We start from the raw sequence: 288,358 nt of genomic DNA, 5'->3' as shown, positions 1-288,358 counted from the left end.
ACGAAACGACACGTACGAAGAGAGCTGGCTTTAGCCTTTCAAATCCCCGCTAACCTCTGTGGTCACCTCGACGGCCGTGATCTCGAAGATGCGATTCCTAATATTACTGCAAACAAAACAAAAAAACGCGATTATAACCAAAAGGGCACACGTGTCAGTTCTGAGCCGGGATCCGGGATTGTCCTCATCCACTTGTTGTTGGACTAGAGAAAGAGCACCAATCCCAGTAATTAGCAGTGTTGCCCTTCAGAGCAGTGGGCAGCAGACAAGGGGTTACGTTTATTTAAGGGGATGATGGAGAAGGTCCATTTAAGTCTCTATACCTGGATTCTCTAGTTTTAGTCCTCAAGATCCATGATCCATCTATTCTTATACAGTAGGTCACCCTGAATTGCTTGTTTTTTAAAGATCAGGACCACCTGCTAGAGCAATTGATCAATTAAACAAGTAAGCATCACTGGTGCTGGAGGGGCAGTGAATAGAGAAGAAACCTCAGATTTTTTCTCCAAATGGTCTCTAAATTGCTTAATTGAACGCACCTCCTATTTAATTGATCAATGCTACAGCACATTGTTGCAGGTCTTTAGAAATTAGTGATGTAATGTGAAGGTTACCTACAAATCCTACGGGACTGTGAGCAAATCCACAGGGGGCACCTTCCTTCCCCAGTTTCCACCATCCTCGCCTCAATTCCTACAACTCTCAGGATCCTTTCCTTCCAGGTGAGAAGCGACTGGGAGACACTGCTCTCACTTTCTAATGTACCCCTGGCTTCTATCAACCTGCAGATGCCTGAGCGAGTCGCTAACAATAGCACAGTCTCACAATAATCAGCCATCGATAAAAAAGAAAAGCAAAGCTATTCTCATAACCCCTGCGGTAACCGCTTCGGTATTTTTAATGGCTTTTTTGAGGAAGCGGGTAACTGAAACAGCTAATGCCCTCGCTGAATATTCAGCACGCTTCTGTCTGATGCCACGTGTGCCCGCGACTGCGTAACAGAATGTATGAATGTGATTTAAGAAAGCGGCCCAGAGTCTGAAGATTGAGGTGTTTTTTAAGAAATGTAATCCCTTATTTATGGCTTATTTTGCAGGGCGGGTGGAGCTCTGCAGTAATGGTAACTGGTCAGAAATGTAACTTGATTGTGCCTTGCATACGACGTTTAGCCATTTCTCGTAGAGGAGGGAAATATGACGGTACAGTAGGTCTTTATTTTACAGTAAAACTAAAACTAATATTTTTCACTTTGTGTGTTAAATAAAGAAAAGAGTTGCTTTAGCTGAAACAAAAGCAGAATGAATCCCCTTCCTTTCCCTGTAGGCATTTCCAGTAGGTATGGAAATACCTCCCTGCATGCAGGTTTCAGTTTACTTCCGGGTCATGCTCATTAATGGTAGGGTATGCAGGTGAGCTATGGAGTGTGAAGAATAAGGAGGTTCATATGTAATCCGGGGGGAGCATAGTGGCGCAGTGGTTATCATTGCTGCCTTGCAATACTGGAGCCTTGGGTTCAATTCGAGACCCTGGGGTGCTATCTCTGTGGAGTTTGTATTGTATGTACCCCACAGTCCAAAGACATACTGGTTAATTGGCTTTTAAGAAAACTGGCCTTGGTGTGACTGAGTGTATATGTGTCTGTGTGTGCCCTGCGATGGACTGGCATCCTGCTTTGTGTCCATTGCTTCCTGGGCTAGGCTCTGGGCCACCGTGCCTCTGTATTGGCTAAGCGGCTCTTGAATCACGTGATGGTGATGTGTAATCCATGTCCTCAAATTGCTTTGGTGGCTGAGCTGCATGTCTACCATGTCTCAAGGCTGTGTTATTTATTGTTTGAGTCTCCGTGACGATTATGACCAGTTCACCACAGACCTTTTGATCCGGCAGGGTTCCTTTTTAGTCTGATGGTGAGGTCATAGAAAACTGAAAGAAGATCATGTCTGTGGTTCTAAGAGGGTAATTTCAGGGATGAAGAGGAGAGCCAATTAGGACTGAACACACCAGGCACTTGATTACACAGAGAGACCTGGGGAGTGCATGAAGTCTACACTAGATAACCTCAGGAAGCACCTGAATAAGATTTTCGGGAATTGCGAAGAGTGTCCAATAAGAGTTGGATGGGCTGAATAGAATTTTCTTGTTTGTGATCCCTGTGATCCTTGCACAGTTATGTGGTATTGCTTTAATGGCAAACTTTTTTAAAAATCTAGGTGTTCACTCACATCTGAGTTTCCGCAGATTGCATGATCAGGTCCATGGTGATTTTAAAGTAGGAGTTCCCCTCCAACTGTGCAGAGGTCAAAAGTCGCATGTGGAGCTCCCTGCTGGAAGTCTCACAGGTTCATGAACCACGCTAAAGCTCTCTGTGCCTCTTTAACAAGTTCTAATAAATTCGCTTCACAGGTTTGGGTAAATATAGACGTGATGTGCGAAGGCTTCAGTCTGCATTATATCGCGAACTGTCAGGAGCTGCCGTCGCATGCTGAGAGCGAGAGCGAAAGGCGCGTGCCTTTTTAATTAGGAGGGTTCAACACCGCATCATATCACTGGGAGAAAAATAGAATTGAAATAATACTTGAACTGCTGAAACCCTCAACACATTTTATTTCAGAAGTGCAAATCCATTTCCGTGTTATGAAAAGCCACTACTTTGTAACTAGTGCAGCCTGGGCGATTGGGTCTCAAAAGTCTGTACGGTTTGTTCTGATTTGTGGAACAATATGACTAATTGCGGGACGTCAGGACTGACTGTCTCCTGCTTTCCTGGAATTTCTGGGGGGAGGAGGTAGGGGGGTTACTGTCTTTTCGGAGCTTTTGAGTTTAGGAAATTTGTTGTTGTAAAGGTCCCGATTACAAAACTAATTGTAGAGGTAAATTATGGATCTGGGCTCCTTTAAATCTCCCTTCAGGAATAATCAATAACTTGATAGCTTGACCTTGAGAACCTTGTTTGCACTGTTAAAACCCTGTTTTAGCTGTACACTGTGAGGCATATTACTTCTTCAGTATGCAGCATGAGCATTTATCACAAATCAGGGATAATCAGTGTATGAAGATCTTGCTAAGTCATTTGTTAAACGTCAGTATTGAATGTCTAATGCATATTATATCTAATGTATATAGAGTATCACTTGCAAGGCCTATTTTAGACATATCTGCCAAATGTGCTTCAATAACTTTATTATAATAAAGAACTAATACATGCTTCAAAATATGCAGGCAAAATAAAGCATTGTCTAGTTTTCTTAATTCATATTACTTTAGGTGGATAATAAATGCTTCATACAGTATATGCTTTTTAAGTCCCACGATATATTTGTAACCTTCAAGCCTTCATTAATAAGTTGCTCCCCCATTATGAAGATTTAAACCCACTCTAGTAGCAGGAGTGTCCATCAGACAGGAAGTGAGTTTTTTAGGAATATACGGCCTTCCCTTTGTGACTTTGTGTGTGAGCATGGTGCCAACAACCCCCACCCTCGAGACTCTCTGGAGCAAAACAGAAAGGCAACGCTTCTGGGTTATTCGTCCCTGGGATTGGGATTCAGGCTGACTAATGCCGCAGGGGGTCGGAACACTGTTCCCAGACAAACCCCTGCTGCTCTCCCCGCCACCCAGGAGTTCGTGCCACAGACCTCTGTGGGCTGCTGGTCTCAGCGGCAGGCGACTGCCAAGACTAGTCGCGGTGTCCGCCTGAGTCCAGAGTTAGCGCTTGCTCCTTGGAAAAGGCAAGGGAAAAAAGACAGGAAGACGAAGAGCCAGTCAGGTCCACTGAATCAAGCGTTCCCTCTTCTGCTCTCTTACACCTGCTGTAACATTTCTTTCCAGCTGAGCTACAGTCTCAGTGACATAAACCTACATTAACGGCCCTTAATTGAAGTAGTAACATGATTAATCTGAACTATTCATTCCTTTTCTCTCTTAAGAGCACTGGATGTTTCTTTTTAACTTACATTTTGATGGAGTCATAATCTCCACTATTTGAGTTCAAATAAGTAACTGAGAGTAGTTACTTAACTGCTACTGACTTAACTGGAAAAGGGCAGATGTGGGGTTCCCCAGGTGCCCAAGGACTGAACGCCAGGAAGCTCTGCTCTAGCTCATGGGTAACACTTGAGCCGTAAAGAACTCTTGGGAAGGGTAATAAAAGTATTATTCCAACCCATAGCAAGGCAGATGGCAGTCCATCCTGAGGCATTAGTTCAGGTGGGTAGCTGCGTCAGCATGCGTAGGCTGCAAAGGAACAAGTAATAGGTTTATTCCATGCTGAAAAAAAGAAGAAAGAGAACACAACGTTTCGGCCGTGGAGCCTTCTTCAGGTGTGACCTGAAGAACACCTGAAGAAGGCTCCACGGCCGAAACGTTGTGTTCTCTTTCTTCTTTTTTTCAGCATGGAATAAACCTATTACTTGTTCCTTTGCATCTTGAGGCATGCACAGCCACAGGCACTTGCAGACAATTTAGAGACACCGGTTAAGATGGACAGCATGTCTTTTGTAAGGTTGGAGGCATCTGGGGCAAGCCCTGTTGGGCACAAACACAGGAGGCACCCCAGCTCCGATTCGAACCCGAGACCCGAGAGCTGTACGTTCCAAGTAAAAAGTTCAAATGGGAGTCGAGCAATCTGATGTCCCAGCAGGCACTTAGGTTTTGCTCTGGTGTTACTTTTTCAGGCTGCACCCTCTGAAACGTCTCTCAGGGTTTACAGTGCAAATGAGAGATCACTCGCAACCCCTTTGAGTGAGCTCATTTTGCGACACATTTGCTGTACCTCAGTTGCGTGACGAGACTCCGGGGAATCTTTGAAGAGCACGGGGGGACAGCGATGGCGCAGGTGGGAGACGGTGGGGGTTGATCTTGTGGGAACTCTTGCAGGAGTAGCGTTTTGAAATATCTTATTTCATCCTATGTTCAGGTTTGTGTTGGATGTATTTGGAGTACAGGAAGATTCTACAGATGTGACAATATACAGATATTTTCACAGGGGATTTTTCTTTAAGAAGTCTTAAAAAAATGTCTGGGCTCTACGGATTCTGCCAGCTCTGCCTTTGGATGGATGATCGCCAGGCTGCAGCCATGTGATTTCTGTAAAAAAATTAACCTCTTGCAGCTTTCAGAGACAAACTGCTGTATGCAGAATAATTGTAAGGAACACGTTACGATGGGAGTTATACAGTAGCTCTTTTTCAGATTCACTTAAGCAAATCGTCTCTAAATGCAAAAAAAAATCTTCTCTATTTTTGCACAATGTCACTTTTAATGGAGGTGCTGTTTCGCCCTGTAAAGCTCAAATTGAAAATAGGTGCCAGTCCCAGTCCTGTAGAGCTTCTGTGGCTTTCCAATTGTCACACATGTTCACAGTCATATCTGCATTTTTATTTTAAAGAAATGCGCAATTACACCAAACACAGCAAAAAGTGTTTTGTTTAGAGTTGCAGTTTCTTTGCGCAAACAGTAATAATGTTCTTAACAGCCTTTGTTCTTTGCCCCCTTCGTTCAGACAGCTGCAAAAATAGAGACACCTTAATTAAATTTTAATCCCAACCTGTCTGTCTGTGTGTGTATGTGTGTGTGTGTCTTTCTCTCCGCCGGGACCTCCAGAAGCACTTAGTGTGCTTCTGTGCTTTAGAGAGTGCTTCCACTCCTCCCTCGTCTTGCTAAAACATTCATTTACAGATGGTGATTATTCTGCCCCCCCATCAAAACAAGAAATGGGGTTCTATTTCCACTTCCTGTTCTCTTTCCATCAGTGCCCCCCCTTCACTGCTTCTGGGGTTTTCTTGTGCGGCACTGAGCTTGCACCCCTCGATTTCCATTCTGACAAAGGGCACCACGCCCGAGCGGCTGATGTACTGCACAGTCAGCAGTGACAGCCTCCTGTCCCCATTCAAACTTGTAAACAAGTAGAAGTTTGCACATGATGCCAAATTAGGAAGATTCACAAACACTGTAGAAGCTGCAGACAGATATGGATAAAATTCAAGACTGGATACACCCCTGGAAGATCAGCATTAATATAGACAAGGGCAGGGTTTTGTGCATTGCACGCAACGCAGGTTGCAAAAACATTGACTATAAATAAAAAATGTGAAACACTGAGCTCATGGAAAAGACTTGTGTTAATGTTGTCACATGATGAACATCTTCTAGTAAGTCCTCAATTAGAATATTGTGAACAGTTTTGGTCATCACATTTTAGAAAAGAAGTGCTGCCCTGGAATTAATCCAGAGCATGCAGCGGCATTCTGGGGCTGAAGGGAATGCCCTACACTGAGGGGCGGAAGGAACCAAACCTTTTAGTCTTAAACAGAAAAGATTGCAAGGAGACTTGATAGAAGTATTCAAAATCCTTAAAGGGAGTGACAAAGTAAAGCCAGTGGACTTGTTCAGAATAAACAGTGAGACATGAACCCCTTGGCACGATTGGAGACTACAGGGAAGTGCATTTAAAACTGAGATCAGGAGTCAGTTCTTTACCCAAAGGACTGTGAGAGTAAAGGTACCCAGTCATGTCGTTGAAGCTGATCCCTCCCCTCGTTTGCGACCGTTCTTGTGTATAGCCTTGACAACTACAGAGCTTTTTTAGCAAACAATGAAAAGAGAGAAAAGGTGTAACATTATAAATGCTAGATGGGGAAAATATGCAATCATTGTGCAAGCCTTGATGACAGTTTAAACACGCACCAGAGAAGAGCTGCACATGTAGACTTTAGGCCTTATTCCAGGCTAGCCATTTGAGCAGCATTTGAGGCAGGAGCTCGAATGGTTACCAGTGTCCCAGTGTGAATGCATTCTGAACTAACAGCGAGTCTGGAGAAAGCATTAATACGGGTCTAACAGACCTCAAAACAGCGTGGGATGTTTTGAAAAACAAAAGTGGCATTGAATTCCTTAAAAACGGTACCTCCTAAAAAAGTGCTCCTAAAAAAGGGTAATAAAATAAAAGTCTGGGTCTGGGTTTGGCCTACAATTAGAGTTTTTTGTTTTGTATTATTGTCGCGCAATTTAGATTTCTCTCCGTGCTGTCTCCACCCCTAAATCTCAAAGTATGCCATCTACACAGAGGCAAGTGGCTTTTCATACCTGGACATGTGTCTGGAAAGGAAAAGTTGACTCTCAAGGCTCAAAAAATGTCATCGCATAGAGACAGTCTGAAAAGGTGAAGGTGAAGGTGCAATAAGCGAAACCGTCTTGTGTCACTTATTAATCTAGTATTCATGGCAGACATTTTAACCCAGGAGGCTGTGATGACACACGGATATTGCAAAGAACAGTCCAATCAATGTAATAGCTCAGAGTTTTGCACAGCATTGTGTGCATACTGTGTATAAATCTCTTTTCTTAATGCAATCGTCCTTAATGCCTGTCTCTCCCATCCCGCACTCCTGAGACACCGCTCCTTTACATCCTGAAATCCGAGCGTGCGGAAAGCGATTTCCCGTGGAGCAGGCGGAGTCGGATTTTATTAACACTGCATGGAGAGGAAAAGGAAAAGCAACAGGGTTTGCTCTTTCCTTCACAGGCCTGCTTGAGCTCAGCCGTTCAAAGAGCGGTCCCCTCGCCCCCTCCCCACCCCTCCTCCTTTCTCCTTCTCGCCTTCTGTCCAGCCTGCCCTCGCTGTCTTAAAGGCGCAATCTGCTTCGGTGTGGAGCTGTGCACAAAGCACACCCACCTTCGCCCAGCCTCCTCTTCCTGCTGGCAGCTGTCTTTCTGCTTTTGTTAACAAGAACTGGTCAAGTAGAGCATGCGGACGACCTGGGCTTTTTTGTTTCCTCTGGAGGATCAGGGCCAGGGCTCTTGTTCCACAAGTGTGCTTGTGTCAGACGTTCACAAAGTACTATATCCTGTTTCTCCATTGGTATCAAAACACCGCAAACAAAGGACAATAAAAATGGCCTCTTTCTCTTCATCGTGCTGCAGCTGAAATTAAGACCTCTGATTGGCCGCAAAGGACTTCCTAATGCCATAACGTACAACAGGGGTATCAGACTCAATTGCTGGAGGGTCAGGTGTCTTCTGGTTTTTGTTCCAAACCACTATGGTCAATTAAACTTTTAAAATACATCCATTTTCTAACCATTTCTTCCAGTTCAAGGCTGCAGGGGAGCTGGATCTTATCCTGGCAAGTAATGGGTGCAGAGCAGACTCATCACATGGCAGACAGACTCAGACACAGACATGCACACACTCACACCAGGGCCAGTTTTCCCAGAAGCCAGTTAACCTACTGGTATCTTTGAACTGTGGGAGGAAACTGGGGCACCCAGAGCAAACCCATACAAACACGAGTAGAACATACAAACTCTACCCAGACAGCACCCCAGGATCTGAACCCAGGGCAACAGCATTATAAGGCAGCAATGCTAATCACTGCTGTGCCGCCTATACTTTTAAAATAATTAAGCCAATTATTTTCTTTGTTAGAAATATATAGGATGCTTCCAAAGGTATTTTACCATTTATTGCTCAAAAGAATACTTGATTAAAGGTACAGTTCTTTAGAACCAGATTCTGAAGCCTTTAATAGTTACCTATACAGTAGAGCACGTCAGAGTCTGGTTAGAAGTATTATAATTATGCAGTTAATTGAGTAATTAGAGCAACTATGTAACAGAGCTGAGGTGGAACAAAAATGTCCCTCCAGGAACTGATTTTGAGACCTCTGTCCTGCAATAACATCAAATCTGACCCTTCTGTTGGATTTGTTTTAAAAAAGCTGTAGGGCCGTCTTCTACTTTTTGAGGATAAATGGAAAAAGAGCTGCAAGGCTGGGCCTGGGTTTGGCCAACAATTAGAGATTTTTGTTTTGCATTATTTTTGCACAAATTCTCTCCGTACTTTCTCCATCCTTTTAAAGTCTGCCTCAACACAGAAGCATTTGGCTTTTAGTAGCTGGACGTGGATCTGGAAAGGAGAGGCTGATTGTCTGATTGACTGTGCATCAAGAACACAGGAACGTGTCGCCATTCTCATGCAGGCCAGTGAGTCGATTACCAGTGCTCAGAGCCTCACTCCCCAGCCCGCCCGGCAGCACATGGCCTGCCTTAGATAGCAATAAGTTCTTGCCTTTCCTTCTCATCCACAGTTTCAGGCTTGCACAAAATTGGAGGTCTCCAATCTTGGTCCTGTAAGAGCCTCAATCCAGTTATAAGTGATTTGTTCTTAAAGAATGGCAACTCCTGAAAGATGTTGATGAGTTAAGCACGTGATCTGTTCAATTAAGTGAATCCTGGTCCTTGAGGGCTGAAGACAACTTTGATTTTACTCCTAAGTGATTACTTTAATCACCTGTTTAATTTATCACATTGGAATTGGTCAGTATCTTTAGACATTGGTGACTTAATTGTTGCTTACAAAGCCCACAGGATTTTGGCTCTCCAAGACCAGGGCTGGAGATCAGGGTTAGTTACTGTACATGGCTACATATACAAGTCAAACAACCCCTCTGCCTTACTTGTCTCATTTCATCGACTCTCTCCCACAGACATCCTTCTTTGTATTGGCCCAATGTATCTTTAATCTTTAATTAGTCAATTCTCAGTTATTGGATGCCTTTACCTGAGATGACTTAAAATTTCAAACACTGGATTAAACCTCTGCTCAACATGCATGCAATTCGAAATGATAAGATGACGAGGAGACCAGCAGAAAGGGAGGGAGAAAGATGGGTGGCCAGATGAACCGTATAGGTTGGTGCATTGGCTGTTTCGTGCTCCATCAATTCGATCTCTATTGATTCTCGTTTGTGGGGGTGCGAGCTGTTGGAGAAAAAGCTGGGGACTGGGGGGGGTTGAAGGTTAGCTTGAAGTGAAAGTATTGATTATTTGCTCTTAAGCTGCTTGTCTCCTTCACCCCGTGCACGGGTGTAAAGGGAGAATTTGCTTACTATGTAGACCTTACAGTTCGGTGCTTGCTGGCCTTCCCCCACTTGATGAGGCTGTGCCATGTTTAAATGTGAAAACAGCTGGCCATAGCAGATATGACACAACACCAAGCATGAAAGGGAGTTGGCACATACCCATTTGTGACTGACAGCTTGGCATTGTGGGTTGTGCAGGCCTGGATAGTTCTGCTGGAGCCAGTGTTTAGAAGTGCTGTATAAAAACCATTTCGACATGACAAAAAGCCACAGTGCATGCTGGGAATTCCTTTAATATCAAGTTGGCTCTAGTATCTGTGTTGTGCCCCTTTGTTAGGTTGGAGAACCTAAAAGATCACCCATCTGCATTATTTTGAGTCCTACACTGGTGCCCAGCACTAAAAATTGTGTTGTGTGGAAGCACATTGACATCTCTTTAGATTTTCCCTTTGAAAACTTGATAGTCTTCATCTGCCACAGCCAACCTATACAGTCCCTATCAATTCTCTCCATGTGCCACACGTCCTGCCAGAGGCTGGGATGAGCTGAGGAAAGAGGCATTTATCACGCAGCCCCTCTGACGGGATTGAGACGTGACAAATTGGGCACCTCAGGAAAGGCAGGCGGCCTCAGAGCTGTGAGGCTCCGTTTGCCACAATAAAATATTTACTAGACGTGTAGGACAAGCAGAGCACAGGGAGGGTGGCAACAACGAAGGGCTGCGTGTCTCTCTGCACTTCAGCTTTCAGCTGTGAAACACAACGAGGAGATGACTGAGGAGGAAGGAGTCATCTCCGGGTCTTCTGATATCCCGGCCCTTCCTCTGCTCTCCTCTCCCCTCTGTTCTTGTCTATCCATCTCGGAGGGCTCTGTAATGGAAGCCTAAATCAATAGTACATTAAGCTCTCAGGAAGCTGGGCTCTATTAAAAATTAATATCCTTGATCGTGCTTAACGCCAGCCAGGAGCTGAGAGGAGAAACTGGGACAGAAACTTCTGGGAACTCGGCTTTTTTTGTATTTAATTATGACTATTATCAGTATCATCACTGTAATATCATCTGGAGATGTTGCAGTAGAAGGGATTATCTGCTTGCAAAGGGTATGTGAGTGTGTGTTTTGCTCAGCAAGGGCAGCTGAGCTATTATTGCTTTACAGTTGCAGTATTTAAGAAAAAAACCTTATATCATTTGATTGCAAGTGTGTTTAAAAATTAGTGATGTGTTTGCAAACAGTCAAACAACACTGTAGACTATCTGTGCTTTATTTGCTGCATTGGAACCTCATTAATACATGCTTCAAAATGAGTCTAAACAGTGTGTGTGCAGCACTGTTTTCTTTCTTTGTCTAAACGTGCTTTTTTCAAAGCAGAAAAACATGAGTACATATGAATTGGAAAAGATTGGAAAGAGGTACGAAGTAGTCCAGAGAATTCCTAGAGTTATCTAGAGAGAATGAATGTGTGATTGTCAGATTTGTTTATTACATCATCGGAAGAGGTGGTAGTCTTCACTCTCTTCACAAGTGTGCCTGATATCCAACTATTCGACAGGAGAGCCTAAATTAGATGACATATGGGATGCCCCCACCTTCCTCCTCAATGCAGAAGTGGCACAAAATTCCATTAGCTCATTTCACCCCCACCCCATGTCCTCCTCATCCCAAATCCCCAGCTCTGTCTTCTGTACACCAACAGATGTGCTGATCAAAGGTCAGGCCCCAGAAGAAATGTCAGTTTAGACAGTCTATTCTTTCCTATTGATTTTGTATCAGTCCTGATGCCACTGGGTGGAAGCTGGGAGCGAGCGCTCTGCATACTGATAATTGCTCTTTCCCTGCTGCTGCAGCACAAAGTGTGCCTTTGCCCCACCAACCCCAGCACCTCTCTGTGGACGTCAGACCATTAAACACCAAGGGAACCTTTTCCCCACTCTGCAAACACACTGCCGGGGGAGCTGCAGAGCCTCCTGGATAAGCTATCTGTTTCATTCCTGTTTGGTAGTGTGAGGTTTTGGGGAGCAGTTTTCATTTTTTAACTTCCTCTTCTTTAGGCGTGTGTCTTTTTGAGAAGCCGCGGAGGCACGAAGCCTCATGCGACGGCGTGCTGCCAAAATGCTTGATGTGATTAGAGGCTATTTATGCTTAATGTCTATGAGCACTCAGCCCACAACATCTGATACATGACTGCCTAACCTGCAAATGAGCAAGAAAAATCCTACCTCTGGCATAACATTTGAGCCACTAGAAAAATGTTAGCAACAATAAAAAAATTGCATTCTTTGTTTTTAATCTGAATGTTTAGAATTCTGTGAAGAGTTGTGGGAAATCAAATGCAAAGAGAAACAGACTCAGAAAAAAATTCAGATTTTGCAAAACACATATTTGAAAAGTGCCAAGATCTTTTCAAATACAGTACAAAGCCTTGCATGCACTGTCCCGAAGCGTTAATTATAGATGTGACCCACTGTTACAGGAGAGCACGTTCTTACGAAATTAAAATGTCTTGTCCTGCCTTCAGCTTTTAAAAGATTGGCCAGGGACTGGGGAAAGAGTTCTGGGGTGGGGGTGGATTTCCTTATTCTAGTTAAATTAAGCAGATTTTCACATTAATGGGACAGACATGATCTCAGACTGCTCTCGCCACCCCTGTTGTGTCAGGACAAATTCCATTAACTCAGCAACAGCTGGCCAGCGACAGATGCGGCCTAATGCAGGCCTAAAAGCCTGCTGCTCTCCTGCTGTGGCAGCCCTGTCATTCAGCTCCCTGGAGGGGGGAGGTGGAGAAGGGGAGTGGGGTTAAAGGTGAAAGAAAATAAGCTTTAGGAACTGCAACACGCTGATGCTTCGGACAACTCAGCTCATCATCTGTGCAAAATTTCAAAAGGAGAATCACTGGGCAGCTGAGATAGTATTCTCTAGGAACCTCAGCTACAGATAATTGCTGTCTCATGTAATGAGTTTTAGTCAGGCTGTGAGATGCAGCTGAATGTCTTATTTGAAAGCAAAGGGCTCAATACTATTTCAGTGGTCTTCAGTACCATAACTGTTGATACCCCATTAATAAACTAAGACATCCTTATATTAAAATATTGAAATATGGAAGTGATCTGTATACCTTTAAATTCAGATTTAATTATAATAATATTTGATGAGCAGTTCTTATCATGTATTTAGGACAGTTAAATATTATGTATAAAACATGCAATATGACTAAACTTATTCACCTTCAACTTCTCAAACTAATTTATTATATATTTTAAAATATTTAAACATTTCGCATTTTAATTTCAAACTGTATTTGATTGCTTTTTTCATTTTTATGTTAATTTTGAGCAGACAGTGGCTTTGAAAGTAAATGCATGGTATCTGCTAGGCAGAGATTTAAAATAGAATCTACTGTGCTCATTTACTGGATTAATTTCCCCAAATGTTCCAAGTCTAAACTGAATCAAAATTCATAAAGCAGAAAGCATGGTCAATGATGAATAAGCAGTCATGTTGGCAATGTTTGCAAGCATAAATCAACCAGTTTTGGTTTCCTTAGCCTTCAGAAAGCCTAGAAGTATTAAATCCTATAGAAAACAGGACACTGATCCCAAATTTTTTTGTTTTTTCAATTTTTTTGCAAACGTTTTTCCGTTTTCTGTGAGAATAGGAAACCAGCTTGTGACTGATCCCATATCCGCAAGCCTCTCGTTATCTTTTGCGATTCTGAAACCGCGCTCGGAAAAGGTCGCGCTCTCCTCTCCCGTTGGGGCCAGCAGGGCGTTGGGCACGGTTCCTGTCCACTGGGCAGGCAGGTGGGTACGAGGAGCAGCTGGGCTGCACCGTCTGCTTTTAAATTAGCCAGGCTGGGCTGTGATTAGCCTTCTGAATGTGGCAGAGCAGGAGGAGGAGAGGAGAGGGTGGGGGAGTGGGCAGCCTTTGTCTCCTAAAAACCAGATTCCCTGTCCCATCTGGTATTTGAAGAGGGTAGTGATGGGAGGTTAGGAGAGGCAGGGTTTAGGGTTTGCTGAGGGGGGCCAGGCGTGAGTGGATAAGGTGAAGTGTCAGAAATCTTTGCGCAAAGCGGATTTGTGTGCAATCAAGGCCGCCCTTCTCCGGTTTTTTTTTCTTCTCCCTCTTTTTGTCTTGTTCCTCCTAACATGATTAAAGACGATTACAGGGAGGTGGTAGTGGGGGACCTGCGAGGTGGTGTTGTGCAGTAAGACAATAACTCGCGCTGCTCTGCTTACACGCTGTGGCTGCTCTCTCCTCCTCTCTCTCATTCTCTGCCAAACAATAAGGAGAAGTGCGATGGGGGCAGGGAGGTGTGAGAGGCAACAAAAGCCAGCAGTGTGAATGAAGAAAGCTCGCGGGCACAAACCCACACAGCCGGTTGGCCTCTCTCCCTGGCCTGAAATAATCATTTTAAAAAAAAGAAAGAATAAAACATAAACAGAAGCCCTGAAATAAATAAAAAAAGCATGCACACAAAGGCTTCGAGGGGGTGTAGCTGGCTACGAGGCAGAGATTATCCACCAGCCTGTTTCATTCTCTGCAGTCACAACATGCACATGCCAAGGGGCAGCGGCTGTCTGGGAAGAATGGGGGTGGGGGAGGGGCCGGTCACAGATCCTCTTCCTTCTCTCCGCACCTTGGCCAGTCTGCCGCGCTGCTCCCAGCTCCGGCGTGGCCCTTCGCAAGACGCCATTGGAGAGAGAGAGAGAGGGCGAGGAGGTCTCTTGAGGACCTGGCAGTCTGCCTGTCGTAGTGCCAGCTGAGGAATACAAGAGCTCAGGGGAAAAGCAGACAGGAAAGTGGGATCCATTTGGGATCAGTGTTGATCCAAATCAATACGCACATTCGTGCCTCACGGAAACGTGTTTTTTGCCACCCTAGGAATTTTCACGTACAGTTTTGGAATTCCCCAAAGGTTGTCTGCATTTGCCTTTCAGGTGGCGTGTCTTGGGCAAGACTGAGATGGGGGGAAGTCGAGGGCAACAGTCGCCATGAATTCTAAGCTTGAACATGAACAAAGTTCATTACAACAGAGTGTAATTAATATTAATACCCATAAGTTGTCATCCATGCTTTAATTGTAGAAGTACATTTAAGTTTTTTTTTCTTTAATATTATGGTGGTGAATTTTAATTAGGTGCACATAGCATGTCTTAGTAAATGATTATTGATTTGTAACCCCAAATGGTCAAGATTGTCATGCCCTCTGCAGCCAGAGGGCGCTCCTACTCTGTCCTGTCCCTAGTTTCCTGTGCTCTGCTGTCCTTCCGGTGTCTCTCTCTCTGGGGCTATATATTTCCGGGTCACTCATTCCCCTTCGCTCAGCATTGATGTTCGCTCCGTCTGTGGCCTGAGGGCATAGGTTTCTATACGGCAATTCCTGAACAGCTGAGCCCAGGCTGAGCCCCATCTCGCTGCTACGCATAGGGTCTATTTTCGCTCTCCTGCCATTCCACGGTTCGTCCTTTCTGACATCCGTGACAAAGATAAAAGAAGGCTGAAATAGGGAGGTGCGTCAGCACGCGTAGGCTGCAAAGGAACAGGTAACTGGTTCATTCCATGCTGAAAAGAACAGAGAGAAAACACAACGTTTCAGCTGTGAAGCCTTCTTCAGGCGTGAGAAAGACTGGGCTGACGGCAAAGATTAAATAGCACAGAAGAACAAAAGCTGGGAGAGGGGAGGAGGCGGGAGAAGGGAGAGGCAGAGAGGCCACTCAGGAAGTGCAAAGTGGAGAGGGGTGAAGAAAGGTGTGAAGTCAAAACCTGTATGAGAATAGAGAAGATTACACGAAAATGAGTCGGTCATTGAGAGAAGGGGGAAGGTGTGAACCTAGTTTCAGGATGAGTTTAGTTTCTGTTGTCTTTCTGCTATGGGTGTTGAGAAACCCTTCTTTGAGAACAGAGACAGAGAGATCAGTGTGATCATGGCCATCTGAGGTGAAATTAGAAACTATGAGCTTGCAGAAATCTTTAATCTTCACAGCCCTAACATGTTCTCTGAAGTGGTCTCCTAGTCTCCTCCGGTTTCCCCAACATAGATAGCTGGGCATCAGGATAAAACTAGTCAGTTTTCCACATATTCTGGCGTATTTTAGACGAAAAACAATTCAACAGTTCAAGAATTGAGGGTGCCAGTCAGTGTTCTGGGCAGAGATCAGAGTGGGGGTGACACTCACCCGGATGGTGTTTGCGTGCTGCCCAGTCACCAGGTTTTCATGCTCAGAAGAGCTCAGTTGCTGTCTTTTCACATGTCCTCTCAACCCCCACTGCCACCACCAGCCCCACCACCCGATCAATATCTCATTTCTCCAGCAAGCCATTTTCAGCAAAAATAAAATCCATTGACTTTTCTTTCCCTTCCAACAGCAGACCTTAAAAATCAATAGCATCTCTTAAAGCCAAGGCACAGCAGCCAGACAGGCTTCTCTGGATGTCAGACAGTGGCTCAGCAGTGGGGGAACCCACAGAGGCCCAGCTGGCCCTAGCGTCTTACTCTGGCACCCCAATAAGGTGCTGGGCTGGCTGGAGACAGGGACTGTGATGACTGTGTTTGCGCTTATAGGCAGCTGCATGCTCATGGAGCAATAAGAATAAAGGCCAATAAACGTTGGACACAAAGCAGAGAGCAAATATGAGTAGCAAGGCAATAAGCATGTGCTTTTGATTGATGCTGTTCACATTGGATACCAGACCACAGCTGATGCTGATACAGAACAGATTCAGTGCAAAAAAAGTGTGAAAACCCCAGTCTGGTTTTGCAAACTCTTCCGCAAGAAAACAAGGGAACTGATTAATCAGGCAATATCCATTATTGTTAAGGTGATGAATTACAATTTGTCCAATCAGAGGACATACAGTAAGCAGAAGTGCATTTAAAACGGACAACAGGAGACATGTTCGACACAAAGGGTTGTGGAAGTAGGGAACAAACTACCCAGGCACGTTGTCAGAGCTAATAATGAAGATGGCTTGTCTTTGTCAACAGCCTCCAGAGCCCCAAGCTAAAACACCCAGGAGTTCTTGACTATTTGCATTGTGTCACCAAAATGGCTTGGACTTTTGCCAGCCACCCAGGTTGATTTATGTTGAATCTACAAACACACACATGTAAAAAATACTGTAACCGTATCTGTGGCCACTAGCTGCAGGAGTTTGCCTGTTCAGTTCTCTCCTGTGCTATATTATAATTGCTAGTCCCAGAACTGTAGCTTCAGAGGTTAACCTTCTGCGTGGGCAGCTGTAATTCAGTCTGCCTTGTGTGTTCGGAGAAAGTGAGAAGGAAAAGGAAAAAAAAATCTAGATTGCTCATCAAGAATGGGGGATGTACATCACAGGCTCAGTGCTGCATGAAGGGCTATCTCGGCAGGCAGGCAGGTGGGGGCAGAGCAGCGAGCTGTGGCGGACCCTGACGCAGGGGAAGGGAGATAGGAGCTGACAGCTCTCTGGAGCAGGCAGGCCGACCCTGGGACCCCCCCAGAGTCTGAGCCCGGACCTCTGGCCTTTTCCTCCATTGCACACACGCACTCTGGGGGTGGCTGGAAAATCTGGGAGAAGGAGCTGGCAAGTCTTCCTCTTCCAGCACGGAATAGAGGGAGATCATAAAAACGTAAAGCAGCAGGTGTTTCTGGTGTAAAGAGTGAAAAAATGATTAAAAAGAGGAACAGGAATAGCAGTATGGTTTGTGAAAAGTGTGTGCAGCTGGAGCTGACCTGGGGGAAAATGGCACCCCGGGCAGTCTAGGACCGCCCCCTGCTGCCAGGCGTGTGACACCTGACCACCTGCCCCCGCTGCCAGGCATGTGTCGGAGCAGCAGGTAATGACCGCTCTGTGAGGACCTGTAATACTGGTAATCCTGGCTCATGTGATCTGGAAAAAAGGCAGTTCTCTAGTTCAGAATGCGAGATCTCCTAAACAGAGTTTTCCCCCCATGCAGTGTTTCCACAGTTGCACTCTTCTCTTCTCAGCCAGGCTTTTCATCTGATGTAGAAAACCCCGTGATCCAAAGAAGGCACCTGTGACTTTGGCCTGTCCTGGACTCCCACAATCCTCTGGGTACTGGCGCACCTCCTGATTTTGGTTTTTAAAGCCCTTACCATGTCGTTTCCACTTGTGCCCCACGGTTCGCATTTCACTGTCCACCACTGCAGCTGCTGAGGGAGGGAGAAGGGTGATTGGACGTAAATCTGTAACATGGAAGTCTTTTCTCTGCCCATTCTGTGGACACAAGTCAGTGATCCATTATGAAGCAGGCCTGTCTAAGTGTACAGAGATAAACTTGAGTGTGTCTTAGTGTACAGAGTGTGTTGGCGTCCTGTCCTGTGGGCTAACCTGCTTTAGCTTTTGCTTGACTGATTGGAAGGGGGCAGTTTTTATTACTCTAGAGATAATGGAGTAGTGGGAGGGAAACAATAATTATATTCGAGTATACATCTGCACTGAATGACTGCAAGGGTACTGCTGATGCATTAGACCCTAAGGGTAGCTCTTATAGTGCCTGAGGACTTCAAAAAACTTGAAACATTGCTTATTTTCAAAATTTTCCTCCTTTTGAGTGCTCTTTTCATTTCTAAAAAAAAATTCTCACTAGCTTCCAAGCCTTCTGTCATTAACCTGCTGCTATTAAATCAAGTGTCTTCTCACAGGGAGCCACAAATTGCTCGCTCTGTTCATGAGCAGGTGAAGAGGCCTGTGTGTGTTTATGTGTGTGGGCATGGATTACTATCGATGTGGGAACACATTTTTTCATAACTCCTGACAGATAGACAATCTGGTAACATTCAAAAAGCATGCGTATCTCATCTTCCCTTAAATATGAATGTGTCTGGTCTGGCTTGACCCTGTGTGGAACTTCATTTTGGTGGAGGATATGGGAATGTCTTCAGTATTTCTCTCTCCTCTTTCACAGTTACTTCGAAGCAATCACCTCTCTTTATCCCAGGCTTGCCTGCAAAAAATGAATGAGGCACCGAGAGCTTTGACACTCCCTGTTCCTTTCTTTTTGTTTTTTTTATTCCAAAACCATTTATACCCACAAATCACTAATTCCGTTTCTTTGTCAGCTCGGTCGATTTGGTTTTCTTTTTATTTCCACGTCTTTGCTCCCCCCCTTCCTCCTCTTTTCCTCCCTTTTTTGTAAAACAGCTTTCTTTTTCTCTCTGTCTCAGAGCGAGCCCCTTGCTTCCAGCCTGCTCTGCCTGCTCCTGTGTTCGGAATTTTTATTGTTTCGCCCGGAGGTGGCTCCTCTTTGTGTGAAGCCTCGCGACGGAGTTGGTGGTGCCGTCTGCGTTTTCCCCCTTGTGTCGTGCCATTTGTTCTGTGTCAGTCTGTTACTGTTACTGTTCCAGATTATCTGCTGCAGACGTCGATTATTAGCAGCCAAAAATTCTAGTGTGTGTGAGGTGACGGGCCTGACACAGACCAGTCAAGATCATAGTAATAATGATCATCCCCGTGATCATCTAGCAAACATTAGTTTCTAAAAGAGAGCCGAGTGCCAGCTATCCTTGAACGACAAGATGACTTGCAACTCAACTTGGCTTTTTATGGCTTTCTGAGAGAGAAAAAGCAAAAATACAAGTTAAAGACTGTTCGATCACTGCAGGACCACCTAGACTCCTTGCCGTTCTACTAACAATGTTCTGAAGACCTTCACTGTGCCCGGCCTGTGTGTGACAGAGAAATGCTTCCATGATACATTTCCTCTCAGGCATCAATTACCAAGGGCAGAGAGAATTTAGTGGCCTACAAAGAATGGCTACGGAAATGTACTGATGGCGTGAGAAATAAAGGTAATATGAACTACTCCGCCATGTGACAGTGTTGTAGCAGAACTGAGCTCCGAATACTGCTTATGAGTGGTTTTAGTGGTTTCAGGTTTTTTTCAATACCATGGCATGACTAAGCAGGTCAGGTCCTTTGGAGTCAGAAAGTCCTCTGATTTCCACTGCTTACACATTCTAATATGTAGACAAAGGCCTGTCCTATTATAGAAGGGTTTCAACTTGGCCCCAGGTCAGCTAGAGACTTCGAGAATGGACAAGCTGTGCATATTGACTCTAAACTGAAACAGAATGATTTGTAATGTGATTAGATCATTTGAGACTTCCACCTGTCAGATGGTCTGAAAAGCTGAGCAGAGCTCTTGTGAATCAGGGAGACATGTTCATTAACACAATGAGAACTAGTGCAGATTTTTCTGTTATAACATGGTTGTATTGGGCTGCCAAAGGATTATTTAGCAACAACCATTTATCAGTGAGTTAAGGATTAATTTACATGTTAATTTCCTCCATTACAGAGGGAAGATGAAAGACGCTTTGTGTCACACAGCGATGCTGGGCCTCACTCATCGTGCAGGGCCTGACTCATACGCTGTCCAGGGAGCAAGCTGCAGCGGTCAGGGAAAACCCTGCTGTAGCTGGAAGTGGAGCTCCATTCAGCAGGACAGGGCTCTGTATGCATTTGTAAGTGTGCAACTTTCTAATATGTTTTTTTTAAACCAATTGAAACACCTCTTCTATTGAAAAGGGGCTGAGGGCCACCAGACAGTAATGGCGATAATGACAGAATTACCCATGTTGTTATTGCCCTGTGTTAGTCAAAGCAATCAAGGGGAACGTCTGATCATAATGGGAGCCGCAGTATCTGTGCCAGTGCAGCTGGGAGGTTGGCGTGTGCGTGTCAGGTTGAGCTGAAGGGTCCTCATATGTATTTATATATCCTGGGTGCGTGTGTGTGGATGTGTGTGTGCGCTTTCAAGCCCTGCTCTTGATGAGCGGCTCAAGCTTTTTTTTTTCTGTGCCATTGATTGAATGGCGTTTGGAGAGCCGATAATGAAAGCCTCCCTCATTATTTACTCCAGCGCTATTCTACCTGGCCGCCGAGAGAGGCTAATTGTGCCAGGGAAAAAATGCATAAAAAAGGCGAGCCAGAAAGCTTCAGAACCCAACAATGGGCCCCAGCATGTTAATTAGAGGCACCGGCGGCAGAACGATAGCTCTCCCAATTAAGCACTTGACACCGCATGGCATTGTAGCCAGACGAGGGCCGAAACAGGCTGCACACAGGCCTCCGTCTCCCCGCAGCCCAGCGCTGCACGGGCGCCAACACTGGGCACTGCATCATAAAACCATATCCTGTGAAAGAGAAAAGGCAGCCAAGTGTTTTCAAATCAGGGCTCCCTTAGGAGCGTTTATTGTGTTGGATTTTCCCTTGTCTTTCCTGGGGATCTGCTGTGCGTTTGTATCATGCTTTGCTATACATTACCTTGCTTTTCCTGTGCTTTACTGCTCTTCGCTTTTTCACCCCCAGCTAGTAAAATCCCTCTCCTGTTCACTCTGTAGTCAAAGTGCAAGGAGTCACAGAGTAATTCTTCATTCTTTAATACAACGCAACCTACCTTTGTATCTATGACCGTCGCGGTTCCGCGCGGGCTCGTGCCCTCCGCCACCCGTTCCGTCCTGCAGCACCTGGGGCACGAACATGGGTCTCTGGCGTAACGCAACAGGGAACCAGCCGCATGAGCTAAAGGAGACCTCCCTCAGCCCAGGCAGCTGAGGTCCCTGCTACGCGCAGTGAGGGCGCTGACGTCACCGTGTCCGAACTAGCTCCGCTACATATCCATTGAGACAGCTGAGTATTTCACTGAATACCTGCAAGCAACCAGTGAACCACCTTGCTTATGATTTTATGGCCGTCTCTCACCTGGGATTCAAATCCATAACCCAGAACCCGAACCACTGCTCCACATTGCAGCTGCATTGTGGAAGTGCAGTAGTAGCAGTCATAAGCTTTCAGGATAAGATGTGCTGCTGAATCACACATGGGGGTAATCAATAGTCACGAGGCCACAAATGGTCCAGTACATCTCAAATTTTGAAAAGAGACTCACTCTCACCTGAACGTTGATAGATTGTTGATGAATTCCTCAGTCCTTGACATCTTTTACAGAGAATTGAACGCTGCTGATTAATTCAACCTGAACTTCTTTCTTTAGAAAACGGGCTAGCCGCCTTTATTTAACCTGTGTCGTTGTGTTGCTGTGTTGCTTTAGTACTGCCAGCTGAAGTGAAACACATTTTCTACTCATTACAAGAACAGTAAAGGAGGCGATTAAGACGTTCAAGTGACATAACAGTACTCCACGTGCGTGTGGCACCTTTACTTACCACTGGCTTTAGAACACAGAACCAGCACAGTTAGACAGTAAGATCCCAAACAAGGGACAGGTCATTCAGCCCACCTGGCTCGTTGTCCAAGGATCTCATCCAGCCACTTCTGGAAGGACCCAAGAGCATCAGCTTCAGCAAAGAGACAAGACAGGCTTGTTCTATGCTCTTGCTCCCCATTGTGTAAAGAAGTCCTTTCTTTGCTCAGTTTTAAACGCTCTTGTCCTTAGTTTCTGCTTGTGATCTCTGGTTTGTGTTTCAGTGTTGGTCTTGAAGAAGTTCAGTGGCGTTGACATTTTAAAATAAGTACAGCATCTTTCTTTACAAGTGCTTCACAGGCTGGGGGCTGATTACTTCGTTACTGTGCCCATGTGCTTCTAGTGTTTATAGTGTTTCTAGTGTTTGAGACCACAGAGAACAGATTAGCACGATGGTAGAAGGCATCGTTATGTGAAGACAACTTGGAATGCTTTAAAATCCTTTCAAAGAGAAACCTCTTTTTAAATGTGCATGCTTTTCTACAACTGACTCTGCCTTTGGTCACAAATACCTAGTTTTCCTAATATTGTGAAGCACTCTGGAATGCACCATTGTGTGTTGTATAACTGCATGTTTACAGTGAATTTCGACCTCCATGTCTTGGTACAGTATCACATTTTTAAAGGCAGCACTGAATCACACAATTTAGTACCATCAATGCCTAATTAAATGTGAAGTCAGAAGTTGCAGGGGGTACAGTACTTAGCCTTAGTTTCATTGAGCAAATGGCTTCAGCATTTGCCAGACTGATAGCTTTCTCCCCACTTTACTGTTGATCAGAGCAGACGTTTTTTAGGGAAACTGCTGTTTACAGGAAGGATATTGTTTTAGAATAACAACGTGGCTCCCAGGACACTTCCACAAAGGAGCTCCGACTACCAGAGACAGAGCTCTAATAAGAACCTTATGAGCGAGCTGTGCTGGCCAACATGGCTTTTTCAAAATCAATACTGAAGAAATGAAAAGTGCTGGCTGTCTGAGGCAGAGTTTGAAAGAGCTTTTTTATATTTCACTCCACTTTTCATGTCAGATGGGTACAAGAACTCTACACAGCCACATGGGGCATCCCCCTGAAATGTGATTAATAAGAGGCAGCAGTTCTGGTATCTCTGCAAGGGGGCGTAGCTTTGTGTCTGTCTCTTGTTGCTCGGTGTCCAGCCAGCGTGTTTAAAGGCTTCAGATCTTTGTAAATCTGTGAAACAGGACTAGTGTATTTTTTGTTTTATGTTTGAACCCTGTCCTGACTGTTTGGGGTCGGTCTGTAGCTGAACTGCCCCCTCACATAGCGACCCATGAGATGGGGTCCAGTTACCCCATTAAGCATGTCTGAGGGCAATGAGAGCAAACTGGACCATCTGGAGAAAACCCAGACAAGCCAGGGGAGACAAACATGCAAACTCCTCACAGACTCCTCAGCAGCGCTGGGGCCTTGGGTTCAATTCCTGGGGTGCTGTCCACATGGAGTTTGAATGTTTCCTTGAGTTCGCGAGGGTTTTCTCCTGGTGTGCTGGTTTCCTTCTATGGTCTTCGGTGAACATTGGCCCTGGCTGTGGGTCTGTGTGTGCCCTGTGATGGATAAGTGTCCTGTCCATGATGCACCCTGCCTTGTGCCCGCTACTCCGGCTCCCCAGCGACCCTGAATCGGATAGAAAAGATGGATGGCTGGACATTACAGTGCAGCATTTCAAAGACACAAAAGGGGGTTTGCTCTCTCTGCAGGCCCACCCTGCTGGACATCCAGCTTGCTTTGCATCCGCACAAGCCCACCCTGCATGACAGGAGCCCCTGGTCGCTGTGCCACTACACCAATCATCCAGGACAGTGCTGCAGGGGGAGAGCCCTGTCGGACCTCTCTCACAAAGACAAATCTTTTTCAGTTTGTCTGGGTTCCTTCTCCTTTTCTGTCTCTCTCGGGGGCACCCAAGGGAACCTGTTAAGTGGATTTTAGCTGTAATGTTCAGATGTGAAATCTGTACACTCAATACCCCCATTCAATATTTATGCCGCACAGCTGCCAGACTCTCGCTCGCGAGCCTGTGACTGCCTTTGTGTGGAGAGCGACGGGGATCAGGGCAGGAGGGGGGCGATTCCAGGATCCGGCTGAATAGCGGCTCGGCCGGCACGCGAGGGAGACTCCCAATCTCCTGCTCCCAAAATTCCCCCTTTGACTCTCTCGCATGTTGCTGTGCCGACTTATCAGCTGCCCGGGTGCAGGCGGGCCAGCCCACGGAAGAGCTGAGATCCTCCTTGTGCCAGGGGCTTGTAGCTTGCCAGGGTAGCTCTGGCTCCGCCGCACTCCTGAATTAGAAGATGCAGTAAGAAAATGGATTGATGAGTATTAATACCATTTATTATAAAACATATGTAGAGAAATATATACTTTATTATGTTAGTCCTATATATTTTCCTGGTCCTGGGGAATCCATGTGGCTGCTTGTTCCATCCCAACTGAGTTTTGATTCACCCATGCTTACTGTTTCCTTTAATTCCTTGCTTGTTATAGACTCTTGCTTACCTGTAACTGCACTCATTCCTGAGTCCTGATCGAGTCTGTAATTCAAACAGGCATATTTTCAAACTTTGTTCCTGAAACATGTTATATGTTATATGTTATATGTTATATGTTATATGTTATATGTTATATGTTATATACATGTCTTTAAAAATTGAGCCAGTGGCTAGTGCACAAATCCCACTGGGTCGCCTTTGTCTCCTGTGCTGGACAAGCTGGGAAGCAGTAATGGATTTAATAGGAGACTATTAGACTTTTCCTTCGGCCTAGCAGACAGTGCAGGCAGATTCCACCGACAGACAGCAAGAGAATGGGGCTCATCTGTCTTCATTAACAGCCAAAATGGCTTTCTGAGTCTCCATCGCCCCAGGCCATCACTTGCTGTTTCCAAAAGTGCCGCGTGTCCATCCTCCACACCCCCCTCTCTCCCTGGAATTAATATTTATTTGGGAGCGTCTCTCTCTCTCTCTCTCTCTCTCTCTCTCTCTCTCTCTCTCTCTCTGTGTCATCCCCTATGCCATTGACTACAGGGCACTGCTAACCTCAGGTCAACATGCTTCCTTCCTACAAAAGAGCTTTTCATCTTGGAGCAAGTCCTCTTAATACTGCTCATGTTTTATTCACTGCTGTGATGGCACCTAAATTGCTTTTATGGTCTTGAATCAACGCAGATTTATTAGCATTGATTTGACATTAATAGTATTAGTTTTAGTAGTAGAAGTCGAATTGTCACTCACCTAACAAGATGTTACAACATTAGATTATAAGCAGCAGTCTTGATAAAGTGATGATGATATGGCAAGTAAGCGCCAAGCACATATATATAATGGATCCGCCTCAAACACCTCAGTATCTGGAAGCTCGGCTTGGTGTATCATGCAGGGCCTGACAGAGATGGTGTTGCAAAGTTTTATGACACAGGTGCCTAAAGTGTTTTAGGGGTAAAGCAATTCTGTCTTATTTGGGAATGCAGGTTTTGGCTTTGTGGATACTTGTTCCTTCCTCATTGTCGATGTGGAACAGCTCTTGCTGGTGTAATCGGCAGTGTAACCTTCAAGTAGTATGTGATCATTGAAAACTGCTCTGCCCTGGCGGCGCAGTGGTTAGCATTCCTGCCTCTTAGTGCTGGGGCCCTGGTTTCAATTTTTTTGGGTTTGTATGCTCTCCCTGTGTCTGTGCGGGTTTCTTCTGTGTGCTGCGGTTGCCTCCCACAGTCTGAAGACACGCCAGAGAATTAAATGGCTTCTGGGAAAGATGGCCCCGGTGTGAACGTGTGTGCCCTGTGATGGCCTCGTGTCCCATCCAGGGTGTATCCCGCCTTGTGCCTGTTGTGTGCTGGCATAGACTCCGTCTCCCCCTCGACCCTGATGTGGATAACGCAGTGAGAAGGTGGTGAGAAAACTTACACTGGAAGTTGGCACCCTTCCTGTCAAAGCCCGTTCCACCTCGTGATTTTTATGACTGTAGTTTATGGCACTTATTAGAGAGTGTGGAGCGAGAGGGAGATTGGAAATAAAGCTAATGGCTTTCAGGACATTTTGTGCTTGCAGAATCTCTTGCTGCAGTGGCATGTGACTAAACCATCCCAACACAGCACAACTGAGGCAAGACAGTGTCAGGAAAACAGAGGGAAGGCAGAAAAAGAGCTTTTGTAGGACTATCTTGCTTAGATGAATAAAACAAGCGAAAGCTTTTGCGAATGCTAAGAGCTGTACTCACAGTGCTTTTTTCTCCTGCTATGTTCACAGCAATGGTTTTGTGAAATAAAAGCTCGAAAGGAAAAATAAAAGGCTCAGGTGCCCACTGGGATTTCATTTAAACTTGCAGACTTACACATTTTTGTGTGACATGTGACAACTGCAAGGTGTTGTTTTCCTCTTGTGGAAGGAAAAAAAAACAGGTGTAAATCCGAGGTAGTGGTAAATATTTGATGAGAATGGGAAAGTGCAATGTTGCAGTCGTTTTGCATTATATCAGCTTTTTACCTGCATTTCTCACTGGGGAAGCACGGAGTATGTGCACGCAGACAGCAGTGGAGCATAACACAGCTGTCATGCCATCTACTTTGGAAAGGTGAGGCAAAGCTGCTGGAAAGGAGGGCTGGACTAACTAGGAGAGAGATCGGAAGGGGTGCTCCTTGTCTCTGTGAAAGGCACATCCTTAATCAAAGGCAGATAAATCCAAAAATATATTCTGTAGTACGTACCGTGGTAAGAGTGCAGTGAAATCAAGACCAAACATTAAAGCTTGGACGGCTTTAGTAACCCAAGTAACATAGCGTGTGAAACCACGGTAAAGCCCTGTAACTGACAAGAAACTGCAGCAAACGTCATACGGGTGGCCAGGAGGGCCTTCCTTCCCTACACGTTCCCTATAGAGGACATCCCAGCTCTCACACGGGGCTGGGTCTCACCCCTGTTCGTTGTGCTGCTGTCCTGCAGCTGGGGCAGGGCTCGTCATGGGCCTGGCCGCCTGAGGAAAGGATTGCTTCACGCGGTCCTGCAGTACAGCTTTTCCCTCCTCTGCGTCTGGGCAATTATAACCCTCGCCTTTAAAGTTAAGAGCCTTGCTTATTGAAAAGCCCCATCACAGATAGCTGTGGAGAGGTAGGGGCAATGACCAAGCCTCATTCGTTTTCATTAGCTGCCCACCTGATTCCCACTCTGTGTGCCTGCAGGCTGAGACAGCGAGAGAGGGAGAGTGCTCATTGGAGAATGTGGGTGTCCCAGTGACTCTAGGCCTAGGTAAAATGACAAAAGACATATGCGCTGATGATGGAAAAATGCCTGTAAGACAAGCTAGAACTGAAGAGCCGTCAGTAAAATGTGGGAATAATTAGGTGAGAAACTCAGGTGTTTTGCTAATCTGCAGTTAAAGGTGTATGATGTATGGTAGAAATCCAAATACAAAATTTTATGAGGAATAACGCCATCCAAGAATCAGATGCTTTGCAAATGTTTGAGTATTAAGTATTACCTGTTTTGGCTCAGCCTGCTTGGTTCAGAGGTCGCCTCCTGGCCATAGGCAGAGCAGGCTCAGCCCCAGACTCCTTCAGAGAGAGGAGATAACCAAAGGGCAGCTACAAAGGTGGAGATGGGATGGAGGCAGTATGAATGGCAAGAAATGCACAAACAGGTTGTGTAAGAGTTGTGTATATATAGGGAAAGTCGGTAGTGATCTTGATGTAGAGCGGCTGGCTGTGATAGGCTTGTCTGTTGTTATCCTCCCAGTCTTCAGTTACGAACTTCCATTTAAAATCTGACAATCCCCAGCAGCTCAGTCAGTAAAGATGCCTGTTGAGTCCTGTAATTCAGACATTGCTGGTGTCAGTCTCAGCTATTTCATTATTCAGATGCGACAGGGATTCCTCGGCACAGGGACAAAGAGAACAAAGAGATTTTGTGTTGATCTAGATCTTGTGGCTTCTTCTTACTCGGGTGCTTACTGATTGTCTAACTTGTTCATTATTGTTTTCTCTGCCACCGATGCATAGTGTTTTCCGCCATAACACATTTAGTACCAAAACTAGGTTCTGATTGCATGGATCAGGAGGACGTTAGGTGTGAATTGTAATTAGTCTTACACAACACTCACAGGCCCATATAACATACTGTATCACCTCATTTAGCCCTGAAAGAAATATCAGAAACTATCCATGGGTGTGTAAAACATCTGGTAAAATAGAGAACAAAATAAATACTTCAAGTTTAAGTGAAATTACTTCAGTTAATCATCAATAGTCCTAAAATGCATTGCAGTAAAAGCAACAGCAGGCACAGAAAAGTGCCACATGACCGTGGCAAACTCAACGTCACCGCGTGGGCTCAGTGTGGAAAAACCTCAATTACAGACCCCCTCCTCAGCTTTGATAGCTGAAAAAAATCATTAATGAGCCAGGAGCAACTGAAACTGGGTGCATGTTCTGTTATAATGAAACAGGATTTCACAAAAACAATTTCACCCTCCCTGGGAGGTTTTACAAAACCTTATTTAATTTGTTTAATATCTTAACTACTGGGAAGGAGACTCCATACTGCTGAAGGTTTGTTTTAGGCACTTAACTGCCAGCAGCCTTCGAAAATGGGGCCAGAAAGAAGCAGTGAGGCGATCTTGCAAAATCTAGATAATGGTGGGAGAATCCATCAGCAGGCAGCGGTTCTGATTTGAATTCCTCCCCTTTGCTGGCACTGAGCTGAGGGCAGCAGGGCTGCGTGAGAGAGACTCTGCTCTCCGGCTTCTCGCTGAGCCAGCAGAGCCCCGCTGGTCCGCCACGCCCTTTCACAGGGGTCACCCAACCTCCTTGTGCCAGGCTTCGATTTAATACCCCCCCCCGCCCCTGCTCTGCCTTCCAAACAGGAATGATCTGAACACGAACAGACAGCACTTCAGCACAGCCTCGTCTCCTGATGCCCCAGTGGAGATCGCAGGATGTTTCTCTCCATCTCTCCTGCCCTCTTCTATAAACTCTGCCCTCCTTCAGTCCTTCCCTTGTAAAGGTTTACAGAGAAGCGCTGTGAAATCATGCTCATGTGCGTGATGTGGCTCAAATTGCTTGGCAAAGCAGGTGACACAATCCGGTAGAAGACTTGCAGAGTCATGGGCAAGCTGCAAGAATTCAGTGCAGAGTCACAGCCGACTTTGGAATTGTACAGAGAGGGTGACCATATCCCACGTTAAGATTTAATGTGATGTCCAAACTATTGATAATCCTTAGCGATTAAATGAAAAACCTCCACTTTGTCATCCATCCAACTATTTTCTAACTGCTTTATCGGTCGCAGGGGAGCTGGAGTCTATCCCAGCAAGCAACAGTCGCAAGACAGGATTCACCAGGGACGGGACGCTAGTCTATCGCAGGGCAGACAGGCTCAGACATAGACACACCAGAGCCAGTTTTCCCAGAAGCCATTTAACCTACCAGTATGTTCTTGGACTGTGGGAGTGAACGGGAGCCCTAGTTTCAATAGTTATATTGATGATAAAGCAAAGTATTGCAAAGACGTGGCTTAGCGTGACGTTTCAGATGCAGAGGACAATGTCGAGCCTGAGCGAGGCTAGTTGGAATTTCCGTTCTTCTGCTATTTCTAGCTGGAGCAGCACTATCAATCAATCAATCAAAGTTTATTTATCAATGCACAACAATACAGCATGCAGCGGTGGCTGTCGGTAATGAAATGATTCGCCCAGGAGAGATATGACAGAAGTTGATAGAATTAAGGTTACAGAGTAGAATACAATAAATTACAATTTATTATGTCATGGCAGTTAGCGCTGGCAAGGGAAATTGCTGTCTCTAAGTTGTTCCTGCCTGTCCATCCTCTCGGTGGGTTGAGCTCAAACTTCGGCCCCTGGGATTCCCGGATCAGCTCCAGGTTGCCATGACGTTTGGGTTGGAAGCTGACTGGGAAAGAAAACTGTGCCTGGAGAATGTGTCTAGAGCACAGATCCACAGAAAAGGGGCTGCTTGTTTAATCAGTTTTCTGGCATGTGATACTAAACACACATTAACTCTTTTTTTCTGTCGGGGAGCCTGGAGTGCTTCCTGCAAGCCAGCCAGCTCTGGCACATCTTCATAAACCCTAATTGGAGGTTGTCCAGGCATTATCGGCTCTGAAATATGAGCATGGTGGTGAGTATGAGCGTGTGTTAGTGAGTTGATTGTTCTTTACTGGGAAATGGTTTTGCAGTTCATTATTCTCCCAGCAACCCTTTACCCCGGCAGTGTCTGTAGGAATTAAATCACTGGCCATCATTACACAGGGCATTTACATCTTGCAGATCCTGCACAGCACCCCTCCTGTTTCTCCTCAACGCTGCGCACTTGCAAGGAGAAAATGAAATTGACTTGCAGGGTCGCCTGTGATGAGGGATCCAGAAAATATAGTGACTACAACACATCAGGACAAAAGAAAAGAGAATTCATTTAGGGAGTAAATGATGCTCCAGACCAGGCTTTGCACAATTTCACTGATGAAGCAAGGCCAGTTTTTACAAAGCATAACTGTGCTACTAAAGTTACTGTAGTATTCACCATTACCACAGTTAATGCAATAGTTTTCAGAGAGCTAGGAATGGGACTGCTTTTGTGAGATGGTTGGGTCCAGTATGGATTGTATGGGCTGCAGAGCTCTTGCATAAGCTCCTATTCATAGAGATTACAAAGGACTATACTGCCAGAGAAATGGATTCAGAATGAGTACTGCTGGGTGGTAGGGTGGGTGGCGGTACTGCCTGCTGGCAAAGGTCCTGGATTTGACTGTTGTTTTTTGGGGCACCAGTTCATATGGATCATTACTCCAGTTTCCTGTTTCCTGGAGTTAGACATGGGAGTTAGATTTGACCGTCTGACCTTTTGACCTGGCTAAAGTCCACGCGGGGCCCTGTACACTCTGGCCTGAAGTTCCTAATTAACCCCTTCGCTCAGTCGGTGAAGCAGCTGACCTGCTGTGCACTGGGGCTCCTGGTGCAGGATGACTGCCACAGGTCACACAGGTGGGTACTGCTCTCCAGTGGGGAACGAATTCCATTCTGTATGTAAAGTGCTTCGAGATACTTAGGGATGAAAAGTGCCACAGACCCTGCTAAGAATGATTTTTAATTCCAATTACCAGTCTCTTTCTGGGGGTGGGAAGTTTAAGAGGATTTGTGGCCATTCTGACATCCCAAAAGACAATCAGTCAGCACCCAGGACCTAATATGGCACCTAAACCTCCTGCACTGACGCCTGCAGCTGGAAAGATTCAAAAGGGCCCAAGTGCTCTGCCATGTGAGGGGCATTGTTGTTCCCCTGCCCGGCCTGGTTCTCTGTTGCACATGGCAACGATGTATTATTCTGGGCGCAGAATGGCAGCTATTGGCCTTCCTCTGTGTAGGAGGTGGGAACAGTACTCACCAGCCCAAGTTACTCTAAGCACAAAATCTTTCAATCCAGTCTCTGAAGTCATAGGTGCGTCGCTTGGATGAGTAATGCCTTTTGATGTGTATTTCTCCTAACGGGATTAGAGGTAAGGTAGGATTATTTATAGGGCTGAGTAATGCTAGGTTTCTGATTTCGTTATTGCCTGAATGCACCTAATAAATCCCCCGTCCTCCTGGCTGAGCAAACCTTATTCATTTTTGTTTCCATAAAGAGCTGCTCCCTCTGTTTTTTTTTCTTCCTCCCATTTCCACATGAACATCCGATTCCGACAAACTCAGAGAGCTGCAGTGCCTCCGCCCTAGTCTTTTAACACAACAATGAGATGCTTTTTAGAAGCATCGCACGAAAATGCATTTTCATGCGTCTCCTCTGGCTTGTAAGGTGAATATGCTGTTTTCTGATTATAGTATCGGATCTGCAGTCTGCTGAAGTGGTCAGATGTGAGCGAAAAGAAATAGGAATACCACTGCATGTTGAGGTGGTAAGTGAAGTTCAGTCTTTGCTTTCCTTCAGCTGTGCGGTCATGCAGCGTATTTGAAAGGGCTTTCTTGTGTATTGTGGTAAGACTTAGGCCAGCCAACATCAGCAGGGGCCCCACCCCTCTTCGCTTTTTGGCTCTTCATTAGCGTCAGCAATTAACCATCATTTGAAAGCAATCCAGTAACCGACACCAAAGCTCTGAAACTTAGAAATGACTCTCGAGTGGCAGCTCTTTGAAAAGCACTGAAGAAAGATGACCCGCGGTTAAAAGACATCTTTTCGCAGAAGCGTCTGTGGATGAGTGGACCCTCTCCGCCGCAGGCTCGGCGGTTCCGGCCCCGGTCTCCCTTGCAGGTTAGGCAGAATGGCCTGAAGCTGCGGGCCAGTGGCAAACAGGCAGTGCGAGACGGAGAGAGGGAGAGGGGCGGAGAGGGAGGGCCGGCCTGCTTGCCTGCCAGTCGGTGCTGCATCTCAAGGTTAAAGCCATGACAAGGACATCAGGCAGAGACCCAAGCGGCACCCTTTTTCCCTTCCCTGTAATCAAATTACAGCTCCAAGCACAGCCACCTGCTCTTCCTATTGATTTTAATTACTCCCTTTAATTCGGTACACAGCCAGAAACACACCGTCTGGGACCCTCCTGCTAATGCAGCGTCACCCAGGGACGTGATGGATGAGGTCCCCTTGCACCCAAAGGACATGAGCCCCCCCACCCCCCTCCCATCCGCCCTCCCTGACTTACAGGCCTCATCATGCCTCGATCTCAAGAGCAGAAACAGCCCCCCAGCCCTCCATCCTTAACTGCGCAAGCAGGGTGTTTTTCTTGGCTCAGGCCTGCTGCTCTGAAAGCAGGAAAGGTCACTCAGCCCTGCGGAGGTTTGTTGCTCCCCTGCGAGGGGATCGAATCTTCCTGTGCAGGAATCCTGTGCTGCACAGACAGGAGGGTGGAGAAATCCATGAGCATGGGGATGAAATCTGAGAAAGAATTTCTTGAAACAAATGAATCAAAAGGTTCAGGCTCTGCAGGCCCCACCCAGTCCTCCTCTTCCTCCCCCCCCCCCCCCCCTACGCCATCCAGGGGTCACAGAATTAGATAAGTGGCCCAGGGGATCAAGTGACATTTTGGGGTGATCCTCTTTCCTGGAGCTAAGCGCAACGGCAAAATGAGGAATTTTTTAGAGGAACAGCTTATGAGCTTTCGCAGTAGCTGTGCATGGTGCTGATTTGTTTTAAACACTAAGTTTTGCTTGGGAAGGATGTTTTTAGAGCGATTTGGAAAACTGTTGTCTACTCATGCTATTGAATTCACTGGAAAACTGCAGCTGCTTCACTGTCAGATCTCTGAGCCTCAGTATTATTTACTATATGGATGCTAGCTTCCTAGCGGTCCTCATCACCAGGATCGTGATTGTTTTATCATTCACAATATGGTGTGCATTTCCACTGAGTATAATTCCGTTTGAAGAGCATGGTATCTGTAATTATAAAGTGTTTACCACCATCACAACTGTGCATATTTTTTATATAACAGTATAACAGCAGAATGTAGCAGTGAGATCCTGAGGAACGTTCTCAAAATGCTTATTTTAGAACCCCTCTAGGGAGATCTTTTAAATTTGTTTGACAAGAGAAGCATGTGTTTTTCCTCCTCCTTTCAGTAAGGGATTGTTATACTGTGCATTGCACACTGAAACACGCTGAACAAGTACAACTCTGTGGCTTCAGGAAGCACCTGAGTAGCTGTCTGCAGCACTGCAGTGTTCAGCTCAGCTGTCGCTGATGCTGAGGAGACTGGAGCTGCACTGTGCTGTGGAGCTATCCAAGGTGCTGATCTGAGCTTTTCTTGGCTGTTTCTTGTTGCAGGGCTTACAGTAAGGTGGAGAGTATTTACTATCAGCTGCCGGTCAATACATTTCTTTCTCCTCCTCTTACTGTGCGCTGGCTGCACGAAACACATGAGTGCACAGGCCGTAATGTCCTCATCTCCTCCTCTGGGGTAGTGGGATAGTGTGTGTGTTAGTCAGTAACAGCGCATGTGCGTCAGGGTAGGAATGAATCAGCTTGATTTCAGCTGCCAGTGCAGTATTCCGTGTGTGCATGAGACCAACTGACTGTTTGTGTACTTCCCAGGTAGAGTTCAGAGTTCATCTTCAAATATTTTACCCACATGTGTTTACCACGGAAAGCCAATAATAATAAAATCTCAAAGCACTTTACAGTCATGTGTAAGGTCCTAACAGTAATCCCTTCAGTGTTAATGTCATCTCACTCAGGTGCTGAAAGGCTAAACTGCTCTTCCCGGCTGCAGTGTAGCCCACAGCAGCCAATGGGCTCTTACAGATTGTATGAGCCTGAGAGTAGCTGATTCTCTGGCTACCATGCAGATTCCCATGGCAATGCTATCAAATGTATTCTAGCATTAATCTTACACCCATAGATGTCTATTGATTAACAAAGCTGAAATGTATGCATGTGTTTGAAAAAATGTATAAACTAATATTCTTATACATAGGGCTACATAATGTATTTGCTGCTTTTGGGGAAATGACTGATGATTAGAAAGAAGACAGGGATTGTGCTGTTTAACTGTTTTTTTTATGTTGTAAACTGTTCTGATTAATCCTGTGCATAGACAGAGATGTGGAGTTAAAGGAATGTAAAATCAATACTTTTATTCTGCTTCCACTTTAGCAGTGCCACAGCTTGTGAATCAAAAAATGTACTAAAACTTCTTTACGATGATACATTTTATTTCCATCCCCTAGTAACTGCTATTTAAAACAAACGGTAACATTTGTTATTTTTAAATCCATATATAAATAAGCCTTTTTATTTCCTGCTTTCCTACCCTGAGAGGCTGAAGGGCCTGAACCTTTTTAGTCTTGTACAAAGAAAACTATGAGGGGACCTGATAAAAGTATCAAAATCCTTAAAAGCATCGACAGAGTCAACCCAGCGCACGTACCCAGAATGAACAATGAGACACGAGCCAGAGGACACAAGTCAAAACTATGGCAATGTATTTTAAAATCGAGAACAGGAGTCACTTCTTTACACAAAGGGTTGTTGGAGTGTGAAACAAACTACCCAGCCGTGTTTTTGAAGGAGATACCCTGGTTTCTTTCAAGAACTGGTTCTTATCCAAATTCCAAAATGATTTCCAGCCTTCTGAAAGTCGGTTGCTGATGCTGTAATGTAGGTGTCTTCGCTGGCACGTCTGTCGAGCCTGAGAGCATGACTCTGCCGCCCGTCCAGGCATCTCCAGACAGATGGATAACTATCAGCGTTGTTTCTGCCCCAGACAGATGGGCCCCTGATCGTACCTTCTGATGAATATATGCACCGGGGTACACCAGAGGAGAGGTTGAGTGCAGTGCTATTAATTATTACAGTCCTCATGTTGTGCATTTCAAGGTGTTTCACATAACTCTGCCAGAGGAGGGACTCAGCACAACGGGAAGATTTACTGCTTACAAGTTTTGCCTGCACACCTCCACGCTTCTCAGGCTAAATTACTTGGGCTCCCAGGCCCACAGCTCCTGCTCCCCAGGGAAATTACCAGGAAAGAGGCCTGCTTCGTTCAATCACAAAGTGCTCGCAGGCCCCGCGAAGCAGGGAGATATTTTATCAGGAGAGCAGGGAAGCGCACTTTGTTGATTAAACCTGTCTTTTGATTTTAACGGCTCCATGCAACCCTCCCCCCTCCCCCCACAAATGAATGGAGGGGGGGGGCTGCACCACCGTCTCATTTCTGCATCAGAGGAAGACAAACATCATCTGCATTCCTCCTTTACAGCTTCCTAGTCTGTTAGTCTGCGTCAGAGTTTGATTTATTTCATTTAGGAGAATGGTTGAAAGACAGGGGCATGCTTTTTGTGGTCTCGTTTGTTCTTTTTAATGCGTTCTTGTCCTGCACCAAGCTGATACGGCAAGTTTAGGTTTCCAGAGAGTTCTTCTTTTCTAGAGATCTCTTAAAATAATCTCTTTATTTTTAAATGAACCGAGAGACAAAAAAGTTAAGGATCTATGCTGGTTCATAGTGTCAGTACCTGGGTAGCACTGCTGACTTTGACTAACATGTTGGTGAAATTTCATCGACTCCACTTCCTCTTGCGAGAAGACCTGAATGATGGCGGAGTGTTTGACTTTATTTATTTTCCCATCTCACGATCTAGCTGCACGGTAACGAAAGAGACTGTGCCCAGACTCTCTGAGTGCACAGAGTGGGCAATCAGTACTGTAGCTGCGACAGGAACAGTTTCTGGAATTTCCTTTTCTAATTAGGGGTTTTCAACCAGCCTGGTATGTGTCATTTTGTTGTTTCATACCATTGAGCCCAAAAGGGTCTATTCAAGATATGTTTTCACTGGAATAGCAAGCTGGGTAACAGAAGCGGAATAGACTAATGCACGTTTCACATGCTATGCAGCGGGAAAGAATTTCACTAAAATATGTACACAATACAATGTCAAAATATAATTAGGGCCTCTGCTTTTCAGTGTGTTCTCTTTGCTTTTTCTCTAAGAAGAATGCAGGAGCTACATGCAAATTAGGGAGCAATAGTTTTAGAATTAATTGGCTCTCATTAGCATTAATAAAGTTACCCGTAGAAATTGTAACAAGATGTATTCTTTTTTCACTATGTTTAGATTAGTCACTGATTAGAAACTTGCACGCTGTTTCCTCTTTTCTGCCTGTCAGTGAGGCTGATTTTAAAAAACCACAGTGTTTAGATTCTCGTGTATTCTCACCAAAACCCCGCTGATCAGGGATCCTCACTCCTGACCGTGGAGGAGCCACAGCAGCTCCTGTGAGCTCAACACAGACTTGCAATTAAGACCAATTAACATCATTAATCGATCCAGTCAGATCATTAAGAGCTCAGCTAGAATGAAAGTCTAGAACCCGGTGGTCCTCCAGGACCAGGTGTACCTGGCTATGCCAACCCACCTCACTGTATGCATGTTTTCAGATGTGACTGAGGTGCACTTAGGTTTTTAATAGAAGCTGGTTTATTTTGTTTGAAAGTGAACGTCAGTTTTTATTAATATAAGAAATGGAGGGATCTAGACCGCACACACCTGGCTCTCAGAGTCATTGGACTTTTACTGCACTGTGAGATCCACAAGATCCAAGGTAGAATTAGACTCGACTATGATGGCCGGGTGTCCCGTCAGGATGTATCCTGAAACCGACAACCTTGCACGCTCACACGCAGGCCACAAGGGGTCACTGTGGCGTAACCAGACAACCCAGACAGCTGAGTTCATAGATGGCTAATTTTTCAAATTGAAGTAGTAGCAGTGATGCTTGGACTGCAGAGCTCTGCTTGTATTCTCAATGACCCGCCTGGGCTGAAGACTTACGGGAAAGGACACATTGTATGTGGATGTGGAAACCATACACCCTGCATATAATGACTTCTCAGCCATACAATGCGCAGCAGTAAGATGGGAAAGATGAGCTCCTACTCCTTTAGCATTAACAGTTTGATTTACATGTTCCGGGAGGGTTCTGTGCTTAATGTTTTGTGCCGTGTACTGTATGTGAAAAAACCGTCTGTGCGCTGTTGTCGCCTCACCGGCTCCCCGCAGACTCGGGGCTGGCTCACCATCCACAGGCAAAATCTGGAAGGAAAAAAGTTTGCATTCGTGTGGCTTCCCAGCCTCTCCACCGCCTCTGCGAAATTCCTCCTCAATCTTTAGGAAAAGGCAGAAGCAGAACTGAAAACACAGCCTTCATGACACCACCCGCTTTTAAAACAATTTCCATTTTGTAAGACCAGAGCCCTGTTTTTTTGGAAAGCCAGGAAAAGCTCCCCATTAATATTTCCCTAGTGTTACGTAAAATCCATTATCAAGTCAAAGGATGCTGCAAGACGGAGTGAGAGAGAGACAGAGGGGGATGGAGCGCGAGGAATAGGGAGAGAGAGAGAGAATGACAGGCCTGTGTTTGACAGCACGATTGAAGGACCCCTGGGGTGACAGATAGCTGCCCCTCTCGTTGCCCTTTTTGAATAATTTAAAAGAACAGGAAGCTGCCAGTCGCTCGTGTGTCTTAACAAGGTCAAGGGTTCTGCGGGAGGGATCCTGGGCCGCTGTCCTCCCCCCTGTATTGTCCTCGGTCAGAGAGCTTGCCCAGGCTTCTCTTCCCACTGCTGTGAACCACCGAGCCCTCAGCACTGTCGAGAGAGAGCCGAACAGGAAACGCCCAGCAGCCCAGTTTGAGGGCTGGGAGACGCGGGCTGTCAGGGCGCGAGCCGGGACAGACGCCACGGCCCGCCAAGGTGTTCTCGCTCTCTCCCCTTCCCTTCCCTGTGACCCAGAGGAGGCGCTCTCACGCACGCCTGGGCCTGAAAGACTCAAGGATGGGATGGGAAACCCTCAGAGCTTGGGCCCGCTCGGTCTCCCCGAGCCCCTGGTCAGAAGGGCGGTGGAGGTGCAGGTCGGGCAGTCGAGCACGCCGAGACGGGGGCAGGACTGTCTGTCTGTTCTCCACCAGCCCTGGCTTCTCCTGGAAAGAGCTGATCTGCATATGGGAGGAAGGGTGAGTGGGGTTCTGATATTTTAATCCTTTTGCATTTTAAAACAACCAGCCCCCCACACACACACACACACACACACACACACACACACACACACACAGTTCTGTTGCAGTCGTGCTGTTTGTGGTGTGTGTGTGTTGGGGGGGTGGGGGTGATCACCACTGTGGTTCTCATGGAAACGCCGACCATCACTCTAGCAGCGCCTTGAGAAGTAACAGCGAATTGATCCCTTTTCTGTCTCGCAGTGGTCAGGCTCCCCGGAATGTCTCTGCCTGCAATGCAATGCAGCCTCCTGTACCTTCTGCATTGTTGACGGCCTTTGTCTCTTTGCAAAAACGATAACTGCTTGATCGGATTACACGAGGGCTCATCATTTGCTTATCAGTATTTTCAGGCAGGTTTGGTAACTCAGTCTTTGCAGCACCATCCACAAGCTGCGCACAGGGGACAGTCTTGCTCTGTTTCCTCTGAGAGTCAGCAGCCAGATCCAGCCCACAGACACAATGTTCTTTGGTTTATCATACGCACTGATTTTTGGGTGAGGCATCAGTAACACAAGAAAAGTTGATTTTGGAACATTTGAGGGAGGGCAATCCATGTGCCCCTTTACTCCAAGCAAAAAAAGCGTGTCAGAAAACACCCCCGCAGCGACAACCCCTGTTTGAGCTTAAGGTTTTCATGGTGTGCTCTGTTTTTCACAAGCCTGAGCAAAGAAGACAGGAAGCAATTAACCTCTAGATCCAAGAGATGTAAAAGAAGACAAAAATTAAAGGTCACTAAAAGGTCAGCGCTCAGCTCAGTAACCTGTGGCAGTGGGGTGTCTCTCTGTCTCCCTCTTGTGGCACGAGGGTGGAACAACAGGGTCAACCCCAGCTGGGAGATACCATGACTCTTCAACACACACATGCTGACACACAGTTCTTTTGCAGTGCAAACAGGAGTCACCAGGTCAGAGCCAGAACAGAATAATTCTTGAAATCCTGGGAGAAACTGCAGGACAGGAGCAGCTAAGCCCATCTCTCATCCTGCGGTATCCTGTCACGAACGCCGCTGACTTATATTGTTGTGCTGTTCGTTAAGGACATGTCTATAATAATAACAGCAAGAGAGATGAACCTCTAGTGAACGTTTACCATGATATAAAGCATGTTCCCAGAATCCCTGTGCTTTCACTATGCTCATAAATAACAAGGCCTTGCCATGGGCACGCAAAGTTTGTGCTGCACCGTCGCTCTACTCTCCAACACTTTACTCTGGTTTTACCATGGTACACAATGGTAAACTTCTGTAAGGGGAGAGTCTGAAAAGCAGAGCAATTCTGATATGGTGTGTGTCAACTGGATGACCTCCGAACCCTTGCAAACTGGAAGAGCACCGGTTTTGAAACATTTTTAAAGGCTGGTGAAAGATGCAGCGCCCCCTAGTCCGTCTGTCTGGGGGAGGGAAACAAAGCATTATGGTCCACACAGGCAGTATAACTCTGACAGCACAGCACTGGGGAAGCTTTTAAGGCAGAAGAAATGAAGAAGGGTGGGCGAGGAGGAGATTAATGACCAGCTCCTTTCTTTTCATAAAGCCCGCGAGCGTCCTTCCACTACAGGAAGGATCTCTACATGCCACAAGACAATTAGAGAAAGGGTAGATATCTTAAGCCATTAATGTGCTAAAAAAAACAAGCAGGAGAAGAGCTGCAAAGAAGGGCTGGGAACGAAGCTAAGTGCTGAATAATGAAGGAGGGAATTTGAGTTCAGCATCTTGTTAAACATGCACTGCTGTGCAGGTTGGCTGGCTCTCACTTCTGGGCCCTGGAGACACTCCCAGAGTCACTGTTCCGCCCGGGGGTCCTGGGAGGCAGCTCTCTCTGGCGCTGGGACACGGCGCTCCGGGGGAAGAGGCTCCGGAGTGGGATCCCAGCCCCAGCGAGCCAGCTCCAGCATGGGGGTGGAGGACGGAGGAGGGGGACCCCCCTGAAATCGCCCCTGGACCAGGCTGAAATATTTATCAGCGCTGATTGCTGCGAAATTGAGGCGCAGACGAGGACTGGGGGGCTCCCGCCACACCAGGGAATGCTTGCGAAGGAAAAGCCCCACTGAAGTGTCTGCTCTTCGGCGGGCTGGAAAGAGACACTCCTTGACACCTGATTCTGCTCCAGTCCGCCAAGTGTTCCCATGTCTGCCGTCTGGAGTGAAAATGGACGGACAGACTGCTGCTCATTGCATGGACTAATAACCGTAGAAACGGGCACTAAACCTATGGCACGTCAGCTGCATGTGAGACGTGCCGTGTCTGAAAGCAGAGGGAAAAGCCTGGCGGTACAGGAACCTGAACTGGGCTCTGGTACGGCATCTGCATTTCCTGCTGAACATCACTTATTATTACAGCCCATTTCAGCGCCAGCCGTTGCGGAAAATTATTGGAGGAGTAGCTCCCACTGAATATTTAATCTGACAGGAAGACGAGGCCCATTCAATTTAATAAGCCAGGCTGCTGGCAGTCCTCCCCCTCAGCCCCACCACCTCGCCCTGGTCTCCATAAATCACAGACGCCTCCCCCCCCCGGCTCTTCCTGTGTTGCTGCAAAGGTGGCAGTCGCAGAATTAAACTGCCTGCCTGATTGGAATAAGATAGCCTGACTGTAGGGAGCAGACATTGGTAAATGGCTACGCAAGTGAGCAGAGAATGCCTCTTTATTCCGGTGGCACACACAGCTCGGCAGGATTGATGAGCTATCGCTGTTTTCTGAACGCAAGGCGCCCGGGCTTTTTAATAACGCGTTCGGCCATGTCTACGTGTGGCCCAGCTGCTGGAAGAAGGAGCCCAGAGTGGATATTCCAGTTTGAGCCGAAGCACCTGCGCCGAGAGCTGGTTTCGATGGAGATGATCTTAAGTGATCTTCCCAGATTTGGGTGGCAAGTTCTGTGGTGTCACTGCAGGAAGAGCCACCGAAGGCTCCATGGTACAGAGAGACCAGCCGGTGTTCCAGTCCCAATCCTACTCTTCAGAAGGGTGGTTCCGTAAGAACTTGACTCTCATCCAAGAATAACCCCCATTCCCCCCACCGGGCCATTTCCTTCAGCTTCCAAACCCCACATTGGGGTACGATTTCACAAATCACCTACAGACCCCCAGCTGCCAGCGGAGAGAGAGGCATACCTGTTCCTCTCATGCAGTGCCTGGCTTTTACATGTCAGCAGCCACAACCTCAGCGATGTGCTTGTGGTCCCAGTGCTGCTGGCTAATTCGCTGTCAGCGGAGCACGGAGAGGCAGATGAAGAATGAAGTGCAGTAGGGGTGCTTAGTGATTGTATTAACAGGCTCCAGACTGCGGAGTGCGTGAGCTCAGCTCAGTGCCAAACACTCCATCGAGGATGACAGCCAAGCGGGCCATTTTCTGTATTAGCATTTTGCTGACTTTTTATTAAGCCTTTTATTTTTATGGTGCCTTTTACGAAGCCTAGAATGCTGCTGCATTCCTGGTACATTCTCCTGGTATGAAGGACTGATAAGTCAGATTTGCATTGAAATGGGGCAATCTGGTTCTTGCTTTCCCAGCGCCTACTTTGCTCCGTTATTCTGTGGAGTGAAGCCCGGCTCCAGTTCCTGCTCCCAGCCTGCGCTGCCCTGAAAAAGAAGATTCTTTCACTTACTCTGTGTCTGTTTCCCCTGTCAACACTGCCTGTTGTTAGATTCACACCCTTTAAGCATCTAGACAAGCTCAAAACCATCGGCAGAGAATTCCTTGCTCTGGTGCAAAAAAAAAAGCTTTGAAAATCCCCCTGAGTGAGGGCACACTGGCAGCTGAAACTGTACTAGCACCCCTCTGAAACAGTCTCCCCCCCCCCTCCTCCCAAGTGCCCGAGAAAATGGCAGAACAGCTGTCTAATGGCAGCTCGGCTCCATGCCTCAGCTGCTTCCAAATGAAAGATTCATCCCATCGTTTCCTGGACAGCTTGCGGGGCCTGGTCTCTCCTAACAGCGTTATCAGCTCTAATTAGCTCTGCGCTCGAAGCCCCTGCTCCCCTCCTGGTGGCGGGTTGGGTCCAGGCGCGAGGACTCCCTTGCCCTGAATGGAAGTCCTGTGTCTGAGAAGGCCGTGGCCAGTAGGTGGTCACTCATCTGGGGGATTAGGAATGAAGTTCAAGATAATTGCAAGAGAAATCAGAACAGGCTTTTAGGGCTACAGAACCATCTGGCATTTTTCAAGCCTTGTGTGCACCAGCCTATATATATATATCATTTCAAAAGGCATTCAGGCCCTTTTGCATCGAAGTCTCCACATTCTGATCACAGCTCCCTACCAGCGGAGCCGTTCTGAGATCCGGCTTACTTTTATATAATCCTCCGTGAGACGCAGCACTTTTTTCAATTTCATCGTTTTCTATTTTTAAGCATCCTTCTGATAATTTAATCTGCAAAACTCCAGCGCTGGCTTAAACTTGAATTCTCATCTTAAGTATTCTCTATGATGCTTGAGACAGAGCGAAAACAGATGACACACACGCACACAGAGCCATTTGCCGCCTGCTAATTTTAGCACTGCACGAATGCTTCCGTGGTGCGGTGGTTCTGAGCCGACAACGGGCTCGTCTTTCGTCTCTTCACCGCAAATGGCAGTGAGGAAGACATTGTAGAGCCCGGGCGGCCGAAGGTATAGATAGAATAGAATAAAGCTCCTCGCTCTTTAAAAAAAAATAAAATAAAGCCTGTTAATAACAAATCTGGCCCCTCTTGAGGCATCCGGCCTGGTCTCAGCCGTCCCCGCAGGTGAGAGGGCCCGGGCTTGGTGTCTCAGTTCGCCGGGGTTGGCCTTTCTGCCCTGGTCTGCCCCTGTGCTCGCTGCTCTTACTGCCCTCTCCGGCCTGCCCCAGGATGTGACAGCCTCACTGGGAGGGGATAGAGACCGCCCGGCTCTCTGCAGCGTCTCCTCCCCTGCAGCACGACGCCAGCGCGGAGACAGAGGGAGGATGTGTGTGTGCACGCTCATGGACTCGAGCCCCGTCGCCTGCCTAATCCCCTCCGAGGTGCCGTGTGCCAGGCTGCAGAGCGGCAGATAAGGGGGAAAAGAGGCAGAGAGGACAATGTGTGCGGCAGCCGGCGCCACGCTCTGAATACCAAAACGGCCTGCTGGGGAGGGGAGGCGGGCAGCGGGGCTGAAGCACTGCCGCAGAGCACCAGCCTGCCTGCTCCAGGACTGCATTGCTGCTACAGGCCAGCCCTCCCCTTCCTGCTGCAGGCTCATGGGAGCCATATCCACCAGGCCCGACCCTGGGAGTGTCCCTGCATCGTCACCCCCCCTCCTCCCTCGGCTTTCAGCTCCTGGGAGTCTGGGTTCACTGTCGCATGTCCCCGGTCAGGTACAGTGTAACCATGGTAGAATCTCACATTCACAAGGAATGGCAACACCTGACAACTAAATTATTATTCCGGCAGCTGTATCACCCTGCAGCTCACAACTGGCAGCTCACTGACGCTCAGCAGGTGTGAGCCTGGTCAGCACCTGGATGGGAGACTCCTGGGAAAAACTAAGGTTGCTGCTGGGAGAGGTGTTAGTGGGACCAGCAGGGGGCACTCACCCTGTGGCCTGTGTTGGTCCTAATGACCCAGTATAGTGATGGGGACACTATACTTGAAAACAAGAGTCCTTAATCTCTGTGGTCATTAAAAAAAACCAGGGCGTGTCTCAAAAGAGTAGGGGTGTTACTCTAGTGTTCTGGCCAAATTTCCCCCACTGGCCTTTACCAATTTTGGCCTCCTAATAATCCCCATCTCTGAACTGGCTCCATCACTCTGTTCTCCTCCCCACTGATAGCTGGTGTGTGTGAGTGTACTGGCGCACTATGGCTGCAGTCGCATCGTCCAGGTGGGGCAACACACTGGTGGTGGTGGAGGGGATCCCCATTAGCTGTAAAGAGCTTGAGTGGCGTGTCCAGAAACACGGTATATACAAGTAAGTGTAAGGAATGATTCTTATTAATTATGAAATGTATTGAAAAATGCTTGTTGAGTATTTAGTCACAGCAGATTTGGCTCGACCCCCTTGGCTGAGTGAGGAGTGACCCAGGGGGCGCTGTCCAGGTGGAGGTGGAGCAGAGGAGGGGTTGCCGAACACGGGTGCGGAGGAGAAGATGCTCGCGTGCAGTATTTCAGTATTTTTCTAGTTTTCTTAAACTTAGGAAATGAACTTGGGAATGATAACGAGTCAGGATAGGTGAGGCAAACCGATCTTGGCTGCTGTCAGCCTACCTGGACTTTAGTCGTAAACCGCAGGAGATATGAACTAGGAGCCCACAAGAGTGTGAAATAAATGCGTTCTAGAAGCAGGGTCCACATGTGGGACAGCTGTGAAAGCACCATGGTAAATGTTCAGAAGATTATGCTCACAGCCCAGAGCAGTCTCGCAACACGCGGCATTGTTGCTAAGAGAGAAATGCTGGTCTTTTTATCATTATTATTCTTTTCCAAAGCGCTCTGAGCCCTATCCGTAAAGCATTACCCTTCACGCTTAATTTCTTCAATTTTCTTAAAACGAAAAAACAAACTCCCAACATTTCAGAATTAAAGGGAAACATTTAAACTGCCTGGAGGGGCCTCTGGAATGCGCGTCCTGAAAGATTAAAGTCACATTTTACAACGTAATTATGCTCTTTTCTTATTAGAAAAAATGTCTATAGACTGAGTGTGGCGGTAAAGATGTTGAAAGTATGAAATATTCTTACTGAATGGTAATATGAATAGAGGCCCTCTGGACTCCATCTTTCTACAAAGCATCAGGGAAGCTACATGTTGGCCCATATGTTAATGGTTTAAGAGTACAGGTGCACAGAATAATTGTTAGTTATTCAGACTGGCTTTCTGACGGGTAAAAGCACTTGAATTGGATCAGACTTTATGCACTGGTGTTCATATGTATTATTTATGATGTTACTAATCCAATAGTGCAATCAAGCGAAGTAAGCTATTTTAATTAGATACAGTTCTGCTGCTGATTACCACTGATAAATAAAATGTAAAATAGAAAAAACAAGAACAAGTTATGCATGAATAATGTCCTTGTTTTCCTGTGGGGGGGGGGGGTAATGGCTGGTTTCTTCCTCTTAAACATTCCAGCTGTTCTTCAAATTGAAGTCAAGCCTCTGAGCCAGTGTCATTCTCAGACTCCTCTCTGCTGTCTCCAGCTCCTTTACATTCATGGAGAAAAAACGAAGCCTGGGCGCTGCATTCCCTGCTGCGGTCCGTGGTCTCCGAAGATGGCCACAGAGCTCCGTCCCAGCAGCAGGAGCAGCGGGAGGGGGACATGGGATCGGGACGGGTGCGCGAGACGGAACACAGTGCACACTCTTCTCTGTCACAGGCTAAGCAGAGGGATTGAGGGGTTTGGGCTTGTGACCAAATTGTTGTTAAAAATATAGTCGTTTTTCATACGTGTGCTGTGTAGTGGCTCAGCGGTCGGAGAGAAACAGCTGTTGCATTTGATCCCTCCTGTTTCGACGCTGGGTCCCCTCAGCAGTATATCTGCGGAAGGTCAGGCTGAGGCCGTCTGAGCTGGGCCCCTTCCCAAGAATTCTGGGACTGCTTTGGAAGAGTAGTGGGGGGGGGGGTGGTGGGAGAGGGGGTGAAACACAAGATCAGGTTAATATTGATGTAAGCAATACCACACCTCATCCTTCTATCCAAACATTGACATCTGGATTGTAAAGACAATGAAAATAACATCCAAAAACCATATCAAAAAGATATGTGATGTAAGGCTGAAGCAGTACCCCACTCGCATTTCAACCTTAAAAATGTTTCAGTGTCCAACCATCCAATCATTTCCTAGCTGTTTCTTCCGATTCAGGGTCATGGGGAGCTGGAGCCTCCGGTGGCAAGCTGGGGGGCACAAGGCGGGGTACACCCTGGACAGGACGCCAGTCCATCACAGGGCACACAGACACACACACTCACACACCCTGGACAGGACGCCAGTCCATCACAGGGCACACAGACACACACACTCACACACCCTGGACAGGACGCCAGTCCATCACAGGGCACACAGACACACACACACCCTGGACAGGACGCCAGTCCATCACAGGGCACATAGACACACACACACACCCTGGACAGGACGCCAGTCCATCACAGGGCACACAGACACACACACTCACACACCCTGGACAGGACGCCAGTCCATCACAGGGCACACAGACACACACACACCCTGGACAGGACGCCAGTCCATCACAGGGCACACAGACACACACACACCCTGGACAGGACGCCAGTCCATCACAGGGCACACAGACACACACACACCCTGGACAGGACGCCAGTCCATCACAGGGCACACAGACACACACACACCCTGGACAGGACGCCAGTCCATCACAGGGCACACAGACACACACACACCCTGGACAGGACGCCAGTCCATCACAGGGCACACAGACACACACACACCCTGGACAGGACGCCAGTCCATCACAGGGCACACAGACACACACACACCCTGGACAGGACGCCAGTCCATCACAGGGCACACAGACACACACACACCCTGGACAGGACGCCAGTCCATCACAGGGCACATAGACACACACACGCACACCCTGGACAGGACGCCAGTCCATCACAGGGCACACAGACACACACACGCACACCCTGGACAGGACGCCAGTCCATCACAGGGCACACTGACACACACACGCACACCCTGGACAGGACGCCAGTCCATCACAGGGCACACAGACACACACACGCACACCCTGGACAGGACGCCAGTCCATCACAGGGCACACTGACACACACACGCACACCCTGGACAGGATGCCAGTCCATCACAGGGCACACAGACACACACACACCCTGGACAGGACGCCAGTCCATCACAGGGCACACAGACACACACACACCCTGGACAGGATGCCAGTCCATCACAGGGCACACAGACACACACACACCCTGGACAGGACGCCAGTCCATCACAGGGCACACAGACACACACACACCCTGGACAGGACGCCAGTCCATCACAGGGCACACAGACACACACACTCACACACCCTGGACAGGACGCCAGTCCATCACAGGGCACACAGACACACACACACCCTGGACAGGATGCCAATCCATCACAGGGCACACAGACACACACACACCCTGGACAGGACGCCAGTCCATCACAGGGCACACAGACACACACACTCACACACCCTGGACAGGACGCCAGTCCATCACAGGGCACACAGACACACACACTCACACACCCTGGACAGGACGCCAGTCCATCACAGGGCACACAGACACACACACACCCTGGACAGGACGCCAGTCCATCACAGGGCACACAGACACACACACACCCTGGACAGGACGCCAGTCCATCACAGGGCACACAGACACACACACACCCTGGACAGGACGCCAATCCATCACAGGGCACACAGACACACACACTCACACACCCTGGACAGGACGCCAGTCCATCACAGGGCACACAGACACCCTGGACAGGACGCCAGTCCATCACAGGGCACACAGACACACACACACCCTGGACAGGACGCCAGTCCATCACAGGGCACACAGACACACACACTCACACACCCTGGACAGGACGCCAGTCCATCACAGGGCACACAGACACACAGACACCCTGGACAGGACGCCAGTCCATCACAGGGCACACAGACACACACACTCACACACCCTGGACAGGACGCCAGTCCATCACAGGGCACACAGACACACACACACCCTGGACAGGACGCCAATCCATCACAGGGCACACAGACACACACACACCCTGGACAGGACGCCAGTCCATCACAGGGCACACAGACACACACACACCCTGGACAGGACGCCAGTCCATCACAGGGCACACAGACACACACACACCCTGGACAGGACGCCAGTCCATCACAGGGCACACAGACACACACACACCCTGGACAGGACGCCAGTCCATCACAGGGCACATAGACACACACACGCACACCCTGGACAGGACGCCAGTCCATCACAGGGCACACAGACACACACACGCACACCCTGGACAGGACGCCAGTCCATCACAGGGCACACTGACACACACACGCACACCCTGGACAGGACGCCAGTCCATCACAGGGCACACAGACACACACACGCACACCCTGGACAGGACGCCAGTCCATCACAGGGCACACTGACACACACACGCACACCCTGGACAGGATGCCAGTCCATCACAGGGCACACAGACACACACACACCCTGGACAGGACGCCAGTCCATCACAGGGCACACAGACACACACACACCCTGGACAGGACGCCAGTCCATCACAGGGCACACAGACACACACACACCCTGGACAGGACGCCAGTCCATCACAGGGCACACAGACACACACACACCCTGGACAGGACGCCAGTCCATCACAGGGCACACAGACACACACACTCACACACCCTGGACAGGACGCCAGTCCATCACAGGGCACACAGACACACACACTCACACACCCTGGACAGGACGCCAGTCCATCACAGGGCACACAGACACACACACACCCTGGACAGGACGCCAGTCCATCACAGGGCACACAGACACACACACACCCTGGACAGGACGCCAGTCCATCACAGGGCACACAGACACACACACACCCTGGACAGGACGCCAATCCATCACAGGGCACACAGACACACACACTCACACACCCTGGACAGGACGCCAGTCCATCACAGGGCACACAGACACCCTGGACAGGACGCCAGTCCATCACAGGGCACACAGACACACACACACCCTGGACAGGACGCCAGTCCATCACAGGGCACACAGACACACACACTCACACACCCTGGACAGGACGCCAGTCCATCACAGGGCACACAGACACACAGACACCCTGGACAGGACGCCAGTCCATCACAGGGCACACAGACACACACACTCACACACCCTGGACAGGACGCCAGTCCATCACAGGGCACACAGACACACACACACCCTGGACAGGACGCCAATCCATCACAGGGCACACAGACACACACACACCCTGGACAGGACGCCAGTCCATCACAGGGCACACAGACACACACACGCACACACCCTGGACAGGACGCCAGTCCATCACAGGGCACACAGACACACACACGCACACCCTGGACAGGACGCCAGTCCATCACAGGGCACACTGACACACACACACCCTGGACAGGACGCCAGTCCATCACAGGGCACACAGACACACACACACCCTGGACAGGACGCCAGTCCATCACAGGGCACACAGACACACACACACCCTGGACAGGACGCCAGTCCATCACAGGGCACACAGACACACACACACCCTGGACAGGACGCCAGTCCATCACAGGGCACACAGACACACACACACCCTGGACAGGACGCCAGTCCATCACAGGGCACACAGACACACACACACCCTGGACAGGATGCCAGTCCATCACAGGGCACATAGACACACACACACACACCGTGGACAGGACGCCAGTCCATCACAGGGCACACTGACACACACACCCTGGACAGGATGCCAGTCCATCACAGGGCACACAGACACCCTGGACAGGATGCCAGTCCATCACAGGGCACACAGACACACAGACACCCTGGACAGGACGCCAGTCCATCACAGGGCACACAGACACACACACTCACACACCCTGGACAGGATGCCAGTCCATCACAGGGCACACAGACACACACACTCACACACCCTGGACAGGATGCCAGTCCATCACGGGGCACACTGACACACACACACACCCTGGACCGGACTCCAATCCATCACAGAGCTCTCAGACACAAACACACACACCAGGGCCAGCCATGGTTTGAATTTTATATCTTATTATTGCACTGATGACAACTTAAAAATGAACAAAATGTAATGCAGGTGGTTTTATGCATCTTCTATAAACAATATGAGACTTGATACAGTATAGCAGCATTCAAAACTAGTATGTGTGTCTTAGTGAATAATTAGAATTTAATCACATGCTGTATGTTAATTGTCTCTGTCCCGCAAGACGTTTTCTTTGGAAAACAGCGCTGCTGTGTTGGTGGGAAAACGTCTTTTCCCTGAGCTGATTTCCGACTACAGTAAGAGCAGAGCTCCCAAGTTGCACGAACTACGCGAAGCGGTTGTACACGGAGACGCTGATCAAGGTCGCCATCTGGCGGCGCCGCCGGGGAGTGACAGCCTGACAGAGCCGAGCAGTCGAGCAGACCTGCTTGACTGATACATCGTAGACTTTGTGGGCCGTGGGACTCCGGAGTGGACTCCACTGAGATTTCAACCCACTGCTGTTCCCATTCCTCCTAAGAGATAACCAACTTCTCGTGGGCTGGACAGCCTGTCAGAGTGCCAGAGAGCTTCCTTGGACTTCAGGTACTTCATTGGACACTGAGGAGCTGCCTTCTGCTCTGTTTTCTGCTAGGGTACAAGTTGAATGTTACAAGATATTTTCAGCTCTTGAAGACACAGGGGTGCAGTGGTGAGCACAGAGCTCAGTTCCTGGGGTGCTGTCTGCCTGGAGTTTGTATGTTCTCCCCGGTTCTGTGCAGGTTTCTTTCAGGTGCTCTGATGGCTTCCCACAGTCCCAAGACCAGCTGGAACGTCAATGGGCTTCTGGGGAAACTGGCGCTGGTGTGAGTGTGACTGCCTGTGCCCGTGTGTCCGTCCTGTGATGGACAGGAGTCCAGTTATGCCCGTTGCTTGGTGGGATAGGCTCCCCTGTGACCCTGACTCGGACAAAGAAATGGATGAATGGATACCTGTATGCTGTGCTGCTTCCGGTCGAGGTGGACGGTCCTCTGTTGGCACTCTTCGGTTTGCTGTTAACTGTCTAACTGAACCGCGGGAGGGGGCGTACCCGTGTAAGCGACAGCATATCCCACAGTGGCATTTGGGTGCTATCTCTAGAATACGGCCATTTAAAGTAAAAGAGTGTCTGTGATTTCCAGAGTTTCCCTGAGTTTTTGTTTCATTGCGTAGTCTTGTGACCAAGCCGGACACTACAGTTTGAAAAACACAACAACAAAGGGAGACCTTTTCTTCCCCAAAGCCTCTGGTCTTTGGGCATGATGTATAGGTCTGTGAGAGATTTGTGACCTGCAGCTGTACCGTCCCGATTGAGTTCATGTTAACCGTTCTTGGAGTATTACTACTAAACTCTTCATCACCACCACCACTGTCACGACTCCCGGCAGATGAACAGCGGATCGAGCACAGTTCGGTTCTCCGCGCGAAGGCGCAGCCGGGCGTGCTCACGGGTGCTGTGCGCGTTCGCACCGCGAGGTGGCGCCGCGAGACACCAAATGTGCTTCCCTAGAAAGCCGTTGAACCCGGAGGCGGAGCGCGGGCACGTTCGGGGAGAATGAGGACACAGCGAGGTCAGTGATTCTCTGTCGCGCTGGTAAAAAAAAACAACTGCTGAAACCGAGCGGGAATCGCAGAATAAAAAATATTTTTTAAAACAATGGATTTTTTTCTTCATTAAATCTTTCTCACAGGAACTTTTTGCCATGAATGTACTCCTGTTGATATCTGACGACATTCACCGGGCTTCGAAGTCAAAACTCGACGCTAGGGCTTCAGTAAAACCCAGAGTCCGTTACCAGTAAAGGCGAAAGTTAACCGGTTTCTTCTTTTTTCAAACATTTCATATATAACAATGCGCGTAAGAAAAAAATAAAAGCCCCCACCCCAGAAAAAAAGAACATGACAATGATACCGTCCCCTTCGCTGCTGGGAAGGGGAGACATATCCCGACTTTCCCCGGTATCGATTTGTTGGGAAATGGAAAACCAGTCTGGAGGCTGTTGGAGTTTGAAAAGTTTCACTAAAATGAGCAGATAACGCCTTAAATCTTAATACTGTAGTGCTGGACTATCGCCTCATGCGTACTACACGAATGGGCGCCAAATGCCTGAGTAATTATTAATTTGTCGATATTTAAAAATACGTATGTTGTGTATCTGTATATATTTATCTGCGGCAGGGCGTTTCATTGGAGTGATCTGAGCGATACCCCCTCTCAGGATTTGAACCCCAAGACCCCCACTTAGACGAGCCCTGACCCCTGCCGGGCCGCCGTGATCCACGCCAGATTTCAGGTAATTTCTTCTCTAAGTGGTTTTCACGATATGTTTTTGTTTACTCGTTCAAAGGCAGGCGAAAACCCTCGTCTCAAGTGAGAAAATAAAGCTCCCCTTTTGTTTCGTTTCACACGCAGCTAGAACCGGCGAAGTCTTGAGCAGAGCTCTCTGTGTATCTCAGGAAAGCAGCAGAGCTGTGCGCGGTCCCCTTTCACAGGCTCTATCAGTGCGTGAGGAAACCTGCTGCAGTTCCCTCAGAAGTGACAACATTGTGTATGCACTTTGAAAAAGTGCCCAGAAACCAGTTCAACAGAATGGTATTGTTTTTTGAGAGCAGCTCGGAGACGCTTACAGTATTTTGCTAGGCTGCTGGAGCGACGCTGGCCTTCTTGTAACCCCCTGCAAGCAGCCCTTCTCCCAGACTCTCTTTTCGCGACCACGCTGCGGGGTCCTCTTCCGTGCAAGAGCCTGTAAGACTGAGCCCTGCTGTGCTGCAGTGCCTAACTCGTACCGTTTGGGATCTCGAACACCACCAGCTGATGCCTCCAGATAGCCGTTTCAGAGACTCTCAATGCAGGCGCAACAAAGTGAGAAATCCCTTTACCACGGATTGAATCAAACTACTCAATACATGAGCTCACGGTAAAGGAGGACAGGTGCAATTAGTGGTTCTGTGCAAACACGACGGGGTATCGTGCGATTATAGACGTTTGGGGTGTCTGTGGGTGAGTAAATGTACAGGTTCTGATGATCTGTGCGGATTCCTGTAGGAGTGCTGCGCAGTGCCGCTGTATGGCCGGATGGCTTTTATATAATACGTAATGTCTATATAATTACCGTTTACATGTGTTTTGTATTTATTTCTTCGTGCGTGTAAAACAAAGCTGCTTGGAGGCAAAGACAATCTCTAGGAAATGTGACAATCAGACATGAGCGTGACGTATCCCAAGTCTGGGAGCTGTCCCGTGTGAGTGAGCACAGGAGAGAGAGGAGACTGGTCGCTCCCTCCCACAGGCTGCAGTTCCCCCGGCCCCGGCTAGGGGGCAGCCCGTCACGCTGTCGGCATCAGGAAGCGGCGTCGCTCGGGAGGACAATGTACAGTAATTGAGAGAGAGAAAGGAAAACGTATCTGGGAAAAGAAAGGAAAAGAGCGAGAGAGAGAAAAAACAGCGTGTATGGATCGCGGCTGGGATGGCAGCTTCCAACACTGAGCGCAGGGCTTTCGCTCACAAGATTAACAGGTACGATCAAGAAGAGTTGCGTGAAATGTTTGTGTTTTTTTTAAGGCTAGTTTTCGGTCGCCGGTTTATCAGGTGCTGGTGCAGGGATGGACCCGGTTCCTGGCTAGTTTTACAAGCTGCGTGGTGTCACTTCGGAGTTGGCGGCCGATCCGTCTTTGTTCGGAGTGTGAATTTGGTTCGGTTTTGAGCCCGTGTGACTCCTTTCACAACGTATTTGTCCGCAACAGCTGCGGGGTTTGGGGTATCGTTAGAATGGCATAGGAGATTAAACACAACGTAGTTAAATAATGAGCGTCTCGCAAACAGTACCGTGTTAAAAAATAAGTGATCACTCGGGAATGAAAGCTCTGACCACGGCCACAGAAATTAAACTTATTTTTGTTTTTGTTTAGTAAGGGAGGTTGTTTTTAGTAAACACTGCCCGGCACAACTCTGGCGTTGCAGTTCATTGAAATGTTTTAAGAGCCGGTTGGTGTTTTGTAATTAAACGAGGAAACGGTATCTGAATACAGACTCGCCGCAAAAATCCCCCGTGTGCGAGGACGCAAGGTGACGTATAGCAGAGGCTACAATTTATTTAACAACTCGTTTTCGAAGATGAGGACTGTTTTGCTAGGGGCAGGCGTGGAGCTGAGGGCGATATGAGTTGTGGTTCTGGAGTGGCAGCAGCTGAACTGAAACACAGGCAGCGTGGTGTCGTTATTAATAACTTGCGGATTGTACATTATTAAGAGGAGAGGAGGCGCAGGTACTTTTATTTTGGCCGTGGGGAAACTGAATACGCCTGTATTGTCGGTGTTGTTTTCCTGGGATCATTAGCGAGAGGGAGGGACTGGGGGGGGAATTGTATCCAGTTTCCTGTAGATATCCGATAAGCCCCGGCTCTTCGCTAGGACCTTTCCGACATCAGGGATTGGAGACAGCCGGTGTGAGTCGGTTCCCGTCTGCGCCTGTCCGGTGCGAAAACGGCTGTTCGTCGGTTGGGCTTTTTGTGTGCGCGCGCGTGGATTTAAACTTTTAAACTGTTCTTGTTTTTAATGGAGCTCGTGCGAATCCCCGTGCTGCTGCTGCTGCTGCTGCTCGCCTGCCATTGTCAGTCACGCGAGAGGCACTCTTGCCCTCCACCACGGTCAATGAACTGTGTTTGTTTTTGTCCCGTAATTATTATTTTTGCCATCATTGCGGCTGAAAGCGAGTCTGTAAAAACGTACTTTTCTGCCTGGCTGTATTAGCCAAGCTTGGATGGCTGCCTCCCCCCTCCCTGCGTGTGTGGTAAACCGGACAGACCCCGAGACCTCACGTTTGTCTTTTTTATAGCTATACAGATCATACTAAACACCCATAACAGTGCGTACGTGCTCTAGAACGAATAAAGCGAACTATGACTACTGTTTAAACGCAGTTTAGCAATCCGTGTGGCCGGGTGCCTAGTAAACTGCTTAGCAAAAGGGCATACGTAATCACGTTATCTCACTCATCATGTCACAGGCGTAAAGGACTGTCCTTCATTTTTATTGTGGTGCTGGTAACTACATTTTAATTCAGGTTTAGAATACAATATGGCAGGGTTAGATCGCGAAGTTGTTAAAACGTTTACATGTTTTCGGATGTGTTCTGTTTTCTAGCTAGATAGCCATCACAAGGGGACACCTGATTTATTTCTTAGGATTTAGATTGAGTCAGCAGGCATAACTGGCGATTCAGGCAGATACAGGATACTGTGTGTTCTGGACTGTGATGCCCCGAGACGTGGGGTGCCTTTCGCTGTGTTTGTGATTCACCACTCTGCCCCTGAAATCTCTCTTTTCTGTGCAGATGATGTAGGACCCTGTAACCAGTTTCTCCTCAGTTAAATGAAGCTGTGCTGTGGGCTGTCTCTCCTCTGTGAAGGTGGCCGTGCTGTACCTGTTTGCTCTTGGAGTGGGTCTAGAGCAGGTGCTTTGATTCAGACACAGCCGTGACTCCAGGGGTGCTTGCCGGGAGACTGGTTCCCTTGTGTGTTTGCCGTCGATCTGCCTGCCAGCGGGGTGGCGCTCCTGGCAGGGAAGGTGTTGCTCTGTGTTCCTGATGGACGGGGGAGGCGGGGCGAGGCATGCCAAACTGGTTTTCTGAGCAACAAGTGAGCACTGTGTTTGACAGCACTCCGGGATTTCCCTTCTCAAGGCGGGAGAGGGGTGGCCAGGGACCGATCCACAGGAGGCCCTCTCCAGCCTTAGGAGTCAAGTACGTGAGAGAGGTTCCATTGGAGAGAACCCGTTTGGTACTTAGTAGTTAATTTATCTGAGGATCTCATCTAGCCATCTCCTGAAAAAAAAAAACAGGATATCATCTTCAACAACATGGCTCCCACCTTCCCTTCCACCACACTTTAGGTAAAGACGTGCCTCCTGATCTTGATTTTAAATGCACTTCCTGTTAGTTTCCACTTCTGTCCTCTGGGTTACGTTTAGAGAAGCTCTGGGGAGCCCTTGACCACTTATAGGTCTTTTTATTGCTAACTGAGGGATTTTTAAAGCCTACACAGATATTGTAACTACAGGGTGACTTGTTTAACAGTAATTTCAGGATTTTTTTGGAACAAAGATCTGAATGCCCCCGGGGAGTCACAGCCCCTGGATATACTTGTTTTTTGGAAGCAATTGATCATTAACTCACCACTGCGTGTAAAGCCTGGAGATAGGCTCTGTAGTTCAGTAATTGTTAGGTGCCTTCAGCAGCCCTGTGTGTGTTGTTCTGTTGTGCCTGTTCGAGCTCTCTGTGTGTGAGCACAGAGCCAGTCTCCCCCGCCTGAGCCTGCTGTGTTCCCCTGGCGCTGGCCCAGGCTGGAGGCTGGAGGAGATGGCACTGAGGCAGAAGGGGCCCGCGGAGCCGGAGATGTCTCGCAGGGGTGCGGAGAGATGGGGGCCCTTGTCAGTGAGAGCCAGGCCGGCGTGAGGCAGGCTGGAGTGCCTGTCTGCAGAGACTGAAGATCCTCCTTTGGCTTGTCGTCGGCCTGGTTGTTGAAATAACAAAGCGCCATTTCACCAGTCACAATCGCGATGCTGATGCGCATGAAGACAGATGAATAAATAAGAATTTGGTAGCTGATTTATACAATGTGTTCTACACTAGAGATACTGCTGAGGGCTTGGAAACACACCAAATCCTCGCTTCAGAATGCCAGCATTCTGGTTTTAACTTTCAAACATTGAAGCTGCTCATCCATAATTAAGTTTGTTTGGCAGTAGCCATGGATAGTAGTGTCCTTACAGTAAACCTGAGCACTTATTGCTGTAGTAGGTGTCAGGATTGCAGTCTTTTTATTTCTTGCATTATAAAGCCATTATATCCTTATCATTATATTGTTCTGAAGTCTGGATGTTTCAGAGGAGCTTTCAGACTCGCAATACCAGAAGGTGGCAGGGGGACTGTTGGTGAGCATGACTGGCTAATCCTGTTAGGATTGTGTCAGGAGGCCTGCTTCTGCCATGTGCAAAGACACGCACTCTTTCTGCTGGGATTACCATGCTTACCCTGGGTTGGCGTAGGAATGCTTGGCCACTTTCAGGAAGGAATGGCAGAGTGAAGGAGTCATGGGGCCACGTTGTGAAAGGAGATGCACACATTCCGTTATACAGTGTAAATACCTGTGATGTGTGACAAGACATTTCTTTAATTCGGATGTTACTTCTTTCTACAGTAAATTTCAACTGTCAGCCTTCAAAATTATAATCATAGCAGACGGGGAGAATCTGAAACCTTTCTGGATCTTAACAGGGCACCCTGGCAAAGAAATTAATTGTTTAGAGTGGACATGAGTGATACGCACCATGGCTGATTTTGAATCTCAGCTTTCAGTCAGTGCATGCTGCAAGAGGTGGCTCAACAGATGTTTTTTTTTGCATGATCCTGGCAACCGGTGAAGTTCCTCTTGTTTCCAGCTCCATTGTGTCGGCTGAAGTGCAGGAAAGGGAGGGAAGGTGCAGCCCATTTCCTGATTCTCCAAAGCTCTGTGCAGAAATTGGCTTTCCTGTGCACAGCTGAGGAATGGGGCTCAGAAGACATGCACTTGCCTGACCTAGCTACACTGAGACCACTACAGTGTCCTTATCCCACAGAGACTGCGCTCTGATCGTTTCTGTGGGTCTACCTAGTGATGGATTAGCTAGAAATCTCTTCTGATGGGTTGTTAAAAGCATGGGAAACTAGTTGCCCACCTTCACAAGTCAATAACCTGAGTTTGAGATCTTTTAGGCATCCCTGACTGTAGTAGTCCAGAAATGAGTTACTCCTGACTTTGTTGAAGACATTTCTGGCTAAACATCAAAATAGTTGACATGCAAGGATTTTAACTGTGTCCAAGAAATGCGCTTGACTATGTATGGAACAGTTCAGTTATGGAGTTCTCAAATCTTTCTGTAACTTGCTGGCAATCCACAGAGCTAACTGTACTAGTTACACCAGGTACTGCACACTCTCCTAATATTCCATTAATGCCCATTTTGTCTTAAGGCCTGTTCCTATCCTCTGGCTCTTGTGTTTACGTGATGAAGGGACAGTTCAGTGTCCTCTCAGGTTATTTCCTGTTTGTCTACAGTTGATTACTTAGATCAGCCCCTCTCTGGTGTTCATGGGCTTTGCTTTCCTTTCTTATTTTCAGACTTGCGTGTGTTTTTTTTTCCTGGGGATTCCCAGTGTCCCTGATGAGGTCTTACTGTGTTCTGAGCTCAACAAAAGAAGGAACAATCACAAAGTGCTTTAGTTTCATCTGCAGGGCTCCCTGTGAGCTGCATTCGGAGCTCTGGAGGAAGAAGCTTATGTTAGGCACAGTGTTCTGTGATCAGCCCGCCTTCAGCCTCCCCTGCCCTCCTTATCCGGGTCCCAGCATGGCTCTTTTCCTTCAGGATGTTTTCGTTCTGTCTTGTCTTTGTTAGATTCTGTTGTCCTGTAACAGCACACCTTTGCTGTTAGGTGTACTGCATTGACATGTCACAGAGGGAACTGAATCCCATCTGCAGTTTCACTTCTCATCTGCCTTCCTGTTGACTTAAAAGGACTTTTACATTCACGCTGAGCTTCAAAGGGTTGCAGCCATACTTTAAATTATTTCCATAACTTGAATGTGTAATGGAGTAATGTGTAAAATTAATGAAGAGGTTAGGCTGAGACTTAGAGTTGCTGTGTCACTACTGTATATTTATTCCTTAATTAACAATCTGTAGAACCTTGGGTTGGTAGCAGTACCTGACTGCAACAAGGGTCCCTCACTCAGTGGTGCACATTGGCAGAGCGCTGCCAGGGGTAGGGTTGGCTTTAGTTAGCCGGGACACTCTAGATTTTCTCTGAACAGCAGCTCCTATGACCTGCCAGGTGCCTGCAGTGATGTCAGTAAGAGACACGCCTCTCCTCCAGTGCTCACTAACCCTCCTGTCAGGTGATGGGGAGCTCACAGGGGGTCAAAGGACACATTACACTATAGTGGGCAAGTCAGAGGACCCTTTGAGTGTGGCAGCCAAGTCTTAAAAGAATTGGCGGTTCCATACCAAAAGGTTATATAAAAAATAATTGGAAATACCAGGTTAAAGAATGTACTGTACTTATTTTTATAGCGTTCAAAATTAAGCTGATCTTTATTTGACTATACCCTTCCTTTGAACAGTTTGGTTTTGTGAAACCTTTAATCAGGTCCAGAGCTTCCTCCTCCTCCTCTTCCTACAGTGGGCTGAAATTGAGGCAGAGGCTTGGTGTCTGGGCAGAAAAGCTACTTGATTTGCACTCTGAACCTTTTGCAGAGCTTGTGATTTTATATTAATAAATTATCCAGAGGACATGGATATTACACAGGAACAAAAAGTCTTACATCTCCTGGCTTTTCCTGACTGGTACCTTGGTCATGAGATGTAAAGACATTTTGAAATCATGGCTGTGAGATATCATCATACCCTAACAATCAGAGCTGCAGTGGGTCCTGCTAAATACTACTCCAGTCCAAAAGTGTAGACCAGTGCAAAGTGTTACCCAGGAGATCTTTAATAGTACATGTTGTCTAAATATTAGCACTTTAATTGATCCTCTTGACTAATATTCTCCCTAGAAGAGTTCTGACTGAGTTTCACAGAAGCTCTGTTTCAAAGCGTCTGCTCTGCGTGCACTGTCGGCCCCCAGGAGAACTGCAGCTGTCAGGCCTGTAGCTGGGAGATGCAATTCGCTTATCCCTAGTGCCATAGCAACAGTATCGCAGCCCAGACCTGAGACCGCGATTACAGCAGAGAGTGAAACTGGAGAGGAAGCTCAGCTGTGGGATCGTGCCTCTGGGGTGGGGGGTCTATCACTGCACGCTTGCAGCCAGTCTGTTTTCACAGAGAGAGAAAACCTGTCAGTAAAAGATACTTCACCCTACTTTTTCTTCTTCTAAATCTCTCAGGGGTACAGAAAGAAGATGACAGCTCTTTTCCTTTTTTTTTCTTTTTGTGTAGCAACTGGTTCAGAATGTTAACACCAGAAGCTTCATACAGTCACAACCTTTCTACTGCATTGGTACTGTTTGACAATAGCCCTGCGGGTTGGCAAACCGGAAGTGGATCAAATTGTTGTGCAGTGGGAATCTAATCCTTTGCTCTCAGTTCCACGCCTCATTGTGTAGCCTCCCTAGCCTCTGGTTAGTCTGTTGTGGTGCCAGAATTGTTTATTTTAAATATCATTCCCAGAGTTGGGAAGCCATGATGACAGATGCTGGTGATCAGCCAAGGAGAAGGGTTTAATAGCGAAGGCGCTGTGGAGTGCCGACCTGGGCAGCCGTTGGAGACAGGTGCTCAGTGTTACTCATCCTCTTACAGCACTGTTTCAGGGTCTTGGTCCTGGGGGCCAGCACACCTGCTGGTCCTCATTCCACCTGGGTTTTAATTGAACTAACAGGTTGCTTGATTGGAATATTTGCTGGGGGTTTTTTCTACTCGGGAATTTGAGATTTTATTTTACTTCAAAAATGCAATTGTTAAAAAGCAATGTTTAAGAGCCCAAATCAGTCCAACAGTTCAAATTAACCTTGTCATTAAGTGAATCAAAGGTTTAGTTGTGGAACTGAGGCTGAAACAAACCCAGCAGGTGTGCAGGCCTCCAGGACCAGTTCTGGGAACCCTTGTCTTCCAGGATCACTGACACACAGTGACTTCACTCACTGTACCAGCAGTGCTGCTATGAATCACTTGGTGTAACTGAATTACTCCTCTGGCTTGAGGGGTGGGACTGTAAGCTTTCTTTCTTCTGTGCCTTCTGTTTTATCTGTTCCTACAGGCCTTTATTAATTGCATTGATTTGACCTGAGCAAGGTGAGCCTATGACAGGTTAGAAAAACTCGCTAAAAGATTGTTGTTGGCAACAAAACCTGATCCAGACTGGGAGAAGAGATTTGCAACATTAAATTGATATTTGCTTTAGCTTTTCTCTAGCAGTTTTGGCTTTTGCTGTGTTAATCCAGTGTATCAAATGTAACATTACCAGTACTTATTCATTTAATTTTGTGTAAATTCTGGCATTTTTGTAGCTCTTGGTCTGTTATACTTGTTTTATAGCCACCATTTAGTTTAAATACATTGCATTAGGTAAAGGTATTAATAGTAATACCACATCAATTCAAAGCAGGTCTAAAATAATCAATGCAATGGAGTCTGTCCTTCAGACATGTTTTAGCACGAGTGGTTTGTTGAGGTAAGCTGTCAACAGCTCTCTGTTGCTGTTGGCTGTCTGAAAACTAGGCCCCTAAATCTCTTCAGGTGCACCTGTCGAGCAAACTATCGTCTGTTGTGCAAATTGCACAGCCTCGAGAAACCTGTAGGCAGAACAGAGCGAGAGAGGTCGCAGGAAGAGGGGAGTGGGGCAGGAAAAGGACAGCCTGCCTGTCTGGGGAGCCGAGCGCAGGCCTGTCGCCCCTGCAGTCAGGTGTTCAGGACGCTGTGCCAGGTCAACACACGCCACACAGATAAGGCAGGACTGCCCCTCCCGGCTGAGTCATGTGTTCATGTTCCCAGCCAGAAGTGAAGTGGATTGTGCTTTAAACAGGCCAGGCTGCGAAGGAAGGGATCAGGTTTAAGGCAGCTACCTTGACTTCAACTTCCTACTACTTGAAGTCACATTGCCTTCACAGGGGATAGTATTTCAGAGCTTCCACAGTCAAAGGATTTCAAAACTTTAAATTTTGCATGGCTTTGTTGAGACCACATTCCTCAACTCGTGAGGGGAGCAGCCTGCTTTATCTTTGTAAACCTGCTCTATAGCTGGGGAGCAGGAATAAACAGGGCTTCTATTGTAAAGCACAATATGAATTGTCTGAGACATTCTGAAAGGGATTTTTACTGCATTTAGAATGGTCTTCCCCACCAGAATCTGAATTCGTGCTTTATATAGATTTTAGAATGTTTTTTTATCCGATTAATTTATTTATTTGTGTAGCTTTCTGAGAATTTATTAAACATTATTTTTACTGCATGTTGTTGTCAGAGTGTTATTGTTGAAATTCTCAGATACAGGACCTTCAGAAACATCTGGGTTCAGTGTTCAGTGTCAGTTTGTAAATTCCCATGTGTTTCAGATCAGATCAGATCTGGTGTGGAAAAACCTGCACTACAGGGTTGTGAATTGGGAAGGTGTGCAGTCTACCCTGTGATGTTCCTGAGTCCTGCACAGACTTGTATTAAATAATGAGAACTGTAATATATTTTATTTTTTAATAGATTACAGCATCAACATTTTGATTAAGATTGACTTAATCAATAAGGTGCCTTGCATGGCTGTACTGAAAATGAAGTTGGCAGCAGTGTGAAGGAGTGGCAGGACTCTGGACACTCTAGCCTACTATCTGGAAGGTAGAGGGTTCATATCCCAGTTGAGACAGACTGTTGCATCCTAGAGCCACATACTTGACTCAGATTGCTCCAGTAAAATACCCAGCTGTATAAATCACTTCAGCTGCAAGCGTCAGCTAAGTTAATGATCACTGTCATGTGTACATGCAGATGATTACAAGAGAGTATGGAACTTATAGTAATTATGATAATGGTTAAGAATGCATTTTCAGTTTTTGTTTGTTTACAGTGTATGTCCTGCCTTACAGGAAATTGGACTTTCCTGTAACATTCTGTAGTTAGCGGAGTTAGACCAGTTGGTTTCTCCTGCTTTTCACAGTTTTGTCACAGTCAGTACTGTGTGCTCTTACGCTGCTTGGAAGATGCAGGACTTGTTTTTTTAAAATCTGCAGACTGACTGAGTTGGGATTCGAACCCTTTCTTTAGCAGCCCTTGTTGTGGGTGGAGGATGTGGCCCTTTACTAATTTCAAGTTATCCTGCCCTGCTCTGACACAGAGGATACAGTGTGGGGGTCCCATTAAGATGGGGCTGTGACTGTGTGAAGGCCTGCACCCTGGCTTCAGTCACTATGGAGAGGACACTGGTGACAACACAAGCCTGAGGAAGCAGGAAGCATGTGTCCTTGATAAAGACCACTTGACCCCGTTGCTGGGGATCTGTGTTCTCTCCCCTGTACGAGGAGCCACAGGGTGCGTGGCTGACAAGACCTCGTAGACGAGCCTTGGAAAGGCAAACGTGCGCAGAAAGAGGGGACTGCAAGGCTCACTCTGCTGTGTACTTTAGCTTGGTCCTTGAACAAACACCCACACTGCCATCACTGCATTTTTTAACTTGGCTTCTGATGTGTGCATGCAGTCTCAGGCAGCGATTTATGGTTATTTGCAGAATAATAAATTATTCAGCATTGAGAATTATTTATTGTATCAAAATAGGAAGTGAAAAAGCACAGGAGATTATAAGCATACAGCCCATCTGGCAGATGAATGGCTTCCGATCCTTGTTAGCATGCTTTTGCCTACCTTTGTGTGAGTTTTAAACCTCCAGCAGTGCCTGAATTTCGAAAAGTCAAAGAAACTTTTGTTAACATACTCTGATTTCCAGAGTATGACAGATGCAGAGATCTGGCAGAATAGACTAATGAAACCAAGCTAGATTAAAAGGAATTAAAGATGGTTCTCTACTGACATTTCCTTGAGAAAGATAGGTCAGAGGTTACTAGCTAAAGCATATTATTGGAGAGTCATAAGAAGTGATGTCAAGTGTCTTCAGATTCATCAAACCCTAAAACACCATTCTCCGATACAGACTGACCTTGCGCTTCATGCAGAGCCTGACGCTTATACTAGCACATAGTCTGTGGCCCATGGATTGGTGAAGCTGTGTGTGTGGAGGAGCATACATGTTAAAATAGCCAGGATCTCTGTTGCCATTCTTCCTGTGCTTAGTGGGTGAAGGATACTTCTGTGTGTTTTTTTGGTGACCATCTCTCATGCACCGCCAGCACCAGTTCCTCCAGATGTGTTTGTCTCTTCTTGTGCTGCCCTGCAGTAAACGGCTCTGACTTCCTGTGAGAGCTGGGCTGCTTGCCCCCACTGCTGAGGCTGGCTGTCTCCAGAAACAGGCACTCAAGGGCAGCGTTTCCTGCTCGGCAAGGCAGCACTTTGCCGCTTTGCCTTTTGGACTCGGTAATGCCAGTCTTAAGAAACCAGATCTTTAATTGTATTAAACTACCTGCGCTTGTTATGACACAAAACTCACAAACCTCTGCTAGGACGTTTTGGAGTCTGAGCCTGTGAATTGCACAGGGGAGGAGTAGAACAGAGCAAACCAGCAAACTGATTTAGATAAACAGTGTTGTTTAGCACGGCCGAGCTCTAAATAGTGTCTAAAATAGTGAATATGAGTGTAGGTGCCTTCTGTCTGAGCCTGGCCCTACAGAATGTTCTGTCCATTACCATATGATTAAAATAGTTTATTAAATTAATTAAAATTAGACCAATGACCCAATGTCCTTCATGCATAAAGCACATAGAATATTTGTTTGATGTGAAATACTGTGTACACATCAGAGTCGGTGCAGTCCTTGCTTCCTTGGCAATGTCAGGTGACCCCAGCCCCAGTGATTAGTATGGTGTGGCTTTGCCTGCAGGCCAATGCACTATATTAGCACAGGGCATTATTTGTTACTTATTCTGTGTATATTACCCCACCCAAAAACGTACCTCTGTTTTGATCTTTCAGTGACTCTTTGGCACCCCCTGATCTTATCTCTGGTGTTAGGAAGCTATAGTGATTGGTCAGAACTCTGTATCAATACATTACTTTTGTACTATGAAGGGAGATGGCAGAATATGGAGTATATAGAGTACATAATGAGAGAGCTTTCAATTTGATTGTCTTTTCTCTTGTTATCTGGAGCTAAGCAGTGGGTGCCATGATTAGAAGCTTGTGTGATTGGACCTACAGTCACATCCTAACTCAATCCCTCTGTAATCAGGGCTCGGATCTGAGCTGGTGGGATCAGCCCATCCAGTGACTGTTAACCCTTTGCTCTTCTCCCATGTCCTCTGTGGATTCTGATCACTGTACATCTTGCTTCTTTCCTGGGCTTTGAACACATGAGGCGGTGGGAGTGTGAGCCTTCCCTACAGCAGGGAAACAATTCCTCCATTGTACTGTGTGCACCTGCTTTGCAAAATCAGATTTGCGAGATAGCAGGTCTGAATCACAAGTGAAGAACACAGGGCTCTGAAGTACAGTGGTTTAGACGCCCCTTGCTACTTAAAGCAACTTGAAACTTCACACGTTCTCCTTTTAAAATGTTTGATGCCAGTAGGTTTATGTCAATTTTAAGTCATACCTACTGAAAACTGTTGATTGCTACATGGGATTTGCCTGTTGTTTTCAATAAGCTATTTGTTCCAAGATGCAGAATTGACACTATGAAACCAGAGTTATGACTGAATTATGTCCCATCTGTGCATATTTTACATATTTTATATAGGGAACAGAAGATAAATATCATATATGAAAGATTAAATATAATCCAAGGGATTCATACAGTATATTGTTGCACTTCTAGACTAACTTTAAACGTCATTGTATTTATGGATTCCAAAAGAACAATGCATGTTTTACCAGAAATTGTGGTAAGGGACACACTCATGACCTTAAAACACATAAACACACAACAGATAGCCTGCCCGTGCCATCTGATCACTCAACAGATTTGGTGAAAAGACAGAGTTATATTTTTGGGCTCCAACTTGCATTTCATTACCATCACTGGAAAAAGTGGATGAACTGAAACTTTTGCAGTTGACACGTCTTAATAGGTTTGTTTTCAGTGATGTCAGTCATTAGCCAGATTTGACAAAAATGCGCAGTGGTAAACTCAGATGCATATGACACTTTGTCATTATCATGGAAACAGATTACAACTTTGTTCATGAAAATGTAAAAAAGTACTTGTGGAGCAGAGAAGGCTGTGTTAGCATACAGTTAACACATTTTTAATTATATTTTTGTTTTAGTCAGATCTTACAAGATCGCAATTTCGAAACATATGCAGAGTTTTTACATTATCTTACACAGGTCAGATTGGATAAAGGGAGAAAGAATATCCCCCCTCTCACCATTGCTGTCACCCACTCCAGGCTACCAGACAAAGGACCCCTAAACTTAAACCTGACAAATGCAATAGGACATGTTTTTAGGAAAGGGGAACTGCCAGGTTGACCTCCAGGATCCTGAAGATACAGCAGCAGGAGGGTGGCAGCTTGCAGCAGAGCAAGAAAGACCTGATGGCCCTGATCTTGTAAGGTGGTGAGGTGGCTGAGAGGTTTGGCTAGAGTGCATTGATTTCTGGTTCAGACTTTAGCTGTCCCACTGACTTGAGCAAGACCTTGAACCCCAAACCCATGATGTGGGGTGGTGTTGAGATGGCAGGGCTTGATCCTCCAGCAGAAGTAACCACTGAAGGAAGCAGTTTACCAGTGTGTGCTTTCTTAGATTTGAATCTCCTGACCATCACACTGTGCCTCCTTTCAAGTAAGATTATATTGTTTTCAGGCCAACAGCAGTTGTATGGTATTTCTTGTTGGGTACTTTCTTTTGAATAAATTTGCATATTCAGATGCACATGTCTTATAATAAAAAACATGTATCTGTTTTAGAGTTTCTGTAATTTGTCCAGTATGTAATAGAGTATTACAATATGTAATAGAGCCTGCAGTGTGTATAACCTGGAACAGGTCGAACCAGTATGCAGCAGGAATGTGTTTATCTTCAAGCTGTGTAGGGTTTCTTCAGTGAGGTTATTCCTGGTTCCAATGACTGTATAATGGTGTTAGAGCAGTGGGTCAACCTCTGACACCGTCTCTCTCTCTGTTTCTCAGAACTGTGGCAGCTGAAGTTAGGAAGCAAGTGTCCCGGGAATATGGCTCCCCGCAGCTGTCCAAGAAGCGAAGTGGAACCCAGCAGTCCGTAAGTTGCTATCTCTCCATCTCTTCTGTGTGTCCTGATGACCTCGGACACATTCGTGGACAACGGGATTTAGGGGTCTGCTATGCTCCCCATTCTTGGCATATAAGCTTTAGCCTTATTGTGCACAATAATGGCATGTATGGCTCATATGTGGAGCTCCGCTGCGTTGGGATCTGCTCAGTCTTGACCTGATATGGCCAGGCTTTGTGCTCACACATCGCTGTGCTCGAGAGGTGTTGAGGTAACAGTGTGTGCTCCCTGGCTTGGGCTGCACAGCGAGTGCTGAGGTGGAGGTGTCAGCAGGAGTACAGCACAGCCTTGGGCAGGCCTGACCCCAGCACCGACATGCTTCCTGTTGCCTCTGTCCTGCCCGGCCCTTCTGGTTCAAAGGAAGGTGTGATTTCAGTGAAGATTTCAGCAGGACTGGTCTGCCAGCGCCCTTATCTCCCTCCTGGAAGACTTGTTTTTCTTCCCTCTGCTTTGTGTCTGCCGTTGTTTTTCTTTGGCAGTAGGCGGGTCTTGATTTTCCAAGCCCCCTCAGCACAGAGAACAGTCTTCCCAGCTCTTTTTCCTCTTCCAGTATATTTATCCGGAAAGAAAGGACAAAGCAGAAAAGGCTGTTTTGCCTAAAAGAGTCTTTGTTCTTCATTAAATACAGGCACAAACTTTTGGATGTTTTAATCTTACACTCTTATGATTCTCAAAAATGACCCGAATTGCACTTGCAATTTCCTGTGCTGTTTTTGTTACTTCCATAGGAAAAAATAAAGTGAAATATTCCAGTGATGTTTAAAATAGCATATTTTTTCCAGCTGTATTTTACTCTCCTAGCATGCTGAATGAGATTAAATAGATAAGCAAGTAATTTTAACTCAAAGGAGACACAGAGGGGAACTGGCTCATGTCTTCTCTGGATGTTGTTACTGTACACTAGAGTTCTCAGTGACGTAGTTAGTCTATTTATTCAATTAGAATCACCTAGAATTCAAAAGAATAATTAGCAGAATTTTCTGCCCCAGCTTACTGAAAGAATCTGTTTCTTTAAAGCCAGAAAGAAGGGTGTCTGACAAGATAGTGAATAGACAGTGGAAACTATCACTCAATCCCAATATCCACTAGAAACCACAGAGAAGCCGCAAACCACAATGCTGTTTCTCGTCTTCCCCCTTCTGCTGTTACACCTCCCACCACCAGGTTGATTTTCATCACTGGTCCCCGGGGAGCAGCTGTTAACCTGCTATTGCTGCAGGCCTGGGCCAGCTGGTTTGCTGCCTGGTCTCCTGTGGGGCCGTCCACAGTGTGGGACAGGGCATTTCAGTCTCAATTCACTGGGCAGTTCCCCTCCAACCCCACAGGCTTGTAGTCTGCACTCACAGCTTATCCTTATCCTGACCTTACACCTTACAGGTGCATATTCTAGCAGCTAAGTGGACATAAACACGCAACCATTTAGTTAGAGCTGTAGCGGCAATGTTTGTTAATAAGACAGAATTAAGCGTTGGTATGCTGTCCTAAAGGAGGCCCCATCTCATCCTCCATCTCTGTGGTGCAGCCACAGAGAAAGTATTCATGCAGGCTGATTTAGGATGTTTTCTTTTGATAAGGAACAAGCTCCCAGACGGGGATGCACTTAGCTAAGTCTGGCTATCATGATCAATGGTCATCCATTGGCACCTATCTGTCTAGGGAGTGCCAGATGGACATCTGGACTGCATTCCTAGGTGTCAGGAGTAAGTGACTCATATCTCACCTTGATCAACCAATCAGGGACTGGTAGGGCTGAGTAACCCACGTGGGACTCTGATGCCCATGGAACTTTCAACCAATCAACGAGCTGAAGTTCCTCCAGGTAAAAACAGGCAACACAGAGAGCCTGTAAGATTCAGTGAGACTTCTGTGGACTTTTCTAAAGGGAATTCAAAGGAGAATTCCAGGGCAGGACAGCCCAGGAGCAGAAGGCTCCCAAGGGCAGGACATTCTCGCAGCGCGCCTCCTGACCATCCTGAGACTCAGCCTGGACAACCACGGAACGGCCAGTGTGTCCGAGTGCCAGAACTTTCCTTTGTTCTAAGAGTCTAGAGCGGAGGTTGCCAGAGAGTAACCAGAGGATCCACCCGAGGTTAGCATCAGCAGCAAGCCTCGTGAACAGGTCGGAACTGTGGACAGCTGAATCACTATTCAGAACTAGCGCTTCATCAGGAACAAACCGGTCCTCTTCCTGACTTGCTGGGACCCACAGTCATCCTTTCTCCTGTGCACAAACTTTGCTAGTTAAAGCCAACACTAACTAGTCGGTCAGTGAGCATCAGCAGCGCACCGTCGCAAGCCGCACAGCACAGCCTGGCACGGAGCCAGAGAGCGCGGATTGGACAGCAACAGCCTGCAACTGTTTCAGAGAGCCCGCAGGAGATCTGAATCCCCAGAGATTGGATGAGTATTCAACTTCAATGCATTACAGCTCGAGAATTCAATTGTTATCCCAACCAGTTGATATCAATTTAATTCCTAAGAGTTATGTACTTGTTTCAAGTATCTAATGTAGAAGTTATAACCAAGTTCATTTATGAAACGGTCTAAATGAATGATATACTGAACGTATGTCCTCTTGATATGTGTAACTCTTCGTAACTGATTGAATATATACCTTTTGTATTCTGATAACCCTCTCGATAAGATCTGTTAGGTTTACATGCATATTCTATGTATTAATAAATGTATCCTCGTGTATTAGTACCTGTGTGTGTGCGTTGTTTGAGTTATATCGCATGGTTGGATTCTAAAGCCATCGCAAGAATCAACTTTGTGATTTACTGCTACAATTAATAATTGTCACAGTAAGTGCCCAAACCCTACAGAACTGGTGCCTTCAGAGAGCCACTACATTTACATTTTGGCTATGGCAACGTTACAGAGCACTAATCACAGACCTGTGCAGGCCAGACTGCTTTATATCTCTGGCTGTCCCCTTGCCTTCTGACCCAGTTTGAGTGATTTACAGAATCCGCAACTGACTTTCAACTGTCTAAACATGCAAGAGCCGAGTGATGAGGAATACTTGTGCTAGGACTTCAGTCTATGGAGTGAAATATACACAGAGAGAAAGTGTTTGTGAAATACATTTTTTTTCACTATTTTGACATTTTTAAACTTAAGTATTACTTTAACTTAAATCAATATGTAATTGCTTATTCCAGCGAATAAATACTAGTGACCAGTCATCCACTATTCTTGTAGCTGATCTTCCCAAATGCGCAGTGTTAATGATCGTCTCAAGGAGCTAATGCCTGCTTTATTAACATCGCTTCACTGCTAAGATCAGTGCTCCCTAACTTGGCTTCTGGTGTGGGCGAAGAACCTCCTGTGTAGCTGTAGCTGTGTCCTTGTGCTGAGAGCCGGGTGAGTCAGTGCGTGTGTGTGTGTTGCTCAGGTGCCTCTCACTGAGGTGGTGGAGCCGGTGGATTTCGAGGACTATGTCAACACCCACCCCCCGGCGGCTGAGCCCGGACTGCTGAGGGAGCTCGTCGACTTCCCTGCCGACGACCTGGAGCTGGTCCTGGAGGAGCGGGAATGTCGCACCCTGGAGCCTGGTCTGCCTGAGGATGAGTGAGTGACCCACAGCGCCTCAGAGCCTTGTCGTATTAGTAGTGCGAGCAAAGATCTCTGCTTCTCCCTGTGTCTTATGTCTGTGATTTAAACATAAATGACAGCCTCCTACAACACCAAATACATTACGCTTTCAGCTATTGTGTTTGTTCCTCCTCTGTTTCATGCTTGGTGTTATACCAACATGTTTTCAAGGTTGCCTGCTTTGTAATCTTAGGTTTGGTTGTCCCTACTCCTGAACAGCAGTCTTTAGAGATGCTTTCATCCAAGCTCTTTGTAAATGTTTTAAGATCAATTATTTCTGTTTTTTTTTAACACCTAAAATTACAAAGGAGTTTTTTTTTGTTCTGTGCATTGTACAAAACCTGCTTGCAGTGATTTGTGCTTGTTCTTGTGCTTGTGCCTGGCTTTATAAAGCGTTGTGTGGTGGGGGCAATCCAGAGATAGATTAAGTCACTCCTGTCCCATTATGTGCCCGTCTGCACACCTGTAGCACAGCACTGGTGTTTAACAGTGGTTTTGGTTGCTGTTTGCATAGTGCCTTGGACCCTCGTGTCAGGGATGCTCTGGGTGTCTACACAGATGACTGGCTCATCATCCAGAGGAAGTAAGTAACCAAGCCTTCTGTTTCTCTTTTTAAATCATGATGTTGAGGCTGTTTTGTTACAGGTCTTGCATTTTAAGGTCAAAAATTAAAAATATGAACATTCACCAGATGGGTACCAATAAAATGGCTTCATTGGTATATTCCAATGGTATATATTCAGGTTTTAGAGGAAAATTAGTGTTAGAGGGGGAATGCTCTGGTTTGGGTGTCTGCTTAGTCGGCATAGTAATGCATTAAACCCCCTCAAAAGAAAAGTTTCTTTCCTAGTGCTGTTTGAGAAGTGGCTTGAATTGTTTAAATGCATGCTCTTTGAAAACCAGGGCTGGCATTGTCTAGGGTGTTACCGCCAAGCTCCTAGAGCCTATCTGTCGCACAGGTACCAGCGGTTCAGTACCATCTATAGCGCCATCACTGCGGAGAAGCTGAGAGAGAGGCAGAGAGGCCTGTCCAAGCAGATCTTCGAGCTGGACGATGCAGCAGAGGATCGCAGCAGCCAGGATGACCAGGTAACTGACCTGACCTGACCTGTGGCCATGGTCGGGACTGTGTGAGAGTGGCACGCTTCAAGCAGTGAGTTCTTCGAAAGCTCTATTGTCTCAAAACAACATTCCAATAATAATGGAATAATTAGTGGAAATTCTGTTTAAAAATCATTTCTCAAAGAAGACAAAAAGTTTAATTAGAGGATGTTAGTTTTTTGGGTAAGTAAGTTGTTGTGTTTAAAAGGACTTCTCAGTTGAGTTGAATGTGAGGGGAGGAGGACACGCTCTGAAACATCACTTCTCTATAGAGCGATCCACTGTGTGAGGACTTGACTTCTACATGCCACTTTCATTCTACACGCCAGTTAAACATGCTAACATCTGAAAACTCTCATTCTTGCTGGTGTGTCTGCACACTAATCCAGTTTTCCTCCCATCTCTCCTGTTATGTGCGTCTGCCCCTGTGTGTGTGCCACCCTGCCCACTTACCTCCTGTCTACACGTGTTCGTCAGGAGGATCTCAAGCGTCGCTCGGTGTCTCTGGACGACACTCCGCGGGGCAGCTGGGCCTCTAGTATCTTTGACCTGAAGAACTCGGCACCGGACTGCCTGCTGCCCTCCCTTCTGGAGCGCAGCGCCCCCGAGGAGATAGACAACCGGAACGCAGAGAAGAGGAGGGAAGGCCGGCACCCTGACCTGCTAGGGCTCTTCCCTGCTCCTGACGAGGTCAGTGCTGCCCAGCACCACGTGCCTTTCACTGCCTGCAGTCCATCTGATCTGTCCATGTGTGACCCAATGCTCATGGACACAACAGGCCAGCCATTCATTCATCTGTGTGAACAGGGTTGATCTGTGTGATGGCTGTGCTCCTTGGCTCGGCAGTCTGACAGTCTGTTGCGTTGTGTTGACAGGACGAGGCTGTGGAACGCTGCACCATTCCGGAAGTCCCCAAGGAGCACTTTGGACAGAGGATCATGGTCAAGTGCTTGTCCCTGAAGTGAGTGCTTGAGAGGACACTGGGAACGAGCATACATAGCACACATCCGTTGTCTCAAACATTTACTTATGGGCTGATCTGGCTACTTTTTAAAAAAGGACTTGTTTTTGCAACAGAAAGAAATGTTTAGACAGCCTGCTGGTGTTTTTGGAATAACATTGTGACAAATACTTGGTGCGACACACAAGGATGTTGTGTGAAGAGAGGGGAGCCAGTGTAAGTATTTTTTGTAAGAGGAGTGTGGCCCACTGCCAGGTTCTCAGTCAGTGGAGTTGCACCACATGCAATCAAGAAACACCCTAGATCCCTCCAGTGATATGAAACTGGTTTGCTGCAGGAAGTTAGACAAAAGTCCTTTCTGGGCCGTGCAGAAAGGAAAGCGAAGGGAGTGCGGTGAGCTCGTTGTTTGTTGTTGGAGATTTTGTGGATGAAACCCCGATGCTGTGAGAACAGAGAATTCATTCCTAGAAGTTCCCAAGTTCTGTCACATTTTTGGCCATTTGTACCTTGTGTGAGTTCCAGAATACAAATTGTATACAGTTCTATTTGCTTTAATTTTAATGGTAGCAATATAACTGTAGATTGTAGTTGAATTGCCTGGGGAGGGAATCTGAGAACCCTTCACTTCTGTATCGGCAGCTTTGGATACTCGAAGGGTCTTTCTCAATAATAAAAATAGTACAGTTGTCCATTCAGATATCACCCCTTGACAGTGCTGCTCCCATTCATCTCCAGTCCCAGCGCCTGTGAGACTTGGCTAGATGTGGAGCTTTGAGAAAGACCATGTGGAACTGCTGGAGGAGGGCTAGTCCTGGGTTACTTTCGTATTTCCACAGCATTAGAAGATGAAGCTTGACTCCATCTGTCGGAAAAGGATGTTTAGGAATTTCAGTAGTAATGCTGATGATGTTTGCTTGTTTATTTTCAGGTTTGAAATCGAGATTGAGCCAATCTTTGGGGTTCTGGCCCTGTATGACGTGAAGGAAAAGAAAAAGGTGACTTGGCAGTTTTCCAAACAGGCAACGCTGCCTCAAGCCCTCATTCAGTTATTGCCTGGGTTGTGCTTTCTCTGGGGTCATTGTGGCTCTTACTGATGGACCTGACTCTTCAATCTGACTAGGAACAGCAGGCGTTTGTTCTGATTTCATCAACACAACAAGTGGTTCACCTTCTATAACTTAAGAAGGTCACAAACGAGAGGAGGGTATTGATCCTGTCTTGTTTGTTTGGCTTCTGGAAATGTATTGATCCTAGGATCTCACCCAGCCATTTCTTAATTCCAGAATCAGCTTTATAACAGAGCTGCACAGTTTTTTCCAGACTTCTACAGTCCTTGGTGTGAATTGCCACTTGTTGTTTAACCCTAAATGATCTCCTGTTAGTTTTCTCTCATGTCCCTAGTTTCACTAACTCTGTCCCTTGTTTGACTCTCGCAGTGGCCTTTGAGGATTTTCAAATGCTTGTCAGGTTCCCCAACATCCCTGTCTGTAACTGAAGAGATAAAACAAAATTGATTCTGCATTTTGCTGGTTGGTCCTTGTCTAATTCAGAACATTTTTGTTCAAATAGTTGAAATATCCTGATAGCCGTCATACAGCAGGAGTGTACTGTATATGAACTCTCACTCATTCAGTCGTTCTTGACTCACCAACACCAACCCAGTTTGAATGACAGTAGACCTTCTAGTGACACAGAAAGAGTCGGGTTTTATTTGTGTGCGATTCTAAGTCTTGTGATGTGGGAACGTGAAGGGGTAAGAGTAAGACAAACTAGCCAGCAGCCTTGCTGAAGCGGGCTGTGGGACTCTCCGAGGAATACCTGGCTGAGATTCTTGCATGGCAGTTGGCCTCTTGTTGTTTGTAACGTCTGTCTCTTACCCCAGATCTCAGAGAATTTCTACTTCGACCTGAACTCGGACCAGATGAAGAGCATGCTGCGGCCCCACACTCCCCACGTAGCCATCTCCACGCTGACGCGCTCCGCCATCTTCTCCATCACCTACCCCTCGCCCGACATCTTCCTCGTCATCAAGGTGGAGCTGCAGGGGGCACAGGGGTGGAGAGTGCAGACAAGGAGGCAATAGCTCAAGCTTGGGTTGAATTTGCATTATTTACCCCTCATGCAGAATGGCTGCAGGGACTTCCGTAGAAGGAGGGTTTTGAAATTAATAGTACATTTTGAGTAACATGCTGTTTTTCCTGAGCAAGGGTACTTTTATTGGGTGTTTTTTGTGATCTAAGGATCTGTGCGACAGTGGTACAGTTACCATAGCAATTCCTGTTTTTGTTGACACAGGAAGAGAAATAGTAGTTTTTGGCTTTGAATAGGGTCTAAAAACCTTCTGTATGTTAAAACTTCCTTGAGTACTTTATAAAAAAGATTATAGTGCATCCCTTAGAGTGTCATTCAATTCAGTTTGCTTTTGTATCACTTTAAATTTTGATTGACAGTAAAAGGGCTTGTCTACCCAAACAAGTGAGGAGCCCATTTGTAACCTTTGCTATATCTTTGTGTTGCTGTGTTCTTAGCTAGAGAAGGTGCTCCAACAGGGAGATATTGGGGAGTGCTGTGAGCCCTACATGGTCATGAAGGAGTCCGATTCAGCCAAGGTAGGAGCACTGCCATCTGGTGGTCAATCTAGGAGCTGCAGGATCAGTGACTGGATTAATGTCTGGCCATACAAATGTAACAATTTCCCATGCAAAACTTTGCCAAAGCCACTTTTTTAACAGACAAGTCATTTTGTAAAACAGGGGAGTGGTTAAATGAGTTAGAACAGGGAATTTACTAACTACTGTCTTTTGAGAAAATATTTACAGTCAAATGCATCATCTTTTTGTAATATGTAATTATATATTTATAACCAGCACTCTCTCTGATGTGACTGTAGCTCTTCTCAGACATTTCCTTATAAAATATGGTACTGTATCATCCAGATACTATGTGGCTCACCCCCCTGTTTTTGAAGGTGGAACAGTCCACTCCCAAAAAAGCCAGTGTGAATTTGAAGTTTCCTATTGCTATGTTAAGTGTGAGATCTGGCTGGTTAGTTTGTGATCATTTTTATTTCATGATTGTGATTTTTAAAGCACTTTCAGTACCAAAACCTAAGTGCTGTAAGATCATTGTTTGACTAAAATTTCAAAGTCTTTTAAGTTAATTATTACACATAAACACATATTGAGGATCTATTGTACTGTCACATGTTTCAATAGTGTGGCTTTAATGAATGGATTAGCAGACCTACCAAGTTATCTAAAGGGCATTGTGACCATTACATTATTTTCTGTATTCTGCTGTTGTAAGTACTTGACGGGCCTCTCCCAGCACTTGTTTTGTGCTGAAGAAAGCAGTGCAAAATGAGTTTATGATGGCAGTTAGTTTTCTTCATTTAATTTTCTCTTTTTCACTACCCTGCAATTAGTTAATGTGCTGGGTAGGCCTGTTCTAGCTTTTCATTTAAAACAAGCTTTCCAGGCTCTGGGATGAAGAACTAAATCCTGTTTATCTCTCTGTCTCTTCCTCTCGCCTCTTTCTCTCCCTCTTCTCTCCCCCTGCCATGACTTTCCTTTCACTCTCCCTGTTTTTCTTTCCCCCACCCTCTCCTTTCTCCATTCTTCTGCTCCTCTTCTCTCTGCTGTCCCCTCTTTCCTCTCCTAGCACAAAGAGAAGCTCGAGAAGCTGCGCGGCCAGGCGGAGCAGTACTGCGCTCGGCTCGGGAGATACCGTATGCCTTTTGCTTGGACCGCCATTCACCTGATGAACATTGTCAGCAGCGTGGGTGGCCTGGACCGCGGGGACTCGGACTCTGACAGCGGTACAGTGGACAGATATATGGACACAAACAAATGACTTTACTGAGAACAGTCCACACTGAATAGCTTATCATCTGTGTGTGTGGCAAGTCTATGCGGAGAGCAGTGATTGGATCATAGAGCACAGTGGTGAAGGAATGCAGGGTGCGGTTGCAGAGCCTGTCCTGTAGGTGTCATTGTCTCCTCAAGGCTGGAGTCTAAACCAGAAGATCTGACATGTTCAAGTCCCGAGACTGATTGTTCCCCTTTTTGTTTTTGTAATGATCTGTTTCTTGATGAAAGATATTTCGGATTCTTCCTTTTGCAGAACGGAAGGGGACTTGGAATGAGCGGAAGAAAAAGACATTTGAGCGCATGAGTATGGGCGAGGAGATGTGCAACTTTACTAACTTCCGGCCTGCCACACTCACCGTCACCAACTTCTTCAAACAGGCAAGTGTGGAGGCAGCTATGGAGGTTTTATTTCATTGCAGGGTCAGCAGGACCTATTCCTGCTGAGAACTGAACATTGATCATTCATGTTGTATTTATGAGCACTGATGATGGTAGGGGACTATGGAGATGTCATTTCTGTTAACTTTGTGCTTTGTTTCCACTTCAGCAATTTCTTTCAGAATCTAAAAGGAGAATTTTCTGCTTTTTTTGCATTAAACACTTCGGAGGCTATGTGGACAGCTGCTGTGTTTTGCCTTAGAGCCAGTGATTGTATTAGGATTGGAACCTCTAGGTGTCACTTCCACGCCAGTCCATCCCCCTGATTTCTGCACCAGCTGTTGTAGCTGACGTCGCAAGGGCCCTAGAAAATGTCTTGAAGGCGAAGGCCCATGCTGTTTGTATTGGGCCGCCACAGCAGTCCATGTCCGTGACCCCTGTTTAGTGGCTGATTGCTATGTGTTGTTGTGGACGGATGACTGTGCAGGACAGCTCTCAATGCCAGGGACATCTAATACTTTGCCAATAGAGTTGCCTGCGTGCTGTAGCTCTCTCACTCTCGCACAGTGAACCTTGCTGGGTCAGACATGTTGCATCAAAGAGGCAGACAGGGTGATGCAAGTTTGCTGGGGTACTCAAGGCCATCAGTCTGAGCCAGCTAAGCACACCTGCAAAATATTTTTTTTATTAAATCTGCTTAATTAAATCTGACTCAAAGTAAGAACTAATAATTCTATTAATGGGTTTCCACAATAAATCTTGGCTATGACAGATTCTGCCTACCATTGAGAATGTGCTGCCATATGGACATACCATGAATTATGAGCACATGATTGAAGCCAGCAATGGAAAATAAACAGACAGGGCTGAGGGACTCCTCTCATCAATGTACTGTACTGACCTTGGGTCAGTCCCAGTAACCTCCCTATCTGCTATAGGAACATGATCGCATTGCCCAACAGCAGCACATTACAGAAGCACATTTCAGAAGTCTTATTAGTTTGTTTCAGATATTTCACAATGTTAATGTTTACCTGTTACAAGGATCTGGCTGGTAACTGAGAGTTGTTGCTCAAACTCCCGCAGCTCACTCACAGTTTGAAGAGGTGAATATGGGTGAACGCAATCTTAAAATCATTTGAACTGTGTTTGCAAATACAGCTGATCCCTTGTCAGAAGCCATGAAACAGATCCTGAAACAAGCCTGTGAACTCTGTTGGAACGACCCAGTGTTCTCTTTGGGTTTCTGAAAAGTGAAAAACAAATCTCCTTTCGCTGTGGCAGAACGTGTACCTTGTGTTTGCAGACCAGGAAAGTGCTGTGAAGGCAGGTGTGTCTGTGTTTCAGGAGGGGGATCGCCTGAGTGACGAGGACCTCTACAAGTTCCTTGCTGACATGCGAAGACCCTCGTCATTGCTGCGCAGACTGCGGCCTGTCACAGGTGAGCCATGGGAAGAACTCCTACTTACTGAACAAATGCTAAGTGCCTTTGCTGGCGTAGTTTCTTTTTCCTCCGTCAGTGTGAGTCAGAGCTCTTATTCAGATGGGTTTTCAATGAGAATGTGAGATACAGTAGGAGACGGTAGAAGGCTAGCCAGCCCAACTTGCTCACAGAGTGTCTAGCAGGTTGATGCTAAGCAGTGATTGTACTGTCCTGACCGCCCCCCTCAGCCCAGCTGAAGATTGACATCTCCCCCGCTCCGGACAGTCCACACTACTGCCTGTCACCCGAGCTGCTGCACGTCAAGCCCTACCCAGACCTGCGTGTCCGGCCCACCAAGGAGGTGCTGGAGTTCCCTGCCCGCTACATCTACGTCCCGTACACCACATACAGGTGTGTACCCCTCGCTCAGACTGTCTTCGACCGCCTTTGCCTTTCAGGAAGTCCTGCAGAAGGTCTTTGCCAGAACACTGACTGCAGTCTCCATTCCCTCGACTGTGGCAGGAGATTTCTCCTCCGATTGTTGGCAGGCTTGAGACTGGAGTCAGTGGCCTTATCTGGAAGAACAAAAACCTGACATGGGATGTATGTCAGTGCTTTACGAGTTAATGGCTGGATTACCTGATGTTGCCATGAAGTTAGAACCCCAGCTTTAATTGTAGTCTCTTTTGTTACCAGCAGAACAGTTTCTGCTAATTGACACAGTTTACTTATATCATAATGCCAAAAATACAAGTTTACTAATATTTTTTTCTTAATTTCAGTGATGTAATGCAAATTTCACAGATACATTTACTGCAATTTCATATAATACTTACAATAATGTAAAGGATAAATCTGTAATATAAAGAGATGCTGAATAGTCCAGGACTCTTTTAACGTGATTTCAAACTGGGATTTTAAATTTGTGTTTCTTCCAGTAGTATGTGAATTGAGGTGTGCTACCCCTCAGATTGGTATTCTTGTGAAGCATAGTACACATAAAAGATTTTTAAATCTTAATTGAAATTGACGTTTGTTTTTAAATAACACAGGCAAGCAAATTGCACAGTTATTCTACACATTGAACACTGCTGACCCAGTTAGTGAAAAGTCAGTGTGGAATAGGTTTCATAATTGTAAACTTTATTTTACACAACATCTTTAATCATCTTAAAGCACATTACAATGTATAAAAAGAACACATCAGAATAAAAATAAAATGTTACAAATGCTGCATGTAAAAACAGAAGATAATCACTAAAAAGCCTTCCTGAAAAGGTTTTCAGCTACATATATATAAATGGTTGACAAGTCTCTAATTCAGGGTGGTGTTCCAGAGTTTTGAAGTATAATTTCAGAATATAAGCACAGCAGCAAACGAGACCAATTGACTCTTCTAGTCTGTTTGATAGTTATTTAGTAATTGATTTCAGGATCTCATCCATCTGTTTCCTGAAAGAAGCCTGGCTATTGGCTTCTACAGCATGGCTGTGTAGCTTGTTCAGACTCCCACAACCCAGTTGCCCGCAAATCTAAATTGTCTGCACTCATCCAATTTGTCTGAATACAGGAATGGGACCACTGCAGAAAAGACATGCAGTGTGGATAGGGGACCTGGAGTGCTATCTTTTTCATAGAGTTAATTTACAGGCTTGCCCAGAAAATTCTAAATTTCTCCCATGCCTTGAAAACAAAATAAAACAAAAAATCCCCTGCTTCACTCCACTACAGATGTCTCGGCTCCTGCATTCAAAAGTTACTGAAGATTAGCCTGTCTAATTCCGTGAGATTCCATAAGAAAGTTTGTGAACAAAGCTGGATCCTTCGGTTGGCCACGCACCAAGCTTTAATCTGGGTCTTGCTGAGTGCCTTTCATGAGTGTTCAATTCCATTGCTCCCAGCTCATTGTTCAGCGTTGACAGATCTCCAGCCTGTAAGGAGCGCATGTAGCTTAGGATGGTCCTGGGGTCCTTGCTGGGTGGCCATCAAGAAATTGTAAGTTGCAGATGTACCTCGACTCACTCAAGAGTCAATCTGAAAGAAAAGGCCTCTCTTAACACACTTCACTTTAGCCTACTCGAGTAAAATGCCCTGTTGTGTACAGTAAATCAGTACTCTACTCTCATCATTGTAAATGAGAATTTACACACAGTTGACTTTTGTGTCTAAATCTATGATTAAATCACAAATAAATACTTTACAGCTCGGAAATAACCAAGATCAAATATTAAAATAATTCAAGAGAATCGTCTGAATTGTTTCTCTCACGTTGCGCTGCTATACTGTACCAGGCGCTGCAGTTGCATCAGCTGTCTGCTCTGCTCTTCCACCTGTTGCCTCTGTCTCTGCACCAGGACTGCGAGGGTCCTCAGAACTTTATAATGTCTCTCGCTCAGCTTCTGCACCACAGAACACAGACAGATGCCAATTAGAGAGCAGGACCGCAGGAGAGGCCTCGGTAAAGTCAGTATGGAGAACAGTTATGTCCGCATGTCTTGTGATTGAGGGAATGCCTTTCTGATCTGAAGCTGCTGATCTTCCTTCAGTTAAAATAACTAGGAAAAAAACATGTATGATAGCTTAATTGGAATTTTCAGAATAGTTCATATATACAGTACTGCTAACATCCTTAATTGTGCTCCTTTTTATCATAGCATGTATCCCAGAACTCGTAAAACAAACAGCCTTACTACAATACTGAAGCAATACTTTAGTGGCTCGATACCCAGCATACCACCAATCAGACAAACACCCCAGCGCCCGGTCACTTGGTCTTTTGAAAGACAGCTGTGTATACACCGTGGGTGCCCTGATTCTTGGTTTTAAGTTCACAGAGCCCTGTATTATTTGCAACTTTTGTTGGAATCTGCTGAGAGAGGCCCTAAAGAACAGGTGGCTGCACTTACCTTGAGGACAGAGATCTGCACCTGCGCTGAGCTCTTCTCCATGGTGCTCACGCTCTTCTCCGCACTGCTCACCTGCTTCTGCAGGGACTCCTGGTGCTCCAGCACCTTCTCAAACAGCTTTTTAATACCCCTGGCCTGGCGCTGCAGCTCGGCGTCCTCCACCTGCATGCCACATGGTGACACTGCAAATCAGTGCTGATAGCCTTCCGCCGATCTTTGGGCACCGTTCAGATGCAAGAACTGACTAGAATATCTTCAGCTAATAACATCAGTATTCAGATTTAGTCAAAATAAGCACTAATGTCAAATCTTGGATGCTGGTAGGATAGTGAGGTCATATCTCACCTGCAGCTGCCTGACAGCTGTCTTCACTTGTTCTTCCGCTGTCTTGGCGTCTACCATTTCTTTTCCCAGCAGGCCTAGCTTCTCCTCCTTTGAATCCAGGCGGTGGGATATACGGGCAATTTTGTCATTGGTGCTGTGGTACATCTCGTGTAGTGCCTGGCTGAACTGCAGCACCCCGTACATCAAGACGTTGACGTCGTCCACTGAAGCCACCCTCTGGTGTTTGCCAGGCGGCTGCCCGTCATCCAGCAGGTCTTGGATGGGCACGGGCAGTCCTGGACCCCATGTTGCCAGCAGAACCCCGCAAAGCAAGACCAGGGAGCCCTTCATTTCGAGAAGCAGCCAACCAATCCTAATGACACCCATCACAGAAAAGAAGAAAATCCAACCTTAGGGCCAACTAATTGAAATGCATGAAATCACCTATCAAATCTAGAACTCAAAGCTCTGAGTTTTATTCTTCCAATCCAGAGCAACCCTGAAATGTTATCTTTGTGCAACCTTATATCTCACCGTACATGATAATGTATACATTTTAACTTATATAATATAAGAAATCCCTTTGTCCAAGTAAAGCAATGAAATAGAGGCATGTAACTTGTATGCTAGACTAAACCTTCATCCATGACTGCTGTCAACGATTGTAAGTATTCTAAAGGCTGCAAAGTGATATCTTTTGTGTTTTGGTCCTGTACTGTGTAATCACTTGCTTGTACAACAGAACTTCTGTGAGCTCATTTAAGTTCCAGCTTCAAACCTACCTACTCCCTCACTTCTGGTACTCCTGTGGCTGTGCTGATGGGTGTGCGCAAAGGTGCTGTCAGCTGGCGTGCTCAGAGCAGGGATCGCAGGTTTTCTCTTATAGTTCAGCCAGCTGGGTGTGCTCATCACAAAAAGGTTTTTGAGAGGCTGTTTTAGACGCCCACCCCCCGGTGCAACTATTTTTTTTCAAACATCACCTCATTAAGTAGCAATCATTAACCTTCCAGTGCCTGTTCTGTGTTTGCCATGACCGAATATAACTTGCAGAGCCTTCCTGCACTGGCCTTGACATCCAGGGAGCGGAGCAGACAGGGGCTGGTACAGTACTGCTGCAATCTCTTTTGCGAAACAGCCCTTCTGTGTCCAAGATGGTGCTTCAGTTTTCACCTGTGTGACCAGAGGTAGGCAGTACACTGGATCGAGGAGCTTCTCTGGATTCTTCCAGCCACTAAAGCATTAATAGAATTATTTCTATCCATCATGGGAGTTTTTTGTGCCAAAAAGTGGTAACTTTGCCATATGTGATGAGATGTAGAAATTCAATATTGATGGAGCCCTTTGATTCAAAGGCTCTGGCACAAGGTTTTGTTGTTGTGTTCAAGAATTTCTCAGTTTCTGATAAAGAGGTTTGCAGAAGAAATTTACTTCAATCAGTGAAGCAAGCAAAGCGGCAAAGCTTGTTGAAAGATTTACTTGTGTTCTCTTTTCGTGAACATTTTAAGTTCGTGAATTTTTTTAAAAACTTTTGGTCGTATGTAAATGAAAGCCCACATGAAGTTCCTGGCTTCACAAAACTGGTAAACTGTTTAGCAGAGCCCATATCTAGAGCTGTTTTCAGACTTTGTGTTTTTCCAATGAGGAATATACTGCTTAGGAAATTGTTAGCAATTTTGCTGCTTCACACAAGTTTCTCTGGAAGCCCACGCAGGGCTCTGCTCCAGACGGCTGACTGGTTTATGCTGACATCAGAGCACAGGCTAGCCTGTAGTGGGCGAACTGATTGGGCTGGCTTTTTGAGCCCAGCATGCCGCTGTAGTATTGAAGTGGTGTCTGGGAAGCACCCAGATCTTTGTTTTCCTTTACTTCCAGTAGAGTGACCTCAGCATGGCCGGATTCGATTTTTGTGATAAGCACTCTCCTCACGCACTCTTTTTTTCACTCGCTCAAGACCTCACCCACTCTGTGAAGTTTAGAAGCTATTTTCCACTCATAGTTTTTAGAATCCCTTAGTTCATTTGATTTAACATCTTTATTTTTCACATTCAAGAAACAGATAAGCAATTTAGATTCAGAAAAAATGCTGCTCTTGAGCAATTATTTTAATTCAGGGTTTTATGGAATGTTATTTACTGTAAATTATTTTTTGTCTTTTAATTTTCCTTCTAGAATTGCATTCATTTCCTCCTGGTAATCTGCAGCTCTCTTTTACCATTTATATGTGAAGTCTTCCTGTGTCCTGATATGAACAGTGAGGCTTTTTTTCTTTTATCCTGCGGCATTAAAATGAAAGTTTCTTCTTGACCCCAATTTTCTCTGGATTGAACTTCTCTTTGGTTTGAGATCACATGAAACACTGAAACATCAGCTTACAATGTTTTCAAAATAAAGGAGCCTGAATTGTACCTTGGTTACACAATCAGGCTAATTTATTTTGATATCCTGATGAGTACCCAGTGTTGAAGACTTGGGGGGATGGCTGTGCCTGGGCTGCTGTTGTGTGGGGTGCCTGTGGGATCCTGGTGCTGCCCTGTCTACGGTGTGTTTGTGCGCTGGGGTTACAGCTGGCATTACACACCTCACACTGTTTGCTTATTTGAGAACAGTCTCATAGGTCGGCCTCTCCAATGAGTGCATGCTAGCCCCTAATCATCTTCACTGTGCTCACTGCTGCCTTGTGGTTCCAGTAGATATGTGCAGGCAAATGGGAACAGAGGCCCAGTCTGACGTCCATTACTTCAATCATGAGCTCTAAATGGCTTTTCTCGTGTATGGGTGCTTTTACCTTTCAGGCAGTTAGGAAAAAATCTCCCTTTACTGCATTCTGATTTAGTGCATATTTGTTAAGAGTATTTGTTTTTCTACTCTACGGTTCTGGGTATGCTAATGAATGGCACTACAAAAAGGACAATATTACAGCCATGTTATGTCAGAAACGGATACAAAAATGATGGGTAACGTGTTTTTTAGCAATAACAATTTAATGTTTAGAAAGATTGGGTTTGCGTAAATTGGCAAACACTGTTCAGAACGGTTTCAGCAATTTCAGTCTGTTCACCAAGGTGAGACCTGCTAGTCCCACCTTTGAAGGTAACTGCTTCAGAGTGCTAGTAATAGTACAGTAATGGAAGGTACAGTAATTGGTAAAACGGTGTTGGGAAACTCTTGCCTTGAGAGATTGATATGGATTGAATACAGTGATCGGACCATTGTGACCTGATACGGGTTCCTAGCCATGTTGCAACAGTCTGGTGTGTAGCACTCTGGAAATAAGAAAGCATTGCTGGAGTGTTAATAACTGCACAGAACTTTGAGTCATGTTTAATTGTCCATGATCACTGTGTATTTTGCTCATAGCTGCTGTAAAAACATGTTTCTTCAATGTTTTCGCCCCTGGTACAGATGAACAGCTTGAAATTACCACTAACCCCCATGATTTTTTTAAGAGCTTGCAGTGTGGAAAAAAAGTAAACATTTTCAGTTCCTGACTAAGCAATTCTAAATGACAGTAGTTTAGGTTTAAAATTGCTTTGGTTCATCTGATATATACAGTACATGATAACAGTGAGTGAAAATGTTTTATATCAGAACTCAGTCATACACAGATGGGCTTATATCTCTGATACAAGGAATCCCCACCACCACCCAGTCAAATGAATTTCCTCTTTCAGTTACAGGCAGTGTTTTACATTACAAAGTGTGGTTGGCTTCAGGAGAATGAAACAGACATCCATGAGCTTCCCTGACCAGAACAATCCCCTAAATATCAAACCTGTACAAAACCTGTGGAATGGGGTGGAATTGTGCAGTTTAGTTCAACACGCCATTGTCCTTCATCACAGTCTCAGCTGACAGAGAAAATATTTCAGTGGGACACATTCTGCAGCTGGCAGAGGTCCATGGTGTTACTCGGTTGGCAGTTTGGCCAATGAGTTTACAACATGCCAATAGAGAGTCGAGCCCGGGCTGGTGTTGAACAGGCTTTCTTCTTTACTGAAGAGAAATTAGAGTGGTTTCTTTTATTGGAAGTCTAACAGAAACAAATGGCATCAGACTCTGGGTTTGCCACTGGCTGCTAGCAGGAGGTTCAAGGTTACTTTGGGCTCTCGTGTGTTTTGGAGATCAGAGTTGACAGGAGATCTTTGCCAGCCTGGCTCATTGTTTCAGCAGTCAGGGAGCACACAGCGCCTGCTGAGAGGGAGCATTGCGTCCTTCAGTAACCTCGGCTGTTTGTTTTGGGCAAGAGTGCAGGTTAAAAAAAGACACCATCTGTTTGGAGACCTGCACAGCAAATGTGGACGCCTGAATTTTAAAAGGAGTTGAGAGTTCTTTTTAAAATCACATCTAGTATTGGCTATCTCTTAACAGCATGCAATGGAAAACAGACAGTAAAAAATAATCCAGTTCTAGCCAATTAAGAATTTAATTTTTTGTAAGAATATGCAAATTGTATCTTTTGACATATAGCTTGGCTATAAGTCACAGCTCAGTATACTTTCAGAGAGGACTGTAGGCAATTTTCTGACCATCTAGACTGAAAAATCCTGAAATGTTTTCAATGATTGGATTGATTCTCTTTCTCCTACTCCTTTTCTCTCTCCCTGTCCTCTCTCACTATCTCCATTAGGAACCTCTTGTACGTGTACCCCCAGAGCCTGAACTTCAGCAGTCGGCAGGGCTCAGTGCGAAACATTGCTGTCAAGGTGCAGTTCATGGCGGGCGAGGACCCCAGCCAGGCCATGCCTGTGAGTAGACACCCCCTGTGCCATCAACCTCCTGTTCCATCAATATAGTCTCCATTTCTCCTGCCCTGCAAGTGCACAGATCAGGAGGGAGTTCATTTTCTAATCTTGCAGGAACTATCAGCTGTGCTGTGATCTGCCTCCTGCTGCACAGCTATTCTGTAGTAGTACCCCTGCTGACACTCATCTGTTTCCATCTTTATATATCAAATACCTTTGATCTGATTTTTAACCAGTATGTGGGGACTTGTATTGTAATCATTTATCTCATGTGCTTTGCCATGTATTACTTTGAATTTGTGTGTGTCAGACTTTGCTGGACAGTCAGATCATCCCTACAGTACAGACTATTTAGTAGACTATCTGCCTGTTTGAAGAGTTCTCTCTAGATATCTCAGCATGGTTTTTGGCTGTACCTGCAGGTTATTTTTGGGAAGTCTAGCTGCGGGGAGTTCTACAAAGAAGCCTACACTCCAGTCATCTACCATGACAAGTAAGCCCCTGAAGCATTTGTACTGAACATATACACTAGTCATCACATCTGTTTATTATCTTTGAATGCAGTGTTTTTTATACATACACAGTATTTGAGATTGTTACAGTTCTGCTATAAGGTATTGCTATTTTGGAAGGGGAAAGATACCCTAATGTGGAGTACCCTTGCTCTCTGAAGCATCAGCATATGAAATTCTGAGAGTCTGTGAAAGACCCTCATATGGAATTGTTCCCTACGTTTCCTTAATCCTGTGTTCTTTCTCTCCTCTCCTTCCAGAACTCCAGAGTTTTACGAGGAAATAAAGCTGAAGATCCCGGCGAACCTGACAGATAACCATCACTTCCTCTTCACCTTCTACCACATCAGCTGCCAGCAGAAGCAGAACACACCCCTGGAGACGCCTGTGGGGTACACGGTGAGGACTCGGGGCTGCCCCTCTAGTTGCCTTTCATAGTGCCTGAGACATTCAGTCTTTCACTTTCTTGGAAGGGATAATAAATACAATTTTTTTTGTGGCGCATAGTAGGAGGTGAAGGGAAGATTGTGAGTACCAGATTGTTCACCTACAGAAATCAACTTTCGACCATATTTCACCTCAGTGTGCATAAAAGATTAAAAGTGAGAGGAGACCATTCGGCTCAACTAACCCATTTGCAAGTTGGTAGTTAATTTATCCCAGGATCTCATCCAGCTGTTTCTTGAAAGAAGCCAGTGTATCAATTCCAAGCTTCAAACACATGTAATGTGGACGAATTGTCCATGTGTTTCTAGAAGCAAATAGTTGCTTTGTAAACAAATTGCACTTAGTAGTTTTCTAGCTGTCGTTCTTGATTGTGTTCATCGTGTTTGTGTTAGCATACTGCCATTTTAAGTTTGTTTCTGTTTGCTCAACTGAAAATGTTGAGGTTGCTGACTCTGCTGAATCTCTCTCTCTGTAGTGGATTCCACTAATGCAGCATGGCCGTCTTCGAACAGGCTCCTTCAGCCTGCCTGTGTCTGTGGAGAAGCCCCCCCCTAGCTACTCCGTGCTCACCCCTGATGTGAGTATCTTCCCTCAAAAAAAGAAGGTTTTCCAAGAACCCAACAAAATCTCAGACCGACATGAAACAAGTCTTCAGTTTCACTGTTCTTTTTAGGTTTTGTAGGATTGCCATGGGATGGTATGGACAGTATGTGCTTTCATTATTTTTCCTAATGTTACTTTTCACATTAGTTTTTAATTCTGAAATTCAAATGCTGAACCTCAGGCCTTAATTTTTTTTAAATCTGAGTAATGGTGCAAGTCTGACACTTAACTTCTGAACTGAAGAACTGACACTTTTCTTCAGAACTAATGAGATTTTTAATGGCAACAACGCCTCCAAACAAGAGCATCTGTAGTTAGAAAAAGACTTAAATTAGCCACACTGTTCAGTTTTTAGATAAGTTCTTTGAGAAACCCAAGATGGCTCAAAAGCTGGAAGGTGTTGCCTTTATGGAGGTTTGACAGGGTGAATTTGCATGGCATGACATGTTTAAGACAGTTAAAGCAATCATTCACTTTGCTTTGCCATGATTGCCCACAGTGTGTATTGTAGTTTCATTATTTGGAGTGCATAATGAGACTGTTCCAGAGGTGGGACTTACAGGACTCGCAAGTGTTCAAACCTGTTGCAGTGAGGTGCAGAAGTGCAGTATCCCAGCCTCCTGGGCAGAGCAGGAAAGCTCAGGACAAGGTCCGGAGCCCTAATGCACATGCTGTCGTGCCACTGCGTGGAGGCAGGGTTTGAATATATTGGGGAGTCTTAGGGAGCGGTCTCCCCAAAACAACCTGATTTCTTCACAACACCCTCTCTCCCACCAAGGACTCCTTATCGTATGTTTCCAGGCAGGTTTAGCCGAGAGACAACCAACCCACAGACTGCTCTGGTTCTGGCTCTGCAGTTATGTGGCCAGATGTAGAGAAACTGCTTTTGCCATCATGTTGCATCTGTCAGCACATGAGACAGAAAAATGAATGCATCATGCAGTGTTGTAGAAGACTGAGATATAAAACTGCAGCTTTGGTCTTCTGAATTAATGGAAGCTCTTGGTACAATTTGGGCATATTACAGCATTCAGGAAGAGCTTGAATCCTTGAAAACAAAGCAAGCATACAGTTTTCCCCGTAAGCTGACCTAGTATATCTCCTCATAAAATGTAAACTGGTGCTTTCTAATACATTTCTCTGCATCTGCTGTGTGTGATTTCATGACCCAGCTCAGGCCTGCTCAGCTAGGTCAGTGTTCAGTGTGGGCTTGGGTGCAGCTGTGGAAAGGAGGTTTTTAGGATCTGTTACATATACTTTGCTTTTCCTGTTATATGGCCCAGAAAGGATGTTGCAATGCATGATGGGTACATTGGTAATGCAATCAGTCTTGTCTCACAGGTGCAGCTGCCTGGTATGAAGTGGGTGGACAATCATAAAGGGGTGTTCACTGTCGAAGTCACTGCAGCTTCATCAGTGCACACACAGGTAAGTCTGTGTTCTAAGCATGCCAAACGGGTAAATGCTTTCATTATAGCTAAATATACTGCTGATGTGCTCAGCTCCCATGTTTGAATCCCACAACCATGTTCAAACCACCTGAGCCACCTGATCCCTTTCCTGAACTAATTCTCTAGGAGTAAGCTGAAGAAAGTCCATAATAGGGCCTAGCAGATCATTAAGACAGAGTTAATCTGATTCTGTACTGTTAAGTTAATTGTGGGTGCATGAATACAGCCTCCCACAATAAATGGGATCCATCAACAGGTTACTTCTTCCTCATTATTTACAGTTGGGTATACTGGAGCAAATCTAGGTACAACAGTAGAGTCCATTGTGGGTTCCTGAAGTTGACCCCATAATCCCTAATTAGGAAAGCAAACTAGGCATGTTTTCAAGCACACTTGGGAGGCAGTGGAGTCTCATTCCTCAGCTGTGAGAGGCTGAAGCTGACTAAGTTCTCATGCGGGCTGTCTCAGGATCCCCACCTGGACAAGTTCTTCACACTGGTGCACGTGCTGGAGGAGTACTCCTTCCCCTTCCGCCTGAAGGATGTCATCATCACTGAAGGCAACGTGGAGGCGGAGCTGAAGAGCAGCATCGGCCAGCTGCGCTCCGCCGTGCTGGAGACCTGCATCCGCTTCCTGCACCACCTGCTGAACAAGCTCATCCTTCTGATCGTCAGGCCCCCTGTCATCGCCGGCCAGATCGGTGAGGCTCCAGCTGCTCACAAACAGGAACGGCCCGAGAGTTTAAAGGCTGCAGGCTGTGGATGTTGCTTGAAGGCCCTAAATGGGCTTAGAGAACACTTCCAGGAAACCTTAAAAATTGGTGTATTTTACTGATGTGATATCCTTTGCTGATGTAAAAGTTCCTGTGTACTTTTGCTTCTCTTGTTTTCTCTCTTTCTCTCCCCATGTTTCTTTAAATTCAGTTTAAATGTGCTCAGTTGTCATCACTGTAAGATTAAGATTACCAAAGCAAAGACAGATGCTATAGAAGGAAATCTGATATATAAGATGCTTTTGTGCTTTTCCATATTTATCTTTTTGGGCTGCACCATAATACAACATTGGCCCTATAGTCCATAGCAGCTGTTTAACATTTTCTAGAGTGAGCACTCTTTTTTTCAGTTTAAAACAGTTTAGAACTCATCTGTGATTTAGGATTTGAAAACTATTCTCAGAAACGGATTAATACCCATTTCCCCTCCTGCTTTTTTCCAAAAACTAAAAATACTTATATCTCCCACTGTAAATATGTTTTTCAAAACAACCTAAATTTTACAATTACTCCGCAACATGAGCAGTTAATCAACAATAATCATGTTAAGGAGTCTGGTCAGGCGAATAAAACAATTAGACATTGTACAAGTCGACTTTAAAAGATGCGTAAAGATTATATTATTGTTTTATTATATGTTGTACAGTACCACAAAAGTATAAACACTGAAAAGCTTCTCTTGATATGCAAAACAGTTGCTTAATATAGCCAATTTGAGCTTGCATTTTCCAGGTCCACAGATTTACAGATGTTTATCCTCCTTTGGTAAGACTTTGTCCTGTGGTTTTGACTCCTTTTGCTCACACACTCTTCCCTCCCTCTGTCTGTTCAGTCAATCTGGGCCGGGCTGCATTTGAAGCCATGGCTCTGCTTGTGAATCAGATCCACAAGAACCTGGAGGGGAACCAGGACCAGCACGGCCGCAACAACCTGCTGTCCTCCTACATCCACTACTGCTTCCACCTGCCCACACTGGAGACTGGGCCCCCCAGCTCCTGTGAGTGTTCAAGGACGTGGGAGATACAAGGCACAGCACATAAGGGAACATGAAACTGTCCATCGCAGAAGCTGTTTTCTCGGCACGTGTCAAGAGTGTTAAGGACATATAGGCTATTTGGTACGAGGTGGCTTCCTTTTCCAAGAGAGACAAAATGTTTAGGGGGCTGCCCATTTGATATGCAAAAGTATAGGTTTTAATGAAAGAGCCCTCACAAATATTCGACCTCCTGCCCTACAGTTTGTGACGTGATGAAGGGAGACCCTAAACATGACTGCCATCACTCTGGGACCCCTGGTCCTGATGTAGCCTTTTGTGTTTTTCTCTGCCACCTGTAAAGATACAGGAAGCGCCCCTTATGGGATGCCCATCCAGTACGCCACCCTGTCCCGTGCTACAGGCCGTCCCAGCAGCCTCAACCTCTCCCGCTCCAAGAGCATCAGCAACAGCAACCCTGACCTGGCCAGCACGCCCACCTCCCCTGACGACGAGGTGCAGAAGATCATCGGAAACAAGGTATCCCCCTTCCCCCCTGTCCACAATGAGCATACTGTGTGAAAGATTTTCTGTCTCATTTTATTTTAGTAGGGTCCTCTATTATTATGTTATTACATTTTTTTAATTCAACATTAAAGTCACAATTTGCTCATCTGTCAGCAGTAGCTCCTCTAGTGAAGGATGACCTGCTGATAATACAGTTGCCACCCTCTTTTATACTGAGAACCTGTCCTTTCCTTGCAGCAGCCCTGGTGTATTTTGCCTGTTTGAAGTATTGAAGTGTGAATCAGATTTGATCTTTTTGGGAGAGTCCTGTAGTATACTGCAGCCAGCCGCTAACTAATGGTGATGGATGGGTAATATGCAGATAAAATGATTTAATTGCTTAACAAATGCAATCCTGATTCCAGCGCTAATGCCGGACCAAGTTATTCTCATTCCTGTCTTTTTGTTCCCTGGTTTCTTCCTTCCCTGTCCTCCTCCCCCTGTTCTCTCTCCCTCTGAGTTTTAATCCCTGGTTGGGGCTGCTCTCCCGTTTTTCTCTCTCTCCTCTCGGGCCGGTGCAGGGGATTGATCGCTCCCACTCCTGGGTTAACTCTGCTTACGCCCCTGGGGGTCCCAAAGCCGTCCTGCGCAGGAATCACCCCAACTCCAGCAGTGACCTCAAGCAGGTGCTTTTACCCCTCTTTGCTTGGGGATGGTGTGTCTGAGTGTGAGAGCACTGAGTGTCACAGTGCCGGGGGAGACTGAAATGGGTTTTAAGGGGAGAATGTGTGTATAGGCATGCTAGAAACTGCAGCCATTACGCCAGTACTGTAGTTCATTAAGAGCTCAGGAGGAATGAAGATCTGCAAGCACACTGGCCACTCCATGTTTAAATGTATAATCTCCTTCCTGTATATGAGAGGTCAGTTTGGTCCTCACTCCTAGTTTGCGGGGATAAGGTATAAGGAGGAGCATTTAAGCTTCTTTGGGAATGATGTGTACTTTAAAATGCCACCTGGCAAAGGCATCTTCAGAAAGATTCTAGCAGGTATAACAGTGATTCTCAAGCTGATCTATGAGGACCCCTGTCTTTTTTTGTTACAACTGAGATTTAAAACACTTTAAGCTCCTTTAAGATGAGTGTCTTAAAATGTTTCAAGATGCATCAAGACTAAAAGTAGGGAGCTGCCTAAATGATTAAGACTGAAATTAGTGTCACTAAACTGTTTATCAGCAGGACACCTGAAGTGTTTTCAAGACCAAGACAGAGGACAGAAACTGGTTTAAAAGGTCTAATCACACAAGTTGTTGACATAAGAGAATCGGTGAGCCTTGGTGATTAAAGAATCAGTAGAAAATGAACAGTGTATGAGACAGGGGTCCTCTGGGAGCTTAGCTGTGCTAAACCTTAACCCATGAATCAGTCAGGGACAGGATGCTACTGCTGCACCAATCACTCTCCTGTGTGCTGCTTGCTTCTGCTTCACTCTTGTATCACCTCTATAGAGCTTCTGCACCCTTGACATCACCTCCATCCTGATCCATCGTGTTGGTAGCATTTATCCTGGCTCCAGGTTAGGAGAAACTGGAAATATGTTTGTGGTAGCTTTGGAGGGGGGAGCTAAGAAACAGTGACTCTAGGAGGCTTACAGATTGCCAACCAGGAATGAAAGAGGAATTTTATCAGTGAAACCTCCTTGTGAGCCAGTATTGAAGTTCAAGGTCAAGTAACGGCTGTTATACCCCAGCCGTCCAAAGAGCTCCACTTTCACAGACCTCTGCAGGAGAGGAGAATGGAGTTCAACACCTCGATCGGAGCCCCCCTCCAAGAGCTCGGATTTCTGTGAGGATCATCGCTTATCTCTTCATTTTCTCTCCATGCTTCACCACCCCACCTCCACCACTTTTATATCTCCTCCTGTCTGTTTCTCTCTGTCTTTCGGCCTCCTCTCACCCCTGCCCACAGGCCTCAGAGCGCTGCCCTAATCGCATGTCTGCCTTCCTGGAGGGGACTTCTCATGCTGCCCCCACCCCGGCTCGGCAGACTGCCCGCAAGGTAGAGTATGGGCGCATGCCCGAAACACCTCTGTCACCCATCTGCAGGCTGTATTCACATGCCTCTCTCAACTCTTTCAACCTGGGGGCCAGCTTTTCAAAAGGTGCTCCACTGTGGGGCTCTCTTCACATCACTATGGGAAGCATTTACATGAATTTGCACCCAGCAGAAAAAAAATATTAAACACCCCTGAATTTCAGGTAAGATCAGGGTAAATGTTTTGACACCAGTTTTTTTTTTAAACACCCGTTTCATCAGCATTTCTAAAGTGCAAGATCAAAACATGTTTAATGAAACCAGCAATTAAAATAAATCAAGTTTGTTTCTTTTACGCTTTTTGAAAACTTGGCCCAAATGTCATCCTTTTCATCCTCGTGAGTCTGAAAAAAATAACTGGAGAGTGTCTTCAGCACTGGAAATGTGATGCCAGTGGGTGGCGTCTTGGGCGCTCTGGGGAGCCAGTGTGCGTGGTGTTCTTGAACTGTCAGTGCCGAGGAGTTGGGAGAAGGAATGAAGTTGTGTCTCCTAGCACAGTGGTCTTGTCCCGCGCAAGGTCAGGCACTGTGGGGTGGGTATCCAGGGAAGAAAGCCCAGAAACTGAACTTGTCAGTAATTTTGGTGGTGTTTTTCAATGTACATTTTTGGGTGCCTAAACTATTGTGTCATAAACTCAGTCCCTCAGGTCACCCAGTTCTCAGTGACTTAGTTTAACTAATTGAATAAGTAATTTTATTCTTAGATCTTATTAAAACTTAAATAATTAGTTTCATTTTAAATGTTTTCAGGTCAAAAGCATTTTTATTTGAGTTTGCTTGTAATTTTTCTGATTAACTTACTTTTCAAGAGAAGAAAGGTAATGAAAGATGAGTTCACTTGAGTGATGAAGCTTGTTCACTGAGCTTGGTCAGTGGCTGGTAAGAAATGGCATATGAGGTCTTCTCTGCTGATGTCTGAGATTCAGTGTAACACTAACCATGTCCATGCTGTGTCCAGCTGCTTCATGAGGAATTGGCCCTGCAGTGGGTGGTCAGCACCAGCACGGTCCGGGACGCTGCCCTGCATCAGGCTTGGTTCTTCTTCCAGCTCATGGTGAGTCACTGTCCTTATGCCTTCTACACGGCTGAGGCCACGTATTATTGTGCTGCAGAGGGTGGGCTTGAAAGCATGTTGATTGAGGATTATAGATGCTGCTGGTAGCATATACAGTACGTATACATTACACACAGATACCTGAAAAAGGCTTCCATGACACCAACAGAAGGCTCCACAGCAAAAACGTTGTTTCTTTTCTTCTCTTTTCAGCATGGAAAAAACCTTTACTTGTTCATTTACATTGCACACATACAACTAATGTTTTTCTTTGTGTGTTCCAAATTTGTGAGGAATTTGCCCTGATGTTGCAAACAACCATTCAGTTCAACATTGCACTCATACTCAAACATTGCATTACACTATACATACAAACACATACAGATAATATTATTAGCACATGTTAGGCTGATGCAAAACCGTTGTCCTTAGATCTGCGTGTCCTGTTTAATCTAGGTTTTCATTCAGTACTGTAAGGAGTTAGTGTGTTCTCAGAATAATGTAACCAAGGTGCCTTTGTTTAAAGTAAAACTTTGTTCTGCTAACTGAGAAAATGCATTTAATGGTCTTTCTTGGAGATGTTACTGTTTGTGGTTGTAACTGAAGAGCCTTGTTGTTTGACCACTTGTCTGTCTACCCATCAGGTGAAGAGCATGGCTCATCACCTGTACCTGAGCGACAGGCTGGACACCCCCCGCAAGCAGCGCTTTCCAGACCGGTTCGTGGATGATATCTCTGCGCTGGTGTGCGCCATCAGTGCCGACATCGCTAGTCGCTACCACAAGGTACAGTGTGGGAGGCCCAGGGTCCGTAGCCCGCTTGGGAGCAAGCTCTCTTTCCTCACAAACTGCAGCACTGATCAGCCTTTACTGTCGTTGTCAGATACAAGACCATTTAATCGATATTTAGGCCTATGATTGCATTTACAGGGAAATGCCCATTTCATTTGAAATCCCTTATCACTAGTCCCTCACAATCCCTAGGCGATATTTGGGATGTTGAAGGTACGATTGTTGTCCCTAATATAGGGTCAGTTGTTTGGTCGATATGCCACTTTCATGCTGTACATTTGAGGTAATCTCTTTTAAGTTTACTGAGTGACCTGCATTATCTAATGTTGTCACTGCATAGCCATGGGACTCCCAGCCTCTGCTCTTCGAGGGCTCCAATGTCCTCTCTGAACCCTAGGTATTTGGATTTGGTTTTTATAATAGACATAGTTCAAGGCTTGCAAAGGTTGTGTAAGAATAGAGGAAAGGTTAGAAATGAGAGGAGGTCATTAATCCCACACAGGGATCTTGCCTTGCTGTGACTTGAAGGAATCCCAGAGAATCAGCTTCAACAACATTGTTGGGCAGCTGGATCCAGACACCCAAGTTCAATCCTACTGTAGCTTCCATTGCACACATCTAATAATATCTGCACTTGTTTAAGAGCTTCAGAAATGTAGATAAAAGTTTGTATGGTTGAGTTGCTGTGAATTCCAAGTGGAATGGAGAGGTCTCTTCCTTTGACTTTCTAATGGTGTCTCTTCACTTACATTCCCTTCTCGTCTCTCCCAGGATGTGGAGCTAATTGAGCGCTTGAACAGCAGCCTGGCCTTCTTCCTGAACGACCTGCTGTCTCTGATGGACAGGGGTTTTGTCTTCAATCTTATCCGCTCCTACTGCAAACAGGTACCAGCGGATCCTGCACTGGTCATCCTTGTTCACAACCCTGCTCTGACATGCTGAGCTTTGCTTTGATGTGAAGTTTTTTTCATAGTATAAAGGCCTAAAGAGAAACTGTTGTATTTCATTTTTTATGTACACTGTTGATTACCATTTTTTACAGATTGGCAACAAGCTGCACACAACTCAGAACCCCAATGCACTAGTGGCTTTGCGTATGGACTTCGTCCGCATCGTCTGCAGCCATGAGCACTATGTCACCCTCAACCTGCCCTGCAGCACACTGAGCCCCCCAGCTTCCCCCTCCCCCTCCATCTCCTCCGCCACCTCACAGGTCAGTGCAAGGCCCAGCTCTGCCTCCAGACTCCCTCTGATCAGATTCAGCCCTCGCTCTTCTTAAATCCTTCGCTCTCCATCTCTCTTCCCTCTCACTAGTCGAGATCTCTGTCCTGATGTCTGCTTTCCACTCGTTTGTGGCCTTTCTTCTCCATTCCTTTCTCTCTGGAACTCTCTCTCTCATTCCTGCCCCCCCTTGTTCTCTCCTGTCTGTCTGTCTCAAACTTTCTCTTTCTATTTTTCTTCTCTCTATCTCTGCCCTCTCAGACACCCTTCCCTTCCTGTTTATTAATCTTTTCCACACGTCTGTCCCTTACTACCTCTTCCGCCTCTTCATCCCTCTCTCACTCTGTGGGCTCTTCCCATCTCCCTCTCTTCTGCAGAGCTCTGCCTTCTCCAGCCACCTGCAGGACCTGCGAGTCGCCAGCATGTTTGAGCTGTCTGTGCCCTTCCGCCAGCAGCACTTCCTGTCGGGCCTGCTGCTCACGGAGCTGGCCCTCATCCTGGAGCCTGATGGAGAGGGGTGAGTGCCCACAGCTCCTTCATATGGCAGACGGGTACTGCACCTTTTCACTTCTGCGGAATTGTCTGCTGCTGTGATACTCATTTCTAGATTTCTTCTCTTTTCTCAATTCTAAATTCTCACTTTGAAGTTTGCTGAATAGAGTGGGTTATAATATTTTTGCACATCAACAACTATATAAGCAGAAGTCCTTGATCTTTTGTGTAAATTTAGAATCCCCAATTATTTTTGTTATACCCACCCAATCTGGAATAGCCAATTGTGTTTTTTCACATCTGGGCTCACAGCTTCTATTCCCACAACTGCACACCAGAAAGTATAGGCAGATTCCTACAACCCTACCACTCATTTTTTAACATGGCAGAGGCAGCACAGCCCTGTCACAGCTGATTGGAGGAGACCATGTCCATCACCAAGAGCACAGCATGTCTGGGAGCTCCTGATAGGCTGCAGAGGTGACAGAGAGCTCAGTCTGATCCTACCCTTGTCAGTGTTCAGCCAATAGTGCACAACTGCCTGTGGAATCCTGATCACAACCCAGACTCGAACCCGTGATCACAGAGCTCAACATACACTCGGGCGAACACTTTTACTGGTGGAACCACCCAGGAGGTCTGGAGAGTTTTAAGTGGGTGAATCTGGAAAGTACTTTCATTTAAGTGATCTAAAACTTACTTTTTAGTGATCTATTTCTCGCTTTGCAATTGCAACCTTTTAACATTTCAAAAGGTTTTAAAAGACGTTTGAAAGGGGTCACGTCTTCATTACAATGTCTACAAATAAAGAGCTAACGACAGGTTTTGATTTTCCTTAAGAGTTCGAATCTCTGTACCTTCTCCCCTTTCTCTGTCTGGTCCACAGGGTCTTCTTCCTACACAAGAAAGCTATCAGTGCCGTGCACAACATGCTGTGCAGCCATGACTCAGACCCGCGTTTCACTGACCCCCAGGTGCGCACACACTTGGCCCAACTCTACCTGCCCCTCATCGGCATTGTCATAGAGACGCTGCCCCAGCTCTACGACTTCACAGGTGGGTGTATATGGGCCTCTCTCTGGGAGCCCCTGGTCCTGCCTGCTCAGTTCCAGCGCTAGAGCAACTCATCGAACATAAAACAACTGTGCTCATGCTAGGCCATGTTATTACCATTTCCTCTTTACAAAACCGATTAGCAGTAAAAAGGTATTCGCCAGGATTATGATTTGTACAGGGACTCCTTCTCTGAAGGGAAGTATCCACATTTATGTTTATCGACCTTCAGTGTGTAAGTCAAACAGTTTGCCTTAAGTGGGTTTGGGAACTTGAAGGTGATTGTAGATTGTTCTTTTTTGTCTGTCTGTATGCACACAGAAAACTCTCCCCCCCGCGTGCGCCACGCCTCAGCGCTGGCTGATGACATCGACTCCGACAACGGCAGCAGTATCAATCAGTCCGTCGCCATGGCAATTGCTGGCTCCCCTCTGCCGCACTACAAGGCCAATCCCTTCCAGCTACCCATTGTGGTAAGTGACATCACTGCTGATGTGATGTCACTCACAACACAATCACTTCACATCCCAGGCTCTCATGTAATGGGGGTATTGCCCTTAAAAGTGTTTGTGCTTGACCACTTCCCCACCACAGCAACATCACTAGCAGTGTGAAACCTGTGCTTTTTGAATTTGGCATAGTTTGTATTGCATGATTGTCAGCAGCCTGACTTACAAGTTGAGTACTTAATTAGACATGAGGCCTGTGAGAGAAATCCAGCTCATGTTTCCTGTCTTGCCATCCAGCATGTGAAGTAAAGTTTCCGGGCAGTAGGTGGCACCCTTGCCCCTTTTCAACAGAGACTTTCACTGATTTAACAGGCCCTTTCCCTTATCTGGACAACAAGAGCTTTCACGTTCAAAACTCATGATCCAGTCAGGTTGTGTCAGGTCTGATTTTGTTTATGGAGAGAATAACAGGGCAGGGCCTGTGCAAGCCTCACGATCAGGATCTGCTCAGTCACTTGGTGAAGCTTGAAGTCACTAGAAGTCTCAGTTCACTTTGTGCTATTGTTAAATTGAACAAAATTCACAAAATTGTTGTTTGAATCACATTTAAGTATTTTTTAACCTCTTGATCTAAACCATTTGACAGTCCTCCATATGGGTTCATTGTGGAATTAAATATTGCCAAATGTGTCCAGGCGGTGCTGCAGCTGCTTTAAATCTGTAGTGCAGGAGAAAGGAAATTGTCTACTCCTCCTCTGGGTCAGTGCCATGGTCATGTGTGGTAAAAAAGTCGTTTTGATTAATTCAGACCTGTGAAGACCTCACTTTGTCAACAGTCTTCATAGCATTCCCTGAGTTTGGTTTCAGTGTGTGGCGTTCTGTAAGAGAGCTCTAGGTAAAAGTCTTGTATCAAGATCAAGTTAATTTCAAGTAAATCACATCGCATGATCTAATGGAAACAAATGGAAAGGAGCTGCAGTCACAGTCAACTGACTCTGCGTGTCTGATTGCAGGCTGGCAGGCAGAGCAGCATCTTGTCCGCAGAATCCAGCCGGAACCTGCTGATCTGTTTCCTGTGGGTGCTGAAGAACGCGGACAGTGAGATTCTGGAGCGCTGGTTCTCCGACCTCTCTGTTCTGCAGATCAACCGGCTTCTGGACCTGCTGCACCTCTGCCTGTCCTGTTTTGAGTACAAGGTAGAAGCCTTTGAAGCACTAAGGTCAGAACTAACAGTAGAACACCACTCTTCCACTGAAAGGGATTATTTCCAGTCAGCTCTGTTAAATGCTCTCACTGAGGTCTGGCAACAGCCCGAGTGAAGGGAAAGGATCTCTCCACTGAGCATGGCTACCCTCACGCCAGCTCTCCCTCCGTGACCCCTGTTTGTGATTGTGTCCCTGTCTCATTGGTGCAGGGCAAGAAAGCCTTTGAGAGGATCAACAGCCTGACCTTCAAGAAATCGCAGGACATGAAAGCACGCCTGGAGGAGGCCATCTTGGGCTCAATCGGAGCACGGCAGGAGATGGTCCGCCGCAGCCGAGGTAATAATTGGGCAGGCAGGGTTGGATGCAATCTGTGATACTGTTGGCCTTACCAGAGATAACCAGTTCTAGTGTTAATGGACTAGTGTGAGCTTTCTTGCTTACAGTATGTGTGTGCGTATTTGAGCAGAGAGGAGCCCCTATGGTGGCCAGGAGAACGTGCGCTGGAGGAAGAACATCACCCACTGGAGACAGAACACAGACAGAGTGGACAAGTAGGTCTTCTACCTTCGGTCTTCCTGGGTTTTGGATCATTGGCATTACGCAATCAAGCTTAAGTGCCTTTAAAGGATATTACCACTAGCAGCACATGTTTTCTGTTTAAAGTCAAACCAAAAATTGGATAAATCATTTTGGGGTCCACCAAAGGACTCAAGCAGTCAAGGCTGTCACTCAGAGCTAGGCTCTGTGATTCAGATGTCGCAAGTTAGATCCTGGGTCATGTCTCTAGATTATTGGGTGGAGTTAACCAAGCTGTGATACACAACTGGGTTAGGGTGGTCATTAGTCGGCTTTCGGGAAAACTTCAACTTGCAGACATGCAACATGTCAAAAAGATGAGTGTTGGAAGAGCGTGTCTGCAGGTGTGCGTTCTCCCTCTGCTATACTGGAGTCTTATTAAAACAATGCAACAGGAGACTTCAGATATAGTGGATATGTAATAGGCAATTGGCAATTTCAGTGTGTTTATTAAAAAAATTAAAGATCCAGGGCATATTATATGAAAAAAATCATTGTATGTAATGGGTCCAGTTAACATTCTGATTTTATATGGAGTTCTGGAGAAGAATTTGGCATTGCTAGCCAAGCGGTGATTTTATGGCCTAAGTATTGTCTGACCCTGCTGTGTGTCTGTCCTTCAGGACTAAAGCAGAAATGGAGCATGAGTCAATAGTGGATGGCAACCTGGCCACAGAGGCCTCACTGGTGGTCCTGGACACACTGGAGATCATTGTCAAGGTAGACAGAGAGCTGCGGGTCTCTGGGACAAGAAAATAAAATGTTTGTTGTGTCACCTTTTTAAAATACAAACAATCTCTTAATTAGTTATCGGAAAGATGGACCAAACAGATATTTTTTTTAAGTCCAGCAAATAATTAACAGAAACAGAGCAGTGTGCTGACTAGATCATTTCTCGAGCTAGTTCATTACATTACAGGTTCATTACACTGTTAGGACTTGTTATGTTTATAACAGCCTTTTTATGGAGTTATGTGACCACATTGACATTGTTCATTGATAATTCATTCCATTTTACCAGGAGCATACCAGGTTTTCTTTTCTGTCTCATTTTTCTACCCTCTGTATTTGTTGTTCGCTATCTCTCTCTGTCTCCCCCTGCTGTCTCCTTTCTTGCTTGCTATCTTTCAAATTCGTGATAAACGTTATGGAATGACATTTAGGTACTGGTAAAGTACTTGAACAATATTTCTCCCTCTCCCTTTCTCTCCGTGTGAACTTCTCTCTCTCTCAGACGGTGCTGCTTTCTGAGACGAAGGAGAGCATTCTGGGAGGGGTCCTCAGGGTGCTGCTCCATAGCATGGCCTGTAACCAGAGCGCCCTCTTCCTGCAGCACTGCTTCGCCACGCAGCGCGCACTGGTCTTTAAGGTACGCCTTTCTATCACTGATCTGGAGAACAGGACTCTGCCATCCACCGCTCCCAAACCAGCTTGCTGGTGTGAATTGTTAAGTTGTGAATTGCAATGCCCATCATGGCATGTCAATCCTAGATTGAGTGTGACGGGGGACGGGAATGTGGGTGGGGGTAGTGTGTGTCATGTCGCGGGGATGTCAGCCTTTCTCTCTCTCCTGCAGTTCCCTGAGATGCTGTTTGAGGAGGACACAGAGCTGTGTGCGGACCTCTGCCTGCGCCTCCTGCGCCACTGCAGCAGCAGTGTGGGCACCGTCCGCAGCCATGCCAGCGCCTCGCTTTATCTGCTCATGAGACAGAACTTCGAGATCGGCAACGTGAGTCGCAGACGCACTGGAGCCACGGACAGCATTCTCGTAGTATTTTAATATAGTGTCTGACATACCTGTATGTCCACAGAGGAAAGCTTGTAGTTAGACTTTGTATTGCACAGTGGTCTAGTAGTGGAGAGACATCTTGAAGTGAAGACCTCCTACTAAAAAAAAAATGTTAATTTCTCACGACACAGCACTTCAGGGTCCACATTGAAAGCCTGTAGTGTCTCTATTCCATGCTAGTTTACTAACATACCAAGTGGTGAAAAAGAGGCATTTGTATCCCATTGCATGTTGCCTGCATATACAGCACTGTGCGGAGAACGTAATGCAGATGGCTGTAAAGGTCAGATGGCACTGGCGCTGTAGGGAACAGGCCAAGCCCTGTGTTAACCTGGGGTTCTTTCTGTCTTTGTGCTGTCTAGAACTTTGCCCGTGTGAAGATGCAGGTGACTATGTCTTTGTCCTCCCTGGTGGGAATGTCTCAGAACTTCAATGAGGAGCACCTGCGCCGCTCTCTGAAGACCATCCTGACCTATGCTGAGGAGGACCTAGAGCTGCGGGACACTCCCTTCCCTGAGCAGGTATTCCAGCCACCAGGGCCTGTCTAGATCTAGTCTGGGATTTCCCCACTTCAGGCCTGTGTCATGGGATTCAGTCCAGCAGCCGTGATGTCAGTAGATCTGTGCTGCCTTGAAGTGGCCAAAAATGACAGTTCAGAGGTGTGCTCCTATACTTTCTCTTACAAGAAACAAGTCAGAGCTTGATGTTTTTTAAAAGCACTTATCGTTTTAGAAAAGTTATAATTTCTGAGATGTCTATTTCCTTCTAATGTCAAGAAATACCAAGTTGCTAGACTAATGTAACATTACAACTTATTTTACTAAAATAAGAATGAACTTGCTAAACCTTCGTATTGTGTGTGCATATAAGCACATTCTATGAGCAGATGAGGACCAAGAGGAGATATTTGAAACTTGTTTAGGAGCCTTTAGACTTCTGGCTAGGCTTTGAAACTTTACTGAAGCTTGGACTGAAGCCAGTCCTACCCTTTTTGTGAGAGCTGTCTGTCTCTGCTGTAGGTCCAAGACTTGGTGTTCAATCTGCACATGATCCTCACTGACACGGTCAAGATGAAGGAGCACCAAGAAGATCCCGAGATGCTCATTGACCTCATGTACAGGTGAGCAAAGCAAATTTCTGTCCTCTGCTGTTCCTGATTGCCTAGTGCGTGCCCTCCCTTGGAACACTATAAACTTTACACAGCAGCTAACTATATGCAAAGGATATGTCACAGGGCAAATACAAGACCCTTTATCACTCATTCTAAGCAACCATAAGGTACATGCAGGATCAATCAGATGGTAGACACTGTACTCAATCACATTGCAGATACAGAATCCTGCCACCACTATACCCAATCACAAAGCAGATGCAGGACTCCACTTAAGCCAATCCGAATGCAGATCTGCAGGTCTCCACTTCCATGTGTACTCAGTTATAGAAAAAAACATGTCTGAATTAAATAATGTGACAGCCTTTTGCTTTTCTGGCAGTGAAAGATCTTTACAGGAATTATCACAGTGAATGAAAACCTTGCTGATTTTTTGTTCCCTAGTCATACCCAGTTAACAGCTTGTAAGTGCAAGATAAATGGAACAGACAGGTAAATCAGAGCAGAGCTGAAGTGCCCCCTGCAAGTCAGCCAACCAGTCAGTCACTCTAGAGAGCGATAGTCCCGTGAGCCAGAACAGTCCAAGCGGATTAGCAGATTCCAGACCTCCTGCTGCACTAGCCAGATCAAGCAGAAATTAATCAGATGGTCTGAATGGATTGACCAGCATCATGAGATTTGAATAACTCTTTATACCTCAGAAACATGTCTGTCTTGCTGTTAGAGAGGGCCAACCATCCTCATCTGGCTGTGTCAATTCAGTTTTTTGATGAAGCGATTTTCAATCAGCCCTGTGTTCATCTCTGGGAACTGTGGCTAAGCTGATGCTGTGGTTGATGTCTGAAAAGGAGGAAATGGCTCTTCAGCAATGTGTATTGGATGATCTCAGCTTACTAAGAGTAAAGAATTAAACCAGACCTCAGCCCAAAAGACATATGGCAGCAAAGCAATGCAGGATCAAAGCTTGCTCTTATCTTAATGTGCTGCTGTATGTGTTTAATTTTCCATTTTTACAGCTCCAAAGATGCTGCCAAACCTTCTAAAGCTTTGGGCCAAATAATGCATTATACAACTGCATATAAACCTGCCTGTGGTGTTGATGTCTCACAGTAAGCAGTAGTGTTGAAGGACAAAGGGCAGAACAAGCTCTTTAGTCATATTTAGGGAGTTTTCTGGCTTTTCTCCTGAGGGAATCTATGAAGGACAGTCACCAATATATAATGTAGCCAGACTGCTCCATAGTCATTAATGCTGACCAACAAGGAGAGTCAAAAAAAGAAGCCTCAGTGTATCCAACAAAACATCAGACACAAAATGGAGCCATCAGCAACGGCAGTTCACAGTAAAGCTTGCTCTTATTGCCTCTTGCAGTGTTTGGTTTGTAGGTGTTTTACAGGTACCGGTGCAGTGAGTGCAAGTGAGGGTTTACATGAGAACCGGCCTTTGTGTGGGGACACAATCAGCACTGCCTTGCAGAAGCTGAATCAGTCTTCCAGTTGACTTCTTTAAGGTGCCGGCTAACAAAATGTTACAGCGGTCAAGGGCTCTCAGCAGGCTTTACCTTTGACTGGTGTACAAACTCATAGCTTTACATTGTGTGTGCTTCTCTCCTCCTGCGGGAAATCATGCAGAGACAATGGCAGCTTAGTTTATTTTTATCTTCTGATGTGTCAGAGCCAACAGGCGTCCAGCAGGGGAGGATGCCTGGTGCTGTCCCTGCAGGACCAGTACTGAGTTACAAAGCTAACTGGTCTTACTGGGCCTGAGGATGGTGAGATCTGAAGATCTTGAGAGAAAGTGACAGATTATCTTCTCAATCTGACCCGCTGAGGATCACCTCGGATAAGCTTGGTGCTGCTTTCTAGCATGAAACAGCATGACAGCACCCATAAAGGGGGGTCAGGATTCTCACCTTGGTTTAAGACTAGAGATTTCAATCTTTGACTTTGAGCATTTGATTAATGCTTTGTGGTTGTAAGATGTCAGAAATCAGATATAGCAAGAGTCCACAGCTGCTGTGACATCACTGAGCAGAAAACAGGGAGAATACATTTTTAGTCATTTGTCTCTGCTCTGAAGAATGTTCGTATGATTGGGAGCACAAAGAATAGTACACTGATGTGTTATAGCTGACCACCATAATAGAAGAATGCTTTTGTCAGTTCACTCCCAACCAGTGTTTTTTTTGTCGACTGATTTTTGTTTTTCTTTGAAAGCCATGGTAACACCTGATTTCTCAGCACGCCTTGGCTAGCCTCGCCAGTCATAAAAAGAATTTGATGCTGTGAGAGAAGTCATGCCAGCGCTGACTTTGGACATAAAGGCATCCAGGAGGCTAATAGGAAACAGCAGCTTTGTTTATTTTCTCTTAATAGCTTGTTTTACACAGCTGTAGGCACACCAGATTTGTCACGATGAAAGCAGTTCTTTTAAATTTGTTCCTGTTTTTATTTAAATCTGCATCTTCTGAACAGTCTTCCTCCACTACCATTTCTTGTGTCTGCGCCTACTGGATCCATTAATTCCTTGACAGGGCTCTCTCACAGAGACTGCTGTATGACTGTCTTCTGTGTGAAACAAACTCTGATGCGGTTTTTCCAGGGGTTTTAGTTTTTGAACTTTCCGTGTCCAGCCATGGCCCTAGAGAGCTATCATACTTCTGGTTTTAAAAGTAACCCTTATACCCTTATAGGTTAATGTCCAGAGGTCATTGAACTTAAGTCGATCAGACGTCAACTGGAACAGAAGCAAAAGCCACTGTAGTTCTTTAGGTCTAGTATGGACTCTCCTGATATGAGTGATTTGTTGGGAATCTTTACAATTAACACGAATGTTTAGTCATGCATTTTGTAGACTTGAATTTTCTGGGACTTGAGTTCTGGATGGGAACTGCTAACAAATTTCCCCTGTAAACATGGCTGACCTCTGTGTGTTCCTCAGGATTGCCAAGGGCTACCAGAACTCCCCTGATCTCCGGCTCACTTGGCTCCAGAACATGGCCGGAAAGCACTCGGAGAGAGGAAACCATGCTGAGGCAGCCCACTGCTTGGTCCACAGCGCCGCCCTGGTGTCGGAGTACCTCAACATGCTAGAGGACTGCCGCTACCTGCCCATCGGTTGTGTCTCATTTCAGGTCAGGAGTCATATGACTTCAACAAATGCATACCATAATGTGTTGAGTAAGTAACAACATACAGGATCTATAAAGTCAAAAACCAAGCCTTACTTAATGTCCATGTGAGGTGTCATTGGTATCTGAGAGCACCCACCGATGATCAGCCTCACAAGTGTTCCAATCTGGGAAATAGCTCTTTGCCTTTGAAAAATGAGTGAACTTAAGAATAGTTTGACCTAATTAAATGTGACAGATGGCAAAAAGACTTTAGATCCCATTAGCTTATTGAACCAGGTACTTCACTGAGATGGATCCATAAGGATGTTATTTTATTCTTAATCTAATTAACAGCCAGATAAGCAAGGTAAGATTCCTCTCAATTGTAATTTCTCTTCTGTTTGTCTTGTTGTTTTTAATTTCGTGATGACAGAACATCTCCTCCAATGTCCTGGAGGAGTCTGCCGTGTCTGACGACATCCTGTCCCCCGAGGAGGAGGGGATCTGCGCAGGGAAGTACTTCACGGAGACGGGGCTGATCGGGCTGCTGGAGCAGGCAGCCGCCTCCTTCAACATGGTGAGGATCTGGGGCCAGCAGACATGCGATGCCTGGTGAATGCCTGTGTTGGTAGCTGGAACAGTTATTTAAAATAAGGGCAGGTAGTAGTCAGAGCAATGTGAACTTGAAAAGGTACTTTCATAGGGCAGATACCAGTCAAAGGAATAAGAGCAAATTTGTTTTGATACAGACATCTAAGTTTATATTTAAGCATGATTAAAAGTCACGGTGAAAAGTAAAAGGAAAGGAGAAAAACATTTCACCTGTTTTTTTCTTTATATTTTCTACTTTTTACTATTAATATCATTGGCCCCTGGTTGTGTGTGCAGCTGTAGACAAACATTATGCATCACCCAGGTATTTGCAGGGGAAGGGTTAAGGAACAAACTGCAGTCACAGCTGCAAGACCCCTTGAGCTCAGACACTGCCAAATGCAGATGCTTCTTTATTGTCTTGGCCAGCACTCATTTGAAAAAGGGTTATGATTTCAAAATGTTCAATACAGTATATCTCATCTCTGATTTTTTTTAACTCAGTGGGAGTTACATTCTTTTTTTACTAGTCTGTATTTACTTCAGTCCAATTTCTCATCAAGCTTTGAAATCCTTACAAGAACAGATAAATGTCTGCTGGGTGGCACACTGGTGTGGTGGATAGTACTACTTTCTCGAGATCCAGGTTTTGATTCCAGGCTTTAGCACCTAGTCTGTGTGGGGTCTTCCCCAGAGTATTGGTTGTGTGTGTGCTACAGACATCAGCAGGAAGTAAGCATGGACAGGTGAATCTGGGGTTACCAGTTGACATTTGATGACACTTACAAATGACCCAGTATTTTTGTATGTATAATTTGCAACAGTGGCTGTGCTAAAACAGGTTTGGAAACAGAAATGGAAAATATCACTGGGTCTGTTAAATCAAAAGAGAGAAAGCAACAAGAATGCTTGGAATGCCCTGTAAACATGCACCAAGCTTTGAACCATGATCAGTTTGTATCAAATCTTCCACAGGCTACACTCCTTGAACGGCAGCTGTTTTACCAACTCTGCAGCTGCAAAGATAGATTGTTTTTGTTCCTTTTTTACTTATTTTTTGCTGACCAGAATAAAATTCTGAAGGTTTCCAGCTGTTGAACATCTGGGTCTGGACCTGGCTATGCCAAGAGGAAGGGGGTGGTGTTGGGGTAGAGTTTTCCGTGTCAGGGTGAAAAACCACTTTGGAAAATGAAAGGCACGCTCGGGGCTATAGGGTTTACCAACACACATCTATTAGTGCAGTACAAACCAGCTAAAACAGCTTGCAAAAAAGAGTGTCCTCTGGTTTCCAGTCTGGGATGCGATGAAATGAGATTGGGGGGGAAGTGTTCCACTATCAGACAGACCTCAGTGCACAATGTTTCCATCATGATCTTCTGTTCTCATTTGCCATACATTCTTACTACATGGCAAATAACCAATCTGAGCTATAAAAGGAAATCATGGAAAAGACATTGCAGAACAGCACAACCAGGAACACAATGGAGCAGACACATGAGACAGCATCTGCTAATCTAGACTGTGTGAGTAATGTTGGGCCTGGTGTAGATTTCTGTGCAGAAGGCTTTTATTTCTTCCATATGCACAAAAGCACCATTGAATAGTAAAAGCATTTTCTTAACTTTTTTTGTTGGTGGGAGTGGTCATGTGTATGTTTATAGAGTTGGGTCCTATTCCCTAGCCCTTGTCACAGCATGTCTGTCGCTGCTTGCCTTGCAGGCGGCCATGTACGAGGCCATCAACGAGGTCTACAAGATCCTCATCCCCATCCATGAGGCCAACAGGGACTTCAAGAAGCTGGCCACCATCCACGGCAAGCTGCAGGACGCCTTCAACAAGGTCAACAACCAGGTAGGTCCAACCCCTGGAGAGTAAGGCTCTTGGATTCAGCATCAAGAGAGAGTCTTCCCATGAACTGCCTTCAAGGTAGAGAGAATTGTAAGTGACGCTGTTAGAAATCTCTGCACGGCGGTTTACACCACACCAGGTTGGAGTCTCTGCTCTCTGTCCCTGTGTTAGAGAACTAAAAGTCAAAAGCATGTGGTGCCTCATAGGGTTTCTCCTTGCATTGGCTAATGCCTTGAATATGTCCCTTTTGGGGGGAATTTAGCAGTTGTTACATCCCCCTCTCCATTTAGCACCCACTGCTTGGGAGTCTGACCGCAGTGTGCCTTGAAACTAGTTTTCAATATGCAATGAGAAACGATGTTTGAAGTTTTTTTGCAGATGAGTAAAATATTTTGGTTGGCAGCAGTTGTCAGGTGCCTGTGGTTTGGGCAAAAGCTTTATGGCTCTTGCTTATCATTGCAGGATACCCTGTAACTACTGATATGCACTCTTCAGTGTTGTAGCCTGTATTAAAACACCCTCCAAAAGTATCAGGACTGAGAAGCCAGGGATTTTTACTATTAAGTCTAATAACTCAGGTGGTTTATCCTTTCGAGATTTTCATCAGAGTTTGACAGCCCGTTTTCTATGTAAATATACTGGCTGCATAAGAAGCAGCTCAGGATTATATGGTTAATTCTTGCAGTTAGCTGGATAGCCATTGAAGGAACCGATTTGTGGGCAGGATAATCCCTGAATTTAATCCCCTTCCCCAACTTTTAACAAGAGTGCAGCACAAAAGCAGGAGAAAGCCACCCTTTACAGAAAACAGATGGGGGGCTCCAAGGACATTATAAATCCCTTAAATTCTCTCCATACCAATATGTTTGTGCTTTTAAAAGCATTGCGGGTATTTGTAAAGAAATGGTAAACATCACTACAAGGGTATCAGCTACATGGGTAGACATAACATCCTGCGGTTTTATGGACCTTTTCCATTTCTAGAGGTGGGCTTTCTAATGATGTATAAATCTGGTGCTGCACGTCTTAGCAGGTTATTGAACAAAGCGTTTTGCACCAAGAATTTTTGGCAAGTTGTACACCTGGCTCTCAATAATATAGGAAATTAAGACAAACTACTTGAGTTATATGTATTTGGGTAATTTCCCCTTTGAATAAATTAAAGTGAAAAATATTAGAAATTCTTTTAGCAGCTAGTAAAAAACAATTACAAGAATATGGCTTTATTAAAGAGTCAGCAACATATGAATGGTGGATTAGATTGACATTGTGAATGAGGTTTGTACTGTGGAAGACGTAGTTTTGTCTCTCAAATTACAGTCAGAAAGATTTAGTAAATACTAGCTAACCTGAATTAATTTTTGTCTCTGTTAAGACTTCATTTATTTTGTAAAATGAAGTGATATTTCTTTGTAGACTAATTTGCTGTTTTTTAATGGCTAAACTGATTTTGATTTTTTACTAAGTAATATTATATACATGTTTTCTTCCCTCATCTGTGCTGGTATAATGTTGAGTTTGAAGAAAGTGCAATCTTGTACATAAGAAAAGATAAAAGAAGAAAGTAATTTGCTGTTCACCCTTCTGTTGTAAGGGTTGGGGTTCTCAGCTAAGGTTGGTGTGTATAAAAGTTTTTCCTGTCTTTAACCTTTCTCTTCCTCTCTCTCTCTCCCTCCTCCTCACCATGTTCCTCCTCTGTCCTGGTTTTGTGGTATAGAGCTCTGGCTGGGAGGTAGGCTTTGAAGTGTCAGTGTTCCTGTCTGCTCCAGTGGTTTTTGTGTGTCCTTTAATCCAGATGCACATCTAAACTAATCCCACTCACCTGTCTAGGGCTACCAACTAAAGGGTGGAATTGCAGTTCTGCAGGATACCCAGACCACAAATGGAGACAATTTATTTAATTTTTAAATATTTTTAAATACCACTGACTTTCCAAATCCAAGAATCGGTTTGGGCATTATCAGGCATACTTTTGGGCACTTACAAGACCCCTAGCTGTCCCTCTGCCCACCTTGCTGAGACAGAGGTCAATTGTGGCCAGATTGCAGAGGAATGTCTGGAAGACGTATGTACGTTTATTGTATAACTGTATTTGCAGTTGGAGTGTTACATAACTGTAGCTGCCAGTCATTGAAAGCCTACAACATATGCAGGCATATCAGGAGTACCTGGAGAAATTCTATATACGGTGCCCTCCATACGTATTACAACAGTGAAGTCAAAATTGCTATTTGTGCTGTATAAAAATTCAGGTTTTAGATGAAAAGATTAATATGAGGCAAAAGTACGGAATGTCACCTTTTATTTCTGGGTGTTTCTGTGCATATATAGTATGTTGTACCATTTTATAGTTTTTTATTGGTTGTCCATGGTTTTATATTTATATAAAAAAAATTATAATGATTTTATAACATTTTAAAATAATAGCACTTTTTTGTTCAATCCCATTTCAAGTGAGCATAAGTTTTGGGGAAAATTGCATAGATTGTGTACACATAAAAAAAGCTGTGAATGTATGTAATGGCACTGTATGTAAAATTACTGGATGTCCAGCAGCTGAGAACCCTTATGTAACTGTTGAGTTTATTGGGACTACCTCAGAACTTCTGCACCCTTGGGTATTGGCAGTCCTAAATCTATCTGCATGTCTAGTGTCACTGACCCTTGACCCCATAGTGTCTCTTTCCGGTACCCTCTCTCATTTCTGGTCAGATCTGGCTACAAAATCCTGGACAACATTTTCTGTCAGTTCTAAAAGCACCCAATACTTACAAATGTTAAGCAGGCAGAGGAAACATGTCCTTCTATTTTCACACTCAAGTATTTAAATAATTTTAGATGAATTGAAGAACATCAGATCATACAGTAGATGAGAGTATGAGTCCACTTACACTGGAACAGGTTGTCCATGGTGTACCTTGATTGAATCTAGAAAGATGATTCTTCATTTTGTGGTGTTCATTTCACATGGACATATCCTTGCAGACACTGCCCTGCTCCAGGAACAGTTGTGTGCTGTCATACTCTGGCTGCATTTGGCTCCAAAATTCAGGACAGAGATCAGATGCTGTGCCTTGCAGAAGTATTCATCCCCCTCCAGTGATGTCTCAATTTGTTGTATTACAATGATGCTTCTAATCACAGCCTGACTGATATACCTTACAGGGACAGGATATTTATTTTGAAGTTATGTAAACCACTATTATTGCACATAGACAGAAGGCCACTCAACTAATAGTATGGTTTGGTAAGGTAATTTTGTACTATGCACAGGGGAGAATGCTTATGTTATCAACATATTTTACACATTAAAATGTTTAGATGGCAAGTTAAAGTTTTGCTTAACAAATATTCACTTTAAACATTTAGTTCACTTATTTTGTAATTTAGAAAAATTGGATATTATTGGAGTATTAATGCCTCACAGAATTGGAGCCCTGGGTTCAATCCTCAGAGTGCTAGTTTATATACTCTCCCCATGTTAGTGTGTGCTTCATTTTACCTCCCACAGTCCAAAGACATATTGGTAGGTTAATTGGCTTCTGAGAAAATTGGCCCTGGTGTGAGTGTGTGTACCCTGCCTTTTGCCCATTGCTTGCTGGGATAGGCTACAACTATCCGAAACTCTGTATTGGATGAAGTGGTTAGTAAATGGATGGATGGGACAAGATTGGAAGGGGGTGAATATTTTTGCAAAGCACTGTGCTCTGCATAAAAAGAATGTGATCCACAATTGCTGAATTAAGGTCTTAATCAGCCTTGGTTTAATGAGAACTGTTTTAGTTTTCACCTACATGGTCTAACCAGCTTGAAGCTACCAACTATTTTTACAAGCTGAACGCAAAAGGGTCTGTTGGGCAGGTTGTGACTTCAGCTTCAGTGAAGTCAGTGAGAGCTCTGCTGGAATGGAGAGCAGGCGGCTGAGGTCCTAGGGTCCCGGGGACCAGGATTAGGCAGAGCTCACCCAGGCTACAGCCATTTTTGAGCTGGGAATCTTGACCTGACAGGCAGTATGAGTGGAAATGTCTGCCCTTCTGTTCTGGGACAAAATAAGAAAATCGCCTTTTTCCAATCTGAGCATGAGTTCTGTTTGTCCGCCCTCCCTCACTAGGACACGGAATCTGCCTGAATCCTGGGCCCTGGGAAAAGAACTGAAGAACACTTTCATAGAAAGCCTGCCTTGAGCCTGTTTGTCTTTTTTCTCCTTTTAGGCCCTGGCATTTTTGCATTTTCTCCCTCATGCATTCAAAGAAAAAATCCTGGAGCTCTGAAGAAATAAAAATAGCTGCTGAAATCCTAAAGAGGGGCTGTTTTTTCTTATTTGGAATATTTTTTATATCCCCATGGCCTCCGCACTTTAGAAGCACAGTCTGCAAATGAATGAACTTCTTTTTGTGGGAGTTCAAATTTTGAGGTCCTACAATATGCTATCGTGTAGTTTGCACATAATGTTACACCTGAAATTCTTTGCTGCTTTTGTTCTGTGGTAGGGCCTATAACAAACTCCCTGTGTAGCCCAGCAAGTGTTTGAAGTAGCAAAAAGTGCAGGACAGATCAGAACACCTTTGCCATAGTGTAGGTGGTGATTGTGTGCAGTGGAACACAATTGACGTCGCTCAGTGCTCTGAAGTTCATTGGTGATGCGCTGTTCACTTGAGCCTGTGCATAATACTATCCCCCCTGTCATTTCCTTAGGGCGTCTGTGGAGAAGCTTTAAAAACAACAGCCCTTTGCAATTAAACGGCAGAAGTGTTAACTAACTGTAGGTGACAGAAAGATTTGTCATGGCAGCCCCTCTCTTAACTGCCTGGCTGTGCAAATATAGAAGCAGCAGTGTGTGCAGAGCTAATGCAGTGCTTGCCGTGTGTTTGTTTTTTATGGTCAGTGCAGTGTCTTTGTGCAAATGCAGTTTGCAATATTAGTGTAGTATTTGTGGTGGTGTTGCAGTTTGAGCAATACTGAGTGTTTTTATTGCAGTGTTTTCAGTGTTAACGCAGTTGTGTTAATACCTGTGTTTCTCAATTTTCTTTATTCCTCTCTCCCTGGTCACTCGCCTCGCCTCGCCTGCCTGTGATCCATCCTGGTAAGTCACACTTCTCTTGATTCATTTTTAAGTGTACCGTACCCACTTTTCTTAAATTGGGAATACACACCCCTATTTTAAACTCACAACCACAGAGGGACGCTATTAGTCAGCAAAATAAAGTTGCCCTGACTGAACACAAACCAGCCTAATGGCAACAGTTTTCAGCCAGTTGTATACTACAGCTCAGGGAATTCTGTTCACAGCCAGCTCATGACAGATTTGAACATGGGAGTGGACTATGGAGTCCAGCTGCTCTGGATTGTTACCCTGCTCTTTATTATGCTGTCATTGATGATACTGAGGAATCAAGGAAAAAAATACACAGGATGACCCAGGTGGTTTTCTTTTCCAAGTTTACATTTTCTGTTGTTTACAAGAGCTTTGGCACTCTTGAAGCACTTACTTCGCTGAAGTAAAAGAAGATATCTCAGCCGGCAAGGCTGTAATGACATTGTATGCCCATAACAGCCTCTAACAGCCACCGCCCCCAGCGATCACAGCTGAAACGTTTCTGTTCTCCCAAGTCCTGTTTTCACAGCACTTTTGAAAATGTCTGTCCTAAGATGCCCTTTTCCTCAGAGGAGCGACTGGAGAGCTAAAGCTCTGTCTGTCCCTTGTGGGTCTCCTCTCTGAGTGCTGAGTACCAGGCTGGCCCTTTTTAAAGGAGAATTCAATTACACTCAGTGAATGTTCTGTAGAGACACAACAGTGTGAATACTATTCTTTTCCTGAGCACAGTAGGATGCTAGGATACCTATATAGCCTGGACAGATTATAGTCTGAAAGCTGTTTTTTAAAAACCTTTGAAATAACACCTTTTATCAGTCAGAGTCCTTTCAGTGCACACAGGTGTGTATTTGCATGTGTTTTATGGAGAGGTCTCTTAAACAACAAAGAACCAAAGTAGGTCAATTGTCCTCCAAGACCCACTCAGTGTGTTGCGCAGTGCTGATTACACAAGAGCCTCTGCAGCACATCCCTGGTTTCCCCACACACCCCATGTCCTTGCTCCATCTCCCTCCCTCTCTGTTCTGTCTGGAACCACTCAGGAATTTTGTAGAAACAAGAGAAAACTGTCTGTCCCTAAACATAAATATCAGTGTGTATAACCATCTTCTTCAGGCCTTTAACAACGTACAGAACTCGACTGAGTAGAAACTGTTGCATTTGTCTCCTAATTTTTGTGTGGGGTGTTGTCACAGTTATAATATTGTGTTTGTGTGGAAAGCTGATGGAGCAGGGGCACTAGTTCAGTGCTCCAATCTCAGGCAGGAGACATACCGGGTGATTCAGCTTTCTCTCTGAGTTGAAATTTTGTAATTTAGTAATGGTTTTGGTGTGAGGGCATGAGGGCATGTGACTATTTTTAAATTAAAAAATGTTCCTCCAAAAATAAGACAAGAAAAATAAATAGCACAGGGCTGGGAGATATATATATATATTCCCTTGGGATCTGAATGTAAATCTGTTTCTGCTTTTTCCAACAAACTATTAAGATGCTACAAATATCTGTGAATAACCCCTGCCTCTCTCGGTTCCTGGCTAGAGTGCATCCCCTTGCACTGAGTCAGCCTGCATTGTTCAGGAGCTGCGCTTCTTTGTGAGAAATATTAAACAAATGAAACACTGTGGGGTATGAAACCTAGGGCTGTAGGTTTAAGCTCTCTTAATGTTTCATAATCTTTCTAAGCAGGAGCTACTCAATCTCTTCAGTATGTTCCATTAAAGTTCCTTGATGCAACCAGCCCCTTAATGGCTGTATCACTCCTTCTAATTCTAAATTAATTAAGGCACTTTTGTAGCAGAATTCTGCAGTGCACTGGAGTGGATTGGAATGGCCCTGGTCTGAGCTGGTGTTCAGTTGAAGGCTGAATTTCGGCAGGCATTATATGTGTTTTTCAATTAGCAACTGCTTAATGCCTGAGAAGAGCGGTTGATTTGGCTTTTTATGCAAATAATTTGTTCAGGAAGGGGTGGAATTGAAACCAGGGGCCCTCATTCTGTATCAGCATCTGTGAATCCTTATCTGTTGGAGACCTGAAGAAACTTGTTAAATTTCTTCAGTTTGCCAAATATGCAGTTATTTAAATACAGTAATAATAACCTCTGGAAGCCTCTCCTACCCTCGAAGACTGGATTGGAAAGACATTGGACCTGAAAGGATGACTGTCCTTGGTCTGTGGCTCTCATGATTCCTATTTTATTGCTATTGTTCCCACCACTGCAGCCATGAAGCGGATGTTTGGCACCTATTTCCGAGTGGGGTTCTATGGCTGCCGGTTCGGGGACCTGGATGAGCAAGAGTTTGTGTATAAGGAGCCGTCGATCACCAAGCTGGCGGAGATCTCTCACCGGCTTGAGGTAAGGGAACAACTGAGCGGGCCTGCCATCGGTTCCATACTCACAGGGGTGGAACAATACATGAATTTTTTCACTTTTCACGTCTTAAATGTTCTTTTTTTTTCGTTTTTGAACTTAATTTGTATTAATATTTATTCAGGAGCATGGCAATGTACAAAAGTTAAAGAGTTAAAAGAGTTAAAGTTCAAGTTATCTAACATTGCTGGTGAGTAGCCCTGCTTCAGCAGACCAGTCCGGTCTAGAATTTCAATTTAGCTTTGTTATTACACAACTGCTGGCGGGTCATTCAGGTTCAGAGTGCACAGGCCAGCAGTCATGTCATGAAACAGCATCCTAGTCTACAAGGTACAAAGCAGTGTCTCCTGGTCGACACTGCTGACCTGCTGTCTCTGTGTTCCAGGAGTTCTATGCTGAACGCTTCGGAGACGACATAGTGGAGATTGTAAAGGACTCCAACCCAGTGGATAAGACCAAACTGGACCCCAATAAGGTGAATAAAAGCAAAAGATGCCATAAAAAGAATGTGGTCTACTCTGCATACCTGTGAATAGTGACTTTTAAATATTTATTACCATGAGGCTTCATAATGGATACAGCAGAACAGCCAATTCAGCAAAGTGTTCATATTTTATAGCGTACCTAGTCATGGTAAGCTATATCTCAAAGGTCTCTACAGTTTAAGAGTCAATGAGAGAACTGTATGTATACCATGAAAGAGAACAAGTAATAGGTTTATTCCATGCTGAAAAAAAGAAGAAAGAGAACACAATGTTTCGGCCATGGAGCCTTCTTCAGGTGTGTGACCATGAAAGAGTGAATTTCAAAGAAGTGCAAAGGCTAAGACTAAGATCCCTTGTAAATTCAGTGTATATTAATATACAAGAAGATGGAAAATGAAGGACTTATTTGAATGTATTACAGATTTCAGGAATGAGAACTTATTTTCTTAACTGTACAGAAAGCTGAGAGTTTAACTCTAGAGAAAGTGTAAAATCGTGTTGCAATTGATGTTCATGTGCACAAGTGTGACAGTTGAACGCTCTCACCTTTTCTCCTTGTGCTGATCTGTGCGTGGGGTTGAGCTGAAAACGGCCATGTTTTTGACTTGGTTTTGGCATGTGTCTCCAGGCATACCTTCAAATCACCTATGTGGAGCCTTTCTTCGACACCTACGAGCTGAAGGAGCGCATCACCTACTTCGACAAGAACTACAACCTGCGCACCTTCATGTACTGCACTCCCTTCACGCTGGACGGCCGGGCGCATGGCGACCTGCACGAGCAGTACAAGCGCAAGACCATCCTCACCACTTCGCACGCCTTCCCCTACATCAAGACCCGCATCAACGTCACGCACAGAGAGGAGGTCAGCCTGCCCCTTCATACCGCTCCGCTCTGCCACAGAAGCACAAGAGAGAGGCCACCCGGCTTATTGATCAGAGGATCTTTTCTTCAAATCAACTTCTACAACGCAGATGGCTAGTTGCAGACTCCTCTGTGGCAGTGTTGTGTTAAGATATTAAACCTTTTTCAGGATATAACATCCTTTTTCAGTCCCGAATGCACTTTACCTTAATTCCCATTGTGTCCTGGGATTCTTATTTCACTGTTGACCTTGAGGTAGTCAAGTGCGTTTTGAGATCAGGAAGACTGTTCATGACTAAAGAGATTCAGTTCCTTTAATCTAGCTGGGGCTTATTCCACTTTGTGTGGTCTCAGGCCAGCTCAGCATGACTAGATAGCCTGCCATAAATTTAGTTTTAGGGACTGCTGTAAAAATGTTTGTTTGCACTCCTCCTCTGTCTAGATCATCCTAATCCCCATTGAGGTGGCCATTGAGGACATGCAGAAGAAGACGCAAGAGCTGGCCTTTGCCACACACCAGGACCCCGCTGATGCCAAAATGCTCCAGATGGTGCTGCAGGGCAGTGTGGGCACTACTGTCAATCAGGTATCAGCAGTGCTGGACCCCGACTCTTGTCAGCTGTGCTCTGTTAAACAGAAAGGGTCAAAGTGAAACCAGGATGTTCACTGCGGTCAGTGCAGTGTAGAATAGTCCCCACTGTTCCCTGGTATATCCCCTTCCACTCACCCACTCCTGCAGCACATCTCACAAGCTGTAGGTGTGCAAGGACAGGTAGCATTTGAGCCAGTAGCACCTACAATCCTTATCATATACAGAAACACTGGCGTGTATTTTCAGGAAGTATTTTGGATCCCACTAGGGGCTTTTCCTGCAATTGTTATTGGAACTTACAAATAGGGTCGAACCATGAGAAATGAGCAGCCAGTGTGAGCTCAGTATAAACAGCTGTAGCCTGAGTTTTTCTTTAATTTAACTTGAATACTGGATTAAAGTTGTGTTGGGTAAATGGCAAGTGAACAGTAGAGCTGTGTCCCCTCGCTCTGGCCATCCGTGTCTGTCTTGCTCTTCCAGGGCCCTTTAGAGGTGGCCCAGGTGTTCTTGGCAGACATTCCTGATGACCCCAAGCTGTTCCGCCACCACAACAAGCTGCGCCTGTGCTTCAAGGACTTCACCAAAAGGTGAGCCTAGCTTCTCAGGATTGCTCCTCCGCGTTTCTACCACTCGCAACTCTTCAACTGTTTTTATTTTCACTTCACTAGTAGTTGACTTGGAGATGATTCCAATACATTTTCTGCATGTTGCTGTGCCAGTGTCTCTCACAACCTGTTTAGGTGCCACCTCTTAAATGATCTGTTAAGTTTAACAACTGATTGCTGACCTGCATCAGATAGATTGGCCCTGAATAAAATCACACGTGCATGGTCACTTTGTAAGCGTGGAAGTGTTCCCCTGCGCTTAGCCATGCCATCGATGCTCTATCTTCTCTCTGTCTAGGTGCGAGGATGCCCTGCGCAAAAACAAGGCTCTGATTGGCCCTGACCAGAAGGAGTACCATCGTGAGCTGGAGAGGAACTACAACCGCCTCAAGGAGTCGCTCCATCCCCTGCTGAACCGCAAGATTCCCCAGCTGTACAAGCCCCTCGTGATGCACCACGCCAGCCAGCGGTGAGCTCCACAACTGCTTGGCATGGGGCTGGAGGGAGGAGAGAAGAGAACTCTCCTCTTCTGATATCCCAGTTCATATCGGGGCAGTCTCCCCTCCACACAGAGCTACACCAGAATAGACGGGCAGCAGTCTCCTCTAGTGCCACTCACCTCTCCCTCTCCATGCATTCACTTGCTCTTATGATTGCTGAAACCATGGTAAACAGAGGTGGAGATTAGTGGCAAAAAATCTGATCTCTTTACAGAATCCATAGATATTTATATATCCCATATACTGTACTTTCAAAAGCTGATAGCTGTCCAGTGAACAGATGGGACTCTTCTCATGTGCCGGGTACAGTTGGCATTATCAGAATGGAGGCATGGCATTGGCTTACAGTACTGGTAACAAGAATGCATTTATTTTTACTGTTCAGTGCAGTAGACACTGTGGGAGCAAGAGCAATGAATGGCAGCTGTCTAGGTCTAGGCATGGGTAATGTGGAACCTTGTTTTTTGTGATTGATCAAAGTCTGTATTTCTTTTTTTCTAACAGGAACTCCTTCAGTCGATCCAGTCTTCGTAAAGTGGAAGGTTGAGGAAAAAAACGTAAAGAAAAATGAGTCAGAATGTTTTTTTTTATTTTGTTTTGTGTGTCGCTGATGTGTTGCAGCAAGGAAGCAGATCCAGAAAAACGAAAGGAAGTCTCTTGACTGCACACTTCTCTTCTTAAGCCTTAATGTACTTTTGTTAAAGACGGAGCTGCTAACAGGTCTTGGTGGGGCGCAGGGAGAGAGGGCTCTGCTGAATCTCCCACTCAGAGAAGAGGGCTCCAGGAACCCAGTCTGAACACTCATTTAGGGTCATCCTCTTCTGCATCTTCCCCTGAGGCAAAGTTGCTCTCTAGGCTCCTCTGTAGGACTTCACTGTTCCCAGCTGAAGGCTCTGTACTCTACAGGAGCAACCATTCACTGGAATGAAGACAAGGGCATTTCCCACTGCAGCACAGGGATGTGCCTCTGAGACATAAAGAGGGAACTGTTATTTTTTCTTTCCATTCCCTGTGTTATTCCTGAGGTTCAGCTTTTCCCCCCTTTCTTAAGAAAGCAGGCCTAGTGCATTGCTGAAGATTTCCCACATCAGGACAATGAAGTGATCAGGGTTTGAGGATTTTATTTCTGTTTCTGCCTCTGAACTCAAGTCTTGTTCCTAAGACTTGTTTTTTTAATTTGTAAGCAATTATATCTTAGATCCTTAAGGAAGTGGGGAAGGAGTACTCGGAGGGTCCATTTTTTGTGCAACTGTCTTGTTTAGTGTTGCAGGGCAGGAAGTGAAGAGCAGATTTAACAGAGTTTAAATTGACTCTTCATCAAACTGCCCATTCCTGGCTCCCCAGTGCACCCTGGGAATGACGGAACACACTCATGGGACAGCACGGACATCAGTCACTGGAACACTGTTCAGGCACCCACTAATTTCCAAGTGTTCCTTTGACTTAAATTCAATTTATTTTCATTTCATTCAGTCTCTGCTACTTTCAAGCTTCCTTTTCTCTATGTTGAAATCAATATTGTTACTGGGGTTACAGTGTCAAATCAGATTAACGGTATGACAATATGGACTGAACCCCCTCCTTATTAAAAGAGGAAAGCGAGTTTTAACCAGCTAGATTAAGACCACTGACTCAAACTGCATTCCTGAGTCTGGACTGAAGCACCCTGGCCTTTTTCAGAGGTCAGGGATAAGCATAAGACTTTGTAAACTCTTAATCCAGTACATTGTGAGCTTCACTGAAATAAGTTTAGGCTGTAATAGTGTAAATGCCTGCAAAATTTAACAATGATTGCAAGAAGCAAGCTGTTATGGTAAAGCCGTCCTATTGTAAAACATGTTCTGCAGCAGAGTATGAGACTTTCTTTAGACAGCGCAACTTTGCCAGTAGTAATTAGGATCATCTGCAACCCATTACCACACCACTGCGCAGGGCTGTGCTGAAGCCAGCTTCTGAGTCAGCGTTGGTGGGTGGGGTGAAGAAACAACCCTCAAAACAACCCGGATCTTAGTGACAAACAAATTCCTGTTTGTTGTTTTGGAAAAATGTGATCTGTTTCTGCATGAGAGACGTAATTAACATGCTAAAGGACACTAAAATCATCTCTGCTGGCACTGAAAGGCCTTTTGCAGTACGTGGAGTGATTTCTGTAAGTTCAGATAAAAGAAATGCTGCTCTGATTTTGCCCCTTCCTGTGACCAGCTAAGATGTGAAGCTTCTTTTAGCTAAAAGTCTGAACCAGTGATCAACTTACACTGGTTCACTGGGCAGATTTTGCAAAAACCCACCTGATCTCATCCTGTAAATCTGTGGTTTTCAGCTCTGGTTCTGAGAACCCCTGTGACTTAGGGCTATTGTTACAGGTGAGCTCTTAATTGCTGATGTTAATTGATCCCTTTAATTGACCTTTGTTGCCTGACCCATTTCTGCACTTAGTCTTTTCAGAAATACTCTGCTGTAGGAGTGTTGTCAGAAACACAGCTCCATTCTTTCTCCCACAGCTTTCTTATTAAATGATTCATACATTATTATTTCTGAATTGTTGATGACCAGAAACAGATCTGATTGACACGCCCACCAAAAACAGAGACTGTGTTCTGCAGAGGTCCGGCTACTTCCATTCTGCGACAGCAGTGTGTGGATGCATGAGCCCCAGAACTGAAACTTGGGGAAAGAGCAGTTATTGCACAGACTTAACTGCACTAAACTTGCAAAAGGCATCTTATTCGGATTTGCCGCCATTTTCTCACTAACTGATCTCCAGAATGCATGTTGGAGGAAGCACTTTAGCTTTATGTTTAACTGCAGTCCCTTGGCAACAACAGAGAATCACAATTATAAAAACGAGAAGAAGGGAAATTGCACTGATATGCAGACTACTCTTGTTGTCGTTAGTTTTTCTACATAGTGGAAATGTAAACCAAGGACACTGTGCATTGACCTTTAGCAACAGGACTGTGTACAAAAGCAGACAATTCTGTATTTTTGTTCTCTTTGAACTGTGTAGTGGAGGAGGTGGGGGAGTTGTGCATTCAGGTGTGCTGTGTTCTTTTTGTGTAGGGATTTCCCAGAAGCGGTAGGGAAGTGTGATAAGACCAATGGCAAGACTTTGGGGGCACGGAGCTACAGTGAAGCGAGTTTGAAGTAGGCCCTTATCTCCCGTGAATCCTCACCAAGGAATCCAAGGTCATTGGCTGTGGTGTGATAAACGGAGTAATGCTTGGGAACAGCTGGGTTCTCAAAACACGCATGTAGTGGGAAGGGAGAAGGGTGTTTTATTCCAGTCAGGTTTTTCACTGATGTAAATCATAGAAGAGTTTAGGGGTTGAGGGTTGTAGTCACTACAGCACTGTCAGACACTGACCAGTGCCACTTAGTATCCAGTTCGTTGCAAACCAAACCTGGGGATTGCTATAGACAAGTGTTTGTCTGCTATTGTGGGTAATCTGCAAAGGTGAAATCCTGCTTTTCCAGATCTAAAGGGAACATGTATGCCATGCACACCTGTATGCTGTACTACTGGAGCCGACACTTCCAAAAACACACTGCTTTTATTCTACTGTATGTGAAAAAGTTTGCCTTTTTTTATTTATTCTTGAATTATTTTGCTATTCCTGTGTAATTTTACTGCTTTGTATTAAAAGGCTGTTTTTGATTTTTTTTCCACTAAACCTTGTCCTGTGGATGATTTTGTGGTTCTGGGTTCTGTGCCCTCCCTCTTTACTTCCAAATGTAAGAAGGCTTAAAAGTGAGAGGAGGCTGTTCATCTACAGTAGTTACATTTTGTAGTTGGTAGGATCTTATCCAGCTGTTTGTTGAAATAAGCCATAGTATCAGCTTCAACGACTTGGCTGAGCAGTGTGTTCCACACTCCCACAACCCTTTGGGTAAAGAAGTGTCTCCTGTCCTCAGTTTTAAATACTTTCCTGTAGTTTCCACTTGTGCCCTCAGGTTTGTGTCTCACTAGCTAATGCCTCGCCAGATTTTTAATACTTGAATACTCAGGTACAACAACTTCTGTTCAAGACCAAAAAAGATTTTATAGCTTCTTAGAGTAGGACACTCTTTTAAGGCCAGAAATACGTCTGGTTATTCTTAACTGATTCCAGACCAGCATCATTTTTTTGATATACATTAATTTAACCAAAGTCCTACCAGTGCACTGTAGATTTTTAACATAACATTCCTTGATGTCACATTTGTTCTTAAGCGTTTGGTTTGCACAAACGCTAGTCATGCACATCTTACCTTAGTAGTATTCACATGGCATTTTGGAAATGGGAACATTAATGAACACATCTAATGACCAGCTTTCCTGGCGTGGACATGATTGAATCTTCAATTATTGTCACAAGTGGCTTTTTGAAAGATTTTAAAATATTTTGGATAGCTGTAGATCTTTTAGAGGGTAATGGTTAAAGTAACGGATACCTTGTGCAAGGGATGAATTTTTTAAACTCGCTGTCATCTGCCTGCTTACATCAGAACAGTGCTTATTCGTGGTAAGAACTGAAAAATGTAGTCTTCTGTGGGTGGAACTATACCCTGGGCTTTGGGTGAACACGAGTCACCATTTCAGACCCCGGTTCACCTAGTTCATGCATCTTGAGACAGTGGAAGGAAGACAGTGCCTGGAAAAGAGGCCAGGCTCCATACAGAAGGTCCCCGGAATCAAGCCCACGACAGGTTCCGAGGGCAAGATAACCACCAATCAACATTACCACCCTTAAATGAGCTTCCTAGGGGATGTTTTAAAATATTTTCACCAAAGCTACTGCTAATTTTAAAAAGAAATCGTTTGTATCTGATTCAAAGTAATTATAGAAGTAATCCCCCCCTTAACAGTTTTTTTCATTTAACACTTTTCACAGGACTCAAAAGCTCTGGGCGGGTGAGTTGTATTTTCCCTTCTCTTAAGCTGCCCAGATGAGTTCCGTCTCAGGAAGGTTTCAGATCTGCAGTGACACGTTTTAACCGGTATTGTTTTATTTCAGTGGCTCTCTGCGTTCACTCGTTTGAAAAGTCAACTTAAAACAGTCTTCTTGACTCGGCATGGTTAATGTTTTGTCCATCCTTGGAGACGACAGGATGAATGACGTTTTATTGTTTGAAGTGCAAACTTGTGTCTCTTAGTTCCCATAGTCTTCCGCTCCTTCCCATCTGGAGCGGGTTCTCAGGGACTAGGGGGGCTCTGCGTCACCGCTGCTCGGATGTGTGTGACTCATGTTGGAGGAGTAAACACGGGAGGCTGGGGCGAGCCGCCCTGATGATCCCGCTCACACGTTTCCAAACATTCAAACAGCCGGCGCGACACTTGACGAAACACAAACTTTTTTCTCTCTCTTGCTCTCTCAAACACATGGGAAAGGAAATGAGAGACTTCGATGGACGGGTTTACACTCCATCTTGTCAGTGGGCGCCTTGCAGCGCTGTGAAGTTTCCGCGCTGCTTATGACCGGCTAAAACCAAGCTCGCTTTTTTCATCGATGACACCGTTAAACGTCACACCACACTGCGCTACATATGTCTCGATATGCGAAAGACTGTGGAACAATGGTGTGTTTTATTTTCAATCTGGCGCTGGACTGTAAAACACGTTTGCTGGAACGAGATTAAAAGATTGACAGCACCCCACCATCTCTGTCAATCTACTCTTTACTTCATACGCATACATTAATTACTGTAAGACGTTATGATTCATTACTGGAAACGGAAAAAAAACAACGTTTGCGGCTTCTATGTGCAACTTAGCATAATTGCAATATTGTTCTAACTACTAAAATCGGAGACCTGAGCAACTGGAACTTTTAGCAAGTGTACAACGAGTTAACAACTGCCGAGTGTTGCTCGGTGTTTTGTTATATCGGCGACAGTTAACCGTTAAGTAATATGATTATCATTTGAAGCACAGATGTGAATCGCCCTGAATGGACTAGAGTCATTATCAAATGTTCCTAGTCTCTAAAAACTAGTGATTTAGGGTGACCTGTAGGATTTACTGGACTTTTTGAGGGCTCCCCTGGACCAGTGCCATTGTGGGTTTAGGTTATTTTTGTAAGCCTCTTTAAAAATCTTTTTTTAAGTCACAGTGGCTGTTGTGTGATTTAATGTATCATTTGGACTACAAATGCTCAAAGCAACAGTATTTTTTTCATTCAGTTTGCGAGTGTCGTGTCCGGGGTGTCTTGTCTTGCGAGATCTACGAGTTACCCTTTGAAAAGCGCAGACGACTGGATCTGTAGCACAGATTTGCTCCAGATGTTCTCTGGACCTGAAAGCGCGATACGGGGGCGTTTTGTTAGTCTCTCAATTTTATCATTAATCTCTTGTCATTTTCTGAATCCGCGATAAGGAAATCCGAATCTCTGGGTGCGAATAAATCCGTTGTTCGTTTAAATAATATCTGAAGGAATATACCATTTTTAAAAATTGGTTAGATCAGTGCGCCGCAGCTCACTGCATAACGTTTTCACTGAATCAGATGTTTAAAAGATCTTTTTCGCCCAACAAAATGAAGTGGAATGATATTTTTACGTTTAATTTAAAATAAACAGATTATGTAACTCTAACTGACCACTCTTGTGAGCTGTTGAAAGCTCCTGTCACAGTATTTAATGGATAAGGTGCTACTTATAGCGCTTAGCACGGATTAAAATCTGCGTCTTGACTGGGCAGGCTGAGAATTTGAGACGCGTGAAGGGGGGGGTCGATGGGTTTGTAACTCAAACTAAATCTAAATTAAATAAACTCTTAAGTGTTTCCGGTGTATATGCACAATATCAACTCATAAAACGTGGAAGAGCTGACTGGTAGGTGAAGCTGATATATTTTGTGTCATATTCGGCTGTTGATGAAGGCTTTCCTCCTGTCTGGGCACTTGGCGATAGTGCATTTTATTTGCAAAGAACTGAATCAGGACTAAAAAATGAAACGTAATCGTATCCACGAGCAATCCACGCCAGAAATAATTAATGTGATTTAAAAAGCTAAAGTTAAATTTTCAGAGGCAACGTATTCAAATAGATAGGTGTTCGGCGAATAGTTCTTCAAGATAACACCAGTATAAAGTAAATTGCCCTGCTGGAGTTACCGTTGACTGCTGTTTAAATACGCCAGTTGTATTCGGAGACTTCGACAAACTATTCGAAAGTAACGAGCCGGAGAAGACGGGTGTTTGTCAACAAGATACGCGCTCCTTCTGCGTTCAGGCAGGTGTTTGAAACCCTTATTCCGGCGGTCACACCTCTGCAAGGTCCGGTGTCGACTCCAGTCCACTGCCCTCTGGAAATCTTTATCCCCCCGGTAAATGCGGGGCTGGGACCCCCTGCATGTTTGTGCCTTCGGTCACAACGATAGCAATGGATCTCGCGGTGCATTAAATGCGTTTTCTAGGGATTCCAGCTTCTGTATCTTAATTCAGGACAGGGGAGCCGGCGAGACAGCACACTTGTATAAACCATAAAAACAATCACATGTTCCCCCGAGCGTCACTAACAGATTTTGTGGGCTGGTCGAACTTTTCCACAGCCGATTAAGCCTGTCCCCAAATGTTACTGCTATCCCATGACACCCGAAACAATACCTTGAGCACAACCCTTAAGTTATTTCTTAAAGAGAACTAGTTACACCCTCGCTGCGAGGCCTCCTTGATATAGCCAATGGGATGTGACCAGCAGGTGACCTCGACGGGAACAAATGTAACTTTGGATAAACTGTACTGTAGTACTGCGTTTAAGTGGAAAACTAAAATCTCTTTCTCTTAACCACGGTCTGTTTTCTAAAACAAAAGCTTCAGATGTGGCGTGTTGTTAACGGATTTTTCTACAGACCCAACTCTGTGAACAAACGATTGTGTTAAATTTGTTAAACTCCGCACTAAACTACACACTCAACCTATCGTAACCTCCAGGCGCACCTTCTCTCCAGAGCGCGCACCGTCCGACGGAATCGCCTCTACTGTTAGACTATAAATATATTTCCAGGAATTGAAATTGAACGAGATTAAGATCACGCAGTTTAGAAAGAAATGCTGCTGTGATTTTGTTAATATTGGCAAGCCTATGGTTTTCGGCATTGGGCGTTTTAAACCACTAAAAGAACCGATTCTAAAGGAAAACGTTTTCGGAGTCTGGGTTTTAAAAATAACAATTACGCGCGCTAACAAATAATTTCGGGGAACCTAAAGTCTTACACTGCCCCCACCGGAAAGTACGATTGGTAAATGCAGTTCGCAGTACTTGCCGTAATTTCAGCGATGCAGTACAGCAAAACCTCGTTTTCAAGGACGACTTGTATATTGTAGCGCCACTTCACGGCGTTCCTAAAATATCCGACCTCGGGAACAGATAAAGGAAGTAAACATCGAGAGTAATAAATTACTGTTTTTAACTAGAACCAGAATGATATCAGCGATGACCATCATATTGGTCTGTTTTTTGCTTAGAAGCGGACCGAGGCCCGGCCTGATCAGAAATGTGAGGGTTTCCATTGCAATTTCTGATCAGGCCGGCCCTCGATCAGCTTCTAAGCAAAAACCAGACCACGCTTACGAAGTGACAGCGCTGCTGTGTCAATATGATGGTAGTGCCAAAGTGCGGGTGGACCTGTAGGCGGCGCCCTCCCCTCTGGGGGAGACTTTTCCAAACCAAGGACCGGGGACACTGTGCTGTAGGCGCCGCTGTCCTTTGAGAGAGAGTCGAGCCGAGGTCACAACGACTTGGCCGTTAGAGGCCAAGGCACGGTTTCTAAGCGGAGGTGTTAACCCCGGTGTCTTGGCTAAATTCCACCCTGGTTTGGTAAAACCTGAGCCCGCGTCTTATTAAAGTTAAAAGATTAGGTAGAGGTATAGGGCCCAGTGGCAGCTCTTTTGCCGCCCAGGTGGGGCAGTTCTTCAGTGGGGGGTGGAGACCGGTCCCCTCTTGTATGTAAAACGCGTCAGAATTAAAAAGCCCAACAAAACTGTGAACTTTACACGTAACAACAGTCTCTGGTGGTGACGGCGAGCGAGACGGCTCGGGTCGCCGCCTCTGCTCGAGCGGCGCGGGGAAGGGACGGCGTTGCCCCTTTAAGAAAAGGAGGAGGCGGCGACCCCGTGCGTCGGGCTGGTGCACTGTTGCTGTCCCGCTCGTCAGTGCACGGGGCTGCGAGGACCGCGCGCGCGAGAGAGGCAGAGGGCGAGAGCGTGAAACGGTAAGCAGCCGGACCTACGCGGGGGGGGGGGACTTACACCTCGCTTTTCTTTTACTTTTCAAACAACAGAGCACAGGCGCACGTTTACAAGGCTTACGAACCAGTCCTTGTCCCGTCTCCAGTTTGCGAGCGGGTCCTGTCTTCCCAGTGGCTGGCTGCCGTGTTAGTCGTAGCGGCTGTGGGATGGTTAAGTGAGGTTTATTCTCAGCCCTAACGGTACTCCACACAGCCAGTCGACCGCGGCTGTTTGAACAGCCTCTACACCATTTGAGGCGTTTTGTCCTTCGTCCTCTGGTAACATTGGTTAAATAAGTCTGTTCGAAAGCGGAGCAGTTACTGGTACATCATCTGAGGTAATGTTGTCTCCAGCGTTGCATCCTCGCATTGACGGCTTAAACTGAGGGTTTTCTCGGCGGTGGGTGAGCGGGCGGGCGTGATTTCTCGGTCGCCGCCGCTATAAACAAATGTAAACCGTCAATGGTTTCGGGTTGTTTTGCGCGTTGGCGTGTCCGAGTCCGTGTGTTTTTTTTTCCCTTCGTCTCCCCTCCCGTGGGCCGATTGTGTCTCTAAATGTCAAGCGGGCGTCGAAGCGGAAAGTACGCCGAGCCTCTCAGGTGGGGTAGGCGGCGGTGTGAAAAACGCGTTGGAAGTAACTATCGACTCGGGGCGACCTGGAGTAGATTTTTTTTTTTTTACCTGAGACTTAAACTGTGTGAAAACCGCGCGTTTTGCCCATAAGGTAAACAAACCTCCTGCCGCGCTGTTTGGGAATGAACAGAAAGAAGAGTTCTTAACTTCGCCAGCTGCAGTATGTTTCAGGTATCGTGTGCGAGTAAGCAAAGTTTTAGCACAATGCAGAAATATGTTTTAAATGTGTATTTCTAGCGTCTCCCGAGGGAGGGTCTCGGTTTCCTCTGGTGGAGTTTTCATGAGTTACAGATGTTGGTCATTAAAGACTCGATTGGTTCTCTTTCCGCCTCTGAGCCGATCTTGAGGGGTTTTTTTTTTGGAGTGTGTATTTGGATGGGGGGTGGGTGAGCCCTCTAATAACACCGACAGCACGGAATGAAGCGACTGAAAGAAAGCAGTAGCCGGGTCTGAAACCGAAAAGTCTTGTTAAAACTGCGGTGACACAGGCTTGTGTTAAAATAGGAATCTAAAAACGTGACAGCCGTCTTTTCGTAAGTGACTGCCTCGGATTCTATAGCAATCAGAATAGGAAATAATATAGGAAGCGTGTATTGACTTAGGTAATTTCCTATTGCGGTTGCTGGGAGATGGGTTAACTCCACTCAAGGAATAACTTAACTCGCTGCTTTGTACTTCAATGGCTGCCTTTCAAGACGAGCGCTCTTGAACAACACCACATCGCAGAACCGTTCATTAGAGCTGTCGCTTCTCGGCACGATCGGATTTGGAATAACGGCGACGTTTTTGTACGTGAACTTGGCACTGGAATGTGATGTAGTTTTTTTTCCGGAACGTTTAATATTCCAATAGCCTTATGTGCTCTACGGTCTGGAGTGAGATATTTGTCCTTGTGTTTATTAGGCATACAGTAGACGATATGTTGTAAATGGGTGGTACAACTCGTTCATTTAAAAAAAATGAATTAGATCCTGAGATATCTGAGATGTTTGCACCACACGGTATTTCCTGTTAGATATGAGAAGATGAAAATATGAAAATACACGCGTTTCATTTGCCTTAGGAGTACAATAGCAGCACGCCCTGCCCTTCTGCTACACTGGAGCGGGATGCGCTGACAACACCAGCGCGGGAGCGCGCCCGTGTTGCCCCTGCGCGGCGCCGTCTGTCAGCCTGGCGTGGAGCGCGCCTGCTATCAGACTCGCGCTCTTGGACAGAGGTGCTCTTATGGGTCTCTGTTTTTTTTTGGAATTCGGTGGAAAAAACGCAAAGAATGCGGCTCTTCCCCTCTTTTGCAATGGGTCTTGCATGCTGGGCGTTTAATTTGCTAGTAGAAGAGGGATTTTGTTTGCATTGCATCACCTAATCAACACAGGAATGTTCAAGCACCATGGCACTAATGTCTGTGACCACTTCGCGTTTTTGATTCAGAAGTTGTGCTCTTTGTGCATATGCACTGCTTTGCCATCTTGGAGCTGTCCTGTAGTCTTAGCTGTGGGTCCAGATATTCGCTCATTAGAGCTCAGTCGCACACGGCAGGCGGGTGCAGTTAGCGGGTGATGCAGCGGGCAGAGTGAACACGGAGGTGAATGTTCCGCGCATGCGCACTGGCCGGGCGCAGGTGAGTGCAGCGGCTCGCTCGCTCGCTCGGCGGACAGTAAGCGTCCATTTTCATTCGCCCGGCAGTCTGCCGGCACGGCGGGCGAGCCTGTGTGGAAAGGAGGCGGGTGCTGGCGTGTGGGCCCGTGCCTGCGAATCAGCTAAAACTCGTTTTCGCTTTCGCGCGCTACAGTGTATATAGTACCTGGTTCGTCCTGTCCTGGTGTCCCTTCTCGCCTCTGCTGCACGTCTCTGGCTTTCTGTGCAACACAACTGCCCCTTGCCCGTTCGTGCTGTCAGCGAGGCGGCTCTGCTCCGACAGCACAGCGCTCACGTCTGATTCTTCTCTGACTTTTTCCAAACGCTTTCATTCAAGCGAAGGAAAAGCATTAAAGCCAGTTGGCTGCTTGGTGTTTATCCTGATCTAGAATTCCCTTTCACGTTGAGAGAATGTGCCTTTTGAGGCTTGAGTTATGCCGTGGGAGTATCAAACAGTTCCAGCGTTCAAACTAAGGTAGTCCTCTCTTGCACTAACTGAAGAACGCTCATTCAGGCTAGGTTTTATTTTGGTAATGGGGCAGCCCGAGAGCAGCACACACGTGTTCAAGCGAAGCAGTTGAATAAGATGACAGGCACTGGTCCTGTTACAGTGCAAACGGGGGTCTGTCGGGAGGTATCAGAGATTGATGGGTTCTCCCTCAGTGGAATGGGGATGACGAGTGTCTGTCTCTTTCCCAAGGATGAGCTCAGTCCACGCACTGACTCCATACGGTCACTCCCTCTGGAAACGAGCCGGTTTACTGGAAAACCAGACCCTCCCTCCAGCGCGGCCCCAGCCCGTGCCTGACTCACGGATGAATTCCCTTTCCTTGTTGAATGAAGTATTACTTTCCCCTCTCAGAAGTCGAATCCAGGCTTTGGAATTCAAGGCCAGAGCTGTCCCGATGTTGATGATGATTTTCTGCTGTGGCGGGGGACAGAGATGCACGTGGCGCAGGGGGGCAGCCCTGCGGAACTCCATCAGTTACTTGGCCCGCGCCTCCCCTGTCACGGGGCAAGAAGAAATCGCTTCTCAAACGCGCGGCGGGGAAGCGAGCCACATGTCTGCTCTCCCATACCGCCCCCTCCCGCCACTGGTGCAGAAGTTAACCCCTTCAGCGCCAGCCTCAGTTTCTGGCTGCTGCGCAGCCCCCGAACCTGATGAAAAAAGATGGCTTAATGAAGCCTCCGCCAGCAGCTCAGCATGAGCTTGAGCACCTTTGAGGGACAGTGCTCTGTCTCTTTGTCTCAGCACACAGGGTCTTGGGAGATTCACACCCTTCCACTCCTTCTGCAAGGTGATCTGGTTTTATTACGCAGAGCTCTGTGCCTCGTTGAAAGCGGCTGTTAAAGATGAGTCTCATCAGATCGGAGGAGCTAAGTAAGGTCGGGCCAGGCCAGTCCTGGGAGGGGAGACCCCCGAGGAGAAGAATCGGGCTGCTGCTTGCGAGTGGCGCTGATGGACTGGCATTTCGTCTCTTCTCTGCTCCAGCCCTTCCGGTCCAAAGCAAACCCGTGCTGTAGGCGGCGCCAACAGTCAGATGAGACATGAAACTAAGATCCCGCCTATGTGGTCATGAGAGGTCCCGATAAAGGTCATCCGACGCCAACCCACCATGCTCTCCACCTCTGTAGGCGCAGAGTCGAAGCCCCAAGTCCTGACAGAATTCCCCTCAGTGTACCACGGGCACCATCTGGCCTCCCTTCACTTCCCCTTGGCTCACCTGCTGAAGCCATTTCTCCTTCCTCCACCAGAGCTGCAGGGGTGATTCTGCAGCAGCAGCCCAGCTGGGTTCTGCATGGATTTGTGTTCCCTTATGGGCTAAGCTGTCCTTGCTTAAGTTCATTGTCCAGCTGACTTCCTACATGCTAGCTGGCTGCTGCAGTCGGTAAGATTGAATTCTGAGGCTTTTCTATTCTGAAATAAAGGTTTAAGTGTCTCAGCAATCGTGAGCAGGAGAGGGTGCATGGAATATAGCTGACCTGTTGTTTTTTTAAGCAGTGGGGGGGAGTTGGCGTTCATAAACTTTTCACAAGCTTTTCAATGTAATTAAGAAAATATTGTAAATGTGCTTTCAGTTGGTTTTTTTTAAGTTGTTGGCATCTGAATTTTGAAGTGCTTTATGTTCTCTTGCTCTTTGCAGATCCTGGCTTTTAAAAGTCTGCTGGATGTGTTTTTTTTCATGTTTGCTTTGTCTTGCTTATGAGGTACGAAAGAGCTTTAAAGTTTCTTTGCTGACATTTCTGTCTGAAGGGATTTTATATTTCCCGAGCAATTGAGCCAAGATATTTGCAAACACAGGAGTCGATCAAAAAATAAGCTTGAGATCGGACCTCGAAAGTTTTTTTTTGTGGCATGCTATAAATGAAGCGAGGAATTAGTTGAATGTGAAAACATTCGGAGCTCTGGCTTTTTGTCAGTCTGCAGTTCCAGAAGGTCCGGAATCCATCATGGAAAAGCATGTGGCACCGCTGGTTAGCAGAGAGGCTCCTCTCAGGTTCGGAGCGAAGGGTTTTCAGCTTAGCGAGCAAATGAGAAAAGCAGGGCTGCGGATTGCTGTATGTCAAGTGGAAACATTTTAAATAGAGGCTTAAAAAACAGCAAGAAATAAACTTCCTTAACCATAAACTTGGAGTTGGGGTTATGGGGGAGTCTTGTGATTTGCATGCAGAATCAATAGACCGAGCTGGATATTTCCCTGCTTTTGGCATCTCTCACTGCTTGAATTTGCGACACAGGGGTTAAGCGTGAAACTAGATAATTCAGGAATCAGAGGTTGGGGAAGGGAGTTTAAAATCTGACATTGATTATTAGAGACTTGTTTACTGCTAGGATTGGTCAGGCAGACAGCTCCAATCCAATCAAATCTGTTATCCTCTTAGAGTTCAGGAATCCACAAACACCGATGGACTGACTAGCAGGCAAAAAAAATAATAACATCCCATGATATCATCCGATATTCCCCCAGGGAGAAGGCGGGAGTCTGTTGGTGGAATTTCTTTTTCACTGGGCTGTGGTCGGCACACGGCTCTTAGCACACCACAGCCTGAGAGACGGAGACTCGGCTCAGATGGCGAAGCAGTCCCCATGCTGATAGATAGACCTAAACCTTTTATGCAGTATACTACACTAGGGCTCGAAGTGTTGCATGTAGAAACCTAACATAAAGTTGCTACTTATTTTGCTGATTTGGGCTGTACTTGGATGAAAGTCTGTCATTGTACATTAGTTACAAACATGGAAAAGATCAAGTTTCTTTGCTTAGTTGGTGACCTTTTACTGGGATCTGCAAAGAAAACAGTGAAGTCTCCTCTAGTTTATCCTCAAAGGCACTGACAACGTCAGTCATACGGAGTTCCTTATCATTAACGGTGAAACATGAACCAGAGGACACAAGTGAGAACTCTGTGAAACACAAGGCACTTCTTCACACAAAGGGCTGTGGGAGTCTGGAACAAGCAGCCCAGCTTATTGAAGCTGATACTCACCTCTATCAAGGCTGGGTGTGATTATTGGATCATTTAGCTATGAAATACTAAACAAGTTTAGTGGATTCAACAGTGGATTCATTGTCGACTTTGCCCGTGGTCCTCTGCACATGATAAAACTACACCATAGCTGTACAGTGTGACTATAATAATGGTAGAAGAGCAACACTATGTGTTTAGCTGGTGTTTTTTTCCCAGCGGGAAAGCATTTTTCAGAGAGGACTGGAGGCACTTTATTTGTTCCCATTATGTCATACTCTCTGTGTTCACTTTTCATTCCAAAAGTCTTTCACATTCAGTTTCCTCTTGCTTTCCTGCTAAATTCATCTCTGTAAGGGGATGTTTCCATGTGGGTAAAAATGAAAATGGATCCGAATCCCAATGCTTAGAGATCTGATCATTACAGGTTTTCCTTGCTAGAGGTTTTATAATTGAAAGCAGGCTCTTGCAGCTTCTGTTTCCAACTTTAAGTGCACATCGCCATGATGGAGCTTGCCTCATGCAAACACCAGAAATAAAGTAACCGATGGAACTCTTTGCTTGAGCTTTACATGTTAAATCAAGGAGTGAATTATGACTTCCAGTTTTTCTTTAGTGAATCGTCCATTCCCATCTTGTTCACAGTCCTCAGTCTTTTTGCTGCAGCTTGGCGCTGGCCACCACCTCCTGCAGGTTCATTGTGAGCTGGGAGAGGCTGCCAGGTGTGTGCTGCCCAGACTCCAGCTGTTCAGCACTCAAGTCAGGTGCGGCGGGATGTCCGTTTTAAATCAATAGCATAAAGGGCTGATCAAGAGCTGAAAACTCCAAGTTGCTAAAAGGGGCAGTGCAGGGGCATGATTTGACTTTTTGGCTTTTGGCAGCTTCACAAGAAAAGGGTCTTTTTAAGCTTTCAAGCTTGCTGGATAGAAACCAGGAGCAAATGTGTACATTCCTTGGTGTTAGGAGTCAGATTTTCATATTTCAGCCTGCTGTACTCCCCTCCTCCCCCAGAATCATGCTTGTTTTTCTTCTGCGATCCGTGTGTTGTTTTAATCCCAGTGGCTACAGCGCGGCAGCACCCTTGTTCCTGGAATCTTTGCGCTTCCTGTCCATTGATGAGGATGACATAGATTTATTTTGTGAGGCTGCGAGTGTTTTTGCAAAGATTTGAAATCCAGATGTTCTCTCGGCCCTACCAGTCTGCAGAATGCAAGGTGCGCACAGCCAAACGTTTAAAATCAGATTTTTGTGCCTGCTCCTTTTTGTTCATTGTGTGTTTTTTTTTTCACGTACACGCTATGCCTCTCTCCAGGTTCCCTTTTTCATCCCTGGGATTCATCTGGACTTTGCTCAATGTCTATATCCATCCATTATGGTATCCCATGTATCACAGTGGCTGGGTCCCACTCTGTGCCTCCTCATTCCTTCCTTGGGTCGGAAGAAAAGAATTTCTCCCTTATTGTAACATTTTGCCTCTGTGTTTCATAGCCTCACCTGTACAGCCTGTGTTTAGTAGTATTACCTGGGCAAGCTGAGCCTTTTGAGGCAGAAGGCCTTCCTGTGTCAGTACAGCTGATGGGCCTCCAGGAGGAATGTATCAAACTGAAGAAGGACGGAGACACATAATTGAATGGAGAGCAGCGGTGAGACCAGAATTCATGAAAAAGGCCAAGGCGCTCATGTTATTTTAGAAGATAGAATTGGCAGCAGTTCTCTGGGTCTCGTTAGAAAGCAACATTTTTTTTTCTGGAAGTTTCTGGTGGTATTTTCTCTCTCTCTCGCTGGGTGGAGGTTGGGCCGGCAGGAAGTGGCAAAGTTTTTTTGGGATCCTCCGGGAGCTGAGCGATTGACCTCTCCTTTTTTTCCCCCCTTTAACTCCTCGTTGACAGGACGGCGCCTGGGTCCAGCTTGAGTGAGCCTTGCAGGCAGAGAAGTTTGAATTGGGTCTTGTGTCTGGGGCTGGTTGGCCTCCCGCTTATGCCTTAAAAATCCATCTGCTTATTTGTACTTTGGTGCTGTACAGCTGCATGAAACACTTATCCAATTATTCAAGCTGTGTTTTTCAGGAAGGCGGTTATATTGACTTTGACTGAGGTGATTAGTGCTCGAACACTAAAGACCAGCTGCAGGAATGTGTGTTGATTAATCAGCGCTTGGGGGCAAGAGTTAAAAAACTACCAGGAGAGAGAGAGAGAGAAAAAGAATCCTGCAAATAACCACGTTGATCTTATGGTCTGGACCAGCCCTGTGTACCCCGGTACGGAAGCCTGATCCAGTTCCATGCATTTTACACAAGGAGTACAGTCCAGTTCCATGTAGCCCGGCCCATTAGTCTGTTCTAGTCCTGTGTAGCCCGATCCAGTCCAGTTCCTGTCTGGACTACATGCCTCCTCTGTCAGCAGCTTCTTTCAACAGCCCCCTCCGTATGGCAGCTGTTACCCCCCTGATGTGGCAGGTAGCATGACATCAGCAGAGATCCCTGTTCTTCATCACTTTCCAGACCTGGGAGCAGGCGTCAGCGGGCAGCTGCGTGGAGCCAGATTCTAGGAGTCAGTCCGCTTTCTGAACCAGGCCTAGGGGACCGGATCGTAAGTTCTTCCGTGGGAAGTTGGCCTCTCTCCCCTCCCTGCTGGATACACCCGTCTGTATTTATACCTAACATGCGATGCTCATTGCTTTAGCACATGAGGGGAGAGCTTATATAGGTGGAGTGCGGTCAACGTATATTTTCTCTGCACTCAATGCAGCCAAAATATGATCACGAAACAGCAATCCTGATCATGTTCTGCCTGCCACTACTGTGTGTGGTGCAACAAAGAGCAAATTTATTCTTGACCTGACTTTAGATATCCAGGACGCTCATGGAAGTCCAGTCAAGTTCTAAGACTCCAGACAGTTTCCCCTTTAGTTTAGTTTTAGGATTTAGTTTTATGTATCTGGTTTGGAGTTTGCATGGCTATATGTAGAAAGAGATCAGACATAACAATTGTTTAAACAAACAGTGGTGCAATTAAACAAGGGACAAAGACTTAAAGCAGGAGTGAAGCATACACAAACAGTCCAGACGGTGGCCGTGTGGTAGTACTTAGCGCAGCACAGGGCTGAGGGGGGAGTGTAGATGGAGCTGTCAGACTCTGCTTATTTTAGCAAGGTCCAGAGGCGTCTCATCAGGATAATGGAGAACTTGCCACACACCGCGAGAGCAACTCCTGAGTTTATTTTTCAGATGACTCTTTTAGATCTGTAATCCATCTGGCTCCAAGATTCATAGCAGGAGCTTTCGGACCGTTTTAGGAGCAGGACAAGAGGAGTTTTTTTCCTGGTTAACCAAACTAATGTGACCGGTTATGTATGGGAGAACTCAGGGATGGAGCAGGAGCACAGGAGTTTCCCCTGGTTATTGGCGGAATGCAGCTTGCGTCCCGTGACTCTGGGTATTCCGAAGCAGCAGGGGGACACACCCCTCTGGAACGTGCTTTCCAGGGCGGTGCCCTGTTTCCTTCCTGCTCCCAGGATGCCGAATGGGAACAAGCATGAAGTAGTATCGCTCAAAGCACTGACAGGGCTGAGGAACTTGCACACAACCCCTAGGAGACCCTGCAGTATTCCGGGGTCCTCCGTAATGGAAGAGCCCCAAAAAGAGGAATGGGGCTCCATTTATTGGCATTGGTCCTCCTCCTCATATAAAGGCACTCACTTCAAGTGCTGAGGGAGCCAGTGTGAGGTTCCAGAAATCATGGGTTTGAGGCTGGGTCTTGTCACTATGACCAGGAAACTCCTGAGCGGCAGTGAGTCAGTGGCAGAGCTCAGACCTGGAGCCTCCAGCTATATCAAACCCCTTGACCTCTACATCACCTAGTCTCCTCAAAGTGTTGCAACAAGCATGAAACAAATTCATAGTGGCTGTAAGAGCACAGCAGTCTGTAAGGCCTGGAGTGGATCAGACTGCATTACATCAGGAGGGTTACGTAATTCGCAGAACAGAGTAATCCTGGATATAGCTTTGCATTTAGAAGTCCCAGTATAGTTTCTTAACACGAGGAGTCTTGCTAAAAAAAAATCACTGGTGTTTCTCTAATAATGTCTTATTTGCAAGACTCTTAGTTGTCTGCAGATTTCCCTCCCCTTTGCAGAGCACCCACCCTTCTGTGCTTCATTTGACATTTGACTTCTGAACAGGAATGAATATTTTTTAGTTCTGGTGTGAAACCCCTGTAACTGTTGATCAAATAGACTTAAACTAAAGAGCTGTAAAGAATGCAGTGTGCAAGTGCAGCACGTTCATTAAGAACTCGATCAGCATTGCCGCGGGGCTGTTCAAAAACGAACGTATAAAAGGTGCATTTTTCCTGCACTTGCAGCCTCAGGATTCCTGGCTGACATGGTAATTGGGTGCTCCTACTGTTTTCAAACCCAGCAGATGAGACCATCTCTTTGCTTCGTGCTCTCTGGCGAGGAAACATGGGCGCGCCGCTTGTCCCGGCTCAGTGGGATCGTTCACACACACCGGTCCCAGCCCACACGCCACCTTCCAGCTGTGTCCCAGATGATGGCATCCTCCACTTGTCCCATACATCACTTTTTTTTTAAATAAACCTCGTTCCTTTCCTCTGTGCTCCTTGCAAATAGCAAATGATCTCCTTGAATCCAGGTTTCATCTGCCCCACAGAAATTATTTTCCTGCATTGCAGCATTGCCCAAGCTCAATGACCTGTGCTGCACAAGTCCCAAGCTGCTCCTGCTCCATCTGGTGTTTGGGGGTTTGGGGTTTGTCACAGTGATTGCTTTGATGTGGCAGGGGTCTATCCTACCTGTTACTCAGTGGAAGCAGGACTGAGTATACAGGCGCGCTTGTGTCACTTAGCTGAAAGACAGGACACTTTAACAATGCAGACAGTGCAGACACTTCATAGAGGTTCTTGCAGAGTTCACTGTGTAGTGTGGCACAGCTGGTAGTGAGCTGCACTTTGTTCTCTTAGGCAGCTGACATGGGGGGGTTGTAGTGGTCCTTTTTGGATTTGGAGTGCCCAGCTCAGTCGCCTGAGAGAGTTCCCTTCTATGATCATGATTGTAGGGCTTGAGCAGCAGTCACAGAGCGCTCAGACCCACAAAACATCAAAGTGTTGCTCTTTTCCTGATATCAGTTGTGCTTTCAGAATAAAAACATCTCAAAAGTGGATAAGTTAGCAGATGATGGGGTGGGGATGGATTCTGCGTTGTTCTTACAGTGAAGTCTCTGCCCCTGTTGGTTTGTGAGTTGATTGGTTCCACGTTTGAAAGCTGGTGTTTGCAATTGGAGTGCGATTTATTTCTGTGGCGGCAGGCAGTCCTGGGAGGAGTGTGTGTGTTGAGGGATGATTCATCCGAGTCAGTGCAGCGAAAAGCTGGAACAGGCGCTGGGAAACAGGACAAAATAAGCGGGATTTGGAAAACTCCCTCCCAGCGTTCTCATTCTTTTTTTAAACTTCCGGTCTCCCTTGGGCTCCTGTGTCTGTGTTGTGTCACACAGTGGGAAGATCAACAGCTGGCGTCTTTTGGAAAAACTCCTGAACTGTCCTGGACACGATATTGGAAGTGTACTAGGCTGATATCCAGGGATTTCATGTCAAGGGAAAATAAAAAATAAAAACATCAAAGCAAAACAAGTGCATTCTTGCTGTTGCTGTGCCTAGTTCTGTTAATCAGTCCAGAGTTATTTAAGCCCTGTTTATGTGACAGAAATGTCATGTTTAAGGCAAATGAACTCTCAGTAGGTGGTATCATCTCAGTAGGTGGTAATGCAGGAATCTGGGAGAAGAAGTGACTTCAGATAAAGTGCTTATGTCTGGGGCAACAAAGTGGCGCGGTGGTTAGCTTTGCTGCCTCATAGCGCTGGGGCCCTGGGTTTAATTCCAGACCTGGCGTGCTATCTGTGTGGAGTTTATATGTTCTCCCTGTGTTGACGTGGGTTTCCTCCCACAGTGCAAGGACAAGCTGGTAGGTTAGTTGGGTTGTGGGCGAACTGGCCCTGGTTTGAGTGCCCTGTGATGGGCTGGTGTGGCTCTGGCCATGACCCAGAATTGGATAGAACAGTCAGAAAGGTGATATATGGATGGATGCTCCATGTGTAGATGCTCCATGTAAAATTCTGGGCTCCACTGTGAAAGCAACAGTGGATGCTACAGGGGCTGCTAATCAGACTTGTTGGATTGAGGCAGGGAGCGTCGGGGTTTTTTCCAGCATCTTTTCCCCCAACAAAAAAGCCGTCAGCAAAACCCACCTCTGCCCAGCCTCCACCAGCTCAGAGCCATCCCTTTCAAGCACCGCTCAGTGAGACGCCCCCCTCTCCCTCTTCCATCTGTCTCTCCCCCTCGACCTGCGCTGGCTGGTTTAATCACCTAGCTGTAAAAATGAAGTATCTGTTTACATCCCACGCTGTAAATTCGCCAAGCTGTCAGGACGGCTGATGTCGAGGTGGATTGCTGTGAAATCCGGAGCGCAGGTCCACACGCTGCTCCCGTGAAAAAGAAACGTCCCAGTCTTCTGCAGCGCTCTCCCTCCCGCACGCACGCACGCATGCACACACACGCACACACATGCACGCGCAGTCGTGTCAGAGGAAAGGGTTACTGCAGCCCGGCTCTCGAAACAGCGGCTGTTCTCAGGCTCCTGCAGTTTACAGAGACCGAGGCAAAGCGAGGGGGCTGCAGCAAACATGCCCAGATCCTGCTGCTCCTGCTGCTGTGCCGAATGTACCAGCTTCAGATAAACAGAGGGAGGGAGGTCTTGTGTAACCGAGAAAGAATGGACGATAACGGAATGAGAGCAGAGAGACTGAGCAGCCCCCAGGATCTCTGCTGAGTTTATTTAGCAGGACCATCTGTACCAGGACAGGGTAGGCGGGGGAGAGAGGGCCATTGCAGGTCTTAAAATTTATTATTAGCGTCCCCATAAATATTACTGCACTTTGTTATCACGGGTATTGATTTTTGTTACTCTTTTTATTTTCCTTTCAACATGCCCTCACTGAGGCCCTGGGTTCAGTTCTGGACCTGAGGTGCCATCTGTGTGGAGTTTGTATGTTCCCCCCTGTTCACGTGGCGTTCCTCCAGGTCCTCCAGTTTCCTCCCACAGTCCAAAGACATGCTCATAGGTTCACTGGCTTCTGGGAAAACTGGCCCTGGTGTGCGCGCGTGTCCTGTCCAGGCTGTACCCTGCCTTGTGCCCATTGCTTGCAGAGATAGGCTCCAGCTCTCCTGCTACCCTGAATACAGAGGTTGCAGAATGGACGAATGGACATGCCTTCATTTATCATTCAGTTACAGTGATTGTAGTATTGCCTTCTTTTTCTTAGTTTTTTCCTCCGGTATACATCAGCACTTGCTGTTCTGGTGTGCAAGTCCAAGGCTTTGGAGAAACCTCTGGTGTCAGTCCTGCTGGGACAGTGTTTTCTATCTGACCTGAGAGAAAGGGGAAGAGGGGAGAGAGCCAGCTGCTCAGAGGACGGTGAGACAGGTCACGAGTCGGACATGGTGAGGAGAAGGACACCAGACGGCCAGGGGGTGGTGTGAGGGGAAAAGAAGGTGTGGAGAGAGTGAGAGGTGGATGGAGAGTCTCACCGGGAGACAGATGGAGAGAGGCGGTGAGGGAAACCTGAGAGAGAGAGAGAAGGCTGACTGAGGGAAGACGGACTGGGAGCCTGAGTGAGGAAGAGCCGGGTCGGCCTTTGCAGAACCTGGGCCCGCTGTCCTGTCCCAGGTTTATCCGCGCGGTCCGGAGCTCGGTTCCCCCTGCCAGCTGGAGGCGCCGGAGACCGAACGCAGCCTCTTGGCCTCTGTAAGGCAGGGTATTGTTCTACTGGATCCTCCGGCACCACAGCTGCCCGCACGGGTATGTGTTCGGTGAGCGGGCAGGAGGGGCTGCCAGGGTTTAATTCAGACAGGCTGTGGACTGGTGTTGTTCTTGGCCGTCCTGGCGGTGAGAGCGCTCCGGTTCGAGAAACAAAGGGGAGCGCAGGTCGCGTATTCTTCTGCAGTCACCGGGCGGCCCATAGGACGAGGCAGTCATTATTTTGTCTTGTTCTGTGAGAGTCTAAATTGAAACCTTTATCACAATCAGTCCCCCCCCCCCCACCACCACCAGCAAAAACGGTAGTACAGAGCCAACAAAAACCCTGCTAGAAGCTGAACTGCGTTCTCTGTGGCTAAATTCTAAACGCAGCTTTCCACTGTGGCTCCCCGCTGTATAAAATGGGTATTTTTCTGTCTGGGGTGTTTTCCACCCCCTGCCTTCTGTGTGCCACTCTATGCAGCGCAGCGGTGCTGGAGAATGTATCAGAAGGAGGTGAGACGTTGGCACGACTTGCTGTGACCTCGCAGCTGGAGAAGCTCTAGTCAGATTTCGGGGCTCGTGCCGCCCCGGCCCGGAGACAGCAGCCCGGTACCTGGCAGTACCACACCCGTTTGATTCTGCCTGCTGTGGGGAGTCGTTTTCCTGCACCTTCTCCGTACTCTTCCCTGCTCTTCCCGCCTGCGCTTGCACCCACTGCTCTGGAGTAGCTTTCCCACAAGCCCTCTGCCTGCCCCTGACTGTTCCCACAGCGCTGCCCATTGCTTCGGCAGGCTTGCCCAGCAGCCTGTGCGCGTGCAGAGGGGTGGCCTGTTCCCAACACCGTACAGGCAGTGGGTCAGCAGCCTCTAGCCTCCGTATGGACAGGGCTCACACCTTCCCGGTGATGCCGGTGCCCCAGTCTCCACTGGCATCATGATTTCTGACCGGCGCTGTTAGAGAGGTATTTCTGGCTCGGTCCTTGGAGCTTTAGGGAATTTCACCTGTCAAAGAAGTGCTGGATTTGCGCATCATTTTTTTTTTACTGTATTAGCATGACTGCCCACACTTCTCTAAGGGCTAAGGAAGCATGATTTATCATCACACCCATTTGTAAATTTATTTGATCGCAGTTTATTGATGGTTAAATGTGGTGTTTCGCAGGGGTTTTTTTCCAGTGTGGGTTTGACTGTCATTATTTTTTTAGCAACTGGTAACATCTGCTGCAGTCTGCATACGGCTCAGCGCGTTGAATCCCACAGCCTAGACCAAGTCTTTTGAAGGAAAGAAATTGGATGCATTAAAAACAGCAAAACAATAAAAAGAGCCTGCGACGTCATCACCACTTTTTCTTTGGTCGTCATTTTTGTTTGATAAATCTTCTGATTTATCTTTTGAAGTTAAAAAAAAAAAGCTGTCTTGTTGGGGTGAGGGACTTGAGGAATTGCTGTGCTTGGAGCCCCACTGGAGCACTGGCACTGCTGGCATGAATTGGGAAGGCAGAGTCCCTCGTTGAGCACAAAGCAAGACGCAGATCGCGAGACGGATAACTCACTACACTTCAGAGCTCGGACGCAATGTTTAATCCAGAGCACAACTCTGCCGTCAGCACGGCGCGGTGCAACACATTGCCTTCTATAGGCAACAGTCTCCTTTCCTTTGGCTGGACGTGCTGTCTCTGTGGAGGCCGTGCGGTTGTGTGAGTATGATTGTGCAGGGAAGAAGGGGGGTGGGGATTGTGTTTATATAACCAAAAAAGACAAAAAAAAAAAAGTCAACTGGAGCTGGTTCAAAAGAACAAAAAAAACCCTCTGCCTGCCTTCCTGCTGAGCAGAACCTCAGGTCACATTACCGCTGTGTGATACCGAGTCAGGGAGCTGCTTCCACACGGCTGTGCTCTGAGATGGAGGGGATCGCAGAGAAATGCTGAAAGTTGCAAACGAGAGCAACCTTCCAACATCCTTTCATCCGGCCGTTTCCCAGAGGTTCCCAGGAAATCCTTTGTGTGGATTTATGCCGCAGCAGCCTGTCGCAGGCCCCCACCACCCTTCGTGTAAACAAGTGCCTTCTTTTCTCTCTCCTAGACATGCTTCCTTGTAGTGACCAGCGGCCTAATAATTAAGAACAACACAGTGGTTAGCATTGCTCCCTTGCAGCGCTGGAGCCCTGGGTTTCTTTCCTGGGGTGCTGTCTGTGTGGAGTTTTTATGTTCTGTGTTTGTATCCCATCTTGTGCCTGTTGCTTGCTGGGACAGGCTCCAGCTCCCCTGCAGCCCAGAACTGGGAGAAGTGGTTAGAAGATGGATGGGTGCGCAAAAATGAGTAATGCTGAGGGCCACATTACTGCACCCCCTTGTTGTGAGTGTAGTTTCCTGGTAGTCGTCGGCCCTAGAATTGTCCGCATTTGCGGGATTGTGAAGAAAAATCAAAACAGTAGTACACTGCTCTACTAATATTAGAGAATGGCATGATCTGTTGGTGTATCCCTTCCTTCCTTTCTAAATTAGTGGAAATAGCTCAGCATGTGTTGTGTCCCATGATTGCTAAGGGAGATAAGCTAACAGCAGTCCAGGCCTTTGCCTCAGTGTGCTGTGCTATAGGAAAGAAAGCTGCTGTAAGTAACCCCAGAAGAGGCATGACTCTTCTTACAAGTGTGTCTCTTTTGCTGCTGAAGGCAAAAGTGAATCTGGTAATGTGTCGAAGCAGACAGGGACTGGTGCACAAAATTCAAACACAGGAAGGGCAATTCAGGCTATAAGGAACTACTGAAACACATCTAATGGAGTTTTACTAACTGCAGGGCAGTAAATAGTTCCATTTCTCTGTGGACATCTGTTTAATCCGTGGAGAGACCCATTTCGGTATCGGGCGTGTTCTCTAGTGTTTTGTTAACTTATAAAGGAACGCAATGACGCAGTGAGAGGAGGCTGTTCATTCCCACATTCATTCATGTTTTGTGTCTGGGATCTGGTGCTGGTGTGAAGTGTGTAACGTCCTGGCGTGAGTTTGTTCTCCGATTCTCCAGCAGTCGGATCGTGCCCTCCCTGGGGTGCCAGCTGACACGAAGGCATCCCATCCAAGCGGAATGTACTCGATGCCTGGCAGCTGTCTGGGAAGCGGCTCTTTCATATTCCCGACAGTGTGTAGCGGATAGGGAGGTGATTATGGTGGCCTGTCCAGAATCTATTAAGGCCAAGAGGCACACGAGAGCCACCCTACGCCATCTGGAAGGTGCCCTCCTATAAACACAGACCTCACAAGTTCCTTGATTACTATTGGGAGACCTCTTTTTTTTTTTGGAGCAGCTGGGGTTGTGATAATAAGCCCTGACTTTTTTTTGTTTTTTGAAGTGGACCTTGTGTGCGTCTTTGGGGTCAATACTTTTGCTATTACTGACTTCACCTCTTCATCCTGACTTGTGTTTTGTCACTTTGTCAGTATCGGGGAATTGTAATTCCTCACTGCACCTGATAGCTGTTGATTCCTGTTGGGGAACACACGTCGGCGGGCAACCGGTTTCTTTCTGTTATGAGAAAGGGAGTGAAATCAAAGCAATCTGGATTGTTTTTTTGTGTTTAAGCTACAGGCGCTAATGGCTGTGCGCAGGTGTGAACACTGGCTGTAAGGTACTGGGACACAGGGACAGTAATCCGCTTGGTGCTGGGGCTTCCTCAGGCACTGCGCCTGTGCTTCATGGTTGATCATGTGCAGTGTGGGGTGGGAGGGGAGGGGGATCTATCAAAATCAATAGCTGTGGCTGGAGCTCCTGGCTGTCGCGGTCTTCAGCTCTCGGAGGAGAGGAAGCTCTCGGTGTGAGGGGTGAAGAGAGGAGAGGCGCACTGCTGTGCACGGATCGAGTCATTGCGTGAGAGGTCGTCTCGAAGGCGCATAGCGATGTGCTTCCAAGCTCTGCCGTTCAGTAGCCTGAGCTGCGTGGTGTGGTGAACTGGTCTCTTTGTTTCGCATAGATATTTACATTTGTTTTCACAATGCAGGCCTGCTCTGTCAGGCTACTGTAACCATTCTGCGCTGAGCTGTTTTCTGTGTCGGCTGCTGTCCAAGGAGGAACAATATCCCTAGAGGGGAGAACAGCTGTTGCAGTCGGGTTTTTTTAAGCTGTGCTGGAGTTCTGTGTCGTTTCGCATCTCGTAAAGCGGCTCATAACACTTGCAAGTGCCCACTGTCCCAGCTGTCTTGCTCTTGCGAGTTTGTGCTGCATAGTGATTTGTCAAGACATCTTTTTTTTTTCCTGGAGTACAGGTCCATATTAAATTGGACAGGGTTGATGCAGAGTGATGCTGTGGCAAATCACAAGGCACAACATGAACGAGGCACTAGCACCTCAGTGTCTGATAGACCTCCACCCTCTGGGCGTGCTGGGGCCCTGAAGCTGAAGGCTGATATTTATACTGTAGGAAATTGGAAAACACCACTCTTGTTTTGTTTGGAGGTATTCGTTTCCACACATTTTAATACTTCACAGCATTACACTCCTAAACCTTCCTAATAAATCTCCAGAAACTATGAATGTGGAAGAGAGCCCATTAGCCAGCAGACCGATGCACCGGCCTTGGTGATCTTGCAGGAGATAACATTTCAGGAGGGGGACTGCATGTTTTATTGATTTTGTTTTCTTGATTGAAAATAAGGTGATTAACTGCATGTTTTAATTTAGCTCCAAGGAGAGCGATTAGGTGGTTTGGCAGCGTGCACTGCAGCCTTCTGGCTCCTGGGACCCGGTTCTGGTTCTGGTTCTGATTCTAGAATGGGGCATCTGTATGTGTTGAGTTTTGTGTCTTCTCCCCATATTTGTGTGGGTCTTCTCCGGGTGTGCCAGATGTGTTGGCTTGGTTAATTGTCTCAATTGTCCCCATGTGTGTGCCCTGCAGCAGACAGGCATCCTCTCCAGGGTGTGGTCCTGCTTTGTGCCAGGAACTGTCCGATAGTACAGGAATGGATTACTCCAAGGGGCCATCTTCAGAACTAATCATGTGACTGAAAATCGTGCCCTCGCTCTTTTTTTTTTGCCCTCCTACTTTTGCTCAGATGTCCGGAATTCGTCTGGTTCTGCTGCCCGTGTCTGTAGAGGCTGGGCGTCTCTCGTTCTCTTGCTCTCTCAGTCCCTCTCTCACTTTCTTTCTGTCTGTTATTAAATCCAGCTGTGGATCCCTCTGCCTGAATAAACGCCTCTTTGTGATTTGGCCTGCATTCCTGCGCTGGGGTCTCCGGGCCCCGGCTCTGCCCCGTCCGTAACTCCCGGCCCCTCGTCTGCCAAGCCCCTGCGCTCAGGGGACGGGGGGTGGGGGTGGGGGTGTCTTGGCACTCCTAGAGAGATGAACAATGTTTTTTAAAAAAGAAATCCGAAAGGGAGCTTGAGGTTTCGCTCGCTGCTCTCCCCTGCACCAGACTCCTGCGCAAGCATTCCAAGGCACTGAGGTGACTGTTTTTCAACCCGCTGTGTGCGTACACCAGTATGTGTGTCTCTGCGTGCCTTTTCTTTTAATGATCGACTTTTCCGAACACATTGTCTGCAAGCAAACTTCTCCTTCGCCATCCGAAACCCCAGTCTGGGACCATCTGAAACCAGCTCCACTACTGTTTCTCTCTGCAGTGCCCTTACTGCTGATCTGAAACAGTTATGCTGGCCCATTTTAAAAATGATTTCTCGAGGATGGGATTGATGTGCACCAGTCTATGCTATCGATGCGTCTGTTGTTTTGAATGAATGCTGTAGGAAAGTAAGCAGATTGTTATCATTAATTATGTGGGGCTGCAGTGACTACATTTTAGTTTATTGCATTTGGCAGGTTTAATATATAAAAAGGGATTTCAGAAAGTAAAAAAAAATTGGGGAGGCACAGTGCTTGATCTGCTGTATTCGTCAGTTCACACTTACAAAGCCAGAGAGCACGAATTAAAAAAACATTGATCACTGATCCTAAAGGAAAAGCCAGGACATAAGTTTGAGTTTTAACATCTTGGCCATGAGATAAGTTGTTGAATGAGACAAAGGGTTTTGAGTGATGTAACATTCAAGTCAGAATCCAGACTTTTTTTCTTCTCTGGAGTCAAACCACAAGGCCAACATGTCTCAAAACTTTGGGAATAATGCCAGTGGATTTTGCTGGGGTTTTACAAAAGGCAAGAGCAAGATAGATAGCAAGGCAGTGAAGCTGCTGTTATTAGATTATTGAGATTGGGTGCAGCAGGAGTTATTAAAAAACAATAGACATGTTTGACCTTTGGATGTCCTGTGCGTAAGCAGCAAGATTATTCCACTTCTGCAGTTAAATGAAAACAGTTATGAACTCGATTTGGATCAAGAAATAAGTAAGCCTGGGTTTGCATGCGACAGTGGTACGGTGGCGTGGTGTTCAGTACTGCTCTGGGCCCTGGGTTCAATTCCAGACCTGAGGTGCTGTCTGTGTGCAGTTCGTATGTTGTCCCCGTGTTTGCGTGGTGCTCTGGTCTTCTCCCACGGTCCAGTTGTCGTCTGGGAATACTATCCCTGGTGGGAGAGTGTGTGTCTGTCTATGTTGGAGTCTGTCTGCCCTGGAGTGGACTGGCGTCCCGTCAAGGGTATAACCCTCCTTGCTCCCGTTGCTTGCTGGGATAGGCTCCGGCTGCCCCACGACCCTGAATTGGAAGGAGCGGTTGGAGAATGAATGGATAGGTTGGCAGGGAAATGGGAGAGCCATGCCACAAGAGCCTTTTTCAATTACTAACCCATCATGCTCAATTACTAACCCACCTTCCCATTTTATCACCAAACCCCCTCACCCATCAACACACCTCCTTCACTTTGCTCCAGTGAACAGCAGGCGTGCGCCTCCTAGTTTAGAACCCAGGTCCTGTAGGGTGGGGAGGGAAGGAGAGAGAGGGTCAGAGCGTGTTGCTGTGCTGTGAAGTGACGTCCTTGGCCTTTTTCCTCAGTGCAGTGAAGGAAGCTGTTCCCAGGTCAGTTAAGTCTGTTCTTGTCACCTAGACAGCTGTTCCTCTTCACAGTGTGACACTGTTGATCCTCTCAGACTGCTCTACAAGACAGGAGGTGAAACACAGGGACATAGCGCAGTAAATAGCTTGGCGTGCTGCACTGCACCCCTGTCTGCTATGGACTTTGGCTATTTTTATTGATGTAAAAAGACTTGCTTTTCAACACGTGTATTGTTAGATAACCTTGGTACTGCAGCTGTGTGTTTCTGTAAATGTTTTTTTTTTGGTGTTTGGGGGTGGGGAGTGATTAGCTTAGCTTTCAATCCAGTGTTGCTTTGTTCCAGGTGCAACAATCTGATACTCCACCTCCCTCCCCTTCCAATGGAGGAAGGAAAGACAAAATATCCCGAAATCTGTAGGACTGACTAGGCAGACAGTTTTGCTCTGCAATGTATACATTTCAGTGGCATGCAAATACCAGAGGATTTTATGCGAAGGAGCTTGTGGATACTGGGGAGGGTGGAGGGGAAGTTAGTGTGGCTTCGACAGCAGCAGCTGCAGAGTCACTGACAGCAGGACCCTGGTTTAGTGTCCCGTCTGAAGGATGGAGCTCAGGGCATGGTTTTGAACTGGGAACCTCCTTGCAACAAGCCCTATCCCTCAATCTCTGGACCGCTGTAGCTGGCGTGAAAGTCTGCAGAAAGGTACAGAATGGCGCAGCTGGTTTCGATAGCACCGAGCCAGGCGATTGAGAGTTAAGCCACCACCCTAAAAAAAGAAACCCTTTTCCAGCTTGAGTTTGTAAAAACAGCATATTGACCTTTTAAAAATAGAGCTCGTTGGCTCTAACTGCCCTTGCCGTTGGAGATGATGGGTAGTTGACAGAGGAGGCGTGACGGGGAAGTAATTTTCACATCTCGAGCAAAGTGCAGCTGCCTGGTTGGTACAGCGGGGGAAGATTATACCACACTGCCGATCATTGGGTCGGGAATTCCTTGACGTAACGGCACTGGAGTTGGGGTGACTCCAGAACTCGGGGCTCCTCGGTGCAGGGAGTTACTCCAGAGCTTTTGGGTTCTCCAGACCTGCCTGTTGGGTTGCATGTTGAACACAGTGAAGTGTATTGAGATCTTGGAAAGAAAGGGTGAGGCAGATTATTTAAATATTAAAACCGAAATAAAAAATGCTTCAAAAATCCAAAGCTTTGACAAATGATTGTAGCTGCACTGTAGTTGATTGAGAAATTGAATCACTTGCTTTGCACAATTAGGCTTTGTACTGTATATACATAATGTTCAATGTGACTTTAGTAGAGTAAGAGTTATGGAGATTTTAAACTTATGAGCTGTGTCTGTGTCCAGCTCCTCTTTCCTGAGTGTTATTGCACAGCTCGGGCGTGTTTTTGTCCATATGTGAATAACTTCGGATAGGTTTTATGCTGCATTAATTTTCATGGATAAGATTTTCCAGCCAGCCTCCCTCCCTCAGCCCATTTGTTCATTTCTAGAGTTGCCAGGCAGTGAAACATGATCAAAAATAGACTTTTTTTAAATACTTTTTTTTTTACTGCTTCAGTCTGGCACCGAGACAGCAAGGGTGTGAAAGTTTCTAATGAGAACCAGGTTCTCTTCTCCCTTCCACGACAGCTCGTCTGATCGCAGCAAGGCTGGGCACGACGTTACTGCTGCGGCCCAGTCGAACGGTCCCCACATCCCTACATGGGATAAGCCCTCCTGTGTATGAGACGTGCAGAGAGACACTTCTCGATAACGCGATCTTGTTGCGATGAATTAACGCTATCATCACAGACTGTATTTTTGCAGTAACTGTCCAAAAACAGGGAGAAAAAAAATCCCTCTCCAGGAATCATGAGGTGTGAACATCAGTCACCTTCTGAAGCCATGCGCTGCAGGACTCTTTTTCTCCACCTGCCTCTCCACGGGTCTTGTCTCTCCCCCAGCGTCCTTGACTGGCCTCTGGGGGTCTATCTCTCCCCTGATTTTCCCCACATGGCCTCTCCGCTCTCCGTGGGGCCTGTGTCCTCCTTGAGTTTCTCAGCCCTGCCACTGGCCTCGCGACCGGGCCCAGATTCTAGACTGGGCCTGGACTAGAGACCAAGTGGACTTCACGGTGCCGACAGTGCTGTGTGCTGCAGCCCCCCTCTCGCTGCGGCTCCAAGGCTCATTGATTGCCGGTCCTGAGCCAGGCCTCTCATCCTCAGCCCGGGCCCTCCAGCGCTTTAGATCGCCCCCTGACTGTCCTTCACCTTGGTCTGACCCGCTCCCTGCAAGAACAAAAGCAGCACCAGCAGAAATGCGGATCGGTGTTTCACAGCAGTCTTGTCGTGTTGGTCCCGCTGGCTGTACGTTGGGTTATCTGAAGGGCAGAGGAAGAAGTACAAAGGCCTGGTTCTAACGTCGGAGGTTTTATTTTTCTGGGGTGTGGGAAGGGGATTAGCTGTGCATTTTCAGAGAGAGGGAACTTGTTCTGCTCTCTCCTTCTCACCTTCCCACGGGAGAGATGAGTGTGTTTGTCCCACGCAGTGTGTTTGTCCCACGTGCAGCCGGGCTTTGTAGCTTAGCAATCGGCCACTCCAGCTCTCCCATACAGGGGATGTTTGTACACTTTAAAATCCCAGGGAAGTGGCATCAAGAAAGATTCCCCCCAAGGGGCTGTGGAATTAGTAACGATAATGAGAAATTAGGCTAAAGTTGAATGTTGAATCTCTTCTGATTGTCCGCAGCCCCTCCTAGTGACCGTTTCAATCGCATGGCTTTCTCGACTTATTAAACTTCCTCTCTCAAATCCACGGATTTCCTAAGCACACAGATTCATGTCTCAAAATGCAGCTGCCATTAAAACTGCGTGAATCTCAAGTCGCAGAAATCAAGTGTTTCCTAGGCAAGAGTTTTTCTGACCTTCTGATTTGTGAAAAGCTCAGATGCGGGCTGCACAGATGTCTCGGAGGTGTGTTAGACAAGTCGCATGAAGTTCAGCATAAGGTTCATAGGCTTAAGGTTTTAACTGTTTCTCACAAAAATAATCTTTTAGAATCTCGTTTGTGTTGAAATGTTATAAAGTTGTGGGCATTTTAAAAAATCACAAACAGAACCAAGTGTCATTTGAGGTCTTTTCTCACAAGTTTTCCATCTTTAGTTTTTTGACATTTATTTACTTTTGGATATATTAATTTATTAAGCAGCATTGGTTGTATAATGGTAAATCTGAAATTTATTTTTATGAATATATGCTACTGGAATATAGAGAATGAAAATAAGCGTAATATCTTTTTTTTGTTGCTTCTCCCTGCTGGGATGTGACTGCTGGGAGTTCAGTGGTCAAGTTTCCCAGTGCGGTCTGTCACTTGCACTGTGCATTTGTACCCAGCTAGGCCCTGGCTTCAAGCCTCGTGTTTTAAGCCTTTGTTTTGGCTGGTGTGATTCTGGTGCCGTGAAGCATAGCTGTGACTGTAGTCGAACCCAAAGTCTGAGGGCACGAGCAAAAATTCTAATACCTCCTAATCAGATTGTCAGAACAAGGTGCTACCAGTGTTTTGACAGTGAGCTTTCTTGTGTCTGTATTGGGAATCATGCGCTGGCTAAATATTGCACAGACAGCGGCCAGGAAATCAGGTTATTACCCGAAGCTGTTTAACATCAAGCCACATCTGAAACGGCATTTTAATTAATTCCATGATTGGATGATTTGGGAATGAGATGTCCCGAGACATTGACTTGGTATTAAGGCAGTGTTTGGCAAGATCAATTCGTTTTTTTTAAATGTCTACTAGTTTTTGGATTTCTGTGCTCACGCACTCGGATACTCTCCCTTTCCTTTTCACTGCCTTCTCTGCTTGTTCTGTTCATCTCCCAGTCATGGGAGAGGAAAAATAAATCCAACAACAGCTGAGCAGGCCCCTGGATATTCTCACAGGCCTCACTGTTGCATGAAAACCCATTTAACCCTGTCGGGAGCAAGCTGTTAGAAGAAAATGACTTTGATATTACATTCGCAGGCATAATAAACCAGTTTTAATCAAGAATGCACATGAACTGGGCGGCACGGTGGTGCAGAGGATAGAATTGCTGCCTCATACTGCTGGGGTCCTGGGTTCAATTTCTGAGGTCCTCCCTGCCCAGAGTTTGTGTGTTCTCCCCATGGGTTTCCTCCTGGATTCCTCCCAGCATTGGAACTGAGTTACAGCCCGCATTCATCCGAACATTCCCGATTCTCCCACTTTTCCAGCTCCCTCTTTTCATCTCCCAGGAGGGGGGTCTAGGAGGGGGGGACACCGTGTGGGTAGGGGAATCTGCAAGCAAAGCAGACGTCTGGACCCTGTTGTAAAAGCCCACCCCTCTGTTCTTGCAGGTGATTCTGCCCGACTCGTGACACGGGGAGAGGGAGCGTGCCTGCCAGGGAGCTTGCAGGACGGAGACGGGAGAGACTGGAGGGCTGGAGGCATGCAGATGCAGATGACGCGCTTGTCCCCGCGAGACTGACAAGCCCCCCTTGCCGTTTTCACCGTCAGGTAAGAAAGCGCGGGTTCTCTTGTTTTCAAAGCTCGCTCCCCACGTCGCAGGTGAAACAGGACTCCGCTCTGATCCGTGCGCTCAGGCCTCTCCATTCCTGCTTGTTCTGTCCGCTGCGCAAGGCATTGCTTTTCCGAACTCCACGGAAGCCCCCCGGCACTCGCTGTCCCCGGGCTCTCGGAGGAGGAATAATATCGGTGCAGTGAAGCAGAAATCCCATTTCGGAGCACCGTCTGGCAGCGAAAACTGTCACCCCAGCTGCCCTCGCTGGGCTCCCCGGCCTCCTTTCCTGTGTGGCCTTCTGAATACTGCTGACGTTAAATCCTTGGAACAACACAACACATTTAACATTACATTAACACAAATTAAAATTACAACACCTCCCCCTACCGCCTACCCCTGCCTCCACTCCCGGATTGCAAATGGATCGTTTCTGGTACCTTCAGCAAATTCTGAGCTCTAGCTCTCTAGAACAGTCTGGAAACCATGCCCAGAAGCAATCCAATATTGTTTTTTTTTTCTTTAAAAAAAGCATGTATTCATTTATTTTCATTGGCTAACCTGTGATAAAGTGAGGGTACATGGGGGTGCAAGCAGGAGGAGGAGAGAAGCACAGCGGGAGTGGGGGGGTCGGGTTGCAGGGAATGCTGGGGGCGGGGGTGATTGGGGGTTGTGAACCAGACAAATCGTCTGCAGCTCTCCCGGTCGGGAAGAATGCACGGGGAAGTGGGATTTGGGCGGCTGGGGGGCAGTCTGCAGTGTCTGGACCATAGGAGTTCACTGCTCAGATACTCTGCCAGAGACACAGGCTTTTGGCTTAGCGGCTTTTTATTATCAGAACGCAGAGACAACCCCCCTCCTGAAAGACACAGATGCTTACACATTTGAACTGACACAAGCTCAAAGAATGACCAGGGGGGAGAGGGGATGGAAAGAGTGCAGGATGCAGACATGGAAGGATGTCATGGAAATGGTTAAATTTAAAAAGGCGAAATCCAACTAGAAACGGCCAAGAATGAACCCACAGCCAATCCAGTGGGAACACTTTCTCCTGTATGCTCTCTGGTCTTGTCCAGAGAGTCCTGCCCAAACAACACGCCTACTGTATCTCAATCACCAGGATAAACCCTCCCCACTGCACGAGATACATTCCAAAACGTTTCATTTACAGCAAAGACCACCAGCTTGTACGAGCCCCAGTGTGACAGCTGTTTGTAGCTTTTGGGGAGATGTTCACTGTGTTCCAGGGAGTATTACAACATACTGTACACACCTCTGTTACTAAAGAGTCTGCTACATAAATGCTTGGGCATCCTTCAAGAAATCAGCTGGGTGAATAAACAACCAAAAAGAAAAGTTCTGTTTTGTGAGATGAACACAAGGTTTACATGATTAAAAAAAAAAGATTTAGAATATAACATAAATAACTGAGCAACATGTTTGTTTCCAGATGTTTTGGGCACTTTCAATGAGAGGGTAGGTCCTGTATGTGTATATTGGCTTGACAGTATATGGGTTTTTGCACATCTTTGAACAAACTCTTACAATGCCATCTCTTGCGTGACTAATGACTAATGCCATCTCTTGCGTACATAATATGAAAATATAAATGAAAGTCTAAATTACTGGCAGATTTGGTGACTTTGAGAGCTCTGTGATGTTTCTGTGTTCTGTGACTTCGGCTTTCTTGGATGGTTTTGCTTTTAATAGAGAAAGACACTGCCAAGAATATATCGTACTGAAAGAATTTTGCACAAGGATTCCTTTTATGTTATTGAATTTCCTTTTTTTAACTTGCTTCCCTGTATATATTACATCTGTACATGTACTGTGCGCTTTAGGCTGCGGAGTACAATTGCATTCCATGTAAATATTATTTTAGAATGAACAGTGAAACACGAACCAGAGGACAGAAGTGGAAACTACAGTACGTGGAATTGCATTTGAAACTGAGAACAGGAGGCACTTTACTCAAAGGGCTGTGGGAGTGTGGAACATGCTGCCCAGCAATGTTGTTCTCTCTGGAACCCTCGCTTCTCTCTGAAAAGCTGAATGAGATCCTTGGATCAATTAGTAACTTACAGCAAAATGGGCCACATGGGCTGAAAGGCCACGTCTTGCCTGTAACCTTTCTTATGTTCTTATGAGGATCATCAACAACGGTGGTATTTCTTTGTGGATTATTTAGCTTATTGATTTAATGATGTCCAGGATTTGATCCTTGTTTTGGCAGCCTGCTGTGTTGCTCTAAGGTACAGTGGTTCTGGGTAAAAGATGGATGGTTTGCAAAGCTCATTTGTGTTTTAAATTGAAATCTCTGGAAAGTTAGTGTTCTTGCACACAAAAGGACGGGGAGCACCCAGACCCCAACGCACCCCAGCGTGCCATCAGGTAGTATTGGAGACAGGAAGGATGATCTTTAACCAAACGATGGCTTCATCAGTGGGGGTGCGGGGTGCCTTCAGCTGTGGAATCCAGAAAGGAGGCAGCTGTACAGGAAGTGAGGGGCACAACGCTGGCGTTGAATCAAGCCACTTCCCGTCACTATTAACACTGGCGCTGGGAGGGCCTTCTGTAACAGGATACCATCGTAAACCTGCGCGGTAATTATTGCCTTTTGCTCTAAGACAAACTCACAAACATACAAACATTTGGCGACTTCAAGAGTGACGTGTGTCATGTGACTTCAGCTTTCTGGGATGGAGAGACGCTTTGCTTTTAATAGAGAAAGACAATATATCAGACCGAAATAATTTTGCACAAAGATTCCTTTTACAGTATACATACTGTATGTCCCTGTATGCTGATACATCCCTGTATTGCCAGGCTGTGCTGCTACTCTTGCAGGAGAGAGCTAGGCAGTGGTAATGCAGCACCATGCACATGTGATGTTGGTGAGGGCAGCATCCCAAGCCTTTCTGATAATTTCTGTGACAAATCATGGCATTATCATGATCTAGTATGGGAGGTGAGAACTATAGAGAGGTTAGTGAGGAGCAGGAATGTGTAGGAGTGGGGAATACCGTCACTTGACGCCTCTGAAAACCGTAACAGCTTATCCACTTCTCATTTGAAGAACAAGAAGCGCCGACCCTCTCGGATTGCCCCGGGAATCTCCCAGAAGTGTAGAGAGAACTCCTGGAGAGGGCGGCAAGCCCTCGTCAAGCCCCCAGACCTCCTCCATTCCCCTCCCGATCCCAGCACATTGGCCTGCTGCATCAAGGGAAGCCAGATTGCGGGTTTGAAAAGCCAGGAGAGACGGCACAGGCCTGAGCCCCTTTCAGCAAGCTCTAATATTAGTTGTTAATCCAAATACTGTGTTACAAGGATATACAGCAGAGACAGTTTCCAATAATCGTTGGCTCTAGGGTAGAATCAGGGGTCATTGGGCCATTTTTTCCAGCTTGAAGTTGGGAGGGTCCAACTTCCTCATCCTTATGGCCAGGCCGTCATCCTATAAACCAAACTGGTCTGTCTGATGTACTGTTAAAACATCCCCATCCATCGCCATTTCTTAATGGACCTCCCAGCTCGGCCCTTATTTTCCCTCAGGCTGTCTGGATGAGGGCACGGATGACTCACCGTGAAACGGGAACGCCTTCGGGCTGTTTTTACAGAAAGAAAACATTGTACCAAATTAGCACTGTGCTCCGTTCCCCATAATCACAGACTTAGTGTCTTCTCAGACCTTCTGTAGTAGCATCACATTTTCAACCAGAATACAACTGCCCTTCTAGTCCAAACCGCTGCTAACTGGCACTTCCTTGTGTAGTATGTAGTTTGTTTTTGTGCCTTCTCTGTGCCGCAGTAACGTTTTTGAGATTCGTTTAGTTGTTTCCTTCGCCTCTCGCTGGTTTTATCACATCCTTGACCTCGTGTTGACCTTCCAGATCCTAAGTGTGCGCTGTCAGGACCACTTATCCCAGTTATAATTCACACACTGGAACAATGGAGTCTCTTAAGTGTGGTGATTTCCTTGAGCGCTGCTGGGTCCTCGTGATGCTGGCTGGCTGGAGTCGGAGCCCAGATGTGCGTGGAGGACTCTCACCTTGCTCTTCGTGAGGCTGCAGGGCACTTCCTGCAGCAGGGCAAGAGGGGACAGGAAGGGAGCAGACAGGTCACTTCCTGTCTCAATGCAGAAGGGAATTCCCAGCAGTGCACTCTTGGTTGCCATGGAGAACTAGGAAAAAAGATTCCGGAAAAGGGGGATAATTAAGAACCGTCCTACGCCCTTGGGTGCCTGGGGAGCAGGGAAAAGTATGAGCAGGCTGATCAGTTTTTGACGGCTCTGTTCAGATCGAGCCTCATCAAGGCATCTGGTCCTGGTCCTCATCAAGCCATCAAGCTAGCTGTCTTAACTCTTGGCCTTTTGTCTTCATTTTTCCCAGGCTGCAAATTAGATAACGGGAAATGTAAAGCTGGTAGCAAACATTAGAGGCATCTTTCACCTGTGCATCCATAGCGATTACAAAATACAGGCTGGGTAAAGTCAATCATGGGGGAGGATATGGTTGTATAGTTTGGGCACTTTGGCAGAACAGCTCTGGGATCTGCCACACAGAACCACATAGAATAAACCGGCCGTCAGAGTGTCAGGATTACACCCCGTCCTCTCTGGTAGCGCTTATTTGTGACGTTCTGAGGGGCACCGGGAGGAAAGCCTCGAGAGTCTGGAATGCCCGTTCTTCCTGTTGGGAGTGTGGTGTCCATGCTCGGTGCTGGGGCTGTGGGGGGTGGGTTCTCGCTGGAGCCCTGAGCTGTGCCTGTGAGGGGCTGAGGCGCTTCCCTGCACACTGTGACTGACCCCTCTCTGGTGAGGCCCTGGGGGCAGCCATGCTGCTGCTGCTGAGCAGGAAGAGATCCCCCACCCTTTCCTCCCTTCCATATCGGCTCCGCTCATCTCCCCGCCGGGGCCACCCAGCCGCAGCAGCGGGGCTGGAGCGGGCCTGTGTGCCCAGCGGGAGGCTGGAGGAGGGCTGGGGAGGCCCGGGGACTGCTGCGGGGGGGGTCCGAGTTCACTGCTGGACGTGTTTCGGAAACAATGAGAGCTTTCTGTCTCCCAGCCAGTTATTAGGCCGGCTAACAGAAAACTAAATGGGGGGCTTGTGATGCGATAAACAGAGAGAAGAGAGAAAGCGATCGTTCTGCAGCGCAGTGGAGCTGTGCAGTGTGCGACACCTGCTCACTCCTGGCAGTCCTCTGGCATGCTGGAGGTGTAAGCAAGTCAGAAAAGTTACAAAACAAGACCAAGCCCTGCGTCCCACCTTGCTTGTTTTGCTTCCAGCACCTAATTCATCCCAGAATCTCATCCAGATGTTCCTTGATGGAACATCTGCTGGTTTTAACAGCTTGGCTGAGCAGTCTGTCCCAGGCTCCCACATGAGCCTCTTTCCAGTCTCCTTAATTTTGCCTTATGACTCCCCCATTCGAGTTTCCCTAGTGCTGTCAGAATTAAAAAGGGTGTTGAGCAGTTTTTCAATACATGCATTTCAGAACTGCAATGAAAGGTGCTGTTTAAAGTTGTGTTATTAACAACATGGTCTCATGACTATCTCTAATCGTAGGAATCATGTGATTTGATATGTAGCCTTAGCTCTTGCGTAATAAGATTGGTTATTTACTAAACACTGTTCTACTTTTTTTGAAGGATCTTGATTGCGTGCACAGTGTAATGTGTTTAGTGTGGTTTGTATTCCAGAGATGCAGATCTATTCATACATGTATATTTGTGCTGAAGGCGATGGACAGAGAGAGGGGTGGATCACAGTGAAGACTGGACTTCATTGACACTGCAGTTGTGATGCTGTTGAGCTCCCTACCTATGCTTCCTGTGCATGCTGCCCTGTCCTTTCTCGTTTTGCCATTTTTGGTAAATGGCATACCAAATGAGTTGCTTTTACACTGTTGGAGCACTGGAAGGAATGGGTGCCAGTCAGGTTTGCTTTTCCTTTTGATGCAAAACAAAAAAACAGACGATGCCAACAAACTGAACGGGCGTCTGAGAAGCTGTACTCAACACTATCAGTTGTCCTTTGTGTGTGTCTGTGTGTGCCCTGTGATGGACTGGCATCCTGTCCAGGTGTATCCTGCCTTGTGCCCGTTGCTTGCTGGGATAGGCTCCGGCTCCCCAGGGGCTGTGAGCTGGAAGAAGCCGTTAGAAAACGAGTAGATGGATTTGGATAGAAAGTCAAAGCGCTTGTCAGTGGCTTAGGTGAAAAGCACTTGTAAAAATGGAGGATTCCTGACTTTGGATGAAATTGTCCTTCCCTTCTGTAAATGATAGTGAGCAAGGTGGATGTTATTATAACAGCTGTGATGCATTGAAGAATAACTCCACAGAGCCCCCCTGAGGAATGTAAACCGCCCAACCCGAGATGAACGGTGAGGGGCATGCTAATCAAAAGGCCTGGCATCTGCGATGGGCACGTGGCCAGGCGTGCAGAGACCTGTGTGGGAAAGACCTTGCAGACATGGCAGGTAAGAGTGCTGTGTGGATAGCAGCCTGTCCTCATTCTGCTGTTGGGATCCCAGCACACTTATCTTGCCTGTGGGCTGGATAGCAACACCAGACCAGAGAATGGGTGGCTTGTCTGTCCTCTCTGGATGAACTGGGAACAGCACATAATCCCCCCCCCCCTCCCTAATTGTAGAATGGTATCTCCCAGAACACCACTAACCTGGCTGTGCCTGTCCTGTAGACATTTTGGGAAAAGAATTCTGCAAATTCCATTTTGGATTAGAATAAACGTGCCTACCTGGGACATTGATTAACTGATTTTCAGTTGATTCCCTTTTTTAGGTTAATTCTGTCAAGATTGTGTCAAGATTGTGAAGCTCTGAAAGCAGGGTTTAACATAGCCAAAGCTACATCAGTTTCTGAAACCTTCAGAAATTCTTTGTATCTTTTAGAATGTTTTATTAGAGTCCCAGACACAAAGTTGAGAATTGACCTTGGAGAAGTGGCTTACGTGCCTTCATGTTTTAATTATTTATGTAATTAAGTAAGTAGACTTTACTCTGATGCTTTTTTAAACAAAGTATTTTCTTTCCTCTGTTATTACCTTGTAGTTAGTATTGACAGGGATTTCCGTAGTAAGCATGACGTCAGATACAGTAAGGGCCTGGGAATTAACTGTTGTGCCAGTGAGGGTTTAATGAGAGAGTCGCCTCAGTTACTGAGATTTACTCAATCCCACCACACACTCCGTGAGTGGCTCTGAGGTCTGTGCACTGCTGATGGGGACTGGCACTACCACAGCGCACCATTAAGTCATCCAATCCTCCATGCTCTATTCAGGGTTTCGGGGAAGCCGGAGCCTGTTCCAGCAAACAGCGGACACAATGCAGGACAGGACACCAGTCTATCACGGGACAGACGGACAGAAGCACACACTCACACCAGGGCCAGTTTTGCCAGAAGCGAATTTACCCACCAGTATTTTTTTTAGGCAGTGGGAAAAAAATGGAGCACACTGTGGAAACAAACATGGGGAGAACATGCAGATTCTGTTAAATCACGTCTTTTCATTTTTAAGAGTTTTTGGTGTATTTCCCAACATCAGATGCACTCTCATGACGAGCCATACAGCACGGATCTTCTTTTATTGTGATAAGAGGAAGGTGAGGTACAGGGCAGTGGGGTTCAGATCACAGAGCAGTGATGGGAAAGCAAAGCACAAACTGGTTGGCAGCTGTGTGGAGAGAACTTGGTCCACCCCCCCGAAGAAACACATGCTGCAGGATCCAAACATCGGTATCAAGAGCCAAGACGGTTTTAGCCACCTGATATTTTAAACCATTATTGTAAGTCTAACTTCGGAGTGGGAGAGGATGTGTTAATATGTACCACAGTCTGAGCTGGGCACAGCTAGGTCTTGTGTAGATCTCACAGTCTGAGTAAGTCATTCAGCGTGACCGTGCTGCTCTCTGCAGGTGGTGGCGCGGTCACTTTTACAGTCTCAGTCGCAGTCTCTTGGGGCCCGGTGTTTGTTCTCGCTTTCCACAGCAGTCTTGCCGAGAGGTTCACGGTGTGCGTCAGGGCTTCTTCCTTACAAACCGTCTGAGACCAGGACCTTCTCCAGCCCGTTGAGCTTCCCGGGTTGCTTCCAAGTGTCCAGCCGACATCCCCTGCGCGCGGAGAGTTTATTGTTGCAGAAAGGATCTCGCCTACAGCGCAGGCAGCTCTTCAGACACCATGTCTAAATATTGTTCTTACCGGGCGCTCAGGGCTCATCTTCCCGGCATCTGGTGTTGTTCCCCTATGAGGACTATTTATTTTTAAGCTTCAAAGCGAGCATAGTTTATCCAAAAGCCCCCAAAAATGGAGGGCTTCCAGATTTTTTTAATTGAGTTTGTTGTACTTATACAATCTTATAAGGGGATTTTTATCTTTGGTAGTCCAAGCACTTATCGGAGGTGTCAGGGCAGTGCTGCAAGGCTGTGACTGAAGTTCATTCTGGTGTGTACTGTATATATTTAAATCCCTCCCACATTAGAGGGATTTCTAAATTTTGTTTGTTAAAAAGAAAGCAAAATCTCAAAATCACATGAAGTGGCTCATACTTCTCCATTGTTATTTAAAAGTCTTTGGGGACAAATAGCCATTCTTAAGTCAATAAACAGTACTTGGGTTCAATGTGTGCAAAATAATGATAAATCCAAGACCGCCTTTCCAGGGCAGCAGGAGTCTTCTAATCTGTTTACCCAGACTAAACAGCACAGAGGTCCGGTCTGGGCGACATCCTTTTGACGTTTCAAGTCTCCTGTGCAGTGAAGCTCTCTGTTAGTTTTTTGGTGTCATTTGGAACACAAGGTTGGGCCTGATAGGCTTGGCTTGCTCATTGACCGCCTCCTTTCACATCAGTGACATCTCAATTTGAGGATTTGTGAAAGAACACACCCACAAGGCTAGGCAACAGCAAAGGGGTGCCTTAAAGCTCAGTTCCTCATCATTTGTTTTATTACAAGATGAGCACATTTTTCCACGTATTGACTGAATGACCAGGCCAGCCTTTAGTCCACAAAGGGCAAGTGAAACATGGCAGCTTCCCCACACTCCCGTGCACCGCTCCTCTGCACTGTCCTCTCCTGCCCAACTCCCGCTAGCGCAGGTGACACTCCTAGACGGCCTCGCGTCTGCGCCCTGCCTCTGCATCCTGGAGTTCAGTCGTGCCTCTGACGACGCAGAGACCTGCAGTAACTCCACAGTCTGAGCTCAGAGGCTGCCCAACAGTTTATAACGAAACCCAGGCCTTCGGGACTGAAAGGAGCCACATGGCGTCTGGAAGCCCTGTCCTGGCTGGGGAAGGCGAGCAGGGAAGGGGTCCTGCTCAGCGTCAGGGACTGGCTTTTCAAGCTTGACGTAGGGAGGGGCTCAGAGCGGGGGAGCTGGATAGTGAGAGAGACTTCTTGTGGTGCGGGGCAGGACGCCAAGCTCTTCAGCAGAGCGGAGAGGCAGAGCGAGCATTGCAGGGTGTAATTGTGCGCGTAGCCGATGGTGCGCAGCGGTTCCCCTGCCAAGGGCCGCAGATGGCTGGCTGTTTAACCCTCGATCTGACATTTCAGGGCTCACAGGTGTCTACAGTCGGTCTTGACTAGATTGACTTGCAGATGTTTGGTGAAATGAAAGCCAGGCTGCCCAGTGAGACCCAGGAGTTTTCTGACTAGCCTAGGGGACTGGCGAGCTGGCTTGCAAGGGTGAAATGATTCTCCGTGGACGTCTGAAGCACTCTGCACAGACTCGGATGGATGCCTGGCTTCTTCGGCTGAAAGCGTAAAACCAGAGTCTTTTTCCTCGTCATCGAGACGGGAACGAATCCTTCGCTGGGAGGGATGAGCAACGCTGCAACCACGACAGTATTCTGGCAGCAGCCTGCCAAGCGGCCCGCGTGGTGCACACACAGGCAGCTTTGTGACTCACAGGCATGCGAAACAGGAGACGTTAAGGCAATTTAGTCAATGTTTCCTACTGCCCTACTTCAGCTGTGACACGCCCAGACAAATCGGGGTCATTCTCCTCCGCCACAGCGTGCCAAGATGGCATATGATCTTGGCAGGCGCTGGGCATGACTCCGTTTCGGGACTGGGACTTGGAGTGTTGCTCCACTCGAGGGAAACAGCGCTCCTGCGTTTCGAGTCAGGGAGTGGCGACATTGTTTAATGGGAGATTTGAGACAGTGCCTCGACTGTTTACCATCGTCTCCCCATCTCTTTGTTTCATGCTGCCATTTGTGTGCCATTCACTGGAGGCTATTTGTGCTGAGATGTCAGTGACATAAAATAGCCTCTTAGGCGGCTGATTATCATGATCACTTAACACTTTACACTTGTCAGGCTAGGGTGATAAGGGTTCTTAAACTGCAATGTGTTATGCTGTATATATGCTAGTTATATAATGCTAGATAGTGACAGCTCTTGTCTTAGGTCACTAAGATACTCCCCTTTAAGGAGAATAATTATCATCTACTGCTAATCCAGTGGAAAATGTAAGCGTGGCTGAGTTGCTCACCAGCGTGTCAGCTGAACGAGCTGTATAAGGTCTGGATTTTAAATTTTTCTTTTGATAAACTAGTTGCGGAACACCAGTTGTGTTTGCATTTTCAGTGTTTGTCTTAAGCTTGCAATTTATTTGAAGTCCAAAACCTCCTTAGTTTTTGAAAAGCCACAGTGGATTGTAGCGAGTTAAATCAAAGTGTTTCTATCTCTGTCTCCTTGTTCATAGTTTCCAAATGTCGGCATTTGTAAAAAAAGAAGCATGTTATCCTGTAACAGGCCTGGCTGTGCTTGTAGTTTGGATGGGGAAGGCGCCTGGAGGGACCAGGCGCTGCGAGCTTTATCTTTCACTCTTTCTGTTTAAGAGAAAGTGGTGGCAGGGGGAACAAGCACGCCAAAAAAGGTTTCAAAGCCAAATGAAAAACGCTAAGAAACTGTAACAAAGTGGAACTAAATTGGTTGAGATGGAGCTCGAACTGGTTTCTGTTTGCAATGCATAGTAAATTCACCCTTTAATCAGAGTGCTCATATTGAGGCATTTGATTGTCAGGAAATGGTTACCAGTGTTCTCTCAAGGTCGGAAGAGATAGCCTCTGAGGCCATCTTGTGATGGTGGGTGTGTTGTGTGCGCGTCCTCAGCTTCAGCGAGGCTGCAATTGCCTTTTCCTGTCAAGCTATTTCCGAAATCTCTTGCTGAACGTTTTTACTTCCCACCTACCCATGAAGCATCCCAATTGTTTGAAATAAATACCTTCCCCGGCCTCTCCCCTCTCCCCTCTCCCCTCTTAACCCAGCCCTGCTTTCACTGTCTGTCTGCAGATCCCAGTGTTTTGTCTCTAAATAAAAAAGTTAACATTCCACTGAAATTTATGGTTTGCTGAACTTTTGTTCGGGGCTGAGGTTAGCCTTGGTTTTTTTTAGAAGGTAGAAGAGCTGTCAAAACATGGTCAACACAAATACATTCACATACTCATGGTAGCATTCACCAGCAGATGCTGTTGTTTTTCAATGGCTGTGGCCAGTTTTCTTGAATTATCTGCTGCACCTGCGATGACCATCAGTAAATTACGAATCAGAGGTTCACAGCTGATTGGATGGGAGGCCTGTCCGTCGCTAACAGCACTGCAAGCCTGCAAGCACACGACAGGCCCATAGGAGGGGTTGCTGTCTTGCCAAGAGAACCCCAGGTTATCAGACTCGAACCCGAGATCGACACGGTCATCTTGTACCTTCGCGAGTCCTAAGAAGCGCCACTGCTGGTCAAGACACTACACAAACAGGTCTGACCAGCAGACTTGCAGCACCTCCTCGATTAACTCCCCAAGGATAATCCCACTTCCTGTGTGGGGTAGGCTGTTCTGAACTCGGACCCCTGCTTTTGGCTCCCGATCCTCCAGTAGAGTCCTAGAGGTTTCCTGAATTTTGTTTTTAACTGTGAGCGATCATGTTTCGTGAATTTCTTTTTCCATTTGCTCCCTTGTACTTGTCTTGTACATCTGAAAGCTAACAAAAGGGTTGTGGTGGTTTTAATATTTTCTCTTTTGTTCATTTGTCGAGACTTGCTTGCACGCTGTTGAACTCGATTGTTAAATGCCAAGTCGCCCAGTTGTACTGTGAGTGACCTGGCATACTGTAGATGCACATGCCTCATGGATTAATAACAATCTGTACCTCACTGTGGAATGTGCACTACATAACCAATTACATTTATCTCCCTTTTGATTGGCAGGAAGCCAATATAATGGCAGGGTCACGGTGCCTGGTCAAATATGTCTGGAGGATTTTAATCTTTAAATGGGATCTCCGTTCTCAAAAAAGAACTCCCACTGACTGCATTTTTCCAGATTGTTTTATGTATTTTTGTTTTTTAAAGACAGACCTCCTGTCCCTCTTGACCGAGATGAGGCTGTAGTTGTGTGGTTTGGCCATTCTAGTTCCTGCGCAGTGTGAGTGCTTTATTTAATTAACGGGCCATATCATCTTTCGGTCTTAAAACTTTCCAAAGAACAGCCAAAAGAGGCCCCTCATTCGGTGCTGTTGTGCTGGTCCGGTTGGATGCATGTCTACCTCTGAGCAGTGGCAGGGTTCCCATGCCAGCTGCAGCTGTCCCAACTGTGAGTGTTCTTCAGTGCTGTCAAAGAGCTAACTAGTCTGATAGAAAAACAGCTCGTAACAAAACAGGTGATCCTAATTGCAAGGTGGCGAAATGGAGAATGACATGATTATGTTCCACAGGGCTCTGAAGCCCATTGGGCTTGTTACTAATAAATCTTCCCCACCACTAGCTGTTGTATTCAAAATGAGTGGAGAAAGCAGATTGTTCAAGATATCTTAAAATCAGCTGTGCTGGTCTATATGAGGCAGTGCTGAAGTGTGCTTGGCTGGGCAGTGTGAGACTGTATGAGGACAGATAGGTGGTGCTGTGCTGAGCTATGCTAGAGACCAGTGGGCAAGATACTAAGTACAGCATCTGCATTGTGCTCAGTCTAATGCATTGTGAAGCTGGGCAGGGGTGAATCCTGAAGCCTGTGGTCATCTGATTCCTCATGACGCTCAGCTGAGGAGTTCAGGAATCAACGCATTAACAGCACAGAGAGAGAAACTACAGGGCTTTTAACCCTTTCGCTTTCATACTCGAAGGTGCTTTACTGGCAAGACAAACATCTGAGCCATCACCACAGCAGCTACAATCACATCATTAGCAGCACGATCAGCAGTTAACAAAAATTATTTCAAAATTCCAAATAGTTATAGCTACACAATAAAAAAGCTATTCTGAATAAATAACACAATGGCTGGCAAGCAACTAGCATGACATACACCTCAAGATAAGTATGTTGCAAGCAATGTTACAGTGTCTCTGAACTCATTTACAGAAACAGGGGAGCAAGTTGTTGCTTGTGCTGTTATACACAGTGCATTGCATTAGTGAAGCACCCCTTTCTTTCGAGCTTGTATCTTTCCATCCATCTCTTTCTCTCTCTAACTCTTTCCACTTGCCCAAACCTGCATTTAGGAACTGCTCAGTCTCTTTGAGGCTCTGTTCCAGAACCTCCTGAGCCCAGACTGTGAGCTGAGCTCCTGGACACTAAGACTAATATGGAATAGCATGATGTATGAGTAAGTACTTAGGCTTTGTAAATCCATGGTTCAGTGCAGTGTAAGAATTAAAGATGCACAGGAAAGCAAGAAAAAGGAGGTGTTGTAAGGGGTCTACTGTACTACCAGTGACTCTTCCTAATGTAGGCACTCTTCTAACTTTCTGATGAAACATTGCCTTCTCCTGAAATGCATCTTCAGTGGCTCCAAACAAGGGCCCAACTCACAGCAGGGTGCTGCTAGAACACAGTGTGATTGCTTTGGTCTGGGTTCCTGGCCCTGTGGATAAACCAAAGTATTAACTGACTCTGCCAGCGTGGTCCTTGACTGATGTGCTGTGATGAAATGGGCTGGGATCAACTATGCTGGGATATGATGGGCTGTGGGCTCTGCAGAAATGTGAGGGGCCGTGGCTGGTGCCAGAATGCAAAGCGATTGCTTTGGTCTGAGGCCATGAGAAGACTCTCTGTTGAAACGTTGGACAAGCAAACTTCAGGGAGTTTGTCGACGCTGTCAGCGTGGTCCTTTATGTCGAGTAACCGCGTCTGTGCTCATGGGCCCATGAAACAGCCTGCAGCTGGAAGGGGTTCGTTGTGCGTATTGGTACTTGAGGACAGCGGAAAAGCAGACTGGCTTTCTTGATTGTTTTCACATTGATATTAGAGATTATAAAGGGAAGTGCTACATAAAAATAATTGTTCCCCATCAACATTGCAATCATCTAGTTAATGAAAAGGTAAAAATAGATATATTTTTGCTTTTGCATCTGGACCTGCACAATATCAAGTGTTTTGTCTCATATGCTACTTTGTTATTTCGAGGCCACTGTTTGTGGTGGAACAGGGCTCAAGCCAGCGTATCCCAATATTTACATTTCAGCAGTGTGCTGGAACGTCAGTTCCCGATTCTGGTCAATCTCTATGCGGGCAGGCAGGAAGAGATGAAGTGCTGCTGTTAGTAGCTGGTCAGTTTCCAGATTTCACAGGCCACCATCAGATAATCCCTTGATGCACACTGTGACTATGAGGAGGCAGGGTGGCTCGGCAAATCCATTCTCCCCTCTCCAGCTGTGCAGCAGAGACGGCGGGCTAATTAGCTGGGAGCTGTCACAGCAGTAATGCCCACCATAAATATTGGAAAGCTGGCACCCCTTTCCCTTTCAATAACATCTGTCCCAGCAGCAGAGACTCTTTCCTGTGTCTGTTTAGACAAATTCCTTTGCTAAGCACTGCTGGTGATAAGAACATGGAGCCTCATAGCTGGGTGGGAAGAGCCAGGCCCACACTTTATATAAACAGACGTGCATGAACCACCCACCCCCACTGTGATCCCAGGGCTCAGGGGGCAAATGTTCTTACTCTGGAGGCCCAAGTGGAACCACGCGCACATCTGTGCTAATCCTGGGGCTGCACTGGGGTTACATATTGGTGTGATATTGCAAGAGCAATTGGTGATCGCTCACATGTAATGCCATCGAGGATCAGGCAGATTCTCCATGTTAGGCTTTACATGTGCATGTGTGATTGGTGCCGAGAGTTAGTGGAGGTCCTAAAGAGAGTAAAGACACATTGCAACTCCTGACATAAGCAAAAATAACAAATGGTAGTTACTTGGTGCATTTTGTACTGATTGTACAGAAATGTCAGTGTCTGATGATTGTAAGTATTGGCGTAACCCAGGACTTTGTCCTTTGTGCCTTTTGTGTTTGGGTACAGTAGAGTTAAATGCCTTTCTGTTGATGGATTTCACCATTAATATTTTTTCTGAGTTGCGGAATCAAATGGAAAAAAGGCCCAGGGCTTGTAAAAGTAATTGCATGGATAAAAAGCGAAAGAGCACAATGTCAGAGGCGAGTGTTAAAAGAAAGCTTCACTGTGCAGCCAGGGTCTGCGTCAGAGGGGCTCAGACAGCTCACATGGTCCTAAGTACATCTCTGGCTCTTGGCTGCGTGTGTAGGGGTTTGTCTGTTTTTCTCTTTGCGCGTTTTTGTGGTCTTGCAAGAGCCTGTCTCTTAGAGAAGTTGCACAGAACACAGCGCCGAACACAAAAGGAGCATGGGCATCACATAGGGCCTTACAGAGATGCTTATTAGAGCCATACCACTTGCACAGCAGTTATCACATTTTGAATTTGTGAGTTTGTGAAACAGGAACCAGAGGGCACAAGTGAAAAACTATGTGCAAGTGCATTTAAAACTGCGAACAGGAGGCACTTTTTATCCAGAGCAGTATGGGAGTGTAAAACAAGCTGTCCAGCCATGCTGTTGAAGCAGATATCCTGGCTTCCTTCAAGAAACAGCTGGATCAGATCCTGGAATCAATTAACTACTAACTACCAAATGAGTTAGATGAGATGGCCTCCTCTGATTTCTAACCTTCCTTACGTTCTTAATACTGTGATCTGCAGGGTTTACAAGTATATAGGGTTTTTAAGATGCAGTATATTTAATATTACATCTAACAGTTGCCGGCTTTTGTTGAATGCAGTTGTCCACGGCTTTCTGGAGGTGTAGTGTGGTATTTAAACGGGAAAAATATTTTGCTGTGGATCCAAAGAAAAATTTTCTTTTGGGATTTCTGTGACCATGTTGAGGGTCTCCGTTTATGAGGCGGATGTGGCCTAATTACTACGCTTGATGAAGGTGTGGAAGTGGATTAGCTTCTGCAGTATATGTGTGGCAGAGTATATGAGTGAGTAGTGCAGGAACGTCTGTTTGCCTTTGTGTAATGGTTGTGCTCCTGCTGTTTGCGGGCATATCTTCAGTGATGATGGGCTGTGGACAGCCTGCTCAAAAAGAAATCTGGATTCCTTCGATAGCATCTGGATTAGCAGAGCTGTTTTTAGGCTAAAGCGCCCTTGACTTGCGAGCCTGTGAGGGAGCACGTTCGAAGACAAGTCTCATCAGATAGGGTAAGTGGCCGAGATAAGGCCATTTAGCCACGGAATGTGGGCGTATAATGAGATTAGAATTGTGCAGGGCTGGGTTTGTCAAGCCATGGCAGGGCTCACAGCAAGGATGCCCGGGACTCCAGAGCTGAAACCGTAACAATGCGCAAAAAAGGAAGGAACCAGAATGAGAAGAAAACGTACTGTATAGGAAAGACTCCCAAAGGCCACAAATAATTTCATCCAGTACAGTACTTTGGAGATTTAATTGGAGAGGTTTTGTCACAAAGTTTTTTTACAGAAGTTCAAATGCAAACAAAGTGGATATAGACACCAGCTGTGATCTAGTGTGGCAGGGAGGTGTTACATGAGCAAGAATACACTGGATGTTTTTTAAAAAAAGGGAACTGCTGCTCACAGAACTGGGGTCCTGGGTTCAGATCCTGGGGTCTTGGGCGCTGTCTGCATGGAGTTTGTATGCGTTTCCTCCAGCCTTCCAAACACATGCTAGTAGGTTCATTGGCTTCATGGAAATTTGTCCCTGGTGTAAGTGCGAGTTTGTCTGTGTGTCCCGTTCAGGGTGTATCCTGCCTTGTGCCCCTTGATTGCTGCGATAGGTTCCGGCTCCCCTGCGACCCTGAATTGGAAGAAGCAGAAAATGCATGGATGAATTTGTGTTTGCTCAATCAACCCTATGTTCTGCATTATAAACAGTATACAGTACTGTCAATGGTTGCATTATTCTGCAGCCAACCTGACACCTGTTATGAGGAGGTGTGACAAAAAGAAAAAACACTAAAGAAACATTGAATAAAAAATTTCAAATGATCAGCCTAAGCACAGCTAGTACAATTACAACACAACATCAAGCACAAAATGGAGCTGGCACAACCACTGCAGCAAGTGGAAGCCTCAGTTTTTACCAGGCCAGGCAATCTGTATCTTTAAGGAGGTGTGTCTGGAAGCAGCAGCAAACTGCGCTCTTTCACCTAGAAACGAAGACGGCTCCAAAGACCCCGGCAGAGCTGTAGTTTTTTTCCTGAGCAGTGTGGTGCAAGGAGAAAGGCATCTCATTGCCTTATTCGGCCTGAGTGCGTTTCCCGCCCAGTAATCTCAACTATTCCAAACAGAGTGAGCCCAGGAAGCACGGAGGAGCTGAGGGTGTGCCAGCTGCAGATCTGCAGCCTCTCTGGTACTGATGCCAGCACAGTCACAGCTGAAGCACAGAGGGCACTCGTACAGGGGGAACTGGTATGCCTGAATCGTACACTTTTACTGTGTGGCATTATCCTGGCTTTGTGCTGCCCTGTAATTGAAGTCCTGTACTGTAACCCATGAGTTAAGGTGTCGGACAGTGCGAGGCCTGGATCTTCTCTTAATAACACTACCCCTTCCTCTGCACATTACTGCAGTGCCGAGGAGCTAGATCAGAACATCCAAGACACACCCATGTTTCTGTCATTCCAGGTTTTGATAATTAGTTGTGTATTACGTATACAAGCCACATAGTACTGTATAGTTAACAGACCATGGTGAAAACGTGTTTTAAAGAAAACGGATATTATAAGAACTGTAACTATAATCTGCACCAATGTATATGTTGTTGGTAGGGGATGTCTATACTGTATGTGTCAGGTACAGTATCCCAAGTGATTCTTGAATCAGGGGGGGGGTGAAATAGGTTCCCCTCTTATATGTAAAATGCTGTGTTGTCCTCTGGGATGGAAGTTGATATATGAATCTAAGGAATTTCAAGTCCTAGAGCATTTTGCTTCAGATGCATTGCAAATAAAAATGAAATAAAATAAAAATTTGTATCTCTAGGAAAAAGCCAACAATGAAACCACATCAAAGATGCTCCTTCTCTTCCAGCTCTTAGTATATTCTGAGCTTTTGTGAAACTACAAAAACTTATTGAAAACCTACCTTTGTTTTAAACTGTGCACCATGCACTAGTGTACAAATCTCACTGGGTGAGGACACTGGTAACCTTATGGTGCTGTTTATTTTGGAGTCATTCAGTGTACACCAGAAGGAGGTCCTTGCTCGCATAGAGATTGTGTAAACAGGCTTTTTCTGTGAGGACATTTAGGCAGGGCTCCGCGGTGGCTTTGATAGGAATGTAGTATCACAGTTCAAGTGGAATGCAGAAACCTCCCCTCAAGCTGGGAGTTTGGGGTGCGGAAAGCGAGGGAGGTGATGAACAAGGAGGCAGAAGAATATTTCATAACTAACGACATTCTGTCAGAGTGGATAATGGATATGGAGTGTGTGTGGTCTGGGGCGCTGGGCAGCCTGTGCTGGAAAGAAGTCTATTCATAGCTGTGAATTGACTGTCCCCTGGTGGTTTAATTGCATAAACTGCTGCACAAGACCAGCCTTTGAAATTACTTTTTCTTGCCATTGACAGAACTGACTGGATGTTGATTTTGCTCACTGGGAGCAGGTATTATCATTACATAATATGTTATCTTGTTGATCATTTAAATATACTGTGCTTTTTTGTTTCCTTTCTTTGCTTACCCGTTTTTCTAATGGGTTTCTGTACTGTATCTTTCAGGCCATTACCCAAACCAGGGATTTCTTCAGTAGGTGAATGAGCAAGTGAAGGCAACAGAAGATCAGGATGGCACAGGTGCTTCACATGGACACGAGCTTCCCAGGTGAGCTTTGAGGACAAACCAGGTCGTTGTCCAGCCAGCCGCGGTCAAAGTCACATCTCTGTCCACCTGATACACCTGTGTCTACACCTGCCGAAAGGACTACACCTGTCCAGCAGTCCTTTCTGTCTGGCCACATTACTGTGCTTTTGTGGGATAGTGCTTTAATCACCACCCAGCACCTAAGAAAGGCAAAGCCTAATTCATCCATTTTCTAACCACTTCTTGCAGTCCAGGGTAGTGGGGAAGCCGAAGCCTATCCCAGCAAGCACCAGGTGCAAGGCAAGGTACCCTCTGTGTCCAGCACACAGACATGCACACAGTCACACCAGAGCCAATTCACCTCCCAGCCTTTGGACTGTGGGAGAAAACCAGAGCACCCTGAGGAAACCCACACAAATGTGGGGAAAACATACAAACTACATAAAGATAGCACCTCTGGTCTGGAATTGAACCCAGGACCCCAGCAGTGTGAAGGCTGTTAAGCCTACTACATTCAGAAAAACATTGTTATGTTCAGGATTCTTTTAAATGTTTTTCATGTGTTCAGTGTAAAAAGGACTGTTTGTTTTGTCTTAACCTCTCAGGCATGGTTTCCTCAATCTTTCCTCTTCCAGGGAAGAGCAACCCCACCTCGCCCACAGCCATCCATGGCAAGGACCAGGACCTCCCCTATTCAGTGGAGACTCCCTACGGGTATCGGCTGGACCTGGATTTCCTGAAGTATGTCAATGACATTGAGAAGGGCAACACCATCAAGAAGGTGCCCATTCACCGCCGGCCGCGCTACAACTCCCTGCCCCGGGGCTACGGCTACACAGGCTCCTGGTGGACCTCCACAGAGTCCCTCTGCTCCAATGCCAGCGTGGACAGCCGACACTCCTCCTACTCTTACTGCGCCCCAGGCTACTATGGCTCCCACCGGCCAGAGCCTGGCAGATCCTCGCTTGGGACCGGGGGCTTCAACTTCAATGCCCGGGTGGAGAGGACCCTCCTGGACGCCCGCAAGAAGCTGGAGGAGGACCAGAAGGACGGGCGCAGGTTCTCCAACCTGGGGAGTCTGCACAGCAGCATTGCCGGGTCTACCAGCTCCCTGGCCAGCCAGGGCTACTCCCGGGCCCAGAACGGAGCCCAGGGAGCCGGAGGGGGAGGCCAGTTCACCCCCATGAGCTCAGGCCTGTCCACGCCGGTGTCGCCCACCCCAGCTCACCTGCAGCACGTGAGGGAGCAGATGGCCGTGGCCCTGCGCAAGATCCGGGAGCTGGAGGAGCAGGTGAAGATGATCCCTGTGCTGCAGGTCAAGATCTCCGTGCTCCAGGAGGAGAAGCGGCAGCTCAGTGTGCAGCTCAAGAGCCAGAAGTTCCTGGGGCACACCATGGGCTTCGGCAAGGGCAGGTCCAGGGGGGAGCTGTATATCGACATCCCTGAGGAGGACAGCACCGGCCCGGTGGCAGCTGCGGCTACAGGGGGCCCCCTCTCCCCGACCACCCCGGAAGGCTCTCGGCAGGATTCTGGCTGCGAGATCGAGGACACGGTCATCGTGGGGGGAGCCAGGCTGCTGGCGGGGGGCAGGAAAGAGGTGAGGTCGATCGGGACCGAGCCGGAGGCTGGCGAGAAGAGGGAGGTGAGGCACATAGGGGTGGAGGTGAGGGAGCAGGACCTGGGTGTGCAGTCGGAATCGGAGGCCTGGAAGACGAAAGCAAGCCTGCTGGAGACCCAGCTGAGGAAAACCCTGCAGGAGCTGCACGCCGCCCACAGGAAGTTAGAGGCACTGGGCAAAGAGACGGCTGAGAAGGGGCAGGACGCCAAGCCCTCTATCGCCGATGCCGTCATGATGACCAGCATTGGGTGGCAGGAGCTGCAGCAGTGTGGGCGGCCTGGCGAGCCCTCAGCCCTGCAGACCGTTGTCACCTTCAGCCAGCACCCCCCGTGCAGGGAGCAGAGGACGGTGGGAATCCAGGTGTACACCCTGGAGCAGCCCACAGTGGTCGGTGTGCGCGGTTTCCAGGAGACCACAACCACCCCCAGGAAAGACCAGGCAGAGTTCATCCAGCAGCCCTCATGGGGCGAGGGGGGTGGCACTCATGCCGAGCTCGCAGGCCTCGTGGCGAAAGACCCCAGTGGGCAGCAGGGCGGCGCTGAGGTGGAGCTCACAGTGGCTCACAGGAGGGAGGAGCCTCAGGAGACCTCCTTCCCAGTTCATTCCAGCAACCAGCTTCAGAAGAAGGAGGGACCAGTGTCAGTCCCAGGTAGGGGACACAGTGCAGAACTTGCAACTGAGTTTCCAGATCATGCTTTTAGCTTGACAACAGAAGAAGGGTTTACATTTCCAATAGGAGATAGTAACTGGCATAGACATGTTTCTAATTGTGGCAAGATAAACATGCACATATATGATGCACTTCACTTTCCCAGCTACAGTAGCAGTTCGCTGAAAAGAAATTGTCTTGATTCATCTCCATCCTTCTTCTTAAATGTCACAACCACACAGAGCATCATAAAGTGTGATTTACATTTGCAGAAAATCAATGTTTTAAGATAGAGGATTAGATTTTTTAACTCTATAAAATATAGTAAAAAAGCAGTATATGAAAGGCCAAAATGAAAATATAAATGAAAAGTGAAAAGCAGATTTTCCAAACTGCAGATCTCTGGTTAAGGCTGTTGAGAACAGATATTTTGAAATGAGGTCCAGCTAAATCTTAACTGAATCAGTTTAATAGTTCTCCCAGGTGAAGAGCTGTTAGTAACTTAAGGAAATATCTAAAACATCCTTGTGTATTCTGGTCCTCAAGGACAGGAGCTGGAAATCCCCAGTCTAAACAGTTGTCATCAATTCCATTCTCTCTCCCTCAGATTCAGCCCCAGAGCTGCCCATAGCAATCTGCTCCAAGGAGGTGCGCGAGGTCCTTCAGAAGAGTGAGGTGTCTTCCTCGGTGCCTGTCTGCAGTCCAGCTGTTGTCATGGAGACCATCAGTGCCACACAACTGGTGTCTAATCAGCTGGCCCCCCTGTGCCAGAGGCTAAAGGAAGGGGACATGACACAGCAGACACCCCATGAAACTGCCCCTGCACAGGAGGACAACAGCTCCCAGCCTGGTAAATGATAGGAGAGACTTAGCCATCCAGTTACAGATCATTATGGCAAATAAAAGCATTAGAAAGACCATTCAGCCCTTCTGGTGTGTTTGGGAGGTAGCACTTCATTGATATCGGGGTCTCATCCAGCTGTTTCTGGAAAGAAGCCAGGGTATTGTCTTGAACAACATGGCTGGGTAGCTAGTCCTACACTCCCACCACCCTTTGTGTCAAGTAGTGGCACCTCTTGTCACTGTTAAATGCACCTCTACACAGTATCCACTTGTGTCCTCTGGTTCATGTTCCACTGTTCACTCCCAAAATAATTTCATTCAACAATTCATTCAAGTGATGACATCACTGCAGCACACTGCTGCTACACAGGGTGCAGAAATGATTCAAGCTGTGTCCTTTGTCTCCCACAGCCTCTCCACAGTCCAGCCTTAAGTCCATCATGAAGAGGAAGGACAGTGAGGCTTGCACCGACTCTCCCAACACCAAGAAGAATCTGCAGTTCATTGGGGTCAACGGGGGGTAAGCCACTAGTCAGGCTGTGACTCAGACCACTTCCCGTTACTGTCCAGCTGCAACAGTGGGGCTGGATGAACTGTAAGCCTCACTGGCTGTCACATTAGGAGCTTGAGGTCAACTGAATACACTGGCTTCTTATTACCTTCTCAGTCTTTCAGACATATGACTGTATGACACACCACTAACCCTCATCACAATCTCAGATAAAGGCAGGTCTGATGGAAGGGTGGGAATAACAGGCCCTCTCTGGAGGACCCCTGCCCTGTGGAGATGGGGCAGGTGTTTTGGCCAGTGGGTATAACAGCCCTTCCTCCACTAGCTGTTCTGGGGAGAGAAATCATTAAACCACTAGGCTTTTGAATGTGAAAAAGAGAACAAGTAATGAACCCATGTTAACTGAATAAGTGTAAAAAGCACTGCTTAACTACACCAACTGATCAAAGGCTCCAGCTCTGATCATTCCTTGCACAAGTGATCGTGTAGCTGTTCTGGTGAAATAACTGGTTTAAGGTGCGAAGTGCTCACACTGTGCTTAGACTGGCAGCTCTGTTGGCACCTAGGTGTTTAGAAATCTCCTGTTGTCTATGCAGCTATGAGTCCACGTCATCAGACAGCAGCTCCGAGAGCTCGGACAGCAGCTCTGAGAGTGAGTACCATGAGGCCAACGAGCGGCTGCCTCCCACCCAGGACGCCCCACGGGCCCACAGTGAGGAGGCTGCCCCTGCACCGCCACAGGAGGCCACAGCCACCGCCTCCCCCCCTGCACCCAGTGAGGGGGCGGCTGCAGAGCAGGACAGGTCCGCCGCCCAGGAAACGCAGCCAGAGGACAGCACCAGGTATTGGTGTCCACAGTGTGCACTGCACATTTATAGGGTGGGAATCACCATTCATGTTTTCAGTATATAAAATGTACTTTTAAAAAATGACAATTGCTATTTATAAGATAATGCCTGATTTTTGTTGAAAGACAAAAAAAAGGTCATCCTACCTCTGTTTTTGATTTCTGGATTAAATCAATAAGAGCTCTTGAGATTCTGGCCCCATAGCTAGGCAGATGCCCTTTTGATTATCTAGCATTAAAGTCTACAGCAGGACATGGGAGTGCTGGAGATGCAGTGCAGCTGTGAAAACAGAGGCTGTTATGCTGGCTGGCCCAACATCCTTTGCTTCCTCCCCTTCTCACAGGCTGGAGCTGAGCGACACCCTTATGTCAGCCTGTACAGTCCTGCAGAAAGCTCTTGGGGAGACAAATGCCTTCAGCCAGCAGGAGGCAGTAAGGAATTCAATTTCATTTTGACACATGAGAATGACATCCTGGGTTTTACTTTAATTTGTAAATATTTGTCAGGTGCAATACAAAAAAATTCCCCAGGTTTTAGATGCATTACTTAACAAATGCTCAGCAAGGTGTATTTGTAAAATATTATGACAAACTGGAAAGTACAGCATGTGTTTGAAGCATTTCCAAGTGTTAGAATTCCACCTCATCCCACTTACTTAACTCTGGAAGTCTGGTAATCCCTGCAAGACTGGACCAAAAGCTAGATTTTTGGCACTAAGCCATCTGAACTGTGTTCTGCTCTAAACTACGCCTGTTGCCTACTTTTTCCCTCCTTTTTATTATTTGCTTGTCCTCTGCTTTCCTTCTCCATCTCCTTCTCATTGCCCTGCTCTTTTCTCTCCTGCCATGACCGACAGAGGACAGCCTACACGACCGTGCTACAGGAGTGGCTGCGGGTTTCCTGTCACAAGGCGGCTGACCCGGAAGTGGTTCGCAGGTACATGGTGGCGTTCCAGGCCATCTCACCTCAGCTCCTGGAGTTCATCATCAACATGGCCGACGGCAACGGCAACACCACTCTGCACTACACCGTCTCCCACTCCAACTTCCCTGTGGTCAAGCTGCTACTGGACACAGGTATGTCCCCAGGCAGAGCTCACTATCCTGAGTCACGCCTATGAGACACGAGAGGTTTCATGACCTGTTGTCTCTGAACATTTCCAGTGCACCAGCGACTGTTGAAGGCTCTTATTTTGTCACTGGCAGTTTGCCAGCTAATGGGGGCATGTTGAAAGTATAGGTATTTACTCTGTACACACTAAAGCCACAACTTGAGACCTGTGGCTTTCTTGGATCTGAAGAAGAGACCACAACAGCGAAATGACAAAAAAACAGTTTTATGTCCCCTTATTTTCCTGAGGGTCTACATTAATTTGTCACAGGGGCCGTTTTCAGTCTTAAAGGCATTAAGAAGTGAAGGCTAAAACTATATTTACCGAGTTTTTAATGCCTTTCAGTTTACTTATGGAATCTAGCCTAGCTACAGCATATTGCAACAGTACTACAGAGGTCAAGTACTCAATACAAATATACAGCTGTGTTTTCTAGACCTAGAACATTTGATACTAGCTGGGAACCAGGTCTTTTTTGAGGTAAACTGGACAAATGATAGATTAGTTTTGTGGACAGGAAGAGGATCAGGAGGACATGTCTGTTTCAAAGCCAGAGGAAGAGTTGGGGGATCCTTGCAGGGCACTTCTCTGATAGCTTTTCTCGCTGGCTCTGCTTGCAGGACTGTGCAATGCAGACAAGCAGAACAAGGCGGGATACACAGCCATCATGCTGACTGCCCTGGCTGCCTTCCATTCCAGCAGCGACCTGGAGACAGTCACACAGCTCCTGAGAACTGGAGACGTCAACGCTAAGGCCAGCCAGGTACTGCCCCCTTCTGGCCTTGCAGAAACTTGCTCCTTCAGTCGTCATCGTCTGTTTTGCCAACAGGAGAGGAGGCCATTTTTAACTTCTTTGGTTTTTAAACACTTGTGGCTCGAAAGAGTTTTACATGCACTTTAGTAGAGGTCATGCTGCCTCACACACTAAGAGGTCATGTGCTGTCCACTGAGCAGCGGACTAGAGGCACCTCTTTCATTGCCAAGAGGTCATCCTGCGCTCTAACCCATCAGCTTCAAGGCTAGTTTCATGAAGAAACTGCTTCATGGGTGCTGCCAAAAACAGACCAATTCTCTTGCTCACTCTGTGCTGGAATGTATCTTGACAGAATGATTAAAATGCTGATCTTTGGCTCTTTCCTAACTCTGGGTAGTTAGACCCTTTACCTGCAGCTCTTTGGTAATGATGGCATATTAACTGGGCTGGTTGACTGAACTGGCTCTGCCTTTGTCTCACTTCCTCCTTCTCTCCCTCTAGGCTGGTCAGACGGCGCTCATGCTGGCTGTCAGTCACGGGCGCAGTGACATGGTGGGTGCGCTGCTGGCCTGCGGCGCTAACGTCAATCTGCAGGATGACGATGGCTCTACAGCGCTGATGTGTGCCTGTGAGCATGGGCATGTGGACATTGTCAAGCAGCTGCTGGCTGTGCCGGGGTGCGACGCCACACTGACAGACAACGTGAGTGAAACCCTGACCCCCCCGCCCCCTCCACCCCAGATTCCCCCAGGCTGCTCTTCTAAAACCTCTGCCTCAGACAGACATCTCTATGCTGCTGGAGCTCTCCAGTTCAGGTAGTCAAAATATTAGTAATATTCATGGTTAAATAAGGAAAGCTAAGGTTACCGGGGGCTACAGGGTTTGAAGCAGAGTTTTTATAGGAGAAATGTGCTGCAGTGGTGGAGTAAGAGCTACAGCTGGGGTATCCAGGACCAGCATTGGAGACTCCAGTCCTAAGTGCTCCACCTTTGGGCAGCCCATTCCTGGTCTTCAATTCCCCAGAGGCTGCAGGGTTGTGTTTCAGTTTCCATATTTAATATTTATAGAACCACTGGAGCAACAAAAAAGTACATTATCCACCCCCCCAACCCATGTTCTCCAGCTACACCACACATCCCTGTTCCCCAAAGTGAAATCTGATAACTGTGACTGCCTAATGTGGGACATACGATGGAGTCTGTGTGTGTAGGCAGAATCCCACACATTGCATATTAAATGCGAGTTTGGATTCTCAGTACCAACCTGATTCAACTCTTCCCTCTGTTTCAGGACGGCAGCACAGCCCTGTCCATTGCAATGGAGGCCAACCAGAACGACATCGCTGTCCTCCTCTATGCCCACCTGAACTTCGCTAAGCCCCCCTCCCCGGTGAGCACCCCATCTAAGTATCCCGCTGAATTCATGAGGCTCGACAAAGACAAAGCAGCACACAACTCCATTACAGATGTGACGGGGAGCTTTAACACTACTTTTTCTGCTTTTTTATTATATCCTGTAATTAATAGCTGCATTAATTATTTTTAAATTAATATTCCATCTAATGCTTCCCAACAGGTGACACAGAAGGCAGTCTTGTTTGGCACAGTGACCCCACCTGGAGAAACCAAGTAATTACCACCAGCATCATCCTTCCCGCTTTCTACCTCCTCCTGCCCCTCTGCAGCAATGAGGGCTTCAGGTTCCCACTGTGTCACAGGCCTTTGTCTAACTCCCTGTGTGTTCCTGGGGTTGTCCCACAGGTGCAGGTGTGTGTATGTGTGCGTGCTTGAGGGAACCGCTTCCTTAGGCACACAGACACGCACGTCCACCCACCCTTCTTGGATTCATCCTGCTGTCTTTTCTCCAACCTCCAGTGCACAAGGGGACTGATTTCTTGCAGCGGACTGTTGAAAGTTTTTCCATAGAGGCAGAGGGCACAACTCTTGCTTGGCTTGCCCACGGCACCTGATGCACTTCAGCATCCAAGGTTCTGGACTCAGGCTTTAAAACATGGAAAACACTGATTTAGAACATGGAGCAAATGGAACAAGGGATCCTCTGTTGAGACTGAAGTGCCAAGGATAAGGCACGGTTTATGGTTTCTGAATGAGCTGTCGTATGTGTAAAGGAAGTAAAGGAGAAGTCGTTTTGTGTAGGTAACAGCAGTTGTATGGGTCTGGATTCTGCCCCCATGCCTTCCCCCACTGCTATATTGTATGGTTTTATCCTGTAGAGCTAAGGTGCAGTGTCACCAGGGCTACACACAAAAACATACCTGTGCTCAACTGAATTCTACTCTGTTCCTAATGTGTTTTGCTGGATCCAGGCAGGAAGGGAGGAACTCTGGGCTGCTCAGGCCAGAGGTTCATTGAGAAAAGTGGGTCTCAGAGGCTTGGGGCTGACAATGGCTTCCACTCACCTGTAAGTGATGCAAGAGAGCTATGCGTCAGTAAGATTTGGTTTTATCTGCAGGGTTAGCTGGGGGAAAGCTGGGGGCACTTTTTTTTTCTGGGAGATGGTTGTGAGAAAGTGATGAAAAGAAAAGGAACTGTACATTCAATAAAATGTGTATCAAATTAAATTTATATATAATACAGGTTACTTTTGTTATTTAAGATATTATGCAGAAATCCTGGATTTCTCAAGCCAAAGATGAAGCAATATAACCAATTTCTAAATGAAGGGTGAAGAGCAACAGTATTTAGTGCAGTACATTGTAGAGCTTTTCTCACAGAGCTTTCCTATCAACATAGTTTGAGAACAGTTCTGTCGTATAATCTGAGTAGTTTATATTTGTATCGTTCACAGTATGCTTAAAGTCTGTAGGCAAAATATATCTATCCATCCAAAGGTCTTTTGACTCCGTTTTGAAGTGTTTCAAACATGCACATGATGACAGTTCTTAATGTTATGGTTATGTACTTTTTCAATGTTTTTTGTCTTATTGGATAAAATAACCTGGAAGCAAACGATTCTTGAAGTTATATTTAAAGTGTATAAAATAACTTGTCATTTCCAACATTTTTGTATGTCTCTTTTTTGTGTGCATTTCGATAAACCTGCAGGAGTGATTTAATGACTGCAGGAAAAAGTGAAAGTTGCCATTGTTGTGTAAAGGGATGAAAAACATGCCCTCTCAGGGCCTGGCCTTAAAGAATGTGGAAGAGGGCAGCATCAGACTCCAACAACCCAGAGAACATGATCATGTGAACAAAGTTAATTCCGAAGGAAGACTGAGAATACAGATCATACCCGTTCCAAAAACCTAGAGAAGGTCCTTCCCGTACAGCCTGCAACAGGTCTGGTCTGGTGCTCCCTTGGCTTGGAGAAGGCTGGACACAGCAGTGAGTGTCCACAAACCAAAGCACTCCTCGAGCAAAGAAAAAAAATAAAATGGCACATGTCTGCAGATGGTGCCTGTAAAAAAACATTAAATATATGGTTACACATATCACCAAAATGAAATCCATTGTGAACAACCACTGCAAGTTAATAACGTCAGCAATTTCAAGTAAGCAGATCACTTCAGGCACCCTTACCATTTTTGAACTACTTTCCTGCTCGCAAGTGCACATTTAGCATACAAACCCTTGGGGAATCTTGGTTTTCCTCTTGCCCTAAGCACTCCAATCTTCAATTAGCAAGTGTCAATCAGCTTCATTCAATACTACATGCCTAATACCTTTACCATAAGTGTTTTTTGTAAAACATTGGTTTGTAATAAAAATTTAAAAAGTAACCCTTTATAAAACTTAAAATAAGATTTGCTTGTTTCTGATGTCTAAAATTTAGCTGGGCACATAATATGTCGAATAAAACAATTTACTTTTAGCGTTACATGATATTTCTAGAGGCCTTACAGTCCAAGTCCTAAGTTTCAATTGTTTGGTCTGCACAGGCATTGAAACATTATCAAACCTGTGCATTATTCATCCAGTATAAGGATGAATATCCAATTGATTTCTTACCATTTCATGCAGAGATCCAATAGTTCTGTGTTTGTCCAGCACAGGACAAATATTCAGGGCCTCACCTGGAGAAAAAAAGAACAACATTTATTAAACATTTAATTACCTGCAATTAAGAACGCCAGTACTGTCTCACTTTACTAAACTGTGCGTAACAGCTTCAACAAGGGGTGTCTGGATCTCTAGGAGATGATTTCTCCCAGTTTGGAAAAAAACACTCAAATCCCTAAGAGGGATGGTTTTCTAGTGAATGAAGATACCCGGTGCCCTTGGCTTTACACATCACATAACAATTACAGAAGAAAAACTTGAACATTTTTTTCCCCATTGACCAGTCCAACCACACTTTTTCTTAAAAACCACACCTGTGGACATACTGTACAGCTATAAAAAGATGTCACACCCCCTCAGACAAATGTAAATATTACTGCACTTGACAACATTAACTCCAGAATCCCTCTTATCCTTAATAACACAATAAAACAGCTTTTAGCTCCCCCCTTAAAGGAACTTGACTTTCATAAGTTGTTTTGTCTTGTTTATGGTATCATCTTACTTTCCTGTTTTTATACAACAGCGTTAGTTTGAAAGTGAACAACATATCCACACAATGCAATAAAAATTAAATATTTTAAACTTGCCAGAAGTAAAACCCCCAAAAATGTAAATTAAAAAAGCATCCAATGCACACACCAAATTAACTAAATTAGGATAAAAGAAACGTACTTCAGCCAGGATACAAAGGAAGACCATCCAAAGACTGGTGGGGCTGGATTATATCCTTCCTAGAACAGAAATGCAGAAAATAACTAGCAATGAGAAAGTTAAAGGAATGATGGCATCTTGTATCCTAGCAGCGATACTCACCTGTGGTAACAGCTATCTGGTACCCTCTATCTACAGTTAACCTCTTCAATTTACTCTTGTAAGCTTATAGTGCACCTGTTAATGTCAAACATTGGATAATGTTCAGGACAAATGCAAAATGGATGCAACCCCATTCTGATTCCAGCCCTGATGGTGGCGCCATAGCAGACCAAGGAGGGTCAACCCCTGGGCAATGCTTCGCCTAGAAAAAGAAAAATACGCCAACCCTTTGGCTGAGAAGAAGACAATGCAAGGGCTTCACCTGTAGAGCACAGCAGATGTAAGGATATCAGAGTAACCATGCAAATGTAGCTGGGACTTCGATAGCAAAGTTATCCCTGAATGCAACCAAATTCCCCCGCTTTATGGAAAACATTTATCTTTGTTGCCCCCCAGTGGCTGCAAGCAGTTTCACTATAGGCTGAATAAAGAGGTTTTGCTTCAAGCCTGAACACTGCGCTCAGGTTCCCACCAGGAGTCCAGTCTCGCACAAAAACCACTCGTCACGGACACCAGGGTTGTTGCATAAAATGTATTCATGCTTTTTATTTTGCAGTTTATATTTTAAAAAATCATCCGTTATTTTGAACACACTTTACAGTACCATACAGTGAAATCAAAGAAAAAATATACATATATATTTATATATTGTCATTAACTTATAAGATGCCTTTTAATTTCACAGAAATGAAACCCCAGCACTTGGATTAATCTCTCTGAAAAGAAACAAAAAACAAATCTTATAATAAAATATAATAAAAAATAACCTAGACTTTAGAAGTCCCCCCTTTTTTGGACACATTGTACACATTACAGTAATATAATTTACAAATATTACAATCATTTTTAATGGTGTATTTTTTTCACTCCAAACAAGGTACATTTGAGCAAAAGCTCACAGATCACAAACAGACCATTGTTCTAAGAAGAAACAGAGGAAAGAAGATGATCTCAAACTTAAAGTGAGAAAGCAGACCTTTAGCCTTAATCCCATTTGTTATGAAACATGCAGCAGAAAAGCCCAACCTAGTTCAGACTGGATTAAATTCTAAACTTGCTGGAATTTAATCCAATCTGAACTAGGGCAGATATCATCAAGAGTCTTGATTCACTAACATTAATGCAGATGTTGTGCAATTTCAGCTAATACTGATCAATACTTCACTCAGCCATACACAGAACAAATCCACCTGAGTTCTATGATTTCCACGGACAGTTCTTCGTTCAAAGCTTTTTGGATAATCTCCAAGTCCTACATTTGGGGTAACTCTTAAATGTCAATTAGAAGAAACCTATTCTTATTTCTTAGCTGCCCTCAGTCTCTGCTAATTTCTCACTTTGGCCATTTCTTAAATTTTACAAAAATATCTTCAAAAGAGCTGTGGTTGTTTAATATATAAAGTGCCTGTCTTTTTTCCCCTTGGAGGAAACCCAACCCTTCACAAGACACACAAACCATGGGCAACACAGCACTGTGCAGCAAACGGGCTTAAGGCTCTGAAGGGATTCTTCAAAACCAAACCAGGAAGGACACTCAGGTCTGTGATCCTTACCTTTTCAAAGTGCAGGGCTCTCGCATTTTTGCTTTAAAAGAAGCCACGACATCAATGTCCTGCAACTAAAGATGCCGGCTCACTTTACTAAACTGTGCATAACAGCTTCAGCAAGGGGCGATGGGGTCTCTAGGAGCATTATGACCCAGTTTGGAAAAAAAAATTGCCCAGAGGTGAACCACCCAAATCCCTCTTGGAATTTAATATTCACCATAAGATTAAGCATTTGATTTATTTGTTGAGCTCATGATGTGATGCAGACAGTTTTAAAAACTCTGAAAACATTTGTCAGTTTAAACACATCACCAATCTCTCGGTTTGCCTTTGAGGACGGAGAGCTCCTGTAACTGTTACCACAGTAATCAAATCAGTCTTTGGTTGAACACTCCTCGTGACTTTTAAGGATGAAATATATATGTAGCTCAAACTGTGCCAGCACTTACTTTCTCCCAAAAACATCTGCATCAATAATGCCAAAATCTGCCTACTTTGAAAGCAAAGCTCTTGATGGGGCATCACTCCCTGGAGTGGCTTTTAGCACTGTCCTCTCTCACCACAGACCACAAACTGATGAATACAGCTGTCCCACTGGTTTGGTGTGACAACATGAGGTAAAGCCCGAGGACATGAACTATGAGAAGAGTGCAAGGAGGACACACAACTTGATATTTCTTATTCTTAATTCTACAGTGTCAAATCTATTTCTTCGCATATAATGTAAATTTACATAGCGAGAGACTGGGGAGGAGAGCGAGAGGAAGCAGAGGTAAAGAGCGAGACAGAGGGAGGGAGGGAAGAACCAAGAACGATTGCAGAGATTTAAAAAATCTGACCATAAGCATTAATTTGATCTCACCGACACCCCCAAAAAAAGAATGTGACGCTCTTCTCGTTTATATAATCCATATTTTACAATCCAACATTACAATATGTACAGAACAAACAATAATAAATTCAAACCCATCAAACAGAATCATACAAAAATAAAAACTGTACACGAACCATTCAGAGAAAACACTGGAGGCATATTCTTTATCATTGAGAAAAAGGATGGCAGCAATTAAATAATTTCATAAGAAACAATTGCTACAGTATTGTGTTAAAATGGCAATTTGTATTTGTTTTCATTAACTCACCACATAAAACAACATAAAATAAGGAACACCACTGGGAAACAGAAGTGAACGCAAATCTCAAAATCTTCTCCAATATACTACGGTACTAAGTGAAACTGCAGCATGTGGCACGGGCAGTCTAGGCTAAAAAAGAATGCCAACATACCCTTGGGGCTGAAAAAGTGTGCCAGCTGTAATGCTGTATTCAGAACAGATGAACACCAGCCTTGTGCAGAAGGTTCTGCATACACTCCAGGTCCCGCACAACTGCTGCATCAGGCTAAACTCTCAATGCCACCGTGTTTGTATCAGATATAGATAATCTCTAAGCCAAGACTGCTCAATTTAGTATGGCAGGGCAGCACAAGGCCCATTCATTTTCTTCAAACCTTCAGCATTCACAAAGTATTGCATGGAGCTAATCTGTGTTGTCACGGAGATGGCCAGCAATCCAGGGAATCATCCTGGTGTCTCTCCAAATTGTGGAAGAGAAGAGTAGGTGGTTCCCCCTCTCCCCAACCTTGGCCAACTTCAGACCTTATGAGAAAACTCCAGGACCACATTACACCAGAACCCTCCATCTAAACTTGTGATGTTTTGCACTCTTTATACAGTATAAATTGCTAAGTGGGAAATATGTGCTTTGGTGGCTTTGTAACCAGTGAAGCTGTGTGGTTGTGATGTTCCCATCAAACTAGGGAGTGAGGTTTTGAGACATGCGCACACCAGAAACTTAAAAACACTGCGAGAGTGCTCACAATAAAGCGACAGCAACAATAAAACGGAAAGGCAACAAAGAAACACCACAGACGCTGTCCACAACTCTGAGTGCACAATGTGGAGGTCTGTGTCAGTGTCAGCCATGAGCGACAGCCTGTACCGCTTGCGTCTTACACCCACCCCTGCAGTGACCGCCTGAAATGCACCGTTCAGCACACAAGGGCGGAGCGGGATAAAACTGCATTAAAACAATGCGGTTTTGTGAACTGAACTTCCAGAACATTCTCGGCCAACAGCTCACCCTGCACCATTCAGGCAGAAAAAGAAATGAAAAAAAGCAGACAACCATTCCCTGGAAACATTAAGGCAAATACAGTTTGTCCATGACTGAAACCAAAGCACATCCCTGGACCTCCAGGAAAACAAGAGTCTGAGCCATGGGGATTACTTCACAGCAAACAGCATATACTGAAGGCCCTGTGTTAGCCTGGCTTCTGCACCCCAAGGTACAGTCACAGCCCTACCTAGAAGAGGAAAATCCAACAGATGTCCTGCCTGGCAATGACAATCTGCAGCCCTGGTCCTGGAGAGCCCCAGTCCAGCCAATTTGAACAGAACAATTCTTTTGTTTTAATTCATCGTGTGATTTGTTAAATTAAGCAATTTGGAGGCAATTTCTTCAATCGCTTCAAAATCTCTTTAGCCCTCAAGTACCAGAGCTTACATAACTTAACAGATCACCTGCTTGATTCAACAGAAGCTTACAGGTATTGCCAATCTTTGTTAACAGGTGACCTGTTAGTCTAACAGGACCAGGGCTGGAAACCACTGTTTTAAAATCTACAAGATACTATGAAGAAGGGTAAAATCTGATTTTTTTTTTGACAGTGAAAAGGATGGAATGTGTAAATCTAGTACAACCAAAAAATAGGTGTGGACTAGAAAACAATTTCCAATCAAACACAATTTGAGAATTTCTGAAATGGTTTACTTGTGGGAAGGGGCTTGAAGACCTTGAGTGCCAAGGCGGAGAGGCTGAAGTGCAGCTGCTCCTGAAGTACGAGGCTCAGAGTCAGGCAGGACCGATTCTGCAGCTGCTTTTGTTTGGCTCTGAATGCTGGCATCAGCTCTTATCACCGAAAGTCCAAGCTGAACACTGCGTGTGTTGGGGGAAGAGGTGGGAGGACCGAACCCCATTCGCCACAAAATCTGTGTACGTCTTTCTCAGCAGCTCGGCTCTGGCCGAGAAGGAAGGAATCCTTTAGCTCGTGAGCAAGACTCTTCCAGAGACTCAGCAGACCTCCACCAAGAATGCAGTAAGATTCATGGGAATCTTTTAGGGATGCTTCAAATTGAAAAATGTTGTAGACATTTTCCACATGTGCCAAGGCATGTTATTCCTTCTCATGCTCCCCTTGCCCCTCTCGTTACACAATATCGTCGGACAAGAGGACCGTGGACCCAGGGTGCTGTGCTCAGGAAGGCTGGTGATGCTCTATCTGCAGGATCGCTCTGCTGTTCTCTGTGCTTCATGGAGCCCCACTGATCTGTTTTTTTCCCCCTACACAGCCTCAACTTGCATTCTGACATAGTGACACAGTGGCGAATAGGACACCCCTCCACCCAGCCCCCCAGTCTACCACCCGTCTGAACAAACGTTAAGGCAAAAGAAATAAAACCGAAACCCTCCGAGACGTTGTAATTGCATGTCTGTTCGCTCTATGAAACCATCCTCATTATACAGGACTTTGCCTTCACCTCCTCCCCTTCCTGGGCTAATTCAATACCTTCCTATAGCTGAGATTGTATAGTCTCCTTGAGCGTGAAATGCACTGATCTTCACGTGATTTGCTTTTAAAAAACAAGGCTACATAGCAGCAGGAATGCGGCCTCTTGCCGGTATTGAAAAAAGCAGGAGTCACATCTGTGTTCTTGAATGGCAGGATTAAGCAGCACCCACACCTGCCCTTTCAAGGACAAAGCAGGCTGGTCCTACTCAGTCTCTCATTACCAAAGGAAGGTCCACCTGAGAGCGCTTTCCTGAAAGCCGCCTGCCTGCTTGACTCGCCCTTTACCATCTCAAGCGCACGGAGCGGACAGACATGATATTACAGAATTTGGCAAGAATCCATAATTGCTAATGCTTCTTATATGACATACACAAACTAGGGTTCTCGGATGGCTTGTGGATACTGTACACATGAATTCCTTTCGCGTTCGCTGAACGTTTGTCATTCATTTGGCAAAGTTACACACTGAAGTCTGTTGTAGCAGCCGATAAGCACTAAGGAGTCCGAATGTATTTTTTAAAACGAACCATTCCTTTACAGTGTAAAGTGGTGAAGAACCCTAGTTTATGTTTATATATATATAAATAACACTATATTGAGTCTCGGTCATTTTTGAGAATTAAAAAAAACAACACAGGACTGCATCTCATGCGCACTTCGACTTTCTTCGTAGTATTGCCATTTTGTGCAAAACCGAACAGAAATAAAGTAGAAACTCGGCTAAAACCAACAGAGGAAGACTTACTGTTGAATCTTCTAGAGATAGAAAGAAGACGGTCAGTTTTTGCACACTGTCTCCTACGGCGTCTGTAAAATGTGGCAAACTTTTTTTTTTTCGTCAAAAGATTCCTAGGAGAGAGAAACTCCTTCGGGAATTGATAAAGACCGACAGCTTTTGTTTTAAATAAAAAGGCGACACTGAAAATGGAAAAAAAAAAACAACAACAGGAAAATCAAATCCCGCCTATGATTCATTGCTTGACCGTTGCTACAAGCCCGCGGGGCCTGTAGGTTTAAAAAGGCACGCGGCCATTCAGCGAAGTAGCACTCTACGTAAAGGGTGAAAGGGCAAAGGGAGGGGCCCTCCGACTCGGGGCGCACGGCCCCGTGACGTACGTACGCACTCTTTCCCGGCTAGGTCCTTCACAACAATCCGCAGGTCCGCAAAACTCCACGCCAGCTGAGCCCCGCCCCCTCGCCGCCCATCCACCAGGACGGACAGACGGACGGGGGGTGAGGGGCGTCTTTTCCGACAGAAATGGAAGAGGCTTTCGTGAACAGGGTTCGGGCGGCTTGCGCTCTTGTTTGGAGTTCCCAACGAACCAGAAAAATAAACTAAAAAGAAGAAAAGGAAATCCTTTCGAGTTAGAAATGGCTTTATCCCCAAGAAAGCATAAATAATCTCCTTTTTTCAGTCCTTACTTAGCTCCATTCCCATTCCCCAAATGTATATATATAAATATATATAAGTATATATATTAATATATATGTAAAATGTCCAGAGTGCTACAATGTCTCAAAATGGCCCATAAAATAAGGTTCTTCTAATTCTTCTTCTCTGCAGGTCCTCGATCCCACCACAGGGGCGGCGCCACCAAACATTCGAAATCTACAGTTGCTGTGTAAATATTTTTTGTTCCCTTTTTTAAAAAATAAATTAGAAACGTCTCTTTTTTTTCAGGTCTCTTATTTGTTCGCTGTATTGTTTTATTCTCCAAAGGTCCCTGGAGGTGGGTGCGGGGAGGCGTGGTTGGGGCTCTGGGACAAGGGGCAGCAGGAAACGGGACCAGGAGCGGAGTCCTTCTTTCATTTCGGTTTCTCCCGACCGGCCAACAAACCACCCAGGCCTCCAGCAGCTCTGTCTGCCGAGCGCCCCCGGGGGGAGAGGGAAGAGTTGGGGAGCTAAAGGAAGGCGTTGAGGGACAGGAAGTGATCAGAGGTCTGTGTCTCATGTCTCAGCAGGCGAGGACGGCAGCTCCTCTTCCTCCCCCACCTCATCGTCCTCCTCCTCCTCCTCCTCCTCCGGGCTCCCCTCCGAGTGTCCGTTCTCCCCCACCACCACCACCACCACCCCCGGCTCCCCGGGCTGTCCAGGGTCCTCGTCCTCGCCCTCAGGGCTCCCGGCCACGCAGTTCTCCCCCAGGTGGTTCTGGTTGGGGGACCCCTCCTCTTCCCCCGCCGCCCCCCGGCTGTTCCGCCCCTCGGGGTCCTCGCCCTCCTCCTCCAGCGTCAGCTCGAACTGGAACTTGTCCAGGCAGGCGTCCGGCTCCTTCTCGGGGTCGTCGGGGGGCGGCGAGGGGCTCTGGGGGATCATGCTCTGGTACCAGTCCCGGTTGTCCTCCAGGGTGTCCAGGATCTCCTGGGCATCGGGGTGCACCAGGTCGGCCCACGTCTCCCACAACGGGTGCACGATGTAGTCGATGAAGCCCACCTGCGCGGGAAGGAGAGAGTCAGCGATGTGACATGTCAGCACTTCCTGTGCCCTCTGTGGGCTTGCGCAGCAGCCTGAGTACTACAATATTGTCAGCCCTTCACAATGAGTAACTAATTAACACCAGAAAGAGAAAAGAAGGAGCAGACAGAGGAGACAGCCCAGAAAACCACTGCAGTGCCAAGAACCACAGAGAGAGTTCTGGCTTGAATGCGTTACACATTTGGAGACTTGACCGGCCCATTTGTGTTGAACGGTTTAAAAATCCCAAACCCTCCAAATGAAGCTCTACAGACTCAGAGTGTCTACTCCTGCAATCAGTCCTGGTTGTAAGGGAAAGAGGCACTAAGAGAACTTCACTCATGGGTCAGTCATAAAGAGTCAAGGTCCAGCTTTCTTCCTCATGGGGGTGAATTTAGAGATGATAAAAACGTCACCTGCAAGCGTTTGGGAGGCTGAAGCGAACAGGAGCACCATGTGAAAACCCACAGAAGCTCAGGGGGGAGAACATGCACACTCCACATGGACAGAGACTCAAGTTTGAAACTGAACCCGGGACTAAGAAAGCTAACCACCTCCATTGCTGTTCCCTACAAGTCAGTGAGTCAATGGTTCTTCCTAGGAAGGTTAATTCTGCTGGCCTATTTGGTCTGCGCAAGGCAGTCAAGCTGTTCCAGGGCTTACCTGGGACTTCTCCACGGAGGCGGTGTGTTTGTCACACATGGGGCTGATCTCCATGCCCCTCTCCCTCTCCTTGTCCCCCTGCCTGAAGAACTCCTCCATAATGCGGTCAGTCCACTGCCGGTACAGCTCGAGGGGCTTGGTGGGGTTGCTGAGGTCCGCGCAGTGCACCATGTTCCTCAGCACCTGGGCAGAGATGCAATGGAAGCCAAGTGCCTTGTTTAGATACAGGCCAGGAGCAGCCCTGCACACAGCAGCTTTGCAAGACATGCCTTCTGCACAGTTCACTCCTTCAATGCATCGCCCAGTCCTCCGCGTTCAAGGAGAACTCGAATAGGTGGAGAAGTTTCTGAAATGTCCTATACATATGTACACTGCAGATTTATCCATTAGACCATCAACATAAACATATACTGTACAATCAAATCACAGAAGAACAGGACACAAAATACAGTACTACAGTTTTTGATTATAAAAAGGATTATTTAAATGAGCATAATTTCAAGTCACTGAGTGAGGTAATCTTACAAGATGTGATAAAGCAGGAGAGATGTGTTCAGCCACATGGAGGAAAACTTTTTTCTTCCAACTTTTGAATTGAGCCCTGGAGCCAGAGAAGTTGTGGTCCTCACAAAATGTTCTTGAAGCTCTGAGAACAGTAAATATGCAAAAACCGCATTCCCACATTCTGAATGGATCAAGTGATCAGCCCAGGTCTGGGTAGTACATTCCGTTAAAAAGGTTTGGGATTTGACTTCTCCCATTATAGGATATGGACAATCCGATTGCATTAGACTGTACAATATATCTGACTGCTACGTAAACCTTCTCATGTGTAGAATACAGAAGTTCTCCTTTGGCCGCCTGAACACACAGAGCTCTGCCATTTGAAAATGAACAATCTTTGTAAAAAGTAATTGTACAATTGTGAGAAATCTGGTCTGACGGTGATGGATGGTGGTCTGATGCAGAAAAAAGATATTCATATCATATGTTTGAAATGTTTTAATGGAAAAGGGCACTGTACTTGTATATCAGTGAGGAGTTAGTCTAGAGTCCAGAACAGGACACTCCTGTTCTGAGGAAGGGTCTATTTTCATTATCTGTTTCCTATCACCATATCACTGTTATGCATAGTCTGCCTATCCACCTCATGGAATGATGAATAGAAAGAATACAAACTGGATTCACCGGGCACTGCGCTCCTAGGCCAGGTGTTTCTATAGCAACCGCTGCCCTTAGCTTGCCACCCCCACCCCATCTCCCTTAGCAACTAGCTTTTCATTAACCTTCAGCCTCTGTGCTGCTCCCATTCCATTACAAAGTGCCAAGGCCATTCAGAGGTATTCAGTTCGCAAGCATGTGCTTGAGCAGAGTCAGCCTTGTCAAAGGCACAGAGACAAAAGAGTGAATTTGAAGTCTTTACAATATCCATAAGGTCCAGAAGGTCATATGTAGTGTGCAAAATTACAGGTTTAAGTAGTGAAGTTTTTTGGAGGAAGAAGGCACCTTTGATCCCTCAGTTAACCCATCCCCCTAATATGGGCCACATAGCCCAAGTAGGTTGTGCCCCTGGCAGGAATGCTGTTCAGCCTCCAAGAGAGCCCCACCTGTATGCGGTCTGTGTAGTGGTCCAGCAGCAGCACTCCCGAGCTCGTCACCTTCTTGGTCTCCACCATGGTCTTGAGGTCGGCCAGCAGGCTCATGTGTTTGGACATGTCTGTGGCCAGGACCTGCCACAGACAGGGGAGGGAGGGAGAGACAGAACGTCAGCTTCAGCATGGCTTTCTCCTCCCTTCTGAGTGGCTACAGTATAGAGGTGTCACACATACAGTAACTACCTAAAGGGTTATTTTCTACAGTACTTTTGCACAGATTCTCCATTGTTCATCTGCTCTTTTCCATGCTTTTACTGTGATTGCACTGTGCCCTACTCTACTTCTAAAGCCTTCATAAGGTATCACCAGGAAGCAACATGACTATGGCATTACCATCATCTTTTTGGGCACAGGGCCACTATGACATCCACTGCAAACAAAGGGATTTATCTGGTATATACCTAAAGAAACAGCTTCCTGAATCACTAGAGCTAATGTTATTTTACATTTTCGGTTGCAGTATTATCATTGATGGATTATGAGCTCTCCAGCAAATTAAGGGCACAGGTGTTCCTGCTTGCCCTAACAAGCAGGGCAAAAAAATAAGAATAAAAACTGAGAGAGACTACATGTGAGAGGAGGCTATTTGGTTCATCCAGCCTGTTTTTGTTCGTAGTTAATTGACACAAGGATCTCATCCAGCTGTTTTCTGAAAAAATTCAGGGTATCATTTTCAGCTGAATGGCTGGGCAGCTTGTTCCAAATTCCCATGACCCTTTGTGTGAAAAAGTCACCCTTGTTCTCAGTTTAAAATGAAAATGAAATTCTGCTTCTATAGTCAGCTACTGGACCATGAGTTCAGGCTCAATATGTTACTGGCTGGATGTGATCGGTGGAAGGTCCCGTAAATACAACTGTCACCCCCTCCCCTAACCCCCCCCCGCGGCCTCCCGAGTACTGATCAGAGTACTGACCATGTCGATGACCATCTTGCGCAGGCTCTGCCTCTGCCTCTTGCTCAGGTTCTGGAAGATGTCGCAGTTCTCCTCCTGTAGTAGCTTGAAGCCCACGGCCAGGTGGTGGTTCTCCAGGACCGACTCGTCGTTGTACATCAGGGCCAGCTCCGAGTCTGGGGGTAGGAAGTGGGCCACCGTTAGGATCTGCTGACCCAGCTCTTCGTAACAAGGCTTCTGGGTTCACCTGGAAGCATTCTCACTGAGCGAAAGGTTCCAGGTACAAGGATGTTCTCTAGCTATGGGGCTGTGGTTTACTCAACAGAACACCTTCACTGCAACTCAAGGCCTGCGTGAGATTTGTGCTTTAATCCACCTCCTATCCCCTCCCCATATTACCCTCTCCCACCCGCCCTTCCGTTTCTATTCCACTCCCACCAGCAAAAGCTTCAAGCTCAGACAATCTCGCAAGAGAGACTGGTCTACCCTGTGCTACAAAAAAATTGCTTAATGTTTACATGCATAAATGGAATTTTTACTGATAAAATAATGAAACCAATTTGTCCTAAACCTTGTTAGAAAGGAACTTAACTCTTGTCACAAGAGACATGACTCTGCGGAGGGCTGAAGCAGAGGAGGAAGAGTGGAGCGAGCTGTCGGCCTGCAGGGAGAGGGGGCGTGGCGTGGACTTACTAGTGTTGATTAGAAACTGGTTGGAGACGCCAGGGTGGTCCACATCGTGAATGGCAGCCGCAAACAGTGCTGCCAATATCTCCAGATCTGTGAACACGGCCTGCCAAGACACACAGAGGGAGAGAAAGGGAATGACTATACACATTGGCAAAGGCAGCTAGACAACAGGAACTAGTCTATCACCTTAGCTTTGCCAAACACATCAATCCTGTCATCTCTCACAACAAACTACTGGAAGACACGTCTGGGCAACCATGGCAATGTTTCTGCTGCTCAACCTGTCCATCAATTATGACAATGCAAAGTGGCAGGAAATCAGTCTCACCTGTCCACTGTTAAATCAGTGCTTACCTTGTTTCCACAGGATATTTCACACCTGATTTCCCACTAATCTCCGCTCTGTCTTAGAAAGTTCTTCCCCTAGTTTTAGCATTTGTTTTGGATTTATCCCTGCACTCTGTTGTCTGTTTTACTGGTTTTGTACCTTGGATATGCTTCCAGATTCCCTTTAGTGCTTTCTTACTTCTGTATGTTATGAACTGTTTGTTTCACTATCACAGCTTGGATTGCACTTTCAATCTGTTTGTATGACGGACAGCTGACTGCCTGCTTTTTCGGGAGGGATTTCCTTTTACGAACTTCATCAGGAACTTCGCAGCTCAAACTTCAAAACCTGTAGGTTCAGTCAGGCAAGGAGCTCCGCTGGAAGAAACGCCGGCAGGGCCAGGACTGTGATCCCCGTAAATGAACAGGCGCGCAGTGTCCCAGATGCACTCACGTCAAGTGCGGGCGTAGAAAGCAGCACGTGCGTGGACTGCGTGACGTCGGCAGCGTGTAGGCTGTTGTGGTAGGCCACGTCAGCGTGGTAGTGGTCTTCCAGCGTCATGATGTAAGTGATGAAGGTGTCCACTGGGATCTTGAAGGTCTTCATCAGGTCTCGCTCCTGTATGGACAGTAGGTGAAACAAAACCAAATCTGTGTTGGGTCTTTTTCTGCATCCCTTGTCCACCCCATCTCTACCTTCACAGCTCTGCATGGGGCTCCTAACTTCCTTATCCTACATCTGGATGGTTGGCCCTCAGCTGAGTGGGTTAATGCCTCACTTCTCTATTAATATTCCTCAGGTGTCTTCCTACTGGATATTGTTATTCCTTGTGAAATGCATCTTTCCAGCAATGCCTTGGCAATAATTGCATGGCAGCCATCAATGTATTTCTTGTTAGCAAAGACTTTGCAAACTGCAGCCATTCCGACCTATTCCACTGGAGCTCCTTAGTGCTACCAGTTCTTACTGAAGATAGGATGTTGCCACACATAGAGGATACTATTTATTGCTTCAAAAGTGAACATATGATTCACTTAAAATAATTACACCAGATGGCATAATTTTCGACAATTTTAATGATAAATGCAGCGGCTGGTTGGTTGAAAATAGGATTAAAAAGGTTTTAACATCTTACATATTTGGAAAAGGGAAAGGACTGTCCAGTTACTCTTGGCAGATTCTACAGTTAAGAGTTAAGTTTCTAAATTAAGCCCAGATCAAGACCAGATCAGGGGGATCAGCCACACTGGGAACTGTGAACTGAAGGAAAGAGATTCAGAGTGAACACAGACAACCTACCTGGAAAATGGCAAACATGATACAGCTTAGTGGTCTGTTGTTAGAGAACTCCGCCACTCGGAAGATGTTAAGGCCCCACTTGTTCAAGTCATCCAGCTCCTGCGAAAGAAGAAAGAACCCCCATAACATAAGGAGTTGGAATAATAAAGCTGCAATGTGCATCATGCAGAATTTCTCCAAATCCAATGCATTTTTACTTTGGATGGGGATAGGAATGAGATTCTTGTAGGTCAAAGTATCTCTTACTGCAGGCTGCATATTATTGTTTGAGCTGTATAAGTCTAAGTAAATTTGTTCAATTTGAGGCCATAAGCATGAAATATCCAACCCTTTGTGTCGTCTTGTATTCAAGAGTCTGGAGCTCGTAAAACAGGTGCTTAATATGGCGACCTGAGTGTGCTATGAAATAGAGTTTGGGAAATGTACAGTGAAATACAATGCCTTTAAAAGCAATCATCTTAATGTATACAACACAGTTCTGTGAAATAGTGATTTTGGAGAGTCAATGTGTAGTGGAGGGAACTGTTTAGTTCTAAATCAAATCTAAGCCAAATGGCTAACTGCATCCTTTAAAGTAAGTTTCAGATTGTTAATATAAAATATTAACATTTTATACATTGCTTTTTGTAGTATGAATGCAAAAACACGCATTTGTAAGTTTAAAAATAAATTTTGATGGCCACACAGTTGTGTCCTGCTTGAACAAACTGCTTATTGTAGTTCCTTCATAAAAGGGAAAGATTAATAACAGTAGCAGATTGTGGTGTAAAGACAGGCAGTGTGTGGCGGTTCCAGATTTTCTGAATAACAAAGTCATTCCAGGACAAGAGTTACTTTTGCATAAATGCATTGCATGCTGGGGTAAGTTGCTAATATACTGAAGGTCAGTTTTCATGGGTCATCTGGAACTGATTAAAGAACTACATTTATTGTTTGTCCATAATCTATCGTACTGAATATCAATATTCAGCCACAGAGCGGCCTAGGAAACCAATTCAGTAATGGGGCCAGGAATGACGCAAGGACACTGCCACAGCAGATGTGCACACTGCTGTTCAACACATTTTTAATACACAGAGGTCCTTATGTAACGGAGCGCCCAGCTGCATCAGAATAAAAGGGATCTTTACCTGGTGGCAGGTCAAAGGATTAAATAGTCAGAATACTTCAAAAGACTCACAGTGGGTCACACTAACCTTTGGGACTGTTACGTGGAAAAGCTGACTGCTGTTAGTCTCTAACAGAGTTTCCATTCCTGAACATTTTAACTTTCATTCCAGTGTTATGTTCACAGTTCTAATCTCATTTGCTTTGTACGTTTCCTCCTTCCTTAAGCGTCTCAGGGGCAACACCCTCACCCCGGACCCTGTCGGACCGGGACGGTGGATAAGGGGGACCCACCCTGGCCAGCGAGTCCTCCTGCTCGGTCTTGACCCCAAACCGCGGGATGCTGGAGTTGGTGAGGCTGGAGCTGTGCATGAGCTTCTTCACGCCGCTGATCTGGCACATGGGCTGCTTCTTCTTCTTCTCCCGCTCCTTCTGCGTGGGCGATGGGATCTCCACCTCGTTCTGCTTATCTAAGGAGGGCAGAGAAAATCTGTCATCAGCACTGCTCACTTTACTGGCCAACGGGGGCTTCCGCTATAAACACATTCATCTTGTAATCAGAGGACATTCATACTGTTACACACACAGCACACCATAGCACAAAAACACTTCAGGTCTAGTTATTTTACTTCGGCTTACTTAGTGCATATGTGCGCATTCATCCTAGAATTAAAGCGGCCTCACTCTATTTCTCCTTGCAGCTAAAAGAGTTGGATGGGGGTTTTCATTCTTTCCTGAAAAACATTTACTGTTGCAGGTTTTAGTGCATCATGACGTTACTGTTCTTTCCAATTTCAAAGGCGAAGGGCACATTTGAAATTAAGCAGACTAAACAAATTAACATAATAACCCTTTAGGTTCATAGGGAGTGTTTTTTACAGTATTTTGTGTCAAAAAACATCAAAAAGGAACAAGTCTTATTATATTTAATTATTATTTCTTAAGTAACTATAAACCTGGCATTTAGTGCAACATACTGCACGTACAGGGCTCTATATTCAAAACCTCAATGCCCATAGGAATGTTAAATCAAGCACTAGAATTGCAGGTGAACAATAAGTAACACAGTAAGATTCCATGTACTGTACTTGGTAGACTACGGTCCACCACTATGGCCCAGTACCATGGGCAGTAACCTCTGACCGCTAGCTTGCAACAAGACATACAGTAGAGCCCAGTGAACTGATTCACTGCAGGAGGTAAGAGTGCAATTAAACTGTATGAGCTTGAGAGCATGAAAAAGGCTGCAAACTATAGGAAAGGGCTTGGACCATTTGGCTCATTCAATAGTTCTATAAGGAACCCAGCCGTGAATCTCATCCATATGCTTCTTATAGCAGCATAAAAGCAGCACCCCTGACAAGAGCTTCTGCATCTTCATTTCTGCCCTGTTAGGAGATTGCTCCTGCTACCCAATGCTACCCAGTGCTGTGTTAAAAAATAACATTTCTCTTTCACGAAGATAACATGATTAACTGGTGAAGAGGATGGATGAATCATCTTGGATGGTATGGTAAAACTCTTCCAGCTTTAAATCTTATATAAAATCATATATAAAAATGAGAAACACTATATTGAAATTAATGCCAATCAAGTCTAGCCGTAACCATTCTCGTTCTTCTACAAATGTTCTGCTATTTACCTTTTTTCACACTGAGTTGGTAATCAACAACAGTATAGTTTGTATGTCAAATTATTCTGCCAGAAGGCCACAGTTTGAAATGTGCCTGGAAACAGACTGGAATGTCTCTGCATGAAAAAGCAAATAAACTTCTATTCCGAATACATTGCAAGATGTGCACATTTAAACCATATACTGCAAAGTTTTTTACTATCACCGTGCACTTTAGCAGAAAAAAATATATTTATAAAAGCCTAGCTCTTTCAGATTGAAGTTGAAACTGATCTTACCAATCATGGTCTGAAAAATGTCCTGGTTCTTTCACATGAATTCCTTCTGCACTGCCTTTCTCTTCATCTGTAACTCATGATCTGCACAACAGCCTACTACACCCACTTACCTGGAAACTACTAACAGACATTCAAATGATCTTTGTGGTTTAGGTCCCAACACTAGCAGCTACCCATTGAGTGTTGATTTGATATGTTGCCGAAACCCTTTCCGAAGTTTTGTTCTTTGCACATGGCTTAGTTCTTGTTTTCTAGGACTCTATCACAATCCAGGTGCCCCTGTGCTTTTCCTGTACCAACAAGGAAAAGGAGAGTCCCCAGAGGGCCCAATATACAAAATGTAGAGAGAAGAAACAAGATATGTTTCTTCTAAACACCAATCTGCAGTTAGTTTAAATTAATGTATATCTTTACTTTAGACATTTTTAATATGTGCATCTGTTTTTGACACTTAATATTGACTAACATTAAAAAGTTGCTTTCCTGCCAAGCAACCCACCCAGACTGGTGAGCTATGATACACACACTGCTTATGAAAAGATGCTGGACCTCTGGGCACACAGGAACTTTCTTACACTGCCTCCTCTTTCCCTTGGCACATAGGGTTTGTGGGTTTCAGCCAGATTTCCACCCTGTGTAGGTTTGCTTCTTTTCCAGCTGAAAAAGAGGACTGTAGTCAAGAAACCCTTGAACCCCAAAGTTCTGGGTTCTGGAGGGGGCCATAAGCAATAATTGGATTACAATTGCTAGCCACTAGGTTAGTTGCAGAACAGTGATAAATGTGGTAGTCGGGCCCCTCGCCTCTAGCTTGTACTTCCTCTGTGAAAGACAGCACGCTCTTCTGGAGTCTGTCCAAATTACTTCCTCCAGCACAAAGTTGTGCACAGTGCATGAAGGGGCCCAATTTCCATACATATTTGTATAAGGGCCTGCGGTATCTGTGTTTGACGTCAATCGGTTTATCTTGTCACCTTCTTCATTTCCCTATGCCTGGATTTCAATAAAGTGGCATTTTTCACCACTATTTCTTTCTGCCTTTTTCCTGGGCTAGATAACAGCACTCATACTGGTCCTACTGTGTGGAGTTGAGTGAACTAGCATGCCAATAGCAAAGGCTATAGAAAAATACAGGCGATAAAAAACTGTGTCCTTCTGGGTTATTCTATCTTCGTCTGGGCCAAGGAGCAGTGGTGTAGCTGTCCTGATCCTGGAGAGCCACAATTCTGTAGGGATTTGGCACCAGCACAAACACATTGCTTCTCAAAGAGTAGGTGTCTGGTAAAAGCTTCCCAACCAGGTCTGAGGCCCAAACTCTTCAAGAAACAGCTGGATGAAATTTTAGATTCACTTAGTTACTTAACTACCAAATGGCAAGATGGACCAAATCACCCTCTCTTGTTTGCAGAATTTTCCTATGTTCTTATTGCTTAACCTGCCCAATACAGACAGCTTCTGGTCAATGATGCAGCCACCACATACGGTTGAAAAGGGGAACATAAAGGATACAAACGAGAGGAGACTCTGTCCACCTAGCCTGTTTGGTAGCTAGTAGCTATTTGATCCCAGGATATTATTCAGCTATTTTATGAAGGGATTCAGCTTGAACAGCTTGGCTAGGGAGCTTGTTCCAGACTCCCTCAGCTCAGTACACTGGGAGAATATCTGGGCTGAGGGTGGTCCACCACTTTCCAACAGCACTCCCTGTTCATTTCACCGGAGGTCTTGGAGCTGAAGCATCACAAACTGTTTCTCAACAGCAACATGGTCCCCTGCCATTCAGCCCAGTTGTCATTCAACTAATGAGTCCAATTCACTGGAGTAAACTGAATCTTCCTTACAGGTTCAAAACATTCTGTAGTCTTGACTCTATAGTATCTCTTATGCTATCTTAAAAAATAGCCTAATTAAGAAGTAATTACTGTAAGAGCTCCAGCTAAAACAAAAACCAACAGGCCTTCATCCATCCAGGACTAGAGTTTGACAAGCATCCACAAAGAATGAGAAGATGTGTCAAAAATGCTTTACCAGGCTGGGACTATTCTGTCTGGACCAGACAGACTGCAGGTTGTGATTCACATTTATCATCTGTCAGTCACACGATCTATATCAGAGCCCTCTCCCTCTGCACACAAACAGGTTCACATCTTTCTCCAGATCAGATCCGAATCTCTACAGGGGCACCTTAGCACCCAGCTGCTGTTTTTCTCTGAAACGTCTAGAAAATAAATCTTGAAGGAGCTGGGAGTCCACGTGACCTAATTGTCTGAGTGAACAATTTGTTGACACTTGCCTAGCATTTGACAATGTAGAGCAAATTTTGCACTGCAGTCATAAGTTTTAAAGTTCAAGCTAGACCTGACCAGCTGGTTTAATGACAAGGCATAAAGTTCAGCAGCTGAAGTAAGGTATTCTTTACTGACATAGAAAACGAATTCCTTGCCTTAACCCTTGTTAACCCTTAACCCTTAATGATGAAACCTTGCAGCGTCACAATGAGAGGCTTTAACACTGAGATGCAACACAATAAGTAGTGCAAGAAACAAACCAAGATTTAAGATCCCTTTAGGGCAGGGCCAGACAGAGAAGCAAATGGGTTGCATTTCTTATTTTAATTGATGTAGTTAATGTATATAATTTATAGTTTTCAAATTGATATAGTTAATTCAGAAGGGATGCTGTAACTTGATGTCAGTAATGCAGTTTTCAAAATGACCTAACTCCAACTGTAAATTCAAAGACATTACTATTTAGATTACCATAAACAGTCAAGCAAGACAGTGGAGAGAGGCTACTTAAAGCACAAAAAAAACACAAAACAGTTGCCACATTATTTTTTACTGGCACTCTCTCAAAATTGTAACCGGAATGACGCTCGCAGAAGGGGTTATGTAAATGATGACTCTAACCCAGGCCATGCCTGGGGCCCGAGGACAAATGTTTCTTAGTGTTAAGATAAGGAAGCTAAAGGAATGCTGGGGTGACATCCCCAAAAGTTTAAATACTTTACTTTTGGCAGAGTCTGACAATTAGAGAGAAGATACAGCTTAAAGTCTGGTTTCCACAGTCTTTACAGTTGTCCCATATCTCCCTACATAACCTAGTTTAGACACTGTGAAGGTCTCGCACGGTCAGATAGAGCTGTATGAGACTCTGACTAGCCTGGAGGGTCACTGTTGCCTTAACGTTGAAGGATTCTGCATGAACCTCCCTGGCAATGTGCCTATTTCATTTGTAGTTTTGTCTTAAGAGTGGACAAAAGAAATACATTTTACCAAAATTAATATTTAAAAAGACAAATTTTGTGTGCATGAAATGAAGGAGGAATGCAGACATTCTCCGGTGAAGCGAGCACCCCCACTCTTAAGTAAGAATGAAGAGTCATGCAGCTATAGTGATGTATAACATCCTAGCTGAGCATCACCAGTGCTGCTGGTGTGGAGTCACCATGCTGGTTATAAGGATAGAGCAGGGGATTCCATCTAGAAAAGGGTTTCTGTAACGCAGGGGTGAACAACTCTAGTCCCGGAGGGCCAGAAGATTTCTGATTTTCCTTCTACCTGAGTCCTTCAATGGATAACTTAAGTGGATAACTTCCGTTAAGTTGAAGCCTTTTCCTGTTCTTATGGACTGGAGACATAGCATGCAAAAAACACAAGGTGAACTCATTGACATTAATCAAACACTTGCAATTCCATTTCTGGTCAAAAGATGGCATTATATACTTCCCTAAAAGCTGCCATTGACTTAAGAGATCATTTACCTTGTGCATGGAGATTTTTGCTGTGGACAAAAAACAGCTGCACCTTAAATCTGCTCAAAGTAAAAACACAGAAGCCTGTGGGGAACAAAGATTATGAAGCCTCGTGACACTCACCTAGAAAGGTACTAGAGATGTATTCAGACACCTGGTTCCCCGACCGACTCATCTCTGACAGGTGTGTTAGCTCGCGGTTCAGCATCCTTTTGAACTGGAGGAGAGAGTGAAGAATATATCATTAGTGCTGTAGGACTGGATACCATTCAACACCACAACACTCCTACCGACATGTGGCAAAACTGTGTGAACTAACAGCGCAACGCAGGATTTTAGATTAGACATCATCAGAGGCATCTTGATGTTGAAATATGAAGCAGAACCACTCTTTTCTTCTTGGGTGGTCATTTTTCCTTTTTTAACTAGGAAAGTACTTTTATAGCACACTGGAGAGCCTTTTAAACTAGAACACTTCTTGCTGGTTCTAGTTTCTCCAGAGAGATACCAGTTCTTTGACTTCATGGCGTCTTTGGTAGAGAGATGCTACTGTACATGATCCTTGATTTACTGTACTTCAGATCACATAAGTACTGTACACACCAACACAAAAAATGATACAAATACAAAGTATTATTGAAAATACTTTCCAGAGACAACTTAAACCAAAGGCATCTCTTTAGTATTGAACACCAGCCTACTAAGGGGACTTTATAGGAAGGATTTAAGATCTTCAAAGGTTACTGATGACTAGCTCAGGAAAAACAGTGCAACTAAGACCTGAGGACCCACTTGGAAATAGAGAACATTTACTGAATCCAGGAAGCACTTCTTTACACAAAGAATTGTGGGGGTTTGGAACTAATTGCAAGGTAACCTTGGTGCAGCATGTACGCAAAATGCTGGGAAACATGAAAACTGAGACGTTCAAACTACACAGTCTTGGTACTGATGTTATTTATTAGTGTCGCTTCTCATATCTAAAATGGTACAGCTCCTTTCCTTTCTGTCTCTGGGGTTGTGATAAACACAATTTTCCTCCACCTGGTGGTTTTGTTGCACCCAGTCGTACATTATTCCCAAACAGGCCGTACTCCCACAGCGGTCAAGGCACGTGCCTTGATACCGCAGAACCACACAAACACCACAGAAAAATAATCTCGTTGGCCTCTCCTCTCTCTCATGTCAGAGCCTTGCTGCTCCTGCACAGTCATACTGCGTCTAGCCAGCAACCGAAAGTAGGTCAAGACAATGACAGTGGAGGGGCCTTTGTGCACATTCTCCGCTTCACCAGTGCTCTGCGCAGTGCTCCTTTTACATGTTTATTCTAAACAAGCCTGCCGTCTCAGCCTTAGAACTCTGCTGTCACAAGGCACTGTGACAATGTATCACTGAACCAGGGTCCCTCAACACTCGGCCCACACTAGCCACCAGTGCTGGCTAGATTCCAGGTCAGGCCAAGTCCGCTCACTTTAAAGCCTGCTGGAAGTCTGAGGCTTTGCAGTGTTATTGATGCGAGCTGCGTCTGCCCTCCCTGCAAGACCATAGCTCTGCTGTTGCGATTGTGGCGCCTACAGTGTAAAAAAGACACAGACAGCTTACAGCGGGCATGAGGACATGAGGATGTTGCTTTCCCACACATTGTATGCTGAGCCAAGGGATATGACAGAGAGCCAAGGGGTCAGAAGTGAGTGATTCCCAATGGGCAGGAGAGTGAGGGCAGCAAGAAAAGTGCAGTAAACTGAACGGAAGTGAGTGACTGAAGTTCAACCCTCTGTTTTTCAAGCTTCTGTTCCAAACAGCTATTCACTCCTTAACTGAACCATTAACTGGCCTTCTAATTTGTTTATTAATCAGTCCTTTTAAAATGATCCAAATAGTTAAAACCAAGACCACTGCAGGTAATCGCAGATATCTTTAACCAAAAGCTGATCCCTGATCACAGTCATGTAGTTTGACATGGGCTGTCTGTGTGTGTATCACGCAGGTCACTCCCACGATCCCGAGCAAGGGGCACGTGTCGGGCAACCTCTTCTTGCGCAGGAGCCAGTGAAGCCCAGCTCCAGGAGCCTGAATACCCTGGAGAGCAGCTTCAAATAAACACCAAGGGTATTTTTTCCATAGAAACTCTGGGAATGTTCCTCAATGTACAGCAAGCTCTTCACTAAAAATTAAAAACTCTTTTTTTTTGCATATCATCCCCATTGTAAAGTTGAGAATGGCCTGAATACATATGATGCTGTGTTACACAGAATAGTTGCTGAATAAAATCAAAAGCTTCCAGTAATTAATTGTATATTGACATATTATTTTGAAAAAAAATGACTATTTCAGTAGACGTGTAAAGATAACAGTGGCATAGTTGTTAGTGCTGCTGCCTCACATTTCTTGGATCCTGGGTTTAATTCTGGGCTAGGAAACCTTCTATGTGGAGTTTGCAAGTTCCTCCCCATTCATGAGGGTTTTCTCCAGATGGTCTGGTTTCCTCCCATATTCTAGAGACACACGGGCCAGATTAACTGGTGTCTCTAATTGATCCCTGTTTGCTGGCATGGACTGGCAGTCCTGCCCAGGGTCCAGAGCAGAAAACTCCGGGTTGTTCCCACCCTCACGAGGAGTAAGCAGCTTTCTGATAATGGACTGATGGATGGAAGGCTCCTAGGTGAGTAACATATCCATCTATCCATTTTCTAAACTGCTTTATTCCATACTGAGCCGCAGGGAAGAAAGGGCCTATCCTGGCAAGAAACAGGCAAAAGGCAGGATACACCTACTGTAGGATGGGCCAATCCACTGCAGGGCAGACACACAAACAAACACATACTCACTCCAGGGCCAATTTTGCCAGAAGCCACTTAACCCACCTGTATGTTTTTGGACTGTGGGATGAAACGTTGAGCACCTGGAGGAAACCCACACAAACACGAGGACAATATATACACACACATACAGATAGCACCCCAGCTCTGGAATTAAACCCAGAGCCACAGCCCTGCAAGGCAGCAATAATAAACACGGCACCACCATATCACCCGTAAGTAATACATGTTTATACCATATATTATTCTACATAGGATTTTTTTCTCCCTTCAAATATCCATAAAATAGCCTTACAAAAACAAAGCAATTAGTAGAACCAGCACACAAGACATTTCCAGCAGGAAGGAATGGAATTACAGCCCAGCCACCTTGTGGGGCTGTAAGAGCAACACAAGAAAAGTTTGAAAAGCACAACTCTAAACAGACAGTTTGACTTGTATTGCAAGAAACACGGCTCCACAAGACCTGAAAGCTGTTGTTTGTAAAAAAACTATGACCTACAGTCCATAATAGGTGATAACTGAAAGAGATATTTTTAAAGAAGAAAATATTTTAACTGCCTTTACAAGGGGAAATGTAACAATACTGGGATAACTGGCACCTTTTTCCAAGTACAGAACTCCACACTCAATCTGGCAAACACAGAATGAACACCTCTCAAAGTTTAAATTCCTCAAATTCCTGGTCAGTCATTTTTTAATACCTCATTCACTGAAATGTTTATGTATTATTTTTGAAGGACGTGTAAACATGGACAAAATGAACAAAACACTTCATTCTGACAGTTAATTCAACCGGAAACAATTCAATTCAATGTTGGCTGCAGTCTCGTCTCTGATACTTATGCTTTCACTTTTCCCACAAGTACTGCATTTTCTCTTCACCTGAAAAGTACGTGTCACCATATCCTTAATAAAGCATGCCATGTGAAACTTAAATTTGTCAGACTTTTTCCCCAAACACGAATCAAGTCTTAGCCCCTAATCCTACTGCTGTCTTTTTACCATCTACCAATCTGTATGAAGGCAAGAATGGACTCCTCACAACTCACCTTGATGTAGCTCCAGGACACGGAGAGCAGATAGTTGATTTCCGGCATTGTGTTTGTCTAAATGGTTCCAAATGAGGAGAAATATACACACACCCGCACTGGAGAGCAGGGCTGCAGATGCTGTGCTGCTGTTTGTAGGCACTGGAGTAGAGAGATCACAGGCACAGATTTCACAGCTCTACTGACCGGAGCCCAGTGAGCGGGGAGGACCAGGGTATCGGAAGAGAGGTCTTGGCTGGTGACGACAAGAGGCTGTCCATTCCAGGGGCCTCTCAGCTGATTTATCTAGCTCTTTTCCTCCAAGACGCAGGTGGAGAAAAGAGAGCAAGCCTCGTGTTTTTGTTGCTCAACTGTCTGGCTAGCCCTCTCTGTGCTTTCTCTCAGTGTGCACGCCTCCGAGCCAGCTCCCCTTCTGTCATCTGGGAAGGCAGCTGCCAGATGTTTTTTAGAGGGCACAGGGCAACCTGATTGGCCTTCTCTGAACTGGAAACGGGTGCGTTTGGCCAGTTCTAACAGTTACCAGACGTTCCTATTGGCTCTGATGGGGCTTGCCTTTGAACTAAGAACACATCTGACACAATGAGCAGATGTTATCCCACCGAACAATAAGCAGCAATTGGAAAAGTAGTGGGGGTGAGATGCTAATGCTCTAGGGCACAGCAGCCCCCCCACCCAGGAATCAGGCCTTTGATCTTTGAGAGTTCTGTTTTTTTATGCAGCTCCAGACAGTGTGGCTTGGAGAGGTGCGAGAGGATTGATCAGTTAAGGATTAAACCGCACAGCTCCTCCGCAAACCACTGGCACATGTCTGATGGAAAATGTACACAAGACTCCCCTTGAGCTTTTTTCAGTGTGTGTTGGAAGAAGGGGGGGAAGGGGGGGGGGTTGGAAATAGAAGCTGAGTGGCTCAGCAGCAACATGAAGTGAGAGGATCCATGCAATTAGCGCTGCAAAGACAACAGATCTTTATCCAGCAATTCCCCCGTCAAGTGCCTTCTAACCCAGAGGTCAGATTCGCTTGATGAACGAGTCTGAATGGGACAGAGATGGAAACAAGACTACCACTACGGTTCAGTTCGATCAGTGTCCAGTGAAATTATTCTTGCTCCGATTGTACTGATGAAGCTGAGAGGAAAATGATCTTAACTCCCCTTGTCTGTTATGGAAACTTTTTCCAGATAAGACAACATGAAATAAATTCAGGTTTTGACTTATATTCTAAACCTTGCAAATGGAATACCCTCAAATGGCTCAAACTGCTGTACAACAAGTCCTACAGACACTTATGGTTGATGGTTACCCCCTTTTCATAAATATATTAAATGTCCAGTATTGCCTCTACATAGTCCTCACTGCTAATTGAAATATCTTGCTCAGATTGAGAGCATTTGTTATTCACCTGGAACTGAAATAGCTCCATGAGGACCTATGATCAATACAAACAATCATGAGAATGATGGAATGAACAGCTTCTTATCAACTCATGTCAAGACATGTGCTTACATTTAAATCCCCTTATCAAAAACAACAAGAAAAGAAAGGACTGACCAGCCCAGAAACCCTGTAAATACTCTGATCCTAAATTTTAAGAAATCCTACACCACACTCAATAGATTTGATTTAAAGGAGGCTTTGTGATACTGGTGCACACAGAGCAGGGCTCAGCTCAAGCAACTTCTGTCTGGCTACCCCAGGGATCCCAGTTAAAATCACTTGATTACATCAAAACTACTGGTTTATTTTCATACTTAAGTTTTTACGTGGCAGGAGCCAAGTGACAAAGCTGCTGTACACTACAGGATTGCTTGGCAGAGATTCGCTGACCTACTGTACATCATCTCACAAAACCCACTTCGGTGACCCACTTCTTCCCTTCTGACTTTGAAGAGTAAGAAATTACCTAAAGCCTCCACCCAACACTTTCAACTCCTCTTGATACATTTAAAGACTACGATCCTACCTTTTGAGGTGAAAGCCCTCTGAAACGGAACCCTCTCCTTTGTGAAACCTTACTGCAGTATACCATGATAAAGTGCAGTATACTCGGGTGAAATCAAGAAAGCATGACCTCTAAGCCTTTTCAGGTACTCAGATTCCATTTTGCCTGAGAAAGCATAAACCACCAGTGAAAACCTAAGGGTTGATTGCCATAGGTGTGCATTTACTGCACATTTTTACACAAGGTGCATAGGGAAGATAAATGAGAGATTTCCAGGTTTTGTTACCTAGCATTTGAAATGTATTTAATAAACTCATGTAACTTTTTTTATTAAGGATATCTTTTGAAGACACTGCTTGCTTTGGTGAGTGGAGCAATTTCAGCGGTGGTACCATGTGAACTGACAGAGCTCCTAGACGATCAGGACAAATCCTATAGGCTAATATCAGGATAATATCCTATTCGAGTTCTCTTCAGTACTGAAACTTTGTGTAGAATAGAAGATCTGCTTCCTTAAGAAAAGGAAGGGGCCACACTGACTAACTAATCTCCCCACAGTCAGTGGCCACTCACGTTGCCGAGCTGGATGGATGCCAAATCAATAAGGAAGGAAAACATTTGACCTCCTTGTTCAGCTCCGAAGCTGGAGAAATTAAAGCTGCAGAGCTGCTCTGACAAGTCATAAATTGCACAACACCCCAGTCCTTAGAAACCTCATCTCTGTGCTAGTAAACAAGTTAAATTAACTGCGTCCAGGGAGGCCCAGACTGGAACAGCCACATGGTTCCCACGCTAGAAGACCTTGGAGGAAAGGGGGCCATACTCAGATGCTGTCACGTCCTCAGTGACGCAGGTATGAGACTCCCTGGTCCTCCTGAGACTCATCTTACACCACTATGGAGGCAGGAGTTTGAATCCAGCTAGAGGTCACTCACGCTGAAATGAGCTGGCTCTCTCTCAGATCCATTCTGCGGCTGCCACCAAAAAACCCCAACAAGACACAAGATGGATGCAAACACATAACTTAAAAAAGACCAACAGTTGTATCTAACCCCAATGTGCGTTTGTGTATAAAAGCAGAATGAGAGAATGTGCAGCACTTTCTCAGTTTTTTCGTTGCTCATGAACAAATGTTGTATTGTGGTAACAGGCAAAAGTGTAGAAGTGGGTCAAAACTGACAGCATAAAAAAGCACGTTCCGACAACGATTTGAGGGAATAAAACACAGCTATCACTCCAGACACCCACTCTTCCAGACTGCATGAATCCAAGCACACCTGCAGCAAGCACAAGGAAATCGCCCCCACCCTCCCACTGCCTGCCCCCCTGGCACGTCGGTCATAATCTCTGGTCCATGGGTGGAAGTGCCTCAGTTTTCCTTGGCGGGCTGTTGCCCTTGTGAAACCCTCCTCCAGTACAAACCATCCGCCAGGAGAAACAGCCTCCGTTCCAGTGACCAATCTACTCACACTGAATAATCTCCATGGCAACAGCCAAGGCCTCCCTAGCAACTGCAACCTCACACACTGTCCTGAGGCAAGACACACACACAAGCAGCCTGCTCCATCACAGTCACAGATACCAAAATGGTTAAAGGGGAGCAGGGGGCTGGAGAGTTAGGTGTGGCTGACCTCTACACATGAGCTTCTGTTCTGCAAACCAAGGTCGAACCCACCCTTGAATTTTCTGCAAACTGGCTTGCAGCATGTTAGGTATTAACTCTTCAGAACTTGAACAGCAACAGAAGTTTGTTGGATAATTTCAAGGTAATTAAATCCAGCCTATTTAACACAGATCTCTCCTAATGCATTTACTGACCTAATTCTCCTGTTTAATTTTTCATCACAACCCATATGGTAATAAGCAAGTACACAATGGATCTGGCAGGTGGACGTTTAGATGTGTACTCATGGCTTCAAAAAAGTTCATTCTTGAACACCAATCTATCTGTCACTACAGCGGATATGACCCATGTCTAGGGGAGCCACAAAGAGGTTTTATAATTTACATCACCAGACTGAGAGATCAGGCTACATTATGTGCAGACCACTTAACAGGTTGATTTTTTCTGTAAATTATTTGATAATAATGAATTGCAATCTAAACAAGAAAAATGTTTGATGTAGCTTTGCAGAGCTGTCAAGTTCTGAATTAACTGAAATAAAAAACTTACTAAATTGACTCAAAATCTGTACTTCTTACAGTGCTTCAAGAAAGACGATCATGTGCAGTGGTGCAATTCAAGCCCCCCACAGCACCTTAAAACAATCAACAACTGGCCATATACTTTCTGTGACACTGTTAAGATGTAACAACCAAATAATCGTCCACAGTAGACAATTCATTCATGTAAACATGAAATCTGGCACTGCACACTATTTTCGCTTTTTGGTTCCTAAGCAAACTCTCAACCACTGCCTTTGCTTTGAAAATTGACAGGACAGGCAGTATCATTTGCTAACCCTCACCAGGAAAAATAATGTTGTATTAGCAAAGGCCTGTACACCTGCTAGTTTGTGTTCCAGGCCAGTTCTCAGCTTCACAATTTACAGCACTACAGTAACAATAGACCAAAGCTATGTATTCTATGATCTACACCCTCAATGCACCTGATATTGTTCTCCGTCAACTATCAAAATCCAGAATCTATCAAAATTAGAACTTTAATGTCCGTGCCTTGCAGCAGGCAGGCCAAAGAACAGCTAACTTGCCACTAGAGGCTACCAAATGGCCTCTAATCACTATAAATAGGCTCATTGGGTGTTAATGATTTAATTATTAGATGACTGGTGAAGGTGTTTAGTACACACTCTCTCAAAGGCTGAATTAGTGTTGTTCAGAATTTAACAAGGACATGAACAGTACAAAAGTACTGTAGAAAAGTTGTGAAATGGAGCCTGGTGCTCTGCAATATTGTAACATAACAGTCTATAATATCGCAATTTTGTAACTTTCCCAAAATCCATCTATTACATATGGTAATGCTGTACCTGAGCTACAGTGTGTAACCAACCACGCTCCAACAGTCTTCCAGATTACTTTTTTGAATTTTTACAAATTGTGTTTACCTTGTTTACTCTGTGCATTAACTGTGCCACCCTGTTTCCTCATCTTGTATGATGGATTATCCAATCAGGCCTTCCTCACCAATGTATACCACAATAAATCCTCTTTTCTCTAAAATGTTAATTTGCCAGTTGTTTTTGTTTTGACCCAACCACTGGGAAATGCCAATGGCTCTGGCTTTACAGCTGCACCGCCAGTGGCCTCTCGGGAGAGAACGGGACAAGCTGACACACTCCACCAACACGCCCATCCCTCACCCAGCACGTCGCAGAACTCCACAGCGCCCGGCAGGAGAGTCGATGCCGACTGGAAGAGTGACACCTCTCTCCCTGGCCTTGCTGCGAGCCCGCAGGAGCCCTGGCCGGTTCATCTGAACCTTCCTGAACCCCAGTCAGCCAAACGTCAAGGCCAGCCTTACACTTTCAGACCTGCTGGCAACAGTGGGAAGAAGGTGAAGGGAAGTGTTTTGCATGTTTTAACGCATTTAAAAATACTGATTTTATTATTTGTTGTAAGAGAGCATTTTCTCAGCTCTGCTTTGCCAAATTCCTCTTTGAGATCCTTTAGGGAAAATAAACATGGGGGGGGGGGGGGGGGCAGCTCATTAAAGCAATGGAAAATGTCAAGTGAAGCCAAGAAAGGAAGAGATGTTTATCGGATGCGTGTCAAGGTCCCTGCGCTGGCCGGGAGCTGAGGAGTAGGAACAGCATGGAGAGCTGGCCAGGTCCAGGGGGAGGCAGGATCAGTCTTTCTCCACAAGACACAGGCCTCAGCGGATGGCCAGACCAGCCACAGACATACAGATGTCAAGGTCTGACGCAGGCGAATCCTTCTCAAGAGCCTTCAGATATCACAGCTAATATTACTGTCATCTTGGCAGTGCTAGGATTTGGGCTGCTCGTCAACTTGCACTCATCCAAAATCCATTTTTCGGACGATTCTTTAAGAAGAAAACGCACAGAAAAACCACTTGCGGCTGTATGAGACCCGAGACGCTGGGCTTGGGGTCTTGGAGGTGACCAGGGAGGGGAGACTGTGTGAGATATGCCAGTCGCCTGCAAGAGGCTGGGGGCTGCTGTCAGTGATGTCACAGGCCTGATGCGCATCAGGCACCTTCTCATTCTTCGAGGTCACCCAGAACAGTGCGCTTCAGAGTGACACAGGAGCAAAAGAAGAAGAGAAGATACAAACAAGCAGAGAAAACTACAAGGTGACCTGATTCAAGTGTTCTGAATCCTGAGAGGCTCTGACAAAGCCCGTGGAATTCAGAATCAACAGTGAAAAACAAACCGGAGGACCCACATGGAAACTAAGGGAGCATTCACTTACACCTCAGAACTTCTTTACAATGAGATCCTTGATTGGTTCCCTAACCAGCGGTTAAAAACCAAATGAGCTAGCGGGAGAAAACATCCTCTCCTTTTTTATTATATTTTTAAAAATTACTGAGGCAACGAACAGGTTAGACACAATACTTTGATCTGATTGCAAACATGTTTTTAATGCAGATATTAGCCAGGGTAATAGCTAGTGAACCAACTAATCCTATTACCTTTAAGAAACAATGCAAAAGAACTGAACATGACAGCCCAAACACATCAAAGAACTTCTAATAGCTCAGGCTTTGTGCATTCACATAGAGGAATATCATGGTATGTGTACCGTTTACATCCAGTGCATACACAGCTGCTCCATATTAAAATATACTGTACTTCTTTTTAAACCCCTGGACCTCTGCAGTTTTCCAACAATTCTTCCACCCCTCCAGTGATCACACAAACTTCTCTATGGCTCACAGGCTGCATGATTAGCATGCAGAGTGTGCTCCCTTTTGTGCTTTGTGTTGTGTGTGAAAATGAAAGATGCTTATTTGAGTTGAGCAGGAGTCCTTTACCTGCTTAAAGGCCCTGTGTTTTATACAGGGCTTATAGTCTCACACTTACTAGTGCCACCGTAGCATAAATGGAAACTAAAGAGACAGAGTTGTACAAAATTGTATGAAAAATGAAGAGGGAAGGCAGTGAAGATTCAAAGTCTATCTTTTTTCAGCCTAGCTTTTGTTTGCAGCTCATGCAGGTCAGGGTATGGGGCTGTCTGCTGTGGGAGGTAGGGCAGCACAGCGCGCCAATGTCATTTGACATTAGAGCAAGGAGCAGGACATCCGTCACACAGCTCAGTGCATTTAAAGTTGCAGCGCCACACAGGAGACAGGACTGCCACTGGTCCTGCCTGGACTCTGCAGTCACTCTTTCCCTGCAGTAGACACATGCCTCTTCCTTTGAATAATGGTCACAAAACAAAGACCAATTTATTTTTGCAAATCTTCCTATATATAGTATATAGCTAAACCAAAGATTTAATTTTTCCTTTGAGTTGTTACATTAGAAAAGGAGAGTCTTATACATCTATTCATTAATCAGTACATGAATAATGCCAATATGTAAAAACGTTTTTGCAAATCTTCATGCAATACATAAATAATGCTCATGTTGTGAGTTTCCCTTAAATAAGATTCAGACAGCTTTTCTAAATCTCAGTAGTTTTTTTTTCACTCCCATACCTGCAGTTTCTTACTGCACAACTAGCAGTTTCCGTTTGTAAACACAGCAGAAACCACCACAGAGGGTTAAGCCTGGCAAACCTTTCTCTGCGGTGACCTTGGCCAGATGCCTCTCTCTTTCTCTGTGTGTGCGTGTGTCAGTGCGAGAGAGGGCTTGGTCTCCTAGAGGGCTCTCAGTAACACAAGATGAGCAAAATCTCTACTCTCTGCTTCCACATGTGCAATGCAGGAACGCCGCCAGCTGAGGATTAGATCTTAGCAGCACGAACCCAAGGGCTGTCACACCACAGCAGGGAACAGAGCAGTGGGCCCAGGAGACACCGAAACCACTTCTGGGCACATACACGTTTTGATTTCTGTCTTCTGTTTTATTGCAGGGAAGTTGAGGGGATCTAACAGCCTGCACATTTAATTTCAAATTTCACTCAAAGTCAGAAACACGACTTCAAGATAAATCAATCACTGCATAAATACTCATGCAACTGTCGCTTTCAAAACTAGACTTCAGGGGCTATCCTCTATACTGATATACTTCTTTTTTAGGGCAGGTTCTAAACGTTTTGTCCCTATAGTGAATTTACAGATGTGGCGTGACGACGTCAGGATGTTTACAAGAACAAATAAATATCCTGCTAGAATAAATTAAAAGAATAGTCTTTCAGGAGAACTGATCAGATCTGCTACTGTTCTTTTAATTGAAAAAACAATCAAGAGGCACTTTTTCATTCATGGCTACAGCAGAGGTTAGGTAGACGTCAAACAGGAAGGACCTGGCGTTTCAATTCATTCACACTTCCTCCCGGCCCTGGGCAGCTGGCAGCCTGTCAGTCTGCAGAGTAACCAGACACCCCTCCCTGCACAGAGCCTGACTCTGGCGCACTGCGTACTGGGGAGCCCTGACCTCACTTAGAAGAGATGACTGCTTTGTACACCACAGCAAAAACTGAGTGATGCACCATAGAGCACAGTGAAATCCCGACAGAAACATGGTAGAGCCTGAAGAGAGTCGTTAAAGGGGGTATTGAGGGTCTCGACCTTACTACTCATCCATGTTTATTCTATGGTTTCCTTCAAGAAATGGCAGGATGAGATTCCTCAATCAGTTACCAGTAAAACTACTGAGCAAAAGGTGCCTCCTCTCTCTTCTGTGCAACCTAATCCTATATACTTACGAAACGACCCATCAGTTTCTAACTAGTTTTTGACTCATCAGAAACTACATGAAAGCATGGTTAAAGGATGGAAAATGCAGTGGGGCAAAGGGAACTTCCATTAGGCACAGACAGACAGAAAAGGCTTAATCATCAAGTCACCCAGAACATGAGGTGCATATCAATGACCCCTACTGGGTCTGCTTCACTGGCATTGTTCCCTTCCTGAAGCTAGAAGGAATAACTTTCAATCTTAGATGAGTGTCGTGTTTAGGGGAACTACAGCTCTTTAGTTTCCAACAAAAGACTACAAGGGCACTGAATTCAAGTATTCCAGATGGTAAAATCTGACAAAATTTGACTGAAACAAAGTAATGTTTTTTGGGATAAGAACAGAGACAGATTCCTTAAAACATTCCTTGTTTTTAGAGAAACTGAATCATCATGGATGTCCTAATGTTGCCTCTCTAGTGCAGACAGTATGTGACTGAATACTTCACAGGCAAATCACTTTAAATTATGGAGGGAAAGAAAAGCAGAGAGCTGAGCTCTAGGAAGATGCATCATATTTTCCCAGTGATTACCAATGTTTATGCTGTGAAATGTTGTGTAAGAGCACAACCAGGGTAAGTAGGTTCACCAAAGCAGTCTGTGCTCCCTAATCCTGGTCATTGGTGGTCTCAGCATCAACTAGGTTAATCTTTACAGTTTGTCCTGCATGTAGTCTGTTCATTACAAAATTTCACTAGAAGAGGTGTATGTTCTGAAGAGGAAGAAAAATTAGATTTTTTAACAAAAAAATAGTGGACAAAATAGTGATAAAATATGAATAACTCTTTATTATAATACCTTACTTTTGTTGTGAAAACTAAGGAGAAGTGCATATAAAGGATAAGAACAGCAGGCAGTGCTTTACTCAAGAGTTGTGGGAGTGTGTAACAAGCTGTGCATCCATGCTGTTGACTGTTGTTCAGGATCCTTCAGGAAACAGCTGGACAAAATGCTCTGATCAATTAGCTATCAGCAAATAAACTAGATGGGCCAAAAGGTCTCCTCTCACTTGTAACCTTAATTCTATTACTGTTGATAATACTAATGAATTGTAAGAGTTGTATTATCAGAACTATTATCGTTTCATCAGAATGACAGAAACAGAACCTAGTATAACAGACTGGCATCTTCCAGGTCAGAGAGGGCATTGAGGTAGTGCAGATTCTGTGCACTCCCACCCTGCCTTGCAGTCTGTGAGCCCAACTGGAGTTAATCAGACTTGATAAAGGAATTACCTCTGACGTGGAAAGATCTGTCACTTGGCTTGGAGATCCTGGAAAGTGCGTATTTACAAACCACTGCGATCAGCACAGCGAAGAGGTTTTGTAATTGTTCCACTTTGCCTATTTAATTATCCTCTTTTTTCCTGCTCAAATCATTGCTGGTTAATTTTTCACGCATACAGAAGGAGAAATGGCACAAATAAAATATGAGCTAGCACCTTCAGACAAAGAAAAGCAGACAACACAATGATTTCAAAAACTATTGAATGAGGTCTGCAGCAGCTCACAGACTGCAAAGCACAAAAGAGCAAGAGCTCCCAACTGAAGAAGAGGGTTGACATTTTTTGAGACCATCTGTCCTAAAATTGAGCAGCTTTTTCTTGTGTGCCTTTAAAATAACTGGCTCATATCAACCCAACTCTATTGTCTTTTCAAACACAAGACATGACAGAGGGCATGAAGCAACCTTTCCAACAAAAAAAGATCTTCTAAATAATAAATAATTTAAATAACGAATAAGGAAATGAGCACGAATAGAAAGTTCTTGTAACACAGACTCACAAGAAGTCCGGTTAACACTGTCACTTCTTTTTTATTTTGCTGGAACACATGGATGATTGCACAGCACCCAATCATAATAAACAACAACATAAAAAACAGGAAAGGCCATTACTAATGCTCTGGTGATTTAGCAGAGGTTTGCCCTTTACACAGTAATAAACGCACCACTAAATAGAGAAATAAAAAAAACCCTCGATAGGTCATGGCTAGGACTCACACCTTATGCATGGACTGATGCATACAGTCGCACAGAAAGCTGGTGTATTTCCTGAAGGTGCAGATATACAATGAGAAAAGCGCACAATTCTCAGGGTCAGGCTTTTTAACAGCTGTAGTGAAATGGCAAAAATGCTGCAAGCTTCCCAATAATGCTGTCACTAAAACTGGTCAAAGGGAGCTTGAGCGCTGAGAAAGCAGTGAGACTTCGGGTGCTTCAAGAAATGGGGTTTTTCTACAATGATTAATTGGAGTAAAATGCACAAAAAAACACATTTGGGCACATTTCCAGGAAAACCACAAGGCAAGTAAGAGCTTGTAAGAAAAGAAAAAAAAAAGCAAAGCAAAACAAAAAGACCGAAGTGACGAAGGCTGGGAGCTGGCGAACTGGGCGCACAATGAGCAGAAGAGGAAGCGCGCAGGCTGGCAGGAAGCAGTGGGCGCACCGCTGTGGGGGTACTCCTCTACGGCACATACTGTAGATTCCGCCACCTAATCCCACAGGAGGCAGTCAGAGGGGCTGGGATTCTGTTTCCCTGCCTTTTGACACGTACTGCAAGATGCTGTGTTGTTTGTTACAACACTTCCCCTGCCTCCTACAACACGAGGAGGTGCCAAGCGTGGCTGTTTAATATGCCCAAGTGGGCAGAGAGAATCATGGGTTTATCGGTACAGTCCCGATCTTCTGAATCAATGCCTTTGGATCCTGGAAAGAAAATATAAGCTATGGTTGGGAACAGAACAGGATGGAACAGGGCTATACTACTGCCATGGAACTGCACAGCCTAGAATGGACTGGAAATGTTGCTTTCCTTGCATAGTAGTCTGCTATTTCAAGGTTTTCGCCTGCAGCATGTTCTTGCATATAAGCCAGCGCCTAACTATAGGCAAAAAGTGTTATGGCAAGATGGATTTTAAAGTGCTAACCCAAAAAAGTCTAAACTTTTGACAAGCTATACAGCCAACTTCCTGATGAGATGCAGATGTAGAAAGAAATTGTGAATATGGACTTTCTAGCGTTGACTGGGGGGGGGGGGTATCATTAACTCACTATAAAGAAAATGGAAGACTACACTTTAGACCTGCTGAGGAAGAGGGAGTTCACGCTCCTCCTGTGGGTAATGGCGTCCTTATTTGATTGATAATAGACAAGCAGGCCGAGAAGGTGGCCAAAACGCACACGGCATCTCTGTCACTCTCCCTGCTCACAGAAGCAGCTGCACTCAATACCCTTCACGCAGACCTCTGAGTCATCCACCACCGAGATTCGCCGAAGCAGCCGACATGCTAGACACTGTTGTCAGCAACGGCGTGGAGCCTGACTCAGACTGTGTACACTCAGACAGACACATCGCCCTGGCAGAAACTGGGAACCCAGACAAAAAAACACCCAACGAAAGATGAAGCCATTCACCTCATTGCCTTCAATGGGTTCTGTTTTTGTCACAGAAACGCAGCCTTGGTTATGTTGGGGAAAAAACCTCAAATACGATCCTGTGTCATGCAGAGAGAAACACTTCTAAAAAGGAACAATTTGGAATAATCAATCAGCATGTATTTGGAATGTGGGAAGAATCTAGAGCGCCTGGAAAAAATAACCATATTAACTCCACACAGACAGGCAATTGCAAATAAGAAGCAAACCCAGGACAACACAGGTCCACGTCACTGCGTTGCTGATGATGCCCCTCTCTTGACTTGGCTAAACTTAAGGAGGAAAGAGGGCTTTGTTTGATGCTCTGTTTCATCTGATTAAATTGTCAGCACCGTGCTATTTTTCAAAATCTGTTTCCTGGCTCACTGGGCCATTGGAAAGAAGCCTCTAGCTACAGTATATGACTATCAGAGCTACAGTCAGCATAACACAGCCTCATCCCAACTCCAAGATTTCAACCTACTCTTTTTTGCTTTGAAAAGTTTCCTTTATTTTTTATGTATAACATCAGAATGAGGCATTATCCACTTATGTAATTAGTTAATTCAATACAGCAGCTTAACTACCACCTGGTAGAACAACATAGGACTCAGAACAAACACGAGTAAGTAGCATTGCCAACCAAGTATTATTTAACAAGCAGTGTTTATTGATAAACTGCACTGTTAATTATTCAACCCATTATTAATTATTTAGGTTAAGGGTATCTTTGTTTAAGAGCAGAGCACAGACTAATAAAACAATCCCAAAAATAGAATCCTGATATGGACAGTTCATCGGCAACTCACATACCAGCTTACTGTGGGACAGGTACACAGTTCATAAGAAGCACACTTCACAAAAAAGCACAGTTTAACACATCACTTTAGTAACCTTTAAAATAACCAGCTATTCTGAATCAGACTGCAACAATAATTGCAAAAGTAATGACATACAGCTTTAACAAAAACAGATCCGTAACAATGTACACACAAGCAACGGTGTGACATCATTATGCCTGAAGGGAGGCCTGTGAAAATGGCACATTTTCGCAATTGATCACGATTTAGGATAATGTTTATAGGAAACCCTCATGGATTCATATGACACAGTCAAGGAATTTCACTTCTCACTTAGTAGAGAACTGAATCACATAAGGTCCTAAGGCACAGATCGGCATCGGCAATAAAAAAACCCTCACAATCACTTGCATTAGACCACAAGTCTAACCATGGTCTGGGAGAGCCGCAATCCGGTTGGCTTAATAAAGGTCAGCATAGGTGAAACTGTTTTTCCAAGAGATGGCGAAATTAAGTAAACAGAGTTAAGTGAACGCTGGTCTTGAGAGTTGAAGGATATTGTGATTTTTGTTCCAAGTGAACTCTCTGGAATGACGTTGACTTTAGTAATACCGCTGTTTTGTCACCTTCCTACCAAGCATATACAGTAGATACAACAGAAATGGCAATGAAAAGCCCCACCTGCTGAATTATAATTGTAAAATCTGGACTGAATTGTACTGATAAAGTAGAAAACATTGCATCTGCCATTAATGCCACACTGTACAATGTCTACAGAGCTCTGTATAATGCAGAGTAGCCAAAAAATGACACTGGGCAGTGGAAACCTGCAGATATTATACGTTTCTTTAATCAGTACCTTTTAAAAAACCCTGAAAAGGGTGGGAAGTTATAGTAATTAGCAGGTTTGGACAGCCACACATTTGTGGCCCCCAACCCCTATACCTTCTCATGTATGTATGTGGACACTTTGAGCCAAAAGAGAAGGCACTTCAAATTCTGTTTATCTTTAATCTCAGCACTGCTGTTTATTATGCACACTCACTGTTAGGTAACCCAGATTAAATTCTGGGAATCTGGGTCTGGAAAATGCAGCCCGTGTTTCCAAATGCTGCACTGGGTGCAAAGCCACTGGCCATCTGAGCTGGACGCCATCTACTGTGGATACAGCTGTGTTCACCTTTAAGCAATGTGCAGACAGACAGCAGATCTTCCGGGAAGCATGGGAACAGTGAATATGGAAGGGGCTAAATTCTGCTAATCTGGGTGATATAAAAGGATAATTAGGACCAATTAATCCATTAAACATGCAGAAGTACATGTGACTACCTGTTACCTGTAATGGTTTATTACACACAAATGATGCTCATTCCAGCCCAACATGCAACATGAAACATAGTTCACAGAGGTAACAGACGCTGTAATGCGAACAGCAAATGGCATTATGGCCTCAAGCCGGCATCGTATGGTTGTGAAAACTAGGGCAATTGGGTTAAATGCAGGTAAATGACTGTGTCCGTTTCCCGTGGAAGATGAACAGCTAAAGCACACTGTTTGGCACACATGCAATTATATGGCATACAGGCTGCGCATCGCATAGCAACAGCTGGGATCAAAACTTTAACCCCCTGTTTGCCACATCAGATCCTGAACGCAACAATCTCAAAGCAGGATGCAGTTTCAGCCTCAGTGTGGGTCTCCAAACCACCCCACCCCCACCTCCTGATGCACACGTCTGCTTGTCAAATCTGTTTGCACCTCTACAAGCACAACACCCTATGAAAAACACTGCGCCAGTGGAATATTAGGAGATACCTCAACTGCTGAAACACTGAACCACCCCAGTGGAAATCTGCTTCAGAGCATAGTGAGTGCCCTATAAAACAGGACTGCATCAGAGCAAAGAAACACAGCAAATATGAACCTCTGCTTTTTTCTAAAGCCTTCTCGCCAGGTGCTCAACAACTCATCTTCCAGCTGTGCATCGATTCTTTTCCATGCACAAGTATTGACATACAAACTTAATTCATCTTTTTCCGTCCTTCTCAGTCCTACATGTCTACCTCATCCATGTTCCCTAACCTTTGAGGTTTGAATTACAGCTCCATTCAACCGAGAGATTTATTTTACCTTAATCATTTTCTTTATTGCACATCCCTTCAAAACATTGAGAGGGGCTTATGTTTACAATTCAAACTCCTAGTTCACAGCAGCTTGATCCAGATAGGTTTGGCAAGACCTTGTACACAGACTGCAAAGATGAAGCAGCCATGTCTTTTGTATGAAGTCTAAGTGCATACATACTTCTGTGCTGTAGTGTAAACAAGCTTGTAAATAGCCTCTACCACAAACTGCGTTGACTTGAGCCCACCAGCAGGTAAAAACCTGAAATGGGCCAGATCTGCTATGCAGCAGGAGCCTGATTGGCTTTCTGGTCATGTATGCTATCAGCACCCACATGTTAACACATACCTGGTCCCACCAACCAATCAGCCAGGGCTTGGAGCATGTCTCACAGAAGAAGTCCACCAGGGGCATCCTCCGAACTTCGGAGGCTGTCCCTCCACCCTCCAAGAAAACCTCTGAGGATCCTGCTCCGAGCGCCGCGGCGGGCATCCCGCTCCCCACGCCCCCCCCACAAACCCCCAAGTCCAGCTCCGAGCCCCCCGCAGCTGCCAGGCGTGCCCGGAGAGGTGCCAGGCTAGGGGAAAAGCTGGCAGAGCGCGGCACCTTGTAGCCCCCTGGCACGGGGGAAGAGGAAGTCGAGGACGAAGAGGAGGAAGGGGACTGGCAGTGCCGGGCCAGCGGGGGGCACCGCAGGGCGGCGGGGTCCAGCCCCTCAGTGACCACCATGGCCGCTGGCGAGGCCGGGCGACAGGGGCTGTGCTGGAGACAGGCGGAGCAGTAGCGCAAGTGCCCCCAGCGGCATGACGGCTTGCTGCGAGTCCGGGGGGGGCCACAGCCGGCGGAGGTATGGTACTCCAGTACGACGGAGGGCTAGAGGTGGGCAGCAGGACGGGCGAGGCAAAGTTTCCAAAAAAAGGTGTGTTTTTTTTTGTTTTAGGTTTCCCTTGCCTTTTTTTAATCGCCAGTACTGATGTCACAGCAAGGGAGCAAAGAAAGGAGAGAGGGAGAGAAAAAAAAAACAGGATCCCCCCCCCTCCAAAGATCTAGGCTACATCACATCCCTGTGACTGCGTTGGCTCCCCGGATTTCTGTATAAAGTCTATTCCAAACGGCAGCTTCACAGGGAAGGGGGGAGGGGGCAGAGGAGAGGGGGAGGCGGCAAGCTGCTGAAGGGCAAAGCGAACTGAGAGACGGACGAGCAGTGGCGAGATCCCAGGCCCTGGCTCCCAAAACTGACGGCTGTAAGATGTCTTCTTTCACACTGCAGATACTCAGGAAATTCCCATAGTGCAACGCTGCCTTTTTTCCTCAGCTGCTGCTGTTGCACGGCAAAACAAACCTCCCCCCCCCCCCCCTTTCCCGCCGTGCCCCCCCTTCCCACCCCCCCAACCCCCCCCCCCAGAAAAAAGCACCACCTCACTTCGGAAGAAGCGGCACCTGACACCCCCCACCCACCCTTCTTTACCTCCCTCCCATATTGAAAAGGAACAGCAAACCCAACGCCGGCAAGCGCGCTGTGATCAGCTGTACAGCCGAGCAAGGGCTGATCCAGGATTCAGAACCAATCCATGCTTCTACAGAGGGCCCCCAAAATAAAGAGGCGATGCATGGATTTAAAAGCAGGACAACAACCAAAAAATAATATAAATTCAAAATTCTCCCCCACAAATTCCTCCAAATGCTGTCTTCTCCTCTTGGGCTGCTTTTCGTCCTCAGTCCCGATTCTGTGCCTCTCTTGTCTATTATTTTGTGTTCTCGCTCTCTCCCTCCGTCTCTCTCCCCCTCTCTTCTCTTTCAGTCTCTCAGGGTACCAGTAGACAGCTCTGGCAAGCTAATCAGGCAGTGTGTCAGTGCGCGCGCGCCTCTGTGTGTGTGTGTGATGGTGAGCATGCGCACGTGGATGTGAAGGAGAGAGCGCGTTTGTGTGTGGAGATGCGTTTGAGTGAGAGATAGTGACAGTGTGATGTATAGATACACTGTAATTGGGTCCAACTCCAACTCCAAAAACGAGATAGTGGACTTGAACACTCCACCAGGTTCCTTAGAAAAGTCAAAATCTCCAGATGAGCGGAACAGGGAGAAATGAAAAAAAGCAAAACACGGGTTCTCCAAAGCTTCCTCTTTTTCAGAGCACCTGTCTTCCAGTTTCCAAAGCAAATCTCCAAAGCCCAGGTTTTGCAGGTCAGGCAGCAGAAACAAAAAGCTGGGAGAACAGGGCACACGTGCACGCAGACGTAAAAGACAGATCAGTCCAGCTGCAGCCTGAGATCCAGGGACCCAGCTATCTGCGTGCAGTAGGCTGTGCAGTTCTTCTCTCTCCACTGCAGCTGGCGTAGCTGACACTGAGAAGGGAGTGCGGCTGCTCTCTCTGCTGCACACCAGTGGAGGGGAATGGAGCTGGGCTAGACTGGGCTAGGATGTGATGTCAAGTGCTTGTGCACGAAGAGTGTGCAGGGAGGGGGGAGGAGGGGGGATCTGTCTGTGCCTGTGTGTCGGGGGAAGGGGAGCGCATGTGAGCGGCAAACAGCTTATGCATTTTAAAACAGGCACCTTGAGTGGAGAACCAGGTTAAAAAACAAACACAACAAAAATGGAGAGGGAAAGAGGAACAGAAAAATCTGACGCAGGTGCAAAAGAGATGCCCCCCCCATCACTTTTATCATATATTTATTATATTTATAAATCAGTGGAAATACTACACTTATCAGGACAAAACAGTCCAGGTCATATCCATCCTACAGAATATAAATAACAGGGTTTAAATGCCCCCACTATTGGTTGGGGTCGCTTAGAGCGGTGGGGGTTTTGTTATTCCCTTGTATGTCTACAAAATTGCAATACTAATGTGAAGAGCATAACAGAGCTCTCTGTTCAGTAGTCCGCCTGCTCCCGATCAGCTCTGCTGTTCGCAATCCCTTCACCCCAGAGCAATGACACAGATCCATCATCCTGTGGTAGAATGCAGCAGTGAGGGCACAGCAATGCCAAGCCCCAGGAGCCAATCTGCTCCTATTACAGAAGTGAAAAAGTGCTGGGCTGTCACAGTGTTGCACATGCTCTTCTCTCAGGTTTTCTCTATTAAACAACCACAGACCTCAATGTTACAGACAAACAGGCAGCATGTACGCTGGCAGGAGCCCGCCACTCTGAGACAGAGGGGCAGACAGTCATTCTCAAGCACAGAGAACTGCAGTCTGTGCCCAAGCCTGCCCTAACCCCACTGCGGCTCACACCCGATACCCACCCGACAAGCACACAGGAACAGTTAGAAAAGTTTGTCCTGGCGCACCTTTGGAACAAAAACAACAGAATGAGGTGGTAGAGCTCTCTGGTAAACCCAAAAAACACCCAGAGCTCATGAGGTGAGATACACATAAGAGTAAAAGCTTTACATAAAAAAGTGAAAACCGACCACAGCTACATTTCAAGGAAGAAGACAGCCCTTCTGGGCTCAGAAGGACGACTGCACATGGCCCCGTAAGGCTCAGTGGAGGGAGGGCTGCTTTCGGAGTGAACGGATTTGGCTCCGTCTGAAAAGTGGCAATGGCCCAGCTGCAGGAAGTGCCACAGTCTGGCCTGGAATTAAAGAGGACGCTCCAGACTCTGAGCTGAATGACATTAGGGCCGGACCTGCTTTACCAAGTGATGTCAGAGCACAGGATGACTCAGATTTCACGTTTGTACACTGAAGAAACACTGAGAGATGGACACCAAGGTGTAAATACCATCAAAGAGATAGGGTAACTATTTCAAGTTGTAGTTCTTTTTTAAATTTCTTTTGCAGACAATAAAAATCAAAGAACAATCCCTATTTTTAGGAAGAGACAAATGGTCAGAGTTTTACACTAAAATATTCCAGTGCAAGGAAAATAAACTACTCCCATCTTCTCCACTCACACATAAGAAACAGGAGACTGCCTCTTTAAAGAGCCTGGCTGAGAAGGGCCATGTGTAAAAACCAGCCATTCGACTATTTTCTGCTTGCATGCCCTGAAATCAGAGGGCCCAGCCAATCAAGTGGCGGACTGGGAGGAGTTTTCCACTGTTGTGCAGCAAACGAGTCTCCAGCATCAGCACCAATCCAGCCCCATCTCCTCCTGTGGCTAACTGGCAACCGGAGCCCCATAACGGTCACCCACATTGCACAACACTCACTCCAGCCACACGGCAGCCTGTTTACACAGCACGGCGCAGCAGGAGTGGCTAACTTCTGCTGCAGACTACTGCGAAAGCAAGGCTTATAAATGCACAAAAGAAAGAAGGAGAAGGAAGGCATTAGGCCTTTCTCCTTTGGAATAGGACACCAGCCATCTAGAGGTCTGAATTATGGTGTACTAAACTCACAGAAAAAACCTAAACGTGCCATCTATTTAAATAAACAGGATCCCTTTCACAAGGGTACGATCAAATCCTCTGAATTACCAGAAGCACTTATCCTCCAAGCCAGCAAGCTGAATGGTGTAAATTTGAGAGCCTCACTAGCAGAGTTCTCCCTCCACGTTAATACCCCAATACCCGTGCAAACGCACAATCACACACATGGCTTCCTTCTGCGTTGTGAAACACCCAGTTGTTCTTTTCAGATAAATCACAGGAGATGTGTACCCAGCACCAGGAACAAATTGCTGGAAAAGAGCCACGTGTCCAGTCCGTTCGAACTTAAGACATAATAACTCTGGCCTGACCAGGTGCCAATGCCACTGCCCTTGCCCTCGCCAGCCCACTATCTGACAGAGGCAGTCCATACTCGAAAACCTGTACCAGAACTCTGAGGAACCCTGCCCATTGACCTTCTTTGCACTCGGACCCTGTAATTTTTGTAGTTGAGAGTCCTCATGTACATCAACATTTTGCAATGGATTCCTGCTCCTGAACTTTTCCTTTACCTACCCGAGTACAATAAGCACACAAGGATCAACACACTATTGACAATTTATGTCTACTGCTTTTAGGACAGCAAAGACAAAACCATAACTGAAAGGCTATGTAGTAAATACAGATAAAACATGTAGTATGTAGTAAATACAGATACACCATGATAAAAGAAGACATTAAAAGGTTAAGGTAGCGTCTTGTTGGGGACCAGCAAGCTACAGAATAAAATGCTGAGCACCTCCTGGACTCCTCTGACCCTTGGCTCTGTTCTAAAGGGTGTAGGAACAGCAACAGGCTGGAGACAGGAAACAGGAAGCCACCGGGCCTCGGCGACTGTAACCAAACACAGACTCCCTGTCCCCCTCGTGTGCAGTGACGTCCGAGCAGCTGTCACACCCGTCCTCATACCAGTGTGGACATGCACAAACACACACACTGTTCCTATGCATGAGGCAAACGGCTCACGGGCAAAGTTAAAGAAATAATCCTCGAACGGGTGTGCAAGGCTGAGCTCTTAAACGTGGACTCGAAAGAGGTGCAAAGACAGGCCCACAGCAGGACGCACGGCAGAGCACACTCCAGACTAGATCCTGCTTGTCAGTCACTGCCAGGGGTGTGGAGATCTCTAGTTCCCTCATCTCCCCTTTCAATCACCTGCTGGTTACAGCTGCCACCATCAGAAAAGCTCTCCAGGGTAACAGAGAACAACCCAAGGACACAAACAGTGTTCCCCATCGTGACCGTCTGTCTGTTTCTTGAATGAATCCCAAGGAATGGCCTTGAAACGTACTGATTCTTGGCCAAGACAATACCCCTCAGGCTACACAACTGTCCATTAGTCAGTATGAATTATTCTTGGCTATTTTTTGTTGGAACAGGAGAAATGTTAACCTCCGTGTCCAGGCTAAATTCGAATGTGGTCATGCTCAATCTAGCCTTCCTAAAGCTCTGTCATAATTCTAGAGATGAAACCATCTCATTCTTCCCCCAATGTTCTTTGCAGTGGGGCTGCTGGTGCAGAATGGCAGTAGTGTGTAACCCACATGGGGCTGTACTTCAGCTGATCTCCTCCTGCATGTGAAGTGCTCTGGGACCAACAGGGATGAAAAGTGTTATACAAATGAAAGGATTTACTATTCAAATACTAAATATATATTGTGAAAAGATGTACTGTAATTATCTATAGTTGTAACAAGAAAGTATTGATTCTCTAGGCTGGTCAACTGCTTAGTCTTCACATGTAATAAAACCCCTGCTTTTTCTCACCTATGAAGCATGGGTGGGTTGCGGATTGCATGGCATGGGGCACTGGCTGACCTCCCTGTGACCCCAGGGCTATGCGAGCTCACTCACTGTTGCCCCATCAGCGCTCAGCAGACAGGCTTGCGTGTCGTCTCTCCATTACTGCCCACCAAGCATACTTTCCATTTCAACGTCATCTCTGCAGGATGCATGTGGAACGCTTTAAATGTAATAGAGACCCATACTCAGTCACTACCCCCCCCCCCCCCCCTCCCCAAACCCAATTCTTCCTTTGACCAAATTGCTCTTAATAGGAGCCGGAGATAGAGAAGGTGTTTCATGTTAAGCCAGAGCCCGGCCTTGCTGGCTTTGATTGATCGGACTGATTTTGGAAGGACAAGTGGGGCCTCATACTGCCCAAATCTTAATGTGCCCTGGGCACGAAACAGGAGAAGAAACATGAGGGGCTAGAGCAAACCGCCGGTCACCCAGTGCACATCATGGCAAGTTTTCTGGCTTCTCTTTATACCTAATTGAGCCATTCTACACACAATCTCACACTACTGATGGTTTAAAGAAGCATATAAAACCTGCTGTGGTCTGACTGGTCCAGCAATGGGGACCCTTCAGATAAAAGGATCTAATTATTATGAAACTGTTCTACTTTGCCTAGATGTCAGTTTCTCATCCTTTTTTTTTGCAGAATGCCAAGTCGCAGATAAGTAAATAAACATGAAGGGTAGGTTCAAAAAGTCCCAGTTCCCAAGTCCCACTTTCCATTGTGTCAGAGCGTCCGACATGAGCTCCCCTCTCTTTTTCCCACATGAACTTCAACACGCACACCGCTTCCTTGAGGCTGCTGACAAATAAACAGCGAGCGCAGCTGGACAGCAGCAGAAGGGCTGAGTGCCAAGATTAACACGTACCCCCCCAACACAGGCAGGTGTGAATGCTGACCGAGGGGCCAACTGAGTGCCAAGCAGTAACTCTGACAAGCCAAACCAAACTGAACCCTGACTCTGGAATCACTGCTTGATCCTTGAGCCCTATTGCTACAGCTGTTTAAAACATGCCAAAGATACAATACTGAAAGCACAAATAACAGATTTTCTATCTACGCTGCCTACGTTTCACTAAACTAGAGCAGTGCAAGTCAACTGGTTCCGAAACATCTGCATTTGAACATCTGCACAGACCCTGACTGGGTGCCAGAGCTATGCAGTGAATGGGGGTAGGATGACTACCTGGACTTAAGCAATGAATCCTTCACCCACACCTGGATAACCACACCTGAAAACAGCTGAAAAGAAGCTGTAGATTCTGCAGCTGTCAGCTCAAAAATCTCTTGGGGTGTCTGCAGCTCTGACAAACAAGTGTGGGGGCAGACAAGCACGTGAACTCCAGTGACCCCAGAGAAGAAAAAATAGGTTCAAGAGTCAACCCACTCATCCAGCTGTGTAGAAATCCAATTCACAAAAACTCAGAAGTAAAATCACGGCCGTTTTTCCAAACAAAAAAGAGATTTCAAGCCAAGGAGGTTAGACCTTCTCCTTGAAATAAAACCCAGCCTTCCCTTACCTTGTTGGAGGCCATCTCGCTGACCGACCGGTATGTCTGTATGGTCTCCAGCTGGTCCAAGCACCAGTCCAGTTCCTCCAGGGTCTCTTTGGCCAGTTGCTGATATGTTTCCTCTGCAAGGACAGAGAGGGCACGGTGGGCACCTTCCGTGGCACTGGGCAGCCAGCAGCAAATCCCCCCCAAGCCAGGCATGCCGCCTGTGCCAGATGATACCAAACCCCCACGATCGAAACACTCTCGCCCCTCTCAGCTGTGCTCCACATCGCCCTGCTACCTGCCCCCACCCCGGCTTTCACTCTCCGGCTGCTAGAATAACATTTCTGCTTTGGTGGAGAGCTTCTTCCTCTTTTTTATAATACAGTGCTGGGAGTTCAAGTAAGAGAGGCAGGAAGCGCAACCCCCTTCCCACAAGAGACAGCAGGGGTAAAGAGACAGACACAGCCCCGGCTCGGCCAGGCTTTTTTCTACAGCAGCATCCTGGAAGTCAGGGCAAACTGCGAAGGCAGACAATGTGGGCCTCCAGCCTTAATAATATTTATTGTAATGTCAATATTTACACTGTAGGCGGGGGTTGGCAGGCTGTGGCGAGAATTGTTTTGTGTGCGCGCATGTTAGTGTGGTTTTTTGGAGAAAGAGGGGAAGGGGGATGACTCAGCCTCTGTCATGACAAATCGGCAGAAGAGCTGAATGAAAACTACACTGGTCAGGTCCAAGAACATGCTGTCAACATTTCTGGCCAGCATTGGACCTCATCTGCATTTTTTTTGGTTTTTAAGGGAGAGGTCTTTAGGAATTTTGTAAAAGCTGCAAGATTATCTATTTATTTGCAGTGCAGCTCTGCCACATGGGTTCTCTGTTATAGTGTTGCTGATTATATGCCCAACAGACCTAAGGCCTTGGACACCCAAATATTCAAAATCCTCTATAGCAGTGGATCTTAGCCTTTACTGCAGCCTATACCCCTTTGGTTCTCAAAATCTGACCTTGCACCGCTTATCAAAAATCACTGAAGTAAAACCTCAAACCTAAGATATAACTGTAGAAGAGAAAAGCAGAATTACATATTTTAATTTCACAGTAAAATTAAGAATACATTTAAAAAACCACCCATCATTTTTTAAGTTTAACTTAAAATACCTAAGTTTAATTAAACAAAGTAGCTGGACTTACATGCCTGCGCTTAATTTGTTTTTTCGATGATTTACCTCCTAAAATAAATCTGCCATGTGTTGCACCCCCAGAAAGAGCGTCTTGCGTCCCCAGGTGGTACCTGTACCCCAGGTTAAGAACCAGTGCTCTAAAGCATTGACAACATCACCAGAATCAACATTGAATCACGAACCATAGGACACAAGTGGGAAGTACAGGTCAGCTTATTCACAACCGAGACAAGGGGGCAATTCTGGGTGGTGGGAAAAATTGAACAAGCAGCACAGTCATGTTGCTGAAGCCAATGTGATCATTTCTCTCAAGAAAAAGCTGGATGAGATCCTCTGATCAATGAACTACTAATGATCGAACGAGCTAGATGGCTACAGTAGATACCTTCTCTTATTTGTAATCTTTCTTATGTTCCTTGATTCTTACAGGATGTTCCAGCTGTGCCATCAAAGCACCCTTGCTAATTAACAACAGCTGTGCTATTAAAGGGGAACTGCAGTCTCAATTTCGTTCATATTCATATCACTTATTAATAATAAATATTAATATGGCAGAATTTAACAACATTTTGAGTCAAGGACAGAATCCGGAACTTTGTGAAAACACTGTGTGGTTGCCATGTCATGGGCAAGAGCAACAGTGTGCGCGAATTGCAATGTGAAGCGGCCCTTCCTGCTCACTAGTTACTATAATGACTAACGTAATGCGATGTCTGCTGCACAACACACACTTAACTGCTTGTGGTGAAATATTCCAATCTGATCTGTGCACAAAGATAACAAGTAGTATTCGAGCTGGCAAAACCTTCTCAAAGCTGAGAGCAAAATGTCTATTGGACATTTCACAAGCCTGCTTATTTACCATGTAATAAGGCCGCGTTATGTCACTGGATGTATTGTTCATTCTGAATCGCAGAATATAGCACTGTGTAACTGTACATTTTACTTTCATTGTGGTTTGAAAGGCATTCATTAATGCTGATTCTTTCTAACCCCAATATATAAAAATAGGGTTGCAGTTCCTCTTTAAGGATGGATAAATCTGAAAAGTTGGTGAATCAGGGTAATTTCTCAAAGCTTAGCCTGTTTTAAAGGCCGCACTGCTGCTTGAGCAACCGAGTTCTGAGTGAGGTTCCCACCGTGAGGACTGCGGTGACAGAGGGGCTTCTCCAGGGCAAATCAGAGCCGGTAAAATCAGTAATCGGTAAAGACGAGTCTCGCGATCGCAAAGGAAAACAAGCCAATCCTGCCCTCCAGCCCCTGCGCTGACCTTTCTGAACCGCCAGCTGTGCCAGCAGGGGGCAGAGGTGGCGCGGCTCGAGGCTGGTATGGTGCCCTGCCTCAGTGTTTGCTCTGGGCGCTGAAAACGTGAATATACTGTATGTTTACAAGGCGCCGATTGTCAGCCTTGCTGTTTTTCTTTCCCATTGCTCTGGGGGGAGCCCCTCTGCCTGGCCCTCTGTCAGAGATACCTGCTCTTTCCGGCCGCTGGGATGGAAAACAGGAAGAGAGGAGGAAGAGGGTGAATGAAAACACCCTGTCTGTAGTGACATCCCAGGCCGAACAGCCAACAAATGGGACATATAAAACTGTTTGCCACAGAACCCCCACCCAAGCCTTAATATTCATGTTTTGTCCAGTTGTAGCTGATGCTAGAGAAAACAAACTTTCCTGCTTCTCATATCAATGATTTCCAAAACCCCGGTCCAAAAAAGCTGGATTGGGGTTCTCTCTGAGAATCGAATCAAATCAGATCAAAGTTAACTGAGCTACCAGTTGAGGACTGCTTTAGATAGAGACAGAGAAGTATCCATGGTTATAAATGAAACCAAGACAAAGAAGTGAGTTTTGAATGCAACCGACACAGGTTTAAAAGCAAAGTAAAATAAAAAACAACTTTCCATGTCTAGGAACTGAGCTTGGAATTTAACTTAATGCACCTCCCCAGGATATTCAAAACCCACATGTTACTGGGGACATAAATGAGGCGATTTTTACCACAGCATCCTTACCTGAAAGGGTGGCCTTGGGGACTGTAGGTTGGCTGCCCACTGGCGACCTCCTGTGGACAGAATAAGAATGGCATCAGAGAGAGAAACTCCCCTTAGACCCGTGTGTTTCAACCGGTTTGCCTCCAAACACTAGTGCTTGTGCCATGGAAATTTGGAAAAATCACATACAAGAAAAATAAAAGGAATATATTATTAAAGAGTTCATATGTTATTTTTGTGGAGTGCCAAGTTGCACATTCAGCGTATACAGGAGACAGAGAACTGTTTGTGTGGGAATGACGTGTGGTGCAATATACGTTTTTCAAGCATGCTGGACATAAAACACAGAGAACGCCTGAGAGAGACAGAGCAAGATCTCCATGTTTCACTGTCCTCACTTCCTGCCAGCACCCGTGCAACCGTGCACTTCGAGGCCAGCGCTGCTTAAACACTGAGCAAACTGTTGATATTAATATACATATAACTATATGTAATAATAATGTGGTCAGGCCGGTGACGTGTATGTGTGGGGGGCAGAGGGGCCTCGTGCCACACATTCCTTCTATTTGTGTTAGCGTGCTGAGGGATAGATCAGGCTGAGAAGTACTGTCCTAATCTAGTCCACACATACAATAACCCTCTCAACCTGTCTTCCAGTTCCCTCCTCTCTCTCCTCAGGTCGCTGCCTTACTCTGTCCAAACGACTCTTGATAGACTATTAATTCATGATGTCCATGACTGTATCGGACACACCCAGCCATACAAACGGGTGTCAGTTACTCACACTCAGCTTCCCCATGTTCAACGTTTATTTCACAATGACCTATCTCTCTGTAAAGGAAATCAGCAGTCATCGGGTCTTCACTAGATCCCCCATTTAGCAAAACCTATTCATTGGCACGTGAGCAAAGGAAGTGTTTTTATTACCAGTTAAAAATGATAATATAAGTTCTCATTATAGTCCAATGCATACAGTGGATATCAAAAGTCTACACAAAAGTCTAAGGGTGTTTAGACTTTTGATATCCACTGTACATCTCTATTGTGATTACTATACTCAACATACTGTACATCTTAGCTCCAGGGCACCTCATTCAACAACTGGAGACTGTAACACATACAGTATCTGTAACACATCAGTTGACATACGACTGTCAGGTTAGTGATTAGTGTCACAAGGCACTGATGAGGTAGAACAAAGGCTAACATGTTAAATGAAATTCAGTCAGAGTTCAATGCGCTTCAGGGATTTAGTTCAGTTGGAATAATGGTAAAGACGCACAACAGTACTCCAAGACCATGACCCAGATTAAAACCCTTTTCTAGCACACTGCTGTCCTCTGTTGCAGGGAGTGAACACAAGAAGAGAAGCCTCTGTCTCACAATGTCCTCTGTCTCCACCTGGTGGATTTCATGCCACACTGCTACACTTTCAAGTTTGTGATCTGCCTTCATTCATACTATAACAGACCAAGCCCAATGGATTTAAAATAAAAGAGTATCTTGAAAACCACTATACAAAAAATGAGTGTGCAATGTCCAGATATTTTTCTTATTAAGACACCCAATCCACTCAATCTTCTAGAATACAAAGTTTAAACTTGTTCTTTTTTTTAATTTCTGGATGAAAACACAACCAGATGCCATTTTCAGAGTATGTTTTTCTGTTTACATCCTCTGTACCGTATGAGGTGATGATTAAAGTGTGGGGGGGGATTAAGAGGGGGGATTACTGACTTGTTTGTCGGGGTCGTGACATTGGCGAGGATGGAGAAGTTACTTCTGACAGACCGGAGGCTTGCCAGCACCTAGAACACAATGAGGAGAGAAGGAGAGTGAGAAAGGCTTTAATGAGAGAAGACAATCTATCCAAAGAGCTTCCTACAGAAATGTTTTTGTTTATAAAGACTGGAAACACTTATCAATCAAGTATCTTAGTTAAGTGAACATGCTAAGTGAAGGAAACCAATATCTTGCCTTCTTTCAAGAAATGGCTGCAAGTGATATTGGCTCTATAAGCAAACAAGTAAGCTTTTCTCATTTGTAACAATTTATATGCTCACAAATAATAATTAACCAGGCAAATGTAAGGGCACAGTTGAGTTCAATTCAAACCCTGCAGTGGCACAAACTGAAAGGGTTTCCCCCATGAATCGAGCGAAAACAATGTATCTGCATGTGACAATCCTGAAAAATTAAAAATGCACACGTTTAAAAACAAGCTCATGCTATGCTTGTTTTATGGAGAACCATCGTTAGGATAACAGTCAAAATCTCCAGTTACCCAATGACAGTTTCCTGCAGGAAATCTGCCCTGTGCTTCTACAGATTAGCCATGGACTTCTCAGCTCTAACCTCACCACAGCTTCCTGCACTTTCTATCATGCTTAACCGTATCTCTGTGCATTTGTCATGGTTTTACTCTGCCAGGCTACATATTACTCTGCTTTTACTACTATACACCAGACTATACAGTCTTCATAAAGGATATCATTATTTAAACAGGTCTGGCACAGTAGACATCAAGGCATAGCTGGAGGTTACCAAAACACTTTTTCTTTATTTGTGCCACCTTGTGTGAAAAGGCAGAGACGCACCTGAGCGAAAGGGGTCACAATGAGATCTTCAGCATGCCTGGGCACAGAAAGACAGAGAGAAAATAAGATTAGCCCAGGGATAAGAGGAGATTTTCTTCTATTAATAAAAATGGCAGGAATTGCATGTGGTTGCAGTCCCCCCAGTGTTACAGGTGTGCAGAGCAGGACTGCACCCAGTTCACATGACTGACCTCTGTTTCGGAGTTTAGGAAAAACACCCTGAAAACAGACCTGGCATTGACCTGTGACGTTCCTGTCACACTGGAGAAAGCTGCTCTGTTAAACCCATACAGAACAGACTGTGAGCTGTGCTCAGATTTGTGGTTGGGATAAGAACTCTTTCTGTAGTCTGTTTGGCCCCATGCACTAAGATAGAAATTCCCCTCCATGTGCTGTATCTGATTACATGAAAATTACCTAATTTTAGATGTGGTTTGCTCTATCTACTTATAATCTCTATCTAAGTGAATTTCAAGAAATTCAGAAAGTTAAGTAGTTCACACACAGTGTGGTCCTTGATAGCTACAAGGTTTTGGAATTTGCTTTTCAAATGATCTTTAAGCTGCTGAACAGCAGAATTCACCATTAGGTAGTCAAGTGATTAAAACCAGAAGAATTATGAACCAAGAAGCTCATGATTTAAGGTGGCCCGTAAAACCTGATAGATTGTGATTTTCCAGAAACAGGGCTGGGCACCACAATCATAAACTAATTAAGAGACATAAGATAACAAGACATATCGAGATAACCCAGCCAGTCCCCAGTAAGTCCTGCACTGCATCCGCCATGCTGGCCAAAGGGATAAGGTAGGAAAAAGACTGTTTGATAAGCAGCCCAGATCAGGGCTTCACTGGTTCACAGGTGCAGGAGTGGCTATGATTGCATGGACGTGAACTGATGTTTACTTGCAATCATAGCAACAGGATAAGGGCTATCCATGGTCTATCATGAGACACACAAGGCCTTATGGCTCTCATCTGCATGGATGAAAGCGTTAAGATGATCTTGGTTTGCTACAGAGGTCTTCGAGCCAGTACTCAGCAGGTATAAATTCTCTAAGCTTCTGAAAGATGAGAAGAGAATACTAGGAGGCAACGATGTTGTTACAACTAAATGTACAGTGTAGTACAATGATTTTTCATAAGAACTGGCTGACACTTTCTAACTCAACTGTGATTAAGGGAATATACATTTCCTGGACAGGACAAGATCTCTAAGAGATATGTACTAGTGTTTGGGTGATTGCTGTTAATCAGGTTGTGATTCTTAGACAGGGCTATGGGCCAAAATTTATCTACAATGTGCAGTCTGCGTTATCTACAACGCTTTATCTATATTGTTTATAACATGCTATCAAAGCTACCTGCAATGCTCTGTCAACACCATCTACAATGTGTCAATGCTGTCACTCTTCAAGCCATGGCAGTGCAGCGAGCGAAGAGCAGCAGTACTCACGCCTCGCTGGTGATGGAGGAGTTGCGGGACATAGTCTTGGGCGACATGTCATAGTCGGAGTCGGAGCGGTACAAGAAGGACTCGCGCCGCTGGCTCTGGGGGAAGGAGGGGTGCAGCACCAGCCCTGGGCTCGCCTGCGAGTCCAGGGGGCTCCGGCCGGGCGATGGGCCATTCTCCACATCGAAACTGCACAGAGAGGGAGACACAGGTGGACAGAGGTCATTCACCATACTGAGCCTGCACAGAGACAGAGAAGGAACAGGTACTGTAGATGTTTATTCCATTCTGAAAGGAAAAGAAAAGAGACACAATGTTTCAGTTTTACAGCCTTCTTCAGGTGTGACAACTGACACATCATCCTGTAGTCATTATTGGACTGAAGCACTTGTGGCATGACAAAGACACAGCGATTGTGGTGGGACACATCATCCTGCAGCCATTACTGGACTAAACCACTTTCAGACATCACAAAGACACAGTGACAGACTGGAGTTGAATCACTTGTGACATCACAATGACAAAGTGATTGTGGTGGGACACACCATTTTGTAGCCACTACTGGACTGAAGCACTTGTGACATCACAAAGACACAGTGACGGACTGGGGTTGAATCACTTGTGACATGACAAAGACACAGCGATTGTGGTGGGACACACCATCTTGTAGACATTACTGGACTGAGGCACTTGTGACATCACAAAGACACAGTGATGGACTGGGGTTGAATCACTTGTGACATGACAAAGACACAGCGATTGTGGTGGGACACATCTTGTAGACATTACTGGACTGGAATGAAGCTCTTGCGACATCACAAAAACCAATTGATAGAGCGCTTGTGCTAGGGAGGACAGGGGAGGGGTACATTTTGGGAACTACGTGGAGTTTGGGGAGGAGAGATGGCAGTTGGGGATGGTTAAAGAATGTGCCTTAAGAAAAAAAGCATCATGCAGATCTTCACACAGGATGACCTGTTTAAAAAGAGGCAACCATGATGCACCTCTCCTTTCCGGAGATCCCACACATTGACATCGCAAGCGGCATCTGCGTTTTTCAGGGAGTATGGGAGGCTCTCTGGGAACAGCATGCTTATCCTTTTAAACTTCCCCAGTCACGGAAAGAGGTGCCAACAGCTGCACCTTATGAGAGATAACCATATGTTTGTTGCACACATCCTTCTCAAGACCCAGCAGTTTAGTGAAGCGATCATTGCTACTTTTTGAAGCTCATGATTTTTGTCCTGTTTCTTTGTTATTGTACAGCACCTAAACTAGACCCACAATGCCTGTTGATGTGTTTTGATTAAGGTGGTAATCTGACCTGTTTCAGTCAGTCTGTGGTTAGGTTAGGCATTTCTGTACTTAAAAGTGCTGTGGAAATATGAAACAAGCTACCGAGCCATGTTGTTGAGACGCTGGTACCCTGGCCTTTTTCAAGAAATGTCTGAATGAGATCCTTGTATTAATTAGCTACTAATGACCAAACAGGCTTAATGGGTCAAATGGCCTCCTCCTGTTTGTAACCCTTCTTATGGAGTGATAACTGCGTCTCTCCAGACCCAGGGATTACTCATGCTTAAAAAAGTTAGTTTTTTAAAGTCATCTATATTTCATAATGTTTTCATCAGATTCCCTTGACCTAATGCCAAGACATTCAAATGCATGCAGCTTCACTGGGTACACAGTATAAGAGACATACTCATCTTTAGTTTAGACCACAATGCAATGCAGAGCAAATTATTTTCGTCCTCAACTGGCAATAGCACATTGAACTGGCAAAAGCACATCTTTTTGAAATGGAGAGCACTACTAGTCAATGACCACACCCCTAACACACAACACAAACGTGGGATTAGTAATGCGCCCCTCGTGCCAACATTAACATCAGTCTTTACTCATAAAGCCCCACCCCAGAGTGCTCTGTGAAATGGGTGGGCGTGGACTGATAACCATGGAGTGATTCAGCCATGGGAGAAGCAGGCATCTAGTTCTCTACCTGTATATTTGCCACTCTCTCAATTTATTTTGCAGTCCTCTATCTTTACCTTCCATATTACTGTATTCCTTTCTCTCCTCGCCCTCCATTCATGCTCCCTCGCTGCCTCACTCCTGCACCGCCTCTTCTTCTGTAGAACTGGGCCCTGGTTCTGCCCCTGTACTCTCTGGAGTAAGTCCTTCTTAATACAACTGACCTTGTGCTTTAGGTGGGACAGTTCTGGAGACATGTCCTTTTTGGCATAGGTGGGCTCTACCCTAGGCATGTGTAGAATGCTTATGTTAATTCAGCTTAAGGGGGAATTGCAATCCCAATTTCTTCGACCGATTATTAATTTGCAGTAACAAAATACATTTATTGATGTTGTAGAAAAAAATTACAAAGTTTGAATTAAGCACAAGATTGTGTACTTTGTGAAAGTACTGGAAGGTACCACGTTGTCACAAACTTGCATTTGAGTTCCCACGAATTGCGATGAGATGCAGCCCTTCCTGCTCACTAATCTCTGTAATAACTATTGTAATGTGATGTATGAGCAAATAAAGGTTGTGCAGCAGACATTTCACAGCAGAAATGTTCCAACGTCATCTGCACGCAGAGTTAACAAGTAAGTAGTATTTGTCAGCAAACTCGTCTCAAAATCGAAAGCAATATTTCTCTTGAATTAAAGGTAATGTACAGTATTCACAAGCCTGCTTGATTATATGATGTGATAGGGCCGCAACACATCACCGGATGTTTCGAACATGGTGCTGAGCATACTGTACCTGGAAATTTAATCTTATTTTGTGGTGTAAATTGGCAGTTTTACAAGTTTTACTGGGTACATTTTACTTTTATTGTGGTTTGAAATGTGGTCATCAATGCCGATTCTTTCTAAACCCGAGATATGAAAATAAGGTTTCAGTTCAGTAGTCCATCCCAGGGATCAGAGGAAGGAACAAAGTGGCTGCAGTTATGACATGCACAAAAAAATCTCAAAGAGGCTGGACCATATCCCAGTTTTGGTAGCGTTAAGCAAAGTATGTTAGTCTCCAAACAGGACGCTGATCATTTGTACTGTACCTCAAAAGCTAAGAAAAATGAACACTGACTACTATGCATTACCATCAACTATTGAATGTTGTCGTTTTTACACTGCATACGTATACTGCACATTATTGTTTACTATCGTATGTTGTAAAATGTAAAGTGTTTTCTACACTGTATGCCGTATCGTATTGTATACTGAGTCAAAGTTTTTTCACACAACTCTCTTACCATTTTTATTTACCAATTGGTTTCCACAATCTTTACACTGAGAGAAGAGGCATGAATAAAAATTCCAATGTACTTGTTACAAACGGCAGATAAACGTAGTACATGAACAGAGTCCACAGAGGAGACTGGAACCCAGTGAGCTCCAGTGTATAGCCTACAGTTTTGGTTGCTACTGTACACTTCCTGTTCTTGTATTTCATGGTGTCTGTAACTTTGATCCTGGGGTTTTCTATTACAATGAAAGCACCATCAGGCACTTAATAAAACATCAAGAATAAAGAAAAAAATCCAGGCCTTGCTCTTAGCAGCTCAGAAAGCAAATTAGTCTGACAGGAGCAGAGCAGAGCCAGGTAACCTGAGCCTACAAGCGCGTCCTGAAGAGGTAAATGGATTTTACCCGACTGAGAAGTGGTTATTCGATACCCCCTCTTCTCCTGTGCTGTCCCTGACTTTGGCCAGCATGGACTCTTGCTCCGTGCGGATGAGGCAGATGAGGGCTGGAAGTCTGGGTGTCAACTGGAGGGCGGGGAGTGGGGTCGAACTTTTGAACCCACAAAAATGGAATCCGGGACAAGAAGGAGATACGGATACAGAATCGGGGTCATGCAAAGAGTCTACAGTGGGGCTAGAGGTCAGGAACACAGAAAAACCTCTCTGTAGCAGAAATGCAAGTCGGAACTCGAGACATTCTCGATACACCCAAAACATTGCTGCTGGCCCTCCTGAACCTGCTTACTGTGGTTCACATAATCACTGTTCTTGTACTCTCAAGATTGATTTAAGGCTAACAACGAGAATATCAGGAAACCACTAACGTCTGTGCAACTATTAGTTGAAACAAGAAATCAGAACGGCTTCCTCATTCAGAAGTTATCTTTCATATGTTCGTATGTGGACCAGAATAGCAGTACAGCTGATTTTAAGGTGCTAATCACCTCAATTCCTCCCAATTCAAACCATCTGTGACAACGGAAGCTGGTACAACCTTATCTATTAATGCTCAATGACACAATTAAATGAAAATGCCACATTGAGGTCATCCCCTGGGCGTTAATCCAACAATGAGAACACCAGCCTCCTGCTTAGTTTATGGTGACAATACAGATAAATACTATGCATGATCAGAGCACACTTCTAGTTTTCCAAATGCTCAATATCAATACAGATAGTTTCCCTTTTTCATTGAGTTTGAATCCATAAACCTTTACACAAGTCGGATTTCACTGCTTGCATGTTTACGATTTTTTACTTCAATGGCAGTAGGTTCCTATCCTATGCATTACGTAGATCACAATTTGTCATAATGACTGCACTGTATTCAGCAATAGAACGACAAATATCATTCATGACTTAATTAGCATATGCAGAAATAAAACCTTGTGGAAAAAAATAACAGAAGTTATTTAAGGAAGCACTACAGGGTTGCATTTTCCAGTTATGTTTACAGTACACATCTGCAGAAATTTCATTCATTCAAACTTGAATGATTTACTTAAATCAGGGTAGTTTGTGTAAAGTCGAATATTATGTAATCTGAAGAGCACCTACAAAAACATTGTTTCTTAGCCACATATGCCTCGCCTGCACCATCCAAGGATGGGAAACCCCTTACTGAGCACAACGATAGACTTTGACAACATGCAGTAGCAGCAGGTGCCTAACATTTATGCTCAATGTTTTATTTTAGTATAATACTACTCTGTGCTGTACATAACACTCTGCAGGCCAATACTTGCAGACCTCTGTGTGGTAGGGCTGGACACTTCACTAAAAAGCCAGTTCTCTCACTGCCTGAGTTTTCGAATGTGTAATAAAAACAGTAGTGAACCTGTGGCACTTTGTGCACTGGAGAGAATAAGAGTTCATGTAAAACAGCTTCAGGTGTTTCCAATTTTTGCTGCAGGACCCCTTTTCGAGAAAACCTTCTCAATGAACACATCCCAGATTTGAACACACCATCACACAAATCTGTAATTGTAACAGATAATACTAGTAGTGTAAAAATAAAGCAGAACAGCAGGTCAACAGATCCATTGTTAAGGACAGCCAGAATAGGTCCACTGTGTGAAAATGTTGCTCACACACGGCTGTACCCAACATTTTGGTTAAAAACTTCCCCTTCTTTTTAGGGGACCCCAGAACAACCACTAGGGACCTCTTGGATGAAGACTTGGTGGACAGCTTCTGCCCTGATCCAATACAACTGCAGCCTGCGGGACTGTGGGAATCTGAGCTATTGCTGCTGCAGGTCATGTGGCCTGACTCAATACTGCTCCTCACTCCTTGCACTACACTGGAAAACCTTACACAGACACGATTTGGCTTGTTTCAGCACTCACTGGATGAAATTTCAAGGAAAAATTCTAACAGCAATAATGAGAATTAACAAAGCTATTACAAAATGATAAATAAATAAACCACCCTTGAAATGCTCAAAATACAGGGCTGTATGACACCAGCTGCTTCAGCAGCTTGGTCAGCTCTCTTCCCACTGAGTTACATGTGAGTCATGCTGAACGAGGCCTTTGCACAGAATTCCCCTTGCCTTTCAACATGTGCAAGTGATTCCTTCCTAAGAAATGTTTTAAAAAATGGCATAGACCCAACTGGGATCAGTCATCTCTGCTGGAGACCACGAACACTGGAGAGGCCTGAGCATGGCACATTCGCAGGTTGACTGACCACATCTGGTTAAACAGCGGTCATTTACATGGCATGGCCAGTTGAGCAGCACTAACCTCCTCTCAGAGCGCAAGCATTAGTGGAAGGAACAATACTGCCCACTGCAGAGTCCATGCAGGCGTGGGCTATACTTCCCTCCTGGCACTTCTCCAGTCTGGGTGATTTCAACAAAAGCTAGCCGATGAACAAGCACAGCCTGAAAAGGTGCACTCCTTGCATCTACAGTGTCAAGAAAATGACATGCATGATATGTGTACTCTACCTGTATGGTATAGACCAAACTCAAATTTCTGACCACTGTACAGGACAGGGGTATTGAAACTCATTTATTTTCAGCTGTCTACTTGTTAAACAATTATTTAACTACTTGATCATAATTACCTCCCGCACTGTAAATATGGTTTATTTGAGCAATAATTGGTTTTAATTCAACTAGATTACCACTTTAAAAAATTGTAATTCTCATAATTATGTTGGGGCTCACAAGCTTTTCTCACCACTGTAGTACAAGTGTGGTTTAGCATATTTCAGCTACAGGGTGCCAATGCCTTTGTTTGCAACCACACATACTGTAGGGATCTCCGATGGCAGCTTGAAGGTGTCGCTCATTCATCTCGAGAAACAAAAGACAAGGTGAAGAAAACTGACTGGTTTCCCTTGAGAGTCAGGGTAGGTGACATCACTTCCTCCCCAGAGCCGTCTTCTACCTCTTGCTCAGACGGTGTGACCTTCCTGCAGCATCTCAAACCACAGCTTCCTGGCTGAAGCTACAGCTGAAGTGCTCTCTCCAGCATCTGGCTCGTCTGCTCTTTCATTGGAGTCTTGAGCTACATGCAATCCTCCATGCCCCGTTACCTGTCCCTACCTGTCAACCCCCTACACACATACAGTACACCATTCATCTGGATTTGCAAGCCGACAGACAACCACCCACAGTAGACGATTAAGAAATAAAGTACAGAACCTCCCTACTGCTTTCCCCAACAACACTTCCCCACACACCTCAAGACAGCTCGCGGCTTCACCTAAATAACACTGTGACTCCCAGGCTGGTTGCCAATTTTAACCTGCTTGCCATAGCAGGCATGAGGCACACAGGAGTGGGCAAATCTCTGCATCAATTAAAGAGAGGAAAATACTGACAGAATCTTGGGAGTGCATGTTTGCCATTACATGATATGTCCAAGCTTTCTTAATATTTTAAAATCTGAAGCAAAAGGCAGGAACAGGCATGCACACACACATGATGTTCAAGCACTTCTTTACACTAATGGTGGTGGGAGTCTGGAACAAGCTGCTCATCCAGGTTATGGAAGCTGATACTCTGGATATTGGACTCATCAATAATATGGGCTAGATAAGTGGCTATCTGGCCTTTCTTATGTTCTTATCTGCATCTAGAAAGGGGAGGGCAATTCGCTGATGAGCCAGTTTCATTTCCAGGGTGGATATTTCACTTAAAGTGAAGTGGTCTGCACAGAAGAAATAACAGCCTGAAATTGCACAACAAAACGAAACACAACAGCTATCGAGACCCAGGTTTTCTACAGTTCTCACCGTCGGCTTTCCTTTGCCATCATTAACCAACTTGCTTGTTTTGTCAGATTTTCCACATGGGTGAAACTGCTTCTTCGGTCGAAGGCGCAGAGTGACCAGGGGCTGGATGTGTAACAAAGCGAGGTTCGCATTTGGCAGTGTGCGGATGCCCAGACACACAGTTGAGAGGAGAAAAACACAAATGCTCGGTCAGCAAAACAAATAACAAAACAAAGACTTTCAGAAACCATAAACAAAATCCTGCATGTTACTGTGACATTTCTATGCAATTAAACAAGATCCAGGACAACATGCTGTTGAAACACTGAGGTTTCTCCGCTGTGAGGCATAGCAACGACAGCAATCAATACTTGCATCGATACAGATATGATCCTGGGAATCACACTGTGTTCATTCACACTTGTATGCACATCATTCATAATATTCATTTAATTTATCATTACATGGTTAAAAAAAAAGAATGAATGCAACATCTAGTGTATAAAGGCTTAATTAAGAGTGCTAGTAGAAACAGTTCTGCTGTTTAATAACTTGGAGGCACTCAGGGAGGCAAACTCCAAGCAACACAGGGCTGGCCCTGCAGGGCTGTGAGGTTATGTGGGGAGGGGGCAACTGCAGCCTGCAGTATACCACTGCTACCAGGACACACGGCTGCCATAGATTTCACTGCAATCTGCCCTGCTAGTTAAGCCAACAAACAATTAGCTGGCCACTGCCATTTCACTTCAAACTCACAGTTACAGATTTCAGATAAGCAAAGACATTGCTCATATTGAGTGATTTAAAAGCTCAGCTTTTTAACTTAAGACCCTATGGCTCTGTAGGACTACATCTGGACCTTCCGCTGCGCTAGATCATAGCAGTTTCCATCAGGCACAAGGACTTCGCTGTGCTCAGAGAGACTGAGGGCAAACAGCCCCACTCAATGCCCCTCTAATACTGTGACACTGCGAAGGCAAACTCTTAACAAAAATGGAAGAAAAATTAACCAGACTGGAAAAACCAATGTACATTTAAGAGACTACAATAATGTCAAGTTATAGTTATTTAGATTGAACCAGACTGTTTTATAAGGTATGATGCCACCACAATTGCTGCCACACATTCACTGACCCCTGCTTTTCTACGTTTCATCCTAAGGACAGAGCACAAGAGGGCTCATTGACTTCTTCAGAGTGACATATTTAAGTCAAAGGCAGAGCTCGATACACTGGAACCAACAACCTTCTAATTAACATCAAAGTATCTTAATTATCTTAATCACTGGACACAGCTGTCCTCCTAGTATAACAGCCCTGTACATAAACCACTGGATATCTAGCCCCCCTCATATAACAGCTCTGTACCTTACCCATTGTGCCAGCTATGCCTCCACCTTTTACAGCTTTCCTACTGCAATGGCAATTAAGCTCCTCCCACCTTCCTCTGGAAAACTGTTCCTGCTCTTTTCCAGCTCTTTCAGAATTGGGATGAAACACAAGTGAGTGGGCTGTGGGATAAAGGAGTGGTGCTTGGAAAACGATGATAAGAAGAAAATCAGAAATCCAGGACAGTGTGTGTGCGCAAGAGAGAGACAGCTGGGTGGTGCAATGTGTGGCGAGCGGCGCTGACGTTATTAAAGATGTCACTGCCCGGCAGGGGAGTTGGGGGATGGGCCTCAGACCCCAAGTGCTCTGCGATCGCGCACACCAGCCGGCTCCCTGCCTGAAACACTTCACTGGTCCTCGTTAATTCAGTGTCCTCTCACATACCGGTTCAGATAACGCAGCATAAAAAAAACTTTGCAGGGTTAATTTCAAACCTCATTCTGCTGCAGAGATAAAAGAGCTGTCTGTTTCCTGAAAACAACAATAAGATATTAAGGGTGCAAAGAGAACATGGTCTGAGCAAAATGGGCTACAGGCTCATCGGGAGTAAGCAAAAGTGGGCTAAAGCACTGCACTGGAGCAAATCACCTTGAACAGCATTCAGTTAGACTGGAGAACCAAAAACTATCTTAACTGAATTTGTCAATCTTTCAAAAACAGGACAGTTCTCTTACAGAACCAAGATAAAAACTTGACAGAGCGAGCTTCAGAATTTCACTCACACTCCCAGCTTCACTATGCATTTGCACAGAGAAGACAAAACGATTTAAGTTCGGTTTAGGTTAGTTTAAGGAACGGTTTCGTTCGAAACAAATTTCCTAAAATTTTAATTTAAATTTTAAACCACTTTACTGCATGTAGACAAGGACAACAATAGCTTACATTATTGGGTTCTGAAAAGACAAAACGTTTGAAAACAAGCACTAAGAAGGGGGGAACTTCTGAATAAAACTTGTATATAAAAGTTTGCTTTGTTTTCTGCACAAGACATCAATTCAGCACTGGGCTTCTTCTGGACAACACACACAAACTTAAAGGTGTTGCTAACCACAGCGATGTCATACTGGCACCCAAGTGGCCAAAGGGAGAGGGCGTAGGTTGTTCTGAGAAGTGACATCACTCCCAGAGTGCACTGCAGTATGACTACATCACCAGTCCCCTGTTGTGATCCTTTATTAATGACATACTCTGGCTTCACCTGTGTGCATACCTAAGTACTATGGGGATCCAAAGAAACACAGCACAGCACCAGGACTTAATTCTCATCTGCAGGAAATTGCATAACACTTAAAAATAAACATTTTAAGGCTAAAAAAGCATCGTCAAGGAGGATCTCATCCCAGAACTGCCATTTCAAAACCAAATGGCACATTCCAGATCCCAACTCTTCTGTCAAAGCATTACCAATTGCAAATTTGAATGCAGTCTTCACTTATTAAAAATGCCTACACATGCAGCAGGGACTAGACTAAGCAGTCACACCTTGTTTGGTGCAGCACAGCTCCTCTGCCAATGAAGTTTTTTTGCATGAAAAAACATGCTATCACATGGAAGGGCTTTCACTGAGAGCAAGGGACTCCTCCAAGGCAACTGAGCCAAATCAACAAAGATCAAGAGACGCCACCATAAAAAAGCCAAGGTTATGTGGAGGGAAGACACTAAATTACCTTCTGCCGTACTACCCACAATACTGTATAGCCATTCCCCAGACATTCCACCATACAGATTAGTTCCACACTTAAGCATTGAATGGACAATTTACAGGATCAGTGTAACAATTAAAGCACAGGCTAGGACTCAAAGAGCCAGGATCCATAGAGCTTACTAGGGCGCAGTCAGAAGTTCCACAGATTTCAGGTCATCAAGGGGCAAGACAGAAACATAAAAAAAAACACGGTTGATGACGTCTATCTAGCAGGGAGCTAAAAAGTACAAAAGAAAATGTGAACTAACTTTGCAATGCAGGACATAAGAGCAATGGATGTTAATTCCATGAACCTGAATCTTCGGTTGGCCAGTTCAGGGGGGATTCTGTTCTAGGTCATAACCTGCCCCAGACTGGCTCAGCAATGGGCTACTTTACACATGGACAGAAAGGCAATTCACTCATCTAGCTCAGATCAGAGCAGTTGGTTAAGAACTCAACAAACACTCTAACTTGCTTCTATCGACACGGGATCTACACTTCAGAGCCACTCTTGCGTCTCTGTCATTCCTAAACCCCCCTCGTAATATCTCCAAGTCATTGGTTCGGCAAAAAACACCTTGCCAAGACGTTTAGGAGGAACATGAGGTCTTTTTTTAGCACAAAAAACAAATAACCAAACTTGGTCCAAACTTGCAGTTTTCATGACAAAATCTGAATGGGAAAGTCACGAGATGATGTACCATGAAGAGCACAATATAAAATAAAAGTCCCCAATCAAACAGTCTTTGGATTTAGGATTTGAGTGCTCTACAAAAAAAAATGCCATTTCAAGCTCAAATAGGGAGATTGTTCAATATTAGAAAATCTAGCAGTGTCTGGTGCATCATAGCTGCCGGTAATAAACAGCCTTTCCATGCAAAGATGTACCTATTAGAAAATGTTAGTGTATATGTGCATATCTAAATACAATTAAGAAAAATGCACACATTATATACAGTATATATACAAATAAAAATGGTTTCTGTATGATCAGCTTTAATTTGGCCACATCAGTTCCTTATGTCAGAAAGTCTATGGGAAACGACAGTCTGTAAAAAATAACGTCTCTCTCAAAAAGTTTCAAAGATCTTACAGCACAGTTTTTCACCGACTCAAGTCTGCATCTGTTCTTAAAAACAAACTCAAGACATTTGTTAAAACAGACTTTCCCACCATTTAGTTGTATTGCTCGTTTTTTTCTCATGCTTAGATAGGACTTATTTTTATGACTACATTTTTACATTCATTTTCTTAGTTCCTTTCCATCAAAGCCACTACATAAAAATGTTATTATAGCAAGAACAGCAGGAAGGACAGTCATATCTTGAAACCCATTCCAGTGTATTTATGACCACAAAGAGCATGCTTCTATATTTAAAATACTTGTTCAACTTTTTTTTATAACTTGCGCAATTAATTCTTGTCAATGAAGTGTGCGCTCCTCTCGAAATGAACTTTTAGAGACGGGGCTGCATTGTGCAGGCTTCAGTCTTAAGAACTGAAGAAATGAGAAGGAACCTCTTGTACTGTAGAACTGCCATCACCCCTTCTCACTCCATGAGCTCCTGCCCGGTTTCAGCGCGTTCTTCAGCACGGTGCTTCCTTGGAACTCCAGGACCACCGGTTCCGGAGCCTGTAATTCCCAGGTGGGGAATCCGAACCCTGCAGGCTGCTTCAGACCAGAAGTCCATCCTGGTTTTGCAGCTGCGGGTCACAGTCCTCCACCTCTCTACCTTCTGCCGCTCGCACTGGTGCGTCTCAGTACTTTCCCATGCTCGGCGACATGAGCCAAGACACACCATGCTTTTTCTGCTCTGCGGTTTCTACTCTTCACTCACTTCCTTTCTTTGTCAAATGAAAACAAGCGCTGGCTCCAAGAGATGGGCTGAAAGGCCTTCAGCGTGTTTTTTTTTTCTTTTGCAGACTTCCTAAGCAATGTGCAGCACACACGCGGAAGGCTAGAGCAAGGCTTCTGCTTGCGAAGGCAGACGGGGCTAGGCCTAGAGGCACGACTGCTGTTAGGGCACGAAGACAGAGGTCCTCCCTCGCTCTCACCGTTTCTTGCCTTACTGCAAGGGCAACAAGACGGTGTTGGCTTCGAAAACACAGACAGCCTTGTGAGTTCCGCTCGCGCTGGCTGACCTCGGTCACTCTTAGTGTCTGACATGTCACGAGAAACTAGACAGCGCTGAGTTCTTCAGGTATTGAACAGGACCATTCCCCTAATTCAATGTCTTCATCCTGCTGAAGATCTGCCCCAGACGGACACAGCTCTAGAGCTCTGTTGTTAGCCATTTGTTAAGGAACTTGGCTGCTGCATTGGTTTCCCCTGATTATACATCACCGACACCGAGAGCCATAACTTAATATCCTCCTCTTGCCGTCTAACATCCTCCCCGAGCACTCTAAAACAAACAAGCTCCTCAGGAAGGCAGACTGTTTGATCTCATCAGAGACAAAAAACAATCATGAAATAGGACCTAAAGTACACTATTCTCCATTCTCACCGACATGCAATAGCAGAGAGACCACCGTGCTGGTTTGTAGTCATGTGGACTCTACATGACTCTCTACAGTGCCAGAAACTGCTCTCTTACTTCTTACTCAGCTTACTTTTGGCGCCTGATGACAGTTGCAAAATGAAATCTACATCTCAGAGAATAAACATTTGGAGACATTTCCTTATGAGTTGATTCTATTAATGTGAATAAACACAATGCTGGACACCTCCTTCCACAGTGGGCTCACCTCTTCTGTTTCTCTCGCAAGTTACTTAATCACCCCTATCTGTGCTGCTGCAGACGTGCAGGGTCTGCTCACAGTCCTGTCACTGTTCACTTGACTCACACTTCCAGAATTCCATTTTCATTTTCTTTATCATTTCAATAAGGACCATCAAGACAGAGAGGAAAAGAAACAGCTGGTCATCAAACAAAAGGCTTGCAAAAGTTGGGGCGCGTCCGCTTCCGAGAAGGGTTGCCCTCCCCAGTTCCCGTCGCCAGCAGCGAAGGCGAGTTCTCGGGGCCCTCCCTTACGCAGACTCCTGTCTGCCAACTCTAACAGGCCAGGCAAGGAAGCAAAACCACTCCGCAAATCCAGGGCACTGTTAATCTCTGTCTTTATCCGTGCACCACCAGCCTACATAAGAAAGAGCAGCAGACCTCAGACTGAACCTAGGGCCATGTCTGTTTGTGCTCCTTTACTTGCGCAGTGGTGGGTGCAAGACATTTAAATATCAACCTTTGCTTACACACCATAAACAAACTGCTATGACCAGTTCATAACAAGCTCAATCCTACTCCTTCATGTCAGACTAGGTCCAGACTAGACCAACTGCTTTTATCATGGTATTCCGCAGAGCAGAATGTAGTAAAACACAAGTAAACACATGGGAGAGCTGAGACAGGTATTAAGTAAAGATTGCAGGAAGCCTGACAAAGCAGAGTAAATGCATGGACTGATATAAGCATGGCAAAATTAGGAATAAACATTAGCAAATTTCACCACAAATTTTCACATTAATAGAAGGCCTCTTCCATAGATACAGCACTGCAAGAAGCTGCAGACCTAGCCTAATAGTGACAATGCAATCAGCACTCAAAGTGAATGCAAAACCTTAAAACTGCTCTTGTAGAGATTTTCTAGCTCTAATGAACCAGATTTCTGAATCTCTGACGATTCCAGAAAAAAAGGTCACAGGAACTAGATGTGCCGTCTTTTCACACTCATGTTATTAATTGGCCAGCACCCCCACTGCCTCAAAAGTGACTGCAAGCACTGCGGTGATGGTCCGGTCAGAAGTCAGTGAACACAACAACTCTTCACGCAGGTCTGCTTCAATTCAGATCAAACCCGTGGAGGTTGTGTGAATTACAGTACATGCCTCCGTGGCTGTCCACAATTCTCCTGAGCAATCACTAATTAAGACTGCAATAAACTGAAAGTGTGTAAGCCAAAACCATGAGCCTGACCAGCCGCTGCAATGTGGCCTGGTAGCCCTGACTGATGAGATAAGACCGACCCGACACTGATGCACACAGGACTGCGCCTGTCTCCACTGTACTTCTATCTGCACTTGTTAGGGACTTCCATAGGAGTCACTACCACTGACAAAAAAACACGCTAACAAAATCGTGTTGTGTGATTATTTTTAGCTTAGACCGATTAAAATCTTCATTGTGTTACAGGTTTTTTTCATATTCTAAGCACTGCAAAACGTCAGCTGGCTGCAAGCGGTACATTCTCTGCTTACGTTAAGAGGCATGCTGATGGCTACAGCTGGTACAACATGAATAATACGGTGGTTTCCTTAAATGGTTGGAAGTAATGCAATTTAATAGCAAACAAGGCAATTAAGCTGGAGTGGTTAAAAGAACCACATAACCAGACAAATCACAGAGGACAGCAATGAAACAAAATAGAAGAAGATAGTGGAAATAAAAGAACTGAGACAATGTGAATGAATAAAATGAAGGAACTTCTCATTATTATTGAGAAGGTATTATTGTAGAAATTGCTGCCAGTTCCTGCCTTGTCTAACAGGGTGGGAAGGGTCAAGCAACAACTGAGATGTGATAGCAGCACCAACCTCTCTGTCTCGTTGTAGACTCGTTGTAGACCACTCATTTAACAACAGCTCTTCAGGTCGTCATGCCAATACCACAGGTTGCCAGCACATGCCGCAAAGGAGTTAGTGTAATCACCCAACGTCAATGTGCAAAACTGACACAAATATAGTAAACGGCTCAGATTGGTAAATGCAGACCAAATGAGATACTTAATCTAACCCTGTCAGCAGCTAGACTACCGAAGCCCCGAGGAACAACTGAGAGATTGAACAATGCATGATGAGGGGACAGAATTCGATTTCTACATCAGAATAGAGAGTAAAGTGCACCCTGCCTTTATAGTGGCAAAAAAACCCTGAAATGTACAGCTTAATAGTATTTTATTGAGTATAATAAGTACAAGTAGTACACTATTTAGTAACCGGACTAACGCTGCCTCTAGAGCTAGAGAGGTCAAGATTTAAGGACTTGGTTTGGCTTTAACCTGCTGGGCTAAGCTGTCATTCCTCCAGATGATTATGACAAGTACCTTTCTGCCCAGTGTTCATTACCACCTCCACTTATTTTATCGGGCTGGCATTAAAGAGAAGAGTAAATTCTGTCCCCTCATCATGCATGTCCAATCTCTGTGTTCCTCAGGGTTTCAGTAGTCTAACTGCTGACAGGGTTAGATTATGGATTCTCCAATAAGGTATTCCTATAAACAAATATTCTGTGGTACATCATGGTAAAAACATGTAAAAGTTTATTCCATGCTGACAGGAAAAGGAAGACTATTATTTCGGCCTCAGGCGTGGTATAGTACGGCAGAGCACTGGAAGATCAAGGCAAAAGCTTGGGGAAATCAGGGAAACTCAATCACGGCAGAACAGAACAAATTCCTGGTAGAACAGCATGCCAGAGGAGTACTGAAATACTGCAACACACTGCGCACATTTCCTGAGGTAAGCTTTCATGAAGGCATTACCGAGGCAGAAATAAACCCTTTAGTACTGGCCAGTAGTCTTGATTACAAGAGAATTGTATGGCCTATATTCTGTATCTCAAGGGGGGGGGGTGGTATCACAATGTTAATCAGTCACCTACACTGAGCCTATACTGCAGTCAATCTACTGTAGCCCACGGTCCTGAGAAGTCACAACGCCTCCTGGTTTTCACTGTGTCCCATCTCTTCAGTGACTTAACTGTATCAACTACCGACTTAACAGGTTTCCAAGCTTTTGTTTTCAGCCATTCAAGATTCGGGACTCCCTGCAAAACCCCTGTGACTGAGCCTGTGACTGAGTGAGAAATACTGCAACACGGGAATGTAAAAGCGCTGTTTTTCCCCAACCACAACCTAACCTGACCTGTGAGCAGATGGCCCTGTACTGCAGGATCAGTGGATAACAGCCTGTCCAATATTATTCCAAATACAAAGTGCAATGCATTATCGTCGCTATTCGCCATGATTCCTGTTCAGATGAGAGCCCCACTGAAGGATTTGGTGAAAATGTGTGTAATAAGAGTACTAAGAGTATTCTTCAGTGATCAGCTCCGGGTCAAATAGAGGTATTTATTCTTTGTGGATATGACAATAAAGACAAAGCAGAATAAACCACTTGCCAGGACTTTTTAATGTATAATTATACAAAAGAGCTTACTTAGTATAGCTTTGTGTATGCCACATCATCTGGAACAAAATTTACAAATCTTAATATCATTTCGACTGCAGGGGTCTGTTGCTCTGTTCTTACAGAGCCCGAGTTCAGGTTTTCAAAGGTTAGCATTAAATAATCAATTTCTAAACTTGTGGAATGAATTTAGCCACAATCAATTAAACAGGTGATTTGTTAAAATAAATGTAAAGAATATTTTGAACAAAAAATATATTTCCTTTCAGTCTTCAAGGACAAAACTTGCCTCAACTGAACAAATTTGCTTAGCTGATCAATAAACTATAAGTGTTCTTAATCTCTAACAAACAGGTGGTTTAAGTGACACACAACTAGACTCGCTGGTTAGAGCTCTCCAGGATCAGTGCTGGAGATCCCTGCTCTACAATAACATTGAAAACATATCTTGCACTGATAAAAACGCCTCATAAATGTGGTCTTCAGAAATGCTTTAATGTTAGAAAAACCCCGTTAGTAGCAACTTGAGATCTTGACAATTACCGTGGGAGAGGCCCGGCTTAAGAGTGCGATACAGTGGATGCAGGACGACTACAGTAAGTGAAGTCTGATTGGGAAAAGGAACGAAGCCGCGCAGACACAGTACACATCAGAACACATTAGGGACCAGCAGAGTGACGGCACTCTCGCTCGACCAGCGCAGCGAACACAAAATTTAAAAGGCTTGAGAGAGCAACTAGGTTGAGCAATTCGTCCTGGGAAAGACAATGACTGTCTCTCCCGCGGGGCTGGAATTTAAGTTAAAAAAAAGAATTGTCGAGAAAAGAAAGGGCGATGACTCAAAAACGTCTTAGAATAGCAAATAATGCAAACACGTTACACATGTGCAACATGCTCGACATTATTTCCTATGTTACTGTATGCAGTAAGTCAGTGCACACGTACCCTTCCCTTCACGCAACTACTAGAGGCGCAGGATTCTTCACCGCACAAACACAGCAGAACAGAGTTCTTTTTGTGAAAGTGACCAGACATTTGTTTGGGGTTTTTTTTTTAATATAATGAGCAGCTATCCAGTTTCTGGCATTTAAAACCTGCACTTTTTCTCCTCTGCAAAACCTGCAATGAAGATACTGAAACAGTCTATAAGAAACGAGGCTGGTGTTTTTAATTCATTCCCCCTGGCGTTCATTCTCGAGTGATTTTTTTCTTCAAATCACCACACCGAAAGGTGACGGCCTTTAGCGTGAACGTCAAGTGTGCGAGGGTACTGCCGAGCGCCTCCCCGCAGAGCAGGACGCCAGGTTGTGCGGGGCTCGCTCTCCGTGCCGGAGCTGCGCGACTCGTCCACTCCGGGAAAGAACAGAAAGCAAAGCACTGACCTAACAGACTTGGAGAGCTTGTGCCTCTTGATGTCCTCTTCGCTGAAGGAGAAGTGCATGTCAGCGGACGGCCGGGCTTTGATGGCTGGCAACCGCAGTAGCCCAGTGGCCGCGAAATCTTTGGAAGGCATGTACACGTCGTAGACATGGGTCGCTCCGCGGAGGAGGCACCGCTCGCTCTCCCTCGGCCTGTCTGTTAATAGGCAGGCAGGCAGGCTGGCTGTCAGGGCGTTCGGAAAAAAAAATCCCCAAACAAGTTGCTAGATACAGTAGAGAGCGCTCACTTCCCATAGCATTTGTGTAATTTTACACGCCTTCCATCGCCTCAAGGTGTTCTGCGGAGAGACCGAAATAGCGGAACTGGATCATACAACAGCGCCCTGACAATGAGAAGCGCACGGAACGGACTGTCTTCTTTTTAAAGTATTGTACAGTATGAAGCTCTGATCGTCGTGAAGATTTAGATTCCGTGGTTATCAGTCCTGGTCCTGGAGGATTACTCTTTCTTCTGCTCTGTGCTCCAGCCACGTTCTTAATCACTGGTGAATTGACTTCTGTTTTATTAATGCAACCAATTGGGCTACGTTTATTAAGTCAAAGCAAGAATTAACATTCTGGAAATCTGATACATCTCATTCCGCTTGTCTGTTTATTGGAAATTGTCAGCCTATTAATAGCTTTTTTAGGCAGAAGCATTGGAGCAAATTCTTAATTAGGAAGCTGAGAAGAGACTGCATGACATTCTGTGTGCTGTTGATGATGGAAATATTTTAGCTAGTGTATTTTTGAAACCAAGGCTTCAGTGCAGAAAAAGCCCAGTTCGATTGAAAACCAGGCTCTATATCAATCCCTCAGGACTGATACTATTTCCTATTGCAAAGGATGTTCACAGTATATTACCGAGTGTCAGCTTTCTGAGGGCTATTGTGTCATGAAGTATTTCTGAAAGGTTGTATATTTTGTCTTAACACTGCAGAATTAAATATGTCTCCCCTGGACAATGCAGCATCTCTAGTAATCTAGTTGACTTTGGCTTGATAAAGCTTTCGGTTAATACAAAATTAATTGATGGTCATCCTATCTGAAACATGCATGTAACTAAAATCTAAATAATGCAGAGCTGTTTTCCTCCCTTTCAATACTATTTTTTCTGCTAATCTAACCAAGTAAAGCTCTTCACATCTCAAGTACAAGAGCTCTGTTAACTGTGCAGATTACGTGCTTGTTTCATCAGAAACCCATGGGTGGTCTCAATGTTGAGGAACCAGAAATCTCTAGGTGACCTATAAGACTAACTGGACCAGGGCTCTGCAGGACCATGAGGCCTAGAAGTGTTATACAGTATTTGTGTCTGTGCAGTACCTTTAATGCAGTATGAGAAATTATCTGTAAGTCCTTGAAAAGTCCTAAATATGTCTAACGAAGAAACTAATTAGGGTAAGTGTTTAATTGACTAGTCAGGTTGGAACAAAAAACAGGACACTATCACTTTCCAGGCATTGCTTTTGTAATCCGTAACATAATGTTTTTATAATTCTACAGGTGTAAATTTATTTTTAGAATAATACCATATCTAAAAGATTTCTATACATAATTCAGAAACATAATTCAGCTTAAATTGTTAAATGAATGAGTTCTAGGATGTGAGCGCTTGTAAATGGCCATTTAGCCCATCTTGCTCCAGTATTAATGTCTGTTGAGAGCAGTAGTGTGGCACAGCAGTCAGGGCTCTGGAAGGTTGTGGGATCCAATCCCATATGAGACACTGCTTTTGCACCCTTTTGCAAGGTACTTCCCTTGAATTGCTCGAGTAAAACACCCAGCTGTATATACAGTATGGGTGCAAATGTACATCACTTTGGATAAAAGTATCATTCAAGTAAACTAATAATGATGCAAGAATTCCAACAAACTTCTTCTTTAAGGATCCAGTGACAGCTTCCACAGCCCAGGTGGGGAGCCGGTTGCACACTTCCTACAATCCTCTGTGTCTAGAAGTGCTTCCTGTTTTTGACCTCAAATGCTCCTGGGCTCAATTCCTTTGTGTGCCCTTTGAATCCCAACTTGTTTAGTCCCTGTCCCAGTTACTCCTCAAAGGATCTCTGTCCACAGATTTGTGAATGAGGTTGTGCAGGCTCCAGGTTTTACACTCAGCCCTGCAATGAGATGCGCTGGGTGTGCTTAGACTGAGTCCCCCCCCCTCGAGTAATACACAGTGACAACACTACTCTGCTCCTCTTTCACACAAGGGAGGGGCTGGTGGCGGCAGCTGTCACTACAACCTCACCACAGCCAAATGCACAGCGTGCATGTCTGAGAGGGAAGAGCAGTGTGATGAACGCTGAGAGGGGCACCCAGGAATGTGGATATTTGTGAGGACAGCTGGGATCCAGGGGAAGGGAGAGTGGCCATTGAGCAAAGTTATACAGGCACCAAAAACCAGCTTAAGAGTTTGGTGGAAAAAAGGAACTCCTTTAGCGAAAGCAATCTGACAATGTTCTATGCTGAACTGCCACTATTGCTCCTCTCTCTAAGGCCTTCCCAGAGGGGGGAAGCTGTACTCAAGTGCGCTCTGCAGTTCTGCAAAACTTGCTGTCTTCTTCTCCCTCCAAGACGTCCAGAGTGAAAGAAAGTGCTGGGGTTCTACTGCTGAGCCTGTTCCCCAAAACACGAAGCCTAGAGCTTTCAGGGCATCTCCCCTGCACTCCCCACCCCCCCCCATCACTCTCAAACACCGTCCCCCTTCAGTTACATAAGAGCCTGAAGCAGCCAGCAGTGTTATGTGAGGCTGGGCCAGGCCTGCCTGTCTGACATCACAGCTCCATTGACGTCAGTGTCTTTCTCACACACATCCTGCTGGCCTCCTCAAGCTACAGAGCTGCCGTCAACTTTTTAAAGCTCTGCTGTGCTGTTTCAAGGGGATGTGGTTTCTGGGAGCTGTTTTTGCTCTCTCTTGAATTCCTCTAGTGACCTGAACGGCAGTGGTCTAATTCTGAGCTTTCTGAGAAGAACATTAGCAACACTGTTCAATGAAGCCAAATATAAAACATCTACATGTAAAGAGGAGACCAAATTAAATTCCTTTTTTTCCAAAGTAGAATGACTCATAGTTTATTCACACCATTACCAAGCTCGTATCACACATTCGCTTTGAGGGGATATAAGATTTTTTAACATATCTTCCTAAGCTTTACTACACTTTTTAAGGTGTAATGTGCCATACCACAGAAAACAAAGGCAATAGTCTTTGTTTTAAGGTTTTGGAAAATTAAATGCCTCCATCCGCGCAAAATGAAATGACACTCAAAACACACTTTTGATTGCAGTTCCAGCATTAACCAAGCTACTGTACACCACAAATACTACAGGATCAATGTTGTATTAAAAGCACCCTTCTAATGTAATGAATAGTTAACCATTCTGGTTTCAGCTCTGTTTCTCTCATTCACAACAACGGCATTGCTCAATTTACTATTCACCCTGGCTGCAAGCTGAACAGCAGACCAGAGACAACTGCCAGGGCCCTGAGTCTTTCTCTTCAGCTACTGTAGATCCACACAGGGTGTACAATTCCATACCCTTCAAACTCGGATGACCTAGTGTGGTCACTGACCCTTAAACTTTTGCTAAATCGCCAGGCAGAAAATATTTAAATATAATATTGTTGTGCAGTATAGGTAGAACCAGAATAAAAAGAACAGCATCCATGAATATTTTTTCATTACTTATTTTGCTGTTGCTTACACTGAGACCATGCTGGTTCCTTCTGCTAATAAATATTTCACCCTAATCTGCACAGACTTTTTTCCCAGGACTAAAGAAGACTAAGCAGCTGTTCTCATGATCCGAATGATGGAAGCTTGACTTAACCGCTCAGTTTTGTGTTCGGTTGTTTCATACAGAGGGCTGAGCCCTTCTGCAGACAAAGGTCCAGAGTGGATGGAGCTGTCCGCCACGTTATTGAGAGGAGCACAAGTTACCGAATAGGTCATCCCGGGACATTAGCACTGGTGGGCATGCACTCCGTCCTGCACCCCCTGAACTGCACTGCCAGCAGCTTTTTATAGCCGTCCTCTTTAGGAAAGACAAAAAAGCCTGCTTATATAATTAAGCCCATGGGAAAGTGTTAAATTAAGGTGTGGCGTAGGATTGTTCAAGGCACAGCTTTGTTGGTTTATTAGTGTAATACAGCTGTGATGTGCTGCGGCCCTGGATTCTGCTATAGCCCAGCTCTGTTCACCTCCATAAGGGGTCTCAAGCCCCAGGCCTGGAGGTTCTGGTTCTGTTCCACTCAGGTTCTCGGTTACATAGCTGGTCTAATTATTTAATTAACTGTAAGAAGTCTAAGTTGGGTTTGAAGTGTGTCACAGAGAACTGTACATTGGATGAATATTTTAAGTAATCCTCTGAACCAATCCTTTTTAATCCTATACATATTTAAGGAAATAATTAGGTTGATTAATTGTATACATTCATATACTCATATGCTTGCTTATACAGTATATTCATACGCGTCAGGTTCCTTTATTTCCAGGGTGCAGACTGTACAGATAAAATATCTGGGTCAGTTTTTCCTTTATTTTCTTAGACCAAGGGTGGGCAGTCCTGGTGTTGCAGGGCTGGTGTCTGCAGTCTATCCTATTAGGCCCACAATGGGTTGAGAGTTAAAGATATGACAAGCCTCCAGAGAAAAAGAGGTCATTTTTTATCTCCCCTTTTTCCCTGTCTTTCTCTTCCCAGGAATCATGACGTGGTGGGCCAGCTCTATAAATAACTCACATCTCTTTTTCTTTTTGTCATTGTCTTGGTGGTCACAGGCCCGGCAATGTCACACTGCGACGGGACACAGGAACGGAAAAAATACTGAAAAAACAACACCAGGGAGGCCACCACATTAGCCAAATATGACTAAAACCGTAAATTAATACACCTTAAAAAGCCCCCCCTCGATCACCAAGGTTCAGTCAATCATGCAATCCAATGTACAGAGAGTAAACGTCTTGCTTTGATTTGGTGTTTCGTTGCTTTGTAACGGCAGGGTTGAGCCTGTCTGTTATATCAATTTTTGTTTAAACAACTAAAGCGCTGCAGAGAAGAGCACTGTTGGTAGTTTAGGCCTGGGTGAATGAGCCAATGGATTCAAACAAATCAAGGCATGTGTAGGTGTAATTATTTTATGCTGAATCAGTTTCACTACAGCATGCATCTTGGTTAGCAGAGCTAAGAATGCTAAAAAGGTGTAGCATGTTATGCACTTAATGGCTCACTTCTGAATAACCTTGCTTCAGACGTAGTGTGACAATTTCCATGTGTGCAGTTGCAGTACTTTTCTGAAATGGGGTGGAATGAATTCAGCCTATACAGGAGCAGTAGCTGGGCTCTGGCCCTCTTAACTAAAACTTAATGGGTTCAAATTCTAGGTGGGTGTGTGACCTCACCATGAGTGCGTCATGAACATAAAATGTCGTAAAAGTTTGTACAAATATAATATACAGGCGTCTGCCAAATAAATTAATAATTACAGCCTGATTAAATATAAATACACATTAAATATAGAAATCACTTAATCCTGCATGTCATTTTGAGTTGGGCAGCTCTAGATTAAAGATGTTAAAGAAAGGCCTGGGGGACAGAGACGTCAAGGTTTATAAAGTGGAGTTGTTGGAAAGTTGAGGTGCCCGATTTGACAATGAAAGGAATGTATTAACCCTTTAAATGTCATCCACCAAAAAAGACGTCAGGGACTCAAAGGCAGCTGCAAGCTTCTGATCAATGACAACTCAGTGAGAAAAACAAATGTGCAAAACAATGATGTCTTAATAAACAATGACAGCCTGTCTACCTAAATGACACGGACTTAAAATGCCAGGGATAGCTGTGCTTGTTTCTGTGACCTACTATAAGAGAACATGTGAAGCGTCACCAGCTCGGATACAGAAGTGAAGAAAAATGCTTCCATCTAGTGGTTCTTATTTAGTACTGCAGCAGACCCACTTTGTGGTGTATATGATTCAATCAGCTCCATCAGAATTAGCAGGAAAGGACAGCGAAGTGCTTTATGTTATGAGGTACAGTGCACAAGGCACAAGAGGAATCATGGAAAGAAGTGCCAAAGCTAATGTGTTGTATTAGTGTTGTTAAACTTGAAACCGCTCTTATGCAGATGCTGTGTGCTGGCTCTACCCCACATACTGTACTGCACACAGCTTATCAATACTCTTTACAAAGCACAGGGCTCATGTCTGCAGCCTTGCAGCTCGCAGTCTTCACTGTGCAGCACTACACAGATCTGCACCGGGGAAGCATCGCAAAGCACATGGGTGACCTGAGCATTTCAAAACAGGGGCAGGATAGAGCAATTCACCAGCCAGTGGCAGGTATCCAAATAGCCAACTAACAACAGCAAAAAAACCTTGAGGAAGAAAAGCTGGGCAGCTCTTTCTAGTCTTCCTATAATGTTTGTTTTATCCTTTAAGCTCGTCTGACTGTCCAGTCTAAAAGATTGTCTTATGCTGTGAGACTTCACAACACTCCCCCCAGTTCTCATGTGTAACAATCCAGTCACTCTGACTAACCTTACAATCGGCTTCACACCTGTAACTCGGTGTTACACTAAATATCTAAATTATAGTTAGCTTAGACCACCCAAGCCTCATGGATTCTTGTCCTAGGGAATCCTGTTGAGTTTAGAAGCTGGGAGATCATTAGGATCTCCTTTACACCTCAGCCTCCCCCAGCACCAGCACACGCAGAGGGACAGTTACACGGGCCTGACAGCTCCCCCACAGGCCACCGAGGAGTGGATGGTGAGCTCAGCCGCACATACTGAAATGAAAACTTGACAGGGTTCGCCACATCTTTTTCACTGTTCACTGCGACAGCGCTGATGAAGCAGTACTCAGGCTTTTAAAAGATATTTCTCTTAAATTTTACGTTTCCAACTAAAAGAACAGTCACATAAATATTCACTCACATCCCTGTGCCTTCCTTGCCTGTGCTGGCTGCAGATGCACCTATAATCTTCCACAGGCATTTTCAGGACGCGGAGAGAAGACAATGGGCCCAGGGCCAGCCCTCTCTGACCGGGCGCGTGGGTACAGTACCTGTGCCTCTGGACGATGTCGATGGGCCTGTGCACAGCCCTTGGAGACGCCCCCCCGGTCAGACCACCGGGGCGGTAGACGCCCCTCTGTGTGGCAAAGCGCAGGGCCTTGTGGCTCGGGGAGGAACACATGGCGCGACTGGCTGGCACGCTGCCCACGCCGGGGCCCCTCCTCATCTCCAGCTCCCTCACTCCACAGGGAGAAGGGACTCCTCTCCTTTTCTGTTTACTTTCTCTCTCGCCTTCTTCCTGTTTACCCCGCCTCTCGGTTTCCTCCCGTCTTTCCTTCCCCTGTTTTTAGAGAAGAACAGAAGCCCCGTGTTCCTGCGTCCCTCCTGGCTCTCCTCGTTTCTTGCTCTCTCCCCTGCCTGGCTTTCTCCTTTCCTTCTTCCTCCTCCTTTCCTTATTTGCTTTTGCTCTTCTTTTCTCTCTGAGCCTGAAGATAAGGCTTGACAGTAAGCAGGAATCCCTTGGCAACGGCCGCATCCAGGGTGTGAGGATGTCAGGGTCTGTGCACCCCCGTGCAGTGTGGGTCGATACGCTCGGCAAGGGAGCTGCTCTGGGCTGCAGAGTTGGCTGCTCTAGCTCAGTTCTGGTTGAGCAGGTGGCTCTCCGGAGAGCTGGCCTCTGCCAGCGGCCTAATGAGGGTCAGTGGCCCTTAGCTGGATCACGCCACAGTGAGGGTGTAATACCTAACAGCTACGCACTCTCCCCTCCCCCATTCTTTATGGGAGATTTAACAATAATGGGATTTGGAGGGCCAGAGAAGGTGTCAGCCGAACGTTTAGCAAATCAAGAAATCTTCATTCCTCAGCACAGCTCTTTTTCTGGCGCACTTTTATAAACACGTTTAGAACTTTAATAGGCTTTCAACTCACAGGGCACTGGGATTTGGATTAAGTGAAACAAAAAGACTAATTCTGGTTACAATTGCTCACTTACAGTTCCCTGTGACAAACTGTATCCCAAAGACGTTGGGCAGTTTGATGTTGATTGTGGCAAATTTGATCTTGCTCAAATACTAAATTTCATAAAGACAGGGTCCATACAATCAAAAAACATAACAATGGTGTTTGTGCTCCACCACCATGGAGAAGGTCACATAAATATTATACCATATCTCTTGAACATTAACAGTTATATTTTAAAATGAAGCCCGGTCAAAATAGTGGAATTACCAGTTTCCCTAACAAGCCTTCATTTCATAGTATCAACCTTTGCTTTCTTCATGACGGTCTGCATCAGGCTCTGCAGGAAGTAAAAGAGTCCAGCACAAAAGTATTTCTTTGCCAAGGCAGCATCTTTTGATATCTGTGTATTTTTTAACTTTACAGAAAGTTATTTTTATAAAGCTTTAACCTTGCAAATTGATTCTGCAGGGCTGAATTTCTCTGCTTCATTAAAGTTTCAATTGAAAAGGAATCCACAACAGGCAGCCCTGTGTTCCCATCTCCACTAGAACACCATAACTTTTTTTTAGCTAACGATTTACAAAGTTTGTAATGGAGTGAACTCTTCTCAACTTAAGAATCAGTTGGCATTTAATTTGTACAGAAAGTAATTGTAGATTAGGAATCCACATGTTTCACTATACCTGTCTTAATTATGAAAAATATGGAAATGGACAGGAATTAACAACTAAGGGGCCTTTTGATTTGCTATGAATTCTGAGAGCGGTGGTCCGGCACATTGAACAATAGCACTTAAAAATCCACTCCTGACTGATCTATAAGGTGAGAGAATAAACAGAAATCTGTTTGAGACTATATATGGCTTTGGTCCACATGGCTCTCTTCCATGCTGCACAACACAGGCTGTTACCATGCCAGTGAGACATGCAGGTTACGAGACACAAAGGGTCTGCTTCTTGGCGCTTGCTGTTGTGGCGTAGATCACTCTCATTATCATATCCTCCCGACTTCCCCTTCACATCCTTTACCAGAAGTCGGCAGCTTTACAGCCTCTTCCCCCAGTCACAAACACTTCGGTTACCGTGTGCGATTAGATTTTGTCTTTGCACATGGAAAGTCCTGAAAACACACTGAAAGACCAGTCAGCAACTCCGCCCGTAGCCCAGTTACCACCCAGGATTAGGTAAACCCACTGAGTACCCAGTAAACCCACTCAGGACCCAGTAATTTCATTCAGGACCCAGTAATTCCATCCAAGATCCAGCAAACCCATTCAGGTCCCAGAAAACCCATTCAGGACCCAGCAATTCCATTCAGGACCCAGTAAACCAACGCAGGATCCCGTAATTCCATTCAGGACCCACTAAACCTACTGAGGACCCAGTAATTCAACCCAAGACCCACACAGCACATAGTAATTCCACTCATGACTAGCTTCCTCTCACTAACCCCACTCATGCCCCAGTTAATCCACCCAAGACACAATGAACCTACTCATCTATTTTTTCCAGAACACTCAATTATGAAGGACTACAGGCAACCCAGGTAAAAACACCCTGTCAGAAAGTTTGCAGGTGTTTACAGCCAAGTCTCCAGCAAGCCCAACTGAAACATTATGGAATATGCAACTTTTTGATTTAATTCTGCTGCATTACCTTGCAAATGCCCTTGAAAGTCAACTGACAAAACTAAGCACAATTATTTTTCCGCACTTTCACACAGAATGGAATGTAGAGCTCGGACCTATCAGACTGCGCGTCGCCCCTTTTGAAGCCCCTGAACCTCAAACGCTCAATGAAATTAGCCACTGGCATGCAGGGGATGTAGAATGGATTTTCCCAAGCAGATGCACAAATTAACCCCTCCATCACTCCATACATCATTTACAACACAGAGTGAAGTGCAGTAAAGCACAGTGTAATCATGGTAAAAGCACAGTGAGGCATAGAGACATATATTAAGCAACATGAACCACAGGAACACAAAGAAAATGAAAGGCATAAGAATGGCCTAAGCAAAACCATAATGAACTACAAAATTACCATGCACATTTACTGCTGTAAACTCAAAAAGAACTCCCCTAACATAACTGCTTACAAAGTGTCCCCTCAGTGCCCCTTCTTCCATGTTGCTTGTAGATCTCAGAACTGAGATATGTGTGCTAGAGAGAAGTGACTGGGCTGGACTGGGCTAACTTCCTCAACCTGTCTGGCTCATTCTGATTCTCGAAAAAACAAACACGTCTGGGGCCGATGAGAACAAGCCTGCCTCTTTCCAACTCAGCATTCACTGAATTAAATCTGCACAGTATACTGTATGTCCAGCATAGAGGAAAAGTACTTTAAGAATTTACTTCTAAAATAAGAACACTAAAGCACTTTAATTCCAATGTACTGTATTCGGCCACTCTGGCACTGTGTATCACCAGGCTGCTCTATAAAAATATCCTGATTTACCATGAGGTTTGAATGTTTGTAATCCCGGTGCAGGTTCAGATACTGGCAGCATCAAGAAAGTGCCACAGATGCTGTGTTTCTCAGCCTCCCTGCTACCGCAGTCAAAACCGTAAGATGTAGTAAAGCACTGTGAAATCCTACTAAAGAACCAGGAAATGTAAATTGAAAATTGTAAATTCCAGGTCATGTCTTATCTCAAGTCTTATTTCCAGGGCTACTTCTGGATTTGCTGTTACATCATTTGAGTAGCAAACTGAGCCACCCAGGTTTACAGTAAAAGGCTATTTCTTTCTCAGAGCTTTGCCAAAGTGACGTTAAGCCAATAACTACATGACATTACACCCAAATATTGTGTTCATCTTTTCAGGAAAAGGTGCTACTTGAGGTTCAAGTCACAATTCAGAAGACACAACAAGTAAAATCAAGTAATATTATTGATACTTTAACCCTTCTGTGTAGCATTCACTACTTAATGCAAACCCCCCGTATTCCCGAATAATAGGAATTTTCTCCTCTTCCAGTAAGTGAACTCCCACTAAAATGCATCCTAGAAAAATGCGCCATCCCCCCTAATTAAACGGATGCAAACGGAAACAAAGGTTCAATTGCAGCTGCCAGCAGCTGACTTTGTTGATTCTGCCACGCCACTTCCTTCACCAGGCATGAACTTGTGCTTGTGCCTATTTTTTCAGGCAAACTTCAGAAAAATGTTAGAAGATATCAGTTAAAAAAAAGACAAAAGTTCAAAAACTGGTCACAAGGCAGTGCAGGATCATGGAAAAACCTCCACACCTCTTACCCCTTTTCCCAGGACAGGTTCCTGCATCACTTACCTGGAAGACAAAAAAGAGAAAGAGAAGGTCATCTTCAGTGGTCACAACGCACAGCATGGTACAGATGGGGTACTATGGCTGGCTCAGGAAAGATATGCAAACGTTCCATCCCATATGCAAAGTACTATCACCCCAGAGGTGAACACACTCTGTGAACAATACTGTATATTGTTGTAATATATGCCTCAGGGCTGAAGAGTCCGTGCGCCTACACATATTTTACACAGAGTCTGTCGAGGATTTTTATTCTGAACCGAAGATACTGGCCATACTGTATACTGTAGACCCACATGCATCTGCACAAGTAAATTCAATTTCTATTTCCAATCATACAGATTGTATCATCTGGAAGTGTTCACAAGGGCTCTGAGAAATGATGCAGGGATGCAGTATTTCTAGAGAAGGGTTCTATGCTGGCTTTTCAGCTGCAGACATACTATACTGCATAACCACAAACATCCATCCAGACTCTCTAAGCAGTAAGGTCAGGTACCTTCCCACTCTACAAGTCTCTATGCATGGCCAGGGTGAAGGACATCCCCACAATAGCAACAACAATAATATTTAACATATAATGCCTTTCAAGCCAGGACATCTCAAACCCCTTTATAATTAAAGAACAAGCAACATGTAACAAAAATGAAACATCGTACAAAGATACAAAGAAACACCATGGGCACTGAAATGAAAAATGAATTCCCACAGTTTACAGTAGGTACATAACTGCAGAAGAATGGGGACACTCAGAAAACAAGAATCCAAAGAGCAAAGCTCATTACAATAGCTCAGTAACTCTTTCAGATGGCAAGGAGCCAGCTTACACAGAGTTGTACTGCATATCAGAAGACGGATTCTAAAATCAATCCAAAACATGACAGGGAGCCAATACAGAGAGGCCAAAATAGGAGTGATGTGCTCATAGTACTGAAATCTGGTTTAAAGTCTAAGAACTGTATTTCAAACGTACTGAAGGCTGAAGTGCTTGCAAGCGGTGCATTATACACACGCCCCACACAGTCTATAACAGGTTAAAAGCATGCAATAGCTCCCGACAGAGCAGAACAGCAGGAACAGGCAATTAATGAGAACACGGGTCCAAGTTGGAGCTCACAAGGCAAGGCAATTAGTCCACAGGAGCCCAGGCTGTTACAATACATACCAACCAACACTCTGGTTTTCCAGAAGGAAGGAGCTTGTGCTCATTAACTTTCTTAATTAACTTGTATTAACATGAACATTCAATACTGCTGTTATTAATACACTGATGATGATGATGGATGATAATGATGGTTATGACTACAGCCTTCCTCGGGCCTTTTTGCTTTTCACTGCATGGCCCACATTAAGGAACAAAGCCTGCAGAAACTTTCTAATTTCATTCCACCTTAACGAGCTGGTTGAAAATATTGAGAAACTATTCAGAACTTAGACATCCCCTTCTGTTACAACAATGAGACTAACTGACGTGTCTATCAATCTATTTAAATGTATACAAATTTAGATTCTTTAGATGAATAAATAGAGGAAAATGCCTTTTTTAATTTTAAGTTCACCTTATATTAGAATAGCAATTAACCTTAAAAGGAAAAATTTAAGTACTGTAGTGATGAAAAACAAAGGATGAGCCCCATCTAGTGGCTTCTACTAGTAAATACCCAGTGGAACAATGCAGCAATCCTGCAGCACAGGCACACTACTGTATATACTGGCCAGCACATTCCCATTGCTTTTACTGCACAAGAAATCACTATTTAAATAAAACCATGACAAAAGAAGAACCATTAATAACTTGATAAGGACCGAGCTGATCTCACAGTTCTTCTGAGACCTGTTTGTTGCCAAAAGGATTTCTTAGTCTCGGTTACAGCGTTTGTTTCCTATTATGGAATGGGTCTGACGCACAGAAACATTCCTGTTGTGCAAAGAGCAATTTCTAGAGTGATTATCACATAATTCATGCTTTTCAACAGAGGTCCAGAGAGGACTTAAATCCATTACTATGGAGCTCTCCACTGGGAGTAATTTTCCCATACGGATAGGGATTGGAGACTGGAAAAGAGCACCCTGTCACAGAGCCAAGTTAAAACAAAGTTTAAAAAATTCCTCTTAAAAGGATTTTACAAGGACTTATTTAGGACCACATGTATACCAAACAGTGCTCGAGTCACTTTATAGGGTAAGAACAAAAAAAACACAAATAAAGATTTTTTTTAGACAAATACAATCAAAATAACCTTAAAAAGAAATAAAGAAAGTGATAAAAATGGGGGAAAGGTGAAAAGGCAGCCACTAATTAAAAGCCTGACGGAACAGATATGTCTTGAGTTTACAGTAGATTTAAAACCTATAGAAGAGTTAACATTTCTCCGGAGGGCGGGGAATGAGTTCCAGAGCTGTGGAGCAAGGATGCACCCTGAGATGTTTATACCTAAATGAAGGCTCTTGCCATCAGGAAGGCAGAAGCTCTGTGTCTGTCCAACATGCACTTCCATCATGACCTGACAATTTGCATGTTAAAAAAAGTGAAGGCAATGACAGCATTAACAGGATTTTGCAGAAGCCCGATAAAGTGCAGAGAAAAGCTGCCCTAATCTCGAGAAAGCAGCAGCCGATTAGGCTCCAGTGCCGGGGGGATGTCAAATGAAAGAGCTGCCTCTGTCTGCGTCTCTTATTCTGGGGTCAAGCAACAATTAAATGAAACAATTTTACCTCTCCTGTCTCTCTCTCTCGAGATATAAAATACAGGAGACGTGAAAGGGCATTTCTTTATCTTCTCACTGTGCTGAACAATTTCAATTCCTCTAATCAGAGTCCGCTGCCTTCCCTCCCCACATGATGCCACTGGGGGTGCAGCCTCTGATGAAGAAAGCAGACAAAATTAATAACTAATCTCCCAATTGCACGTGAAGGACACCTCATTTCAGATTTCTCCCAATCTAATTACAGAAATGTCTCCAGGCATGTCTACTCTCCTGTCCTGATGCTTAGTTGTGGTAAAGGCTATTTTCTTCTTCAAAGATCACCAGGAGTTCACGTCAAAAACTCTTCAGAGAAATGCAGACTTGGCTAAGTGTTGACAAATGTGAACACTCCATGACTAACCAACCAATCAATCAATTAATTAATTAATTAAAGAATTGGTTGACGCTTCTCCAGCTTTGCATTCAACAAAGGAGAAAGACATCAATGAACACCAGTGAAGCACACAGCTGTGTAGTGCTCTCACATCAGTAAGGAAACTGTCTTAATGGTTGGGGGGATTCCAGAGCTCTCCTTTCTTTCTGAAAAGGCACTTGAATGTGTTTTAAAACATGGCACTGAAGCACAGTCCCACCAAAACGCCCAGAGACACAACAGCATTCTGATCCAGACCCCGTGCTGGAGAGATCCTGGGGACCTTAGCTCAGCACTCTATGGACTGGGGTCTACAGTATGCACCTAGTAGGAGCTCACAGTGACACACCACAGTAAAAGCACAGTAAGTTGCATAGCACAGGGAAATCATGGTAAAGACATACAAAAGTAATATTTATGCATGGTAAAAGTACAGGTATACTTGAAAATACTATTCAAATAACCGTAGTAAATATGTCACAAGGCAGCCCTTCCCAAAAAAGCTTCGGCTTCTGACTCAGACTTGAGCATAAAGGCATGGAGAGAGAATTTCATAGCCTCACTGGTGCAAAAGAAGCACCCTGGAAGACCTATGATCTTGTTTGTCTGAAGGTAACAGCTTTAAATAACACACTGTGCCTGCTTTTGCTTCAAATGCCATCTGACCTGGAACTGACCAAGACTAATAAAAGCTTAAAAAAAGAAGAACTTTAGCTCCCTGAGCACCTGAAGGGGTCTAGTGTGCTGCATATTTAATTCTTGAGGGAATTTGCGCTACTGAGCATTTCTTCTCCTTATACGTTTTTATTGTACATTTGGTGGAATAAAACAATTCTATCTGCTGCTGTAAGACATATTGGCTTATTTAGTGGACAAAGAGCTGCAGAAAGCATGGCATGCCAAGAAACATTTTCAATGCAAATCGCGTGTGTCAGATTTGCATTGAAGTTGAGGCCAAGATCACTGTCTGCAAACAATCTTTGTTGTTAATCTTTTTTTTAAATAACTGGTTACATGTGTGGGTGGATTTTGATGACCGGAGGAGCTCCTGTTTCTAGGCCACCATTCCTTCTGCTATTACAGATTCGATCACAGGACTGTTATACAGTATACGTGAAGCCAGGGACTAAACCTGTTAATCGTGACACACTTACAGACTGACCAAAGATCTAAATCTGTGGTTTTTCACAGGAAAGGCATGTTTAATCCATCCCAGGACCTTACCACAGTAAATCAGCAAAATACTTTTGCCTACATTTTGTATCATACTCATTTACCTTTCCCTGTTACGATTTTGCACAGAGTGCTTTACACTTTGATACCATGCTTTCGAGGTGTTTTACACTTTTCTTAGTGTCATAAACCACAGTTAACATTTATGAGGAATAAATTGCTTTAGCAGATGAGATAAATGTCTACCATCTAAGACATCAAGCTGTTGGAAGGAAATCAGGATCAGTGAAATAAGACATAATTTTCACTAATTAGCTGTTTTGCTTTGAAAATGACAGGAATCTAAGTATGCCAAAGAGATTCCTTACTGATATGGATGAACACAGACTTGTACATGGTCCGAAGACTCAGAACCCAATACAACATTCCCTGCTGCCCTTGCCTCAGTAAATGAATGATCACAGTCTCAACAGCTCTCGGTCTGTTGCAAGCTTGAAAACTCCTTTTTTTTAGCTGTTCAAAATAACTTCCGATGTTAATCTAGAAAAAATAAAACTGTAAAATAACCTCCTTCGATTACAGCTCACCTTACAAATCCTAGGATTTAAACACACAGGTCTGTGGTTCTTTTTGAGCACAAAATCAGTGACTAATTTACTCTTCCCATGGCTGTACTACAGAAGGAGAATTCTTCCCTCTTCCCAGAGCTGAGATCACACTGAAGGACAAATAGGCTGTGGCCCCACTATACCTCTTTAATAGACTGCCAGACAGTGAAATAGCAGTTTTTTCAGAGTGCTAACACAGAGGCCGGGAAGCACTGATTTGTGTAATAAGGCTTACACTGTATAAGGGAGATAAAACTGAGTTTTGTGGATATGTTGCGATTGCTTTTATAGGCAGATTGCAATTTGTAGATTGAAGATACCATTGTAGTAGCCGAGCACCATCAGCAACAACAGTAAAAAAGTTCAGTCATGCTTGAAACTAAAAAGTAACCACTCGTATGTACTTGAAACGTGAGATTTCTTTCCATAGTGAGGAACTCAGTTAGCTACACAAGCCAATGGTCTTATGCTTAAGCACAGAGATTAAGTGATATACAGTGATCACCTACACAACTGAAACTATATTAATAGTTTAGTAAGAGGGTAATAGTAATAATCGGGGAAGCGTAGTGAGTCACAGTGATCGGGTGGCCCCCTTATCCCCTTTTCCATTCCAAAACAGACTCAATTCCTATATACTAGCGCAGCGATAAGATGACATTTCCCAGAAACTCACTCGCCCCTCTTCAAGCATTCAACTCCCTGCTTATTCTCCCTCAGTCTGTGGGAGGAACTCAATTAAGTTGACATGTAATTAATATAAAATTAGCCATACATTGCAATAAAAAAACAGACTTCAATAAGGCATTTGAAGTCCAAAGTCCAATACTCACTCACCTTGCGCAAATATAACGTGATGGGCATGATAATTTAAAAGTTTAAGTTTGAGATTAAATGGTTTTTTATCTCCCTGAGTGCCAGACAATAGCAAGTTGATCTGAGAAGCACAGCCCGTGCCAGAAACACACAGAATGGGCACTGCACCAAGTAAGCAGCAAACTCCGGAAGTCCGAGCCTTGAGTTTCAGAGCAAAAGCGCAGAATCTGTAATCACAATTGCTTGCTTTGTCACTCTGAATCTGTATCTAATTCGGGAGATTGAAATTCATACAAAACATGTTGCTATTGTGTTCTTAGCATCGTCTCCCCATTGTACATTTGAGTAACAAAGAAAAAAGTTGTTTTAAAGTTCACTAGGGATAGGGCTGTTTATGTGGCTAAAACCTACTGACTGCAGGCAGCCACACTACATGGTTCTGTACCTCAGTGAGCCTCGCGGAGTGCCCTGGGTTTCAGGATTAAACTCTGGAGATTAACACACTCATTAATCCCACGTTCCTGTGAAGCTGAAGGTTTCCAAGATGCCGAGCCACCACCATGTTCAGGAAGGGGCTACTCTGCCATGGCCGGGAGGTGCTGTCTTACCTGTACTGGAACTGGGTGCTCTTCCTCAGCTCCTGGATGCTGCGATTCAGCCTCATGCGGCGGAAGATGGAGCTGCTGTGGCCCCGGAGGCCCTCAGAGGGTGGGGAGAGGGGCGAGGTGATGGGGGACCGGAGGGCAGGCAAGGGGGGGAGAAAGGTCTCGTCCTCCGGGTTCTCGAAGAGAGTGAGCTGCCTCTTCAGCTGTCTCTGAGCCATGGCTCCTGCCTGCACGGGAGTCCCGAAAACCTCTTCCGTCACTTAGCAGGTGACTCCTTTCTGCTCAGCCTGCCCTGCAGCTCCTGCTCCCCTTTCTCCACGGACTGGCACACTAAGCTGAGAGAACAGCGGGCCCCTGCAAGCAGGCCGAAGACACAGACCTCGTCTGCTTCCAAAACACAGCTGGTCAAGCCAGCCCTGCTCAGAGGTGTTTTGTCCTTTTGAGAGAGCCCAGGCTGAGCTGATTAGAGAGCGGCAGCTGAACTAAAAGAAGGGCCTTTATCAAAAAGCAGTCACCTGAGCCAGGAGAGCACGAGTTATTTATTTTAAAAATTCAGGTTGGTTCCTTTTTGTTTTCCTGTGGGAGAACAAGCCTGCTGTACTTCGCTGCCCCACTTCTCCTTTTCTATGTCAAAGAAAAATAATTACCGTAACGCAGCCCAGGGGTTTTCATTCAAATCTCACTTTCCCCACCCGCTTACTGCTCGTAGAAGGACTGCTGCCTCTCTCAGAGAAAACACATGGGTTCTTCAGCTGCTCAATGTGACTCCAAATGTCCACAAGGAAGTTTCTGATTTGAATGCAAATGCAAGGAAAATACTAGGTCAGGAGAGAAAATGATGAAAGACAGCTTGTTTTGTTTCAGGAACTCTTCAGACTGTTGTCTTGAAAAATACAATCCACTTTTAAAGATGAAGCAGTCCTTTTATTGCTCTAGACCAGTAAAAAAGAAAGATGGCAGCAATGGAGAATCTGGGACTTCATCAGTCTTGGAAGACGTGTCCTTTCGGTAATTCAACCCTGGCTTCCACGAGGTACTTCCATGTCACACACCCTCCCTGTGATGAGTTCCTAATTTGTGCCGCCACTGAGGAGAATTCAAGAGCTTGTAAGCTGCGTACTGCGTGCGGGATTAGTTAGAAAACACGTCACGTTGGTCAGCTCATCTCAAGCACCCATCCTCAGAAGGAAACTACAGAGGAGATTAAGGTTAGGCTTGATTTCCTTGTTACCGATAGCATCTCCTTTTCAACTCAAACAAAAAAAAAGACATTTATACCACACCCACAGTGAGATCCAGCGGCTTGTGAGGCTTTCAAAAAGACGTATAATAAAAATCTGCCTCAGTACAATGCTATTCAAATTCTACTGCGTCCAGTCACTTCGGAAGCACTGCATGTAAGAGTGGACACCCCGTTCTGATTCCTTCTGAACGGCAGAGGTAGGTTCAGCATGTCTTCAAGACTCGAAGCACAGCTGTCCTCCTGATCACGAAGCTTTGCTGTGAATTTCTGTCTTTTGAACTGAGCTCTGCCGAAACGCAATCCCACAGCAGCATTCTGCAGCGTTCCGCACTGTCACCAGGAGATACAGTGGCAGCCAGAACTTCCGCCCTTTGTAATTATTCATGGGAGTTTAGACAGACAAGTGATCCTTTTTTTAAGGTTGTTTCCTCTTGCAGTTCAAGCCAAGGAGTCACTCCTCTCTCTCTCTAGTGGCGCAGGTTGAGAAAGCACCCTAGCAGCTCTCAGACCGCGACCCTACGTCAGCTACCCTCCTTATCGCCAAATGAACAAATATCCCCATGCTTCGCAGCCAATACCAGCAAAACAGGAAGAAAAGAGACCAGAGACAAGATATAACCAACTCAGCTGACACTCCAGCACAGCAAGCCTCAGGGGAGGTTAGTAATAGCAAATACAAATAAATTTCAACAGAAAAAAGCAAATATAAACAAAATAAAACAAGGAGCTGAGCTTACAGTATCTAGTTAGCTTCACTTACCGCAAATAAGAATGTGATTTAACAGAAGGGCATTGTTTTGAACATTTGCTTTTAATTGCTCTCCTTCTAATATAAACTAGATTAGGCTCCACAGCAAACTTTGACTGCCAGTTCTGTTCCAAATATCTAAACAGTTGCAGGAAATAAACACAGCTGTTCTCAAAGCTATGAAGCTCAACATGAAACAACAAAGGAATTCAGAACTTTCTCAGAAAAGATCAATAGTTTTTTATCTACCTATATTTACAATAATGACAGTTTCAAATTGGGAAAGGCTTACAACTGTTTGGGTGCAGTTGTACCACAACTGGTACACCACAGTTTTACCAGAGTGTAGCACAGTAACATATGCAATGCTAATAGCATCTTCCTGTTCTTTCCCTGTGGTGTCTTGTGACTTTACCATGCTTCTCTGTGCTGTACAATGCCAAACTACAAGATTTCTATTTACATTTAAATTGGGGGTATTTCAGTTTTGAACACCAGTGAAAATATTATTTCACATTTGGATACTTCTCCCATCATCATAGAGTGACATCCTCCTGTATCCCACAGCCCCTTTACCGTAAAGGTCATTTTTTTATACTAGGATCACTATTGCCAGATAAGGTGCTACCACATGAAGAATTGTATGGTTTTTACTTTCAAGCTAAATAAATAAATGATTTCAGCTATGCTATATCACACTGGAAAAGGGAACCATAGTATGTAGAAACTCTAGATATCTAAAATGCAATCTCCCTTATTTTCACAGCTCAGCATTGATAGGTGTAAAAGCAGCACTGGCAGTGTGCTATAATATACAATAAACTCCTAAACAGCAACACTTGCAATGCACATGTGAGTGTGGTCAGTCTGTTTCAAAGGAAAACTTACGTAGTGTGTCTGGACAAAACAGTCAATGATGACTACAATATCTAAGATAGAAGAAGTCTCCTACTTTTTTCTTAAAAATCGTGTTCAGACTTTGCCTTCAATCGTCCCCTTGCTCAAACTAATTCTAATTTTTCAGCTGAGATAATCCCCAGGGACTCATGGCATGCTCTTCAGATCTGCTCCCACGACCACTTTCTGTCTCCGATCCTCTCAAACAGGCTCACTGGTCAACACTCCACACACCTCTTCATTTTGGACAGCACTATATCACCCCAGCTGGTGAGAGCTTTTGAAAGAACCCAGAGTCTAAAGAAGACGAAAGATTAATAATGAAAATTTCACATAGTGAAAGATAATATGAAATCAAAGAGCACCTGCTGGGCTCATTCCAAAAAATACATCTCAAAGAGCTGAAAGTTATCATGAAAGATGTTTCTGAAAAAAACAAAAAAAAAACAGGTCTATCAATTAGGACGCGCCGCTGTGTTTATACACTGCCCTACTTAAGACATCCTGTCCAAAGTACTGGGGCATAGCACAGCATGATGATGTTAGCACAACTGCTGGTACGTGTCTCTCAGTTGCTGCTGGTGGCAAAAGCAGACGTGGCTGATGTGTCAGTGCAGACACCCTCAGGGGTTAACAGGCAGTAGTAGGCAGATAAAAATAACCAGTAGGAAGCAAAATTCAGACTGAAATAAGCTACCACTCTACTGCCAACGTCATACAGAGCTGTGCCTGCTGCTGTGACTGAAATTCTGATGTCTGCACAAACATCTGTGAACATCGCTGGAATTAAAGCTGAACCACTTCGCAGCTGTGATCACCACAGTATTAAGGGACATCCTCTAATACACTTGTAGGACTTGTGTACTGTAAGTAAATACTACAGTATATCCAAGTAAGGTGCTTCTTGTTTATGATCTAGAGCAGTGGTGCTCAAACTGACCGCAGGGGTTCTGTGAGCTATTACATAGGCTACAAGAAAAATACAAATTTGCTATCAATAAAAAAATGTGAGTTATGATGGCTTTGCATGGCTCCAAGAAGTCAGAAATATTAGGCATATCTTCTGAAACGTCATCTTCAAATTCACTCTCTGTATAAACTTCTGTACTTTCACTGCTAGAGCCAGAAGGTACCTCAAAGGTGTCGGGTGAAATTTCATCTTCATCAAAAAATTGTAGTACGAGGCAAACTCACTCATCACACTGAGATTGTTCTGTTTCTGCTGGTTTGAAATAAATGTTGATTAAAAAGTATCAGTACTCTTTTAAAAAACCTCATGTATTGTTGTCTCACTGTGTTTTACTGAGTCATTTTGCTACCAAAGTTTCCTATTTGCGCCCAGTTAGACCACAGAAAGTGACGTCTGGTTCTATAAATCTATTAGTTATTTTTCCTTTGTTAACAACATAAAAAATGTACCCTTTGTTAACCCTTCTGGTTTTCTTGTAACGTGGTCGAACCAGCAGTTAGAACTTTGATTATTTTATTCTCAATGAGTATGTCAGTGATTAAGCTTTATTGAACTGTAGGGGTGCTAATTGTAGACAAGTTACTGTATCATGTGATTAATCCAACCATTTTCACTTCCGCTTTTCCTGGTGAGGGTCGCAGTGAAGCCGGAGCCTACCCGGCAAGCAACGAGTGCAAGGCAGGGTACACCCTGGGCAGGGCGCCAGTCCATCGCAGGGCAAGAGCAAGCCAATCATACATGGGGACAATTCGGAGGCCACAGTAAGGGCTGAGGGGGGAAATTTGGCCCAGACACATGGTTAACTCCCTATTCTTCCCGAGAAATGCCTGGCGATCTTTAATGACCACTGAGAGTCAGGACCTCAGTTTAACGTCTAATCCGAAAGACAGGGCCCACTACAGTATAGTGTCCCCGCCACTATACTGGGGCATTAGGACTCACACAGACCACAGGGTGGACAACCCCTTGCTGGTCCCACTAACACCACTTCCAGCAGCAACCACAGGTTTTCCCAGGAGGTCTCACAACCAGGTACTGACCAGGCTCAGGCCTGCTTAGCTTCAGTGGGTTGCCAGTTGTGAGTTGCAGGGCGATATGGCTGCTAGCCTCATGTGATTAATAAATGGCTGAAATAAACTCAATGGGCTCATACAATGCTCACAATTAAAACAAAAGTAATCAATAGTTTCTTCCTTAATAATTGGCTAAATTGCCTCTGAATAGCAGTCCTAGAATGCTTTTTACAGCACACCGCCATAGCTAATCCTGAAAAGTAAGAAAAAAGGTTGCTGAGGACCCGCGACATTAGCTCCGACAGATAAGGGTTCCGTCATCGAAAAAAGTTTCACTGATCTAGAGAAATAATTATTCTGCAACGTGAATTACGTATGTGATTTAACTTTGTGTGTTAATCTGTTTTAAAAGTATTGTTTCTGGCTCAATGTAGCCTTGAATATGAGAACATTTGGAATATTCTGAGTCTCTGCCTGGTCTCTAACAAAGGCAAAAACTTCTCCAGAGCAAAGCATTCACCATAACACTCAAGAGTGCCACCCTGTGGACTGTTCAGCTTGAGAAGCAGAAGAAAGGCAGTCAGGTTTCGATGCAAATAGCAAGAAGACAAAAAACGTCCTCAACGAACTTGATCCAAACCTTCTGCCATGTTAAATGTCCCGTATTTATGCTTCATATATCACAATTACAATTTTATAGGCATGTTTCTATTCTTTAGAAATCAAGCTGTGATTTATGTAATTTGGACTAATGCATTCATGAGAATAAGTGAAACTTCAAAACTGGCCTTTCAGTAAAATGTTGTGCACTTTTTTATGAAGGGACAGGCTTGATGTTAAGGAGGTTTGCTTAATAATTTTAGTGGGTGGTGTTGTTCCTCCTGCAAATTAATGCACATATAACACAGGGCTAAGGTAGCAGAAACATTAATACCAAATGTATTAAACTGCAAGTCATTTACACAGTAGTTGAGGGAGTTTACAAACACTCCTTAATACAATACTAGATAAAATACATTATGTGTAAAATGCAATACTGATTTAACATGACTGAGTCATTTACCAAACCAAATACATAAATTATGGAGGGCAATTTTAAACAATTTCCAAATGCGCCTTTCATTTCAGGAGGCTATGGACACTCGCTCTTACAGAAAATACCATGGGATTTGACCTTGTGACCTCTAGTTCAGTTTGCTTACTTTCTTTAATGTTTACTCCAATGCTGAATGGACAGTCATGTCCTTTAGCTCATGGGACAAAACTATCACTGCTCATGATCTGTAATCTAATTCATTTGAATATGAGATCCCATTTAAAGCTCCAGTTTTCAAATAGATGATTCATTACATTCAAAGCATATTTTCAAAAGCCTTTATATGCTTTATTAAATTGATCCTTTAAAAGCTTTCCTAGAGGTAGTAAAATGGTTTAACTGCAGGAGGTGATAATGCCACTTTAAAGAGCTCATCAAATGATTATTTTCAATGGTATCACCTTTTCATGCTTAACCACCTTGTGGTAAAGAAGCTACTGCCTTTTTGTGTACACAAAACTACACTTTTATTAAAAATAGACATATAAAGTTAAGCACCAACACTTGTGGATTGTTCATAGAAAAACAACATAGGTAATTAGGTAGTTTGCAGAACAAACTCATCATGATTTATATCAGTACATTCCGGCCCACAGCTCTGATAGAAAGAGGTGCATTCTGGGACATTACCCAATCTTGAACTAGCTATAGACTGAGAACAAAGATTGTGTATCTTGAGCCAAGTCTACACAGTAATTGCTATTTCTCTGGCATTGCGTGAAACCATTCACCAAGGTTATTTAAGTTCCTTGCTTAGACTTCTTATCATTTAAAGAACTGGTGTTTCCGTTATCGCTTTAAATGAACAAGGGAAACAAGCAGATTTATAAGCAAGTCACTGTCCATGCATCTGACTCTGGTCAGGGGCAAAGCCAGCTCTGTTTCTTAATCAAGCGACATTGCATTAATTCAATTATAGAGAACTTGCCTTTTCCCATTCTGAAGAAGGCAGAAAGAGTATGTAAAACAAACCTGTTTCACTGCTGATAACCCCAAGGGAAAATAAGAGGAGAGACGGCAGCTGAATGGCATTAAAATTCTGAGGAGCACATCTAACAGGCTGGCATTTGAATTAAGCATTTTTGCTCATAGCCTTCATCTGTGCCGAAGAGTCGTGCTATATGGTCAGAGTATTGTGGAAGACTTTTTTTTACCTAGCAACTTTTCCTCTTAAATGAGCTATTCTAATTCTCTTCATAACACTGCCAGAAAATGATGGATTTCTCTTACTGGGAACGCAGCGTGTCGGACCATTGCAGTTTAAATTCCTGGTGCAATATCAGATACATTTTACACAGCTACAGTCACTGCCTTAAAATCCACGGAGACAACAATCAATGTTTCAAGTGCTGTCCCTATCCATTGGACCTAACTTTTCAAAATTATTAGTGGTGCTCATCTTAAATATAGTAAGGTGTATAGTAAGATTAGGTGTGTTGTGTCAAAGGCAGTTTAGAGGTACAGTATAAACAGAGTACAACCAGAGGAAAGACATCAATTGACTGTGGTGAATTTTATCAAGGGTGTCCTCTTCATTGTAACTCCTGGTTTATTTCCCACCCTGAAGGTATTTGAATAAAGCTGTGCTCTGATTCTTATCACATTTTTTAGAGCTCTATATAACTTTCATTTTGTATCACTCATTTCGAACTCTTAAATAATTAAAAGAACGGATGGAACTTTTCCTTTCAAGTTCAAGTTCAAGTTTATTGTCATTACACTCATATACATGGTATATAGTATAACGAAATGCTATTTAGCTAGCTCTTGGACATAAGTAGTACAAAGAGAAAAAAAAACAAAAAAAACCCAACAACAACAACAACAATACAATTGTGTAGCAAAAGAAAGACAGAGACAACAGGCAGTGTGCAAAAAACAACAACAGACGATGTGCAAAAAAAACAACAACAGGCAATGTGCAAAAAACACAACAGGCAATGTGCAAAACAACAAAAAGGTAACATCAACAGAATAAAATAAAGGGATAGAAATTATGGGGAGTGAGCTTTTGACATGTATGGTAGAGGTAGATTTTCAATGTGTGTTTGGGTTTTTGGTAAGAAAGAAAGAAAACATGATTCAAATGACATTTTTTAAAGTTACATTTAAATATACTGTATTTAGTTACTTATTTATTATCGGTATTTAGTTACACACAAATGAATTATTTGAATAACCCTTCTACCCCAAATGACTTATATTTACTCCAATTTATACAGCTGGGTGTTTTACTGCAGCAATCCACCCTTGGGTACCTCAAGGGTACAACAGCAGTGTCCCACCTGGGAGTTAAACTCACAACCTTCCAGCTACAAGTCCAGAACCCTGACCACCGCAGCAAAAATTGAGACCAAATTAAGCTTTTTAAGAGAGTTTGGTGCATGTTTGGCCTTTTCAGTTCATGAGAGAGGCCCAATGCATTTGTCACACTTTTCACAAGCCTGGTGACCTTGTGTACGGCTACAAAGAGGCAGGCCTCGGATTATCTAATCTTGCATTAACCAGGTAACTCACGTACAGTACTTCTCTTCAGCGAGGGACGCACTCATTGATCTAGGAATACAGGAGCCAGTTAATCACTAAGCAACCAAAGAAACAGAAGAATCACTAGGTTTTTTTCTTTAGAAACAGATTAACTGTCCTTGCTGCCATTTGATCTCTGTGGTAACTGATAAGACTGAGCATGTTTTAGTTCTTTTGGAACACGTGCTCAGCCTGGCCCAATCCTGCAACAGACGTGGTGTTTGAGGTTAAGAGTAAAACTGGCAACAGCGAAAGGAAACAGTTGTTTTTTAATGGAAAGTTTACAATTAAACAATGGCAAATGAAATAAGTAAAATATACACACCTGACACACCTCAAACCTGAAAAAGGCTTCACAGCCTAAATGTTATGTTTTCTCTCTTCTCTTTTCAGCATGGAATAAACCTATTACTTGTTCATTTGCAGACTATGCATGCTGACACAGCTACCCACCTGAAGTAAGTAAAATATATATTCTTTTGGTTAACAACATAAACCGTTGTTATTAATGTGACATAAAGAAAGACACTACTGACAGACAAGGACTACCTACAGGTCTGCAGAGAAAGGTGAAAAGAGCTGGAGAAAATGAAATTTGCTTGTGTACATACTGTAGATTTAAGAAAAGGCATCGGTACATAGAAACAAGGTTATTCCCTGATCTGTTTAATTGTTGGAAAAGTCCACTCGTCTCATATGATTATTGAGCAATCCTTCTTTGACTTAACAAAAGCACCACAAGAGGGCACTGTCGACACAGTTTTCACCACAGAAAAATATCAGAACAAACTTGTGTTAAATCTGACTTTCGCAGTCTTCAGTTACAGAAAAGTATAATGTATCTGAGTGTGATCTGTATCTGAGATTCTCACGTACTGTAGCTCTTATTGTTAATTCTTAAAACTGTAAATCCTTATGAGACTGTCTCATGGTGACTGACTAGTATCAATTACTGCAGTGCCTGTGTGGCTGTGTTTGCCTTCTTTACCACTACTATTTATTTTGACTATTTACTATTAGTATGAGAATATGTCCACACAAACACAGTCATTTCTAAGAAACCAAATAACTGGAGGCATAATTTCAAATACATTTTTAAGCAAACTGTCCTCTTCTTTCAAAACTTAATAGTGATCAGATATTGCATTTCTTTTGGAAATATACTGTATTTACACCATTTCACCTAAATGGAGTCTGGAACAGAGAAGAAAACAAGGGGACCCTATTCCATTATTCAAATGCGTTGAAAAAGTCAACCCAGTGGACTTCTTCAGACGTGACAGCGAGCGACAGAGGACACAATGGGAAGCTACTGGGATGTGGATTTCAAGCTGAGAACTGGAGGAATGTCTTTAAACAAAGGGCTGTGGGAGTATGGAGTGAGCTATGCTGTGGAAATTGATACCTTGGCCTTCTTGAAGAAGGGACAGCATGAGATCCTCAGAAGAAAATGGCCACTAAATGAGCAGCTCATAGCTAGATGGACGGAACAGCCTACTCTTTTGTAGATTCTGTTATTTTCAAGTATTACCAGGAATTTACTCAGTACTTTTCTCCTGAAACAAGATAAGCCTAATATGCCTTTTTGTCTGAGTCCCTCTGGCCAGTTAAACAACATAAACTGAGAACACTCACAAGTCTGTGTGCTGTGACTGGCTATCTAATGCTTGATGAGTACTGACCACCTTTCCTTATGCTTTCCTTGTAGTCAGCTTATACCTAACAATTTACATGTCACAAGCTTCTGCGATGCTGAGAAAGGAATCCGTTAAATTTAATTATTGTTTGTGAAAAAAATGACTAACAAGTCATAGATCACACATGCTGTCTCACAATCCTAATGAAGAGATTTTACCCGCTTAGCAGCAATCCGAATCCTGCCCTCCAGACAGAGAGGCTATAACCTTCACAGATTAGCAGTCCTAACAGATAGCACTTATTTTATTAATGTCCCTTTGTGCTCCTGGGTGTGTGTTATGACTGGGCAAGGGCAGTGACCTACAAGTACAAGGCAAACAAAATGTATTCGCTCCGGGCTCTCCACCAATCAAACCAGGGATGTATGCAGAGCCACGGTTCGGCGGAGCCTGGCCGTGCTGCTGTCCCAGGCATGTGGCGTCACCCAGGAGGGCGGCTCTCTCAGGTGTGCCACCAATAAAAGAGAAATCTCTGCAGTTTCCATGAAGATGAATGAGAGGTTCCACACCTCGCCCTTCTTTGGAAAGGAAGAGGAAAGTGGGAAAATACCATGACTACATACATTATTGTGACAGTGGCAGGAAAAAACAAGACCAATTTATCTTTCTATTTCTATTTCCTAGGAGCCAGAGGAATATGGAAGAGCACACTCCCAGCACAAGGCACGCTGCATTGCGATTTTATCCCCAGTTCCTTCAACATGCTCCAAAGTAGAATTCCATGTTTATGTCCCTGTTTCAGCATCAACATGCAAAAATGCATCAGGATTGCCCTCTTCTTTATCAAACTTAAACATCAGTTTTCCTTCATTTAATGGGATTCTTATCAAGACATTAAAATGTTCTTTTGTTTTTTACAGAGGGGTGTTACTTTTTTTCCAAACAAACCCTCTGCTGTGAAAGCAGCCAGCCGGGCAGTAGTTAAGCAGAGAAACAAGCCTTTCTACAATGGATCTCATCTTATAGCAGCTATGAGTGATAACAGGATGCTAATGAATTTAAATGAAGTGCTAATTAGACATAATGAGCTGCTAATAATGCAACAGTTGGGGGGAAAAACTGTTGCTCTACTCCTTTCAGAGCCCACATAGAAAGCTCTCTCTGTTGGAGCAGTGCGCTCAGACACGTGCACATCCACACAAATCTCCCGCAGCTACACTCCCACCCAGACAGCCACAGCAGGAAACCCTGCCTGGATTCAGTCCTGAAGCAGACCCAGAACTTGTTTTCTTTCCAAGGAGGAATTCCTTTAATAATTAAATAGAACGTTTCTTGTGCTAAGCACTGGTCATAGTCTTCTAAAAATGATGAGGAAGAAATGAAAAGTGACTAAATCTTTCAATTGCAATTCAATTTATGTTTGAGATTTAATCGAAGAAAAGCCATCCACCCATTATTGGGAGGTGCATACTATACTCCTATTAATAGCTGGAGCAGCCGGGAGCCTGCTCTGGAATGACACGTTGCAAGGTACACAAGCACACACAGAAAAGACAGAGACACCAACCTAGCCGGCATTTCTTTGGAAAGTGACATGAAACAGGAGCACCCAGTGAAAACCCATGGTTAAGTTTAAACCATTAATACTTGGTCTCATCAACAGGTCAGAACATTAGTTCAGAACAAACAGAATTTCAGGCTTGTGTCAAAACCAGCCCAGTATATCAGCAGGCTGGTCTCAGATCCAGGCTTCGGAACCCTGCGATCTCCTAGTGAGTTAAAGATGCATGGTCTGAGAGGTTCTTTGTTGGATCTGAGTTCATTCTGGCCTGCATCATTGACTAATTGCTTCAGCGATGACTGTTTTTAACTTACAGTGAGAATCCCCTCCGGAGGATCCTGCCCACTTTATCTGTGAATTGAATAGAGACCCAGGGACTGTGAAGGACAGTTGAGTTGATTTGTTATTTAGTTAAACTGAAGCAGCCAGGCAAGATGGGTAGGAAGAAGGGGGTAAGGTGTGGGGTCTTTCAATAAAACAAATAAAGGGAGACATATTTGGAGGCTTTAGCTGTTTAATTACACGGAGTTCTATACGTGAGTTAAATAATAACACCAAAAAAAAAAAGTGATCATGGCGTGAAGCCACACACATCTCAGCTCCCATTACCCTCCTTTCATCCCGTCCTTGAAATAATAAACATGCAACAGAGCACGGCGCTTGGCAGGTTCCACACCTGCACACCTGCTCTCCATTCCTCAGGGTGCAATGCTGTGCACAGGCAAGGCTACTGGAGAGATTCTGGCAATGGGCAGAGAACAAACCGAAGAGATTGAGGGCCTCGGCTGAGAGGATGCCAAGGAGCGATGCCAAGCAGCCTAGCCAAAATATGCATAATGTTGATTTTTAAAAAGCATTAAGAGCTCCGAGGCTTGTCAGAAATTTAGACGTAAATAAAAATGCCCTCTTGCTTTTTTATTATTGATGAGAGTGGACATCCCGAAAAGTGGGAATGTGGGATTGCTACAAAGTCGAAGGGCCGGGCATAGACAAGAGAGCTTAACCTGAATTGAGCTCAAGGAATAGAAAATAAAAAATCTGGAAGTCTTGCAGTGTTTGGGTGTAATTAGAAAATTTATTAGCAGGTCATTACACGAGTGACCTATGCAATCAAGGAAAAATTCAATCGATTAAGTGGCCAATCAATTCTTTATTCAACTAGATCAGTATGTTGAGATCCATTCTCTGTCAGAAGGCACAAGAGGCCCAAGTTGCGAAGCAGAAGAAAAAACAGCGAAATACAGCAAGCAGGCAAAGTCAGTTGTCTAGCACACATAAAGACAGTAATTAACAGGCATCCACTGTGATCAGACCAAGTCAGCCCCTGTCAAAGCATGCTCAGGAAGGAATCATCCTACGCTTAACATCTGCTGCAATGCTAAGGGCCACTGGCTAGTGCCATCAGAGAAGGACATGATGGACTGTGAAGAGAACAGATGCACCACGCGCTTTAACGAACGGGACCTCTTTAAAGAGCAACTCAGAGGAAGCTCAGCCTGTTGTGGAAGCTTCGTTACTGCTGCTTTCAGGCACCATAACATCACCCGGGGAGAGGCAGCTGGTCTGAAATGGCCCTGCATACACACTACTTTTGTTAAAGACAACTGCATGTGGAGTTACAGGAGGAGTATGTAGAAATTCGCCATGCTGGTTTTGGACACTACTTAACACTTACACCTAAACAAATGTTCTATGCTGTCCTTCTGTGTATTATTATCCACCTGTGCAATAATTTAACTGATATTATACATATTTTATTGCAATATGATTCTGTGTACACTGCAACCAGGTGACGTCACCTGCCTATTCCTGTTAAAATGTTTGGACTCACCACTGGCAAGCCCTTCAGCAAAACAAGTTTCCAAACAAAGGCCGACATATTTTCCCACTTCCTCCTTTTTGCCTGGGGATTGCAGATGCCATATCTTTATTGGAACAGACTACCAGAATGTCACAATTCTCAGATACCATGTGCAAGCAATCACACACAACATGCCCAGAATGAATTAACTGCATGGGATATCTCTGATGCTATTAACCCTAACATACAGTTACAACAAACTGTATTGGCCCAGGGAGCTGTTCTTCCTTTCAATATGTGTAATAAATATTGTTTATTAGCCTAAATACTGTAGATGTCTCAGCAATAACCTGTCCTAAGTTCACTGAACACTCATTCATCCTAGCAAGTGGCAGGCAAGCTGTTCTAATGGATAAACGAATCTATTCAGGATGGCCCGTACACATATACGCACCTGTACAGTATGTACAGTACATTAAGAGAAAATGCAAGTATGACAAAATAAGGCAAAAGAAAGACATTACTGTAATAGAATGAAGTTTGTTGGAGAAGTGTTCTCCCAGTGCTTCATAATGCACAAGAAACAATGCATTACTACAACTGAAATACACTTCCTTACCTAGGACTATCGGTAGGTAATTTTTTGCCAGCTACAAAGAACACTATCAGTGTTAACTCATCCTTAAAAGTCTTTTCCAGATGATGACTTAAAAGACTCCTTTATTCCAAGGATACATAAGACCAGGTTATAAGATATAGTTATAAGACCATAAGAAAGGTTACAAACAGGCGGAGGCCATTCATCCCACCTGGCTTGTTTGGTTGCTTGTGCCTAAGTGATCTGAGGATCTCATCCAGATGTTTCTGGATACTAGGAGGCCAGTGTTGGCTACAGAAATAAGCCTGGGTGAAGTTGCTACTGAAGGATGCTATACTTTTAGATAAAGCCATTCATCTTAATGTATAAGAAAGGAATTCACTTCTGTTTTTAAACAAAGTCTGTATCTTATCCAATGCACAGAACTTTGGATAAACCCTTATATACAGTAAATACTTCTGGGTATAGTTTCCATTCAATTGTGAAATCACTTGAGCACTGCCTCTGAATTTATTTTGATGGATGCATGCTTTCTTTAAAGGAAACAAATGAAAAACTATCAACTT

General features: G+C 45.3%; 4 protein-coding genes across 9 annotated transcripts; 2 read left to right on the top strand and 2 right to left on the bottom strand.

Annotated features, from left to right (window-relative positions):
* The first annotated feature begins 53,703 nt into the window (after nucleotides 1–53,703).
* dock6 (dedicator of cytokinesis 6) lies at nucleotides 53,704–123,342 on the top strand. 4 transcript variants are annotated; one of them, XM_088932457.1, is made up of 50 exons: nucleotides 53,704–53,858; nucleotides 67,097–67,184; nucleotides 70,612–70,787; nucleotides 71,326–71,394; nucleotides 71,771–71,900; nucleotides 72,390–72,602; nucleotides 72,788–72,873; nucleotides 73,802–73,868; nucleotides 74,756–74,905; nucleotides 75,402–75,482; nucleotides 76,534–76,690; nucleotides 76,996–77,120; nucleotides 78,468–78,561; nucleotides 78,792–78,954; nucleotides 86,401–86,518; nucleotides 86,938–87,008; nucleotides 87,288–87,426; nucleotides 87,950–88,051; nucleotides 89,419–89,505; nucleotides 89,997–90,228; nucleotides 91,133–91,297; nucleotides 91,638–91,813; nucleotides 92,362–92,466; nucleotides 93,747–93,836; nucleotides 94,830–94,925; nucleotides 95,570–95,710; nucleotides 96,488–96,601; nucleotides 96,759–96,929; nucleotides 97,315–97,454; nucleotides 98,316–98,485; nucleotides 98,804–98,955; nucleotides 99,945–100,127; nucleotides 100,346–100,472; nucleotides 100,603–100,687; nucleotides 101,336–101,432; nucleotides 101,947–102,081; nucleotides 102,289–102,441; nucleotides 102,864–103,022; nucleotides 103,521–103,621; nucleotides 106,553–106,745; nucleotides 107,158–107,301; nucleotides 109,035–109,166; nucleotides 110,881–110,895; nucleotides 116,485–116,610; nucleotides 117,011–117,100; nucleotides 117,739–117,975; nucleotides 118,417–118,560; nucleotides 119,047–119,153; nucleotides 119,470–119,640; nucleotides 120,176–123,335. In XM_088932457.1, exons 1-50 carry the CDS (start codon nucleotides 53,809–53,811, stop codon nucleotides 120,216–120,218), a joined length of 6,360 nt encoding a protein of 2,119 aa, XP_088788583.1. In that variant the 5' UTR covers nucleotides 53,704–53,808; the 3' UTR covers nucleotides 120,219–123,335. The 4 variants fall into 4 exon arrangements, with proteins under 4 accessions (XP_088788583.1, XP_088788580.1, XP_088788579.1 ...); XM_088932454.1 differs by lacking the exon at nucleotides 92,362–92,466 and having other exon boundaries at nucleotides 120,176–123,342; XM_088932453.1 differs by lacking the exon at nucleotides 93,747–93,836 and having other exon boundaries at nucleotides 120,176–123,342.
* On the bottom strand, nucleotides 80,808–82,139 carry angptl8 (angiopoietin like 8). Its single transcript, XM_088932327.1, has 3 exons — nucleotides 81,795–82,139; nucleotides 81,450–81,611; nucleotides 80,808–80,942 (listed from the first exon to the last, which is right to left on the bottom strand). The coding sequence occupies exons 1-3, from the start codon at nucleotides 82,122–82,124 to the stop codon at nucleotides 80,808–80,810; spliced, it is 627 nt and encodes a 208-aa protein (XP_088788453.1). The 5' UTR covers nucleotides 82,125–82,139.
* A 5,297-nt stretch (nucleotides 123,343–128,639) lies between the features above and the next one.
* Nucleotides 128,640–182,352, top strand: kank2 (KN motif and ankyrin repeat domains 2). Of its 2 annotated transcripts, none has more exons than XM_088932740.1 (13): nucleotides 128,640–128,860; nucleotides 153,721–153,880; nucleotides 172,918–173,020; nucleotides 173,605–175,266; nucleotides 175,874–176,116; nucleotides 176,521–176,629; nucleotides 177,217–177,462; nucleotides 177,812–177,899; nucleotides 178,325–178,544; nucleotides 179,200–179,342; nucleotides 179,835–180,035; nucleotides 180,624–180,722; nucleotides 180,909–182,352. In XM_088932740.1, the coding sequence occupies exons 3-13, from the start codon at nucleotides 172,984–172,986 to the stop codon at nucleotides 180,963–180,965; spliced, it is 3,105 nt and encodes a 1,034-aa protein (XP_088788866.1). In that variant the 5' UTR covers nucleotides 128,640–128,860; nucleotides 153,721–153,880; nucleotides 172,918–172,983; the 3' UTR covers nucleotides 180,966–182,352. The 2 variants fall into 2 exon arrangements, with proteins under 2 accessions (XP_088788866.1, XP_088788867.1); XM_088932741.1 differs by having other exon boundaries at nucleotides 128,641–128,860; nucleotides 173,635–175,266.
* Nucleotides 182,353–190,170: 7,818 nt separating this feature from the next.
* On the bottom strand, nucleotides 190,171–275,320 carry pde4a (phosphodiesterase 4A, cAMP-specific). 2 transcript variants are annotated; one of them, XM_088932738.1, is made up of 15 exons: nucleotides 273,706–275,320; nucleotides 237,973–238,158; nucleotides 236,518–236,554; nucleotides 235,658–235,728; nucleotides 233,942–233,991; nucleotides 230,770–230,882; nucleotides 204,219–204,312; nucleotides 198,728–198,903; nucleotides 197,327–197,425; nucleotides 196,481–196,645; nucleotides 195,703–195,802; nucleotides 195,031–195,185; nucleotides 194,069–194,191; nucleotides 192,462–192,644; nucleotides 190,171–191,777 (listed from the first exon to the last, which is right to left on the bottom strand). In XM_088932738.1, the coding sequence occupies exons 1-15, from the start codon at nucleotides 273,918–273,920 to the stop codon at nucleotides 191,295–191,297; spliced, it is 2,250 nt and encodes a 749-aa protein (XP_088788864.1). In that variant the 5' UTR covers nucleotides 273,921–275,320; the 3' UTR covers nucleotides 190,171–191,294. The 2 variants fall into 2 exon arrangements, with proteins under 2 accessions (XP_088788864.1, XP_088788865.1); XM_088932739.1 differs by lacking the exons at nucleotides 230,770–230,882; nucleotides 233,942–233,991; nucleotides 235,658–235,728; ... (1 more) ...; nucleotides 237,973–238,158; nucleotides 273,706–275,320 and adding an exon at nucleotides 223,420–224,385.
* Between the last annotated feature and the right edge of the window lie 13,038 nt (nucleotides 275,321–288,358).

The sequence above is a fragment of the Atractosteus spatula genome, chromosome 14, assembly GCF_055471065.1.
Source record: "Atractosteus spatula isolate fAtrSpa1 chromosome 14, fAtrSpa1.hap1, whole genome shotgun sequence".
NCBI classification, from domain to species: Eukaryota; Metazoa; Chordata; class Actinopteri; order Semionotiformes; family Lepisosteidae; genus Atractosteus; species Atractosteus spatula.
The sequence above is the reverse complement of the archived record's forward strand: the minus strand, read 5'-3'. Positions and strand labels throughout refer to the sequence as shown.

Coding starts and splice junctions, on each gene's coding strand:
- dock6 (XM_088932457.1), top strand. CDS start 53,809: ATGGCAGCTTCCAACACTGAGCGCAGGGCTTTCGCTCACAAGATTAAC. Junction 76,691..76,995: donor GGACTCGGACTCTGACAGCG/GTACAGTGGACA, acceptor TTCCTTTTGCAG/AACGGAAGGGGACTTGGAAT. Junction 78,562..78,791: donor CAGACTGCGGCCTGTCACAG/GTGAGCCATGGG, acceptor CGCCCCCCTCAG/CCCAGCTGAAGATTGACATC.
- angptl8 (XM_088932327.1), bottom strand. CDS start 82,124: ATGAAGGGCTCCCTGGTCTTGCTTTGCGGGGTTCTGCTGGCAACATGG. Junction 81,612..81,794: donor CAGCTGTCAGGCAGCTGCAG/GTGAGATATGAC, acceptor TGTGGCATGCAG/GTGGAGGACGCCGAGCTGCA. Junction 80,943..81,449: donor TGCAGATCTCTGTCCTCAAG/GTAAGTGCAGCC, acceptor TCTGTGGTGCAG/AAGCTGAGCGAGAGACATTA.
- kank2 (XM_088932740.1), top strand. CDS start 172,984: ATGGCACAGGTGCTTCACATGGACACGAGCTTCCCAG. Junction 176,630..177,216: donor TTCATTGGGGTCAACGGGGG/GTAAGCCACTAG, acceptor TTGTCTATGCAG/CTATGAGTCCACGTCATCAG. Junction 180,036..180,623: donor ACGCCACACTGACAGACAAC/GTGAGTGAAACC, acceptor CCTCTGTTTCAG/GACGGCAGCACAGCCCTGTC.
- pde4a (XM_088932738.1), bottom strand. CDS start 273,920: ATGGCTCAGAGACAGCTGAAGAGGCAGCTCACTCTCTTCGAGAACCCG. Junction 195,803..196,480: donor TTTCTACGCCCGCACTTGAC/GTGAGTGCATCT, acceptor GTGTCTTGGCAG/GCCGTGTTCACAGATCTGGA. Junction 194,192..195,030: donor GCAAGATGGTCATCGACATG/GTCAGTACTCTG, acceptor TGTCTGTGGCAG/GTCCTGGCCACAGACATGTC.